General features: G+C 38.4%; 4 protein-coding genes across 12 annotated transcripts; 1 reads left to right on the top strand and 3 right to left on the bottom strand.

The window, feature by feature from the left end:
- Nucleotides 1–9,613: 9,613 nt before the first annotated feature.
- Nucleotides 9,614–34,213, bottom strand: ERLEC1 (endoplasmic reticulum lectin 1). 2 transcript variants are annotated; one of them, XM_005212698.5, is made up of 14 exons: nucleotides 33,896–34,207; nucleotides 27,836–27,940; nucleotides 26,329–26,409; nucleotides 25,768–25,845; nucleotides 25,570–25,633; nucleotides 24,726–24,760; nucleotides 22,458–22,681; nucleotides 22,238–22,367; nucleotides 17,038–17,199; nucleotides 16,352–16,411; nucleotides 13,408–13,532; nucleotides 11,619–11,696; nucleotides 11,249–11,324; nucleotides 9,724–10,309 (listed from the first exon to the last, which is right to left on the bottom strand). In XM_005212698.5, exons 1-14 carry the CDS (start codon nucleotides 34,055–34,057, stop codon nucleotides 10,238–10,240), a joined length of 1,452 nt encoding a protein of 483 aa, XP_005212755.1. In that variant the 5' UTR covers nucleotides 34,058–34,207; the 3' UTR covers nucleotides 9,724–10,237. The 2 variants fall into 2 exon arrangements, with proteins under 2 accessions (NP_001178336.1, XP_005212755.1); NM_001191407.1 differs by lacking the exon at nucleotides 17,038–17,199 and having other exon boundaries at nucleotides 9,614–10,309; nucleotides 33,896–34,213.
- Nucleotides 34,214–34,274: 61 nt separating this feature from the next.
- Nucleotides 34,275–152,636, top strand: ASB3 (ankyrin repeat and SOCS box containing 3). 5 transcript variants are annotated; one of them, XM_059891439.1, is made up of 11 exons: nucleotides 34,287–34,452; nucleotides 62,213–63,753; nucleotides 68,190–68,398; nucleotides 75,649–75,807; nucleotides 109,604–109,716; nucleotides 110,311–110,446; nucleotides 113,014–113,191; nucleotides 115,571–115,768; nucleotides 128,271–128,528; nucleotides 134,996–135,129; nucleotides 150,830–152,636. In XM_059891439.1, the coding sequence occupies exons 3-11, from the start codon at nucleotides 68,203–68,205 to the stop codon at nucleotides 151,033–151,035; spliced, it is 1,578 nt and encodes a 525-aa protein (XP_059747422.1). In that variant the 5' UTR covers nucleotides 34,287–34,452; nucleotides 62,213–63,753; nucleotides 68,190–68,202; the 3' UTR covers nucleotides 151,036–152,636.
- Nucleotides 53,775–63,605, bottom strand: CHAC2 (ChaC glutathione specific gamma-glutamylcyclotransferase 2). Of its 4 annotated transcripts, none has more exons than XM_005212603.5 (3): nucleotides 63,234–63,605; nucleotides 57,449–57,484; nucleotides 53,775–55,324 (listed from the first exon to the last, which is right to left on the bottom strand). In XM_005212603.5, the coding sequence occupies exons 1-3, from the start codon at nucleotides 63,462–63,464 to the stop codon at nucleotides 54,929–54,931; spliced, it is 663 nt and encodes a 220-aa protein (XP_005212660.1). In that variant the 5' UTR covers nucleotides 63,465–63,605; the 3' UTR covers nucleotides 53,775–54,928.
- On the bottom strand, nucleotides 97,271–97,996 carry LOC132346506 (BRCA1-associated RING domain protein 1-like). Its single transcript, XM_059891588.1, has one exon. It carries the CDS (start codon nucleotides 97,994–97,996, stop codon nucleotides 97,337–97,339), a length of 660 nt encoding a protein of 219 aa, XP_059747571.1. The 3' UTR covers nucleotides 97,271–97,336.
- Nucleotides 152,637–244,558: the final 91,922 nt, after the last annotated feature.

The raw sequence follows: 244,558 nt of genomic DNA, 5'->3' as shown, positions 1-244,558 counted from the left end.
CTCAAACAGCTCAGTTGTAGGGGCCTGAAAATGAGCATCTCCTAACTGGTTCCCTTTGTCCTGCTCCAGATACTTGCACCCCAGTTTGAAGATCTCTCCCCTAGGCCACCAAGCACTTCAGGGTGGCAGCAGGTTCAGATTCCCACCAGATTTAACTTTGGACTGTGGCTCATCCTTGAGTAATTCTCCATAACTCAGCCAAGCCAGGTTGTGGAGTCTCCCCTTTCAAGGTCATCTTCTTCATTCTGTTTATTGCCAATAATTCATGGAGACTACAGTGGGACATTTTGATTCTCAGAGGTATGTTTTTTCTCCCGTTTTCACTTAAAGCAGTTGTTGTTTTTCTTCTCCATTAACGAAAGAGGTCTGTGGTCTCATAAGAAAGATTTGTTCTCACTGCCTTCCTACTGGAGTTCAAGAGGAAAGACCAAGAGTCAGTGAAGACTGTTTACAATAGCTAGGACATGGATGCAACCTAGATGTCCACTGGCAGATGAAAAATATATTCAATGGAATATTACTCAGCCATCAAAAGAATGAGTTTGAGTCAGTTCTAGTGAGGTGGATGAATCTACAGCCTATTATACAGAGTGAAGTAAGTCAGAAAGAGAAAAACAAATATCATCTATTAACATGTATATATGGAATCTAGAAAAATGGAATTGATGAACCTATTTGCAGGGAAGGAATGGAGACTCCAATATAGAGAATGGACTTGTGAACACAGTAGGGGAAAGAGAACGAGATGAATGGAGAAAGTAGCACCGACATATATACACTACCATGTATAAAAGAGATAGCTGGTGAGAAGTTGCTATATAACACAGAGAGCCCAGCCTGGCTCTCTGATGACCTAGAGGGGTGGGTTGCGGGGAGGGGAGGGAGGCTCAAGAGGGAGGTGATATGTGTATAATTATGACTTATTTGCATTGTTGTATGGCAGAAACCAACACAACATTGCTAAGCAATTTTCCTCCATTAAAAAAAAAAAATCAGTGAAGACATCAGGTCTGTGGAATGGTGAGAGGAGAGGCAGGCAGGTGGTTAGGTAAAATGCTCACCTCCTCCAGGGATCCAGGCTCTAGAGAGGGCAGGCCTAGACTGAGTTTACAACCATGGGCAAAGCAGCCAAACTCCACCACGGGGAGGACTCCGCCTTGACAGGTGACTGGGGAATGTGCTTCAGTGTGCACGAGTCAGCAGCATTGGCCCAAGGGTCTTATTGAAGTGAGGGCTTGAAGCCAGATGCGGTAATTCTTGAGGGGATGAAGGAAACTAGTTCCTTACTTCCTCACCAATCCCTAAATATGGATTTGTTGATTGAGAAGCAGGTGCTGGCAGTGATTGTGATATTCAGTGCTTCAATACCACTTAAACACTAACAACAATCATTTTATCTCTCTAATCGTAACCTCTCCCTGAGCTCCACGCTGGTCTATCGAGCTGCCTATTCAACAATTCCACTTGGATGTCTAATAGATGCCTCAGATTTTATTTTATTAAATTAGATTATTTTTTTTTTCCTGTGCTGGGTCCTTGTTACAGCGTGGGGGCTCAAGCTGTCATGGTGCATAGGCTTAGTTGCCCCACAGCATGTGGGATCTTAATTCCCCAATCAGGGATCGAATACATGTCCCCTGCATTGGAAGGAAGACTCTTAACCACTGGACCATAAGGGAAATCTCAAATCTCAAATTTTAATGTGTACAAAGCTGAATTCGTGATTAGAACCCACTTCCCACTAAATTTGTGCCTCCTGCTGTTTTATCAGCTCAGTAAACAGCACAGAAATGACCAGTGCATAGCTTTGTCGGAGCCCTTGACTCTTCTTTTTCTTGCGTGCCATGTCGAATTGATAGAGCAATCCTGAATTATTGTGAAAATACACTCTGAATCCAACTATTTCTTAGCTCCTTCCTCCCCATAATGCAGCCACGGCAAGGGCTTCGGGTGATTTACTGGAGCCACACAGGCTTCCTGGCTCTTTCTCACATGCTTCTACTTTGTTTCCATGTCAGGGAATTAATTTGCCCACGAATACTTCAGTCTGGAATGGTTTTCCCCCAGGGCCTTTCCTCGTTTCCACATTCAACATAGCTCACCACCCCAACACTGTATGTCCCTCTGCTATATTTTATTTTCTCCATGATTCTTATTCCCCAACATTATGTTACTGTATTAGTCTGCGCGGACTTCAATAACCAAACGACAGACTAAGTGGCTTAAATAACAGAAATTAATTTTCTCAAAATTCAGGAGGCTAGAATTCCAAAGTCAAGGTGCCATCAGGATTGGTTTCTTGTGACGTCTCTTCCTGGCTTGTGGAAGGCTGTCTTCTCAGCATGTCCTCACATGGCCTGTTCTCTGTGTGTGCATGGAGGGAGAGGTTTAGGGGGTCTCTGGTGTCTCATCCTCTTCTTATAAGGACACTAATCCTATCATATTAGGGCCCCCCTTGTGACCTAATGTAACATTAATTCCGTCCTTAAAGGCCTTATCTCCAGATACAGTCACAATGTGGGTTAAGAGCTTCAAACAAGAATTTGGGGGTGGGGGAGGGCACCCTTCAGTTCATAATAGTTACACTTGATTGTTTACTGTCTCGCCATTAGAAAAAACTCTAATAAGGCAAGTTCAGTTCAGTTCACTCAGTCGTGTCCGACTCTTTGCGACCCCATGAATTGCAGCACGCCAGGCCTCCTTGTCCATCACCAACTCCCAGAGTTCACCCAGACTCACGTCCATTGAGTTAGTGATGCCATCCAGCCATGTCATCCTCTGTTGTCCCCTTCTCCTCTTGCCCCCAATCCCTCCCAACATCAGAGTCTTCTCCAATGAGTCAACTCTTCACATGAGGTGCCCAAAGTACTGGAGTTTCAGCTTTAGCATCAGTCCTTCCAAAGAAATCCCAGGACTGATCTCCTTCAGAATGGACTGGTTGGATCTCCTTGCAGTCCAAGGGACTCTCAAGAGTCTTCTCCAACACCACAGTTCAAAAGCATCAATTCTTCGGTGCTCAGCTTTCTTCACAGTCCAACTCTTTGTCTATTTTGATAAGCACGGTATTCCTAATACCTATTAGTTCTTGGCCCTGGTGGGCTTCCAGTGATGACTGTTGACTAAATGAATCATATAATACATGATTGAGTGGATAAAGCCCGTAAGTGATATCAACCCAGGTTTCTGACTGGCTTACAATTTCCCCATGTTTGTTACTTTTGTATCTCTCTCTGTATTCCCAGGATGATTATCAGCAGGTCACTGATGAAAGGGGATATAGGTCTTGATTTAGAAGGAATACAAGGCACATTGTTTCTCTGTTTACTCAGTTAGGAGACCAGCTCTAAAGGCATCTTGTCTCAAGGGACCACCCTGGCTGCCCTGGAGATGCCAGACAACCTGCATTCATTCTTATTTGAATTTCTTGGCTCATAATGCAGCCTGAGGACTCTGAGGATGAAAGAAAACTTCAGCAACCACAAAGGAGTTAAGGAGAAAAGGAGTAACTGGTTCTTGGAGGGACAAAAGAGAGGATACAAATTACTTTAAAGTAGATGACAGTTTGAATAAAGGTGCAGATTCAGAGAGATTTTACTTTTAATAAGAGATAGTTAACAGGTGATCTATTTAGGTCCAATGCCTTTGAGATTAATTTTACCAAAGTAAAAATATCACTTTATTGTTTATGGAAAAAATAGTGAATTTTCCTTCCTTTACTCCAATAAAGAATTCTGATTAAAAAAAAAATACACTTATCTGGTGCCAAGATAAGTTCAGTTTGTTTCTCTGAGTTCCATTTCTGTGACGGTTTGCCCTTTTGACTCTTTCTAGAACCTTCAGCTGCTTGTAGCATGCTGATGAGTGGGGATCTTTCAAATGGGAACCTTGATTCTCATGCAAAGCCTGATGTTTTGCAAAATGTACCTTGTTCAGATGCCAGAAAGGCCTTAAAAAGTAGAGCATTTCACAAAGAGGGCTTTATGCCTGTCTTCTGGGACCCTGAAACTAGGATAGGTTTTGTAAACTGTATAAATGCTTTGGATTCAATACATTTCATATCTGACATTAACAAGAATTCACAAAAGCTTCTTGCTCATTTGATTGGGTTTAGCAACAGTGTATGTCAAAGAAATGTAAGACCTGATTTTATTAGTATTACTCTGAGGAAAGGTATGACTGGGAATTGTATTCTTCACAGAGAACCATAATGTTAGACATTTTCTTTGAGGAGTTCAAACTACCTCAGAACTAGCATGTTTTTAGTTCATGGGGTGGAGATTGAAAGTTTAATTTTCTTGGGAATTCCCTGGTGGTCCCTTGGTTAGCTTAGGACTTGGCGTTATCACTGCTGGTTCAATCCCTGGTCAGGGAACTAAGATCCCACAAGCTGGGTGGCAAGGCCAAGAGAAGAGAAAAAATAATTTTCTTAACTTTGAGGTCAGGGGCTTTACTCAGTCATTGCCCACAAGTGGGGGAAATGAAACCCCATAAGGAGACACAATGTACTCCTGTTAGGAAGGAGAAGCCTCAAATGGAACCATAGGAAAGCAGTGTAAGGCATCAACAAATTAAATGTGTGAGTGTGGGGGACACTTGAGTGAAAAAGAATACAGGCAGAAAAACTGGATAATTCTACTCCTTTCTTTCTCAACCATTGTAAAATTAAGGAAAATATTCTTTTCCTCCAAGCACCAAGCACTGAAAAATAAGGACTGTTAGGAGAACCATGGGAATTGGAATAGCTGAGTTAGATTTTATAAGGTGGGGTTAAGAGAGAATGAGGGCTTCCCTGGTGGCTCAGATGTAAAGAATTTGCCTGCCAATGCAGGAGGCACGGCACAGGTTCAATCCCTGGGTCGGGAAGATCCCTTGAAGAGGGGAATGGCAACTTACTCCAGTATTCTTGCCTGGAAAATCCCATGAACAGAGGAACCTGGTGAGCTACAGTCCATAAGGTCACAAAGTCGGAACGACTGAGCAACTAACACATGCACACACATATTTAGGTTTACACACTTAAGTAACAGAAAGAGTTGGACACAACTTAATGACTAAAAAACAACAAGGAGGATGAAGTGTCAATCATTTACTCAGCAAATAATTGTAGAGTGTCAGTTTTATGCAAGGTCTGAGAGGAAACAGACATATTCTTTACTCTGATAAATACGAGATAAAGGAATTTTTATCATTTAAATCATAAATACAATCTGGATCTAGAGGATCTAGTTGCACTTGAATTGTTTACTATCACAAGAGGATTATCAAAGAAGGTTGGATTTGATGGCATTTAACCAAGCCATAATTTCCAATTATTCTTGTTGGTGAACTTTCATTCGCCAGATTTGTGGGTTGCATTAGCTTAAGAAAGGTTAGTGGGGCAGGGGGGGTGTGGAGGGGGGGGGGAGGAAAGGGTGTCATATATTACCAGGACAAAATCAGTCATTTCCTGCTTTTTGCAGGACATTTTGCTGAGTCCCTCTCAGGTGGAAGATGATAATCGAGAATGGTTAACTGGCCAGATGGTCTGTGACTAGAAAGCACTGTGGCATATTATGTACAAACATGGACTCTGGAATCTAAACTGATTCAAATGCTGGCTCAGCCAACTGTGGTTTAGTTCAATTCTTGTAGCCTCATTTTCCTTACCTGTGAGTTAAAGATAGTCATCCTGACTCACAGGGTTGAGAACATAGCATATCTATGGGTTTAGCCTAGTGCCTACTATTCAATAAATGTTCAAGAAGTGATAGTTACTTTTATTATTATAAAAGCAGAGTCTGCGTTTCTACCGCAGGGGCATGGGGTCAATCAGTGGGTCAGGGAACTACGACCCGCATGACACAGTGAGGCCAGGGGCGAAAAAAAAAAAAAGCAGAGTCTGGGATACCCTGTTATCTGAAATCCAAATAATGACTCAAGATTGTTCACAGCTGGCTCCTTTGAGGAGTGACACTTTTTTGGAGATGGTTAATGAAAGTTTTTCCAACCAATGATTCATTAAAATGGCTTAAGAACTTTAATAACTGTTAAGTATGAAAAACTAATCCAGGAAAAAAATGTCTTCCAATTTCCTTGACCAATTATTAATATTTTCTAATCTATGGGATAATATTTGGAGCTCTAAAAACTATTCTCTAGTTTTGGCTGTGCTGGGTGGGTCTTTGTTGCTGCACGTACGCTTTCCCCAGTTGTGGCGTGTGGACTTCTTACTGCAGCGGCTTCTCTTGTTGCGGAGCCCGGGCACCCACTAGGTTCAGTGCATGGACTTGGTTGCCCTGCAGCATATGTAATCTTCCTGAACCACGTATTGAACCCAGGTCCCCCACACTGGCAGTCCCTCGACCACTGTACCACAGGGAGGTCCTTGGATAGAATTCTTAAATGAGTAAGTTGGCCTTTATTGAGATTAAAGACCACTGGAGACTAATTTGCAAACTACTATTTTATTGAGGATGGGGAAGCTTTTAGAATCTATCAAAGTTCATTTATTTTTGGCTGTGTTACTCAGTAAATTTAGATAGTAAAACAGATTTGACTCACTGGGTTGTATAATCTAGTTTGCTGGACTTTCAAGGAGTTTAATTTTTAGTATTCTTTCTTTACAAAATGAAAATTATGTTTGTGATTCAGGCAAATATACAAGGAGCTATATTTTGTCTTAAATTTAAGGCAAAGCATAGTCTATTGAAAGGTGCTGGAAAGCAATGTAACATATTTGAAATATATAATGTAGTATATGATTAGACGTGAGAGGTTTATTTCATAGTCTCACAAATGTCTTCCATAGTTGAGATGATTAACATTTCTAGAACTTTCGCTTGATTTACTTGCTTTTGATGAACTTTTTCACATATAAAAAATTCTAAAATTCTTGAAAGTTTACAAATTGGTGTGGATGCAAAACACCACAAGCCCTATATTCCATGTTAGTAATTTTGCCTCTCTCCTTTCCATTTTGTACATCCTTTTTTTTTTTTTTTTTTTTTCCATTTTGTTAAGTTCTGAGATTGTCAGGCCAGCCTTTATTTGCCTTGGGTTAGGGTTGTGTTAGCTATTTGGTGCAACTGGGTTAGTAATTTGGCCTGATTATGTACTACCAAGTTTAAGCTTTGTCAGAAATCATGTCAGGCCTTTTTTGTATATCAGACTAACTGAAAAGGATAGTTCACCAAGAACTATACACAAAGCTTACTATTCAGTTTAGCCAAGATAATTTGTTGCCTTTGTTGCCAATCTTTTTAATCAAGGATGACTGAACTGAACTGAATAGGGGTATGAGTATATAAACAAGGCCCCATCTAGTGGTATTTTGAAGAAAAGCAGGTAAAGCTGAAAAAAGTTGGAAAAAAGTCTGTGTCACAACCTGTCCCTTGGACTGAAAGGAGATCCAACTTGTCAATTCTAAAGGAAATTGGTCCTGAATATTCATTGGAAGGACTGATGCTGAAGCTGAAACTCCAATACTTTGGCCACCTGATGCGAAGAACTGAGTATTGGAAAAGACCCTGATGCTGGGAAAGATTGAAGCTGGGAGAAGGGGACAACAGAGGATGAGGTGGTTGGATGGCATCACCGACTCTATGGACATGAGTTTGAGTAGGTTCCGGGAGTTGGTGATGGACAGGGAAGCCTGGCGTGCTGAAGTCCATGGGGTCGCAGAGTTGGACACAACTGAACTTACTGTTCTTCAACCTTCCTGTAAAGATGAGGTGCTGGTTATTTTCCAGGTACCCTAATCAGGAAGGCTAGGATGTGTGAAATTGTTTTAAGTGCCTAAGTCAGTAATCCTCAAGCAGAGGAGAATTTATTGAAAATAAAGAGAACCACTCAGAAACATTCAAAATGCATATAATTAGGCTCTGGCATAAAGAATCTGATTTAGCACCCACCTTAATAGACTGGGCTTCCCTGTGGCTCACCTGGTAAAGAATCCGCCTGCAATGTGGGAGACCTGGGTTCAACCCGAGTTGGGAAGATCCCCCGAAGGGAACGGCTACCTACTCCAGTGTTCTGGTCTGAAGAATTCCATGGACTGTATATAGTCCATGGGGTCGCAGAGACTCAGACATGACTAAGCAACTTTCACTTCACTTAATAGAGATTCCACTTTGAGGAAGACTTCTCAAAGTCCATTAGGCATATTATAGGTGAGCCCCTTTTCTTTCCTATTAGGTATTCAGCCCACTTACATGGAAGAATGGCTGCACAATTGAGGTAGCAACAAACAATTTGGAAATCAAAAGATTTCACAGACTACTGATAGGGGACCCGAGATTTATAATAGAAGAGTTATGGAGATACCTGGTCTAGTGCACCTCTCAAAGAAGTTTAAGCTGTTACCCAAACAGAAGACTGACAATTTTTATTATGACTTCTATTTTTAAGAATCTTCTGTAGTAAACAATTCCAATACAGTTTTTCAGAATTCCTCCCCCGCCCCGCCGCTCTTACAAAATAGAGTTTGGCTTTGACACTGATGCTGCTGCTGCTGCGAAGTCGCTTCAGTCGTGTCCGACTCTGTGCGACCCCATAGACGGCAGCCCACCAGGCTCCCCCGTCCTTGGGATTCTCCAGGCAAGAACACTGGAGTGGGTTGCCATTTCCTTCTCCAATGCATGAAAGTGAAAAGAGAAAGGGAAGTCACTCAGTCGTGTCCAACTCTTCATGACCCCATGGTCTGCAGCCTACCAGGCTCCTCCATCCATGGGATTTGCCAGGCAAGAGTACTGGAGTGGGGTGCCATTGCCTTTTCTGGCTTTGACACTAACCTTTCACAATTCTAACTCTCTCCTTTTATACCTATAATATAAATGAGAAGGTAAATCTGTTGTCTTGATTGATATAATAAATATAATTTTATAATTTATTAAAGAAATACATTTTAATGGCTTTGGTCTCTGATCTTATTATGTCAGTAGGAGACAAGGGAAGTATTAGGAAGATAAACTAACACTTATTGGGAACCTGGTGTCGAGTACTAGGGCTAGGCTTTTTAAAAATAGAGAAAATTAATACACTGATACAACCACCTTATGAAGTAATAAGCAGTCTCTACAAAAGAGGAAGCGAGGCTGGAAATGGTTAACTGCTCTGTCCAGGATCACATAGTAAGTCAAAGAGAATATGTGGGCCTAAGTGTGGATTCAAAGTACATGCTATTACTGTGTGTGCTGCTTCCTACTATTAAAACGTACAGAAAGCCTTCCAACAGTCAACTGTATTCACCTTATTTCAAACTAAAATATCTTTGACCAGACTGCTGAAAAGGAAGAAAAGTAAAAAATTTTACAGCTGCTTTTCTGTCCTTATTTAGACATGTATGCTCAAAATACGACAGGATGATGTGTGAAACAGAGTAATGGAGAAAATAAAGAAACTGAATAACCTGCCATTGACTACATGACAACACTGCTTGTGGACAGTTTATTCACTTTAAAATAGATACTGTGATATAAAGTTGTCCAGAGCTAAAATCTGTAGTATATAGTAGGCAAGTACAAAGGACAGCCAGCACAGTGTGCTTTGTTAAGATAAATAATTCTGTCAAAAGGTAAGAATGATTTACTGTCTATATCAGGTACATATTTTGGGGGAAAACACACTCATGTCAAGGAGATATGATATAGATAGAAACAGATAAAAGTTCTGAAAGAGAGGCAACCTATTGCAATAATAGTCTCTTGAAGTTAATGGAGGAAAAGAAAATTTCCACATGAGGCTTCACAGTGTGCCCAGTTTCTGGTTTAATACCTGGCAGAGAGCAGTTGCCAAATAAAAATTTGCTGAAAGGATTTCAGGCACTAGGATTTACATATTTAATAGTCTCTCATTTAAACAACCTATCAATTTCTTTCTTCATTATCTACTAGCTATATATAATTTACATAATAAATCTATTATTTAAAAACTTTCAATAGGTACAACAATTATATGACATTTCATTAGGATGAACTCTAAATTGCTTGGACAAGATTTATTTTGGAATCACATTATCCAAGCAAAGAAAGACACACAATCAGTTCCTAAGACACAACAAAAATGAAAAAGGTGAGACAAATGTCTGCCTTAGAAGTTTATCAATAACCTCTTATATACACATATATATTCACAAAGTGGTTGAGAGTCCTTTTATACAATCTTTTATATGAGGTCCATGACTGAGAGCTCTGTAACAGGACAATGGTCAGACAATCATCGTGACTTCCAATGGTTTTTTCCCCCTGAACTTTGTTATCCTTTAGTTGGGGAGAGAAAGAAGTCCATTTTCATCTGCTGTATCTAAGATTTTACAGATCACTGGAGATTCAACCTAAAGAACAACGAAAATAAAACCATTTTAAAGTTGCTAAGCTGAATACTTTATTCAGTATTCTGCTGAATGAATACGTATAAATTTGGTAAATGTATATGAGTCCTTCTTTTGGATAAGTCATCCAATGTTATTTCTACAAAGTGAATTTTTTAGAAAACAATTTTTAGTCATCCATATAAAATGCTAGATAGGTAAGTAGTTATTTTTAAGTAAAAGATGTAAGAAAGAAAAGGAGTAAAGGGCAAGAATAAGAGAGAAATACATTGCTAGGTCTTACATAACAAAATGTAGAAGAATATGGCAAAATAATCAGTTGCACCATTCAAGAAAAGGGTAAAGAAAAATGGCCAAAGATGGGCCAGGTGTTAAAATCATCAGATTTAAGACAATGATAATAAATATAATGGAGGAAATTAGAGGAAATAAGTGGAAAACATAGAAAACATGTGTGAATAAGATGGGGGATTTTAACAGAGAAAATAAAACCATAAAAAAAAAAAACTGAAGAGGAATGTTAGAAATGAAAAATATAGCAGGGATAAATTCATTCAGAGGTGGACAGGACACAGCAGAGGAAAGAGTCAATAAACTTGGAGATAATTCAATAGAAATGATGTGACCCAAACTGACACAAGAAAAAGGTAAGAATAAGATAAAAGAAGATTTGGGGACAACTTGAAATTAGCATATTTTAATCACAGCCCCAGAAATAGATGACGGGCAAAATTTTTCCAAAACTCAGACTCAACACTTAGGAACTTGGCATTTTAAAAAATTTTATAAATTATACCTCAATAAAAAGGATGTCAATTTTTACAGAGGCGATATGAGGGCTATATTAAATTCTGGAGACTACTGAATGTCCTTTCTAGACTTAATGCTAAACATTAAAATGTGGCCCCAAACTGAATTCCTGAATATTAGTTTTCCACTTACCCCAAGGATATACTGACAAGAGTGAGGCTCTAGCATATATACAGTGACAGCATGAGGAGAATCTGATTCTTTACACCTAAAACAGAGAGTACTTTAAGGTATTGCCCAAACCACACAAAAGTATTTTTTTTTCTTTTCAAGGATAAAAATATCTTGTAAGTGGTTCTATACAGTTAATAACTGAAATAGCCTAATTTGACAATAACTATTAAAATAATAATTACAATTATGATTTTACTATCTTATAATAAAACTATTTTCTGAAAAATTCATATTATTAATAAATATAATTATATCTTACATAAATGTTTGCCCATAGGACGCAAATTAAAGAGAAAGGCATAAAGCATGATTTGATGGTCTAACTTACTTTAGTTTTACAGTCACCTGTCTTGGTTTGTCAGTAATATCACAAATATCTCCATTTCCATAAAAATGTGACACCATCCTGAGTCAGAAAAACAAACAAGTTTTATTAAACTATAACTTCACTCATTCAGAGTAACTTTAATGGATAGGGTGAGATGGTTAGAGGGCTCAATTTTGCAACTATATTCCTTAAAAATACATATTTTAAGGTTATGTCACAGAGAAAGTTTTTCAGGTTCTATAGAATATCAAATTGAGATACTTCTTACTGATTTAATTAATAAGAATGATCTTATCAATAACTTGCATATTATTTGCTGCTGCTAAGTAACTTCAGTTGTGTCTGACTCTGTGCGACCCCATAGAAGGCAGCCCATCAGGCTCCCCCGTCCCTGGGATTCTCCAGGCAAGAACACTGGAGTGGGTTGCCATTTCCTGCTCCAATGCATGAAAGTGAAAAGTGAAAGTGAAGTCGCTCAGTCGTCTCCGACTCTTAGCATGGACTGCAGCCTACCAGGCTCCTCCATCCATGGGATTTTCCAGGCAAGAGTAATGGAGTGGGGTGCCATTGCCTTCTCCTGCATATTATTTACTTGTATACAAATAGTTAAGGTTAAACTGCTTTTTAAAAAGTTTTCTTTTAAAGTTAAGCACTTCCCCAGCTCTTCTTTTCCCCTACTCTGAATATTGTTTGCTTTGTCAGTTTTCCCTTCTTCCTACCCTCCATTCAGCTGCACTCCTTAAAATAATGTAATGCAGGAGTAAGAAGGTAAAGCCTATGCTAAGCTATAAATTCCAAAGAGCAGGAACTAAACAAAAGTTTAATTTTGTTAGCCTCATACGTCTGTGCTTCAATATTTGTTGCACATGATACCATGAGCTACTTTCACTTGAAAAATATAAACATTTAAAAAATGTTTGAAAAAAAAAAAAAATGTTTGATCTGTTTAGTATATTAACACTTAGATGAATATCTCTTAACTTTGCTAATTTTGATTTTGATCAGTCCAAGAAGTCAGTACATTCTGAAAACAGATCTCTCAATACCATCTGTGCTAGGAAGGACAAAGTTAACATCTGAGAAGGAAAAAGAACGAATGATTTAAAATTCACTGGGTAATGGACTATAAGCAAAGCTAAAGCTTAGTTATTCTTGGCTAAGAAGAAATGAATTTCCTTCTGCTATAACAAGATATACCTAATGGCCCAAAGAAATGTTCAGGCAGTTTTTCAAAAAAAACATTGTTTAACTACTTTCAATCATTACTGCACAACGGTTAAATAACAAAGGAGAATGCTAGAGTATATTTAAAGAGAATTAAATAACTTAAAGAGGTAAAGATTATACATGAAGGGGTAAAATGCTTTATAACAGGGTTAGACCTAATACCTGGAATTGCAGCAGGGTAACACTAACACCAACATTGTCAAAGGAAGTAGTCAAAGTTCATTGCATGCAATTGCCAGGCACTACACTTTACACCAGTTACCTCATTTAAATGTCATAACAGTTCTCTGAGGCAAATACTACTAGACATGAAAAGTGAGGCTTGCAAAGACTATGTACTTTGCCCAGGGTAGCAGGTGAATCGCCAGTGTTTGAATCCAAGGTATCTGACTTCAGAAACTCCTCTTTAACTATTACGCTGTGTTTCCTCTTAAAAAAAAAACTAACCTAAAAAATGTCCCAGAAAAAAAATAACAAAAAGATTTTACTTTAAATTAACGTTTTCCAATATTCTGAGTTTCAAATATTCTAAGATCCAGAGACAAATAAAGTTAGTATTTACCTGACTGTCTGGGTCCCATCATCTTGAAGGTGATAGGCTCTGGCGGTATTCTTCTTAGCCCATTCAATATGTTCTTCTTGGTTCCATGTCCCCACAACCACAGAGGTTTTCCCATTATCCTTGTCCTAATATATGAAAAAATATTTGTGACAATGAATGTTTGACATCAAGGTGACATTTATGCTGATGGGCTATAAGCTACAGAACTTATCTTCACCTGTACACTGGATATCTATGTTTAGATGTAATAATGTTAGTCAAACTTGATGAGGAGAAATTTGAGCTCATTACTGTTTATTTCTTGTTTCTCTGAATTATGAAACTGGCACTTTCTAGTCAGGTTAAGTCCAGATGTAGTTATTGTGACTCTGTTGCCTTTCACTCTACACTTATCAGTCCTGTCACTTTGCTGGAGATGTTCTTGGCTTCACTCTTCTATTGGTCTATTATTGCCAGCATCTCACCCCTCAACTAAGAGTTTACTCTCTCACACCTAGATACTGTAACTACATACTACTGTGATTCCTACTTCAATCTCTGGCCTCTATCTCTTACTCATTATACAAGTTTCCATATTATTCATTTGATGATGCACCCCATACTGCCCTTTACATGGACTTCTTCCTTCTCTCTCATTTTTCTTTCCTTCCTGTCTTCCTTTTTTCCTTTGTATTTTATGCCAGGGACCATGTTGGGTACTAATATACATCTGATGAGTAGAATTAAAAACCCTTACAGAGGCAAAAAGGCACAGCCACTGTATAGTGGAGCTTACTGCCTAGTGGAAGAGACAGAGCCATTAAACATTCTTTTAGCAACCACACCGTAGATTCCTAGATAGACAGGTATTAGATTGGCATAGTAAACTGTTTAATAAGAGGTTGGATATAGAGATTGTCTGGGTTTGAATTCTGGTTTCACCATTTACTCCCTATGTGATTTTAGGCAAGTTACTAAATCTTTGCTTCAGTTTCCTTATCTTAGAATAACAATACTCATCTCTTATGAGCATTGCATGAGTTAATATGTGTAAAGCACTTAGAATGGTGCCTGGTATACAGTGAATACTATGTTTGTTAGCTACTATTATTTTTCTATACCCCAAAGTTCCTACCAGAGTTCCTCGAAAAGTCCTAGGTTACACTACCTTAGCTAAAGGAAGTTTGATAAAACCTAGTGTTGGCAAGCAGAGAAGGCACTGGCACCCCACTCCAGTACTCCTGCCTGGAAACTCCCATGGACGGAGGAGCCTGCTAGGCTGCAGTTCGTGGGGTCACTAAGAGTTGGACACGACTGAGCGACTTCCCTTTCATTTTCCACTTTCATGCATTGGAGAAGGAAATGGCAACCCACTCCAGTGTTCTTGCCTGGAGAATCCCAGGGACGGGGATTACATGATGGGCTGCCGTCTATGGGGTCGCACAGAGTCGGACACAACTGAAGTGACTTAGCAGCAGCAGTGTTGGCAAGTGTATAGGAAAATAGTCATTAATGAGAATGTAAACGATCCAACCTTTGGAGGCAACTGTTCAGTATGCATCTATTCTGACCCACCAAGTACATTTCTAGATGTGTGTACTATGAGTGTACTTGCAAAAGTTTACAAACGCAACTATTTAAAAATGTTCACTAAGACGCTATCACAGCAGAAACTGGAAACAACTCAAAGATCATCAATAGAGATCTAATTAATACACTGTGTGTATAGGCATAATTCTCTGTACCTGCTGAAATAAATGAAATCAGTTGTTGCTGACATGGAAAGATCTCCAAGATACTAGGTGAAAAGAACAATTGCATTCAGTATATCCCGTCTGTATAAATAAAAAGGTTATATCAAATTTATGTATATGCATTATTTTTTCCCCTTTTGGTTGTTAACTAAGAAAATGTTAACAGCTGTTACTTTTGAAAAATGGGACAATAGTGGAGGAGAATTTTACTTTTCATTCTATTCTATATTGCTGGCATATATTCCTTTAATTAAAAAAAAAAAACAACCAGTGGGTATTATCTGGACTGTACTTAGATGGTACTGTATCTTTTTTGTATTAATAAATATTATTAAAAAATACATCTACAGATGTAAAACATCTACAAAGCAGCAAGAATAAGAGGAAAGCATGATGAAATGGGACAGCACAGGTTTAATGGAAGAAAAAAAAGTCCTAGTTTACAGATGCCACATACATTTTTTTAGAATGATTTAAATGTGGAAAGTGAGTTGATCTTTCCTGATATGATCCATCATGGAATTTAAGATCAGCTCAAAACATCTCAGGAGGGCAAATATGGTATTTTCTAATTACCAGTTGTTATTTATTTTGGGGAATAAAGAGCCTTTTAAAACAACCAAATCAATATTTATTAATGCTTGTCTTCAGGGTCTAGTAGTTTACCTTACTAAATGGTAAGCTTTGATTACTTACTAAATGGTAAGCTTTAAGCAGCTTTGATTCAAGTGTGAGAGAATGCTGATTTATGACACTATAAAAGACTAAAGAGCATTTAATCTTAAAACTTAAACTTGGATCATATGGAACCTTCTTTTAGCTGAGAAACTTGCTGTATCTATCCTATTTTACTGAGACTAGTGACAACATTCTATCTTACCATTCACTTTCTTAAATATGAGTTATAAAATGACTAATTTCTTAGCCAAAGCTGAAGAGTTAGTCACAGTACTGTATTATTCTTCCAGACTGACAGTAATGCAAGAATCTGAGTAGTTAACAAACCAAGTTACTTTAAGATGACTGATGTAGTCTTAACTAACAACAAGCTTTCCATTTCCCAAAATTTAGAGATGTTTTGTTGAATATTTCCATATTAAAATCATCTTATATTTAAAAGTAACACCAATCCCACTCCTCTATTTTTCCACAAAAGATTTTTCAAGCTTTAAACCATTTAGTGATAGAATGATATAAAGACTGTGCCATACCTCATGGTATTGATGTACGTGTTTGCCATAGCAGAATTCATATTTCCACCAACCAACACCCTACAGGAAAGGAAACAGATCAAGTTTCAGTACAGAGAAAGGGGTACTGGGGTTTGTCTCAATATTGCCACGTGATAGTAATGGACATATATGTAATAAAAAAAATTGTACCAGCAATAATATGGTTGAAAATCACAACTAAAAATTACTAATAAACTTAAAAAATGGACATACAGAGAATAACTTTCTTGGTAAAATAAAGTAAAATGAAAACTCTACTTATAAGCATATTTTCCACTGATGCTGAGTCAGAGGCAGAATTCCACCTTTGCAGATATTAGCTCAAGTTTTAAATGAGCTAATGTAGGGTCATAACCAAAATACAGGCTATACAATCATTGGTGCCCATTCTAGCAATTAGCCAGAATCACACATGAATTACTTATTTAAATATATATATATTTTTTTATCAAGTAAAAGTCAAGTTTTAGCCTGTGAGTAAAGAGAAATTATAATGACTATGCCTTATAGTGAGATGTAGAGAAATGTCTGCTGGAAAGCTTCCAGAATCCTGTCATTTCTCTACAGACAAAAAATCTTTTTCAGTGCTGCTAATGTCTCTTGATAAATAACATACAAAGTGAAAGCTGTAAGATAAATACTTAAACTGAAGGTTTATTTCTCACCCCGTGAAAGCAATAGGAACCACTAAGGAACTCTTTTATGAGCTGGTCATCTGTCAATTTGGATATGTGGGTTGTTCCAACAGTGAGCATTGGCTGAGAACCAACAGCAATGGGTTTGTGGATTGCTGGAAATCTCTCTTCCTTAGTTGATTGCAAATCTTCCTAAAATTAAACAAACACATATTTATAGGCTTCAGTATGACTTAAATTAACTTTAGAAAATTTGGAAAATAAAAGTTGTCCACTCATTTTTAATGTGCTTTAAGAAAATGAATTTTGCAACACTTAATAGCATAGAGAAAGCTCTAGTCAAGTGTTAGTTCCATCTACCAGTTAGGGGTATGCTGACCATTCTTAACAATACAGGGATAATTTCTACTTCGTATGTTTTGTCTCATTACTCTTCAGTACTTCACTATCTGTTAGATTTTATATTTTGTTTAAAAAAATGTGGTTACTATCTATAAAGAAAGGATAATAAGCAGTCTAATAAAGGGCTAAGTGGGAACGAATATGAATGTTAGTTGTAATTATTCAAATGCAGCAGGACCTGGGTGCTGCCCTGGAGCAAACTGCGGTGTAATAAGGGAAGGGTACAGGGAATAGCAGATTCAGAGACATGGGTGATTCAAACAGACTGATGAAGAACTGAAACATACAGACTTCACAAAGAGAAAACCCTTGCTTAATTCATGAAACATTAATAATCTGTGACTCATGTGAAGGTCTGTTAGGTGTTGTGTGGATGTGCACATGAACCTGAGAAAGCGGTAAGAGCAAAGATGTGTGGTGGTATGAGAGTTAAAACCAAAGACAGAAGCAGGCACTACACGCTGCAAAACTGTGTGATGCCAAGTCTGAACATCAACTTTTAGGTTTTAGACAAAGATATGGTATGATCAGATTTTTAAGTAATTACTTTTGCAGTCACAGGGAAGAAGGGATAGTAACAAATCTGGAGGTGGAGAGTCAAGTTAGGAGCTCAGAAACCCAGGCCAGAGATGAAGAGACTCAAACGTAAGGGAGTGACAAGCGGGGTGGAGAGAAGAGGACAGTTATGAAAGAAGTCAATGATTTAGAAGCTGGACGTTATCTGGGTGCTGACAGTGAGCAGAAGGGAAATGAATCTAGACCACAACTGAAGGAATGAGTATACCAGTGAACTGAATAAAACAACAATAAAGAAATTAAACAGTAAAATGTATGTAGTTACTGTAGTTGCCATTGGCCAGTTGTAGTTCTTTTCTTGTTTTCATCTTGTATAACAGGAGTCACTGGATGGTTATGTTGGAAACCAATGAGCTTATCCTCTCTCTTCTTCAATGTTAAGAACAAAGACTGCCAAGATGCCTTCTTGTTTTTTTTTAAAAAAACCTTGACTTTTACATGGCTCTTTCTACATTTATAGAATGTAGGCTCCTTCCACATTCAGAGCCTATACTATGCTCCTAGCACTATTTTAAATGCTGAATATTAAAAATGAAGGAGACATAGTTACTACTCATAAGAAGATAAGGTCTAATAGAGTAAAGCAATTACTTAGAATACATGAGACCTATAGTAAGGTCAGTGAAGAAAAGAATACTGCACAGTGAAACCTGTAGCTGAGAAAAGGGGAAGAGGTAAGAAGAAACATGACCATTTATTATTGTTTCTTTAGGACAGAACATCTACTTTCATTTTAAGGAAAATTACCCCAATAAAAGCAAGATGATAGTAGTTTCTGAATCAGGGTTTGGAAATTCAGAAAATAGATTCTTAATAAATCCAGTCATTTCCAAATTAATGTGGTATAATAACATAGGGCTTCCCCTGTGGCTCAGTGGTAACGAATCTGCTTGCCAATGCAGGAGAGGTGGGTTTGATCCCTGGATTGGGAAGATTCTCCAGAGAAGGAAATGGCAACCCACTCCAGCATTCTTGCCTGGGAAATCCCATGGACAGAGGAGCCTCACAGGCTATAGCCCAAGGGGTCACAAAGAATCAGATACAACAATTGGAGAGCCAAATATATATTTTGTTTAAAAAAAATTCTTTATGGTAAAGCTTAGTTCATACTTGAAAGGCAAACCATATGCCAAATATTTTAAAAAAAAGTTATATGTAATAAATTGAATTTCTAAAAAAAATTATTCTGAAATAAAGATGACCAGTTCAAAGTAATTACTCACAGTATTACCTAAGATTTCATAGACAACATGTACTATCAAGATGCTAGGTATTTTGAAAACATTATAGCTATCATCTATAGCTTTAAAAATTGTTTTCTCAACTTGTGGATTTAACTCATAAAAGAAAAATAAACTGGCACTTCTTCCTTGAAGAATAATTAAAGTTGGGTTTGTGAAGAATTTTGATGGGACTGACTTTTTTAAGTACTCGTTAGTACTGAAATCATTATCAAGAAGAAGATGAGAAAATAATTCCATTTCCAATCTTTCAATACAGCACTTCAAATCAAATGTAGATTACGGTTAAGATAATGTTTCCTCCTTATCATAATAGCAGAGTTCACAACATCCACAAAGAGTCTGGCAATATTTTCACAATAAGTATTCAAGAGGAAGGGGCGATAAAGGCCTTGTTGCTGCTGCTGCTGCTAAGTCGCTTCAGTCGTGTCTGACTCTGTGCGACCCCATAGACAGCAGCCCATCAGGCTCCCTCGTCCCTGGGATTCTCCAGGCAAGAACAAAGGCCTTGTAGTTAAATGTTAATTAACCCACTGTTAAATATTAACAGCACACTAGGTGGCAACCCACTCCAGTACTCTTGCCTGGAAAATCCCATGGATGGAGGGGCCTGGTGGGCTGTAGTCCATGGGGTCGCTAGGAGTCGGACATGACTGAGAGACTTCCCTTTCACTTTTCACTTTGATGAATTAGAGAAGGAAATGGCAACCCACTCCAGTGTTCTTGCCTGGAGAATCCCAGGGACGGTGGAGCCTGGTGGGCTGCCATCTATGGGGTCACACAGAGTCGGACATGACTGAAGTGACTTAGCAGCAGCAGGTATCACACAACAAGCTGGAAACTCCAAGTAATGAAAATTTAAAAAATCTTCCCTCCCTTTTAATGAAGAACCATAGGAAAAACAACCTATTTTAACCATGTAAGTGCTATAATGGAGGGCTGAATAAAATACATGCTCACAGAAGAGGAAAGATGGATCTCATATGCAGGTAATCCATTAGAAATCCTGGTTCATTTGCAAACAAAGTGACACTGAAAGCAGATCTTCATGCTTACCCCTGATGAATTTCTATTAGTTCATCAGGTGTAGGGAGGGAGGGGAGAAGACAACAGAAGAAGAGGGAAAACAGTATATCGACAGGCAAGGAGGTTGGAAGGAATGTGGTACTTTTAGGAAATGCTTAAGTTGTTCAAAATAGCTGGTATCAAAGGAATGGAAATGAGAGATGAGGCTGAAGCCAGATCATGAATGGTCCTCTATTCTTCTTTGATAAAATGATTGTATGAACAACAATTTCATCTTGAGATATCAGTTCAGTCGCTCAGTCGTGTCCGACTCTTTGTGACCCCTGAACCGCAGCATGCCAGGCTTCCCTATCCATCACCAACTGCTGGAGTCTACCCAAACCCATGTCCATTGAGTCAGTAATGCCATCCAACCATCTCATCCTCTGTCGTCCCCTTCTCCTCCTGCCCTCAATCTTTCCCAGCATCAGTGTCTTCTCAAATGAGTCACCTCTTCACATTAGGTGGCCTTCAACATCGTTTCACCTTCAATATCAGTCTTTCCAATGAACACCCAGGACTGATCTCCTTTGGGATGGACTTACAGATCACGTTAAATACCAAACGGTTAAATAAATTATCAAATGTTCATTTCAGACAGAACATTTTATCAGCTGTGTGGGAAGGATTAGAAGGAAGATGTGTGAGATTAGTTTTAGGTCTTAAGAAATGATGAAGTTCTGAACTAAAGACAGGTTTGAAAAGCAGTCAGAGGATAACACTGATAGCATTGAGAGATAAGCAGAATGACTTAGGTTTCTGACTTGGACAACTGGGTAGAGCATACAGCTTTAAAAGGAATGGGGAAGACAAGAAAAGTGTCACTGTGAAAGAGGAAAAAAAGGTAAGTCTGAGATAACTGAAAATGTATACATGTCCAATAGGCAGATGGAAAGGGAAGATGGCATATCAAAAGGGAGAAGCAGTAGAGACAAGTGGTTAAGAGGGACAGATTCTAGAATCAGACTGCTTTGATTGTAATCTCTAACCCATCACTTGTCACTTCCCCTCTGAACCTCAGTTCCCTAACCTGTTAAGCTGGGTAATACTATATCTTATATGCTGTTGTAAGGATTAGATAATAGCTGTAAGGACTCAATTGTTGTTTAGTTGCTAAGTCTGACTCTTGCGACTCCATGTACTGTAGCCCGCCAGGCTTGTCTGTCCATGCGATTTTCCAGGCAAGAATACTGGAGTGGGTAGCCACTCCCTTCTTCAGTAAAGATTCAATACATGTTAATAATTGTGATTGTAATTTGTAGATGTATATTTATAATACACAGGCATGGAAATGGAAGTTGAAAGAATAGTCCTGGATGAGCTTACCTAAGGAGACAATGTACAAAAAGGAGACAAAGGACCTGTGAACAGAACCAAGGGAACTGTAACATTTTAAGAAGCAGGAATTAGAGAAAGAGCTAGTACACAGAAGAGAACCAGTGAGATAATGAACTGAAGCAAAGAAAGGAGAAAAAGTTCAAGCTTCAAATGTTCAGCTAAGATCAAGTTATGCACATGTCCAGCAAATTTAGAACCAAAGACAGCTGTTGATCTTAGTAAGAACCATTTAAGGAGAATGACAGAATGATGGTTTGATAAATAGCAATGAGTTGAAGAATAAATAAAGTATTAGGAGATGGGTTGTAGTCTATTTTTTTCAAGACGCTTAGCTGGGAAGTTCGGTTAACTAGCTGAAAAATTTAACTGAAATGAACAGGATGCCAAACTTTAAAATATTATGGAATCATGAGTGTAAGAAAATGCTAAAATAGTCTGGGAAGTACTAGAATAAGGAAAATTAAAATCAAGAGAATTGGAATTGACAATTTTGAGTCAGGAAAATAAATTACTATTACCATACTACAGAAAATCATTAAAATACTGATACATGCTATGATTTTTGGAAATGGAAGCACTGGGAAAATACTGTTCGATAGTTCTCATACCTCTTTGTTTCTCCTAAAAGGCACCCTTAGTATTTCTTCCTGTTGTTCCAACTGTCTCAGGGTGAGGGGTTTAAACGGCGATCCTGGTAGTGACTGGCAAAATATGTCATTCACGGGAGATGCTCTGAATCTGTTCAGTGAAAACAAAGTGTTAAAGCTAAGGATACAACATTTTAAATCGTGTGCATTTCATGTTTAAAATATTAAATCCACATCCTACCTATATTTAGGATGATTGCACAAGAGTGGTGTCAAAATGACAACTTCATATTCACAAGTTGTAACTTCAGCTACTGAAAGAATTTCATGCTTAGATTCAGGATGACATATGTACATCACAGTACTTGATCTGGGCCGGTTCTGTTTCAAACTACAAGGTGTACCATTTCCCATTCCCACTGGATAGTAGGGTGTCATCTGACCTTCGATATTTTTAGTGGGAATCTTAAAAAAAGAGTATAAGACAGACTTTTCATTAGAAATAGAGGTGGGGTGAGGATGGGAGAAGCACTTATTCTGAAAGGAAGAAAACTACATTTTATTTATAAACTAACATTTATTTAATATAATGGTAACACTTCTGTATTTTCTATAAGCTCTCCTAATGTTCTTTTGGTTCATATTCTTACTTAATATATACATATTTTCAGAGCTAATTTAATACAGCATAAAAGGAAATTTTCACTTGGTGCTAAAATTAAGATGTACATTTATATAAAGGATTACAAAGACATAATTAATATGAATTATCTTCAATAGTTACAAAGAAAGAGACCAGGATAAAATGCAGAAACTTCCTATACTGGGCTGGTCAAAGCTTTCTTCACTAAACCCTCAGTGGATGCCTGTGTTAGAATTTAGATTCTAGAAGTCTGAAGTTTGATTTGTCAAAAAGTGGGGCTACACAGTTAATACTATCTTCTAAAACAGATATCTAAGTATTACACTGATTCATCAGTCTGGTTACTTTTCTTTCCTGTTATTAACAGACACACTTCTCAGCATATAAACTCTTAAGTAAATCTATTCAAGGCCAACAAAAGACAAATGAAGACATTTTTACGGAATGGGAGAATAAAGGAGATCATCTCAGAAGACAAGGATTATTAAGGAGTTAGCTCCCACACTTTTATTAACAAACACAAGAAAAATTACATGGACGGGCTTTAAAAAGATGTTGTTAATAGCATCTCCAAGCAAGCTCTTTGGAGGCAGGGAGCTTATCTTGTATCACTTTGGTACCCTGTCAGTGCTATATCCAAAACAGGCAATAAACAAAAGATTCTAGAGAAAAATATTTTGAGGTTTCTTGTATGCTGTTTTCATGCTAATGTCTGGAATTAGAAAATCCTGGGTTCAAATCCCAGCTCTGAATTCACCAGCCTTATGCCTTTGACCCAATTTCAGTTCTTGTCATTTGTAAAACCAGAATAATAATATATACTCAAAGGCTATAGGGAGAATTGAGCATTACTCTTGGTTATATGTCTTGCACAGCATCTGGCTTATAAACCAGGGCTCAAAAATGTGAGTTTTCTTCCCTTACCCTTTTCTTCCTCTTCCTTTATCATTTCACACTTTGAATTTCATCTTGCTATCCTCCAGAGCCAAAATATTTTGAGATAAATATTTTCTCTCAAAGGTAGTCTGTAAAATTAAAACCTTTTAAAATAGCAATGCTATGTGTGTCTATGCACAGCTAATCAGTTCCTCCAAAGCCACCTTTTTAAATTACAGACACCCCTTTTAAGTAATTTCTAAGACTTTTTGCCATTTTACTTTACTTCTAATAAAAGTATCATTATGATATGAAACCATTTGTAGGAATATTTTCCAACAGTAAGTTATTTAACTTTATGGAAATTTTAAGGATTCAGAAATCATTCCTTAAACCACAAGGGCACTTAAAATTGTAATTAGTCACCCTAAGGAATAGTTCTTTTTTAAACAACCCTACTTTTCAGTCATCAATTATGCATTCAGATTCAATAAACATTCATGAAAGGCCTGTATTATATCTAGCATTCTACTTTGCACTGCAGAATAAAGAGATAAAAGACAGTCCCTGCTTTTAAGAGGCTTGCAGTCTGGTCGCTTGTTATTTACACATACAGTTTATCTGTTTTACCCACAAGAGATAGGGTTCAAACAAAAGAAAAAAAATGTAAAAGCTCCTATTATCATTGCTTGCAATGTTAAATAGAGGGGAAGAACCACCGCTAAGCACAGAAGTGATATAATGCTATTACAGAAACTTTCCCAGACACATCTTTGATAAATTCATTTATTTTTGTACGATCTTAAAAGTAAATAAAAGCAATATAGGATAGCTTTTGCAGAAAAACCTAACAGATTGCAAATTTTCTTTTACCAAATCCTTTGAGGTATTTGATAGACAGTTAAAGAACACCTGGCTATATTTTGTCAATTAAGTTACATAAATTTGTGTTTAGCTGTTCAGAGTAAAAAATCACCAATTATCACTTGCCTCTTTCGATTTTTCCTCTTCTTTTGCTTCTTGTTCTGTGGATTAATACAAAAGCAAGTATAAATAATGAGTGATAACTTATATACAAGACATAAAATGACTAAGTCTTCAATTTGTAACCTTAAACTTCTTTCTAAAGAAGACTCAAAGCATACATATAATTTTTATCTTACTACTTTAAGCTAATTTTCTTGAAATGGTTTCTTTTGAAAAGAACAGTCATTTAATCATTTTATCTTTATCTAGGAAATAGTCTATTTGAGGCATAAAAACTGGTCACAAGTTTTCTTCTAAAATGTTTTTATCTCAGTGAAAGGTTTATTCTTAAAAGAGTTGGCCAATGTGAATAACAGAGATTAATAAAAACATTTCATAATTTGAGGGATATATCTACATGTTTATTTCCATATATAAAGACTTTGCTTAAACCAAGCAAATAAATAAACTATATAAATATAACACTGACATGTATATCTCACCAGATTTAAAAATTAACAGGTAGAAAAAAAGCAACAATGTTTGTTAAAGCAAAAAATAATGGAAAGATCTCTTTGAAAAGGTTTTCTAAGGCATTGTTTAGAAATTTATTTAAGTGTTTTACAATTCATAAAGTCTCCAACAAGATCTTTTTTTTTTTTAATCGATTGGCTGCATCATGCGGCATGTGGTAATTCAAGTTTCCTGACCAGGGAGTGAACCTGTGCCCCCTGCACTGTAAGCGTGGCGTCTGTAACCACTAGACCATCAGAGAAGTCCTTCCCACAAGATCTTTTAAATTTCAATTTGAATATATACTTTAAACCAAATACTAACATTATTACTAAATCACTCTGTAGAAACAAACCTTTTTCGGATAGAAGGTTCTTAGCCAACATATTTCCAAGGTAGTACTCGTGAATATTTATTTTCTGTATTAAAAAAAAAATAATGTAGTAAGTATTTTGCAAATACATTTTTAAAGAACACAAATTAAAAAAAAATCTCATTATTACAGTTTTCATTTTATAATGTTCCATATTTTATAGTTTGAAGAAAAAAATACCTGACCACTTTCTTTCTCTTCATGGTACTGCCGAACGTGTTTTCCGTGACATACTTCATAAGTCCAGTAAGACTCAATCTAAGAGGGATGGATGTATACAAAAGCCACATAACTCAACTGAATTACTTTTTGATATTTTAAGCAACTGAGTAGATTTCTCCCAAGATTTAGAATAAACTTTCATTAAATGAAAGTTATTACTATGCCTCAGAAAATATGAAATTTCTGAAGCCTATTCACTGTTTTCACTAATTAGATAAATGTAAAAATTCTGTGAAGCAAATAGTTCTACACCTGGGGTCTGTAATAAACACCCAGCCAAGGGACCATTTTCCACACAGCCTAAAAGATAACAATGAGCACTTTTTATTAAAATTGTATACAAGGAAACTTTCTTTTGATCTGAAAAACATTCAAAGCAGTTTGGTAAGTGACATATTTGATAAGTGATATTACTGGGTGTTTGCCGCATATACAATACTATACAGGAATTTAAACTTTCAAGGGTTTATTGGCTGCTGGAAAATTTATTTTCTAATTAAGTGAACATAAAATACATACTCTGTAGGAGCAACTGCTTTGTTTAAATAGGGGCTCCAACAGCTCTCTTGGATTCGGGCCTTTATAATCCTTTTCTTCTTCCTATGAAAGAATTAAGAGTTTAATATCGTTATTAGGGAGCTTTCTTCAACTCTGCTGTTTAGCTATTAACTCATTGGTCAAGTCACAAATGCTTGGAAATAAAAGGGGAAAAAGTCAAAAGATTTAATAAGATCCTATGGTATGCCATTTCTTTCAAAAGAATTGAAATATATGCAGCAACATGGACGGACCTAGAGACTTCTATATTGAGTGAAGTCACACGGAGAAAGGTAACTATCATATGGTATTGCTTATATGTGGAATCTAAAAAAATGGTACAAATGAACTTATTTACCAAAAAGAGAGTCACACATGTAGAAAACAAACTTATGGCTACCAGGGGGGAAGGGCGGGGGGAGGGAGATAAACTAGGGGATCAAAGTTGACAGAAACAAACTATTATATATAAAATAGATAACTGTTAATAGTAAGAACCTACTGTCTAGCACAGAGAACTCTACTCAATACTCTGTAATGGACTACATGGGAAAACAATCTAAAAAAGAATGTATATATGTAATGTGTAACTGATTCACTTCGCTATATACCTGAAACTAACACAACACTGTAAACCAACTATACTCCAATTGAAAAAAAAAAGAACTGAAGTATAAAACACAGAGCCATAGAAAAATCTTCAATTCTTCCTTTTCTTAGAAAAAGGTTTCTGAGTATCAGTTTCCTGAACAATTCTTATACACCTACTTGAGAATTTCTAGCTATAAAAGCCTTGAATAGTTGCATCTTACATAATACACTGGAAAGTTTTAAGATACTTCTCAGTTTTCCAATTTTACATTTCATACTCGAATGCCATAAATATGTGTATAATTGTGTATGTGTATATTTGTGTCTTAAGGTTTAAAACAAAACGAAATAGATAGCTGTCTTTCACAGATCTTAAATCTGAACAAAACTTCTTAAGAAAGCACTCAATGAGTTTAATACTTCCATTTTAGAGATTATGAAAATATTCTGTAATTAGCTCAAAAAATTGATTGAGTGAAGGAATTGAGTTTCAAATTTGTTCAGGTTCCACAGCTAACTATAGCCTATACCTCAGCCTCCTGGCTCCTAGGCTGGTGTCCTTTCCATTTTACCATGCTGCCTCTGTTTCATCTTGAAAGAAGTCATTGCCTTAAAGGATGGATAAGAGGCAGTTAGCGCATTTTAGGAGGAAGAAACGGGCAAGAGCTAAGGTAATGAGAAAGTACAAGGTACCTACAGATTTATTTACTAGCAGTTCTTTATAAAAAATGCCACACATACATAATCTAAGAATTCAGGAATAATGTGATTACTATTTTTATGGTAAGACAGCATTACTGAGAAACCTGTCGCTCAATTTTATTTTAAAGTATGCAGTTGCAATGTTTCAAATAAATGTTTGGTAACAGGAATTATCAATGTATTTACAAAAACTTACCTCGTCCCCACTTGCCACAAGGGGAAGAATGCATTTATATTTTTCTTTATGTGTAGTTGTCATGATGACATAATTATCTTCTTTATACAAAACTCCAGTTGTAGGCTAGAAATAGAACAAAAAATGTACATTATTTTCTCTGATTAAACTAAACTATAATTTATCATTTCAACAGAGGATTTTCAAACCTATTTACTTCCAAAGGCAGGAAAAAAGTCTACATGTTTTTTAATGATAAAATGAAGACAACAGACTTTTTCTTGGTGTTACAATGTAACAGAAAAAAAAGGAACAAAAATATAGTGTGGAGTATAAAGGAAAAAAGTAGTAATGCAACAAACTGAAGTTATAATATGGATTAAAAAGTATTTAGAGGCAGTGAATGTACATGGATACACCATCACTGAATACTTATTACCACCTATACATGAGAGTCTACAGCAACTTACAAACATACTCCCAATTCTTTTTGATGGGACATCTGAACCTAAGATAGTACAGTAATTTTCATATTTGGGTAACATATGGATAAATTACTATGAATCCTCTGTGCTAATTTAACTTTTTTAGTATGTATAAGGGTCAGCAAATTTTTCCTGTAAAGGGCCAGATAGTAAATATTTTAGGCTTTGTGGGTCATATGATCTCTATTGCAACTACAATGGCACCCCACTCCAGTACTCTTGCCTGGAAAATCCCATGGACGGAGGAGCCTGGTAGGCTGCAGTCCATGGGGTCACTGGAGTCGGACATGACTGAGCGACTTCACTTTCACTTTTCACTTTCCTGCATTGGAGAAGGGAATGGCAACCCACTCCAGTGTTCTTGTCTGGAGAATCCCAGGGACGGGGGAGCCTGGTGGGCTGCCGTCTATGGGGGCACACAGAGTCGGACACGACTGAAGTGACTTAGCAGCAGCAGCAGCATGCCATTGTAGGAAATAAGTACACAGGCATTATTATGTAAATGAATAAGCATGGATGTTCTGAGAAAAAAACAAACAAACCAAAAAACCTTATAGAAATCAAGTTTGGAGTGGGCCAGCCTAAAGGTGTAGTTTTCTGACTCATGGTATATATCAACAAGACTATCGTTAAAGTGTTCTACAGTATAAAACCAAACAAATTCACAAATCAAAAAGAACCAACGCAATTCAAATGAACATTTCAATTACTGTAACTGGTATCATTTTACAAAAAAGAAATCTCTGCTTTGTGACAGAAAATATGTCACTAACTACTAAGGCAGATGGAGAAGGAAATGGCAACCTACTCCAGTATTCTTGCCTGGAGAATTCCATGGACAGAGGAGCCTGGCGGGCTACAGTCCATGGGGTCGCCAGAGTCGGACACAACTTAGTGACTAAACCACCACCACCACCAAGACAGACGTTTTCAAAGTCTATGAGCAGTATTCTGTGGCAGTTCAGTTCTCTCTTTTCTCTTCTGACAGTAGATAAAATCACTAAACTATTTGGCAATCCCTAGTAATGAAAGAATCACTCTTATTACAGACCTCTATTCTTTCTTCAATTTAACAAAACAACTCTTAACTATAATAAAACCAGTAGTACTTGAAACTTTAAGTACTTGAAACCTTAAACACAAATAGAAATCAGGGCCATGTTTTCCCAAGATAATAAAGCAAAACAAAAAACAGCAGTAAATACTGACTGTATGAGCTGTATGATAGTACCATTTGAGCCCTTTACATTATTATCTCATCAATGCTCAAAACAAGCATTGTACCCATTTCACTGAAAAGGAAACTGAAGCCCAGGGCTTAAATAATTTGTCCAAGGTAACATAGTTAGTAAACAGCACAGCCCAGAGAAGAAACCTAGCAGACTGGTTCCATATTCTGTGTGCTCTTAACTGTTTTAACATATTTGAATCAGCTTTGGTTAACATTTTCTTAGATTACTATACAGCGTGTGCTTGCATATTAAGTCGCTTCAGTCATGTCCTGGACTATAACCAAGGATCCTTATTTAAAAGAACATTACAAGTGAAGACAGGAATCAAAGAGATTTGAAAGTGAGAGTTGCAAAGCCAAATTTATGATAAAGGGATCCTTAGAAACATTTATTCAGTTTAGCCAACAAACTGCTGTTAAGACATAACATTTCTATCTTTTGGTATTTTTCAGATATAGTCAGAACATATGATGGTGCGTTGTGCAAAGAATGACTCACATTCATTTAGCTAGCAATAGATGGCTTAAAGTTTTGTCAAATCATTCCTGTACTGCAGTGAAGGTGGACGGTAGCATATGTCTTAAATGCATTCCTCTCTATTTGTGAAGTACCTGCAATCTAGTGTTCAGAACTGGATTAAATAGCAATACTGACTCATTTACTAAAACGTTCAGAACAGTGCTAACAATGGAAAAAGAAACTGCTTGTTTGGAACCACAGCAAAGAAAGACAATTCTTTCTTTGTAATTAAAACTATAATCTTGTGTTTTATGTCTATATGATGAAATTTATTCCTTGTTTTTAAGGTTTAGGTAAAAGGTAACAGAAATAGAAACCATCTCTATTCTTATTTGAAGATTTGTTGTTGCTGCAAAGATTTATTTTTCATTAGTTTAGGAAAGGCTGCTGCTGCTAAGTGGTGTCAGTCGTGTCCGACTCTGTGTGACCCCATAGACGGCAGCCCACCAGGCTCCTCTGTCCCTGGGATTCTCCAGGCAAGAGTACTGGAGTGGGCTGCCATTGCCTTCTCCATAGGAAAGGCTATTTTCCTCTTCAATAGAACAAACCAAATAACATTTCTTCTATCTGAAAACTCTTTGCTGAAATAGTGTATCATTTATTGGGATCACAAAGTAAACATTTTAAACAAATTTTACCCGACTTTTTTTTTTTTTATTTCCTTCACTTCTAATTACAAAGAAGTTTTAATAATGATGTTTTAATAATGGACTTTTTAATAATGGAAATTAGAGGAGAAAAGCTAACTTTTTGACTTTTAACTTAAAAAAATTTCTGATCAACTAAAATGCTTCCTTTTGATTTTGTAAAATAGGTTTTTACTTAAAAAATGAATTCTGAATGCACATAATCACAGACAGTGTTTAAAAAAACTTGTTTTATATAACTTGACACCTTAAAGTATTTCCAGTGTAAGAGGCAATATTAGCGATATGATAAAAATCAGATTTTAATATAATGAGACTAATCAAGGAGGGGTGTAGTCTTCAAGATTAAGGAACTTGAAAAGTATCTTGGCAAGTGTGAAATTTCTAATGCTTGACACAAGTCTGGAGGAATTAAGACAGAGGATGAGAAAGAAAGCTATCCTGGAGAATCTGTAAAATAAACTCAATGGTACAACTTGTTAAGATATAGGACATGATTCAAACCATGGAGACGGTCACCATTTCCCCCAAAGGTAGCATTTGTTTTCAAATGGGAATACATTTCTGTATTAGCAAAAGAAGTTGAAAGAAAATTAGACTTATTTTGCAGTTTTCCTTTGGAGATGTTCATGAATTCTGTGTGAAGTAATGAATAATTGAACGTTTTAAAGACAGAGAGATGATGTTTCAGAAGGAAAATACACACAAAACCAAAACTGACTGCTAAAAACCAGTAAAGAAAGAATATCATAATCATGAATTATTGGAAACATTAAAAAATGTATATATTTTTGGCATTTGATAATTTTTCTAAGTAAATTTGAAAGATGATGTATCATTTTGATATATCTGAATGGCAAGAGAATATAAAGCACAGAAGAGTTTTAAAGATTAAAAAACCTGAGATCTTTTAATCCAATCCCTCTCAATTTCAGGTGGTAGAGAGAGAAAGGATCTTTATCCTAGTTCATTCAGCTGCTCAGTTACACACAAATGTCCATCCAACTGGCCTATAAAACAAAATGACGGTGCCAGGTGTGGAGGGCTGTAGTTTCAATTACACAAAGTAGGGAAGTGAAGCCTTGAGATTAAGAAAATATTAAAAGAAATCAGATCAATGATAATGGTTCTTGAGGCTTATTTTTGCGGGAGGGCCATAGGCCTTTTGCTAAGGCATAGGAAAATGTCTTTAGTTTTTTCCCAAAATAACTCAAACTTAAAAAAAAAAGGAAAAAAATTCTTCCCAAATTTTCAAACAAGCCCATCTTAGATTATGCTTTATTGTCAAATAAAAATAATTAAAAACGAAATTTCAAAATAAAATTGTTAAGATATAGGAAAGGTTGGTCCACCGTACATTTAGATCCTTTTCCATAACCTTTTGCAGCCAGCAAACAACAGTGCCAGAAAGAAAACGCAACGGTTTGGTAATAACTTCTAAAAAGGCTAGTTTTAGTCACCTGCATATAGGTCAGTAACTTTTTAGGGCCATATATTAGCATGCCTTTTTTAATTTAAAAAAAAAAAAAAAAAAAACCACATTGATGTAGAGTAAAAAATTTTAATGACCACATTCTTTAAACATTTGCCGAGTTCATGCCTAGTGTGCTCTTCAGAAATAATCAGAGGTTGGACTAAAATATTCTCATCTCCAAGTTGTAGCTGACTTATAACAAACTTTTATATAAACATTTTAATATATTAGTATTTTCTGAATAAGAAACCTACTGTATAGAACTGGGAACTCTCTTTAATGCTCTGTAATGACCTATAGTGGAACAGAATCTAAAAAAGAGTGGGTATATGTATATAGCGTATATGTGTAACTGATTCAGTTTGTTGTACAGCAGAAACTAACACAACACTGTAAATCAACTATACTTTAATAAAAATTAATTAAAAATATCTTCTGGCATTAATGCAAAGACAAATTGGCTTCCCAGAGAAATATCTACTTAAATTTAAGAATCACTGAACTATCAGAATGGAAGAACTGAAAACAAACCAGGTGTGAAATATTAGCTAAAACCAACACCAGCAAATAGAAATCTGGGTTGTGGAAATGACGACATCCCTTATCCTGGGACATTCTGTGCTGTCATGATAGTATCACATATTCATGTTTTATATATATGTAACAGAACATATACTAACAGAATATATATATATTGATATAGTATATATCAACATATATATAGTATATATCAATATATATATTGATATAGTATATCAATATATATATAGTATATATCAATATATATATTGATATAGTAACAGAACAATATACTAAAATAGTCTTCCAAGTAGAACGACTGCAGATAATTGGAATAAGAATTAAAAAAAAAAAAAACTTTTCAGGGGCAGGTGGGCTGTTACATTTTCCCTGATTTCCATTTTAAATAAATGAATTAATTACCATACGGTAAGTATCACAAGAACCTATTTATTACTGGCCGACAATGGATAGGAAGACTTCTCGGAAGTCCACTTCCCAAAGGAAGGACTGCAAATATTCATTACTTCGAGGTTATAAATACGTTTTTCAATGTAGGAAAACTGACCATAAAATCTCATGTTCTGGAGTCTTAAGTAACAGTTATAATACATCAAAACTGTAAAGGACATTCTGCATAAGTGTCGTTAACATCTCACCGGTCAAACAGCCCTCTCTGAGAGACAACTTTGAAGGGAAAAGAGCTGTGCGGTATATGTATACTATGCATATACGACAGAGAAAAAACGAGTATGAGAAAGGGAACTCATACCCACAGTACAACTGATTGTGTAGGAAGGGTGTGTGTAATACTCCTTGAAGGAGAGAAGGCTGCTGGTGGAGGAAGAGCTGCAGGTGACTTGCCAGAGAGAAAACAGATGCGCCTGACGTGGTTCTAGAAAAGCTGCTTCCACAGGGGGGGAGTGTTGGTAAACTGGAGAGACAGATTTCTTTAAAAGGGAGAACAGGTGACCGCTGGATCCTGAATGTGTAGGCATGGAGGCACATCCACACTACGTGTTTGCTAAGCACTTGCTGTATGAATGAACGAACGCGGGATTACTGAAGCTTTGGACTAGGAATGAAGCATGCGCCTGCAGAGGAGGTTCTAGGGGAAAAAAGCGTAGAATACCGAGAGAAGGGGCCGAACTCTTTTAAGTGCCAGGAAGAAGAGAGATGGCTACCGGGTTCGCAAGGGCACTGACCAGAGAGAACTCGGTGCCGGGCCAGTTGACTCGGAAAGGTATGTCATCGCTGAGCTGGGGTAGCGCTCGGCCGCCTCCGGACGCCTCCAGGAGACCGCAGAGGACCAATAACACCGGCCCGCCTGGGACCAGACTCCGCGCGCCGCCGCCTCCTTCCTCCATCCTCCGCCGCCGAGTTCTCCAGCCGCCGCCACAACCTCCTCGGCCCACAGAGGAGAGGAGGGGGAGGAGGAGGAGGCGGCGGCGGGACTACCAAGCGTCCAGGCAGCCCGGGGCCCAACCGCCGCCACGTCTCCTTCCGGAGAGCCCGGCAACGCCGCCCCCGCCCCCTTGGGCTTCCCACCACCGTTTCCGGGGCAGGTGATGTATCAACATCCGGGGCCGCCGAACCGTCTGCCTACGGAAGCCGGGACGGCGGTAGCGCTTCTCTTGTTGACCACAACCGCAGTCTGGCGGCGGAGAGCGAACGCAGTGACTGCTTGCCAGGAGCGGACGCCCAAAGACTGGGCCTTGGGCCAGCCGTTTCCGCGGCGGCGAAGTAGCAGCACGGAGAGCTGGTGAGTCCGGGAGGCGGGCGGCTCTCAGCACAGAGTGGGCGGCGGCTTGGCCCTCATGGAGCAGCCACCGGCGAGCGGGGCTGGTGCAGGTATTCAGATGAGAAAATTCGAGGTGGCGAAGAGAAGTGAGAAGTGGTGGTGTTTCTGACTACTCTTCCCTCTCGCTGCTCCTGTTTTCCCTTTTCTCCGCACGTAGCGTCTGTTCACTTTTATTTTTCCCGCTGGAAGTTTTTCTCCGCCTTTTACTGTGGGTCGTGGTCACCTGAGTACTTTCTGCTCCTGACTAACAGAGAGTAGATGGCTAAGTTTCTGCAGCTGTGGGTTCGGGGATACTAAGCCGAGAACACCGGTCGTCCTTCCGTATAAGAATTCTACGCTTCTTCGAGGGTGGCCCAGATGCAGACTCTCCTCTTGGGGAGGGCAGCTAGATTTTCCCTGCGTTTTTACCCGACGTGGGGCTCTCCCTTCATCCCAGAGTTGAAGTGCTGTGTCGCTGTTTTATGTAGGAAGCCGATACGTTTCTTTAAAGTTCAAGGCCATGTGACCCTAAGGTTATGAATTCACATAAGATTTAGACACCTCTCACCGTATTCAAAATAACACACAAAGTTTTGCATTCTCCCCGTCATTAAAAGAAATGCCATTGTTTTAATCTCTAATATAATGCGTTTGGGTAAACTCCGGGAGTTGTTGATGGACCGGGAGGCCTGGCGTGCTGCGGTCCATGGGGTCGCAAATAGTCGGACACGATTGAGCGATTGAACTGAACTGATAATGGGTCATACAGCGTCAAATATAGAGCATTTCTCGTTGTCTTTCTGGAGGTGAGAAGAGGTAGACCTTCGTGCTAGATTTGCTAAAGACTGTCGTCCGTCGTGTGTTCTCTCTGCCCCTGCAATTTGCTCCAAGTCAAAAAGCAGGAAGAACATCCTTTTTCTATTTTTTGTTGTGAAAGTTTCCTGTTTCTTTTTTAACATAAGGAATCCACGGCATAAAAGAAAATTAATTTTTTCTAGAATTGAGATGCTGTTCATTGATTTACCTATTGATGTTTAGTGTGTATGTGAACAGTGGGCTTGGTAAATGGCAAATAAATGAATCTCTGTCCTCTGTCTCATGGTATAGCAAGGCAAATTACACAGACAAATAATGGTAGCCTATTATGGTAATGATAAAATAGTTAACACATCACATTCCTTCTGTGCACTCGTTTAAGTACTTTTTTATGCTGCTGCTGCTGCTAAGTCGCTTCAATCCTGTCCGACTCTGTGACTCCATAAACGGCAGCCCACCAGGCTCTTCTGTCCCTGGGATTTTCTAGGCAAGAACACTGGAGTGGGTTGCCATTTCCTTCTCCAATGCATGAAAGTGAAAAGTGAAAATGAAGTCGCTCGGTCGTGTCAGACTCTTAGTGCCCCCATGGACTGCAGCCTACCAGGCTCCTCCATCCATGAGATTTTCCAGGCAAGAGTACTGGAGTGGGTTGCCATTGCCTTCTCTGACTTTATTATGAGCCAGGTACTATAGATTATGGGCTTCCCTGGTGGCTCAGTGGTAAAGAACCCTCCTGCCAATGCAGGAGATGAGGGTTCCACCCCTGGGTGGGGAAGATCCAACGGAGAAGGAGATGGCAATCCACTCTAGTATTCTTGCCTGGGAAATCCCATGGGTGGAGGAGCCTGGTGGCCTACAGTCCATGGGGTCTCAAAGAGTCAGACACGACTGAACGATTAAAACAGCAATAAACTATAGATTATAGAGTAGAGGGATGTTAAATTATATAATAGAGTAGATGTTAGATATAAGGAAGGACAGAAATTGGGTAAGAAAGTCTTGCCAGGAGAAGTGACATTACGATTGGGGTTTTAAGGATTTATAGGAGTTTATCAGGCAGGACCATCCTTCTAGGTGGTCCCTTAGGGCTTTTCAGTGTAGTCAGAGTATAGGGCAGAGTGGAGTCAGAGGAGATTAATGCTGTCTTAGAGCAATGGTGACAGTTCCAATTAATTCAGTTCAAGATTAATTCCAAATGGATTAGATACTTAAATGAATAACAAAAAGAAAACAATAGGTATTAAGATTGTATCATGGGTCTCCTTCCTTAATAAAAATTTAGTCAGTTGTCACACACATAAAAAAAGAAAATAGGAAAAAATTTAGAGGAATAATTTAGTGATCTTGTTACGTTGGTGGTGGTTTAGTCACTGAGTCGTGTCCGACTCTTGCGACCCCATGGATTGTAGCCTGCCAGGCTCCTCTGTCCTCTGTCTTCTGTCCATGGGATTTCCCAGGCAAGAATACTGGAGTGGGTTGCCATTTTCTCCTCCAGGGGATTTTCCTGTCCTAGGGATTGAAGCCAGGTCTTCTGTATTGCAGACAGGTTCTTTACGAACTAAGCCACTAGGGAAGCCTGATCTGTAAGAGAGGAAACCCTGAAATCATGGAGGAAAAAAGATGTATTTGACTAAATAGAAATGAAAAGTATTTGTCTACCCAGATTTAGTCTCTGGGACTGTAGTAATGGAAGCTCCAACAACAGCAAAACACTCAAGATAATTTCTGGTCAAGGTCATTGCTGCTTAGAAACTAGGGTTATGTAAAAGAAAATGACTCTGAAATATGCTACTGAGGTAGATGGTCAGACTTGTGTGAGGAAGTGACAGCTGAATTATGATTTGAAATGAGGAGGAAGCCACACAGTAGTTTCTAGCAGGAAAAGCTTGTGTTGGAGGGATTGAAAGAAGGCTGGTGTTGATGGAGTGTAAGAGGGCACTTTGTAGATGAAGTTTGAGAGGCTGGAAGAGGCCAGCTGGGCACAGATCTGTAAGTAGGAGAGCAATGTGGTCTGATGTACATTCATGAAGATCATTATGGTTGCTGTGTGGAAAATGGACTGTAGGGGATGTTGTTGGCTGAATTGTGTTCCACAAAAGGATATGCTGAAGTCTTAACCCCTGGAACCTGCAAGTGTGAACTTACTTGGAAATCAGATCTTTGCAGATGTAAAGTTAAGGTCATAATGAGTGAAAGTGGGCCCCAATACAATGTCTAATGTCTTTATAAGAAAAAGGAAATTTGGACACAGAGAGGATGGAGGCAGAGATTGGAGTGATGTGTCTACAAACCAACTAGAATTTGCCAGCGACCACCAGTAGTTAGGAGAAGGCAATGGCACCCCATTCCAGTACTCTTGCCTGGAAAATCCCATGGATGGAGGAGCCTGGTAGGCTGCAGTCCATGGGGTCGCTGGGAGTCGGAGACGACTGAGCGACTTCACTTTCACTTTTCACTTTCATACATTGGAGAAGAAAATGGCAACCCACTCCACTGTTCTTGCCTGGAGAATCCCAGGGATGGGGGAGCCTGGTGGGCTGCAGTGTATGGGGTCACACAGAGTCGGACACGACTGAAGCGACTTAGCGGCAGCAGCAGCGACCAGTAGTTAGGAAGAGATAGGGACAAATCCTCTCCTAGAAGTTTCAGGGAGATTTTGGCTCTGCTGACACCTCGATTTCAGACTTCTAACTTCTAGAACTGTGAAGCAGTACCTTTCTGTTGTTTTAAGCTACCAGGTTTGTGGTAGTTTGTATGACAGTGCTAGGAAGCTAATGTAGGGGCTAAGTGTGGCGACAGGGAGACCAGTTAGGAAGCTGTGGAAATGGGGAGCAATAGTCTACTTTGGAATGTATTTTTTGAGTAGAATATCTTGAATTTCCTGGTGGATTAGATGTGGCATGTTCTTACAGAGATGAATTAATGATGCTTTGCTGACAAAGGTCCATATAGTCAAAGCTATAGTTTTTCTAGTAGTCATGTACGGATGTGAGAGTTGGACCATAGAGAAGGCTGAGTGCCGAAGAATTGACGCTTTTGAACTGTGGTGCTGGAGCAGACTCTTGAGGGTCCCTTGGACTGCAAGGAGATCAAACCAGTCAATCCTAAATCAACCCTGAATATTCATTGGAAGGACTGATGCTAAAGCTGAAGTGCCAATACTTTGGCCATCTATTGTGAAGAGCCAACTCATTGGAAAAGACCCTGATGCTGGGAAAGATAGAGGGCAGGAGGAGAAGGAGATGACAGAGGACAAGATGGTTGGATGGCACCACTGACTCAATGGGCAGGAGTTTGAGCAAACTGGGAGATAGTGAAGGACAGGGAAGCCTGGTGTGCTGCAGTCCACGGGGCTGCAAAGGGTCAGATTTGACTGAGCGACTAAACAACTATGTTTTATGAGGAACTGGTGGTGAAGTTTACTGAAACAGGGAAGAAAATAATGTGGGCTGATGGGAATCATGTGTTCTGTTTGTTTTACTTTTTATTTTGAAGTGATTTCAGACTTACATAAAATTTATTTGTAAGAATCAAGCCTAGGGAGGAGGGAGGAGGGTTCAGGATGGGGAACACAGGTATACCTGTGGCGGATTCATTTCGATATTTGGCAAAACTAATACAATATTGTAAAGTTTAAAAATAAAATAAAATTTAAAAAAAAAGAACAAATGAAAGACTGAGCATTCACTGAGGAAGTACCACTACATATGAAATGTCTGTTCCACTTTAACGGATTATAAAACTGTTTTCCCTCAGTGTCTGTTTTCCTTAAGTGTTCAAATTAAACAATGTGTGTTAAGTTTGTGACTTAAGGTGAAAAAATGTAGTGGAAAAATTTTGAGTTGTAATTAAATTATTGTTGTTCTGCAAAAAAAAAAAAAAAAAGAATCAAGCCTAGATTCTCCAGTTATTAACATTTTATATATGTGGTTTGCTTACAATAATAATAATTTTGGAATCAATGGTTCTATTTTGGATATGTCAAGTCTTATTACTTTTTAAAATTAATTTTAATTGGAGTATAATTGATTTACTGGACATGTTAAGTTTTAGATGTCATCAGTTAGACATCCAAGTAGAGCTAACATGTTGATTAAACCTGAGGCACAGGTGGGGAGGTCAGAGCTGGAGTTATAAATTTTGATGTTATTTGCATGTGCCTGTGTGCTAAGTTGCTTCAGTCGTGTCTAACTCTTTGTGACTGTATGGACTGTAGTCCACCAGCCTCCTCTGTCCTTGGAATTTCCCAGGCAAGAATACTGGAGTGGGTTGCCATTCCTTTTTCCTGCCTGACCCAGGGATTGAACATGCATCTCTTTTGTCTCCTGCATTGGCAAGAGGGTTCTTTACCTCTAGCGTCACCTGGGGAGCCCTATATGCACGTAGGTATATTTAAAGCCATAGTGCTGGTTGCAATCCTTGAGGGAAAAAATGAGGATAACAAAAGGAAGAGGAGTCATTGCAACATTAGATACTGAACAGCATTGAAGAATTAACAAAATGGACTGGGGAGGCATGCCCTGTAAAGAAAGAAAGTCAGAAAACTGCGATATCAAAGAAGTCAAGAGAAAGCTGTACCAGTTAAGTAAATGCTTTGAGGAGTTGTAGATGATGAGGAGAAGTAAGTAAGCAGTGTATTTGGCAGCATGGTGGAGGAGTAGAGGGGAAAAAAGGCTTGATTGGACTGAAGTGGAGGGCTTGTTTATCTGTACATTAAGTTAAAAACATTATGCTTTTGCATTTCAGCAGAGTGTATGCCAGTTTCTGAAAGCCTTGGTGCTGTTGACATTTTGGGCCGGGTAACCCTTTGTTGTGCGGGGCTGTCTTGCGTATCCTTTGATGTTTAGTAGTGTCCCTGGCTTCTGTCCACTAGATGGTGGTAGCAGCCTTACTCCCCTCCCCGTTTGCCAGCCAAGTTGTGACAATCAAAAATGTCTGCAGACGTTGCCAGATGTCCCTTGGCAGGCAAGATGGCCCATGGTTGAGAATGTATTTCTGGTTTAGACTTTAAAATGAAAAGCTTGAATATTAATGGTAAGGCTTTAGGCAGTAGCTCACTGAGTGAGAAGATATTTAGTGTCAAGCAGGGGACCTTTCTAGCACTCTAAAAATTTTACAACTGTAGTGAATACCTATTTTGCCTATAAGGCAAGTGTCCTGTTTGCATTATATCTTTGCTGATTCCATAAGACACTTAATCTTACCTTATATTGATGTCATTATTATGCATATCAGTTACCATAGAGGATTTTGAATATAAATATGTAGAAGATTGTCCTGAATCTGTATTAACCCCATCATTGCCTAGAAATTATTCTGAAAAAATAGTCAATATTGCTTCGTTTGATAGTCTTGACTTTTTTCATATAAGTATGGTACACAAAACACAGTCTTAAATTTTGTTTAACTTTCTGCTTCATGGATTCCAGGATAATGCCCCTTAATCCGACAAAGCTACCTTTTTCTGCCTGCAAGGGAATTAGTCTTAATATGGCAATTTTCAGTTAGCCGCAGAATTATAGATCTGGGGAGAGAGCAAGAAAGTTGTGCAGTTATTTATCTAATAAATATGGTTTGGAGGCACTGTCCTCAGTTCGAAGGGTGTTATAAAAACGCTGTTGTTCAGCTGCTAAGTCGTGTCTGACTCTTGTGACCCCGTGGACTGTAGCCCATTAGCCTCCTCCATCTAGGTGCTATAGAGATAAAATATTGCAGACATTCAAAAGAGGGGGTGATTACTTTTAGTGAGAGATGGGGTGAATGAAGTGTGGAAACCAATTAAATAGTCTCTGTTTTAATATGTGACAAGGGGGTCATTTCATGTTTGTGGGAAAAGGATGTTTTAATAGATTCTGCTGGGTGTAATTCACCTATAGGAAAACCAACCAGATCCCCTCATCATAAAATATGTAAAAAGTAAATTGTGGGAATTCCTTGGAAGTGCAATGGGAATTCCTTGGCAGTGTAGCGGTTAGGACTCAGTGTCACTCCCAAAGGCCTGGGTTCCATCCTTGGTTGGGGAATTAAGATCCCACAAGCTGTGCTGCACAGCCTAAAAAGTAAAAAAGTAAATTGTAAACGCGTTAAAGATACATATTCATATGAAGCAATTAGGAGAATGTATAATTGAAGTAGGGATGATGTTTTTTAGTAAGATAGGAAATCTAGGTGCTGTGAAAGGAAAGATAGACCTGCTATAATAAACCTTTTAAAATTAGTAATTTTTAAAATTAAAAATGTGCAAACCTTTTGGCCTAGTGATTTTATTTTTTTGGACTCTCTCATTTAGAAGCAAAAATCCTGACACATAAGGATGTATGTATAAAGGTAATTCATTGTGGCATTAGCTGTAATGACAGAAATTACCTTTGCATATCTAATTTTCTAATAATAAGGCATGGCTGAATAATTATATGCAAACTCTATACAACCGAATTAAGTGAAGTGATTAGGAGCAGGGGCTCAGGAGTTAGGCCAGTGAAATTCTGATCCTACCTACTGCATGTGTGACCGTGGGTACATTACTTAACCTCTTTAGAGTTCAGTTTTCTTACCTTTAAAATGGAGAAAATAAGAAATGTAAGATGTAAGAACTATTAAGAAGATTCATATTTACTATGTATTTTATTAATTTAATAGATGTTGTGCCCAGGCACTATTTTAAGCACTTTATAAATATAAATTTATAATTGACTTATTCCTCATAATAACCCCCAAAGTTAGATTTTATTGTTTTCTCATTTTACTGATGAGGAAACTGAATCACAAGAGAGGTTAGTATGTTCTAATATAATTCACACACAGGTATAAAATTCTTTATCTCTGCCATATTATAAAATATGGCTGAATAAAATTGTAAATTTTTTTTTCAAATTGAAATTTTTATGAGAAAGAAATGAGAACTAACCAGATGGGCTTTGAGTTAAAAGTTATCCCAGATCTCTATATTGTTTCTCATTTAGAAATATAAAGGGAAAAATCGATAAAAATAAAGACATTTGCTCAACTTTAACAGCTGGCATGCAGTCTGAGGTTGTTTATCAGTAATTACTCCAGAGACTGTGAGACAGTGATTGCCCTTTTCTGTTAATTTCCAATACTGATCTTTTTTCCTTCCCAATTTCTCCTTTATATATAATTTACTCTGTGGTAATAAGAAGACTTCAGAGGACTGGGATACACATTTTGGGAAAAATAAATGATGAGAAAAGCTTTGGCCTTTGGACATTTTTGATTAAAATGCAGCATGTATACTGGTGACAGAATGCCAGCAAATATACAGATGGGAATATGAGTATTGGATGCACTCATTTCTTAGGTACAAGGGAAAAAGGGAGATTGGAAATTTGATTTCAAACCAAGCTAGAATGTTTCTGTTTTCAATCCCATGACTTATACTTTTGTTCATGTGTTTTCCTAAGAATTTTCTGTTAGAATGAGTTTTTAAAGCATAGTGTATGCAACACCTGTGTATAAATACCTGTGTAGCATTCTTGCCAAGCCTGGGTATAAGAAACTTATCAAACAAAAAATGTGGCACATTCTACAAGACAACTGGCCTAAACATTGAAAAAAACTCAAGGACTAGGAATATAAAAAGACTTTTCTATAAATATGTATATTATTATCTATTATCTGTATACTAAGATGTATACTGTTATCACATCTTAGAAAAATAACACTGGTTTCAACTTTCACCATTTATTGGCCTTCCCCCCCAAGTAGGATCCAATCAAAGGTTATGCCTTGTATTTAATTGTCTTAAAGTCTGTTTTATTTTTAGAAGTTTTTATTGGAGTATAGTTGATTTACAACTTTGTGTTGCTTTCAGATGTACAACAAAATGAATCTATAATATATATATATATACACACATACACTTTTTTATGATCTTTTCCCATATAGGCTATTACAGAGTATTAGATAGAGTTCCCTGTGCTGTACAGTAAGTTCTTAGTAATTATCTATTTTATATATAGTAGTGTGTATGTCAGACCCAATTTAAAATCTGTTTTAAACTATAACAGTTCCCCTTGGCCACTGCTTTTAGAGCTCTCTCTTAAGTTTTTTGTATTATTAACGAAATAACTGCTGCCAATTAAATTTATGACTTGCCATCTAGTGTAAGACTCATCTTGATTTCAGAAGTCTGAAAGTGAAATAAATATATTAACACAATATGGCAACTTGCCCAAAGTCATAGCACTGGTAAGCAGTGGAACTGGATCTCAAAGCCAAGCAGTCTTGCTCCTGAATCTGTTCTTTTGGCCATTTCTCAGTGCTGCCATTTTGTTTTTAGTGAGTTACTGCATGTAAGGCTATTTTTAGTACAGTGCCATCATTACATATTAAGTATGTAATGTGTGTAGCTTTTAATATAATTTTCAGTACTTCCCAGTTTGCTACTACTATATGTTTATAACATTTGCATTCTGACTTTATTCAGTTTTTCTGTGCTTTGTTTATAGGTTGATTCTCAAACTTCACAATATTGTTTATGCAAGTACCATTCACTATAAAATCCAGAGGTGTAATTTGAACTGCAGAGAAGGAAATGTAATTGTGTCAGTCCTCTACCCTTTAAAATGTCCCCTTAGCTCTCTAAAATTAGTACCATCTTTGCTAAGTGAGTCCATTTTGTTCTTGAAGATATATTTTGAGCTCTGAAACACTTCGTTCCAATTACACTAGTTGCTTTTCAAATCTGATGCGTATTTATCTATTACCTATCTGTATATCTATATTTTTTCCTGTAACTCTCCTGGGTTAAATCTACTGTTTCATGTTATTCCACATCATCCTTATTTCACATTTCTCTCCCACCTTGTTGGGGTATAAATAATTACCAGTAATTTTTTTAAGGAAAAGATATATATATTTTAATTTTCACAGGCCTGGTATATCTGAAAATGCATTCGTCTTTCCTTCTCAGTTAATAGTTTGGGAATAGAATTCATAGTTCAATCATTTTGTTTTGCTTGAAACTTTGAAGACATCATTCCTTTGCAGCTTGCTATCTAATATATCTGATGAGAATCTCAAAGCTAGTCTGATTCTCCTTCTTTGCAACTAATATTCCTTTTCCCCTGGAATATTTTATTGAACTTTTTTTGTCATTGGTTTTATCATGTTTTATATGTGAACCGTGAACTTCCAGATGTTCAAGCTGGTTTTAGAAAAGGCAGAGGAACCAGAGATCAAATTGCCAACATCTGCTGGATCATGGAAAAAGCAAGAGAGTTCCAGAAAAACATCTATTTCTGCTTTATTGACTATGGCAAAGCCTTTGACTGTGTGGATCACAATAAACTGTGGAAAATTCTGAAAGAGATGGGAATACCACAGCACCTGACCTGCCTCTTGAGAAACCTATATGCAGGTCAGGAAGCAACAGTTAGAACTGGACATGGAACAACAGACTGTTTCCAAATAGGAAAAGGAGTACATCAAAGCTGTATATTGTCACTGTGCTTATTTAACTTATATGCAGAGTACATCATGAGAAACGCTGGGCTGGAAGAAGCACAAGCTGGAACCAAGATTGCCGGGAGAAATATCAATAACCTCAGATATGCAGATGACACCACCCTTATGGCAGAAAGTGAAGAGGAACTCAAAAGCCTCTTGATGAAAGTGAAAGAGGAGAGTGAAAAAGTTGGCTTAAAGCTCAACATTCAGAAAACGAAGATCATGGCATCTGGTCCCATCACTTCATGGGAAACAGATGGGGAAACAGTGGAAACAGTGTCAGACTTAATTTTTTGGGGCTCCAAAATCACTGCAGATGGTGACTGCAGCCATGAAATTAAAAGACGCTTACTCCTTAGAAGGAAAGTTATGACCAACCTAGATAGCATGTTAAAAAGCAGAGACATTACTTTGCTAACAAAGGTCTGTCTAGTCAAGGCTATGGTTTTTCCATTGGTCATGTATGGATGTGAGAGTTGGACTGTGAAGAAAGCTGAGCACTGAAGAATTGATGCTTTTGAACTGTGGTGTTGGAGAAGACTCTTGAGAGTCCCTTGGACTGCAAGGAGATCCAACCAATCCATCCCAAAGGAGATCAGTCCTGGGTGTTCATTAGAAGGACTAATGCTAAAGCTGAAACTCCAATACTTCGGCCACCTCATGTGAAGAGTTGACTCATTGGAAAAGACTCTGATGCTGGAAGGGATTGGGGACAGGAGAAGGGGACGACACAGGATGAGATGGCTGGATGGCATCACCAACTCGATGGACATGAGTTTGAGTGAACTCCGGGAGTTGGTGATGGACAGGGAGGCCTGGCATGCTGTGATTCATGGGGTCGCAAAGAGTCGAACATGACTGAGTGAATGAACTGAACTGATGAGAGTATTTCTTTCTAGCTGTGGATCTTTTTTCACTTATCCTTCATTGCACCCCTTGAGTCCTATTTGTTCACTTCTGGGAAATTTTCTAATATTATTTCTTCAATTATGTTTTCCTTGGGCTTCCCTGGTGGCTCAGCAGGTAAAGAATCAGCCTGCAATGCAGAAGACCTGGGCTCGATCCCTGGGTTGGGAAGATCCCCTGGAGAAGGGAAAGGCTAACCACTCCAGTATTCTGGCCTGAGAATCCCATGGATAGAGGAACCTGGCAGGTTCCATGGGGTAGCAAAGAGTGGGACAGGACTGAGTGACTTTCACTTTCACTTTCCATTTTCTCTGTTCTATTCAGAATACCATTTGGATAGATTCTTCCAAGTAGAAAAAAGACAAAGAAAAAAAATTAGGTAATATGGAAGATCAGTTCAAGAGATCAATTTCCTTTGATTATCAGTTCTCTTTTTTGAATATCTTTTGTCAGTGTGGTTTTTTTTTTCCTGTTTCCATAGTTTCTTTCCAATTGCTCATTTTTAATAAATGGAGCATCTTCATGAATTTCTTTGAGGATAGCACTTACAAATGTTAAACATTTATAAGTTTAAAAGCTCTGCTTCCTTAAGGTGAGTTGATTGTTTTATCCTTTTGTGCTTTTGCCATTCCTCAAAAGTAAAAAGAAAAAAAAAAAGGATTTTTGAGCTCTTTGTAAGTGTGCAGAGTGTCAATTGTTGGGCCTCACTTTACTGTGAAATGAGAAAAGAGGGTGAAATGAAGAAAAAGAGCTGTTCTTCCTCCTCCCTGTGCCCAAATGAAGAAGGCTTTATTGAGCATGAAGGTGTTCTGATGCTTTCAGGATAGATGGTTAAATTAAAAAAAAAAAAAAAAAGTTGTGGTTTAAGCCTGACACCAGCTTTGTTGCTGCTGGCTTCTGTGTGTAAAGGAATGAGATAAAGGTTTGGTATGTCCATCTCATATGGATGTTTTACGCATCCTGAGCTTTGTCCTCCGCCCCCTTCTGCTGTCGCTAGGTTTGGTTCTTCTCCAGACTCTGTTGGAGGCAAGGCTTCTGTGCGGCTGCAGCTTGCTCATGTGTGCGCGTGCTCACCTGTGCACCTGCACATTGGTTCTAGACTGCGGTTTTCTCTGTTCTTGCTTCACCCTCAATATAATCCCACCTGCTTTCTGTTTCCAGAATGCTTGCATGCACTTCAGTGGGACTTTGATAAGAAGTGAAAGAAAATGCACACATGCTTAGTTTGTCTTATATAAAGTAGGTAATTGATAGGTATTGTTGAATAAATCAGTCAGTGTTATTGAGAAAAATTGGGCAAAACATACTTCTGTTTAAATTAAAAAAAAGACTTATGACCTTAGAATACAGGTACTTAAAATCCTTTTTTTCAAAAAATGTTTATTTGGCTGTGCCTGGTCTTAGTTTCAGCAAGTAGGATCTTTGATCTTCCTTTTGGCATGTGAGATCTTTTATTGTGATATGCTGACTCTTTTTGCATCATATGGAATCTAGTTCCTTAACCAGGGATTGAACCTGGACCCCGTGCTTGGGAACTTGGAGTCTTAGCCACTAGAACCAGGGAAGCCCCAAATAAATCCTTTTAATTTATCCTGTTTCAGGAAAGAATCTCATTGGGGTTAAAACTTAACAGGGGGTGGGAAAAAAGGAACCTGCCATCTCTCACTGTCCCTCTACCAGAATTAAAGGGCTTAATTCCATTTTGTTCCTTTATAGTGCTCAGCACAGTGCTTAGCATGTTCTAGTAATCAGTGATAGTTAATACTCTTTTTATCTCTCGTTGGGGATTAATATGTGTAAAGTACTTAGAGTAGATTTTCGCATTTGCAGTAAGTGCTCTATACGTGTTAGCTACTATTCTTTGCTACATGAACAGCTGTTTTTTTTTTTTTTTTTTCTGTGAAGCTTTCTCTGATCTTTTTTTTTTTGCTTTCTCTGATCTTGTTAGTTTGAGTTAACAGTTTATCTGTCTCTATTTTGCTTATATTTTATGTCCCAGTCCTTATGGTGAGTAACATTGATTTGCTTGCTTGTGCATCTCTCCAGCAAATGTGCTTCTTGATAGCTGGGAGCTATCTTTTTCTTTTTGTATTAATAATTTACTCTTTATTTTTGGCTGTGCTGGGTCTTTGTTGCTCGGCAAGGGTTTTTTTCTAGTTGAGGCCACCATCTGGGGACTACTGTTTGTTTCAGTGCGAGAACTTCTCGTTGAGGTGGCTTCTCTTATTGTGGAGCACGGACTCTAGGTGCAGAGACTTCAGTAGTTGTGGCTCTCGGGCTCAGTCGTGGCAGCTCGAGGGCTCAATAGTTGTGGCGCACGAGCTGAGTTGCCCATGGCATGTGGGATCTTCCAGGACTAGGGACGTCACCTGTGTCCCCTGAATTGGCAGGGGAATTCTTAACCATGGCACTACCAGGAAAGTCCTGAGCTATATTATTTATCCAGGTAGTGTTGGTGCGTAAGGTATTGTTTGCCAGCTATCATTAGTCCCTCTTTTTTGCTGGGTCTTAATGATTGAGGAGGGTGGTGTGACTGGAGCATGGAGAGTGTGCATTAGTAGGAAGTGAAATGTGACAAGTATGTTGACACTAGATTGTAAGTAGTTGAATACCAGATTAAAGAATTTGAGTTTTATTTCATATGCTCTGGGAGGCATTTTCATTACTGACTAGATTAGTTCCATATTTTAGAAAAATAATTGTGAGTGCAGAGTATAGAATGTGATGGAAAGAAGACATAAGATTAGAGGCAAGAAGATGTAGGAAACTCTTGCTCTTGCTGTATTACAAGGTTCTTATTTTAGTTAAGAAATCTTACAGCTCATGCTTGAACGATAAGTCTTAACCAACACGAAACCTAAGTCACATCACAGATAACTTCAGGGCTTTCTTGCTAACTTTGCTTTGAGTTCTTATTAAGATCCAACCAGTCCATTCTGAAGGAGATCAGCCCTGGGATTTCTTTGGAAGGAATGATGCTAAAGCTGAAACTCCAGTACTTTGGCCACATCATGCGAAGAGTTGACTCATTGGAAAAGACTCTGATGCTGGGAGGGATTGGGGGCAGGAGGAGAAGGGGACGACAGAGGATGAGATGGCTGGACGACAGAGGATTCGATGGACGTGAGTCTCAGTGAACTCCGGGAGTTGGTGAGGAACAGGGAGGCCTGGCGTGCTGCGATTCATGGGGTCACAAAGAGTCGGACACGACTGAGCGACTGATCTGATCTGATCTGATATATAAGTTTTAATAATGTTAACATTTAATAGAAACAAGGCACACAACTACAACAGTGAAAGTGCTGCATGCAACATGCCAACAAATTTGAAAAACTCAGCAGTGGCCACAGGACTGGAAAAGGTCAGTTTTCATTCCAATCCCAAAGAAAGGCAATGCCAAAGAATGTTCAAACTGCTGCCCAATTGCACTCATCTTATGTGCTGGCAGTGTAATGCTCAAAATCCTCCAAGCCAGGCTTCAACAGTAGGTAAACTGTGAACTTCCACATGTTCAAGCTGGATTTAGAAAGAGCAGAGGAACCAGAGATCAAATTGCCATATTCGTTGGATCATCAAAAAAGCAAGAGTTCCAAAAAAACACCTACTTCTGCTTTATTGACTACACCGAAGCCTTTGACTGTGTGGATCACAACAAGCTGTAGAAAATTCTGAAAGAGATGGGAATACCAGGTTACCTTACCTGGCTCCTGAGAGATATGTATGCAGGTCAGGAAGCAACAGTTAGAACTGGACATGAAACAACAAACTGGTTCCAAATTAGGAAAGGAGTACGTCAAGGCTGTATATTGTCACCCTGCTTATTTGACTTATATACCGAGTACATTATGTGAAATGCTGGGCTGGATGAAGGACAAGCTGGAATCAAGATTGTTGGGAGAAATATCAATAACCTCAGATATGCAAATGACACCACCCTTATGGCAGAAAGCTAAGAAGAACTAAAGAGCCCCTTGATGAAAGTGAAAGAGGAGAGTGAAAAAGTTGGCTTAAAACTTAGCATTCAGAAAAATAAGATCATGGCATTCAGTCCCATCACCTCATGGCAAATAGATGGGGAAACAATGGAAACAGTGACAGACTTTATCTTTTTGGGCTCCAAAATCATTGCAGATGGTGACTGTAGCCATGAAATTAAAAGACACTCCTTGGAAGAAAAGCTATGACCAACCTAGACAGCATATTAAAAAGCAGAGACATTACTTTGCCAGCAAAGGTTTGTCCAGTCGAAGCTATGGTTTTTCCAGTAGTCTTGTATGGATGTGAGAGTTGGACCATAAAGAAAGCTGAACACCAAAGAATTGATGCTTTTAAACTGTGGTGTTGGAGAAGACTCTTTCCCTTGGATTGCAAGGAGATCCAACCAGTCAATCCTAAAGGAAATCAATCCTGAATATTCATTGGAAGGATTGATGCTGAAGCTGAAACTCCCAATACTTGGGCACCTGATGTGAAGAACTGACTCATTTGAAAAGACCCTGATGCTGGGAAAGATTGAAGGTGGGAGAAGGGGACCAAAAAGGTTGAAATGGTTGGATGGCATCACCGACTGGATAGACATGAGTTTGACCAAGCTGTGGGAGTTGATGTTGGATAGGGAAGCCTGGTGTGCTGCAGTCCATGGAGTTGCAGAGAGTTGGACACGACTTAGGGACTGAACTGAATTGAACTGAACAAAACTGCATTTTAAAAAAATTGTGAGAATATTCACTTTCTACAAAAGCCAATAATTGGTGATGTTTTAAACTTGTTTGTTGTGTTTTCTATCCATTGTTCAACATTTAATGTGTACTGTGTGCATGGAAGTAATGTGGGACAAAGTTTTTTTGTTTGGGAAAGGAGATGAATTGTTTTTCATACACTAAATTTGAGGTGTTTATATAGCTCAGCTGGAAGTACCTTACATAGACGTATGAGTTGTAAAGAGTTTGAGGAAGTAGACTAGTGATCGAAAGTTTACTAAAGATGGTAATCAAAGCCTAGGACTCTTACTAGTTTGCACATCTGATAAACAGTAGTCAAAGATGTAAATAGAAATGCAGCAGAAGTGTTGAGCTTTTTTGCTTTGCAACACTCTGCCACACTTTCTTGTATCTCTATTTACATCTTTGACTACTGTTTATCAGATACACACACTGATCGAGTGATATCATTAGTGTCTGATGCATCAGAGTTGTAAAGAAAGATGAAGACTCAGATCTTTGGGTGGAATCAGAAAATCATTGGAGACCCGAGACTATACGGAGTGGGTGGAGAACAGCAGAATAAAGTTAAGATTGGAGGGACATTTCCAATAAGGAAATAAAAAAAATCTTGTGCGTAGTGTGATTTTATTTTAAAGCCTTAGAAATTCATAAAAATAGATTGTTAGGGAGTTCCCTGGGGGTCAGTGGCTAAGACTTTGCGCTCCCAATGCAGGAGGGGCTGGTTTTAATCCCTGGTCAGGGACTAGGTCCTACATGCAGTAACTAAAGATCTGCATGCTGCAACTAAGATCCGTTGCAGCCAAATAAACAATAAATATAAAAAAACAGATTGTTAAAAGCTGAAAAAATTCACAGAAAATATAGTTAATTTTTGTTGAAAAAAATAATTGGAATATCCTATTTTGTATGTAAATTTTTATGTGATGAGAAGGAATTTTAAGCACATTTATCATATAACTGACTTTGAAAGAATCAGGGATATAAATTATAGGAGTAAGATGCTTACATTGATATTCACAACTACTCCAGTTACAATTTAAAAAAGATTTGTTTTTATGGAAAAGATAAATTAATATGATAGAATAAAATTTTGACTATTCAGTGTTTTAAAATCAGTCTTGAAGGAATAGATCACGTTTATGCTTTCAAATATTCAGTGTTCACATCACAGCAAACTTTATTTCCCTAAATGATAATAACTTTTTATGTATGGAGATGGTTATCTAGACTGTGCTTACAGTTCTTGGTAGATTGAAGAGTAACTGTTATTTATTTGGGAGTGGGGAAAGGAGATATAGTGGCCTGGAGCAGGAGGAGAAAGATCTACTTTAATCTCCTCTCCATTATACAGATTTTTATTAAAATTTTCTTTTCTCAGTATAAGGTTTATACTCATACTTTTTTGAATTCCTAAAATTTAACACCTAACTAAGATTTGCCTCTTGAGAAATTTGTATGCAGGTCAGGAAGCAACAGTTAGAACTGGACATGGAACAACAGACTGGTTCCAAATAGGAAAAGGAGTACATCAAAGCTGTATATTGTCACTGTGCTTATTTAACTTATATGCAGAGTACATCATGAGAAACGCTGGGCTGGAAGAAGCATACGCTGGAACCAAGATTGCCGGGAGAAATATCAATAACCTCAGATATGCAGATGACACCACCCTTATGGCAGAAAGTGAAGAGGAACTCAAAAGCCTCTTGATGAAAGTGAAAGAGGAGAGTGAAAAAGTTGGCTTAAAGCTCAACATTCAGAAAACGAAGATCATGGCATCTGGTCCCATCACTTCATGGGAAACAGATGGGGAAACAGTGGAACAGTGTCAGACTTTATTTTTTTGGGCTCCAAAATCACTGCAGATGGTGACTGCAGCCATGAAATTAAAAGATGCTTGCTCCTTAGAAGAAAAGTTATGACCAACCTAGATAGCATGTTAAAAAGCAGAGACATTACTTTTCCAACAAAGGTCTGTCTAGTCAAGGCTATGGTTTTTCCAGTGGTCATGTATGGATGTGAGAATTGGACTGTAAAGAAAGCTGAGCGCTGAAGAATTGATGCTTTTGAACTGTGGTGTTGGAGAAGACTCTTGAGAGTCCCTTGGACTGCAAGGAGATCCAACCAATCCATCCTAAAGATCAACCGTGGGATTTCTTTGGAAGGAATGATGCTGAGGCTGAAACTCCAGTACTTTGGCCACCTCATGCGAAGAGTTGACTCATTGGGAAAAACTCTGATGCTGGGAGGGATTGGGGGCAGGAGGAGAAGGGGACGACAGAGGATGAGATGGCTGGATGGCATCACTGACTCGATGGACGTGAGTCTGAGTGAACTCCGGGAGTTGGTGATGGACTGGGAGGCCTGCCGTGCTGCGATTCATGGGGTCGCAAAGAGTTGAACACGACTGAGCGACTGAACTGAACTGAAGATTTGTTCTCTGAGGACTGAGTCTGAGTTATGTGTGATGAGGACAGAATGAGAGAGACTGCTTGGGAAGAGAGGTCCCAGGGCTATAAAGAGACTTGCATTTTTGCTAACAAAAATAAACTTTTGCTCTAGATAGCTTACTACCTTTATGATAGATTCTTAGTCACTTGTGGGCTCCAGACCCTAGCTGCCAATTTAGTATTGTTTATCTTATTCATTTTAGTTATGTTTCTCCCCATCGCAGTGGAAATAAATGTTCCTGTTCCTGGGCTCTTTGGATCATGGTCTCCCTATAAATGTTGATGGTATATCACGTGTGTATTTTCTAGTTAACTTCTATTAATAACTGAAAGTCTAGAAAGATGCAAATGTGGCCCGATCCCAAAGTAATCCCTCTCCCTTGATATGTAACATGTATTAAATGGTAAAAGAATCACTTTGGGAGTCACAGATTTCTTTGGACTTAGGTTTATTTGTAAAATGAAAGGCTGAATCTCTGAATACATCTATGTGATTCTGAGCTATGTATGGCATGTGACTCTTGGACAGGCTAGTATTTGTGGGAATCTGTATACATCTATCAAAATTAATATCTCTATCTAAGAAGCCACATATTATTTCATTACACACCCAAAAAAGATGTAGGTTAGTAAAGATGTGGATTTTTAAATATATTGTAGACTCTTGCGCTTTAACAGAGACACGGACTTCTGCTTCTTACTGGATGTGTACTTATATACAAGTTACTGTGAAAACAAGCTGAGAGGATGCTCCTGTGTGTAAAGTGCCTAGTACATCCTTATGACATATTCATTAATGAATGTTAGTGCTTTTCTTGTTGTATAGGACAAGAGAAATGCCTTCTGGAAAGCTAATACTGAAAATGTTGGAAAATATTTTAAATTTTATATAGCTGACTAAATTACCAAGTAAGGTATTTATAACAAATTAAAAAAAAAAAACATGAAAAGGACAGCTTTATTTTACATGAACAACTTTGGTACTAATTATTAGTTTCACATTAAATCTAATGTGATACTGAAATTCTTTTCATGTTGAAAGATTTTAGAGAGACTGCATGTCCTGTTGAGAAGGAAATAACTTCTAATAAGAACTGATTAGTCTGAATCAAGATTACTTTTGCATGTGTTAATTATACATGGTTCCTAGGTGGGTAGCATCATCACACTATTTAGTGGATACCTTTGTTAAGTGACAAGATGTAAGAAGGAAAAAAAAAACTGTAGCAAATGATCAGGTAACACCACTTCTTACTTTAAAAAATTACAATTCTCAATGCCATTTCAAACAGCAAACTTTCATTATATATGTTTCTGTTAATTTGTAATATCAAAAAGCCTATCTTTTTTTTAAGTTTCAGTATAAGATTAATACAAATTGAATGATAAATTGTTAGACATAATTTGTATAATTTGTGCTTTTCTAGCTGAAAGGGTTTTTACCATGTAGTCAAATACATTTATTCAAAAAAGGAGAGATATAGTACATTATAATTCCAAGGAAATTTTTATATTAGAATGCTAACTTTTTGGCTTAAATTGGAGTTTCATTTAAAATCTAAACAAAGAAGTTCACGATCAAGGCCAAAATCTTGTCTATATTACCATACATATCTAATTATATGTTATTTTAAGCTTATTTATTTTAAACCATGATTACAGAGTAACATATGGGAATATATTAAAGGCATAGTCTTATTATAATTACTGGACTTTTGGTCTAATTCTCCACAACTTTAAAATAGTATTGCAATATGAAACAACAGAATTGTATTTATTTAGATAAAAACAAGATCTGAACTGAGTCCTTCATTGTATTTTTCTAAAGAACTTCTCATGAGCAAGTATCAATATCATATAGCTGGAGAATCATTCATTATATTATTGAAATGAATTTTTTCTTTAACTATATCCCAATATTTTGAGTATGTATGAGTTTCAGGCCAACTGCAATTAAACTATGAATTTAGATATTATCTTGACTACAACATTAAACACAACTAAGATTTTCAGGTAAACACGTTTACAAATCATATTGCCATTGTGTAATGAAGCCATTCTCTGAAGATTAAAAGTTCTGCTTGTTTGGAAAAATCAGTTAGGTCTTTTTATGCAATTGAAGTTCTGCTTTCCTTCTAAACGTTCCTTTACTAATTTTTCTAAAGAGAAAAGATGCTCATCTGCATCTTCTGGCACAAGGCTTCTCATAGAATTTGCAAGTTCAAAAAGATATTCTGTATTTTTTCCACTTGGACCAGCTGCATTAAAAATTTGTTCAGCGATGTCTTCCAGAGGTGCAGGACCAAGATAATTAGGATTATCACGTGTTCCAATATATAGCAACACACTGAATGGTTCTGTTGTGGAATCTTTTGGATAAAAAATGACTGTTGTGGTCCTGTAGCCTCCTTTCTCTCTGAAATCAAGGTATGCTTTTACTTCTTCTTCCTTTCCTACTGGCAGTTTGTAAGCAACACCCCATACAGAACCCTGTTGAAAAATGAAAAGAAAGTTTTATGTAGTATTTACAAGGCTAAAATAGGTGAAGATAGATTATGAGCTAGAAGGTATCTTCTATATTCTTAGAAATCAGTGCAGTTTTGCTTCCCTTAATGTGCAATGAAGAGGTATATACTAAATAATAAAGGAGATAAGCATTTTAAATTCTTCAGTCTGAATAATTAATTTCCTTATATACCAGGATATTTTTCTTTGTTTAAATTTTTAAAATTATGTCTTTTACCTAATGGGACTGAAATGAAAAATATCAGATCTTCATTTAGTCATTAAAAATATAGTTCTAAATCTTTAATCCATAAGCATTTCACTGATAGTATGCTGAAACCCACTGGAGTGGGTTGCCATTTCCTTCTCCAGTGAATCTTCCTGACCCAGGGATCAAACCAACATCTGCATTGATAGGTGGATTCTTTACTGCTGAGCCACTAGGGAAGCCCTTAAAATATATTAGTTGTTCCCTGGTTTGCAAAAAGAGTTCTACATTTTTTGTTATTATTATTTTTTAACACTAAAAGCCATTCACTTTTATTAATAATCATGTATTGATTTCACACATAGTTGAAATAAAACCTTTAACAATCCACGGTATGATCCATGATTAAATACACATCAAAAGTACAGAGATATTCATTTTTTTATATAATGATGTGAGATTTGTGACTTTCACGGCTTACCAAACAAAGCCTAGGAAGCACTTAGCAAGCATGATATACACTAATTCCATGCCTTTTCCAGGAGGGGTTTCTAATATGTTTCTAGGTTGCTGCTAAGTCACTTCAGTCGTGTCTGACTCTGTGCAACCCCATAGATGGCAGCCCACCAGGCTCCCCCCGTCCCTGGGATTCTCCAGGCAAGAACACTGGAGTGGGTTGCCATTTCCTTCTCCGAGTTCTGTATTTTAAAAGCTCTGTAATAAAGTAATCAACTATTAAGGCAGTAGGTTCATTTATTTGTTCATTTCTTCACTGAGTAAACTTTCAAATATCCTTAGTAAATTATTCCATCCAGAATAGTAAATGGCAAACTCTTTGTCTAGGGAGCCTATGAACAGTGTCAGTAAAAGCAATGTACTTTAGCTGCAAAGATTTTTTGCAGTATCAGTAAAATATCTGTGATACAAGCAAGATTTATAGTTTGTAACACATTTTTTAGTGTCTTGACAACTTTTAATTATTAAACTTCAGGTTGCTAAGTATCTTGACTAAATTAACATTCTATAGGAACAAAGTACCTTTTATTACCTCTAATTAGGAGTTTTAGTTACCAGTTTGGAGCCATTTTTTATGGATGTTTTTCCTAATGTAAGTTATGAAAGCATTTCATAATTTCACCATTATTCATCTGCTGTTGCTAGCTGCTTGATTTTTATTATTTTTGCTGCTTTGATTTTTATATATCAAAGTCCTTTCTAAAGTTAAATACTTCACAATGTAAAATTTGGATCTCAATAAAATGATTGAAAATATTTAAGAAACAGAGAACTATCAAATAAGTTTTCTAGTACTCCATACTTTTTAAAAAACCTGTTGTGCTATCGATAAGATTAGGCAGTAAAGAAAGTGATAATTCATGACTGAGATTTTTGCTGAAATATTAGACTCCTAGCAAATGTGAGGAAAGCTTTAAGGCTTTCATTTAATTCTTTGTGTTCATCTGGCTGTCCGTGGGTTGGCTCCATTAATGTCAAAGTGAAGTCGCTCAGTCATGTCTGACTCTTTGCGACCCTGTGGACTGTAACCCAGCAGGCTGCTCAGTCCATGGGATTCTCCAGGCAAGAATACCTGAGTGGGTTGCCATTTCCTTCTCCAATTTATGTCAAAGGAGACCATAAAATTCTCAGTCAACAAACTCATCAAGAAGGGAAAAATGAGACTATGCGCCATTGGCTTTTCGTTGTCTACCCTGAATTCTGCATCCCAACTTTTCCCAGCACATAAGAAGAAATACAACTAATACAGAGACGAATTTCTAGGCTCAGTGTAGTTCAAATTATCTGTGATGACTGCTAATAAGATTTTACTGATTATTAAGACTGTGAAACATGTTAACACTTTATGATTAAAGACTATACAAAAAAGAATCATTATACCATACCGCAGGGTCTTCAACAAGAGTCACAACTCTTCCAGGCTGTTTTAAGAAAAGTAAAAAAAAAAAAATTTTTTTCCTGAATTAAAGTTCATTAACTGAGCATTAGCAACTTACTGTTGACATGGAATATTTTAACTTCATTTGTTTATACTGAGCACTTTTTAAAAAGTACTTATTTTTTATGATAAATTTTAAAGTGAATTAAAAGAATCTATCTTATCCAAACTATCTTGGCCTTTTAAAAAAATTCTCTTAAATTTGTGTATAATAGGTATATTGTATTCACTTAGAATGGATATATTAAAAAACACACCTGTGACTGAAATCAAAAGCAAAAGGAAGAAGCAACTATAATAAATATTCTTATCACTTTTTCCTCTTCAGGGAATAAAGATTGCTGTAGTGTTCCACTGAGGAACAAAACATGAAATTCCAGGGTACTTTCCTATAGAGAAGTGGTTCTCAAGTGTAGATAAAAATTACTTGGAGGTAGTTTCTGATTTTGTAAGTCTGGTACATTCTGAGAATTTGCTTTTTTTTTTTTTAATACAAGTCCTACCTAGTGTCAATGGTTGTGTATTTATTGACATTAGTGAGAAAGTTGTAAGCCACAACTTTACCTACTTGTATGCCTGCTGTGTGACACAGAGTGAACCTACACCATTCAGATATTTGTGCTATCCTCGTTTCTATATCCCTCTAGTCTTTGTCCATTTGTATAGATAATTTGTAATCATGGAACACATGGAATTTTGGATTATGTTTTTTAATTTAATTTTCCTGTTAGTCTTCTGATACTTATTAATAGGTGCATGATACTCTACCATCATCAGTGAGCTATAATTTAAACATCTTTGTACTGTTGGACATTTATATTTAGCTTTTTTTCTATTTAAGATAATGCTACAGTGAGGCTACATATATTGATGGGGGTCATGTAGGAATTGCCGTATTACCTTCGATTTCAAAGTGATTTTGGAACTATTTATTGAATACCTATTCTTTGTTGGAGAGATGATAAAACTGATTCTGGTTTTTAAAAGCTTATATTGAAAGTCTGGAATATGAACTTATTAGCATATGAAATAGGTAGAGAATACTTAAGGGTTGTGATGTATGCTGTTTATTAAGTGAAGTAATAATTATGAGTCTTGGGTGGTCAGAAAGAAAGACACAATTCTGAGTAAGGGTCTAGAAGCAGAATTAAACCAGGCCAAAGTGTCTGACTTTAGCAGAGGCTTCTCCATGAATGGAAGATGATTCAGAAAGATAACTGGAGAAATAGGATAGAGTCAAATTTGAAAGCTGAAGATTGGAGTTGAAATTGGGGGACAATGGAGAAAACAAGCCACTGAAATTTGGGAGAAACAGGAAATGCGCTACTGTAGCACTCAAGTTAGTAGGTGACTGGCATGATAAAAGCAGATGCTTTGGCAAGATCAGTGTGTTAATTTGCTGTTCAGTCGCTCAGCTGTGTCTGACTCTTTGTGACCCCATAGACTGCAGCATGCCAGACTTCCCTGTCCTTCACCATCTCCCGGAGCTTGCTCAAACTCATGTCCACTGAGTCAGTGATGCCATCCAACCATCTCGTCCTCTGTTGTCCCCTTCTTCTTCAGCCTTCAGTTTTTCCCAGCATCAGGGTCCATCAATACAAGGATGTTCGTGGTGGTAAAGTATATAGCATGCACATTTAAGTGGGAAGGAGGTAGACTGTGAGCAAGTAATGTTTGTGGTCTGTGGGACAAGCTCTGCTTTCCACCTTTCCTTGCTTCCCCTTTCACCAGCTTAGTCACTAATTCTTGGTAGCTTTATCTTCCGATTATTTTCTAAATTTGTTTTCTCATCATTCTTTAGTTTCCTCAGGGTTTTCGCTCTCTGTCTCCAGTTTGTTCTACATGGCCCTAGGTTGACTTTTTGTTTGCAAAATTGGGTTTTGAGTTTTCCTGTGCTTTAAATTTTTCAGGGTTATAATATTCTACAGAATAAAAATTCCTTTGCATGAGTTAACTACAAACCTCACTTCTTACCACTTTCCTTCTCAAGCTGTAATGAATTATTTATAATTTTTCAGTTCAGTCGCTCAGTCGTGTCCAACTCTTTGCGACCCATGGACTGCAGCACGCCAAGCCTCCCTGTCCATCACCAACTCTCAGAGCTTGCTTAAACTCATGTCCATCCAGTTGGTGCTGCCATCCAACCATCTCATCCTCTGTTGTCCCCTTCTCCTCCTCCCTTCAATCTTTCCCAGCATCAGGGTCTTTTCACATGAGTCAGTTCTTCTCAGGTGGCCAAAATATTGGAGTTTCAGCTTCAGCATCAGTCCTTCTAATGAATATTCAGGACTGATTTCCTTTAGGATTGACTGGTTGGATCTCCTTGCAGTCCAAGGGACTCTGAAGAGTCTTCTCTAACACCACAGTTCAAAAGCATCAATTCTTGGGCACTCAGCTTTCTTTATAGTCCAACTCTCACATCCATACATGACTATTGGAAAAACCATAGCTTTAACTGGACGGACCTTTGTTGGCAAAATAGTATCTCTGCTTTTTAATGTGCTGTCTAGCTTGGTCATAGCTTTTCTTCCAAGGAGCAAGTGACTTTTAATTTCATGGCTGCAGTCACCATCTGCAGTGATTTTGGAGCCCAAGAAAATAAAGCCTGTCACTGTTTGCATTGTTTTCCCATCTATTTGCCATAAAGTGATGGGACCTTTACAAACATTCATATCTTTGAATATACCAGTGCCCAGAGTGGAATGGTGGCTTCCCTGGTGGCTCAGACGTTAAAGAGTCCGCCTGCAATACGGAGACCTGGGTTTGAGACCTGGGTTCAATCCCTGGGTTGGGAAGATGCCCTGAGGAGGGTGTGGAACCCACTCCAGTATTCTTGTCTGGAGAATCCCCATGGACAGAGGAGCCTGGTGGGCTATAGTCCATGGGGTCGCAGAGTCGGACATGACTGGGCGACTAGGCACAGCACAGCATTGCACAGCAGAGTGGAATGCCCTTCTTTAGAATCCCTTGGATATCCTCCTGCCACTCTTTTTGTAAAGGCTTGGCTGTCTTTTCAGGCAACTTTGCAGCAGCTCCTTCTAAACTCTCATTGTACCTTTTCTCTTACAGCACTTATTAGGTATTGTTGTTTGCATAGGTGTTTCCCATTTATATGTGAGTGCTCAGTAGTAATTGTTGAAAGGGGGAGAGGTAGTAAAGTCCTTGATGTAGGTGATGACAATTGAAACAGAAAACAAAGAGCATATGTAGGGAATCATTAAGGGAAAATAGATGGGTCCCTTTGCTTATGGATGAAATACACATACACTGTTGACACTACTGATATATTTACCCAGAAATATTTTATAAAACTTAAGCTGTTTGTTCCTATTATTATTGGGGTAACAATGTTAATTTGTAAGTGTACTTAAATTTTGGGGGGAGGGCATTGAAACTGAAGAAGGGGTCTTGAAAGGTGAATAGGATTGGAGGATGTGAAATATGAGCCATGTTGGGTCCTTTCATTGGGTAATGATTCATGTTTCTGATCACCATCTAGAAATGTTAGAGATTTATAAATATTCATGATCATCTCTTGTGTTAAAATGTTTTCTCTTTTTGAAATTGAAATATATTCTTTCTGATGTGAACACTTTTTCACATTTAAATAAATCCTTAATTTGATAAGAAATTGCTAGTTTTGTTAGAAATAAATGAGATGCTTAATTAAACTTAGGAAGATATTAGAGTTTAATGAAGCTAAAAAGAAAGCATAATTAGGAAAGGAAGTAGGTTTGGCATTTTTCCTACAAATGTCACATTACAGTATGTGGAAATGAGTCCAACATTTGTTTAGTAACATCACATTTCATATGTACTGATGACTAGCTCACTAGGAGCGTATGTTTCTGTAAAAAACATAGTGCTAAAAAAAACCAAAAAAACAAAAAAAAAACAGTGCTATGTAGAATCTACATTATTCTGCTGATTTGCTAGGTATTTCTGTAGCCTTTTGTATTTCTGTTTGTCATACAGTTAGTATTTATATAAGGCTTGTGCTCTATTATAATAGAAAATGTGAAGTAAAATAATGTTCTTTCTGCTAAAAGCAGAACAGTATACTTAGAAAATGTTTAATGCTTTAGGTTTTCCTTCAATATGCTAGGATGGATTCTTTAAATAAAAATTGGTATCAAACTGTTAGCCATTGCAGCACCCCCGCCCCCAACTTTCCTACCTTATATTTTAGAATATTTAAGTAAAAAGAGATACTGACTTTTATAGCTACCTTTTTTAATATTTTATTAAAGATTCATGAATTGTTGTATTGACTTGGCAATTTCTTATCATCAGTTTGTTTTGACAGTGTACATAACTCAGTGTGCTGTGTAACAAACATTTTGGTTGAGAGTAGAGTACTGAAATATGCTGTTCTAACCATTTAAGTATTTAATACTTGGTTTTTTAAACTGAAGCCTAGTAAGGCATTCCTTTGCAGAATGGCAGTTGTAAACACTCATATCTGACAACTCAAAAGGCATTTTATTTAACTTTAAAGTCTTAAATGTTATTTTACAATATTCTTGGAGATAGTTTGGCCATGAAATCTCTTTTGGCCTGTAAATGTGCATTTGGTGGTAAATCACTACCCTGTTTTCAAGTCATTGTCTACCTTAAAGCCAGATTCTTAATTTACCAACTCTAGTTGAGGTAGAATAGCTTTTTTTTTTTTTTTTTTATGATTTTAATGCTGTGTCTCATTTGTGAGCAGGTGCAAACTACAGCCTTCTTCTCTTCCCTTTTCCATGATGCAAGACAACAGGTATTTCTTTGGAATTAACCTCAATCTCTTTCTACATCTGATTTCTAGCATTTTAGATTTCCTGCTTTTGAGCCAGTAGTAATTTTTTTTAAAGAAAGTGGTAAACTCATATAATTCTTAGTATTTTAGATAACATATAAGCAATTAAACATTTTGTACTCTTTTAAAAGTTAGCTATAATAAGTGTTCAACTTATCCAAATTATTACCCAAAATTTAGTTTTCCTTATGGATTACTTGTCTTGCAGACAAAAACGAGGCTGATTTGCATAAGCAGTGAGCTGTTATTCTCTGTATTTACAATGTATTAAGATAAATGTCCCTGCATAACTGACTGAAGAATGGATCAGAGAACTTAATTTCACATTTACAATTTAGAGGAGAACCATTGAAGAAAAAAACATTAATGTTGGATATAGTATTGGTACTGTGCTACTTAGGTACCAAAGCTGGACTCAACTTCTGAAGTACCTGACAACCAAGGTGATCAACATAAGTTCCTTTATAACCAGAGATAATTTTGGAAACTAGTTTTTCTGTGACCATAGATGTCATAAAACCTTTGGAAAGATAAAAAGAAATCCCAGAAATAACATGCACGTTTAAACTCAGACCAATAAAAATCTGGCAGAATGTAAAAATGCCAACAAACTTAATTGCTAAGAAGCTGAATTTACTAGTTGATTTTAGTATTTCAACTCCGTGGTGACAGGAAGGTTTATCTTCCCACCTTTTTGTGGCGGGGGTGGGGTTGGGGAGGGAGGGTAGCTGCCAAGAAATGGCAGGATCCCCTCTCAGCACGTCAGCCTTGTGGGAGCTTGTGCCCACGTTTCTTGCCTCCTCAAGAAGTAACTGCCACCAGCATCTCCAGCGGCTTCAAAAGGACTGCCCTTGGTTTAGGATCCCAGAGTCGGGGGCAGGTGGCCGAGGAAGGTGCACAGAGGTAGCAGCAGTATCCTTAACCTACTGACCTTTGGTGGTGGGGTGTTGAGTCCTGCAGAGCTGGACAAGGACTTGAGGAACAGTACTCCGGGGACAGTAAGTGTGGGGGACAGGTTGCGCCTCACCTTGCCAGGAACTCCGCGGTGGTCGGTGCTGCCCTGCCAGAAGCGCCTGCTGTAGCCTGAGATATAGCCAACCAGCTTGTCCTGATATGGGAAGTCCACCTTCCAGATGAGAGACCCGTAACCAAAAACCCACATCCTTCCCTTGCTTTTCCTCCGTGGTGGCTGGCGGTGGTGGCGGCGGCGGCAGCGGCCGTCCCCTCTTCGTGGTCTCTGAGCTGCTGTCTTGGAGGTGCTGCCGGCAAGAGTCTACGACTTTCCGGACGCAAGAAACCGGCTGCGTAGGCGCAAAGCCCGCACTCCCTTCTTGGGGGCGCAAAGCACACTGGGACTTGCAGTTCGCGGAACGGTTTCCTACTCTGTCTCAGTCAACGTTGTTGTTTTGTCTGCTTGCTTAGGGTATTTGGAAGCATTGATTTCCTCCCTGGTAAGCAATGGATTTTTCAGCAGCCTCTGTTTATCACCCTACCTTTCCGGAGGTGCGTGTGGTCAGAAGACTACAGTACCCACAATCCTTTTAGTGTGGCTTTAAGGTTGGGTGTATTTACTTTTTTCAAATGGGAGGAGGAGGGAGAGGGTGGGTATCTTGGGTGGCGTGGTCTAGATACACGGAGACGAACTGTATATGGGCACCTTATGTGGCACGTAGAAAGACATTTCTTATGCTTTGAAAACTGGATTTCTGCCCATTTAACAAGAGCTAGGGGAATGCAAGCTCGGATTGTAATCTGTATTTGACTTTATTTACATTAAAAAAATCTTTTTTACCTTTCAAAAACAAAGTTTACTACAGAAGTTTTGTGGCTATGGAAGAGCTATCATTATTTCAGCAAAAACTGCTTATATATTAAAATTTTCTGTGTGAAACGATCTTAGTCATCTTTAGTATACTCAGAAACTCACTCAGAAAAATGTAGATAAATGTTTTTAGCTTGTGCATAGGCTTTGGAAGCCATATGTGGGACCTCCTGGGATCTGTGTACGTTTCTTTGTTGAAGAATTGAACAGATTTCATGAATTTATCCCACAGGTCAAGTATCCTAAAAAACGTTTTGATCTGCAGGTTAGAGCTGCTGCTCGGAAATACTGTTTAGGAAGCTCACTTGGGCCATCAAGGCCATGTTTATGTGAGAACAGAAGCTCAAGAAATGCTTGTTCTTTTTTATGTTTTATAGTCTTCAACTGTGTAAAAGAATACTAGAACATCCAGGTTCAAAGAGTATTATTTATACTCTTAAGAAGTCAGCAGAAAAATGTCACAAAGAAAAACTTAATTTAAGAGTAACCAGGTCTTAACTTTCTTCAAGTTGTGGTTTCACATTGCCTGGAATGGTTAGTTTCCCTCTCCCAATTTTTCTGTTAAATTTCAACATACAGAAAAGTTAGAAATATAGAGTATGGTGACCATTTATGTCCTCCACATGGATCCAATAATTAACATTTTGCCACAGTTGCTTTACCTTTTATTTCTCTTTATATACTTCGAAATGTCTGAAGCTGCTTGTGCTGTGACTTAACTGCTAAATAATTCTAAGAATAAGGACATTCTCTTAATAACCAGAGTGCCAATATTACATCTAAGAATAATTACATCGTCAAATATTTATTCTATGTTCAGATTTCCTTAAGTGCCTCAAAATTTATTTTTATAGCTGATATTTTACCAGTTTAGGTCCAGCTGAGGTATATTTATCATACATATTTGTTAGTACATTATATGTATTTTCTTTGTATTCTCTTTTAGTCTAGAACATAGGTTTTATTAAAAGAGATCTTTATTTATTTGCCTTGCTGGGTCTTGGTTGCACACATGGGCTCTTCAGTTTTGTTGAGACATGCAAAATATTAGTCACAGCATGTAGGATCTAGTTTCCTGAGTAGGGATTGAACTCTGGCACCCTGCATTGGAAACTTGGGATTTTAGCTACTGAACCAGCAAGGAAGTCCCTAAGTAAGATAAACAGTTTATTCATGTTAACTTGTTGTATTAAGGGTTGAAGAGAATGATCCTGCTATTATAGTACATTTCTTTTGGACTCTCTTTCTCTTAAGTACAAAGATATCCAGTTCTGTTAATTTTTTTTCAGATTACTGCATATTAATCTGAATCTATTAACAGTATTTGTAACTGTGAGAAAAGCCAGAAGGGATGCTTACCTGTTTTTACTTGAATGCTGTTTTTAATGTCTTTGGAATAGTATTCTTGTATGTGTGTGTGTGTGTGATTTTCCTATGTAGAAAAAAGTTTTTTTCTCTTAGATGAATATGTTTATAAATTGTCCTAAAGTGTGTGATTTGTTCTTTTTTGTGAAACTTGGATGTAATGGCCCTCGCTACAAGTAGTGTGGTTCAGAAATGTACAGTTTAGCATTCAAGATTCTCCATAATTTGGCTACCTCTGTAATCTCAGTTTTCTACTGTGTACCTAATCCTTCCAAAGTGAATTGATTGCTTCCTTTACTCACTGGACCTTACTCACCCTTGCTTGTTCATTTCCATAAGTTTAGTTATGTTTTTTTCCTTCTGTCTAGAAATGCTCTTTTGCATGTTATCTCAGTGTCACAGCCTCCCTTATCTTTTAGGTACAGCTTGAAGTAGTTTTCCCCTGCTTTGACTACTCATGACTCTCTCTCTATACTTCTCTTATGGCGCTTTCTGTTTTCTATTTTGAATCACATATATTTATTGTTTCTGTGAGATGGTACATAACGAGATAGAATTTATGTCTTTGTGATCTTATATTCTCCTTATTGCTGATCATTTAATTGGTGTTCAGTAAATAATTATTAACTGAATAATTAAATGTTCTGTAGTAAATATCTTCACTTTCTTAGTAATGGACCAGTTGATTCAATCAGATTAAATCATAGCTAACATTAGCTCTCTATAGAATCAGTTCCTGCAGATACAGTTTTAATATTTAAATATGACCATTGTGTGTGTGCGCAGTCGCATCTGACTTTTCGCGACCCCATTGACTGTAGCCTGCCAGGATCCTCTGTCCATGGAATTTTCCAGGCAAAAACACTAGAGTGAGTTGCTGTTACCTGCTTAAAAGGATCTTCCCAACCCAGGGATTGAGCTGAGTCTCCTGCATGTGAATCCTGCATTTGCAGGCGGTTTCTTTACCTCTGTGCCATGCCACCTTGGAAGCCCCAAATATGACCATGCTACTACTGCTAAGTCATGTCAGTCGTGTCTGACTCTGTGCTACCCCATAGATGGCAGCTCACCAGGCTGGATTCTCCAGGCAAGAATATGGAGTGGGTTGCCATTTTCTTCTCCAGTGTATGAAAGTGAAAAGTGAAAGTGAAGTGGCTCAGTCATGTCCAACTCTTCGTGATCCCATGGACTGTAGCCTACCAGGCTCCTCCGTCCATGGGATTTCCCAGGCAAGAGTACTGGAGTGGGTTGCAATTGCCTTCTCCAAAATATGACCATGCTGCTGCTACGTCGCTTCAGTCGTGTCCGACTCTACGCAACCCCAGAGATGGCAGCCCATCAGGCTCCCCCAACTCTGGGATTCTCCAGGCAAGAACACTGGAGTGGGTTGCCATTTCCTTCTCCAATGTATGAAAGTGAAAAATGAAAGTGAAGTCGCTCAGTCGTGTCCGACTCTTAGCAACCCCATGGACTGCAGCCTACCAGGCTCCTCCATCCATGGGATTTTCCAGGCTAGAGTACTGGAGTGGTTGCCATTGCCTTCTCCAAATATGACCATAGATACGTTTAAATTTTTCTAGCAGTACAAGAAATACTGTGTATGTTTACTTTTAACCTCTTTGCTCAAATCCACCTTTCTGATTAAATTATTTAGAATATGGCTCTAGAAACCTTTTTACCCATACTGGACTAGACATGTTGTTAGCATTTCCTGAACTACCTCCTAAGATCTTTAGAAAAACTGAAGGAAGGATGAAACTGAAGTGTTACTGAGAAAGGGCTACCCCTTGGGAGATAACCATTGCCCTGAAATCCTGGGTCTTAGCCTAATCTGCCTCATAGCTTGACTAACAAGAAATCATCTTTGTAAGAGTCACATTCTGAGCTATATAGGACACTGACTCCAGGGGAACTTGAGATGAACTTTGAAGGGAGATTGTGAGAAGAGGGCAGTAATTCTGTGAAAAACTTTCTGGGCTAGTGTAGAAAAGCTGAACCCATCTTTTTATGATGCTCTTTGTTCATTTTAGCATATTCGGTCAGTGGGGCTGTTTGGTCAAGGAAAGAGAACCTGAGAGTTTCGCTCCTTCTGGAAAGGACTTGCAGGTGCAGAAAAACTAGAATTACTGCTTATTTTTGTTCTTTAAAAAAAGTCTTTCACTTCTTTCTGTTTTTTTTTTGTTTTGTGTGTATGTGTTTAGCTTTTTCCTGTAAAGGGCTATGAAATTAATTCTTGAAGCTGAATGTTGCTGGTAGTTAAATGGCCATCCCTACACAGTAGAGTATACATTTGGGGTTAACTGAGGGCCTTATGCTTTCTCATCAGTAGCATTCCAATGATTGTATTTTGTTGGAGTCTGAATGGAAGAAGAAGGCTGCAGGAAGAAGTTGTTCAGACAAGGAGTGATAGAACACTTTAAACTCCCTTGATACCTTTAATATGAGCACTCTAAGGAATCCTACCCCAAACAGAGAGACTTCCTGGTTTAGTCTAGCAGAGGTGATGACATGGCAGGTTGCTATCTCTACTGAGATAGCATAGAAGTTGATAGCATAGAAGATAGCATAGTAGATAGCATAGAAGCTGAGGCTGTTCCTCAGCAATTATGTAATAGATGCCACAGATCAGCTGTGATCTTTTAATAATTAGGAGTACAGTATTTATTAATGATAGTGTTTTCTTTCTACCTTGTTTTGTAGATTGGTCAAAAGAATGGATTTTACAGAGGCATATGCTGATACATGCTCCACGGTTGGACTTGCTGCCAGAGAAGGCAATGTTAAAGTATTAAGAAAACTGCTCAAAAAGGGGCGTAGCATTGATGTTGCTGATAACAGGGGATGGATGCCAATTCACGAAGCATCTTATCACAACTCTGTAGAATGTTTGCGGATGTTAATTCGTGCAGGTAAAGTTAATTCACCATATGAAAGGCTGGACTTACAAGCTGTATTAATAAAAAAAGTGGTAATACGTGACTTACTAACAGTAATATTTGTTTACCTTTCTGTAGTCATACAGTGACTGCCTCTGTGTTATTAAGAATGTTTAGATTGCCCACCTTGAATTATGTAAGTATGGTGTTCCAGCTACACATCTATAAATGTTGTCCTTTATATGTAGGTGCTTCTGCCTGGCTGATTTTTCTTGCTAAGCTAGGTGATATGGCAAAAGTATCTGCTGTTTTAATTTAAGTATTTGGTAGTTACTGGTTATGTTTATTTTTTATTCTTTCTCCAAAGAAAAAGAGCAGTGCTGCTGAAATTGAGGGTGTGAGTATATTAGTCTTTTTTAGAAATACTTTATGGTTTCCTTAATTTTGGGACTCAGCAATTAATTTGCTTTTATATTTAATGAGATACAGAAGAGAGCAGGACGGACAAGATCTCTGCTTTTATGGTGTTTTTAATCCTGTGAGGGTGGGAAGAGACAATAAATACCTAAGCAGTTAATCAAGAGAATTTCAAAAGGCGAAAGTGTTGTGGAAAAATAAAACAAGAGTAATGGGACAGAGAGTAATCATGTACATCTTTTTCCAACTCTGTATTTGATTGACTTCATGCTCATAGGTTGAGGTCAGCTATGTGGAAGTGTTTTTACCCCAGAACTCAGCCAGTGCTACAAACCAATACCATAAACTTTTTTTTCCTTCTCCCTCTGAGCCAGTTACACATTTGCCAGCACACTGCTGAGTGAAGAGCTCAGTAAATGAGACTAAGCAAAGAGTTTGACACTTAGGAAACAGGGCATGGAAAGAGAGCTAATGGTGATTGAGCCCTGCTTTGTGGCAATCATTGTACTAGATGCTTGATTTACATTATTTATCTAATAAATACAAAGCTGCTATTGAGGCATTGTTATACCCATTTTATTGTTGAAAAGATCAAGCAAGGCTTAGAGAAATGGACTTGTCAAAATTTATGTAATGAACTAGGAAATTTGACTTGAATCCTTTTCTCTGACTCATGTTTTCCCACTATAGCATGCTTCCAGTGTTTAATCAAAATGAGCATTTTTAACGTTCAGTTAATTTAAACTGAGATTGAACATAACACTCCATGTTATGACATTTGGTGCACTGTTTACGTTTCATTAATCATGGAAGCTCAGATTTTTCTTTTCTTTATACTTACCATCACCAGGCATGGCTATTCAGAAGGTAGTCTTTTAAGGCCAAAGCTCATCAAAATTACTGATTTCCTCATGGATTAGAAAGAAAATAATCCTTACAGTGTTTTTGGCTTGGCTTTTTTTTTGTTTTGTTTTAAGGGATGAGTGATAGGAAGGCTAAAGTCTCTAAAAATCATGATGCAGGCAGTTTGTCATGGTTTCTTTTTAAATCACATGTTCTAGAGTCTGTTATAGTTGAATGTTTAAAGATACTAAAAAAATAAGATTTATGACTCAAATTTTAAAATGCATTTGTTCAGAATTTGTTTGAAGTTAATTCTATAGCTTGAATTCCCAAACTGTCTCTGGTGACAAAGGCATGGATTTGAATATCTGTTTCTGGTTAAAAAGCTCATTCTAGATACACTGTTCTCTCTTTCTACATCAGTGTTTTCTTTTTTTCTTTTTGGCCACTCAGAATGTGGGATCTTACTTTCCCGATCAGGGATTGAACCCACACCCTCTGCATTGGGAACAAGGAATCTTAACTATTGGAGCACAGGGAAGTACCCCCACATCAGTTTTATAATTTTTTTTTCCTTTTAGCTGCTGAATGAAATTAGGCATGCTTTTGACTTAATATGTTTGAACTGGCTATGTAAATCATTTGTGTTTTCTTTTAGAAATTAAAAATACCATCTTCATTGTTAATGACTGTTTTTTTTTTAGACTTGATGTTTTTAGAGGATAAGATGGCCACCCATAGTTAACATAGTTGATATAAAGGTCAAATAAAAATCTCTTGCTATTTTTATTAGAGTTCACTATTATGAAATAAATTTTGGATAAATCTAATTTACTTGCAATATATACACAAGGATTAGGGTGGACTCATTTGAAAAGACCCAGATGTTGGGAAAGATTGAAGGCAGGAGGAAAAGGGGACGACAGAGGATGAGATGGTTAGATGACATCACTGACTCAATGGGCATGAGTTTGGGTAAACTCTGGGAGTTGGTGATAGACAGGGAGGCCTGGCGTGCTGCGGTTCATGGGGTCGCAAAGAGTCGGACATGACTGAGCAACTGAACTGAACTGATGAAGAATTTCAGTAGTACGTGAACTGTGAACTTCCAGATGTTCAAGCTGGATTTAGAAAAGGTAGAGGAACCAGAGATCAGATTGCCAACATCCGCTGGATCATTGATAGCAAGAGAGTTCCAGAAAAACATCTATTTCTGCTTTATTGACTGTGCCAAAGCCTTTGACTATGTGGACCACAACAAACTGTGGAAAATTCTGAAAGAGATGGGAATACCAGACCACCTGTCCTGCCTCCTGAGAAATCTGTATGCTGGTCAAGAAGCAACAGTTAGAACTTGACATGGAACAATAAACTGGGTCCAGATTGGGAAAGGAGTATGTCAAGGGTGTATATTGTTACCCTGCTTATTTAACTTACATGCAGAGTACATCATGAGAAAAACTGGGCTGGATGAAGCACAAGCTGGAATCAAGATTGCCGGGAGAAATATCAATAACCTCAGATATACAGATGACACCACCCTTATGGCAGAAAGTGAAGAAGAACTAAAGAGCCTCTTGATGAAAGTGAAAGAGGAGAGTGCAAAACTTGGCTTAAAACTCACCATACAGAAATGAAGATCATGGCATCCGGTCCCATCACTTAATGGCAAATATGGGCCAACAGTGAAAACAGTAACAGACTTTATTTTTTTCAGGGGCCAAAATTACTGCAGATGGTGACTGCAGCCATGAAATTAAAAGTCACTGGCTCCTTGGAAGAAAAGTTATGACCAACCTAGACAGCATATTAAAAAGCAGAAATATTACTTTCCCAACAAAGGTCTGTCTAGTCAAACCTATTGTTTTTCCAATAGTCATGTATAGATGTGAGAGCTGAACCATAAAGAAAGCTAAGCACCGAAGAATTGATGCTTTTGAACTGTGGTGTTGGAGAAGACTCTTGAGAGCCCCTTGGACTGCACAGAGATCCAACCAGTCCATCCGAAAGAAAATCAGTCCAGAATATTCATTGCAAGGACTGATGCTGAAGTCCAATATTTTGGCCACCAGGTGCGAAGAGCTGACTCATTTGAAAAGACCCTGATGCTGGGAAAGATTGAAGGTGGGTGGGGAAGGGGACGACAGAGGATGAGATGGTTGGGTGGCATCACTGACTCAATGGACGTGAGTTTAAGTAAACTCTGGGAGTTGATGATGGACAGGGAGGCCTGGTGTGCTGCAGTCCATGGGGTTGCAGAGTTGGATGTAACTGAGTGACTGAACTGACTGACTGACTGATGGAGAGAAGAAACAGGATTTTCAGAGGGTAGGAGCATGTATATGACTTGTTCTAGTAGGTGGTGACATTTTTGGTCTCAGTCTTCTTTGAGTTTGGTTGTTCTGTATGGTTCTGATTCACTAACTAGAAAAATCCAACTAAAATGAAACAAAAGGTCTCTATAACCTATTAGTCACTTTCAGAAATGTTTTCTGAATTCCCCTGCCTCATCCCTTAAAGTTCGTACTTTATTCAGGTCCTCTGCCTTTTAAAGAAAGATTATAATTAGAACTTTCCTGAGTGATTTAAAAAAAAAAAAAAAAGACCAGTGGAGACTGGTCAACGTACAATGTAACTGACTATGTTGTAAAAGTCTAGCTAGCATACAGTTTCATATAAGGAGGTATTTTTAAAGTGATGGTGACCTATGAACATTTCTAGTCTTGAAGGGTGAAGTGAGCTTTCTTTTGCTGCTGACAGTAGCATCTTCATATCTGTACCAGTGAACCTGGTATTGTAGGTTAATCTTAAAAGTTTCCAAAGCAGGTTTGACATTTCTGTCGTTCTTTATACTTTCTATACCCTTGTTTTATATGATTCATAATTCTCTTGATCTTTTGTGGCTCAGCTCTTGCATTATATTGTCTTTTACTATATAATTTCTGCCTTTTTGAACTTCATCTAATATTAGTGAACTGTCAGAGATTCCTAAAGCATTCTATTAGTACACTAAAGTATGAAGGTGCTCAGGCCTAGAAAAAATGATGGAAGAGTCTTAAATGGTGAGAAAGGCTTTGGCTTACCATTATTTTGGATCCAGAATCTAGCCTAGAAATTGGTCATACATGGCCTTCTCATTCAAGTTGGAGAACACTCAAGTGTAGTATGGATTACTTAGAAGTTTAATATGCATATATATGTATGTATTGTATATATATATAAATATATTTCACTATAGCTTTCTGTATAAAGTTTTAGCACAAATCACAAATTTGCTTTTCTTCTTTCTTGTATTGGAAGTTCGGTGTAATTGGTATTGACAGTTAATCATGCCGTTCTATATTAAACTATTTGCTGACTAAAGGTTAATTAAACTTTTGTAATTAATTATAACGTTATGAACAAGTGCGTTTATGTGGCAAATAAATGATCTAACTCATAGTGCTTTATATTAGTTCATATTAAGAAAATACTATGCTGGGTATGATAACAGATATTAGAAATCCTTAGATAAATAAGGCAATTTAGCTTAGTGAATAAGAATGTGTATTCAGGGTTATTGCAATCATTGTCAAGACTATCATGACAGAGGAAGAGAGCTGGCTAAACTTTGAACATAATGATAGTGAGAATTTATAGTCAAGGAACAGAGTGAGGAGATTCATGAATGGAAAACCAGTAAGAGGGGGTATCAGGGTAGGGGGATTCTTGCTAAATTGACTCAGCAGGATTTTTTCTGGAACTGGGCTAGAGAGGCCAAAGATACGACTGGGGAATGTGGGGCCTGGGATGGGGTCTAGGCCTATTCAAGAAGGCTCAGAAGAAACTGGCTAAAGTTTTGTCAAGGAGAGGATCGTCATCACTTCCCAGCCTCCTGACTGGCCTCCCTTCAGGTCCTCCTGCTCTCTGTTCTCCTTTCACATAAGGAGTATTCTTCACTGCCTCCCTTTCCCCAGCACCTGCTCATCACTGAAATGTCAGCTCATGGGTCCCCTGCCCTCAGAAGTCTTCGTTGATCTCACAGACCTCAAGCTGGGTCTTCCTAACTAAAGATCACTGTTAGAGTATCTCCTGCATTAACAGAGATTAGGATGGGAACTCTTTATTACAGTCTCAGCCTGTTGTCACAAAGGCATCACCACCACTGGAGGTTCTGTGAGCAGAGCATGAATACAGATGACTGGGAAACTGCTTGGGTATTTGTTTAAAAGTGTTAAGTTAATGAAAATTGCTTATTGCACTTTTGCAATTTAAAGATAAGAGTGAAAAATTATAAGATTCAAAACCAAGTTAATGTGTTGCTTTGAACTCTTAGTTCTTTATCAAGCTCTACAGCTATGTCAATATCTGCATTAATTTAAAAAGTTCTCGTGGGTGGATTCCCTCATGTTTTGTAGATTGTTTTTGTTAATAACAAGTAATACAGTTAAGTTTAAGGGGCAAAAAAGAGTTGTGTTCAGATGGACCACATTATTCTAGTATTCTAAGTTTAACACATGGTTTAATTTTTAAAGTCTAGGCTCCCCTCAATATTTTCCTTGTTTTATTTTTCTAAATTCTTTGTTATTCTTATCTACTCTTCCCAACCCCTATCAACATCAGTCACTTTACTAGTATAAAACCAGTCAGTCAAGTAACATTCAGTTCTGTTGACATTTTGCTTAGAATTATAATAAATTTATTATTATTTTGGGAAGAATCAGCATCTCTATCATGTTGAAATTTTCTTTTGGGGAGCTATTTATGTATCTGTATCGAACCTATATCTCTGTATAAATGTTCTATAGAAAATTTCAACATATATAGAAATAGATTACATTTTTTTTTTTAATTTGTTTATTTGGCTGTACCAGGTTTTGGTTGTGGCATGCAAATTCTTAGTTAGAGCATGTGGGACGTAGGTCCCTGACTAGGGATTGAAACCAGGCCCCCTGCATTGGGAGTGTGGAATTTAGCTACTGGCTCATCAGGAAGTCCCTTAACGTGATAGTTTTGTGGATAGCTGAATAAATGTCTGTTTCTGACTTACCTGGGGAACACTTTCTTTGTGATAGGAACTTTTAAAATATAACTACTCTATCTTGCCATTTAGTTGTGTATCTTATAAAGTTGGAGGCTGATTTTTTAAATTTGTGTTGTAGCTTAGACCCCCAGTAGTGAGTTATGATTATAAGAATTACTTAGAACCAGTGATTGTTTTAGTCAGGAGCATTAGTTTTAATTCTGATATTTGAAGAAAGATATTACTTAAAATTTGTCTACTTTTTGTTTTTATCAATACTCTCAGAAATGCCTTCTCCAGTCATCTTACAGCCCATCCCTCTATTGTGGGTTTAGAATCTGATTGTTTTGGAAGCCAAGTAAGAAAGTCACTTAATATTACCTTTTGTTGTGGAGTTTCAGAAAATTTAATGTGGACATTATTTCCATAACTTGAATGTTACCAAAACTTAGAAATTTTCTTAACAAACCCCAGAAAACTTAAAAGTCAGTTAATTCATAAGTTCCTTATAAATTGTTGGTTACAATTCAGTTTATTTGGAGTGCATTTTATTATTTAGAAATGCAGTCTTCATTAGTGAGTAGAATGTAGTTTTAGCTTAGAAAACGTGTATTTTAAACTGCCTTCATCTTATTAGTTGAATGCAAAGAAATAATGCTACAAATGAGACCATTTTCTCATGGAAATTCGGAAATTCAAAAAATCAAGTTTGTTAATATTTCAGTAAATCTTTAATCTTGCTCTTATGTTTCCTTTTAATTCCTGCCACTCTCTTTCCCCCAATTACCAAAAAATAGAGGAGAAATGAGTATGTGGGCAGAATCTGTGTTAGGACTACTGGAGAGCTGTTTACACTGTGACCCGTATAGAACTTTTTCTTGGTTTTCTAGAGTTTTAAACTACAAGACCTCCCATTTATACTTATCTTTTAATATTTTATTAAATTCTTCTTAGAATCTTTGCTTTTTAATCCCAAGAAATAGAAGTGATATCTTCTAATTGATAGTTTATTCTTTCATAGATTCATCTGAAAACTACATCAAGACAAAGACATTTGAAGGCTTCTGTGCATTACATCTTGCTGCAAGTCAGGGACATTGGAAGATCATACAGATTCTTTTAGAAGCTGGGGCAGATCCGAATGCAACTACTTTAGAGGAAACCACACCACTGTTTTTAGGTGAAGTATGTTATTTATGGTACAGATAACAATTTTTATTTTTTTAATTGTATGTTTTGCTTAAGAAACTAAGCCAGATTTTCCCTCAAGCTGTTGTATGTATGGCAAATATTATATTGCCATTTCTTTGATTTTGAAACCAGAAAGGTGTTTTTAAAGGTTCTTCTTCATTTTCTACCCTTGAGTGATAGCATCTGGGAATAATATTTTCTGGGGGGAGGATATCTTTAAATGTCTATTTAAAGTTATAAAATCTTTTGTAAATTGTAGTCACCATTATTGTTCTCAGTGTTGCTGTGAAGACCAGGTACAGTTTAAATTGTAGCAGTAGTTACAAGGTTACCTGTGAATGTTTTATGTTTGCTTCTGTGTTTTCTTAGCATTAAAAAATTAAAGTTTTATGGAAGAATTTAACGGGCTAAATCTTTAATGCCAGTTAATTTGTTGCCTATATGGATCACTATTCAGGCTTATTCCTTTATGGTCTATTTTTTAATTCATTAAGAACAGAGGCCAAATTCTAAACGGCATACTTCCAGTACCTGTCTTTTATTCTTCCCTCCTTATCTTTGATCATATTTGTCTTCAAGCACTCTGTGGTCCATAAAGTTTAGTGGAACGTGAGAAAATTAAGAGAATAAATTATTTATGTAGAATCAAAGTATTTGTACTATAGTTTGGTTCTGCCACATGTTATTTGTAAGTTCACTTGTTTACTGTATGATTCAGTTTCCTCACTTACAAAATGAGAGTAATAGTACCCACCTAGTCTTTATTAGGCTGCAAATAAAATGTCTATGAAAATAATTTTTTCCTTGTGAATTTAAAAATACATATTCTTAAAATTTGTGTACAGTAGAATTCATTCTTTTTAGTGAACAGTTGTATGAGTTTTGATGTATGTATAAAAATGTGTAATGACAGTGATAATCAAGACACAGAAGAGTTCATCACCTTCCAGAATTTCATCATGTTTCGTATTTTTATCAGCATTCTCTCCTAACTTTACGCCTACAACCACTGTTTTTTACAAGATCTGTTTTCTGTTTTCATCCCTGTATTTTGCTCTTTTTTTGGCCCTGCCATATAACTTGGGGAAATCTAAGTTCCTTGACCAAGGATTGAACCTAGGCCATGGCAGTGGAAGCCCAGAGTCCTAACCACAAGACTACCAGGGAAGTCCCCTGTAGTTTGCTTTTTAACAAAATGTCATAAATATATGGGCTTCCCTGGTGACTCAGACGGTAAAGAATCTGCCTGCAATGTGGGAGACCTGGGTTCAGTCCCATGGTTGGGAAGATCCCTTGGAGGAGGGCATGGCAACCCACTCTAGTATTCTTGTCTAGAGAATCCTCACGGACAGAGGAGCCTGGTCAACTATAGTCCGTGGGGTCACAAAGAGTGAAACACAACTGAGTGACTAAGCACATAAATATATATGAAATAATACAACATGGGACTTTTGAGACTGACTTCTTTCACTTAGCATACTGCTTTTGAGCAACATACATATTGTTGCATGTATCAATAGTTCTTTCATTATTGCTAAGTAGTATTCCATTGTATGAGTGCACCACAGTGTATCCATTTATCAATTGATGGACATTTGAATTGTGATGTTCAGTGTTCAGTGATTGTGAATAAATTGCTACAAACTTTTGCATGTGAATAAATTGCTACAAACTTTTGCATGTAGGTTTTGTTTTAAATATAAGGTTTCATTTCTCTTAAATTAATATTTAGGATTGTTAGGTCATGTGGTAAGTATATATTTAACTTTGGAAAAGTTTGGAAGTGAAGTGAAGTGAAGTCACTCAGTCGTGTCTGACTCTCTGCGACCCCATGGACTGTAGCCTACCAGGCTCCTCCATCCATGGGATTTTTCAGGCAAGAATACTGGAGTGGACTGCAGTTTCCTTCTCCAGGAGATTTTCCCGACCCAGGGATTGAACCCAGGTCTCCCGCACTGTAGGCAGACGCTTTACTGTCTGAGCCACCAGGGAAGTCCAAGTATATATTTAACTTTGGAAAAGTTTGGAAATTTCTTACAAAGTGACTCTACCATTTTGCATTCTCTCCAGTAATGTTTGAGTTTCAGTTGCCCCACATCCTTACCATGTCATTTGGAACTGACAGCTTTTTCTTTTGCTTTTTTACATTTTAGTCATTTTAATAGGAATTAGTGGTATCTCGTGATTTTAATTTGTATTTTTCGTGATTGCTAATGACATTGAACATCTTTTCTTGTGACTATTTGTCATTTTTCCTTTTTTTTTCTATTCTGTTATTAGACAAAAGTGTTTTGTTTTGAAATAATTTCAGATTTATGGAAATAACATTACAAAGATTCTTATATGCCTTTCACCCAAAGTTTGTTCTTTTGTCTTTGTCCACTGTATCATTTTTTCTCACTGTATACCCATATGTCGTTTATTGGAAGCATTTTTAGATTAAATTATACTCAGAAAGCTTCTTTACCTACTTTTGTGTGAACTTTGTAGAGGCAATGAAATTATTTTATATATCTGCTATAAAGTAATCAAGATTAGGAAGTTAACATTGATGCAGTACTTTATTTAATCTACAGATGGTATGTAATTTGCAGATTTCTCAGTTTTGCCAGTTGTTCCACTACTCTCCTTTTCAGCAAATAAATTTTTTTTTATTGGTTCAGGGTCAGTCCAGGATTATTTTTTATATTTAGATATTATGTCTCTTTAGCCTCCTGTAACAGTTTTTCAGTCCGTCCTTTTATGATTTTAACATTTTTGAAGAGTTCAGGCAATTTGTTTTGTAAAATGTCTTTCAGTTTGGGTTTCTCTCATGTTTTTTCTTGGTAAAGTGCAGGTAATATATTTCTCCAGGAATACAACAGAAATGAAATGATAGTGCATTTTATCAGGAAGAAAATGATCTATTACTGATGATATTAATTTATAAAAGTGTTTTCAATATGTGATATATACTGTTATGAAGATGTTTCATGGAAGCCTTGCTGTAATATGATTTGTATTTCTTGAGGGGGAGATTACTTTTATATGAAGTTTCTTTTTTCCCACATTCACATTTGATCCACCTTGAATATTCTGTACAACTGCATAGAAAGCTTAAGCTTTCACTGAGGCTGTGCTGCGTGCAATCTTTATTCATAGAGACGTGAACAAAATGAATCAAGGCCTGTCAGAGATAAAGGGTTCAGAGTATTAAAAGAGGGAAACAAAAGTCACCCTGGGATGACAGGGGAAGATATCGTGTATAGAGTACTGTATTAATAGTAACAATAATACTTATTTATCAGAAAAGTGTACTAAGCCCTTTGTCAGGTGTTTTAGATGAATTGCCTTTAATTTACACTGCGATTCTATGAAATATGTACTGTTATTATTTCAGCTCTCACAGATGAGGTGATGTAAAAACACTGTATTTTAGAATCAGGAGTGCTGTATATAAGTTTTGATCTTGCTGTTGCTTGTGTATTGGTTAGAATAGCATTTCCCGAATTGATTCAGTGAGCTAATACATGTTCATTGACAGAAGGATTCCAGATCAACATACATTTGAGAAATACTGTGTCTTGTATTCCCCCAATGCAGAAAAACAGAAAACATAGCCATGTAGTTTTATGTGTCTACCTAGTCTGTATCCACTGTGCTCCATGTTATCCTATTTTAGTATCTTCATAGTTCTTATCACTGGCTGCAGTTATTTATTTGCTACTTTGTTTATTGATTCCCCTCATTACAAAGAATGTTCCATGAGAGCAGGGATTATATCTTGTTCACTGTCCTAACTCCCAAACTTAGATCAGGGGCTGGGATACCATAAAGTAAAAGTGAAAGTCTCTCAGTCGTGTCCTACTCTTTGCAACCCCATGAACTATATACAGCCCATGGAATTCTCTAGGCCACAATACTGGAGTGGATAGCCTTTCTTTTCTCCAGGGGATCTTCCCAACCCAGGGATTGAACCAAGGTCTCCTGCATTGTAGACAAGTTCTTTATCATCTGAGCCACCAGGGAAGCTCCTACTAAATATAAATATTTAGTGATTTATATTTCAGGATATAGTTAACTTGCAATTTTTATGTTAATGGAGGAAGAGTGATCAAGATAATTCAAACCAGCGAATAACATTTAATCACTTATTTTCAGTCATTAATTAGGATTTATTTAGCTTAAATAAATCCTATAAATTCTATACTGCTAAATAGGATTTATTTAGTTTCTTTGGCAGCAAATTTTCCACCCTAATTATGTTTTGTATTGGGTAATACAAAAATATTTTGACTTAAGCAGCGATTTTAAACCAAGGAGATGTAGTACATAGAGGACTTCTACATGCTCAAGTACTGCATCAGTTGTTTTAGATTCTTGTTTGGAAGTAGGGAAGTAGAGTATTTTTTAAAAAGGAAGAGAAAAGGAAAAGTACAAGCCTGAGCTTTTGCAAAAAACATAGTGATGTAAATGGATATATGACTCTCCACTTAGGTATTTCTTTTTTTTTTTTAATTTTTTATTGGAGGATAATTGCTTTACAATATTGTACTGGTTTCTGCCGTATATCAACATAAATCAGCCACAGGTATTCATATACCTCCTCCCTCTTGCACCTCCCTCCTATCTCCCACCCCATCCCACCCCTCTAGGTTGTCACAGAGCACTGGGTGTACTCCCTGTGTCACTGAGCAAATCCCTACTATCTGTTTGACATATGGCAATATATATGTTTCAGTGCTAGTCTCTCAAATCATCCTACCCTCTCCTTCTCCCACTGAGTTCAAAAGTCTGTTCTTCATGTCTGTGTCTCCTTTTCTTCCCTGCATGTAGGATCGTCAGTATTGTCTTTCTACATTCCATGTATATGTGTTAATAATTAAGATATTTGTCTCTTTCTGACTTACTTCACTCTGTACAATAGGCTGTAGGTTTATCCACCTCATGAGGACTGACAGGTACCAGACCACCTGACCTGCCTCTTGAGAAATCTGTATGCAGGTCAGGAAGCAACAGTTAGAACTGGACATGGAACAACAGACTGGTTCCAAATAGGAAAAGGAGTACATCAAGGCTGTATGTTGTCACCCTGCTTATTTAACTTATATGCAGAGTACATCATGAGAAATGCTGGACTGGAAGAAGCACAAGCTGGAATCAAGATTGCCGGGAGAAATATCAATAACCTCAGATATGCAGATGACACCACCCTTATGGCAGAAAGTGAAGAGGAACTCAAAAGCCTCTTGATGAAAGTGAAAGTGGAGAGTGAAAAAGTTGGCTTAAAGCTTAACATTCAGAAAACGAAAATCATGGCATCTGGTCCCATCACTTCATGGGAAATGGGGAAACAGTGGAAACTGTCAGACTTTATATTTTTGGGCTCCAAAATCACTGCAGATGGTGACTGCAGCCGTGAAATTAAAAGACGTTTACTCCTTGGAAGGAAAGTTATGACCAACCTAGACAGCATATTGAAAAGCAGAGACATTGCCAACAAAGGTCCGTCTAGTCAAGGCTATGGTTTTTCCAGTGGTCATGTATGGATGTGAGAGTTGGACTGTGAAAAAAGCTGAGCACCAAAGAGTTGATGCTTTTGAACTGTGGTGTTGGAGAAGACTCTTGAGAATCACTTGGACTGCAAGGAGATCCAACCAATCCATCCTAAAGGAGATCAGTCCTGGGTGTTCATTAGAAAGACTAATGCTAAAGCTGAAACTCCAATACTTTGGCCACCTCATGCGAAGAGTTGCCTCATTGGAAAAGACCCTGACGCTTGGAGGGATTGGGGGCAGGAGGAGAAGGGGACGACAGAAGATGAGATGGCTGGATGGCATCACTGACTCGATGGACACGAGTTTGGGTAAACTCTGGGAGTTGGTGATGGACAGGGAGGCCTGGCGTGTTGCGATTCATGGGGTGGCAAAGAGTCAGACACGACTGAGTGACTAAACTGAACTGAATGTGCCATTATATATCCTCCTCATGGATGGTTGGATGGCATCACCAATGAAATGGACTTGGACAAACTCTGGGAGATGATGAGGTAAAGGGAAGCCTGGCATGCCGAAGTCCATGGGGTTGTGAAGAGTTGGACATTACTTAGCAACTGAAGAACAACAATGTTCCATTGTATATATGTACCACAATTTCTGTGTCCATTCATCTATCGACGGACATCTAGGTTGGTTCTATGTCCTAGCTTTTGTAAAAAGTGCTACAAAGAACTTTGGGGTACTTGTGTCTCTTTCAGTTATGGTTTTTTCAGGATGTATGCTCAGGAGTGGGATTGTTGGGTCATATGGTAATTCTGGCTTCTCAGGTGGCACTGGTTGTAAAGAACCTGCTTGCCAGTGCAGGAGACGTAAGAGATGCGGATTTGATCCCTGAATCAGAAAGATCCCCTGGAGGAGGGCATGGCAGCCCACTCCAGTATTCTTCTCTAGAGAATCCCATGAACAGAGGAGCCTGGAGGGCTACAGTCCATATGGTTGCAAAGAGTCAGACGTGATGGAAGCGACTTAGCATGCACACACACATGCATGGTAGTTCTATTCCTAGTTTTTTTTTTTTTAAAGGAATCTCTATACTGTTCTCCATAGTAGTTGTATCAGTTTATGTTCTCACCAACAGTGCAAAAGTGTTTCCTTTTCTCCACATCCTGTCCAGTATTTATCGTTTGTAGATTTTTTAATGATGGCCATTCTGACAGATGTGAGGTGATACCTCATTGTAGTTTTGATTTACATTTCTCCAATAATGAGCAATGTTGAGCATCCTTTAATGTGTTTACTAGCCAGTTGTATGTCTTCTTTGGAGAAATATCTGTTTAGGTCTTCTGTCCATTTTTTGATTGGATTGTTTTTCTGGTATTGAGCTGCATAAACTGCTTCTGTATTTTGGAGATAATCCTTTGTCAGTTGTTTTGTTTGCAATTGTTTTCTCCCATTCTGAGGATTGTCTTTTAATCTTGTTTATTGTTTCCTTTGCTGTGCAAAAGCTTTTAAGTTTAATCAAGTCCCATTTGTTTACTTTTGTTTTTATTTCAGTTACTCTGGGAGGTGGATTAAAGAGGATCTTGCTGTTAGTATGTCAAAGTGTGTACTGCATATATTTTCCCCTAAGTGCTTTATAGTTTTTGGCCTTACATTTAAATCTTTAATCCATTTTGAGTTTATTTTTGTATTTGATGTTAAAAAGTATCCTTGTTTTATTTTTTTTACATGTAGCTGTCCAGTTTTCCCAGCACCATTTATTGAAGACGCTTTTTTCCATTGTATAATCTTGCCTCCTTTGTCAAAAATAAGGTGCCCATAGGTGCATGGGTTTATCTCTGGGGTTTCTGTCTTGTTCCATGGGTTTGTATTTCTGTTTTTGTGCCGGTACCATACTGTCTTAATGACTGTAGCTTTGTAGTAGAGTCTGAAGTCAGGAAGGTTGATTTCTCCAGCTTCATTCTTCTTTCTCAAGATTGCTTTGGCTATTCAGGGTCTTTTGTGTTTCCATACAAATTGTGAAATTTTTTGTTCTATTTCTGTGAAAAATACCATTGGTAGTTTGATAGGAATTTCATTGAATCTGTAGATTACTTTGGGTAGTATAGTCATTTTCACAGTATTGATTCTTCTGATCCAAAAATATGGTATATCTCTCCATCTGTTTGTGTCATCTGAAATTTCTTTCATCAGTGTCTTGTAGTTTCTGCATGCAGGTCTTTTGTCTCCTTAGGTAGATTAATCCCTTGGTATTTTACTCCTTTTGTTGCATTAGGTGTTTCTTAAGTAAGGTGATCTAGGCTCTGGTGTCTGCTCTGCACTGTGAATAATAAGACAAATTTTAGTAATTTGCTTTGCTTGCCTGTATCTTTCTCCCTCTTTTAAATAACTGTAGTGATCTGTGTTTCACTGTATAATGGAAGAGTCTTTTTTGTTTTTTAATTAATAGAAAATCCAGAACACTTCAAGGTTTGAACCAAACTATGGATGATAATTTCTAGATGAGGAAGAGTGGTTGGACCACCTGGACTTAAAGTGAGAAAGAGGAACTGCCCATGTAGTATAGCTTCTTCCCCATCTGTAGAGTTTATCTTCCAAAGTTGTTCATTGCTGAAACTTTGGAGTATGTTGCTTCTTCCCCCAAGGGGAGCTATATTCTTCTTGCATGTCATTGTACCTATCCTGTGGCTCAAAGTGAACTTAAACTGGATGATCAATGGATAGAAATTTAATACAGAATTCTGAAAACTGCAGGTAGCTGGAAAAGTCATCAACATCCATGGTGTGTCACTGTGATTGAACTGAAGGCTGAATGCAGAGACTTAGAAAATTTTTTACTCCACTGTTTGTATGGGAATATCTTCCCTGTACAGAACTCACCTAGATTTTCATAAAATTGAGTTTGGAAGGCAGATTTTCAGTTAGATGGCAGTAAGAATTAAATTGAGAAAACCCCACAAGAAAGGGGAAATGTACCAAACATCTCTGTATCTTCCCACATGAAAATTGTTCTTATAGAACATCATTTGCTACATGCAACTTAAAGTTTATGTTTAACAAGGAGTCTGCCCTTTATTTCTTTTCTTGCCTTCTTTCCCAGCTACTTTACCTTTGCTTCATAAATGCATTCACAGTAAGTATTCTAAACTGCTTTGTAAATAAGAATACCTTTATGTATAAATATAGAAGATTCTAAGTGAAAATATAGCTGATTATGAAGGAAATAGGTTTTCTCTTTATTTTGCTAAATTTAAAACAACACTGATAAATTGGAAGCTAAAAGCCAACCTACTGTGACTTCATAGGACAGTTTTCTGTGATAACTGCACAACATGCTGTTTTGGCTTTTGATGGACCATTTTTCATTTTTTGTTCTTCAGAGTCTGCTTAGTCTGTGTAACCTTAAACGTTAAACATAACCTTCAACATATTTATTAGTAAAGTGTTTTATAAACAATGTTATGTGAGGCTGCCTATTTCAATGTGTATGTTTGCTCAGTCGTGCAGCTGTTACAACTCCATGGACTGTAGCCCGCCAGGCGCCTCTGTCCATGGAATTCCCCAGGAAAGATTACTGGAATGGGTCGCCATTTTCTCCTCCAGAGTTTCTTCTTGATCCAGGGATTGAACCTGCCTCTTCTGTGTCTCTTGCATTGGCAAGAGGATTCTTTATCACTGAGCCTCCTGGGAAGAGGTGCCTATTTCAATATTAAATATATAAAATATGTCATACTTAAGCTCATGTGGCTTATCCTTTGATTCTGTTGGTATATTACAGAGTTGAACAAACCAACGTAGATTTCATTTTTCACTTGTATTTTCATGGATCAGTGATCATTCATAGAGTTATTTTTTGAGGTGCTATGAATTTTGAGGTTTAGCATTCATACATTTAATACTAATTAAACTTAATCTTTGGAGTTATTTTTAGATCTTTAAATAGAATGATTAATCATCTTCTTCAAGGATATAACCTTAGCATTTTTATTTGAGGGCATGTTCTTGAAAAGAGAAGTTTGAGTTTTCTCAGGTTTGAAGTATGGCTGTTCACTAAAAGGTTACATTTTAAAAATGTTAATTTCTTGTTCTGTTTACTTTCTTGATGAAAATATCATACTGTTTTATGTTTTAAGACTATATGTTTTTGTTCCATAAGGTAAGCATGCTGCTGCTAAGTCGCTTCAGTCGTGTCTGACTCTGTGTGATCCCATAGACGGCAGCCCACCAGGCTCCCCCACCCCTGGGATTCTCCAGGCAAGAACACTGGAGTGGGTTGCCATTACTGGCATCTTAATACCTTCATTTTATTTTTTCTTATAGTTCTATGATTAAATAGCTTAGAAGTTTATCAGCAGTTATTTTGCCATGATTTTTCCAGTCTCGCTTGGAAGACTAAATTCTTTTCTTTAAACGAGTCATCTAAAAGGACCCATGAAGATAATGTTCCTCGAATTCTTTCATATTCATAATTGAATAATGATTTTATTTATTTTTAAATTATTTTTGGCTGTGTGGCTCGACTTGTGGGATCTTAGTTCCCCGACCAATGATTGAAATGGGCCCTCAGCAGTGAAGTGCGGAGTCCTAACTGCTCGACCACCAGAGAATTAAATGATTTTATATAGCAGTTTAATTAGGTAAATTTGGGACACATTTTTTTGAGAAACTTTGTAGTGGATATTATGTTCTAGAGTTGAAGTTGGAGGCCTCTGATTTTCTTTTTATAGTGGCAGTATTTTGTTTCTTTCAGAGTTTTCTGAGACATGGAATGCTGTTTCAATATTTAGTAAATCTTTCTGTAATTATATCTTTAAATATTTATTCTGTTATTATGATGGTCTTCTTGGGCTCCAGTTATTAGTTTATTGTTTGTCCTTTTTCATATCTATCATTTACTCTAAACCTGTTGTGTTTGTTTTTACTTTTCCTGCTTTGTTCCTTTTCAGAAATGTCTGTTTTCTTGAGTATTTTTTACAGTTTCAATTGCATTTCTATGATAACTTAATTTTTTCCAGGTCTTTTCTAAACTGTCCAGGTTTATATTACATCAGATATTATCTAGTTATCTTTTACCTGAGCACTTATATCTCAGTTCGGTTCAGTCGCTCAGTCACGTAGGACTCTTTGCGACCCCATGGACTGCAGGACGCCAGGCTTCCCTGTCCATCACCAACTCCCAGAGTTTACTCAAACTCATGTCCTTTGGGTGGGTGATGGCACCAAAATCTCATCTTCTGTAGTCCCTTTCTCCACCCACCTTCAGTATTTCCCATGCATGCTAAGTCACTTCAGTTGTGTCCGACTCTGTATGACCCCATAGACGGAAGCCCACCAGGCTCCCCCGTCCCTGGGATTCTCCAGGCAAGAGCGCTGGAGTGGGTTGCCATTTCCTTCTCCAGTGCATGAAAGTGAAAAGTGAAAGTGAAGTCTCTCAGTCGTGTCCGACCCTCAGCGACCCCATGGACTGCAGCCTTCCAGGCTCCTCTGTCCATGGGATTTTCCAGACAGGAATACTGGAGTGGGGTGCCATTGCCTTCTCTGAATCTTTCCCAGCATCAGGGTTTTTTCAAATTTGTCAGCTCTTGGCATCAGGTGGCCAAAATATTGGAGTTTCAGCTTCAGCATCAGTCCTTGCAATGAATATTCTGGACTGATTTCCTGGTTGGATCTCCGTGCAGTCCAACGGACTCTAAAGAGTCTTCTCCAACACCACAGTTCAAAAGCATCAATTCTTTGGCTCTCAGCTTTCTTTATGGTTCAGCTCTCACATCCATACATGACTGCTGGAAAAACAATAGGTTTGACTAGACGGACCTTGGTTGGGAAAGTAATATTTCTGCTTTTTAAATGTACTGTCTAGGTTGGTCATAACTTTCCTTCCAGGGAGTAAGCGTCTTTTTATTTCATGGCTACAGTCACCATCTGCAGTGATTTTGGAGCCCCAAAAAATAAAGTCAGCCACTGTTTCTATTGTTTCTCCATCTATTTGCCATGAAGTGATGGGACCGGATGCCATGATCTTAGTTTTCTGAATGTTGAGTTTAAAGCCAACTTTTTCACTCTCCTTCACTTTCATCAAGAGGCTCTTTAGTTCTTCTTCACTTTCTGCCATAAGGGTGGTGTCGTCTGCATATCTGAGGTTATTGATATTTCTCCTGGCAGTCTTGATTCCAGCTTGTGCTTCATCTAGCCCAGCATTTCTCATGATGTATTCCACGGTTAAATAAGCAGGGTGACAATATACAGCCTTGACGTACTCCTTTTCCTATTTGGAACCAGTCTGTTGTTCCATGTCCAGTTCTAACTACTGCTTCCTGACCTGCATATTCTCAAGAGGCAGGTCAGGTGGTCTTGTATTCCCATCTCTTTAAGAATTTTCCAGTTTGTTGTGATCCACACAGTCAAAGCCTTTGGCATAGTCATTAAAGCAGAAGTAGATGTTTTACTGGAACTCTCTTGCTTTTTCAATGCTCCATCAGATGTTGGCAATTTGAAATCTGGTTCCTCTGCCTTTTCTAAAACCAGCTTGAACATCTGGAAATTCACAGTTCACGTATTATTGAAGCCTCGCTTGGAGAATTTTGAGCATTACTTTACTAGCGTGTGAGATGAGTGTAATTTTGCAGTAGTTTGAGCATTCTTTGGCATTGCCTTTCTTTGGTATTGGAATGAAAATTAACCTTTTCCAGTCCTGTGGCCACTGCTGAGTTTTCCAGATTTGCTGGCATATTGAGTGCAGCACGTTCACAGCTTCATCTTTTAGGATTTGAAATAGCTCAACCTGAATTCCATCACCTCCACTAGCTTTGTTCGTAGTGATGCTTCCTAAGGCCCACTTGACTTCACATTCCAGGATGTCTGGCTCTAGGTGAGTGATCAAACCATCATGATTATCTGGGTTGTAAAGATCTTTTTTGTGTAGTTTTTCTGTGTATTCTTGTCACTTCTTCTTAATATCTTCTGCTTCTGTTAGGTCCATACCATTTCTATCCTTATTGAGCCCATCTTTGCATGAAATGTCCCCTTGGTATGTCTTATTTTCTTAAAGAGATTTCCAGTCTTTCCCATTCTATTATTTTCCTCTATTTCTTTGCATTGATCACTGAGGAAGGCTTTCTTATCTCTTCTTGCTATTCTTTGGAACTCTGCATTCAAATGGGTATATCTTTCCTTATCTCCTATCTTATCTTTGCTTTTTGCTTCTCTTCTTTTCACAGCTATTTGTAAGGCCTCCTCAGACAGCCATTTTGCTTTTTTTGGATTTCCTTTTCTTGGGATGGTCTTGATCCCTGTCTCCTGTACAATGTCATGAACGTCCGTCCATAGTTCATCAGGCACTCTATCAGATCTAGTCTCTTTAATATATTTCTCACTTCTACTGTATAATTGTAAGGAATTTGATTTGGGTCATACCTGAATGGTCTAGTGGTTTTCCCTGCTTGCTTCAATTTAAGTCTGAATTTGGTAATAAGGAGTTCATGATCTGAGCCATAGTCAGCTTCTGGTCTCATTTTTGCTGCCCGTATAGAGCTTCTCCATCTTTGGCTGCAAAGAATATAAATAGTCTGGTTTTTGTATTGACCTTCTGGTGATGTCCATGTGTAGAGTCTTCTCTTGTGTTGTTGGAAGAGGGTGTTTGCTATGACCAGTGGCACAACTCTATTAGGCTTTTCCCTGCTTCATTCTGTACTCCAAGGCCACATTAGCCTGTTACTCCAGGTGTTTCTTGACTTCCTACTTTTGCATTCCAGTCCCCTATAATGAAAAGGACATCTTTTTGGGGTATTAGTTCTAGAAGGTCTTGTAGGTCTTCATAGAACCATTCAGCTTCAGCTTCTTCAGTGTTACTGGTTGGGGCATAGACTTGGATCACTGTGATATTAAATGGTTTGCCTTGGAAACGAACAGACATCATTCTGTCGTTTTTGAGATTGCATCCAAGTACTGCATTTCAGACTCTTGTTGACTGTGATGGCTACTCCATTTCTTCTAAGGGTCTGTTGCCCACAGTAGTAATGGTCATAATGGTCATCTGAGTTAAATTCACCCATTCCAGTCCAGTTTAGTTTGCTGATTCCTAAAATGTTGACGTTCACTCTTGACATCTCCTGTTTGACTATTTCCAATTTGCCTTGATTCGTGCACCTAACATTCCAGGTTCCTATGCAATATTGCTCTTTACAACATCGGATCCTGCTTCCATCACCAGTCTCATTCACAACTGGGTGTTGTTTTTGCTTTGGCTCCATCTCTTCTTTCTTTCTGGAGTTATTTCTCTACTGATCTCCAATTGTGCCTTTTTACACCAGCTTCATTTTTTTCCTCTTAAAATTTACAGCAAAAGGTTTAGCCACAGTTTTCATTCATTTTCTGGCAGTATTTTTATAATAAGAGTTTTGTGTTTTTGCTGTTTTTTTGGTCTACCAATAGTTTTCCCCATAACTTTCTTCCCCCTTTTTGGTGTCTTTAATAGATGTGTGCTTGTTCCTTTGTGATAACTTATCTGGAAATGTGAGATTTTTGCCTAGGTTTCACCTTTGTTTTAGGAGATTTTCAACAGGACAGAGCTTGAGCCACATTCCACACTGGCTAATTTTCCTTTTGACTCATGGTTTTCAGAGAAGGCGCTGGTGACCCACTCCATTACTCATGCCTGGAAAATCCCATGGATGGAGGAGCCTGTTAGGATGCAGTCCATGGGGTCACTAAAAATCGGACACAACTGAGTGACTTCACTTTCACTTTTCACTTTCATGCATTGGAGAAGGAAATGGCAACCCACTCCAGTGTTCTTGCCTGAAGAATCCCAGGGACGGGGGAGCCTGGTGGGCTGCTGTCTATGGGGTTGCACAGAGTCGGACATGACTGATGTGACTTAGCAGCAACAGCAGCAGCATGGTTTTTGGGTGTGAATTCATTTGTTGTTCAGTTCCTCAGTCATGTTTGACTCTTTGTGATCTCATGGACTGTAGCACACCAGGCTTTCCTGTCCTTCACTATCTCCCAGAGTTCGCTCAGACTCATGTCCATTGAGTCAATAATACCATCCATCCTTCTCATCCTCTTTTGTCCCCTTCTCCTACTGCCCTCAATGCTTTCCCAAAAGCATCATGGTCGTTTTAGAAAAGGCAAAGGAACCAGAGATCATATTGCCAATATCCAGTGGATCATTGAAAAAGCTAGAGAGTTCCAGAAAAACATCTATTTCTGCTTTGTTGACTATGCCAATGCCTTTGACTATGTGGATCACGACGAACTGTGGAAAATTCTTAAAGAGATGGGAATACCAGACCACCTGACCTGCCTCTTGTGAAACCTGTATGCAGGTCAGGAAGCAACAGTTAGAACTGGACATGGAACAACAGATTGGTTCTGAATGTGTCAAGGCTGTATATTGTCACCCTGTTTATTTAACTTATATGCAGAGTACATCATGATAAACGCTGGGCTAGATGAAGCACAAGCTGGAATCAAGAATCCTGGGAGAAATATCAATAACCTCAGATATGCAGATGATACCACTCACAAAGAAGAACTAAAGAGCCTGTTGATGAAAGTGAAGGAAGAGAGTGAAAAGTTGGCTTAAAGCTCAACATTCAGAAAACTAAGATAATGGCATCTGGTCCCATCACTTCATGACAAATAGATGGGGAAACAGTGGAAACAGTGTCAGACTTTATTTTTTTGGACTCCAAAATCACTGCAGATGGTGACTGCAGCCATGAAATTAAAAAATGCTTCCTCCTTGTAAGAAAAGTTATGATCAAACTAGACAGCATATTAGAAAGCAGAGACATTACTTTGTCAACAAAGGTCTGTCTAGTTAAGGCTATGGTTTTTCCAGTAGTCATGTATGGATGTGAGAGTTGGACTATAAAGAAAGCTGAGCACCGAAGAATTGATGCTTTTGAACTGTGGTGTTGGAGAAGACTCTTGAGAGTCCCTTGAACTGCAAGGAGATCCAACCAGTCCATCCTAAAGGAAATTAGTCCTGAATATTCATTGGAAGGACTGATGCTGAAGCTAAAGTTCCAATACTTTGGCCACTTGATGCAAAGAGCTGACTCATTTGAAAGGACCCTGATGCTGGGAAAGATTGAAGGCGGGTGGAGAAGGGGACGACAGAGGATGAGATGGTTAGATGGCATTACCGACTCAATGGACATGATTTTGGGTAAACTCCGGGAGTTGGTGATGGACAGGAAGGCCTGGTGTGCTGAAGTCCATGGGGTCGCAAAGAGTCGGACATGACTGAGTGACTGAAGTGAAGTGAACTGAACTGAACTTTTCCAATGAGTGAATTCATTATCTTTCACTGATTAGTTGAATTAGGCAGCTGTGGGGGTTTTGCAAGGCAGCTTCACTTCGTGCTAGCCCAGACAAACTAGTCCTACAAGTGTAGCATGTTTGTGTTATTCCTTATTTAGACCCAGCTCTTCTGACTTTGAGATTTCAACTCTGTCCATATGTATTCTTTCTTCCAGTTCATGAATCTTATCCCTCTGCTGGACATTTATGTTTTGCCCCTCAGAGGGAGTCTCCATCTCACCTCTGAGAAGTTTACTTTGCTGGCTGCTTGTGAGAGGTGCAGTTGACACTTTCTGCCCTTCGTCCCACAAGGACCCACGATTAACCTCTGTTTTGAAAGCTCCTACCTATTTTTGATCTGAAGTTTTAGTGGGATTTGTAGTTTTGCTAAAAATGCAGAATGTGTTTTTATTTCTTATTTTCTTTGCTGATTTTGGATTAATTGCTCTTTAATGCTTTCTAAGAAGAGTAAGGGGAACTACTTTATCCACAGTATTAAAATTGGAGGCCCATATTTTTAAAGTAAGACAAAAATTCTTGATGTCAGTAGTATGTATAGTTTAATATTCCAGTATATGGTAGAAATAGACTTAAATGAGCCATTCCTCACCCCATCCTGCTCCTACAATGCAATCTCTGTTCTCTTTAGATACCATAGAGCAGTGCTACTCAAAAATGTCAGTCTGTTGATAAGGGGCTTGAGCCATAATGTAAATCAGTGATTTACATTTGTGCAACTTCCTTCATCAAAATAGTTTTCTTTCAAGAAAAATGTCAGCTGAACTAAACAATATGTTTTAAGGACATAATTGATTTATATTCTGGTAAAAATTTCTCATTTTGTTGAGGACTGATAACAGTTGGTAGATCAACAGGCTGTGAACAGTATTGAGTAGCACTGCTGTACAGTATGGATGTGTGGCTGTTAGGTGGAATCATTACATAGTTAATGCAGTTGTTCCTTTATTTATGATTATTATTGCCACTGGCCAATTGTGTAATGAACATCACTGGTTAGAATGGCTGAAATAAAAGTGTTGCTTCTCTATAATTAGGAGTCCTTGGGATGAGGGATGTTTTGCCATATACTTTTTCTTTGCTAGGGACTCCTCAGTGTAGTGATTTATTTCTCTAAGCCATACTGTGGAGAGATATGCAGAGGTGGCTTCTGTAAGGAGGATACTGCTTTATGAGAATTTCAGGAGTGTGAATTGGATAATTATAAAGAGTTGTAGAATTCACTGTTATAATTCTGGATGAATATGTAAATTTAAAGATGTGCTGTCTAAAATGTTTCTCTCAGCTCTGTTGGTGGGGAGGCATGTGGAGAAATAATAAAACAGTAGAATTTTAGTTTTTGTCTCCTAAGACTTCCAAGTGATTGAAAGATGTGCTTTTCTGGATATGGTCTCTGTTGTCTAATTGCCCATTTGACTTCTCTGTATCAGAAATAGAGACATATCATGGAATTAGGTACTTTTCATAAGCTTTGTTATTAATATATTCCTAATATAATAAACTTTGTCCATGAGGTCATGGTTTTTCCCATCAGTATACATTTTTAAGATTGTTAGTTATTGGGAGACACCAGGTCCTTTATAAGAAGTGAACTTTTCATTATAACTTTAGAAAAATATTTTCTAAGCAATAAAATACTACATTTTAGACTAAAGATTGGCTCCTCTTGTGGTTCAGCTGGTAAAGAATCCACCTGCAATGTGGGAGACTTGGGTTTGAACCCTGGGTTAGTTTTGTTTGTTTTTTAATTTTATGTCAATTTAGTAGTTCTCCCTTATCTGTGGAGCATATATTGTTCCAAGATCACCAGTGGATGCTGGAAACCTCAGATTATACACACACAAACCATGTGTGTACTGTTTTTTCCTATAAATGTATACCTATGATAAAGTTTGGAGAAGGCAATGGCACCCCACTCCAGTACTCTTGCCTGGAAAATCCCATGGACAGAGGAGCCTGGTAGGCTGCAGTCCATGGGGTTGCTAAGAGTCGGACACAACTGAGCAACTTCACTTTCACTTCTCACCTTCATGCATTGGAGAAGGAAATGGCAACCCACTCCAGTGTTCTTGCCTGGAGAATCCCAGGGATGAGGGAGCCTGCTGGGCTGCCGTCTATGGGGTCGCACAGAGTCGGACATGACTGAAGCGACTTAGCAGCAGCAGCAGCATGATAAAGTTTAACTTAAATTAGGCCCAGTAAGAGATCAGTGGGCTTCCCTGGTAGCTCAGCTGGTAAAGAATTCACCTGCAATGCAGGAGACCTAGGTTCAATCCCTGGGTTGGGAAGATCCCCTGGAGAAGGGGAACGCTACCCAGTATTCTGGCCTGGAGAATTCCATGGACTATAGTCCATGGGGTTGCAAAGAAGTCAGACACGACTGTGCGACTTTCCTTTTCACTTCTCAGACTAAAGCTTCAGGGCCAAGACACATTATAGAAATATATTTGAATATATAGGAACAGTGCTTGAAACTATGTATATATCTTTAATGGGAAAGACTTACTTTAACTGTTCTGATTATAAAATTTATTTATTTTTTTGCTTCTCCAACTTTATTTTTTATATTTGAATTTAATTCTTTTTTAACACTGCAAATATTTTGTATTGGAGTATAGCCAATTAACAATGTTGTGATAGTTTTGTGAATGGTGAAGGGACTCAGCCATATGAATATATGATTCCATTCTCCCTTAAACCCCCACTCCCATCCAGGCTGGCACATAACATTGAGCAGAGTTCCATGTGCTATACAGTAAGGTTTTGTTGGTGATCCCATTCTGATTATAAAATTTAATTATGAGATAAATACCTGTGGGTAGTCCAGCTTACCCAGTGACATTTTTGAAATAATTTTCCATCTTTGCCACACTTTATTAAAGTGAAAGTTTGAAACTAACATGTGCCATCAGTGAAGTTAGTATAGTACTTTACTGTCCTAGGAATAGGTAATCTTAGAAAAACATAAAATCTGAGGTCATAGAATTCGTAGGATGAATTCACAACAGTGGAAAAAAATTTATTTTTCATTGCTGTCTAGATTCTTTTCTGGTGCCACCAGATGTCAGTGTAATCACAGGACCAGAGAGATACACAGTAGATAAAATTGTTGCAAATATTCTTTTGTGCTTTGTGAAAGAGATAGGGAAAAGGTTTGCACAAATTAGATAAGCAATGAAAAATATTTTATTGTTGAATTGTATAGAAAAATGAAGTGCATAATGGAGAATAGATGCAGAACTTCAGAGTGTAGATGCAGTTAAAAATTCATGTATAAATCAAATGTACTAATACAATATATAGGTAATCTCTGAGACCCCTCAGAAATCACCAACTTCTTGCTATAAGTGGAGGAGATGTCCAGCCTGTGGTTAAACTGTTCTATACATGCTTCAGTTCAGTTCAGTTCAGTCGCTCAGTCGTGTCTGACTCTTTGCGACCCCATGAATCTCAGCACGCCAGGCCTCCCTGTTCATCACCAACTCCCAGAGTTCACTCAGACTCACGTCCATTGAGTCAGTGATACCATCCAGCCATCTCATCCTCTGTCGTCCTCGTCTCCTCCTGCCCCCAATCCCTCCCAGCATCAGAGTCTTTTCCAGTAAGTCAGCTCTTCGCATGAGGTGGCCAAAGTACTGGAGTTTCAGCTTTAGCATCATTCCTTCCAAAGAAATCCCAGGACTGATCTCCTTCAGAATGGACTGGTTGGATCTCCTTGCAGTCCAAGGGACTCTCAAGAGTCTTCTCCAACACCACAGTTCACAAGCATCAATTCTTAGGCGCTCAGCTTTCTTCACAGTCCAACTCTCACATCCATACATGACCACAGGAAAAACCATAGCCTTGACTAGACGGACCTTTGTTGGCAAAGTAGTGTCTCTGCTTTTGAATATGGTATCTAGGTTGGTCATAACTTTTCTTCCAAGGTGTAAGCGTCTTTTAATTTCATGGCTGCAGTCACCATCTGCAGTGATTTTGGAGCCCCCCAAAATAAAGTCTCTGTTTCCACTGTTTCCCCATCTATTTGCCATGAAGTGATGGGACCATTTGCCATGATCTTAGTTTTCTGAATGTTGAGCTTTAAGCCAACTTTTTCATTCTCCTCTTTCACTTTCATCAAGAGGCTTTTTAGTTCCTCTTCACTTTCTGCCATAAGGGTGGTGTCATCTGCATATCTATACAGCCTTACTGATCATGATATTTCTCAGTAGAATTGTGGTCAAAATCTGAGTCTCAAGATGAAAGAGTATATTTCTAGCTTGTAGATGTAAAACTCAGCTCACTACAATTTTTGCGTTTCGACAGAACTTGTCTGCAGGAGTTCCTTAGAACACAGTGTCACTTTAGGCATTTTTCCAAAAGAACATTCAGTAGGATAATCACATTTTTAAAAGTCCTTCCTTTAGAAATTTATTCTTTAATGAATGCTGCATTAAATAATGATCATTGCTTACGATTTTTAGTTTGAGTTTCTTATTCCTAGATTTATTACTTATATTTTGTGTAGCTCTTTATTTCTTACCCTGTTTCTCCCAGATGAGAATCCTGTGTTGAATCCAGGTGTTCATGAAATCTTTGTGTGGGCCTTGTGACTGCACTCAGTGTGCTCCATGCCTCAGCTGAGTTTTGATTTTGGTTAGAAGTTTCATGTGCGGATGCTTCCATTTCCTTGATTTCTTCTTTTCAACAATATTTGATATTCAGGTTATGTTATCCCAGATTACTTCTTTTTCCCCTCTTAAATATAGGAAATGGAAAAATTTGTTTCTTCAACAGTATAAATGTCTCCCTAGAACTTATTGCAGGAAATGATGTTCTCATATCATTTTTGCTTTCTTAGACTTCAGTTTGTATAGTTTCTTCAGCACAGTAGTCTGACCTGTTGTGGGAAGAGCAGTGTCCCTGTCCTCAGAGCTTCTGGTTTTTCTTTTCTGCTGTCTCAGCTAGAGTCTTATAGACAAAATCTGTTTGGATTGAAGAAAGGAAAGCCTTTCTCCCCTCTCTCTGTGTACCCCAGGCACTCTGAGCTCTGTCTTCAAAATGAGATGTTTTATTTCATCTTTATTCTTTATCCTTGAACTTTGGTCCCTGTTGGATGACAGTGTAATATCAGATCCTATGATTCTACTTTCTTTTTCTCTTTGAGAATCCACAGTACTTTTCCAGGTTCCAGAATTACTCATTTCCTTTCTCTCCTGGAACACCTGTCTCAAACCATAGGAACCACAACTAATGGCCTGGCCCCCTGTCCTCATTGCCAGGCATGTATTTTGGAGGTAGATATGCCTAGTATTCTAGGTTAAATTCAGTTCAGTTAAATTCTAAAATGTAGACCAAAGCTGTCCTGTGGAACTTGCCGCTACTGATGCTGCTAAGTCACTTCAGTCATGTCTGACTCTGTGTGACCCCATGAACAGCAGCCCACCAGCCTCTCCCGTCCCTGGGATTCTCCAGGCAAGAACACTGGAGTGGGTTGCCATTTCCTTCTCCAACCCAATGCATGAAAGTGAAAAGTGAAAGTGAAGTCTCTCAGACGTGTCCAACTCTTCGCGACCCCATGGATTGCAGCCCACCAGGCTCCTCCATCCATGGGACTCTCCAGGCAAGAGTACTGGAGTGGGGTGCCATCACCTTCTCCGATGAATGAGTCTACCTATTTGTAAAAATGTGACTGATGAAAACAGTGCAATCACTAGGTTATCACACTGTGTGAGTTCAGTTGTCAAGAGGGAGCAACTCAAAGGACATCACACAATCTATATACCAGCTGGAAGGAGCCATCCAGACTTTGCCGTGCCGAACCCTTTCTGGGCGATGATTAGACAAGTCCTCATAGATGATATACTGTGTGCAGAAGCGCTGATCAGAATCAGGTTTGGCATGGTACGCGACTGTATTGATGGTTTGAGTCATGTCACTGTCTGGCTTGGGCTTTCTAATGAGGATCTGGCCCCCACTGGCTGCGACAAGCTTAAAAAGGTTGTCCTTTGGATAGTGTTTGAAGGTTCCCCCAAAATAGAAGTAACATCCATCAAACAGCTTTGGCAACAGCTGTTCTCTGTTGAACCTGCTTTTCTGTGGTCCTTCAGGAATTTCATACTTTTTTTCCTGTTGACATTCTTTGCTTGGTAGACATGCTTTCACCCATTCAAATTTTAGGATCCAGCATCCACTGAGAATTCTAAGCATACATTTCAGGGTGCTTTGAACTGTATCACCAGGAATAATGATATGAGTTACTGTACTGTCAAACTCAGCACATTTTTTAGCCTTAAGAATCCTTGCAATCTCCAGAAATTGAGAGCAAGAATGAAGTAGTGACTCCTGAAAAGACAGGCTCTGCAAACTATCTTCTGTCCAAGAAATCCTTGCCATTAGGTTGTAATGGGAAGCGTGGGCATCACAACAGAATTTCCAGTCCTGTTTCTAAGAGATGTAGAAGCAGCAGTCAGAGCACTGGTGGAAACTCTGTTAAGCAAACAGTGCTCTCAGAAAACATGCCATTGCCTGGCTGTTCTTCACCACCTTCAAACAAAGTTGGTGACACGTTAAGGAGGAAAAGCCGTACTGTATTGGATGAATCCGTTAGCCTTTCACCAGGTATGCTGCCTTCTACACTGAACAGTCCAAGTTACAGACGAATGATGTGTAGTCCCTTAGCAACAAAGCTGTAGCCCATTAGCCTTACAGCTGTGAAGAGAAATCATTGAGGAGAGACTTTGCTCCATATTGCTTCAATTAAGGGTGACATCCCTTCTGTTGAATACTTCTTACAAAGTGGAAGCGACCCAAATGTTAAAGACCATGCCAGATGGACACCATTGCACAAAGCCTGCAATCATGACCACCTGAAGGTGGTGGAATTGCTGCTCCAGCACAAGGCGTTGGTGAGCACCACTGGGTTTCAGAATGACTCACCTCTTCATGACGCAGTGAAGAAGGGGCATGTGCACATTGTCAAGCTGTTACTTGCCTTGGAGGCTCCAGGGAGGCAGTCAACATATTTGGTCTGCAGCCTGTGGATTATGCAGGCAGTAAAAATATGAAATCGCTGTTGCTGCTACTGGAGAAGAAGGAATCATCATCAACCAGCCATTGCTCAGTAGTAAACACTGGTCAGCATCGGGATGGGCCTCTTGCACTTATAGGCAGTGGACTTTCTTCCGAACAACAGAAAACGCTCAGTGAGCTTGCAACAATTCTTAAGGCTAAAAAATGTGCTGAGTTTGACAGTACAGTAACTCTTGAAAGTGTCCTAAATTTGTACTGTCCAATCACTAGCCTAGTGTGGATCTTGAACAGTTTCCATGAGGCTAGTTTGATTGACGTATTCAAATTTTCATTTTATTTTAATCAGATATAAGTAGCCACATATGGCTGCTGGCTTCTGCATTGGAGAGTGTAGCTCTTTGTACATCCTTAAATGAGCTATAGTCCTCTTCTGTCTTTGGAATGTTGGTCCTTTTTGCCATAGCATGTAGTACTAGGTGGGTCCCATGTAGAGAGGTAAGGGAACAAAGAAAACACCAACTTATCCTGTCAACTTTGCTTATCAGTGGGATGGTAGAAATTGCAACTGAATTTCCCTCATTATTCTCAGTTGATTAGGTGATTATCAGACTTACGCTCCAAACCATCTAAAGAAGTGTCTTTAGGTCTGTGAAAACTTTGACAGGAAGTGGAAGGACAAAAAAAAAGCATAAAGGTTCTGTGTTAATAAACATCTGCCTACCTGTAGACCCAGTTCCGTTTTTTGAAAGAGAGAAAAATCAGGCAAGTGAATGACTGTTCATAGAGGAGGTGACCATGGAAAGAAAGGATTATGGGCTTTGAATTCCTTTTTTGAATGGGAAATAGTGTATATGTTTGTAAGATCAGTTATGGCTGTGGAGGAGGAAAGTTAAACATAAGCATTTATTAAACTAATAAAGCTGATTTGTGGGTGATTATCATGGAGGAAATAATTTGGACAGTAAATTGGGGAAACCTCAGAGTCTGCACTCTCATTTTGAAGGGGACCTGAATATGCGGTTCCTGTAGTGCTGGTGATGTTTGCTGCAGTTAATTGGGTTGTTGGTCAGAAGGACTGATTCTGCAAAGGGGACAGACTGACCTTAGGGTACATGGAGTGTTGGTGACCAGTAAGAGAAGTTTAATCAGAGGTCTGTATAATTGAGGTATAATTATGGCCTAATTCCTCATGATTGAAAAGCTAATAACCTTCTGAGTATCCTATTTGTACAGTGTTAGGAAGAGAAGTTGACCAGTAGTTTATCAGGAAGTGGGTAAGGGGACTGAGGGAGGGAAAGAAGGAACATTTATTGAGCACTTACTATATTTACTTATATTAATTATTTAGTCAAAATAAAAACCCCTAGGTAAGTAGATTAGTCCTATTTTATAAGTGTGAATGAGGAAATAACTTGCTCGTAGCTGGGCAGAGTGCCTGACTACACAGTCTGTGTTCTTTCCATTAGAGTTAGGACACCATTATGATCCTAAATTATAATTCGATATGTTTGAGACATCTGAGCATTTGTGTGAGCATGAACCAGTAGATGGCAAATTTGGGGGTAGAATTAATGGTTTTCAGGTGGGGATTTTTATTTGCGTGACCGGGAGGTAGGGGGGCTTTTGGGAAACATGGGTATTGAAGAACAGCCTGGAATTCATATTTGAGCCCTGTAGTGAAAGGAGCTGAAAGCAGAAGGTGAAGGATATGTTTCTGTGAGCAGCTCTGAGAGGCACAGGGTTATTAGTGGCCCTACACTGTAGGAGGCTTAGGGACAGAACATGTTGAAGGTTAGGGTACAGGGCATCTTTTCCACGGGTGCTCAGGTACATAGCATGTTGCCTATACAGTAGGACTGCAGGGAAACCAGCAGTACTTTGGCATCTTGCATATTCAGAATTGGGAGATAAGCCTATGGCCTGGGTGACATTCTCGTTGGCACTGTGCCAGTTATAAACTTCAAATGGCCTTTACAACTGTGAACCACTAGGAAGGTGTCTCAGAGCAGAAGATGAGAGGTTTAGGAGACTAGAAGTCTTTGTTGGGGTAGAATTTGTTAGGTAATGCAGTTTCCATATAATGCAGGTGGGGCCATGAGCTAGTGAAAAATACTAAAAACTTTTATTGTGAAGCATTTAAAATGTATTTGAAAAGAGAACATAATATAGTGAACTCCTGTGTACTGTCAGCCAGTTATAGCTATTATCAAATTGTTTCTTCTGTAACCCCAATGTCAGGATTTGAAATTTTAGTTTACAGTTAACATGACTTGACTTGTACCCAAGTTAATGAGTCCCAAAGGAACTCAGAACAAAGACAGTGTTATATTTTGTTTATTTATTCATATCTCGACAACTTTCAAAGAGAATTTAAGGTGACTGATGCTTAAGGTAAGAGTAAACATTACACATCTACCAGAATGGCTAAAAAAGAAAAGATTGAAGTGCTTATGAGGATGTGGAGCAACTGGAAGATAGATTGCTGGTGGGAGTGTGAATTTGTTTTAGCCACTTAGAGAAACTGTTTGGAAGAATTTACTAAAGCTAAATATATACATATCTTCTGTCCCAACAATTCCGTCCTTAGGAATATATGCAAAAGTAATGTGTATCAGTGTTCACTAAAAGTGACATGTACTAGAATATTCTTATTGTTGCACACTCTTTAACAGCCCCAGACAGAAAGCTATCCAAATAGCATCTACCAGCAATAGAACAGGTAAATAAATTGTGTTCTGTTTACACAATGAAATGGTATACAGCAACAAAAAGGAGTGATTGGCAACTGGAGGCAATAATACTGACAAATCTTATAAATATAATGTTGAACCAGAGAAGCTAGATGAAATAGAATTCAGATCTTCCTCAACTTAGGAAAGGGTTACATCCCAGTAAACCCACTGTAAGCTTAAAATGTTGTAAGTTAAAAATCCACTTAATACATCTAGCCTACCGGACGTCATCGCCTAGTCTAGCCTACCTTAAATGTGCTCATAACACGTTCATTAGCCTACATTGTGCCTTACATTAGGCACAAACATCTTACACAAAGCTTATGTTATAATAAAGTGTTAAATATCTCATGTAACTTATTGAAACTATACTGAAAGTGAAAAACAGAATGGTTGTGAGTGTGTCATTTGTTTATCCTCATGATTTGGTGGCTGTCTGATGGGGAGCTGCAGCTTGCTGCCACTGTCCAGTGTTGTGAGAGATGGTCATACCACATGTTGCTAGCCCAGGAAAATATCAAAATTCAAAGTGCAGTTTCTTCTGAATGTGTCTCCCTTTTACATCATTGTAAAAGTCAAAAAATCGTTGCTGAACCATCTTAAGTTGAGGACTGTCTATATTTTCTGGCTCTTTACAGAAAGTTTGCTGACTCCTATTCTTTTTAATATTACCGGGACTAGTTGAGGGAGTCCTAACTAATAGCTGGGAAGCTTGGTCTCCAGTCTGATAGACATTAGCTCTGTGACATTGGGCAGATCACTCAACTCCTCAAGATTTATGTTCTGAACAAGCAGGTGATGAGCTGTGCTCCTAGAAGTTTCTACAAATTCATTTTTCCTTAAAAAAAAAAAAAGCAAAAACACCTAACTTTTTTCAGGGCTTACAAAATTTGACTTCTTTGTACCTTTGTTGCTTTATTTCCTCTCCTGACCATCTTATTATTCCTTACGCATACTCAGCTCTTCTATCTCACTGCCTTTATACTTCCTATTTCCTGTTTGGAGTACTCGCCTTCCACTTTTTTGCATGCTTACTGCTTCTTCTCTCATTTCTCTGTTCAGAAGTTTCTGTTTCAAAGAGATGATGTCTGTCCCATTTTCTACCGTGGCATTCTCCCAACCAAGTACTAACCAGATCCGACCCTGCTTAGCTTCCGAGATCAGACCATAGCATTCTTAAACTCAGTTACTGCCTGTTACTTTACCTGGTTAGTTTCACTTTTTTTTCAAAAAATAATTTCACAGTTACTTTTGTCAGAACTTATTTTATCCGTGTGCTTACTTATTATCAGTCCCGCTAGAATAGAAGTTCCATGAAGGCAACTGCTTTGTAGGTTGATTGCTTTCTATGCCTCTTGTGCTTAGTACTGTCTTTGACACGGTTGAACGATTGGATTAATTTGACTATTGCTGAGTCTTAAAGGACGTGGTAAAATGGTCAGTTTTCTTTTGAATGCAAATAAGAGCCCTGGATTGGAAAAGGTCAGTTTTCATTCCAATCCCAAAGAAAGGCAATGCCAAAGAATGCTCAAACTACCGCACAGTTGCACTCATCTCACACACTAGTAAAGTAATCCTCGAAATTCTCCAGGCTTCAGCAATACATGAACCGTGAACTTCCACATGTTCAAGCTGGATTTAGAAAAGGCAGAGGAATGAGAGATCACATTGCCAACATCTGTTGGATTATTGAAAAAACAAGAGAGTTCCAGAAAAACATCTATTTCTGCTTTATTGACTATGCCAAAGCCTTTGACTGTGTGGATCACAATAAATTGTGGAAAATTCTGAAAGAAATGAGAATACCAGACCACCTGACCTGCCTCTTAAGAAACCTGTAGGCAGGTCAGGAAGCAACTGTTAGAACTGGACATGGAACAACAGACTGGTTCCAAATAGGAAAAGGAATACGTCAAGGCTGTATGTTGTCACCCTGCTTATTTAACTTCTATGCAGAGTACATCATGAGAAACGCTGGGCTAGATGAAGCACAAGCTGGAATCAAGATTGCAGGGAGAAATATCAATAACCTCAGATATGCAGATGGCACCACCCTTATGGCAGAAAGTGAAGAAGAACTAAAGAGCCTCTTGATGAACGAGAAAGAGGAGAGTGAAAAAGTTGGCTTTAAACTCAACATTCAGAAAACTAAGATCATGGCATCTGGTCCCATCACTTCATGGGAAATAGATGGAGAAACAGTGGAAACAGTATCAGACTTTATATTTTTGGGCTCCAAAATCACTGCAGATGGTGATTGCAGCCATGAAATAAGACTCCTTGGAAGGAAAGTTATGACCAACCTGCTGCTGCTGCTGCTAAGTTGCTTCAGTAGTGTCTGACTCTGTGTGACCCCATAGACCACAGCCCACCAGGCTCCCCTGTCCCTGAGATTCACCAGGCAAGAACACTGGAGTGGGTTACCATTTCCTTCTCCAGTGGATGAAAGTGAAAAGTGAAAGTGAAGTCACTCAGTTGTGTCCGACTCTTAGCCACGCCATGGACTGCAGCCCACCAGGCTCCTCCGTCCGTGGGATTTTCCAGGCAAGAGTACTGGAGTGGGTTGCCATTGCCTTCTCCCAACCTAGAGAGCATATTAAAAAGCAAAGACTTTTCTCAACAAAGTTCCATCTAGTCAAGGCTATGATTTTTCCAGTAGTCATGTATGTATGTGAGAGTTAGAATATAAAGAAAGCTGAGCCCCGAAGAATTGATGCTTTTGAACTGTGGTGTTGGAGAAGACTCTTGAGAGTCCCTTGGACTGCAAGGAGATCTAACCAGTCCATCCTAAAGGAAATCAGTCCTGAACATTCATTGGAAGGACTGATGCTGAAGCTGAAACTTCAATACTTTGGTTACCAGATGCCAAGAACTGACTCATTTGAAAAGACCCTGATGCTGGACAACAGAGGATGAGATGGTTGCATAATATCACCGACACAACGGACATGATTTTGGGTAAACTCCAGGAGTTGTTGATGGACAGGAAGGTCTGGCGTGCTGCAGTTCATGGGGTTGCAAAGAGTGGGACATGACTGAGTGAATGAACTGAACTGAACTGAAGAGCCCTGGAAAAAAATTAACTATTATTATAGCTAAGTTGATTTCATTGGCTTGTTGTTTGCACCCCCTTTTATAATCATTTAAATTCTTCCACAGAGCTGTCAAGTATGTGTATATAATCATCCTTAACTTACATGTAATGTGAAGTCTTAAGTACAGTGACTACTTCCAAAACACTGGTTTGCTGATTTTCTGGGATCTGTAAGTGAATATGGCTTTTGTTTTTGTTTTTAAAATCAAATTTTGTAAAATTTCAGGCATTATTTCTTCAACTATGTTTTTTTGGTGCCTGATTCTTATTCTTTTCTCCTTTTGGGACTCCAGCTAATGTATGGTGCACTGTTTGATGTTGTGCACAGGGCCCTGATATACGGTTGGTTTTCCTTTAGTGTTTTTTTTTCCTCTCTCATTTCTTTAGATTGGATGATTTATATTAATGTCTTCAAGATCATCAACTCTTCTACTATCTCTGCTCTTTCAAGCACATCTATTTGTTTTTTCAGTTCTAGAATTTCCATTTGGTTCTTTTTTTTTTTTTTTTAAAGTTTTTTCCCTCTGCTCAGATTCTCTCTCTAGGCTCTCTGTATACCATAGATATTAATATATTTTTATAGTAGCTGCTTTAGTTAATCTATTCAATCCAGAATCTGGACCGTCTTGGGGTTAGTTTCTCCTAACTACTTTCTGACTTGTATACTGGACATTGTGGATAGTATTTCATAGAGACTTGAATTTTGTTATCCTCTGAGAAATAATGATTTTTTTCTTTTTTTAAATAATAGATTATTTATTGGCTTATCACCTTAAATATGTTTAGATTTGGTTTTATGCTCTGTTGAGATCATATTTTCCAGGTCTGACCTCCAGGAGGACTCAACTCCCATCCTCTGCCTGCATTCTGATCAGAGCTTATTTTAGGTTTTGTTAGAGAAGATCTGGAAAATCCCATAGATGGAGGAGCCTGGTAGGCTGCAGTCCATGGGGTCGCTAAGAGTCAGACACGACTGAACGACTTCATTTTCACTTTTCACTTTTCACTTTCATGCATGGGAGAAGGAAATGGCAACCTGCTCCAGTGTTCTTGCCTGGAGAATCCCAGGGACGGGGGAGCCTGGTGGGCTGCCGTCTATGGGGTCGCACAGAGTCGGACATGACTGAAGGGACTTAGCAGCAGTAGCAGCCGCAGCAGAGAAGGTCTAGAGTAGTGCTTAGTCTTAGATGTGGTCTTTATTCCGAGGGCTCTGCCTTTTGGATTTCTTAGGTAGATGCCCGGAGTGTTAATGAGGTATTGAAGTAGCAAGCCATGTGGTTTCACCACTCTGAGCGGGCCAGAACTCCTAGAAGTTCCACTGCCCCTCAGCACTGTTTGTCTTCTGGTTGTCTGTTCCACTCTTAACTCTTTAGCAGTTCTCTGGTAAAATTCATCTTCCTTGTACATGTGTAACCCGAACCTCAGGAAGGATTCTTTGCAGACTTCCACAGTGGGACTTCCCCTCTGCACAGTTCTCTTTTCTTTTGGGCTTTGCCCCACCAATTTCAACTGCTTAAACTCTGATCTCTTCCTCAGCTCAGTGGACTGCTGCACTCTTCTGGGCTGTTTCCTGTTCTTGGAGTATTCTTTCTTCAACCTTATTCTTTTTATGCCTGGACTTTAGCTCACTGCCCCATAATCTAGAAATGTCCCCAGGCAGATGGCTGGGGTCATCATGGATCTCACCTCATGTATTTCCTTCCCTTTCTTTAGGAGTCACAGTCTTTTGCCTATGGTTTAATACTAGAAAAAGTTGTTCTCTGTTTTCTACTGTTACAATGGCTCGTTTAGTGCCGTTATATTGTCATATCAAGAAATACAGTTCTGAAACCTGTTCTGTTTGGAGAGGAATGAATTCTTAAAAAGAGAAAATCTCATTTTATTTTAGATATTTATGTTTCATTCACCTAGTCAATGCTTATTTGTTGTTGGTCTTCTGTCTGAGATTGGCCTTGAGCACGTAAGGGGAAGGAGACCCAGTTTCTCTCCTCAAGAAGCATAGTTTCCTTATGATAAGGAGGAACAAATATTAAGTTCAAGTTTGGGTATTTTTTTAACTTAACTTTTACTGAAGCATAATACACTTGGTCATGGAATGGTTCCCACTGCCCCTCCAGTTTGTTAACTTGTTATATAAGAATAAGAAGTTACTCAGTTCTTCCAAAGGAGAGGCTTTGATGGTAGTGTTACCAGCCAGGGTTCTTGGCCTCCTTAACCAATAGAAATTGATCAGAGGCCAGACTAGAAATTCAAGCAAGGCTTTATTGGAGCCCCTGCTATAGCAGTGGGAGTGAGAACAAACAGCAGATTCCCTTGCTCATTTCCTGAGTGGGGGCGAGCTTGTTCCTTATGTGGGATGTGGGTAGGAGAGTGAGGAGAGTTTGGGCCAGAGGAGTGGCTTAGGTAGCTTGCCAGCGTCTTATGTGGTGTTGTGTGCAGGGGGCCTGCACAGTACCCTACTTTTGCCCCCGACCCCCTTTTGCTCTAGGCTCTTCAGAAGTGGCATTTGGGTTTTTTAGTCTCTTTTGTCCAGAATTTGCTCCATCTATGCACGCATACAGTTCTTTTTAGTACCACACAATCTATTGCTATTGTTGCTGGGGGAGATGTTTGTCCAGGTGCAAGCATGATAGCGGGTCTTAGGTCTCAGCCTGTCTCAGTAGGGTGTAAGCTCTAAATACACTTTTCTAAACCACTATTTTTTAATTATTACCTATTAGTTAACCAGTTGCTTTGTTTTGAGATAATTAGCCAAAGGTATAAAAATACTACTTTGCCACTGAGAAATTTTTTCACTAGACATACAGAAATCAGATATCTTAGTGTATTTATGATACTAAAATTTTTCTGTCTGACTTCTGTACTGTATTTAATAAAACAAAATTTTTTTTGACTTTCATTTTTAGAAGGCCAGCCTAATTCATGGAAACAATCTTATTTTCACTCTGTTTCATATATCACCACTGACAACCTGATAATATTCAACTCAGGGTCTTGACTGTAGAGTGATTTTTGCCAGCAGTCACTGATAATGATGTATGAATTGGATATGAAACAAATTTACTTCCTTTCTATCCTGACCTCCACCCCAAAATAGGTTGATTTTAATTGATTATAGAAAAATAACTTAGCTTGAAAAACTGTCATTCTTTGCCTGATAAAATGTCCTTGAATATTCACTTAGAAATAAGAGAAGTTAGGTTAAACTACTTCAGTGATACTATCTCAACCAAGGTGTTTGAATATCTGAAACCTTCCAGTATAAGAGAATTCTTGCTTAAAGAACTTTATCCTCATGAGGGAAATTTAAGGATTTTATCTTCCCATTGTTTCATCTATATTACCATTTTTCAAGTGTGGTCCTTTGCCCGAGTGTCTAGTGCCTTTTTAACTTTTGACTGAGACTTGTTGATTCTAACTTCTTGCCTCCTACAACAGTAGAAGATACAGAATAACTGTATGCTTGAAATGAAATTAAAAATCTTGTTTTTCAAAACACGTTTCCCATCATCAGGCACAGAAATCAGAGCTTCCTTTATACATCTCTGCTATCCTTGTAGGTACTGATATTTCTTCACAGTTACAGTTCTAAAAAGTTAGTGTAATAGCCTGATACCTACAGAATTCACAGTGTACATAATTTGCTAATGGTGTGTGTGTGTACTTATTTTGTTAATGTCCAACTATCTTCTGGCGTTCTATTTTTTCATTAACTCCTCCAGAATTTAACAAAATATTGTGGTGGATAATACTGTTAAAGTTCAGCCCCACTGTTTGTTGTATCAAGTTAATAGCATTATACCTATGTCCATCCTCATTAGGTAGGGTTCAGTTCAGTTCTGTTCAGTTCAGTCGCTCAGTCGTGTCCGACTCTGCAACCCCATGAATTGCAGCACGCCAGGCTTCCCTGTCCATCACCAACTCCTGGAGTTCACTCAGACTCACGTTCATTGAGTCAGTGATGCCATCCAGCCGTCTTGTCCTCTGTCGTCCCCTTCTCCTCCTGCCCCCAATCCCTCCCAGCATCAGAGTCTTTTCCAATGAGTCAGCTCTTTGCATGAGGTGGCCAAAGTACTGGAGTTTCAGTCTTAGCATCATTCCTTCCAAAGAAATCCCAGGGCTGATCTCCTTCAGAATGGACTGGTTGGATCTCCTTGCAGTCCAAGGGACTCTCAAGAGTCTTCTCCAACACCACAGTTCAAAAGCATCAATTTTTTGCCACTCACCTTTCTTCACCGTCCAACTCTCACATCCATACATGCCCACTGGAAAAACCAGAGCCTTGACTAGGCGGATCTTTGTTGGCAAAGTAATGTCTCTGCTTTTCAATGTGCTATCTAGGTTGGTCATAACTTTTCTTCCAAGGAGTAAATGTCTTTTAATTTCATGGCTGCAGTCACCATCTGCAGTGATTTTAGGTCTCTATAGGCATGCAAACTCTTCCTTCAAATAATCTATTGTAGTGGCAACTTGGGAGTTATTCGTTTCATTTACTGTAGTGAAATAATATGCATTTCTTTAACAACACTCCTAAGTTTGTCTGGAGTCCCCTTTTAGTTCAAATAAGCAGAGTTCTACTAAATTTTCATTGGTTAATAAAAGAACATCATTGTAACAAAGATTGTTGTTTATTATGCTAAAAATATCTAAAGTACAGACTTGGAGTATTATGCTTTCAGTTTGCTTGTCAGTTACTCTTGTCATTTGTGATGAAATGGTAATAGTAGCCAAGGTTCCAATTCTTTTGAGACTGTTTCTCCAGACTGATGCTGTTTCTTCTTACCTGTTCATCCCATGCCCCTTCCAGTTACATTTTTAACAAAATAGAAACATATTGTCTCCATTATCAGAGAGAATAAATATTTGCCTCTTGCTTCCATTTCCTCTATATCTTTTAAGATACAATTGACAATAATTTTGTGTGTGTCCCAAAAGAGTATATATATTAATGGATTTGGGTTGAGATAATTGTGATAAATGTTTTATACTTGAACAAGGAGTACACATATGTTTTGATTTGTTGATAGGAATGTTCACAGTATTGTGAGTTCTGGGTGAATAAATGATGGAAACATCACCAAAGTGCCCAGTCGTACAAACGTGCCTTTTTACTGATGATAGTTTTTTTTAACTGCTGTGTTGCAGCTGTTGAAAATGGACAGATAGATGTGTTAAGGCTGCTGCTTCGATATGGAGCAAATGTTAATGGATCCCATTCTATGTGTGGATGGAACGCCTTGCACCAGGCTAGTTTTCAGGTAAACTCTGCATTTATTATTTCATTTCCATGTAAATTGTGTGTTTTACCCTTTTAAAATGACAATTCTATACAGTCTTTGCTTCCTACTTGCCTGTGATTTATGGTGGTTCATGCAGTACAGAAAGGCAGTCTAAATGGTAATGATCATTCTGAATAAGCCTGCTGCTCTAGTAGTTCTAGCAGCTTTGGGCTGCAGGGATTATGTAAGTTTTTCAAATGTTGATAGCATAGTTAAGAGGCCATCAGAATATTTGGGATATATAAATTGATAGTGAGCAATGGCTTATTATATTTATAGCACTTTGTTTAGATAACTGTGATAACACCTTAGTACTTGGGCTTGCAAACTAATTTTGCAGGATTTTATAAGGATTCTAATTCCTAGAGATCGTTGTTTTATCTGTTTATGTTTAATGGGCTAGCTTAAGGTACAGAATAATGATTAACACTTTCTTCCCATTGCCCAAAACACTTTAAAAAAAGAGTTTTCCTTTAGTGAGGATAAAAAGCACATATACACACAATAATAAAAAAAGAGATATCTTCTATTTTTTTTGTTTTGTCTTATTTAAAATATGAATCTGTGCCTTAGGGAAATGCTGAGATCATAAAATTGCTTCTTAAAAAAGGAGCAAACAAGGAATGCCAGGATGACTTTGGAATCACACCTTTATTTGTGGCTGCTCAGTATGGCAAGCTAGAAAGCTTGAGCATACTTATATCATCGGGTAAGACTGATCCTTTGCACTATTACGATCATGAGTTTAATGCTGTTTCTTCCTAGGAAGAGTAATTCTTAACTAAATATAAATCAGGTTCTGAAATTTATTGTTTTATGTTAGTGGTAAATAAGAGTACGTACAAGTTAATTTGTAAGCCTGGTTACTAAGTCTCTATTAACTAACATGATACAATGCGCAACTACTAACTTACCTCAGGAGAACCTCTTAATGATCTATTGCTAAAGCAGGTTTATTGGCAAGTTGAATGATGGGGCTGTCCTTCGTTATAGCTACTTGAACGGTTCCAACTTTCTCGGGTACATGACTAATACAGTCTTAATTAATCTTTTAGATAGCTATTTTGTACATTAACCCTCTGACTTGTGTATTTTGGTTAATTGTGTGATATTTAAGTGGGTTTATTTCAAAGCCTGTTTACACTATTATGTTAATAAATAGCAACATAAACCTGCTTAAAAGTTTTTCAGTGACAACCATTACATATTCAGCACTGTCAGAGAAGATGGTGTTAAGGTGGCATGCTTATTACTCTGTGAAATTTCTGTGACCAGAAACATTTGTTATATAAGGGCTCTTCAGTTCTTCTGACACCATTGCTGTGCGCACAGTGCTAACCTGACAAAACATGGGTAGTCAAGAGCAGATGGGAGAGACACCAGATTTGCCACCACACAATGTTTTTTTAATACCTAGGCTTTTCACATATCTTCTATAATATCTAAACTTTTAATAAATTACCAAAACAAAGTTTATTTAGAGCACATATTTTCTTATTTCTGCTTTCTCCTTATAAACCTTGAAATACTCAAGTTGACATAGTAAGCAAGAGAAACAAGCATTCGTTAAGTGTAAAATTAAGATATGTTACAAATATCAGGTCTGTAAATCTTTGGAGTTGAGATAATCCCTAAAATCATTTATTCAAGCATGTGTTTTGTTGTTGTATTAAGAATCCCAGACTCCGAGCTGTTTAAGTGATGTGCCAAAGATCTACAATAGAAGCTATTCACTGGTGGAATCGGGACTCGGACACAGGACTTTGATTTCTCATCTTCCTTCTTCTGTGCTGTACCTTCCCACAGACCGTCATGATGCATTTTATGACTTCCAGTCCCTAAAATTCCAATTATTAGTGTGTAATACTTAGAATGAAATAGGTTAAATTGCAGGTTAGTTACTCTCTCCTCATGCTAAGCCTGTCTCCTGGAACACTAAGCACCTGTTTTTTTTTTTTTTTTTGTCCTCTCTGAATAGTTATGAACAGCAAGTTGGAAAGGTATATAGGTATGTTTATAATGTAACTATACATGTTTCTAACTCTTTAAAATGACTTTCAGTGAATTCTTCCTCATTATCCAACTTTTTTTATCTGAAATTTTACAAAGACTGGTTCCTTATTCTTATACATTAAAATTGTCAATCAAAACAAAATATTGCTTAAAAACGAAAGTTAAGTAGGTTTCTTTTTTGACTTAATCTTTCCTCAGCTATAGTGTTCATTTCTTTCTAATGATGACAGTAGGTGAGGCATCCACCTTGTACAAGTCAAGAAGATTCAATGTATCTAGACGTGTTGAATACCCAGTTGGAATTTCTGACCCTTCCGTGAATTCTGACTTACCATTTGTATTTTGCATTGTTCTTAACCCATGTCAGGGCTTTGGTTTATTCAAGGTGTATTTATGAAACCTCCTTTTAAATAAAAAATTGTCTTCCCCCTTGAGGATGATGATTTTTCCACTGAGGTGTATTCCAGAAATTTAAACATTTTCATGGTCATGTATTAACACACACATACTTAGCATACTTAGCACATTATTTGTCAATGAGAAAAGTTTGAGGAAGTCTGCTATTTTTGAAACCTTCACAGAAATTGAGGTCACTAAACTTTTTCACATCTTTATACGTTTGCTTCTAAATAATTGATTAGATTTATGCTTAAAAATTCAGCGTAGAAACCCATTTAAATAGAGCCTTTTCCTTTTATTGTGGGCTCTGTTCATCACACACTGGTCATGAAGAAAAGGAATGTAATAGAGAGTATAGTCAACATTAGTTTAAAGTTATAGCCCCTGTGTATATCATTTCTGCTGGGATTTTTTTTTATGACTCAGCCTGAATCAATTAGTGGCATCTATAAAGTCTGATAATTTAGATTTTTTTTCTTATTCTTTCAATAATGATCAGAAATGTTATCCGTATTTGATGATTTGCATTTTTTTTTTAAAATGATTGCTTATTAGACCCTCAGAGTGTTTGTTGGAGGAAGGATTAGAATGAAATGAATCCTTCATAGGGTAAAATTCATATTTTAGCTTAAAAATGAATTCTAAAATATTAATCTTTTTTTTCTTGTTAACATAAAAGCAAAAACAATTTAAATGATTACCAATAAGAAATTGAAAATTAATGTTTCAACAACAGTATCCATTAAGGAGGACAATCTGTTGTACTATGAAAGCCCTTTTAAGGCAGCTGCTTTGAATTGTTGGTTGCTTGTCTTCTTTTATTTTTGCATTAAAGAGGGTTATATGTTAAATGTTTTATTTTAGGTGCAGATGTCAATTGTCAAGCCTTGGACAAAGCTACTCCCTTGTTCATTGCTGCTCAAGAGGGCCACACAGAATGTGTGGAGCTTTTGCTCTCCAGTGGGGCAGATCCTGATCTTTACTGTAATGAGGACAATTGGCAGCTACCTATACATGCAGCTGCACAGATGGGCCATACAAAGTAAGTGCTAAAAATGAAAAGTAAAAATGGTCTCATAATTCAGAGCTAGTAAGAAATTAGATCTTCTGGACCAGACCCTTTACCTCCAGGCATAATCTTTGATATTCCCTTCTCTACTGATTTGCTTAATGGTTAGGTCCACCCCCGCATCTGTCTCCCATGCCATCCCCTGAAGTTCTTAGTCTTGCACTTTCTTAGAGTGAGGCAGAATGGCCCAGGAGACTGTCTCAGGGTGTTAAATCTTCCCTCTGACTTGCTTAAGCTACTCTTCCACTCCTTTCCAGTTTTATCCTAGACATCTTGAGGTACTGATCTGATGACTTTATTCAATGTACTTATATTACCTCCCTGACCCCAGAAAGGTTTTGGATTTGTGATCTCTGTTGGAGTTCTTTTTCGTGGGGTCTAGGCAGTCCACATCTTGAACCCTTTGACTGGACTTCTCTTTGTCTGATTTCAAATTCAACCTGGTTCTTTATTCTGCCCCTGTTATTCTTCTTCCCTAGCCAGAAACTCAAATGAAATTTTTGGGGAGAGAGAGACTTAAAGAAAGTTGAAACTCCCTGAAATTGGGAGTTCTAAGAATCTTAGAAATTATTAAACCTGGTTTTACCTTGAGAATATGGCAGCCTATCTTAACATAGATTGGTACCAAACAGTTTTTAAAAGTATATATTTAAAGTTTTTAGAGTCTTATTACTGCAGTAGTAATTTTTATAGCTATTGTTGTTGCTATTGCTGTTGTTGCTGCGTCGCTTCAGTCGTGTCCGACTCTGTGCGACCCCATGGACTGCAGCCCACCAGGCTTCTCCGTCCATGGGATTCTCCAGGCAAGAACACTGGAGTGAGTTGCCATTTCCTTCTCCAATGCATGAAAGTGGAAAGTGAAAGTGAAGTCGCTCAGTCGTGTCTGACTCTTAGCGACCCCATGGACTGCAGCCTAGCAGGCTCTTCCATCCATGGGATTTTCCAGGCAAGAGTACTGGAATGGGTTGCCATTGCCTTCTCCAAGCTATTGTTAGTATTATTTAATTTAAAAAGTAATAGTGAAATGGTCTTGTCTTTAGTATTTAATATGTTTGTATAGTAGAAAAGCAGATGCTGTAATTAGGTTATTATGCCACTAGGTGTCATGGTATTTTACGGTTTTCTTAAACATATTTGTAATCTTTGTTTGTGCCTTGTTGAAGAGTTTGGTCATGGACAGGAAGGCCTGGCATGCTGCAATCCATGGGGTTGCAAAGAGTCGGACACGACTGAGCTACTGAACTGAACTGAAGAGTATATTTTTTCCAACTCACTTAAACATTTTTAACACATTTTTTACATGTAAGAGACACTCGACAGGTTCTTTATTTTAGCAAAATACTTAGGTTTAAAAATTTGATGTTTTTCTTAACTCTTGGTATTTTATTTAATCATAAATCTACAGTTATACTCTGAGCTTTAAATTGATTTCAGAACCCTCTTGAGAATTTACCCTTATTTGTTCTCAATTTTGAGAATTCTGTTGGTCACTGATGATTTTCTTCATAGTAAATATAGGTTCTCCTTAAATATTGTTATCTTAGTCCTATTTTACCTAAGGAAAAGTGGCAAGGAGAAAGAATGTTATAAATATACTTTGGTGTAGCTCTGCCTTTCTTTTCCCAGAAAGAGGACAATTTCTGGCTTATATTATCCTTATAGTGTAGGCTAGTCCCTTCTCTCCAGCTGAGTGCTGGAGGTAAGTCTACAAATGATCTAAGAACTTTTTAATGATTTTTGTTTAGAACTTTCTCTAGTTAGCAACCAGTCTTTTAAATAAATCTGCCATAACACATAAAAGAACTCATCTTCTTTTCTGAGAATAGAATATTTTAGCAGAAATTCTGATTTCTTCCTGATGTAAATACGGTTCATTTCATGTCTCTTATCATCCTAAAAAATTCTTACTAATTAGAAAAATAAAACTTTGGTTGCTACTTTACAAAGGAAAATAATTTATTGTCTTGATATGTTTGTATTTAGTGTAATGAAGTTTTAAATAATTTATTAGATCCTAAAACATCTCATATAAAATTTGAATTTTGGGGACTTGAGTAGTGGTGGTAATGTAAACAATTAGTAAAAAAATTAAAAAGGACAATATGTTATCTATTTACTTTTATAGGAACATTATTTAGTTCTGTTTCAAATATGTTTAAGGGCCTTCTTATGAAGCAACAGTAATAAGCATTTTGGAGTATGTAGCTTGTAATAATTTATTGTACGTAGAAAGTACACGGAAGACAGACAGACTTCTTAAATTCAATCAATGGGTGACTCAAACTATGTCCTGTAGAAATGTCTGCAATTATGTATATACAGAAACATACTCCTGAATTTGTGTATTGGCAGAATCTTGGACTTGTTAATACCACTCACTAACCGGGTTTGTGACACTGGGCCAAACAAAGTGAGTCCTGTGTACTCAGCAGTGCTTGGAGGGCATGAGGAGTGCCTGGAAATGTTGCTCCAGTCTGGCTACAGCCCAGATGCCCAGATGTGCCTCGTCTTTGGATTCAGTTCTCCCTTGTGTATGGCTTTCCAAAAGGAGTATGTATATCTACTTTACTTTCATTCTTTTTGGCCGTATGGAGATGTGTTTCCAAATGACTTTCTTTTGTGATAAAATAGCATGTCTTAGAGCTAAATTGGGAACTTAAAAACAGAAAAACAGACAAAAACAAAAGCTTCTATGATGTACCTTTGATTATTTCACTAATCAAACTATAACAAAGACAAGGTGATGATGTCAGGTTTTTTTCCTTTTCTCTTTGGAGCTGGATGATATTTTTTGGTGTAGCAGTTTTAGGGGAAATATTTAATATATTAAAGTAAATGCAGGAATTCTCTGATGTCTCAGATCTTCAAAACACTTCAAGAATTAAAACAAACTTTAAGTTATACAGTGACTAAGGCCTGAGGATTTAATGTTTAACATGGTGACTATAACTGACAACATTGAATTATAGAATTGAAATTTGCTGAGAGTAGAACTTAAATGCTGTCAAAAAGATAATTATATGAGGCGGTGAATGTTTCTATGATGTATATGTGTATCAAATCACCACATTTTATACTTTAAATATCTTGCAATCTTATTTGTCAGTTATACCTCAGTAAAACTGAGATAAAAAGATAAAAAAGATTTTAAAATTTGTCAAGTATTGTATTGACTGTTTCAGGTTATTTGTCATTTGAAATTTATAAGACTTGTTAAGAATCTAAAATAAAACTTTATTTTTATAGATATTATAGCACTTTTAATGTATTTGGTATATAGCATTTATTTCTGTAGGTCACACATTTAAAAATTTTAATGTTTCTTTTGCTAATCTACCATGATCCTGCAAGTAGAATAAAGGAAGAATTATTGATAGATTATTGATTAGCTTCTGGCCAAACTAGACAAGATTTGTCTATCTGACTCGTAAGGTTTTAAAATAGAATAAATAAAAAAAGGCTTTATGTAAGAAAAGCCATATTGAGTAAAATCTGTGGTCCAACCAATAGTAAAGTAAGTTGTGCAGCTAGAAGCTGTTATTTTTAATGATGCAAAAGAGGTTTGTGGGCTAATCTCAAATTTCATTGGCTTTCCTAAATTCACCATTATGGATTGCTAGCTATGACTTAAAAATTTATCAAGAACTTATTTGCTAAGCTTTTCTTTCTCTACTGTCTCAACATTTGCTGTTTATAGTAGTTCATTTTTATTTGTTCTGAACTTAAGCTTCTAGGTACACACTGTACTCTGAGTATTGAAGTTTTGGTTAATCTAGTATCTGGGATCCACTCTGTGCATAACTTTCATGATTTCATAGTTCACTGTATAGTTTCTTTGGTTTTATCTTTCTAAACAGGAGGCCTAGTTACTTTAGTTTGCCTCACTAGGGCTGTACTGTTGACTTTAGTTGATTCAATTGTCATTATATATATGTCTCCATTTTTTTTTATTATTAGATTAGAATTGAACATTTTTTTATTTGATAAGAACATAATAGTTTTGTATAGTTGTATGTCTGTGTGTCCAGCAGATCAATAATCTGTTTTAGCCTTCATCTTAGCTTTTGGAGGAATGATATTTTGGTTCTTCTGTCATAGCAGCTTAGCTCATAGCTCATCGTCTTATAAGTGTAGTTTGAATTAAACATGTTAAACCATAGCAGTGCTCCTATTAACACCAAAGTACCTTAAAATGAATGTTTTTCTGGACTGAGGAATTGGGTAGAATAGAACCCTCTGGGACAGGGTATGAGGGAAATTCTGGAGAAAGAGAGCTGGAGAAAAGGTTTTCTTGATTCTGTGTACAAACCTACATCAAGCCCATCCAACCTTTGAATTCACAGGGCAGAAATTATTGACAACAAGATTTGAACTATCACCCAAGTCTCAGGTCCAAGTGGCACATTTCGTGGGGCCAGACTCAAAGCAGCATAGCAAAGGCTTGAGAACTGAATTTGCATTGAAGTAACTGTCTGTAGAGGTGAAAAAGAAATTGTAGTCTAAACCTAACTAGGTTATATACCTGCTAAAACAAACAAACACAATCAGTATTATGGTCAAAGAATTACAGCAGGACCCAGGGCCCAGAGTCTACACACAGCATTACTATTCATAATATCCAGGATACAATCTAAAATTACTTGACAGAACCAGAAAAATATGACTAATTTTAGAGGGAAAAGACAATTAACATGTGTCAACCCTGAGATGATGTAGATGTTGGAAATATCAAATAATTGTAAACAACTGTTGTAATGAGGTAAACACACTTGAAATAAATGGAAGGTAGATATTTTCAGCTTAGAAGCAAAAATTAGAACCAAATGGACTTTTTAATAAAAACTGAAAAGTGTAATATCTGAAATGAAAAGTTAGCTGTATGAGCTTCATAGTGGAATGGAATTGACAGAGGAAAGAGTCAGTTACCTTGCAGATAGACCAATATAAATTATCCAAACAGAAGAACAGAGAAAAAGAAGATTGGGGGGACAGAAAAGAACAGAGCCTCAGGGACCTGAGGGACAATATCGTCAGTGTTGACATTCATGTCATAAGGATCCAGAAGAGAGGAGAAGGAGATTGTGACCAATAATGGACAAACACATCCCAACATTAGATAAGAACACAAGTTTATAAATTTAAGAAGCTAAGTAAACCAAAATATGAGAAGCTCAAAGAAAAGCATGCTTACAAAATAATCAAACTGTTGGAAACTTAAAGAAGTAACATTGTGGTTTATGGTGGTCTTTGGTCACAGACATGAGCTATTAGACTTTGTTTTTTACTATTCTTGGCAATGTTGCTATGTGAAGTGGCCCTATGTATCATAACTGAAATCTTTTTTAGTGACTTTAAAAGGACTTGTCATGTATTTGCTTCCATGTGGGAACTTATAATTGGACCAAATGTATTTTTAATTAGTAAGGTAGGTTTTCAGTAAGAAAACTCGCTGGAAAATGCTATTTGTTAGTCCATAGGGAAAAAAGCCAAAACATCAGAATATCTCTTTGATGAGGGTACATTCTCTCTGTCTTTACAGTTTACTTTTTATTTGTTTGCCAGGGCCATGGTAGTAGACTTAATTTTGAAACATCTTTGCCATTATTTATCTACCCAGTGGGAAATTTAATTGAAAGGGAAACATTTCCCAAGAGACTAAGGTGAAGAGATGGTAGCTTTATTATCACATATGCTCACATTTAATATTTGTATATACATACAGTGCACTGTGCAGTGTCTGGCACATCAGAAAAAAAATATCAAGGTTAATTCTCTTCTTCATTTCTGGAGAAGACATATCTTTTGCCATCCTCTGTTTATCTAAAAATAGCATCAATTAAACTTTTAGTCTTTGTAATACATTTACATAAGCTAATGTCAGATTCTTAGTTTGCATGTAATCGCTGTACATATAATGGGAAAATCATTTGATTATTTTGAAATTCAGTGTAAACCTGATTGAGCAAGGAAACTATCAATTCTCCCAGTAGGTTTTGTTTTAGTATTTCAAGAGGGTAACATAGACAATGCCTGGGGAAAAAAATTGAAAAATTTGTTAATTTTTTTATTTCTTTCAATATGCATCTGAAAATTTGAGTTCTCTAGGTTACATACTTAAAATTATTTAAATTAATTAGAATTACCTTTCTAAAGGACAATTGACTAATTTTGTTTAAAAATAGCTTTTTGTTCTGTTTCTTCTTAAGCCAGTGTATCAATTTCCTGTATTACATTTACCAATTATGAATAAGAATTTGAGTTTTGGTCACAAAAATAATACCAGGGAACTTGGAAGACTATTTTCCAAAATTAATTATTAGATATTTGAACTTTCAGATATTTGGTAATAGATAATAAGTTTAGTGGTATAAGTTTTTTTCTAACATCACAATAGTAAAAAATGTTGATCAGTTTTCACAATCAGTAACCAGACCAAAAAATAAAAAATAATTACAATTGCAAGCCATAATGGAAACATGATTAACCTAATAATATAAAGTAATTACATACAGTTTGGGGAATTAAGTAGAGTGATATGGAAAGTGGAAGTGCATACATGCACATCTTTTCGTGTCTCTCCCCCCACCCTGCCCCAGGCCAGTCTGTGTTTTTGGTGGTGCATTTAATCCATTTACATTTAAAATAATTATCAATACATATGATCCTATTCGGAGAAGGCAATGGCAACCCACTCCAGTACTCTTGCCTGGAAAATCCCATGGACAGAGGAGCCTGGTAGGCTGCAGTCCATGGGTCGCTAAGAGTCGGATATGACTTCACTTTTACTTTTCACTTTCATGCATCGGAGAAGGAAATGGTAACCCACTCCAGTGTTCTTGCCTGGAGAATCCCAGGGACGGGGGAGCCTGGTGGGCTGCCGTCTACGGGGTTGCACAGAGTCGGACACGACTGAAGTGACTTAGCATCAGCAGCAGCATGATCCTATTACGGTTTTCTAATTTGTTTCAAGTTTATTTTGTGTAGATCTTATCCTCCTTTTGTGTTTCCTGCCTAGAGAAGTTCCTTTAGCATTTGTTGTAAAGCTGGTTTGGTGGTACTGAATTCTCTTAACTTTTACTTGTCTGTAAAGCTTTTGATTTCTCCATCAAATCTGAACTAGAGCCTTGCTGGGTAGAATATTCTTGGTTGCAGGTTCTTCCCTCATCACTTTAAAATATATTGTGCCATTCCCTACTGGCTTGTAGAGTTTCTGTTGAGAAATCAGCTGATAACCTATGGGAGTTCCCTTATATGTTATTTGTTGTTTGTTGCTTTAATATTTTTGTCTTTAATTTTCACCAGTTTGATTACTATGTGTCTTGATGTGTTCCTCCTTGGGTTTATTCTGCCTGGGACTCTCTGTGCTTCTTGGACGTGGTTGACTATTTACTTTCCCAAATAAGGCAAGTTTTCAGCTATTATCTCTTCAAATATTTTCTCAGATCCTGTCTCTCTCTTCTGGGATCCTATAATGCAAGTGTCGGTGCATTTAATGTTGTCTTAGAGGTCTTTTAGGTTGTCCTCATATTTTTTTTTTCATCCTTTTTTTAATATTCTGTTTTGTGGCAGTGATTTCCACCATTCTGCCTTCCCAGTCACTTATCTGTCCTTCTGCCTCAGTTATTCTGCTGTTGATTCCTTCCAGTGTATTGTTCATCTCTGTTTGTTCTTTAGTTCTTCTAGGTCTTTGGTAAACATTTCTTGCATCTTCTCCATTCTGTTTCCAAGATCCTGGATCATCTTCACTGTCATTATTCTGAATTCTTTTTCTGGAAGGTTGCTTATCTCTATTTTATTTAGTTGCTTTTCTGAGATTTTTATCTTATCCCTTCATCTGGGACATGATCCTCTGCCTTTTCATTTTGCTTAACTTTCTGTGATATGGTTTTCGTTCTGGCGACTGTGGGATTTTCTTGCTTCTTCTGTCTGCCTTCTGGTGGATGGGGTGTCTTGTCGTGGTTTCTCCTTTGTCTTTGGACATGGGGTATCTTTTTTTGGTGAGTTCCAGTGTCCTGTCAGTAGTTGTTCAACGGCTAGTTGCAGTTTCAGTGCTCTGCTATCTTGATCTCCAGTTTTGTTTAGTTTTATTTTGGCTATGCTGAGTCTTTGTTGCTGAGTGGGGTTTTCTCTAGTTACAGGGAGCGAGGCTACCCTTCTTTGTGGTACGTGGTCTTCTCCTTTTGGTATCTTTTCTTGTTGTGGAGCATGGGCTCTAGGGCACAGGGCTTCAGTAGTTGTGGCATGTGGGTTCAGTAGTTGCAGTTCCTGAACTCTAGAGCTCAATAGTTGTGGTGCATGGGCTAAGTTGCTTCATGGTATGTGAGATCTTCGTGGACCAGGGATTGAACCCACATCTGCATTGGCAGGCAGATTTCTTTACCACTGATCCATCAGGGAAGCCTGTGGTATGAGTTTTGAAATTTTATAGTAACAGTGTGTTATTATAGTAATGTTGGTTTGGTATAAGATCATTGTATAAAAGATTTAATCAACGCTTATCTGACTTTAGTTATTAATGAATCAAAAAGTTTTTTTTTAAGTTAGTTTATTTTAATTGGAGGATAATTACTTTACAATATTGTGGTGGTTTTTGCCATACATCGACATGAATCAACCATGAATGCACATGTATCCCCCCATCCTGAACCTCCCTCCCACCTCCCTCCCCACCCCATCCCTCTGGATCGTCCCAGAGCACCAGTTTGGGGTACCCTGCTTCATGTATTGAACTTGCACTAGTCATCTATTTTATATATGGTAATATACATGTTTCGATGCTATTCTCTCAAATCATCCCACCCTCACTTTCTTCCACACAGTCCAAAAGTTTATTCTTTACATCTCTGTCTCTCTCTTTTGCTGCCTTGCATATAGGATTGTCATTAATGTCTTCCTAAATTCCATATATATGTGTTAATATACTGTATTGGTGTTTCTCTTTCTGATTCATTTCACTCTGTGTAATAGGCTCCAATTTTACCCACTTCATTAGAACTGACTCAAATGTGTTCTTTTTCTTAGCTGAGTAAAACTCCATTGTGTTTATGTACCTTACCTGTTTTTCTGCCGATGGACATCTAGGTTGATTCCATGTCTTAGCTATTGTAAACAGTGCTACAGTGAACATTGGGGTACCTGTCTCTTTCAATTCTGCTTTCCTCAGTGTGTATGTCCAGAAGTGGATTGTTGGGTCATATGGCAGTTGTATTTCCAGTTTTTTAAGGAATCTCCACACTGTTCTCCATAGTGGTTGTATCAGTTTGCATTCCCACCAACAGTGTTTTCTCCACACCCTCTCCAGCATTTATTGTTTGTAAACTTTTTGATGGCAGCCATTCTGACCAGTGTGAGATGGTACCTCATTGTGGTTTTGATTTGCATTTCTCTGATAAATGAGTGATGTTGAGCATCTTTTCATGGTTAATTAGCCACTTGTATGTCTTCTTTGGAGAAATGTTAGTTTAGTTCTTTGGCTCACTTTTTGATTGGTTTGTTCATTTTTCTGGTATTGAGTTGTATGAACTGCGTGCATATTTTGGAGAGTAATTCTTTGTCAGTTGTTTCCTTTGCTATTACTTTCTCCCATTCTGAAGGCTGCCTTTTCACCTTGCTTATAGTTTCCAAAACTTTTGTTTTCTTATTTGTATGTTTTCTGGCATTTCTCCTGAGATCTAGAAATTTAACATTTCTTATACTCTTTGCACTGTTGGCCTCTTACGTTATGGTAAAGTTACCTGCTTTTACAAACAGTATAATTAATATCAAAAAGTGATGAAGATAATAAATAATGGCTCTGGGTTTTGAGTTTTCCTTTCTTTTTTGTTTTATTCAGCCAATTTAACTTTTTAGCTCAGGATTAGCATTCTGAAAGATTTTTACTGAGTATCCCTTGGAGAGAATAGGCTTCTATTTGAAGCAGTGACCTTTAGCTCTTCTCATACTCCAAAGCATGATGGAAAGTTATCTTGTCTCCTCCACTACTGTACAAAAGAATTCTTTGTCCTTTGGGGCTAACAAGTTAACAGCTTCAGTGACATGAAGCCAGTCTTTCAGGGGCATAGCTGAGTAATTCAACTCAAATGAGAAAATATAAGAAAATGACTTCTTTAACTGGAATGGGTGAAAGAGATGGGAAGTTGAGAAATTACGGGAAATTTAAACAAATATTAATGCCTTTTATATGTGGCTGTAGAAAGGGCTCCGGGCTTAACTGACCTGATTACGTCTGTCTTTCTAATCATTACTGATCATGGTTATCCTGCTAATTTTATAAAAATAATTGTGTCCATTCTTATCATTATATCACACATGGATACATCTGACACAACGTAATGTCTTTATTTTCAGCTGATGGTTAAAAGCCATTCAGTAAAACTTACTATATGGCCTTTTAATAATTCAGCTAAAAAGTCGGTTGTAGGTTTTGTTGAGTTATTAAGATATTTGTCCATTTCCATTTGTTTAAAAGAAACCTTATTAACATGTTGAATTTCCTTTTACTGTGCTTCTTTTTTATCTGAGCCTGTTTCTGTGCACAGTTTTGAACTTAAAAGGGCAGTATGATGGAAAATGTACAAGCCTCCAAGTAAGGTTTAGACATTGCTTTTGTGGTTTTTAAACTTCTCTTTCTCTGTGTATTATAGTTTTCACTGTTAAATAATATGAAATCTCTTAATGTGTCATAAGTAGTTCTTGATATTTGTGTTAAATAAGGACTACTCTAGGACTTGAAGAGTTTTTCTTATTCACCATCAGGGCTTGAAAGAGAATTTGTATTAAATGTTAAGAGAAACACATACATATTCCCATGTAATTTATATTTTAACCAAAGTTATATCTAAGCCTTTATCTTGCTAATTGACATGTAATAATCAAGGGCATTGTAGAGCACTGAAGTTACTTGAGTTGCTGGAGCTTGTTATGTATATTTGAGATGTGTAATGTAACAGAAGCTCAGGGCATGCTGAAAAAGTTTTATGATCCTCCAGTTTTATTTTGTGTTTATTATTGACCATGTAAATGGTAGTTCTGTTGAGAAAGGGTTTATAATGTAGCAGTAGGTAGTTTATAAAAGCCTTTTAGGAGTGTGCTCTTACTCCTTCTAATACAAGGCAGTGTGATAACTGGAAGGAGTTAGAACTGTGTTTTGTAGAATACTCTTTCTATACATTGTTAATAGATAATACATAGGATAAAATGGGTTCTTTAGTTAATTAAGTTTGGAAAACACAGGGTTAAGCAGTGGTAATTAGATTTGTTTCCTGAAGGGCTTCTAAGAATTTTTCTTATGGTGGTGTGTTTTATGAATTCCTAAGGAGGGGTGAGTCTACCAAAGTTTGAAAAATTTGGAAACATAGGATGAACTTTACAATAAATATACTATTGTTCCTGTGTTTACAGACTTTTGGGGCATTTTATATCCTCTTTATTATGCTTTTTTCTGATTAATGATTGGATCCATTGCTTTAATTCTAAAGGTACTTCCTCTGAAGTGTATCCAGAGTTTGAAGAAAAATACTTGAGCATATATTTAAAAAATGTAACTAGCATGCTGTTTAAAATTAAATTCATCCCGTATTTCTCTCTTATATGGACTAGTGTATACTATAAAGGGCCTCACAAATATTTTAATTATGGAGGCTTTTTTAATATAGATCATTTTCAGGGACTAGTGTTCCATGGAACATACTTCAGGAAACAGGTCTGGCCTTAAAATAATTCCCAATTTGACTGTTTCCTGAGATGTTTTGTTTTTATAATGTAGGAGAGATATTTGTGATATCATATTCACTGTTGGATTTTGATTTGCTATTATTATCCCAGTTTTACAAATTACTAGTTTTGTGATTAAGCTTCCGTTTTTGCATCTAGAGTGGAGGTGGTAATAAAAGTTACTTTTTAGGGTTATTGTGAATATTAAGGCAAATCTTCCATGTAACACATTTATCGTAGTTGCCTAGTGTAGAACAGATAAAGGTTGTTATTATGGAGAGTTATATGTGCACATGTTCCTCTAACATTTAGAGATGGATGGTTGGTTTATCAATGGCCTTGTCCTTAAATTTTTCTTAGCATGAGTCACATGGCGAGATGCTATATTTGAAACTTGAATGGGAAAGCCTCTTGGTTTTATAGTTTTTTTCCTAAACAAAATAGATTCTCTAGCTATCTGTGGCACTTAGTATAACAGGGTGCATTTAGGGCTCTCATTTACCTTTGTATTTGCAAAAATGCGTCGTCCCCTCTGAGAGGTAAAGCACCTGTAGTTAGGCCATTGATACTTTCACGTTGCTTGAGGGAAGAGTTCAGCTAGTTTCTGAAGTGCACATGTAAACATATATGCCTTGAAAATTAAGTGTTCTTGAGAATTGTGTATCACATTTTAATGAGGCAGTGTCTCGAGCTTTTCCCACTTTGCTGTATGTTTGTTGGAATGTGTCCAACAGTCCATGTCATGTGTTGCTCATCTGTTTTGTAGTGGAATCAGCAAGTAATAACTGCAGGCAGAATAATGAGAGCCTAGTTAAATGAGGTCAGAGTGGTTGAAAGAAATCGCTTATAACTGTTTAAAACCATCAGTCAGACGTATATCCTGTAAGAGTGGATACAGATACATATGTGTGGTTGAGTCCCTACACTGTTACCTGAAACTGTCACAGCATTGTTTGTTAATCGGCTAAACCCCAATACAAAAAAAAAAGTGTATCCTTTAGCATTTCTTGTAGTGCAGGACTGTTGGCAATAAATTCTTTTAGCTTTCCTGTATCTGAAAATAGCCATAAGAAAAAAAGTATATACAGGGCTCTTTTCAAGAACAGTGATAAGTATATATCACTGGAACAAATATCAGTATATACTAGACAGACAACAAAGTTAATTAATTTTTGTAAAGAAAATTTTAGAATTATAGCTTTTTCTTTTCTAATTGTTATGTATATTATTGATAATAAAGAGAATTAGTATTTAATCTTTTAACTGAAGAAAAGAAGCACAAATTGGAGAGCAAATAAAACAGATTTACAAAAATTTACGTAAGTGATATTTATGTATATGATGTTTAACTGCTTTGAAACCTTGGACTCAAGTTCTCAGAAGTAGTTGGTCTCATGTGACAATGGTTTAAATGTTTTATATTTGTTTTTTATATTCTTTTTATGATTCTTAATTATTTAGATTCTTTAATACTATGAATAATGAAGTATTTTTTTTTTATTTCTTGTTATTTAAAATAGCATTAATGCCAATTTCAGAGGGAGACTTATTTTATTCTTGGATATTTTCTTTCACAGTTGTCTGCGTAGTGAATGTATGTGTTTATTGAACTTTGTTAAAGTTATATCATAAACAGTTTTTTAAATGTGATCACATGACCATCATAATTTTGGCTTTTAATGACTATGTCATATTTTGAACATATCTCTTCCTCTGTTAAACAGTTAGTTTATTTAAAAAATCTGTTATAGACAATACTGTGGTTAATATGTATGTGCAAATAACATATAATTTATTTTTGTCTCAGGTAAATTCCCAGGATTTATGTTTATTATATTTAAATTTGTGGTATTTTACTTTGCATATCATTTTGTTTTACAAATACTTATATAATGCTAATTCTGTGTGCCAGGATGGTTAAGTAACTTGCTCAAAGTCACACAGCTAGTAAGTGGCTGAGCAGTCTGCCTCCAGTTTGTGCTCTTTATAACTTTGCTATAATACCTCTTTTGACACCTTTTGCCAATTAGCTCTCTCATAAAAGAGTTAAACTTACTTTTAGTCATTTTAAGCACAACTTAGCTGGATGATAATTTTTAAAACGGGTAACCAATTCAGCAGGTATAAAATAATACACTTTCATTCAGTAAAACACTTGATAAAGATTAATTTTAAAAAATGTTAAGCTTTAAGTTTTTTCTCATAAAAAAGGCTTTCTATTTGATTGCTTTCTACCACTAGAAATTTAAAAGAAAGAGGGAAATTGATCCTGTCTTTTTTGACTGATCATATTGTTTATTAACTTTGTTTAGCAGTATTTTGTAGTATAGATAATTGTGCATAAAAAATCACAATTTGAAAAGAGTTTTACTTGTCAGTGATAATTTTATTTAAGGTAAGTATTTTAAATTCTAAGGGCATGACTTGTTCATAGTTGAAAATTAAAAACCATGCAATGTGGTGTAAATTAAAAGACGCTTACTCCTTGGAAGGAAAGTTATGACCAACCTAGATAGCATATTCAAAAGCAGAGACATTACTTTGCAACAAAGGTCCATCTAGTCAAGGCTATGGTTTTTCCTGTGGTCATGTATGGATGTGAGAGTTGGACTGTGAAGAAGGCCGAGCACCGAAGAATTGATGCTTTTGAACTGTGGTGTTGGAGAAGACTCTTGAGAGTCCCTTGGACTGCAAGGAGATCCAACCAGTCCATTCTGAAGGAGATCAGCCCTGGGATTTCTTTGGAAGGAATGATGCTGAAGCTGAAACTCCAGTACTTTGGCCACCTGATGAGAAGAGTTGATTCATTGGAAAAGACTCTGATGCTGGGAGGGATTGGGGGCAGGAAGAGAAGGGGACGATAGAGGATGAGATGGCTGGATGGTATCACTGACTCAATGGACGTGAGTCTGAGTGAACTCTGGGAGTTGGTGATGGACAGGGAGGCCTGGCGTGCTGCAATTTAGGGGGTCGCAAAGAGTCGGACACGACTGAGCAACTGAACTGAACTGAACTGAGTCTCAATCCACTGGACAGGTAAAACCATCCACTATCACATCGGCCATTCTTTTCTTAAATTATTTTTAATTGAAGGATAATCACAATATTGTGTTGGTTCCTGCTGTACATCTAATTACAATGTTGTGTTGATTTCTGCTATACATCAACATGGATTAGCCATAGGTATACATATGTCCCCTCCCTCTTTAGCATCTGCTATTCTTATTTTCCAGTCATAACTACTATTAACTATTTGTAAGAATTTTTTTTAATGTGAAAATCTTCTCTTCCCTTACCCTTCTCCCCCTTCCCCTACCTTCCTTTCTTTTTACTGATGGAGCTGTGACTTCTTTGGAATTGTAAATATTCTTTTGAAATATGGAGCTCAGCTAAATGAACTTCATTTGGCATACTGCCTGAAGTATGAGAGGTTTTCAGTATTTCGCTACTTTTTGAAGAAATGTTGCCCATCGACACCATGGGACCATATATCTGAATTTATAAACCACGCAATTAAAGCACAGACAAAATATAAAGAATGGTTGCCATCTCTGCTGCTTGCTGGATTTGACCCACTGAATCTACTGTGCAGTTCCTGGTAAGAAATCCTACTACTGTGGACTTTACTCTTTTCATTTCCCCCAATTTCTTGAAATCTCTGTGTTGGGAAGAAGTTGTTACTGTGTGTGTTTTGATTGTGATGGCTGTGTTGGGATGAAAGAATTGGGGACCTGCTAATAGTGAGATTGAATGTAAGGATTGTTGTTTATTGCTAAGTCGTGTCTGACTCTTTTGTGACCCCATGGACTGTAGCCCACCAGGCCCCACTGTTCTTGGGATTTTTCAGGCAAGAATACTGGAATGGGTTGCCATTTCCTTCACCAGGGGATCTTCCCAACTCAGGGATTGAACCTGCATCTCCTGCTTGGCAGGCAAATTCTTTACCACTGAGCCACTGGGAAGCCCTGAATGTAAGGATAGAATCCTAGAAAAAGGTCAGAGGTGGTTAGAAGAGAACAGGAAGGAGTGGGTGCCAGTGAATCCTCTCAAGAGGGCTGTTTCTTCTAATTGGGCCATCCCTCATGCTGCTTTTAAAATGCTGCAACAGAATGGTTGTAGCAGCTTTGGTGATTTCTAGCATCCCTTAGTCAACTAGATTGAACACTCCGTCTTGTCTGTTTGAACTTAGTCTCTCTCAATAAATACTGATTTCTGAAGCAGCTGAGGATACAACTGTTTACCTCAAGTGGTTTCCCAGAAGGGCAGTGCCTATGAGTGATTATATGAAAGTTGAGTCATAATTTTTCTAGGGCAAGAGAATAAAAGCTGTTCTATAAGCCTTTGCAGGAGTTACGTGTCTAGATGAACTGAGAAATTATTGATAATTGTAGCAGTGAGAGAAATCTTTTGGCCTGATAATTTGAGTCAAGTGAGAAAATAGAATAAAAATCTATAGGAATATAGAGAACATGGGGTGTTTTATAAAATTTCAATGAAATATTTGGAAGATTTCATTTTTGTGCTTTAGAATTACCATTTACTAAAATAATGTTTGGGCAAGTACTGAAATTTTGGATTTCAGCAGAAGAGTGCTTTGATATCTTGTTATTTAAATTTTGCTTTTCAAAGAGGTCCTCTCTGGGATTCCTGCAGGCAACACTGGTGCTTCCTACTTGTAAATTTAATTTGCATTTCTGTGACTCCATCTTCTACCTGGTGGCCTCTCCATCTATATTGTAAAGAAAAGATCTTTATTTGGCAGGATCCCAGTATATCACCTTTTTATTATGTCTACCATAATATAGAATTCAACAATTTTCTCTAAGCAGAGATTTAAAATTTTAGGTTTAGGACTGTCATGTCTTTCTGATACTGAATGTTTCAGTTTGGTGGCTTGTGAGGAAAAACTGCTATCTGATAGGTGGTTTGAGGAATATAGAAGTAAAGCAAAATTTAGATACATGTTCTAATCTCCACTTTACTTTTTGTTTATAATTTGCAATGGTTTGAGTCCCTGATTGTATTTACTTCTTTTTCCAGCAGTTGATTGATTAATACATCATTATCTGTCAAGTACTCATTGTTGTAACTCTCTGTATACCATTTCAATAAATTTTCACAAAAATTCATAGTATTTTTTGATACCTGAGATATAAAATTATTGACAATTGAGAAATATAATTTTTAAAAGTTATTTGTATATGTTTACTTGTCCTAACAAACCCCCTTTACATGTGCACATGTGCGTGCACACATCCACTCACTGCTGAGATATGAATACTCACTACTGAATGCTGTATCTAGCTATTAACAGAGCTCTTTAAGTACCTTTAACTTTTTACTTAGTGGATTTTGTTGTTGTGTCTGGGCTTCTGACAACTAGTAGCAGTTGCCCCTCACCATTCCCTCCCCAAAATGCTTCTGTAAATCCAGCTCATAGAGATACCGTGGGCAGTCCTGGCAGGGTGTTCCCTTTCCTCTGTCACTCTATTTTGTTCTTACTCCTGAGGCACCCGCATTTTTCTCAACCCACTCCTTGTGTTTTACTACTGAAGCCACTTACTTGGCTCCATCTTACTTCCTATTACTTTCAGCCTTCATGCTCCATTCTGGTTTTTAGTTTGTTTATTTCTTTAACCAACACTTAAAATATTGCCTGATATACAGTAGCAACTATGATTGATTCTTTACTATTAACTCATTTAATATAAAATATAGTAGACACTATTATCATTAATTTATGGAGAAGGAAATTGAAGCACAGAGTGTTCGACATACTTGCCAAAGTTCACACAGCTATTTAGTGCTAGAGCTTAAGATTTGGACCCAGGCTGTCCAGTAGTATAGCTCAAGTCTGTCTTTGTAGCCCCTATTCTATTCTGCCTTAGTCCTGTGTATCCCCAGGATTGTGGTAGTTTTGTCACTTAATTTCAGGTACCTTGTTAGTTGTGGCTGACTGTTGTGTCTGACTGTTTGCAACCCCAAGGACTGTAGCTCAGCAGGCTCCTGTGTCCATGAAATTCTGCAGGCAAGAATACTGGAGTGGGTATCCATTCCCTTCTCCAGGGGATCTTCCCAACCCAGGGATCGCTCCCGGGTCGCTTGCATTGCAGACAGAGTCTTTACCATCTGAGTGACAAGGGTACTTTAATCTGTTGCCTAAACTGGAGGAGTCTGGGCCAACTTTTCTCTTTCCTATTCCTAAATTAAGAATAACCTATATAAGGAAAAAATTAAATGTATCCTCTTTTCTTTTCCTCCTCGGACAACTACATAGACTGTTGGAAGAAAAGGGAATTATTTAGCTTTATCCTCCTAAAAGGCTCCTAAAATAGTCTTCTATCCCTAGTTCTTCTATGGGGTTCCCTGCCCCTCATGTGAAAACGTGCCTATTTGAGAATTTTTTGTGGTAATAAGCCACTGGATTTGTGCTTTGTTTATTGGATGTGTTTGGATAGAAAAAAGTTAATAAACAGTAAACTACAGATTATTTTTAGTAAATTGTAAAACTTTCAGCTATTTGAATTGAGAACAAAAATTGTGTGTATTTTACTCTGAAGGAATAACTTTAGTTACTTTATTAGAAAAAACACAATAGAAAATTTCACTTTAGCAGTAAAAATGCATAACATGGTTAAATTTTTGTTCGCTTATCTTTTATTGAATGGATAAAGCCAGTGTTTATGCTGAATGTGATGAATGTTTTGCTTTCTTTGATCAGTTTACATTCAAAGAACTGTTTTAAAAAATTATCCCATAAAAATTCCAATATGCTGTTAAAGTGGATTTTGGTTGTATTTTATTTATATCACATGTAAGTCTGTTGCTTAATCTTTGTCATGTCAATTACAAATGTCTTTCCTAGATATTGCTTGTCTTAAATAGTCTTTAAAAATGTATCTGACTAAATAATTGCCTGTCACAATATAAGCTGCAGAGTTGAAATATTTTAATGCAAGACTAGGTTTCCCTCGCACCATCAGTGCAATAGACAAATAATAGAAAGTGAATGTCATCTGTGCATTTAGTTGATTAACTGTCAATCATTTATGATTGTACAACTGCTTTATACAATGTAGTGGTCAATGTAGTACAGTAACAATACATTTTTAGTGGCACTGTCAGCATTGGTAAAATACTCAACATTGTATTAACTAAAGCTGTGTAAACAGATTTATTGTGTGTGTTTTTAGATAACTGCATAAAAATGACTTTGTGTTTGATCACAGTGAGACTTAAACCACATTAAGGTAGAAAAATGAAACCATTAAAAAAGAAATAAGGAACCAGAACTGAGAAACCTTTGGTGTCGGTTCCTAGAAAGTGAAGGAGATTGTTTGCCTTTGAATATATTTTATCATTTCATGTATTCTCAGTATTTTCTGATAAATTGTGACTTCACTGAGAACTTCTTGAGAAGTAAAATGTTTCCCAGAGTGTTTGTGCTGTAGTTTGTTTTTCCTTATATGAGTTCGCTTTTTTTTTTTTTTTGCATTTCTTTTCCATGGGGATGGTCTTGATCCCTGTCTCCTGTGCAGTGTCACGAACCTCATTCCATAGTTCATCAGGCACTCTATCTATCAGATCTAGGCCCTTAAATCTATTTCTCACTTCCACTGTATAATCATAAGGGACTTGATTTAGGTCATACCTGAATGGTCTAGTGGTTTTCCCTACTTTCTTCAATTTAAGTCTGAATTTGGCAATAAGGAGTTCATGATCTGAGCCACAGTCAGCTCCTGGTCTTATTTTTGCTGACTGTATAGAGCTTCTCAAGTTTTGGCTGCAAAGAATATAATCAATCTGATTTCGGTGTTGACCATCTGGTGATGTCTGTGTGTAGAGTCTTCTCTTGTATTGTTGGAAGAGGGTGTTTGCTACTGGGATTTCTTTGGAAGGAATGATGCTAAAGCTAAAACTCCAGTACTTTGGCCACCTCATGGGAAGAGGTGATTCATTGGGAAAGACTCTGATGCTGGGAGGGATTGAGGGCAAGAGGAGAAGGGGACGACAGAGGATGAGATGGCTGGATGGCATCACTGACTCAATGGACGTGAGTCTGAGTGAACTCCGGGAGTTGGTGATGGACAGGGAGGCCTGGCGTGCTGCGATTCATGGGGTTGCAAAGAGTTGGACATGACTGAGCAACTGATCTGATATGATCTGAGTTTGCATGTTAGAGAATTAAAAATTTGAGAAATAATTTTCATACTCTAATCAGTCATTTCAGGGATACTTTGGACCCTGAATTACATAAAGTAAGTTGTCTTTGAGATGACAAGTTTAGAGTATTACTCAGTTGTTTTTTTTTTTTTGCCCTTTCTTTTGTCCTTGCTCAGTAATGTCTCCAAAAAAGTGACCTTGAAAAGAATTTCTGGTTTTGAAGTAGTCACCAGAGACCCTAATGATTTTATTTTTCTTCAAACAGTGTGATGTTAGGGGAGTATCTAATTGAGTACAAGATGAGTAATCTTGTTAGAATTTAAGTTGTCTTTACGCTTTGACTAAATTTCATGTATACAATGTTATAAGGCCCACTGAGAATATAATACTGAAAATTCCAAGCAGGTTCTAGTAATATGAAATATTTATATAGTATTTTATAGTTTTAAAAGTCTGTTCAGCTATTTTTATGAACAGTCTCCTGAAATACACAAGGTAAGTGTTATTCTCATTTTAGAGACCAGTATCTAGGGCTTAAAGAATTTAGGCAACATGTTTGTAAGTAGTAGAAGTGTTGTTAGAAATCAGAACTTTTCTTAGGTCATTTGCCTTTCCATTAGGATTCAAGTACTTACAAAATTTGGGAAGTCTCTTTTGGGTGGATTGGTAGGAAATCTGACATTATTTTGAAAAAAGAGAAGTAGAACTGTTTGTCTTCACTTCTTTCAGTCCTTAAAGACAAAACTTGTTCTGGTAATCCTCTAGAGTCATATCTATAATGGGGAAGGTTCTTGGGAAATAATTTTCATACTCTAATCAGTCATTTCAGGGAACTTTGGACCCTGAATTACATAAAGTAAGTTGTCTTTGAGATGACAAGTTTAGAGTATTACTCAGTTTGTTTCTTTTTATTAGAACCGTTGTAGTAAATCTCTGAGGGTTGGTCAGAAATAGGCTGTCTCTCCCATACACCAGTTTAGGGACAGCTTTGGCTTCCCTAATAGCTCAGTTGGTAAAGAATCTGCCTGCAATGCAGGAGACCCCGGTTTGATTCCTGAGTCAGGAAGATCCACTGGAGAAGGGATAGGTTACCCACTGCCATATTCTTGGGCTTTCCTTGTGACTCAGCTGGTAAAGAATCCGCCTGCAATGCAGAAGACCTGGGTTCAATACCTGGGTTGGAACGATCCCCTGGAGAAGGGAGAGGCTACCCACTCCAGTATTCTGGCCTGGAGAATTCCAAGGACTGTATAGTCCATGGGGTCACAAAGAGTCAGACATGACTGAGTGACTTTCACTTTTGGGTGTTTAGGCTTTATCCTTTCACTGTTAAGTGTCTGTAAGGATGACCAATCTAGATTTCGCAAGATGGTCCACTTGGGAGGAAATAATGGCATATCCACTAATGACAGTGACACTAAATCTGTCTTTTCTCACCACTGCTGCTGGGGAATGGCAAGGCATCCTATCTCTGCTAGAGTGAGCGACTTCACATTCACTTTTCACTTTCATGCATCGGAGAAGGAAATGGCAACCCACTCCAGTGTTCTTGCCTGGAGAATCCCAGGGACGGGGAAGCCTGGTGGGCTGCCGTCTGTGGGGTCGCACAGAGTCAGACACGACTGAAGCGACTTAGCAGCAGCAGCAGCAGAGTAGAAACTCCTTTTGTCATCTTTCAGACAACTACATGCACAGTCACTTGAGTTTCGTGTAGGAACCTGATTTGATGATTTTTCCATATCCACTGAACTTGCCTTTTGTTTCATTAATATTTTCTTTGCTGCGGTTGTCTGTCTGCCTCCACATCAGGATGTTGTAAGAATTGGTATATGGTATTTGTTTTCACAGTGAACCTTTGGTGAATTTTGTATCTAAATGTGTATTAATATCTTGCCAATGTAGGATTGACTCAGTCAGTGATGACATTCTTATCTTCACTTTGGAGTTTACTAATTGGAGGAGACTTCCTCCAGCTGTTGAAAAGATGCTCTCTGCTCGTGCCTCAAACTCCTCTTGGGCTCTACAGCAACATATTGGTAAGAAAGTACAATTTTTAAATATATGTCACTACTTTTTTTTCTCTGTCTTCACTAGCTGTGTTGTAATTTTAAGTGATAAGACCCACTGGAGAACATAATTAAATTGGGCATTATTTGCATTTTCTTTATGTGGGGAGAGGATGATGGGACTGTGAGGGAGATCATAGTAATTTCCTTAAACATAAATCATATCTGATTTTATAAGTTTAGCCTAAGGAGCGTGTAAAGAATAACAGGTATTTAGTGATATTTTAATGATACCCTTTTGTTTTTAGTAGGGTTATGCAAGCAAAAGTGAATCCTAAAAATTTTGTTGGTCAATATTTAGTTTGTGGTCAGAAAAATGCTAAATGTAATTTTCCTCTTTGGAGTGTGTGTTGATGTGTGTGCTCTCTTTAATATTTTATTGTCTCTAAAAGGAAGTATCACCATTGTTTATTGTTAACTTTTCTTACTGAATGTATGCCAGTGTGTTGGTAAGATATAACTATGCAGGTGAGCTGGGTAGAAATTTTGTGAATTGATTGATATTTTAAATGACTATTTTAAAACAAATTATCAACTTACTCTCACTTAAAAAAAAAAAGCTTTTAAGCTAGTTAAAAAAGAAAGAGGACGCAATAGAAGATTATACACAAGGGAACCAAATTAAACTAAATATAACCTAGACAAAGTATTTCTATTTACTTATGTAGATTTATTTTAATCTATTTTGTTCACCAGATTATGTCTTAAGTTAGGAAAATTATTTCTTCATTACTATTTTTGCATGAAATGTCACTCTTCATAAAACATGTTGAATAGGTTTTTAACAAGTGAACTTAGCATATGTAGAAATATCTTCTAATTTCTTGGAAAATTACATTTAAGTAAATTTTCTCAGTCAAAAACAGACATTCAGGAAAATATATTCTTGAACTGAGGTATATTCAAACTCTTAGGTTTATTTTTGCAGAAAAAGTATAATCTCTTTGGAGTCTCTAAACCTTCCAGTATAGAATTTCTTTAATGATAATGTTAGAAAGCTCATGTGCATGAGAGAATTGTATCTGCTCTTGCTAATTATGTATGCAGTGGTAGAGGGCAGATATCTATTTGGGAACAAAAAGGCAAAAAAGAAGGAGCATATGCCAAGTGGGAATGGCACCCCACTCCAGTACTCTTGCCTGGAGAATCCCATGGATGGAGGAGCCTGGTAGGCTGCAGTCTACTTACGGGGTCGCTAAGAGTCGGACATGACTGAGCGACTTTACTTTCACTTTTCACTTTCATGCATTGGAGAAGGAAATGGCAAGCCACTCCAGTGTTCTTGCCTGGAGAATCCCAGGGACGGCGGAGCCTGGTGGGCTGCCGTCTATGGGGTCGCACAGAGTCAGACACGACTGAAGTGACTTGGCAGCACAGCAGTAGCAGCAGCATCAATTAGTAAAGATATATGAGAGTTTACTCTGAAGACTTTAACATATGGCAGGTTTGTCCAGATGGAGGTAAGAATTGTACATGAATGCATTATCCTGTGGTAGACTAAGTCCATCAAGGGCTTCTTGTTTAATTAGGCACTAGGTAGAGCTTGCTAGGGTAATAATCATCATCTCTTAAGAGGATTTTATTTCGGCTGAAGATTTACAAAAGCCTTTCTCAGAGATATTAATGTAGCTAATGCTTGTCTAGTCTGTTTCTCTTGCCGCAACCTCTTTTGGTTCAAGTCCCATATATCCAACTGACTTTTGGACATCTCTACTTGATATCCCACATTTTGACATATTCAGAATTTGAACTTGTCATTTTTCCTACAAATCCTAATGTTCCTTCTGTCTGTTTCCTCATTCAGAAGGTGAAGTGATTTGAGAGTGCTGCTTACCAAGAGAGTGGGTTATTCCTGGCAGCTGTTTGTTATTTGTTTCATCCTTTGCAGAGGTATTCAACAGGAGTGATTTTTGCTCCCCACAAGGGATAGTTTGATTGCCACAATTGGTAGGGGTGCTGTTGCCATCTAGGGGACAGAAACCAGGGAGATGCTGCTAAATACCCTACAGTGCACAGGACAGCCCCCACAACAAAGAATACCTGACCTGAATGTTGCTAGTGACCAGGTTTAGAAACCCTGATCCACCTTGAGTCTCATGTTACCCAGTGTTATAAAGGTCTTTTACTCCTATATCAGGAAGACTTTTAAAACCCTGTTCTTACTGCACACTACTCAAGAAGTGCTTGTGTTCTTGGTTTCCCAAGATATTCTCAGTTATTCCAGATATTCCACTGAGAATATCTTCTGCAGGTAACGGGAGCTGTTATGATGATAGATTTTAAGTAAGCCTGGAAGGAAAAGATATGCCTGTCTACTCACTTGCCTGAGTTTCAAATGGGATTGTGATTCTCTTCCTTTCTGTAGTTCAAGACTGTCTTCATGTACCCAACTCTTTTTTCTTTAGTTTTCAGGACATTCAGTTTCTGTATGTTGGTCATCTGTACTCTTCCCTCCTTTATTTGGATTTTGAGATACAGGATTTCTAAGCAAAAGCATGGCCAGAGTTTTAACACCGAAGGTGGTGAGCTCATAAACACAGTTCTTTGATTACCTTCTAGGTATAGGACAGTCTTGCTTTCACCCCAGTTTCTCCAATAACTTATCATGGTATTGAAGGCTACCTTGTCAAAATATTTCTTTGATTTTTTTTGGAAAGGATGCTTCTTGTGGCTCTGCTACTATTGGTAAGCCCCTAGAATAATCTCAGTTCTCTAGCTCCTTTAGGTATACCAGTATCTTTCCCAAGGGAAAGATTTTCTCTATTCTTTTCCTAAGCTCTTTTCAAGTCTTGGAGATGCCTTATACTTGCTCAAAATTCTCCATTCCTCATCCTTTTCCTCCTTAAAAACATAGCACCTTGCCCTGCTAGTTTAAAAATAAAAGAAACAGTCAGTTCCTTGCTGCTCATCTTTTAATCATTTAGTCAGATTTGTTTTCACATGTTCTTTTGCATTAGAAAGGAAAGTATACTGGGTAAAATTTGCTGACTGGTTGCAGTTTTAATAGCAATTTTTTGATCATGTACCTGTATATATCTCTTAGAAACATCATTTTAAATGTACATAGCAATACACTTCTTAATAAAAAAAATGCAAACCCCTGGCCAGCTGACCAAGATCAAGCCTAGGTGATTATGTGCTTCTGGGAAAAGCACTTGGCTTTAGTTCATCCTGAACCTTTAATGATCAAATATGAACAATTCTATCCAGAGTATTACATGGATCTGGATTCTACAAAGGATCCTGTAAGGGCCCCTTGAAACTCTTGACTTATTTTTCTCAGTGTTCTTCTGTTTTGTTCTCAATAGGATTTAAAACAGTTTATACGTATAGATTATCACACAAAAAACAGTAAAACAAGTTCAAAGTGGAAGCAAAAGAAAAGCCTGGAGTCAGGAAATGTTTATCAGTGTAATCTGAAACTTGTCTGTGGACACACTGTAAATTTGGCTGTGACTGAGCTCTACAGTTCTTGCTCTAGGTTACAGAGTTCATAACATAAAACAAACTCATTGCTCAGAAGTACAGATATTCTTGGATGTTGTGCTAGACAGTTGCCTAGAAAACATCTTGGTAGCCATGGTTTCTTCATGTTACCAGTTTCCATTATGGCCTGTTGCTGTCATACCAAGATATTGAATTACCATGATAATTCAATAAAAGGACTTCTTAAGTGGGCCTTGGTACTCAGGTCTCTGTTGCTCTGACTTGACCAGGGCTAGATTTATACTATCTGGAGGGTACCTGAGTGTACTTTGAGCAGTTGTCTCTAAATACTGTAACGCTACTCTCAGTTTTAAATAAGTTATAGTTAGCAATGCATTCAAAATTAGACTACCTAAGAAGTATTAGAGTGCAGCTGCTTTGTGTTGCAGACTGAGAGCATATTTCTAAGAAATAGTCGATCTTAAAAGTAGAGGTAAAAGAGAAATGAAAAAATAAAGGTTGATAGGCTAAGTATTCTATTGTGAAACCCAGTAAACACATAAGAACTCCTGCCTAAATATGGTAGACTGAGTGAGTATAAACGTTTATTTATTTTTTACTATTTTTTTATAAATTTATTCGTTTTAATTGGAGGCTAATTACTTTACAATATTGTAGTGGTTTTGCCATACATTGACAAATATTCCAAGTTTGAACCAAGTTTCCTATGAAACTTTAAGCAGCACTGCTAGTTTTGAGCAATGCTCCTTGTTCATATACTCTTTAAGAAAAACCATTTGTGGTCAGTACTTCAAGCTAACTATTTGTGGTAACTTATCTTGTGAGATTGTTATATTTACAGTTAAAAACTAGGGAATAACAACCAGAAACAAGATATAGGTTTAGGAATCAGTCAGTCAGTTCCATCCCTCAGTCGTGCCTGACTCTTTGTGACCCCATGGACTGCAGCACACCGGGCCTGCCTGTCCATCACCAACTCCTGGAGCTTGCTCAAACTCGTGTCCATTGAGTTGGTGATGCCATCCAACCGTCTCATCCTCTGTCATCCCCTTCTTCTCCTGTCTTCAGTCTTTCCCAGCATCAGGGTCTTTTCCAGTGAGTCATTTCTTCACATCAGGTGCCCAAAGTATTGGAGTTTCAGCTTCAGCATCAGTCCTTCCAATGAATATTCAAGGCTGATTTCCTTTAGGATTGACTGGTTTGATCTTGCAGTCCAAGGGACTCTCAAGAGTCTTCTCCAACACCACCGTTCAAAAGCATCTGTTCTTTGGCACTCAGCTTTCTTTATGGTCCAACTCTCACATCCATACAGGATTACTGGAAAAACCATAGCTTTGACTAGATGGACCTTTGTTGGCAAAAGTAATGTCTCTGCTTTTTAATATGCTGTCTAGGTTGGTCATAGCTGTTCTTCCAAGGAGCAAGTGTCTTTCAATTTCATGGCTGCAGTCAACATCTGCAGTGATTTTGGAGCCCAAGAAAATAAAGTCTGTCACTGTTTCCATTGTTTCCCATCTATTTGCCATGAAGTGATGGGACCGGATGCCATGATCTTAGTTTTCTGAATATTGAGTTTTAAGCCAACTTTTTCACTGTCTTCTTTCACTTTCATCAAGAGGCTCTTCAGTTCTTATGTGCTTTCTGCCATAGGGCAGTGTTATCTGCATGTCTGAGGTTATTGGTATTTCTCCCAGCAATCTTGATTCCAGCTTGTGCTTCATCCAGCCCGGAATTTCACATGATATACTCTGCATATAAGTTAAATAAGCAGGGTGACAATATACAGCCTTGATGTACTCCTTTCTCAATTCGGAACCAGTCCATTGTGTCCATGTCTGGTTCTAACTGTTGCTTCTTGACCTGCATACAGGATTTCTCAGGAGGCAGGTTAAGGTGGAGAAGGGAATGGCAGACCACTTCAGGATTCTTGCCTTGAGAACCCCATGAACAGTATGAAAAGGTTTGGGAATAGTTGATCCTTTCTGGTAGTAATTTGTTCCCTGCTTTATTGAGATATAATTGACATATAACATAGTATACGTTTAAAGTGTACCTTTTTAGTAATAATTAGCTAGCATTCCAATTGCCTACTCAAGCCATATCTGGTTTAAAGTAATCAGGCATATCAGTTTTCAAAAGAACATTTGATTTTCTGTTCTCTATGAAGAGCATGTTTCTTATTCAAAAGTAGTGCATTAAGTTACTTGTTACAAAGTTGTATGTTCAGGTACAAACTTATTTCAGGCTAATGGAAAATTTTAACTCTTCTGACTGTTTAACTCCATGGTAATGATATGGTGCCAGTCTGCCTGGACATCAGGTAGAGTAAAGTGGTTAAAGATTGGAGCTCTGGAACTATACACTTCTACTACTTTCTAATTGTTCAGTTTAGTTCAGTTGCTCAGTCGTGTCTGACTCTTTGGGACCCCATGAATTGCAGCACGCCAGGCCTCCCTGTCCGTCACCAACTCCCGGAGTTCACCCAAACCCACGTCCATTGAGTCGGTGATGCCATCCAGCCATCTCATCCTCTGTCGTCCCCTTTTCCTCCTGCCCCCAATCCCTCCCAGCATCAGAGTCTTTTCCAATGAGTCATCTCTTCGCATGAGGTGGCCAGAGTACTGGAGTTTCAGCTTTAGCATCATTCCTTCCAAAGAACACCCAGGACTGATCTCCTTTAGAATGGACTGGTTAGATCTCCTTGCAGTCCAAGGGACTCTCAAGAGTCTTCTCCAACACCACAGTTCAAAAGCATCAATTCTTCGGCACTCAGCTTTCTTCACAGTCCAACTCTCACATCCATACATGACTACTGGAAAAACCATAGCCTTGACTAGACGGACCTTTGTTAGCAAAGTAATGTCTCTGCTTTTGAATATGCTAGGTTGGTCATAACTTTCCTTCCAAGTAGAGAGGTTATTTAATATCTCTGAGCCTTGATTTCCTCGGTTATAAGAAGAAGTAATAATAATATCTTCCTTATATCGTTGTCACAATAAATTTTGTCATTATGGCAGAGATGGACTGTATTTATTTTTAATTGGAGGATAATTGCTTTACCATGTTGTGTTGGTTTCTGCTGTACAACAGTGTCGGTTAGCCATAAGTATACATATATTCCCTCGCTCTTGAGCCTCCCTTCTACCCCACTCCCTACTCCTACCTCTCTAGGTGGTCACAGAGCATCAGACTTAGCTCCTTGTGTTATATAGCAACTTCTCAACTACCTGTCTGTTTACACATGTTAATGTATATATTTTGATGCTACAGAGACGGACCTCATATAATTGAGTTTCGTTTCATTTTGCTCTTCCTTAGAACACAGGAAGAATGCATTGTTCTTCTTTTTATGTGATTGGTTTAAGTGGTCAAAGCATACTTTTATGTGATTGGTTTAAGTGGTCAAAGCATAGGTCATACTGGATGGGAATACTCAGTGCTGTCACTTTCCTTTGCTGAGAAAATCTGAAAGCCGTGTTTGAGATGGCGGTGACACAAGATAGAAGTAGCCTGGCACACTGAGTTGTCCTTCAGGACACTTTCCTTGGAGAATCACCTGACCCAAAGAGGATTTGTATGAGCAAGAAATAAACGTTTTTTGTATTCAAAGACACTGGGTTTGAGAGTTTGTGTTATTACAGCATAACACAGCCTGTAACCAAACTAACCTGTAATCAGATCCTGCTCCAGAGTTATTGACCAGGGAAAGACCATTGAAAGCTATGTGTGTGTGCTGTCACTTCAGTCATGTCCAGCTCTTTATGACCATGGACTGTAGCCCACCAGGCTCTCTGTCCATGAGATTTCCCAGGTAAAATACCGGAGTGAGTTGCCATTTCCTTCTCCAGCAGATCTTCCCAACCTAGGGATTGAACCTGCATCTCCTGCTTGGCAGGCAAATTCTTTACCATCTGAGCCATCAGGGAGGCCCAAGTTAAATAAGCACAGTGACAATATACAGCCTTGACATACTCCTTTCTCAAATTTGAACCAGTCCATTGTTCCATGTCCCATTCTAACTGTTGCTTCTTGTCCTGCACACAGGTTTCTCAGGAGTCAGGTATACCTCAATTAAAAATAAAACCCATTAGTAATTGCCTGTCATCTTTAAAAACTGAACATGTGACCTTCTATTTGTAGAGTAGGAAACTTGTGACCTCCCAGACGTGAGCCATGTTATAGGCCTTCACAACTTAAGCAGAATCATGCTTTGCTTAACAGTGTCCTGCACACTGCCCTTATTACTGGATTTAAGAGCCAAGCTTGTGGTTTTTATTTCTTGTTTGTTTGTTTTTTAAGTTAAGTTTATAGTTAAATTTTAACAAGATTCCATATACTCATTTATAATTTCATAATTTTAGCTTTACACAGCCTCTTATAAATCCAAGTGATGGATTTTAGTTTTGTGTGTGTGTGTGTGTGTATGTATGTGGTGGGGAAATCTGACGTAGCAAATCCACATTTGCTGGGACATTTTGCTGTTAAAACTGATTTGATTTTCTCAGCAGTCAATTGGTAAGCTAAGAGGAGAAAATGTTGCCCTAGAACAACTTAATGTTGCTAAGATACTTAATGTCCTAAGTATCACATCAGGTCACCAGTATTATTTAAAGCCCATTTTACTGTTCCCATATACTGCATTGGATATATATGCAGGCAGACCCCTGGGACAGCTATATCCTAGTTAAAAGAAAATTCTTTTTCAGATCCCAAATATTTATTTTATGGTGGGAGGGCAGACAGGACAGAAACTAGTTTTTGATAACTTGTTCATTTGAGAACTTGTAACCACTCAATCTGTAATTTTAGTTAGTTCTAAATGTGGAGCATAAGCAGAAGTCTTTAGTGAAGAGAATCTATCATGTAAATATTTCTGTAGGTGCACATTTACAAATTTAGCTGTTTATATTTATTAATTGCTAGTGAGTGAGTCCTTTAATTATATGTCAACTATGTATCAGATACTGATTTAGAATCTGTGAATGAAAAACACAACTCTTTAGTGGAATGGCTAAAAGGGAATGATGCAGGGTCATGGCAGAATTTTCTTTTTAAGGTGAGAGAGGCTTGAACATATACATTAAGGGATCTCAGTTTGTTTCAGAAAAACATTAAGGATATGGAGATTAAAAACAATAGCTTATATAATAAGATTTCAGATAAGCCAGAAGGAGATGGGTAGACTCAAATAGTCCCCTTCCTTTGAGAAGAAGAGACGAGAGTGAGTAGATATAGATAAGTTTATAGTTTGAGTATTTGAGAAAGAGCGCATAGAAGATTTCCTGTTTTTACTTAGGAGTAGGAGATAAAATCTTGCTGAAAAGGAAATTGAAGTGAGAATTTCGTAGGAGAGCCTTGATTTAGAGTGGTGGTTGTGGGAAACTGGGAACCAGTGTAAGAGATTTGCTGAGCAGCCCTGTGGACCTTGTGGAAGTTGAAAGTGGTATACTTTATATGGTTATTTTTTCCTCAGATTGCTACATTTTCTGTGTATTGGAAAGAAGGAAAATGGTGAGATTGGTCTGGGAATTGTCAGAGCAGGTACAGTGGAGTTGAGGATGATAAAATAGGGTAAGTGATAGGCCTATGGATGCCAAGTAAGGAATCAGAAAGGAAAGGGATCTGGTAAATTTGACAGCAGGAGAAGTTGCGGCCCATGGTCTCAATAATATTAATGACCAGGGGTAGTGACAGTAAGGGAGAGTACACTCTGGAAAGATAGGAAGTGGCGTATGTTGGAATTTAAAGACAGAAAAATGCGAGTCTGAAGATGGTGCAGAAGGACTGAAATTGCCACTGAGACACTATGATAGGTGTGACAAGTTGTGTAAGAATGAGAAAATTATAGCTCAGAAATTGATCAAGGAGGTAAGTTTTGGGGGAGGATCAGGCTTCTGTGAGGACAAGAGGTGAAGAGAGTGTTCTGTACAGGGTTCTAGATGAAGGTGGACTTGTATATGATAAAATTAGGGGTTCCTGATAACTTTATGGAAAGGTTTTGGGGAGAGTTAAAATTTATAATATTGAGCTTAATTAATCTTTTCTCATTGTCTCAGACTGCTGTTTTTATTAATAGTTCCCTAAATAAGTTAGGGGAATGAAGAATGAATTTTTATTTTCTAAAAGAGCTGAGACCATGATTTATTTTTTCACTTGATTACTATAGGAAAATGCTTATGCTGGATGATTTTACTTAATTTTCAAGTGTTCCAGGCTTCAGAGAGAGGCATCTTAAAAATGGGAGAGAGGAAGATAAAATTGCTTATCGGTGATCAAGTTCCTTTTCACGTTCTCTTTTCTGTAATAGTGAGGTTATAGTTGTTAGAATTGAACTTTGATTTTTTTTCCCACTTGGCATATATGGCTGAGTGTCTTGTGCATATGGGTTAGGTTAGTGCTTCCAAAAGTGAATGACCTGGCATCCATATTTGTGATGTACCTTAGTGAATTATAGTTTAGATTTGACTGTTCGGTGGCTCTGTGGTTACATCATCTAGTTTTAACTTAACTACTTCTCAAAAATTGGTTAACTGGCTTAAAAAGATTTCTGTGAAAAAATGTTTTATGTGAATAATGCTAAATAAAGGTATCAGTACAAGTGAACCACCAAGTAATCATAGAACTACCTCCTGTTCTTCCCAGATAGTCATGTCATATGATGAAAATACTGACCACCCAATCTGAGCTGACAGCAAGTTCAAAAGTATCAAGAAAAGTATTTAAAATATAGTTCACCTTAGAAAAATAAATAAAAGATGGTTCACTTTTACTAATGTTAGCAGTGAGCCTTGATGTATGTAATGCACATTGAGATAATAAGGAAATGAAAATATTGTAATCAGCAGGACACTCTTAATGAAAGCATCCAGAACATAAGTTCTGTGATTTTTCATGAATATTTAAGTCATATGATGCTCAGTCCGTTGTTTTTATAAACTGACTAATAGTGAAAAAACAAAAAGTTACATACCATTGGGGAAATGCATGTTCTTACTGACACAGTAAAACACACTGAAATAATATCAGGACAAAGTAAAATGTATTTCTTGTTAGCAAATACTGTTGAAAGGAGTGTAGTAAACATTGCTGAAGAGTTAAAAGAATAAAAATATAATCCTGCAAGTAGGATGTGTGGTACATTAAGGTGGAAGAATATAACTGCCTCAGCTTAGAGTATTTGTTAAGATTCTGCTTCAATTAAAAAAAAAATACAGTTGCTTTTCTGAGAGTCACTAAAGGAAATATATACCAGAAATGATATATTTGCAACAATGATGACTTATTTAATAGAATTTTTGTTGTTGTTGTTTGGAAAGCTGTGTAAGACTGTCTACTGATGGAGTGGCTTACTTTTCAGTAAATGTGAGGAAATGGAGATAACATCACAAATGAAATGAGTTGATTGCATCATTAAGAGTCAGGCTAATACAGGAAAGGAATTGAAACCAGAATTGCTTGAAGTATTAATAATATTGTTGTGAGTAATTTTATAAAAAACACAACCTTTAAAATATATAGAATCTTTGTAGTACTTTATTAAAAAGAGTCCTTCAACTTAATGATAAATTACATACTTTGGGGAAAATACAGCTGTTCGTCTTTAATCTTTTTTTCCTTGATGATAAATAGCTATGAATAGTATAAAACCTAGTACATACATCATGAAATTCTATTGATTTAAGGTAAAAATGATATTGTAACTGAATGAAAAGGCAACTGCTTTTTGAAAGAAATTTTGCTATGAGGAGATGATCTTAAAAACAGATGCTAAGAAATAGTTCTATTATTGCAAGATTTTCTTTTCAAAAACAATGTACATGACCTAAATGTGTATTGACACACTTAAACTACATGGAAATAATTTCCTAAGATTTTGAATACATTTAATAATAATGTGAAAAAATGAAACTTTCTAATTAGCTTGTAAACTGATACCAGGAAAAACAGAAATTTGGCAGATGAATTTTGATAAAAATTTTGCATAATATAGTGACTTGCCATGTTAGATATGGACCTAACAGAAGTAGAAGATACTAAGAAGAGATGGCAAGAATATACAGAAGAACTATACCAAAAAGATCTTCATGACCCAGATAATCATGATGGTGTGATCACTCACCTAGAGCCAGACATCCTGGAATGGGAAATCAAGCGGGCCTTAGGAAGCACCACTAGGAACAAAGCTAGTGGAGGTGATGGAATTCCAGGTGAGCTATTTCAAATCCTAAAAGATGATGCTGTGAAAGTGCTGCACTCAATATGCCAGCAAATCTGGAAAACTCAGCAGTGGCCACAGGACTGGAAAAGGTCAGTTTTCATTCCAATCCCAAAGAAAGGCAATGCCAAAGAATGCTCAACCTATCACACAATTGCACTCATCTCACATGCTAGTAAAGTAATGCTCGAAATTCTCCAAGCCAGGGCTTCAACATTACGTGAACCATGAACTTCCAGATATTCAAGATGGATTTAGAAAAGGCAGAGGAACCAGAGGTCAAATTACCAGCATCTGCTGGATCATCGAAAAAGCAAGAGGGTTCCAGAAAAACGTCTATTTCTGCTTTATTGACTATGCCAAAGCCTTTGACTGTGTGGATTGCAACAAACTGTGGAGAAACAAACTTACAGAGAAGGGAATACCAGACCACCTGACCTGCCTCTTGAGAAATCTGTGTGCAGGTCAGGAAGCAACAGTTAGAACTAGACATGGAACGACAGACTGGTTCCAAATAGGGAAAGGAGTATGTCAAGGCTGAATATTGTCACCCTGCTTATTTAACTTCTGTGCAGAGTACATCATGCAAAATGCTGGGCTGGATGAAGCACAAGCTGGAATCAAGATTGCTGGGAGACATATCAATAACCTCAGATATGCAAATTACACCAGCCTTATGGCAGAAAGTGAAGAACTAAAGAGCCTCTTGATGAAAGTGAACGAGGAGAATGAAAAAGCTGGCTTAAAACTCAACATTCAGAAAACTAAGATCATGGCATCCAGTCCCATCACTATATGACAAATAGATGGGGAAACAGTGACAGACTTTATTTTTTTCAGGGGCAAAAATCACTGCAGATGGTGACTGTAGCCATGAAATAAAAAGACACTTACTCCTTGAAAGAAAAGTTGTGACCAACCTAGACATCATATTAAAAAGCAGAGACATTATTTTGCCAACAAAGGTCCATCTAGTCAAGGCTATGGTTTTTCCAGTAGTCAGTCATGTATGGATGTGAGAGTTGGACTGTGAAGAAAGCCGAGCGCTGAAGAACTGATCCTTTTGAACTGTGGTGTTGGAGAAGACTCTAGAGAATCCCTTGGACTGCAAGGAGATCAACCAGTCCATTCTAAGGGAGATCAGCCCTGGGATTTCTTTGGAAGGAGTGATGCTGAAGCTGAGTTTCAGCCAGTACTTTGGCCACCTCATGCGAAGAGTTGACTCATTGGAAAAGACTCTGATGCTGGGACGGATTGGGGGCAGGAGGAGAAGGGGACAACAGAGGATGAGATGGCTGGATGGCATCACCAGTTCGATGGACATGAGTTTGAGTGAACTTCAGGAGCTGGTGATGGACAGACAGGGAGGCCTGGCGTGCTGTGATTCATAGGGTCGCAAAGAGTCGGACACGATTGAGCAACTGAACTGAACTGAACTGATCACCAGTTTAGAAAACCCTAGACATGGGGTGCAATCATTTGAATCTGGTATCAGCTCTGTTGTTTCTGTACAATGTCAACATGGGCAAGTCATATAAGCTTCCCATAATAAATGTGTAAGTGTGAAAATGTCAGTACTTAGTTGTGTCCAACTCTTTGTGACTCCATGAATTGTAGCCCACCAGGCTCCTGTCCATGGACTTCTCTAGGCAAGAATACTGGAGTGGGTAGCCATTCCCTTCTCCAGGGGATCTTCCCAACCCAGGGATGGAACCCGGATCTCCTGCATTGTAGGCAGATTCTTTACCATCTGAGCCAGCAGGAAAGTCCCTAATAAATGTGTACTGGTCCAGTTTGGCTTGATCACAGATGATTAAGCTTTCTACACACATATCCGCATAAACAGATGAATGGTTTATTTGGTTGTAAAAGATAGAGCAATAGGGCTCCTGTAATGTAGTCAGATGGCTCTCAAAGGCTTGTCTGCACTACAGGAGACTGTGGAACAGCTAGAGGCACACTCCCTGGTCAGACTGAGGAGTTTGTAAGTCAGTGTAGTCTGTCAAATTGATGAAGCTGGAGAAATATTAAGGATTCCTTAGCTCTGAGCCAGCCGCTCTCCTCCAGGTTGCACAGCCATCCTTTATCTTCCTTTTGGATTTTTAATAGCTATCTACATTAACAAGAATGTGCAGAAAGAAAGGTTTCAGTTTAACCAGGTGCATACTAAACTGTAATATAATATGAGTAGAAATTATCTTAAACAGTCTCACTTTAACTCACGTGCTCTGTAGTCTTACCACATTCTCTGTCAGTTCCTTCTGGCTGTGCCCATGGCATAATCAGTGTTTGCCGTGCTTAGGACATTTTGTCTGTACCAGCCGAGCTGTGGGTGCTTACCAAGAATCAGTTGTGCTCATTTCTGAAACTTTTATTACATTTGTGCATATCCAGTGACATTAGGGCCAACTATTGTTCATGATCTCAGAGGAAGAGAGGGCTTCCTTATGTGTAACAGTTGAACATGGACCACCTACTTGTTGAAGTTGAACCCTACTTACTACTCCTTTGGAAAACTGTTGGGGTTTGCAGTTTGAGCTTGGTTTCCATGTGGTTTCCTGCTGATCACTCCAGTGTTCCCCTTATCTATGTTTTCTCATCTTAGAAGTGAGACTGATTCTTCCTTTAAGTTTACAGATAAGCAGAAAATTTTAAAGAGTATTAAATATGGAAACAGTGGAAGTAAATGTTCTCTATATTGTTGCTGTAGTCTTATTTTTATACTGGGGAATCTATGTGACTCATGCTTTAAGGGAATACTCTTCTTAGACTTTGGTCTTATTTACAAAATAAGATAACTCTGTTGCTTTTCTAATTTGGCATTTTGAAACACTATGACTTGAGTTATCCAAATTCTTAATGAACCAAACTTAAACCAGTAAGCTTAAACTAAAATCTAAGATGATGGACTAACTTCAGTGGTTTGGAAGATATTACTGATGGCAGAGAACTAGCATGTCTCAGGCCCTGTGGGCTATTATTAAAGAACCCTAGACTTGAAGTCAGACCAGTAGGTCTGATATCAGTTGGGCTATTGATTGTACTTGTCTTTGCTGCTCTGATCCTGGCCTGGTAATCTTTGGTTCATTTCACAGGGATTTATAAAAGATTTCTTGCACTTACAAAGGCATTAGGTTTAATTCACATAAAACCAGTATCTGTTTTTAGTACGCCTAGTTTTCATGAACATTAACTTCTTTAGTTAACACTTTTCATCTTAGTAAAACCACTGTCATGTGATTCTTAATTAAGCATATGTGGGTTATCCTTTTAATTGGTTATTAGCTTTTAGCAGCAGGGGTTTTAGCATGTATACATATACATGCATGTTTTGGGGTCATATGCACTTGAGTTTGAATCCTGGTCTACCATGTATTAGATGTTTGGCCTTTGAAAAGTTACTTAAATCTCTTGTTCGCTTGTCTCTATGAGAGCATGCGAATATGTACCTCACAGTAAAGGAAGATAAAAATAGAATGTGTACGGGCATATGGCATAGTAGGCTTTCAGTAAAGGTTCCTTTTCTCTATCAATTTTAAAATTTCATTCTATATCATGGATAAAAAGAGCAAAACGAATATAAGCTACATATTTATTCACTTGATGTGGTACGTCTGGAGACCATTTGCAGCGAGAGTGAGTGGGAAGTAACGTTTGCTACTGTGCCCTTCTATCGTTTCTAAAGTTAGATCACCCATTTCTTAAGTCCCAGCTGGTATTGCCAGATACTTAGAATTTGAACATTAATTCTATATGGTGCTGGGTATTGACTTTGGAATGTGTGGCCAGAAATTGGAGGAAGAAGAACCAGGAAAGTTGTAAAATGAATAAATAAATGGAGTTTATTTTGGTCATCTTGGCTCAAGTAATCTTTCAAAAGTAAGTCTAAGTAACATACCACTTGTTTTTACTAACAGAGGTGAGGGGGAAAAAGGGCATTTACCTTAATGGATTGTTATACTTTCTGGTTCAACATTTTTATCTTTCTTTTTATGTTTGTTTCTCCAGCCTCTGTTCCATCCCTGACCCACCTTTGTCGTTTGGAAATTTGGTCCTGTCTAAAACTAGAACACCTACAGTCTGATGGCTTTATCCGTCAATTGCCTCTTCCCAGAAGCCTACATGATTATTTGCTCTATGCAGAGGTTTTGAGGATGAATGAAGTTCCAGAACTGGCAGTTTTTCAAGATGGAGAAATCAGTGAAACCACTTAACACAGTTTTTGTCTTACTCTGAAAACCACCAAGATAAGGAGCCATGGAGTACAAATTCTTCACAATTTTATGGTCACAAAAGATGGTTTTTGTTTGTGTGGTTGGTTAGGCTTTAGAGGGCAGTGGTTTAATGGAAATATTTACAACTAGGCTACCTGGTAAAAAAAAAAGTGTTGTAAACATCATGTAAGTTACTTTATTGCAGTTTTATCATCAGTACTCTTTATGTTGTAATATTCATTTACCTAACCATTTTCTGCTTTATTCTGTTAATGAACTGTGAATGCTGCTTCTAGTGCTAAACATGGCCTATTTCCACCTATGATTCTGTGTTTACCTAGGGCTAGAGCTTAGAAGAAAAGGCATAAGTCTTCACTGGAAGTATACACACAGTGAAGTTGAGTATCTCTTATGTTTATAAAAGAACTGTATTATATTCTGTTCTCATCTCTTAATTTATTTGAAATTCATTGGCTTTTCACAGGTAAACTCAGGGGAGAATTCTCTTTTTAAAGACTATAGAAAATAAATCATTTTGCTGTTTTTTTTTTCCCCCCAGTTCTTTGATACTCTTTTTGGCTAAAAAAAGATTCCTCTTTCTGCAAAGGCAAGAACAGACTTAAATTCAAAGACATGTTGAAAAAAATTAGATCGATATTGAGATAAATGTATATTTTACCACATTTACTTAGTATTAATTAGGAGACTGGGAGAGACATTTCTGTGGTATCTTTTTTAAAGAAAGAAAGGTATGTATTTCTGAGTTGCTCACGATCAGATGAAACATTGCAGGTCCATTCAGTCTCCAGATCAGAGGGCAGCTTTAATCTTATGAAGCAGTGGTTGCTAGTTCTGTTAATGTTATAGTGTGTTTCCTTTTTACTATCTGGGTACGTTATCAAATAGTCCATGAAATTTAAACCTTAGAGACTAGGTTAATGAGATACTACCTCATTGGTTTTACACTTGTTTGCTAGGAATCTAGAGTCAGAGAGGACTGAATATTGTATCAAGTGAGCTATGATAAGAGGCTGTGGGCATTTGTCATGAGAGAAAGGTTAGGAAAGCATACTGTCATGTTAGACAACTAGAGATGGGGTCCAAGGGAAGGCAAGTATTCTATCCTATTTGGATTCTGTGATTTAAGATAGATGGGAGTAGGTCAATCAGATTCATCTCTGATAGACTTTTGCTATTTGATAAAAGCAGTGATGATGGCATACCAAATGATGGAGACATTAATGTCCAAAAGGATAACTAAATTCAGCTTAGATTGGAACTACAGTTGCTGCCTGTGGGGTGGAAATAGAGTTTGAAGTGGGTATACATGCAGAAGTAAGGGTGTATAGGGAAGAAACAGGTGGAAATTCTAATAGTAAATTCTAAAAAAAAAGTGTGTACTATGTAGTATTTTTTAAATGTCTGTATCTTTATTTTTTTTAAACCCTAATAGTCTCTGCTTTTAACATAATCAGTTTTTTGTTAGGGTCCAGTGTACATAGAATGTTTATCTTGAATCTTTTCATGGGTTTTGGGTGAAATCTTTTCATATGTTTTTGTGTATGTTTAAATATGTAATAAATTCAACTGTTCATAACTTATCATTGAGCTCTTATTCTTAAAAACTTAAAAATATTTCAGATACATTAAGACCCTTAGTATTTAAAGTATAAATGATTTTATTTATTGTATACAATATCTTTCTTTTAGGCTGTTTTATAATACATAAATATTATTTTTATGACTAATAGCAAGGACTCAGTAAGAAATCCAATCCAGAAGTATCTAAAAGTAAGTAAATTACACTAACAACTTCTGATCAAAATGATACATCCAGGTAGTGTGAACTTGAAGCTCTGCCCTACATGTACCATGGTGCTTTAGTATTCTTAAAGTCTCAGTGAGCCTGATGAAGAACTCCATACAGTGGTTTTCTAATGGTGGTACATAGTATCAGAGCAGGACACAAATTGGTTTTAATAACAGTTGTCAAGAGTTTATCCTACATTGATTTGATGTTGTCCCTTAAGTGCATTTCCTGCTCAACATTCCTGTCATAGGACATCTTTCTGTGATGATTTCGTATAATAATGGTAATCTGGACATCACATTTTCTTAAGTAAACTTTTTATTGACATTTAACACATATAAGAAAAGTATACATATCATAAGTATACAAACTGACCCTTGAACAACATGGGAGTTAATGGACTCCTACCCTCTACAGAGTTGAAAATCTGCTTATGACTTGCAGTCAGCTGTCTATATCTCTGAATTCAATTATGGATCTAATCAAGTATGGTAGTTTGGATTGCAGATTGTGTAGTATTGTAGTGTCACTGTTGAAAAAAGTCTGTGTATAAGTAAACCTGCACCAGCTCAAACATGTTGAAGGGTCTACTATATTTTTACAAAATGAAAATGTCTGTGTAATCAGTATGCAGTTCAAGAAACAGAACATTATTAGCATGCTAGAAATTCCTTTTGTGGCCCTTTTAGTCTCTGTGTTCTTGCCAGAAAGGTAACCACTCTTCTGGGGTTTAGCACCAACAATCTGTTTTTCCTGGAATCATCCACTATGCCCTCTTCAGTTTCCTCCTACTTTTGTGTGCATTTTCCAATTCATTTATGTTATCTTGTATAATAATAGTCATTGTACATCATTTCTTTGTTTCCCTCTCCCTTTTGCCCATGTAGCAAGTGTCTTGATATGCAGCTTTCTGCATCCCAGATCAGTTACCTACCTCCATGTCCCATGACCACTTGTGACATTGATAATATGTTACATGATCAGTTGATATCTCAAACCTTGGATCTGTTCTCACCTAAGTTTATCTGTAAACCTGTATGAAAATTGTAATACTTCATAGATCTTCAGGTATAGTCTCAGGTACAGTTTCAAGACCTCTGAGTATTTTTGATTGGTTATTCTAAAATTCTACTATAATTGTGTTGGGCCTCAAAAGCTTATAAATAATAACTGTGATAAGAGTGTAAATAACTGTGTCTTCTGAAACAGTGGACTTGGTTCCGTCAGCATGAGGTATAGAAAGAAGTCGAAAAAATCTGTCTAAAAGTTTGTCTTTCATTTTTTATGCTCCTCTTTATTCTTGGAGACCTTCATGGATCACAGCCTTGTCTTGGTGAAGGGGCTTTTGTAACTCAATGAGGCTATGAGCCATGCTATGTAGGACCACCCAAAATAGATGGGTCATAGTGAAGAATTCTGACAAAATGTGATCCGCCGGAGGAGAGAATGGCAATCCACTCCAGTGTTCCTGCCTGGAGAACCTCATGAACAGTATAAAAAGGCAAAAAGATGTGTGATACTGGAAGATAAGGCCCCTCAGGTCAGAACGTGTCTAGTATGCTCTTGGGGGAAGAGTGGAGGGCAATTTCAAATAGCTCCAGAAAGAATGTAGCAACTGGGCCAAAGTGAAAACAACTTTCAATTGTGGATCTGTCTGATGGTGAAAGTAAAGTCCAGTGCTGTAAAGAAGAATATTGCAAAGGAACCTGGAATGAATCAAAGTAAATTAGACATGGTCAAGCAGGAAATGGCAAGATCGAACATCAATATCTTAGGGATCAGTGAACTAAGATGGATGGAAATGGGTGAGTTTAATTTAGACTACTGTGGGTAAGAATCTCTTAGAAGAAATGGAGTAGCCCTCATGGTCAATGGAAGAGCCTGAAATGCAGTACTTGGGTGTAGCCTCAAAAATGACGGAATGATCTCAGTTTGTTTCCAAGGCAAACCATTCAGCATCAAAGTAATCCAAGTCTATGCCCCAACCACTAATGCTGAAGAAGCTGAAGTTGACCAGTTCTGTGAGGACCTACAACACATTCTAGAACTAATACCCAAAAAAGATGCCCTTTTCATCAAAGGGGGTTGGAATGCAAAAGTAGGAAGTCAAGAGATAACTGAATAACAGGCAAGTTTGGCCTTGGAGTACAAAGTGAAGCAGGGCAAAGGCTAACAGTTTTGTCAAGAGAACACATTGGTAATAGCAAACACCCTTTTCCAGAAACCCAAGAGATGACTCTACACATGGACATTTCTAAATGGTCAATAATGAAATTATATTGATTGTGTTCTTTGCAACTGACTCATTTGAAAAGACCCTGATGCTGGGAATGATTGAAGGTGGGAGAAGAAGGGGACGACAGAGGATTAGACAGTTGGATGGCATCATCGACTCAATGGACATGAGTTTAAGTAAACTCTTGGAGTTGGTGATGGACAAGGGAGGCTTGGCATGCTGCAGTCCATGGGGTTGCAAAGAGTTGGACATGACTGAGCAACTGAACTGAACTGATGGGACCAGGTGCCATGATCTTAGTTTTCTGAATGTTGAATTTTTTAAGTTGCCATTATCTTCCTTACTTCCACCATAGTTTGGCCTCAGGTCAAGCAACAGGAACCAGAGATCAAATTGCCAACATCTGTTGGATCATCAAAAAAGCAAGAGAGTTCCAGAAAAACATCTGCTTTGTTGACTATGCCAAAGCCTTTGACTGTGTTGATCACAATAAACTGGAAAATTCTGAAAGAGATGGGAATACCAGACCACCTGACCTGCCTCTTGAGAAATCTATATGCAGGTCAGGAAGCAACAGTTAGAATTGGACATGGAACAACAGCCTGGTTCCAAATAGGAAAAGGAGTACGTGAAGGCTGTATATTGTCACCATGCTTATTTAATTTCTCTGCAGAGTACATTATGAGAAACTCTGGCCTGGATGAAACACAAGCTAGAATTAAGATTGCTGGAGAAATGTTAATAACCTCAGATATGCAGATGACACCAGCCTTATAGCAGAAAGTGAAGAACTAAAGAGCCTATTGATGAAAGTGAAAGAGGAGAGTGAAAAGGTTGGCTTAAAGCTCAACATTCAGAAAACTAAGATCATGGCATCTGGTCCCATCAATTCATGGCAAATAGATACGTAAACAGTGACAGGCTATTTTGGGGGGCTCTGAAATCACTGCACATGGTGACTGCAGCCATGAAATTAAAAGATGCTTACTCCTTGGAAGGAAAGTTATGACCAACGCAGACAGCATATTAAAAAGCATCTAGTCAAGGCTATGGTTTTTCCAGTAGTCATATATGGATGTGAGAGTTGGAGTATAAAGAAAGCTGAGCGCCGAAGAATTGATGCTTTTGAACTGTGGTGTTGAAGAAGACTCTTGAGAGTCCCTTGGACTGCAAGGAGATCTAACCAGTCCATCCTAAAGGAGATCAGTCCTGGGTGTTCATTGGAAGGACTAATGTTGAAGCTGAAACTCCAGTACTTTGGCCACCTGATGCGAAGAGCTGACTCATTTGAAAAGACCCTGATGCTGGGAAAGATTGAGGGCGGGAGGAGAAGGGGATGACAGAAGATGAGATAGTTGGATGGTATCACTGACTCAGTGGACATGAGCTTGAGTAGGCTCCATGAGTTGGTGATGAACAGGGAGGCCTGGCGTGCTGCAGTCCATGGGGTTGCAAAGAGTTGGACACTGAGAAGCAACAGGGAGGGAACACAGCCCTGCCCATCAAAGAAAATTGGATTAAAGATTTACTGAACAGGGCCCTGCCCATTAGAACAAGACCCAGTTTCCTCCCTCAAGACAGTGTGTCCCATCAGGAAGTTTCCATAGCCTCTTATCCTTCTCCATCAGAGGGCGGACAGAATGAAAGCCACAATCACAGAAAACTAACCAAACTGATCACATGGACCACAGCCTTGTCTAGCTCAATGAAACTATGAGCCATGCCGTGTAGGACCACCCAATATGGATGGGTCATGGCGGAGAGTTCTGACAAAACGTGGTCCACCAGAGAAGGGAATGGCAAACCACTTCGGTATTCTTGCTTTGAGAACCCCACGAACAGTATGAAAAGGTAAAAAGGTATGACACTGAAAGATGAACTCCCCAGGTCGGCAGGTGCCCAATATGCTACTGGAGATCAGTGGAGAAATAACTCCAGAAAGAATGAAGAGATGGAGCCAAAGCAAAAACAACACCCATTTGTGGATGTGACAGGTGATGGAAGTAAAGTCTGATGCTATAAAGAGCAATAGTGCATAGGAACTTTGAATGTTAGGTCCATGAATCAAGGCAAATTGCAAGTTGTTAAACAGGAGATGGCAAGAGTGAACATTGATGTTTTAGAAATCAGTGAGCTAAAATGGACTGTAGTGGGTGAATTTAACTCAGATGACCATCATATCTACTTCTGATGGCAAGAATCCCTTAGAAGAAATGGAGTAGCTATCATAGTCAGCTGAGCAGGATAAAAACATTCTTTTTTTAAAAATTCTGTATCATTTGCATTAAATAAGCAACGCAAAGAAATGAAAACTGCTGAATGGGCAAAGACTAGAGCTCTCTTCAAGAAAATTGGAGATACCGGGGAACATTTCATGCGAAGTTGGGTGTGATAAAGGACAGAAATGGTAAGGACCTAACAGAGGCAGAAGAGATTAAGAAAAGGTGGCAATAACAGAAGAACTATATAATAAAGACTCAGATAACCAGATGGTGTGGTCACTTATCTAGAGCCAGACATCCTGAAGTGTGATGTCAAGTGGGCCTTAGGACGCATTACTTCGGACAAAGCTAGTGGAACTGATGGAATTCCTGCTGAACTCTTTCAAATCCTAAAAGATGTTGCTGTTAGAGTGCTGCACTCAATATGCCACCAAATTTGGAAAATTCAGCAGTGGCCACAGGACTGGAAAAGTTGAATTTTCATTCCAGTCCCAAGGAAGGGCAATGCCCCACCAAAGGGCAATGCCAACGAATGTTCAAGTGAAGTGAAAGTTGCTCAGTTGTGTCTGACTCTTGCCACCCCATGGACTATACAGTCCGTGGAATTCTCTAGGCCAGAATACTGAAGTGGGTAGCCTTTCCCTTCTCCAGGGGATCTTCTCAACCCAGGGATTGAACTCAAATCTCCCACATTGCAGGTGGATTCTTTACTAGCTGAGCCACAAGGGAAGCCCAAGTGGATCACAACAAACTGGAAAGTTCTTAAAGAGATGGGAGTACTAGACCACCTAACCTGTCTCCTGAGAAACTTGTATGCAGGTGTAAAAGCACAGTTAGAATTTGACATGGGACAATGGACTGGTTCAAAACTGGGAAAGGACTATGACAAGGCTGTATATTGTCATCCTGCTTATTTAACTCATATGCAGAGTACATCATGTGAAAAGTTGAGTTGGATGCATCCCAAGCTAGAATTAAGATTGCTGTGAAATATCAATAACCTCAGATATGTGGATGGTATCACTCTAATGGTAAAACTAAGGAGGAACTAGGGCTTCTCTCTTGGTTCAGATGGTAAAGAATCCTCCTGCATTGTGGGAGACCTACGTTCGATCCCTGGGTTGGGAAAATCCTTTGGAGGAGGGCATGGCAACCCACTCCAGTATTCTTGCCTGCAGAATCCCCATGGACATTGGAGCATGACGAGCTACAGTCTGTGGGGTTGCAAAGAGTTGGACATGACTGAACGACTAAGCACAGCATAGCAAAGAGGAACTAAAGAGCTTCTTGATGAGGGTGAAAGAGGAGAGTGAAGAAGCTAGCTTGAAACTCAACATTTAAAAAATTAAGATCATGACATCGGGTTCCGTCACTTCATGGAAAATAGAAGGTGAAAAAGTGGGAGCAGGGACATATTTTCTTTCCTTAGGCTTCAAAAATCACTGCAGACAGTGACTACAGCCCCGAAATTAAAAGATCCTTGCTCCTTGGAAGGAAAGCTATGAGAAACCTAGACAGCATATTAAAAAGCAGAGACATCGCTGTGCTGACCGAGATTCACATAGTCAAAGCTGTGGTTTTTCCAGTAGTCATATATGGATGTAAGAGTTGGAGCATCAAGAAGGCTGAGTGCCAAAGAATTGGTGCTTTTGAACTGTGGTGCTGGAGAAAACTCTTGAAGGCTTTGGACAGCAGAGAGATCAAACCAGTCAATTCTAAAGGAAGTCAACCCTGAATATTCATTGGAAGGACTTTAGCTAAGGCTGAAGCTTCAATACTGTGGTCATCTGATGGGATGAGCTGACTCATCGGAAGACCCTGATGCTAGGAAGGATTGTAGGCAGCAGGAGAGGGGAGTCAGCGAGGATGAGATGGTTAGATAGCATCACTGAGTCAATGGATATGAATTTGAGCACGCTCCAGGAGATAATAGTGGAGGACAGAGGAGCCTGGCATGCTGCAGTCCATGCGGTTGCCAAGAGTCAGACACTACTTAGCAACTGAACAGCAACAACTATATTGTTGGAGGTATATTCGCCTAATTATATTTCTTGTTTGGTCATAGAAATATTTGTTTGAAGAAGCACTTTCAGTTTGATTATTATCTTAGTACTAGCAGGTCTATAGTACTGTTGTGGAAAGATTTTAAATGATGTGAATGGTTAGGTAAAAGGCTAGTGTCAAGTTTCTAGCAATATAGCCATTTTCAGTTGTGTGATTGAGTGTTTTAGGTCTAACTCTTAGAATAACCAGTAAAATGTCACACTGGCTTCCATTTTCATTGGTTCATCTTCAATTAAAGTAAATGGAACCTCACCCTGCTCGCTTATCCAAATACTCAATTTAAAAAGGATCTCTAAGCCAAAGGGATCTCTAAAACTTGATCTTTGACCCTTTGGTACTATTAATTCCCCTGAATTTCCTGTGCCAGAGCACTTGCCTCCTCCTTTCGCTCTTACCCCAAGCAGCCACATAACTGAGGTGTCAAGATTATGTGTAAGTGAGAGTCCAAACCAGTAAATTGCAATATCCATTACTCTGTGTGACCTGGATACTTATTTGAAAGATAACCTAGAGTGAGTGTCCCTGCATCAGGAAAGGAGTGCTAAGTACAGTGAACTAGAGCTATATAGAGCTAATACCAGATGTCTGAGTTTACACCTACATATTCTCCCTAGAAAGTGGTGTTTATGACTTCAGGTAAATAGGGCCCATGCTTGAAGGCTTAGAGACTGTCATAATAGTATATGAACATGCTTGGTATTTTTCTCTTTATCCTTTTTCATTTTTTAATAAAACATCTAAGGAAAATTTAATATTCCTGTGTGCAACTTGGGAGTTTTTTTGTTTTGCTTTCTCTTGCATTTAGAGATGGAAGAGGCTCCATTTAGAGACGGAAGAGAAAGCCTCGTTTTTTTTGAGGCTACTGTTCATCTGTATATTATTATTGTTGTTAATTAAATGACAAGTGGTCATTGAATCATAATACCTGGAAATAAGTAAACTTGTTTTCTTTTTTGTTGGAGTTAATAAAAACCTGTGGCTTTCATGAGACAGGGAACTGATTATGCTTAGTATTTTTGTTACATGTTGGTAGGAAAATGTATGGCCTTGTTTGTAACGACATGTCAGTGTTTACACTGAGAGGAGGCCAGTCTGAATTATATTTTTTATAGAAACATACTTCAGGCACAGATTTTAAGTACGTATTTTCTGCAGTTGCTTTAGTGAATAAAACATTTTGAGTAAAGGGTATCTGTTAACCTGTCCCTTTGCTAATGTGTCTTTTAAAATTTCTCAAATAGCCATAAGAATAATAGCATTTTAAGTGTTGCATTTTAAAAGGAAAAAATTATTAAAACTCAGGAAGAAAAGGGAAGAAGGGAGATGGAGCTGTAGTCCTATAATCCAAACTTAGTATTTCTATTGTATGTTGTAATATTTTCTTTCCCTTACATTTATAAAAATCTGTATAAAACTTTGAGGACAGTTTTTGATTTTTCATAGTTAAAATCAGTCTCACCTTTACCATTTTGTACCTTTTTCTATATTGTTACTGATACCTGTAGCCAAGCTCAAGCCATGACTTATTACAAATTCTGAGTTGGTAGGAAAGAAAAATAATGAGGCATTTCTGACTTGATTTCTTTCTTAAGACAGCTGCATAAAGCAAACAACCCTTTCCTCTTTGTGTGAGAAGAAAAAGAATGGAGGTGAGAGCTTTGTGAACTGTGCTAGTCATCTGGTCCAGCCCAGGATAGTTATGTGATTGCATAGCCTTTGCAGTACTCTGTTATAACTATGTACAGTGTGTTTTTAAGGATGGAATTTGAAATACCATTGTTGCAGTAAAAATTAGTGTCTGCATGATTTTTCTGTCTCTTGGCTTCTTTCTTATGCATATCACTAATAGATAAAGCAGAACAGGTGGTAATTGCCATTGGCGCACTGTGACTTGTGAATAGCATCTGTTTATGTCTCTTTTACCATCAAATGGTTAGCATAACCTTCTCTTCACTACTTTTCTATGTGGATGATAAAAGTCTTATCATGAGTCATTATAAGATGCTAATTACCACTCTTTTTCTAATATGATGGAATAGGTGAAGAAGAAAGTCTGTCTGGTCTCTAAATATGACTATGATTTGAATCAAACCATTAAACAGAAGTCTTAATACTTTTGAGGTTATTTTGGAATATTGGATCAAGTAATATGTGCCAAAGATATCAATTGCCTGCCAGAGTAGTTCCATAAATAGATGCATTCGTTAGTAACATGCAATCTAAATTTAGATTTTGACACTTCAAAATTATTTATTGTAGACAATAAAACATTCAAATCCTTATGGTCATCTAGCTTATAATTACTTCATTTTATTCAGCCCACTCTTGAATGTCTTAGTGTCATGTTTGTTTATGTGTGCTGCTGTAAGTGCATACCTTTTTATTTATTATGAAAAGTTCAAAGCATATGAAAAAAATAAGAATTATATAATGAGCTTCCATGTTCCCATCACCCAGCTTTCATAATTATCACCTCATGGCCACTCTTTGCTTTCCCCCACCAGTTCCCTTTCTTCCATATCCATTTTGAAATGAATTGCAGACATAACATTGGTAAATATATTAGTATATATCCTTAGAAGTCAGATTCCCTTCTAAAAAGCATAATGATAATACCATCATTATACCAACTTAAAAATGAATGATTTCTTCATATCAAATATCCAGTTAGTATTTGCATGTTTTTAATTGATTGGTAGCTTTTTAAATGGTTTTCTTAAATCCAGATCCAAAAATATCACTGTGATGTGATTTTTTTCTTTGAAATTTTTTGGTTGAAAATACTAGGTTGTTTTCTTACAGAGTTTCCCATGGTTGACATTTTGCTGATTGCTTACTCATACTGTCATTTAACATATTCTCTGGTTTTTTCTTGTCTTAGTTATATATTCCTGTGTAATAAATTGCCTCAAATTTAGCAGCTAAAATAATAATTAACTTTGTAACTTATTTTATACATAGTAGTTTGTACCTTTTTATCCCCTACCACTATCATGCCCTTCTCCTCTTCCCTCTTCCAACCTGTAACCACTAGTTTGTTCAGTAGTGGTTTATTCACTGTATCTGTACGTCTTTCTGTTACATTCATTCATTTCATTTTTTTAGATTCTGCATATAAGTGATAACATACAGTATTTGACTTCACTAAGCATAATACAGTCCAGGTCCATCTATGTTATTGCAGATGGCAAAACAAAACCTTCTGTGCACCAGGAACCAAGGATCCCGTGAAACTGAGCCAGACCTGTCTTTGAGTGTTTGAGTGTCTCCTGCAGAGGCACGGGTCAGCAGTGGTCTGCCACTGGGATAGGGGCTCTGGGTGCAACAGACCAGAACAGAGGCGTGGCATGTGGCATCAGTCCTCTTGGAGGACGTCACCATTATCTCACCATAGAGCCACTGAGCAGAGTACCCGCAAACTGGAAAACAATTATACCAAAGTTCTCACATTGTTGGGAAAGTTATAGGGCCTGCAACAGGTTTCCAAACCTGGGGATCTGGCAAAGGAACTGAGAACCCCCCCAGGGAATTTGACTTTGAGATCCAGTGGGATATGATTACAGAACTTCCACAGGACTGGGGAAACAGAATGTTGGAGGGCACAAAGAAAATCTTGGGCACATCATGACCCAGGAGAAAGGAGCAGTAACCCCAAAAGAGACTGAGCCAGGCTTGTCTGTTAGTGTTCAGGAGTCTCTGTCCAAAGCATGGTTAGACTGTGGCCTGCTGTAGGGCTGAGGCACTGAATACAACAGTCCTGGAGCCACAGCATGCTGGCATAAGTCCTTTCGAAGGAGGCCGCCAATAGCACCATTACCGCTACCATAGTTTGGCCTGAGGCCAAATGCTGGGAGCAAACACAGCCCCATCCATCAACAGAAAATTGGATTAAAGATTTACTGAGCATCAGATCAGATCAGTCGCTAAGTCATGTCTGACTCTTTGCGACCCCAAGAATTACAGCATGCCAGGCCTCCCTGTCCATCACCAACTCCTGGAGTTCACTCAGACCCACGTCCATCGAGTCAGTGATGCCATCCAGCCATCTCATCCTCTGTTGTCCCCTTCTCCTCCTGCCCCCAGTCCCTCCCAGCATCAGCATCAGAGTCTTTTCCAATGAATCAACTCTTCGCATGAGGTGGCCAAAGTACTGGAGTTTCAGCTTTAGTATCATTCCTTCCAAAGAAATCCCAGGGCTGATCTCCTTCAGAATGGACTGGTTGGATCTCCTTGCAGTCCAAGGGACTCTCAAGAGTCTTCTCCAATACCACAGTTCAAAAGCATCGATTCTTCGGTGCTCAGCCTTCTTCACAGTCCAACTGTCACATCCATACATGACCACAGGAAAAACCATAGCCTTACTAGATGGACCTTTGTTGGCAAAGTAATGTCTGTGCTTTTGAATCTGCTATCTAGGTTGGTCATAACTTTCCTTCCAAGGAGTGTCTTTTAATTTCATGGCTGCAGTCACCATCTGCAGTGATTTTGGAGCCCAGAAGAATGAAGTCTGACACTGTTTCCATTGTTTCCCCATCTATTTCCCATGAAGTCATGGGACCAGATGCCATGATCTTTGTTTTCTGAATGTTGAGCTTTAAGCCAACTTTTTCACTCTCCACTTTCACTTTCATCAAGAGGCTTTTTAGTTCCTCTTCACTTTCTGCTATAAGGGTGGTGTCATATGCATATCTGAGGTTATTGATATTTTTCCTGGCAATCTTGATTCCAGCTTGTGTTTCTCCAGTCCAGCATTTCTCATGATGCTGCATATAAGTTAAATAGACAGGGTGACAATATACAGCCTTGTTGTACTCCTTTTCCTATTTGGAACCAGTCTGTTCCATGTCCAGTTCTAACTGTTGCTTCCTGACCTGCATACAAATTTCACAAGAGGCAGATCAGGTGGTCTGGTATTCCCATCTCTTTCAGAATTTTCCACAGTTTATTGTGATCCACACAGTCAAAGGCTTTGGCATAGTCAATAAAGCAGAAATGGATATTTTTCTGGAACTCTCTTGCTTTTTCCATGATCCAGCGGATGTTGGCAATTTGATCTCTGGTTCCTCTGCCTTTTTGAAAACCAGCTTGAACATCAGGAAGTTCATGGTTCACATATTGCTGAAGCCTAGCTTGGAGAATTTTGAGCATTACTTTACTAGCGTGTGAGATGAGTACAATTGTGTGGTAGTTTGAGCATTCTTTAGCATTGCCTTTCTTTGGGATTGGAATGAAAACCGACCTTTTCCAGTCCTATGGCCAGTGCTGAGTTTTCCCAATTTGCTGGCATATTGAGTGCAGCACTTTTACAGCATCATCTTTCAGGACCTGGAACAGCTCAACTGGAATTCTGTCACCTCCACTAGCTTTGTTCGTAGTGATGCTTTCTAAGGCCCACTTGACTTCACGTTCCAGGATGTCTGGCTCTAGGTCAGTGATCACACCATCGTGATTATCTGGGTCGTGAAGATCTGTTTTGTACAGTTCTTCTGTGTATTCTTGCCATCTCTTCTTAATATCTTCTGCTTCTGTTAGGTCCATACCATTTCTGTCCTTTATCGAGCCCATCTTTGCATGAAATGTTCCTTTGGTGTCTCTGATTTTCTTGAAGAGATCTCTAGTCTTTCCCATTCTGTTGTTTTCCTCTATTTCTTTGCATTGATCACTGAGGAAGGCTTTCTTATCTCCTCTTGCTGTTCTTTGGAACTCTGCATTCAGATGTTTGTATCTTTCCTTTTCTCCTTTGCTTTCCACTTCTCTTCTTTTCACAGCTATTTGTAAGGCCTCCCCAGACAGCCATTTTGCTTTTTTGCATTTCTTTTCCATGGGGATGGTCTTGATCCCTGTCTCCTGTACAATGTCATGAACGTCAGTCCATGGTTCATCAGGCACTCTATCTATCAGATCTAGGCCCTTAAATCTATTTCTCATTTCCACTGTATAATCATAAAGGATTTGATTTAGGTCATACCTGAATGGTCTAGTGGTTTTCCCTACTTTCTTCAATTTCAGTCTGAATTTGGCAATAAGGAGTTCATGGTCTGAGCCACAGTCAGCTCCTGGTCTTGTTTTTGCTGACTGTATAGAGCTTCTCCATCTTTGGCTGCAAAGAATATAATCAATCTGATTTTGGTGTTGACCATCTGGTGATGTCCATGTATAGAGTCTTCTCTTGTGTTGTTGGAAGAGGGTGTTTGTTATGACCAGTGCATTTTCTTGGCAAAACTCTATTAGTTTAGTGAGCATGTCTGCATGCATCAGAGCAAGACCAGATTCCCACACAGCCAGTTCCTCCCATCAGGAAGCTTCCACAAACCTCTTGCACTTATCCATCATTGGGCAGATGAGAATGAAAACCACAATTACAGAAAACTAACCAAACTGATCACATGAATCATAGCCTTGTCTAACTCAATGAAACCATGAGCCTTGCTGTTGTAGGCCCACCCAAGATGGACGGGTCATCATGGAGAGTTCTGATAAAATATGGTCCACTGGAGAAGGAGATGGCAAACCAATTCAGTATTCTTGCCTTGAGAACCCCATGAACAGAATGAAAAGGCAAAAAGATAGGACACTAAAAGATTAACTCCCCAGGTCGTTAAGTTCCCAATATGCTACTGGAGAAGGGTGGAGAAATAGCTCCAGAAAGAATGAAGAGGCTGAGCCAAAGTGAAAACAAAGCCCAGTTGTGGATGTGACTGGCGATGGAAGTAAAGTCCAATGCTGTAAAGAACAATATTGAATAGGAACCTGGAATGTTAGGTCCATGAATCAGGATAAATTGGAAGTGGTCAAACAGGATATGGGAAGAGTGAACATCAACATTTTAGAACCAGTGAACTAAAATGGACCAGAATGAATGAATTTAATTCAGATGACCATTATATCTACTACTGTGGACAAGAATCCCTTAGAAGAAATGGTGTAGCCCTCAAAGTCAACAAAAGAGTCTGAAATGCAGTACTTGGGTGCATCCTCAAAAATGACAGAATGATCTCTTCATTTCCAAGGCAGACCACTCAGTATCACAATAATCTAAGTTTATGCCCCAACCACTAATGCTGAAGAAGGTGAAGTTGAATGGTTCTATGAATACCTACAAGACCTAGAAAGAACTAACACCCAAAAAAGATGTCCTTTTCATCATAGGGGACTGAAATGCAAAAGTAGGAAGTCAAGAGATACCCAGAGTGACAGGCAAATTTGGCCTTGGAGTACACAATGAATGAAGCAGGATAAAGGGTAGCAGAGTTTTGCCAAGAGAACTCACTGGTCATAGCGAACATCCTCTTCCCACCACATAAGCAATGACTCTACACATAGACATCCCCAGAAAGTCAATACCAAAATCAGATTGATTATTTTCTTTGCAGCCAAAGATGGAGAAGCTCTATGCAATCAGCAAAAATGAGACCAGGAGCTGACTGTAGCTCAGATCATGAACTCATTGCCAAATTCAGACTTAAATTGAAGAAAGTAGAGAAAACCCCCTATGTAGAGAAAACCTCATATGTGGAGAGACCATCCACATATGACCTACATCAAATCCCTTATGATTATACAGTGGAAGTGACAAATAGATTCAAGGGATTAGATAGAGTGCCTGAAGAACTGTGGACTGAGGTTTGTAACACTGTACAGGAGATGGTGATCAAAACCATCCCCAAGAAAAAGAAATGCAGAAAGGCAAAATGGTTGTCTGAGGAGGCTTTACGAATAGCTAAGGGAAGAAGAATAGTGAAAGGCAAAGGAGAAAAGGAAAGAGATATCCATCTGAATGCAGAGTTGTAAAGAATAGCAAGGAGAGATAAAGATTTCTCAGTAATCAGTGCAAAGAGATAGAGGAAAACAATAGAATGGGAAAGACTAGAGATGTCTTCAAGAAAATTAGAGATACCAAGGGAACATTTCATGCAAAAATGGGCTCAATAAAGGACAGAAATGGTATGGACCTAACAGAAGCAAAAGATATTAAGAAGAGGTGGCAAGAATACACAGAACTGCACAAAAAAGATTTTAATGAACCAGATAACCACGATGGTATGATCACTCAGCTAGAGCCAGACATCCTGGAATGTGAAATCAAGTGGGCCTTAAGAAACGTTACTATGAACAAAGCTAGTGGATATGATGGAATTCCAGCTGAGGTATTTCAGATCCTAAAAGACAATGTGTTAAAGTGCTGCACTCAATATACCAGCAAATTTAGAAGACTCTGCAGTGGCCACAGACTGGTAAAGGTCAGTTTTCATTCCAATCTCAAAGGCAATGCCAAAGAATGTTCACAGTGCTGCACAGTTGCACTCATCTCACATGGTAGTAAAGTAATGCTCAAAATTCTCCAAACCAGGCTTCAACAATACGTGAACTGTGAGCTTCCAGATATTCAAGCTGGATTTAGAAAAGGCAGAGGAACCAGAGATCAGATTGCCAACATCCATTGGATCATAGAAAAAGCAGAATTCCAGAAAAACATCTGCTTCATTGACTACAGTAAAGCCTTTGTGTGGATCATGATGAACTGGGCAAAATTTTTGGAGATGGGAGTACTAGCCCACCTTACCTGTCTCCTGAGAAATCTGAGGCAACATTTGGAATCAGACATGGAATAACAGACTGTACAAAATTGGGAAAGGAGTATGTCAAGGCAGTATACTGTCACCCAGCTTATTTAATGCCTATGCAGAGTACATCATGCGAAATGCTGGGCTGGATGAAGCACAAGCTGGAATCAAGATTGCCAGGTGAAATATCAATAACCTGAGATATGCAGATAACACCACCCTTATGGCAGAAAGTGAATAGGAACTAAAGAGCCTCTTGAATGAAGGTAAAAGAGGAGAGTGAAAAAGCTGGCTTAAAACTCAGCATTCAGAAAACAAAGATCATGGCATCCAGTCCCATCTCTTCATGGCAAATAGATGGGGAAACAGTGGAAACAATGACATACTTCATTTTCTTGGACTCCAAAATCACTGCAGATGTTGACTGCAGCCATGAAATTAAAAGATGCTTGCTCCTTGGAAGAAAAGCTATGGCAAATCTAGACAGCATATTACAAAGCAGAGACATTACTATGCTGACAAAGGTCCGTTTAGTCAAAGCTGTGGTTTTTCCAGTAGTCATGTATGGATGTGAGAGTTGGACCATAAAGAAAGCTGAGCATGGAAGAATTGATGCTTTTGAACTGCGGTGCTGGAGGAGATTCTTGAGAGTCCCTTGGACTGCAAGGAGATCAAATCAGTCAATCCTAAAGGAAATCAATCCTGAATATTCATGGGAAGGACTGGTGCTGAATTTGAAGCTCCAATACTTGGGCCACCTGATGCAAAGAACTGACTCACTGGAAAAGACCCTGATACTGGGAAAGATTGAAGGCAGGTGAAGAAGGGGACAACAGAGGATGAGATGGTTGGATGGCGGCACTAACTCGATAAACATGAGTTTGAGCAAGCTCTGTGAGTTGGTGATGGACAGGGAGGCCTGGCGTGCTGCAGCCCATTGGGTGGCAAAGAGTCAGACACGACTGAGCAACTGAACTGAAAATGTCTTGTTTTTGGCTGAATAGTATTCATGTGTATGTGTGTGATCTTCTTTATTTATTCACTGTTGATTTTTTTTCTTATCTTGCTTATTGTAAAAAATGCTGAGCAGTACTTTGGGGTACATATATCTTTTTGAAGTAGTGTTTTCATTTTCTTTAGATATATACCCAAGAATAGAGTTGCTTGATCATATAGTAGTTCTGTTTTTAGTTTTTTGAGAGACTTCCATGTTGTTTTCCAACCAGGCTAAACCAATTTGCTTTCCTTCCAACAGTGTATTAGAGGTTTCCTGTTTTCCACATCCTCTCCAACATTTGTTATTTGTGGTATTTTTGTTGATAGCCATTTTGACAAGTGTGAGGTAATAATAGCTTATTATTGTTTTGAGATGCATTTCTCTCATAATTAGTGATGTTAGGTATCTTTTTATATACCTGTTGGCCATTGTTATATCTTCTTCCTAAAAATATGTGTACTGGTCTTCTGCCAATAGCTTAAGTTGTTTGGTTTTTTGATATTGAATTGTAGGAACTGTCTTATATTTTGGATTCCAATCTCTTTTCATTTATATCATTTGCAAATAATTTCTCTCATTTAGTAGGCTGTCTTTTTGTTTTGTCAATGGTTTCCTTTATTTAGGTCCCAATTGTTTATTTTTGCTTTTGTTTCCTTTTCCTTAGCAGACTGGTCCCCCTAAATATTACTACCATGTATTCCAATGAGTGTTCTACCAACTTTTTCTCCTAGGAGTTTCAGTTTTTGGTCTTACATTCCCTGAAACTATCTTTTTAATCCACTATTCTTATTTCTATAGTCAAAGGTTGCATAGTTCGCAGAGCCCAGTGTAAAATGAGAACATGGGGCTCTTTGTTCAAATTTCAGGATGGGAACAACAGACTATTGAGCCCAACATGGAGCCATTCTAGAGCACAGAGACTTGTGTGACGGCACAGATGATAAAATCAACCGTGGATTTAGAGACTTGATTAGATTGACATCTGATTCTTATACACTTTTTTCCCTTACACTACTGCTTCATAGATGAAGAGAACTTTATTTCTGTGATGTTGGCAGCCACTAGTGATTCTTAGTTAGATCTATTAATTAATTATAGATTCATTTTTCTACTGGCTGTAATACTTTTTTTTTTTTTTTATTCTTCCAATTTTATTTTATTTTTAAACTTTACATAATTGTATTAGTTTTGCCAAATATGGTAATACTTTAAAAAAGAGAACTTCCCTTAATTATTTGGTTATCCTGACATCTAATACATATAGAAAAATGGTACAATGCTTGGTTCTTTTGAACAATGAATTGACTGTCTAATTTTTTAAAAAAGATGATCGATAATTTTTTATTATTAACATGAACATGGATTTTTTTAGTATATTGTAATCCATTGTAGTTATTACCCTTATTGATAGTCAGATTGTTCCATTTTAAGCTAATAAGTAGGCTTTGATAGTTTTGTTTTCTGATGATAAGAAATTCTGTTTATTGTGTCTTGTTTCCTTCCTCAGAACTGGAATTAGCTACTTTTCTAAAGACCTTTGTTTACTTTTTTCAGAGATGCTATTTATAGACTATAATACACATAGAGATTAATCTCAGCATTAGGGATGTTCATTTCTTCTAGTTTCATCATTGTTCAGTGAACAGAACTAAGAAATAAGTATATGTTAATTCTGTTCATATTCTGCAAATTGATTCTTCAAATCCAGGAGTACATTTTTAAACTATAACTTCAATGGTCTTACATCTGCACATTTCCTTTGTTTTATGTTGAAAATCCTACTTCTCAGTGATGATAACAATAACCCATTTGTTTTATACAAGATTCACACACAGTAGTCTCAATAACATTTTCTACACTACCATCAATAATATTATAATATTGTTTAAAAATTTCCTCCCTCTCAGGTTCTTTTTGTTATTTAAATATATCTCACTAGGATTATGGGGCTTCCCTAGTGGTTCAGAGGTAAAGAACCCATCTGCAATGCAGAAGCCACAGGAGACATGGGTTCGATCCCTGGGTCAGAAGATCCCCCAGAGAAGGGTATGGCACCCCACTCCAGAATTCCTGCCAGGGGAATCCCGTGGACAGAAGAACTTGGTGGGCTACAGTCCATAGGGTCACAAAGAGTTGGCCACGACCACAGCAACTTAGCATGCATGCACACACTTAGGGTTGTATGGTCAAATTGTTGTTTTAGTCACTTGAATACACAGGATTATATGTTTGATTTTCAATCTTATAAGGATTTTTTAAATTTAATGTTGCTTCATAATTGTAAGAGGTATTTGTATGGTTCAAAGTTAAATGTAAAGACAAAAAGTATATTCAGATAAATCTGGCTTCTGTTTCCTGTGTTCATCCTCTTTTCTGACTCTTTCAAGAGAAGTTTTTTTTTTTCTTTGTATATTTTATAATTTTTTAAAATTTGTTTGAAGCAAAAGCATATGTTTTCAAAGCCCTTCCTTATATAGGGGTAGTATGTACAGTTTTCTCCATCTATTTCATTTAATAATGTATCCTAGAAATAATTCTGTAGTAGTATATAGTCTTGATTTCTCTTTACAGCAGCAGTGCTGATATACCATGATTTATTCAGCATTTCCCCTATTGATGAACATTTGGATTATTTCCAGTCTTTTGCTATTAAAACTTGTGCTACAGTGAATAGTTTTGTGCTGTGTGTGTGTGTGTGTGTGTGTGTGTGTGTGTGTGTTTGGCCAGTTTTGCTTTGGAAGATTCCTAAAATTGGGATTGCTGTGTCAAAAGGTAAAATGCATACATGAATTTGCCGGATACTGCCAAATTCCCCTTCAGAGGCAAATAGTATATACCTGTAATGTAGGAGAGTGTTATTAGAGAAGATTGTAAAACTCTTAGCTATTTGCCAACCTGATAGGTGAAAAATATGTATCAGTATAGTTTCAGTCTGTATTTCTCTAATGGAATATCTTTTCCATGGATGGTAGCAATGGATCCAATATTAATGATTTCTTTAGAATGTATATGGTTATCCTAATAACATTTATTAGAAAATTCATCTTTTCCCCTTTTATTGAGATACTACTACTAATTGACACAATGTATCAGTATACTTTTTGAGCCAAGGCTGGAGGAGCTACCCCATGCCCCCACGCCCGGGGCCAGGGGCTGTGGCCGAGAGGAGCAACCCCACGCCTGAGGCCAGGGGCGGTGGCTGGGAGGACCAACCCCATGCCATGGCTGCGCGGGCACAGGAGGGCCTAGAGGAGCTATCCCACGTTGAAGGTCAGGAAGGGTGGCAGTGAAGAGATACCCCTCATCCAAGGTAAGGAGCATTGGCTGTGCTTTGCTGGAGCAGCCGTGAAGAGATACCCCACGCCCAAGGTAAGAGAAACCCAAGTAAGACGATAGGTGTTGCAAGAGGGCATCAGAGGGCAGACACACTGAAACCATACTCACAGAAAACTAGTCAATCTAATCACACTAGGACCACAGCCTTGTCTAACTCAATGAAACTAAGCCATGCCCAAGGGGCAACCTAAGACGGGCGGGTCATGGTGGAGAGATCTGACAGAATGTGGCCCACTGGAGAAGGGAATGGCAAACCACTTCAGTATTCTTGCCTTGAGAACCCCATGAACAGTATGAAAAGGCAAAATGATAGGATACTGAAAGAGAAACTCCCCAGGTCAGTAGGTGCCCAATATGCTACTGGAGATCAGTGGAGAAATAACTCCAGAAAGAATGAAGGGATGGAGCCAAAGCAAAAACAATACCCAGCTGTGGATGTGACTGGTGATAGAAGCAAGGTCCGATGCTGTAAAGAGCAATATTGCATAGGAACCTGGAATGTCAGGTCCATGAATCAAGGCAAATTGTAAGTGGTCAAAAAGAAATGGCAAGAGTGAATGTCGACATTCTAGGAATCAGCGAACTGAAATGGACTGGAATGGGTGAATTTAACTCAGGTGACCATTATATCTACTACTGTGGGCAGGAATCCCTCAGAAGAAATGGAGTAGCCATCATGGTCAACAAAAGAATCCGAAATGCAGTACTTGGATGCAATCTCAAAAACGACAGAATGATCTCTGTTCGTTTCCAAGGCAAACCATTCAATATCACCGTAATCCAAGTCTATGCCCCAACCAGTAACACTGAAGAAGCTGAAGTTGAATGGTTCTATGAAGACCTACAAGACCTTTTAGGACTAATACCCAGAAAAGATGTCCTTTTCATTATAGGGGACTGGAATGCAAAAGTAGGAAGTCAAGAAACACCTGGAGTAACAGGCAAATTTGGCCTTGGAATATGGAATGAAGCAGGCCAAAGACTAATAGAGTTTTGCCAAGAAAATGCACTGGTCATAATAAACACCCTCTTCCAACAACACAAGAGAAGACTCTATACATGGACATCACCAGATGGTCAACACCAAAATCAGATTGATTATATTCTTTGCAGCCAAAGATGGAGAAGCTCTATACAGACAACAGAAACAAGACCGGGAGCTGACTGTGGCTCAGACCATGAACTCCTTATTGCCAAATTCAGACTGAAATTGAAGAAAGTAGGGAAAACCACTAGACCATTCAGGTATGACCTAAATCAAATCCTTTTTGATTATACATTGGAAGTGAGAAATAGATTTAAGGGCCTGGATCTGATAGATAAGAGTGCCTGATGAGCTATGGAATGAGGTTCGTGACATTGTAGAGGAGACAGGGATCAAGACCATCCCCATGGAAAAGAAATGCAAAAAAGCAAAATGGCTGTCTGGGGAGGCCTTACAAACAGCTGTGAAAAGAAGAGAAGTGGAAAGCAAAGGAGAAAAGGAAAGATATAAACATCTGAATGCAGAGTTCCAAAGAATAGCAAGAATAGATAAGAAAGCCTTCCTCAGTGATCAATGCAAAGAAATAGAGGAAAACAACAGAATGGGAAAGATTAGAGATCTCTTCAAGAAAATCAGAGATACCAAAGGAACATTTCATGCAAAGATGGGCTCGATAAAGGACAGAAATGGTAAGGACCTAACAGAAGCAGAAGATATTAAGAAGAGATGGCAAGAATACACAGAAGAACTGTACAAAAAAGATCTTCACGACCCAGATAATCACGATGGTGTGATCACTGACCTAGAGCCAGACATCCTGGAACGTGAAGTCAAGTGGGCCTTAGAAAGCATCACTAGGAACAAAGCTAGTGGAGGTGATGGAATTCTAGTTGAGCTGTTCCAGGTGGAACAGCTGGAAGATGATCCAGCTGGAAGATGATGCTGTGAAAGTGCTGCACTCAATATGCCAGCAAATTGGGAAAACTCAGCACTGGCCACAGGACTGGAAAAGGTCAGTTTTCATTCCAATCCCAAAGAAAGGCAATGCTAAAGAATGCTCAAACTACCACACAATTACACTCATCTCACACACTAGTAAAGTAATGCTTAAAATTCTCCAAGCCAGGCTTCAGCAATATGTGAACCATGAACTTCTTGATGTTCAAGCTGGTTTTAGAAAAGGCAGAGGAACCAGAGATCAAATTGCCAACATCTGCTGGATCATGGAAAAAGCAAGAGAGTTCCAGAAAAACATCTATTTCTGCTTTATTGACTATGCCAAAGCCTTTTACTGTGTGGATCACAATAAACTGTGGAAAATTCTGAAAGAGATGGGAATACCAGACCACCTGACCTGCCTCTTGAGAAATTTGTATGCAGGTCAGGAAGCAACAGTTAGAACTGGACATGGAACAACAGACTGGTTCCAAATAGGAAAGGGAGTACGTCAAGGTTGTATATTGTCACCCTGTTTATTTAACTTATATGCAGAGTACATCATGAGAAACCCTGAACTGGAAGAAACACAAGCTGGAATCAAGATTGCCGGGAGAAATATCAATAACCTCAGATATGTAGATGACACCACCCTTATGGCAGAAAGTGAAGAGGAACTAAAAAGCCTCTTGATGAAAGTGAAAGTGGAGAGTGAAAAAGTTGGCTTAAAGCTCAACATTCAGAAAACAAAGATCATGGCATCTGGTCCCATCACTTCATGGGAAATAGATGGGGAAACACTGGAAACAGTGTCAGACTTTATTCTTCTGGGCTGCAAAATCACTGCAGATGGTGACTGCAGCCATGAAATTAAAAGATGCTTACTCCTTGGAAGGAAAGTTATGACCATCCTAGATAGCAGATTCAAAAGCAGAGACATTACTTTGCCAATAAAGGTTCGTCTAGTCAAGGCTATGGTTTTTCCTGTGGTCATGTATGGATGTGAGAGTTGGACTGTGAAGAAGGCTGAGCGCCGAAGAATTGATGCTTTTGAACTGTGGTGTTGGAGAAGACTCTTGAGAGTCCCTTGGGCTGCAGGGAGATCCAACCAGTCCGTTCTAAAGGAGATCAGCCCTGGGATTTCTTTGGAAGGAATGATACTAAAGCTGAAACTCCAGTACTTTGGCCACCTCATGCGAAGAGTTGCCTCATTGGAAAAGACTGATGCTGGGAGGGGTCGGGGGCAGGAGGAGAAGGGGACGACAGAGGATGAGGTGGCTGGATGGCATCACTCACTCGATGGACATGAGTCTGAGTGAACTCCGGGAGTTGGTGATGGACAGGGAGGCCTGGTGTGCTGTGATTCATGGGGTCACAAAGAGTCGGACACGACTGAGCTACTGATCTGATCTGATCTGATCAGTATACTTTTTTGTTTTCCACTCTCGTGTCTTCTGATTATGCACCTGTACTGAACTGTTTTAATAATAGAGGACTTGTAGTACATCTTAAAAACCTGACAAAACCAACTCCTCATTGATATTTTCTTTTCTTTGTAACTGTTTTTCCTTTTTGTTCTTTCAGGCTAAAGTTGTTAATTAGTTTAGAGAAAAGTGACTTTTGCATGATCTGTCTTCTGATGATGTGATGTGCAAGAACACAGTTTGTTTTACCTGTTGTTCAAATCTACTTCTATGTCTTTCAGAAGTATTTCATAGTCTTCTTCATTTATGCTTTTTAACTAGGTTTTTGTTTATAAATATGAGAGCTGTTGATTTTGTGTTAATTTTGTCATCTACCACTTTACTAGTGTCCTTTTGTTTTTAGTAAGTTTTCCCGTTGATTTCATTGAACTACTATTGTTGTTTCTACAAATATATCAATATGCCATCTAAACACACAGCTGTTTCCATCTACCTTTCAGTTCTTAAACCTCAAAACTTCCTCTTATCGAATCATACTGATCAGTGCTTCCATCCTTTGGAGTGCTTCTGGATAGGTGAACACCTTGAGGTGCTGGGACAGCGGTGCACCTAGAGGAGGTATGGAAGTTCCTCGCCTCTTGTCACCTTCCTTGCACCGTGCAGATCTTTCATTTGGCCTCTCCTGAGCCATATTCTTTGTAATAAATGAGTAACAGTAAGCAAAATGCTTTCCTGAGTTCTTTGGGCCATCCTAGGAAATTATTGAACCTGGGGAGAGGGTTGTGAGAACCCCCAGTTTATAGCCAGTTGGTTAGAAGTATGACAGGCTTGGACTTGTGACTGGGTCTGAATAGGGATACTGAGCCCATAACTTGTGGGACCTGACACTTGCTCTTGGTAGATAGTTTCAGAATTGAATAAAGTTGTAGGACACCCAACTGGTGCCAGAGAATTAGTCAGTGTAGGGGGAAAAAAACATACATTTGGTGTCAAAAGTGAAATAAATATTAAGAGTAATGAGAAAAATAAGTGTTGTATATAGAGGACTGGAAGGAAATGTTTTTTTCCTCCTCTGTTACTCAGTGTTGGCTGTTCTGGATTCATTTTCCCAGGTGAATGTCATTTCAACATATGGGCAAAAGATTTCTTTTTAATTCTTAAATTTTTAGTCTTTTCTGAATTCCATTTCTTTAGTTCTCTTCTTCAGTGACTCGCTGTTGTATACATTTTGAAATCTACTTTGTCTATCTTCTGAACCCATTGCTTTCCTTCAAATTATTGTTTTTTTCATTTCCTTTTGAATTGAGTTTTTTTTTTTTTTTCCTTTTCATCTTTTATTTCTCTTCCAGCATTACTGATTGTGCATATTTGCTGTGTGTTCCTTCTGGTTTAGTATTTACTTGGGAAATAATTTTTTTTAACTTTAAATTGTTTTTTAAATTTTTTCTTCTCTCTTGTCAAATCTCCAGTCCTCTCATTTGAGTTTTTTCTAATTCTGGTTAAATGTCTGATCATCTTTTCAGTTTCTTCTTTAATTTTCATTTTGAAATACAAGGTTATAGTTCCCATGACATTCCCATGCCATGTCTCTCTGGCATGCTTATATTATCTGTATGGTGCTACTCTTGTCATTCTCTTTTATCTTTATATTTGCTTTTAATGGAATTCTACCCTTTTCCATTGCTTTTTTTGTATTGAATAGATATTTTATAGTGTACAAGTTTAATTCCCTTGTCATTCCTTTTACTATGTATTTTTGAATTATTTTCTTAGTGGTTGCCCTGGGGATTAACATCACAGTCTGTAACAATCTAGCTCAGGTTAATATCAGTTTAAGTTCAATATTCAGAAACTTGGCTTCTATATAGCTCTATTTCCCCTTCCTTTGTGCTGTTATTATCATTCAATTAAATCCTTATGCATTGTGTGTGTCTTTCTAACCATTGCTAGATTTTATGGAGGCCAGATACCTTGTGTCTTTAATTCATAAGACTTTAGACCAAAAACTGAATTTAAAAACTTGAGAAACTAATCTGAGTAAACTCACCTGCAGTTTGGCTTGATGCATACTTGTCCTTAGTCCTGAGCCTATTGTTATGATAAACAAGTCTGGGGGTTGGGCTTTGAGAGAGGATTGAGTATAATTTGCATGTGGGGGGGATGTAAATAATTTTTGGTTTACAGAGTGAACTCTAAATTGATAGGCCTCCCATCAAAACAGTTTTGGATATGAATTGGCTTTAGCTTCAGTGACTTGCTTCTAGCCCATAGAATGTGTTAGAAGTTATAAAAGGCTAGGTCATAAGACACTAGAGGGTTTGTTCTGTGCTCATTTGCATTCTCCCTCTCACCTCACCCTTAAAACTTAGCTGCCTAGGTGTTGTGGCCAACAGCCTCAGCAAAAGTTGCCACCAACAATCAGTATCAACCACCAGACATAAGCTAATAGGTTTTCAGGTGCTCCCACTCAAGCTTTGAGCTTCCCCAATTGTCACTGGGCCTACCCTGCTGGCTCAGTGGGTAAGGAATCTACCTGCAATGCAGGGATACAGGAGATGCAGGTTTGATCCCAGGTGAGGAAGATTCCCCTGCAAGAGGAAAACGGCAACCCACTCCAGTATCTTGCCGGAAAATGCCCACAGACCATGGGGTGGCAAAAAATTGAGCACAGCTAAGCAGCTAAGCATGATCATCAGTAGACACTAAGTGGAAGATCTTTGAGCTGTCCCCACCAATTGCTGCTCCAATTGCGGATTTGTGAGCAAAATAAATGTTTTAATCCACTACTTGAGGTGATTTTTAAAGCATCAGTACTTACCTCCAAGTATGTGTGAAAGTTACTCAGTCATGGCCAACTGTTTGTGACCCCCTGAACTATACAGTCCATGGAATTCTCCAGGCCAGAATACTGGAGTGCGTAGGCACTCCCTTCTCCAGAGGATCTTCCCAACCCAGGGATCGAACCCAGGTCTCCCAAATTGCAGGAGGATTCTTTACCAGCTGAGCCACCAGGGAAGCCCAAGAATACTGGAATGGATAGCCTATCCCTTCTCCAGCAGATCTTCTCATCCCAGGAATCAACCCGGGGTCTCCTGCATTGCAGGCAGATTCTTTACCAGCTGAGCTACCAGGTACCCACCACCCAATTAAAGTCATAGCTAACATTGTTTCATTTATACTCCCACCCATTTTCCCAACTAGTTTGAAGCAGATTCCGAACTTCATATCATTTCTTCCACAGATATATGTATGTATGTATAGGTATATATACACACACAAATACTCTTTTTAAACAACATAAACATAATGTTTTTTTAATCACATCTAACAGTTACTGAATATTGTCAAATAGCCAATGTTTGAGTTTCCCTACTCACAAATTTTTTTAACACATTATTTGTTTGAATCAGGATACAATTAAATCCCACATTCTATAATCAGTTAGTGTGTCTTTTAATCTCTTAAAAGTCTATAGGTTTCCTCAACATTTTAAAGGACCTCCTTTGTACAACGTTTTAGGACGTTTGTACACTAATTTCAGTTCAGTTCAGTTCAGTTGCTCAGTCATGTCCGACTCTTTGTGACCCCGTGAATCGCAGCACGCCAACGCCAAGCCTCCCTGTCCATCACCAACTCCCGGAGTTCACCCAAACTCATGTCCCTCGAGTCAGTGATGCCATCCAGCCATCTCATCCTCTGTCGTCCCCTTCTCCTCCTGCCCCCAATCCCTCCCAGCATCAGCGTCTTTTCCAATGAGTCAACTCTTTGCATGAGGTGGCCAAAGTATTGGAGTTTCAGCTTCAGCATCAGTCCTTCCAATGAACATGCAGGACTGATCTCCTTGCAGTCCAAGGGACTCTCAAGAGTCTTCTCCAACACCATGATTCAAAAGCATCAATTCTTCGGTGCTCAGCTTTCTTCACAGTCCAACTCTCACATCCATACATGACCACTGGAAAAACCATAACCTTGACTAGATAGACCTTTGTTGGCAAAGTAATGTCTCTGCTTTTATAGATAGCCTTAAATTACTTAGTACAAAAGAGATATGCAAAGTCTATGAAACAAAGAATATGATGACAGAAATTGGATGAATATAGTGTTGAAAGATTTGAAAAAAGAAAAAAAAATACTTTTATCATCTTCAGGCTGTAGGGGCTGTAGTATTCGGAGACCTATGCAAGGCAGAAAAAAGACAAAAATAAAGAATGGAAACTTTCACCATGTCCCAAAAGACTTCACAGATGTCAAGTGTAATGAGCCAAAGGAGTAAAATATCTGTTTTTTCATTATTTCCCTTAGAACAACTCCATTTGAGACTATTGATCCTTGCAGCCAGTTTGAGCTTTCATTCTCAAGTTTTTATAGTTCTTCATCTGCCAAAGCTCTAAGATAATTTGAATCACAAACTCACAAAATTACTGAGGAGCCCTTTAAAATTGAGATTTTACTCTGGGGGAAGATAGATGTGAGAGCAGTTTTACTGTAACAAGAGTAACCATAAATATTTCAAGTGTGATTCAGACAGAGAGGGGGACACCTCAGCAGAAGGGATTTTCTTGCTTGCTCAATGTTGGTGGTACAGTTTATTGGGCTGTGCAAGACCAGTTGTTCCTGTTTACAAAAAATGCAGATAATAGTGGTCTTGACAGTGCTTTGACTATCTCTCTCCAGAATATTTCTAAATCTAAATGGGATGCTTTTTAAGTGGTTCAGAGGGCAGTTTATTCATTTTGTCCTTTTTTAATCCCCTAAAGACTCACTGCAAGAAATAGGGGATATTTATGATCTGTGACTAATACCTAGTAATCGTGATGAACAATGACTTTTGTCACTTAAGAGCTACTTGAAGAAGGAGAAAGACCTTCAGTGATCGTCTGCAGGGCATTTTTAAAATTTAATAAACTACTGTTACTGCTTCAGTAATAAAAATGTAATGGTTTGTTAGACATAAAAGTTGCATGAAATTTATTTAAAGACAATTTTGGGGTCAGAATGGGAGAGTTACACATGTAATTATCTTGTTGATCAAGGTGAAAAAGAATAACTTGGTTTTAGTGAAAAACATAAGAGAGCATGCTTATTTTATTTTCTTTATTTATTACGGCCTTGGGAAGATATTAGATATTGGTAGTGGCTGCAGTTTCAGAGCAATAATCCTATGGCAATAAGACTTCATATCATTTAAATAGATTGGGCTTTGGAGGGGAGGAGATGGGTGTAGAATTCTAGAGAGCACTGGCAATCAAATGAACTTTTTGTTGAGCTTAGACAGTAGCATATTCAGGCTCAGGATGATTTGGGTAGTCAGAACTTCTTCCCAGGATCCTTTGAGTCCAAACACGAATAGCTACAGGATTGGGGGCAACCCCCACAGTTAATGGGTGACACCTTAATTTTATCTAGAGATCAGAATTGGAAAGACCCAGTAACTATATCAACCATCCAAAAAAAAAAAAAAACCACAAACCCCTGAGATTGCTTAGCTACCCAAAAGTTGCTATTTTCTTCTTTATTGTCTAATATAAATAGCCATTATATTTGTACTAGCTATATATTGCTACATAACAAATAACCACAAATATAATGCCTTATAACACCATACATTTATTATCTTACAATTTCTGCAGATTAGAAATCTGGACACAGATTAGCTGAGTCTTTTGCTTCAGGGTTTCTCACGATTTTCTTTTTTTCCCCTTTTTAAAATTTATTTATTTATTGGTTGTGTTGCATCCTCACTGCTGTGTGCGAGCTTTCTCTAATTGTGGTGAGCAGGGGCTACTTGCTAGTTGCACTACAAGGGCTTCTCGTTGAGGTGTTTTTTCTTGTTTCACAGCACTGACCTTAAGGCGCATGGGCTTAAGTAGTTGCAGCTTGAGGACTCCAGAGCGCAGGTTCAGTAGTTGTGGCACATGGGCTCAGTTGCCCCGTGGCATGTTGGATCTTTCCAGACCAGGGATGGAACCAGTGTCCCCTGCATTGCAAGGTGGATTCTTGACCATTGGACCACCAGGGAAGTCCTTTCATGATTTTCAATCAAGGTGTCATCTAGGGTTAAAGTCTCATCTAATAGCTTTACTGGAGAAGGCAATGGCACCCCACTCTAGTACTCTTGCCTGGAAAACCCCATGGACGGAGGAGCCTGGTAGGCTGCAGTCCATGGGGTCGCTAAGTCGGACACGACTGAGCAACTTCACTTTCACTTTTCACTTTCATGCATTGGAGAAGGAAGTGGCAACCCACTCCAGTGTTCTTGCCTGGAGAATCCCAGGGACAGAAGAGCCTGGTGGGCTGCAGTCCATGGGGTCGCACAGAGTTGGACACGACTGAAGCGACTTAGCAGCAGCAGCAGCAGCAGTGGCAGCAGCAGCAGCAGAGAAGCATCTGCTTCTAGGTTCATGCAGTTGTTGGGAGGATTTAGATCTTTGCAGCCTGTTGGACTGAAGGCTGCAGTTTCTTGCTGACTATTGAGCAGAGATCAACTTCACTATTAGTTACTTGTTGACCAGAGGCCACACCCAGTTCCTTGCCACATGAATCTCCCTGACATGGATGGTTGCTTCATCAAAGCATGCCAGGCAAAAAGGCAATAAAGAGAGTCTACTGGCAAGGCAAAAGTCACTACTGTGTAACTTAATCATGAGAGTGACGAATCTTTGCCATCTTCTATTTTTAAATGCAAGTCACAGGTCACATCCACACTAAATGGATTACATTAAGTGTGAACAACAGGAGGTATTGACAATTGTGAGCTATTTCAGAGTTGGCCTACCACAAATATTATTTTATTAATATTAAAAGATACGTTCTTTTAGAAAATAAAAGCAGTATGGATAAATTTAAAAAGAATCCTGCAATCCCACTATCCAGAGACAAAACCACTAATATTGGTATATATTCTTCCAGCCTTTTTTCTATTTTGTATGTTATTAAAATGAACAAAAATGTAGTCATAACATGATACACTTTTGGATAATCTATCTCATTTAATTCTTTAAGGATTCTTGCAAGATACTAAATAAACTCTGATACCATTTTAAATGGCAGCATGTAGTTTTGCCATGATTTAAACTTAGTTTACTTAACCAAGGGTTACAAACTTTTTATGTAAAGAGAAAGATAGTAAATATTTTAGGCTTTGGGGGCCATACAGCCTTTGGCAACTACCCAACTCATAATTTCCATATGTTATAAAATATTATCCTTCTTTTGATTTATTTTATCATTAAGATGTCAAAATTATTCTTTGGTCATAGACTGGATGAAAAACTGGTGAGTTGGGATTGGCCTGTGAGTCATAGTTTGGTTTATCCTATTACTTCTAGATAGATATTCTAAGAGTTTTGTATTTTTGGTACTATAATTAGTACTTAGACTAATATCTTGTTAGCTAAATCTATGGGCCTATTTATGATTACTTACTGAGGACAAATTCCACTTCCATTATTTATTTATTTATTATTGAGGTATGCGTGCTTTCTCAGTTGTGTCCAACTCTTTGCAACCCCATGGACTGCAACCTACCAGGCTCCTGTGTCCATGGAATTTTCCAAGCAAGAATACTGGAGTGGGTTGCTATTTCCTATTCCAAGGAATTTTCCCGACCCAGGGATCAAACCCACACCTCGTATAGCTCCTGCATTGGTAGGCAGATTCTTTACCATTGAGCCATCTGAAAAGCATTATTGAGGTATATATACTGCTGCTACTGCTACTGCTACTGCTAAGTCACTTCAGTCATGTCTGACTCTGTGCAACCCCATAGACGGCAGCCCACTAGGCTCCGCTGTCCCTGGGATTCTCCAGGCAAGAACACTGGAGTGGGTTGCCATTTCCTTCTCCAATGCATGAAAGTGAAAAGTGAAAGTGAAGTCGCTCAGTCATGTCTGACTCTTAGCGACCCCATGGACTGCAGCCTACCAGGCTGCTCCATCCATGGATTTCCCAGGCAAGAGTACTGGAGTGGGTTGCCATTGCCTTCTCCAAAATATAACCATGCTGCTGCTATGTTGCTTCAGTCGTGTCCGACTCTACACGACCGCAGAGATGGCAGCCCACCAGGCTCCCCCATCCCTGGGATTCTCCAGGCAAGAACACTGGAGTGGGTTGCCATTTCCTTCTCCAATGCGTGAAAGTGAAAAGTGAAAGTGAAGTCGCTCAGTCGTGTCTGACTCTTAGCGACACCATGGACTGCAGCCTACTAGGCTGCTCCATCCATGGGATTTTCCAGGCAAGAGTACTGGAGTGGGGTGCCATTGAGGTATATATAATTCATTTTAATATAGTAGTTTCTGGTGTACAACATAGTGATTCAAACTTTTATAATTGGATTACACTCCAATAACATGGTTATTATAAAGTGTTAGCTATATTCCCTGTGCTGTACAAAATATCCTTGTATCTTACTATTTTATACATTGTAAATTTGTACCTCTTTATCCTCTAGTCCTATCTTGTCCTTCCTACTAACCACTTCTCTCCTCACTGGTAACCACTAGTTTGTTCTCTATATTTGTGGCTCTGTTTCTTTATTGTTATATTCACCAGTTTGTTTTATTTTTTAGATTGTGAGTGATAATATACAGTATTTGTCTTTCTCTGTCTGACTTATTTCACTAAGCATAGTACCCTCTAAGTCCATCCATGTTGCTGCAAATGGCAAAATTTCATTCTTTTTATGACTTAGTAATTTTTCACTAAGTATATATATGTGTGTGTGTATATATATATACCACGTATTTCACTGTGTATGTATATATATATATATATATACCTCATATGGACTGTTCATGGTCTTATATATGTACATGGACTATATATAGTCCATGGACTGTATGTACATGGACTATATATGGACTGTACATGGGCTTATATAAATAGACTGTACATTGAGTTATACATGGTCTAAACATGGACTTTATAGTCCACAGGGTTGCAAAGAGTTGGACACGACTGAGCAACTTTCACTTTCACTTTCATCTTCTTTATGCATGTATCTGTTGATGTACACTTAGGTTGTTTCCATATCTTGGCTATTGTGAATAATGCTAATCACAACATTGAGGTGGATGCATCTTTTCAAATTAGTGTTTTTATTTTCTTTGGCTGTATACGCAGGAGTGAAATTGCTAGATCATATGTATTTCTGGTTTTAGTTTTTTGAAGGACCTCTATATTATTTTCCATCCTGGTGAAACCAATTTACATTCCCTCCAACAATGTACTAAAGTTCCCTTTCCTCCACACCCTTGCTAGCATTTGTTATTTGTAGTCTTTTTGATGATAACCATTCTGACAGATGTGAGGTAATACCTCATTGTGGTTTTGATTTACATATCTCTGATGATTAATTGAATATCCTTTCATATACCTGTTGGCCATCTGTATGTCATCTTTGGAAAAATGTCTATTCAGTTCTTCTACCCATTTTTTAACTGGGTTGTTTGTTTTATTGATATTTAGTTGTATGAGCTGTTTATATATTTTGAATACTAGCTGCTTATCAGCCATGTCATTTGCAACTATTATCTCCCATTCAGTATGTTGGCTTTCCATTTTATTGATTTCCTTTGCTATGAAAAAGCATTTCAGTTTAGGTCCAATTTGTTTATTTTTACTTTTGTTTCCTTTGTCTTCAGAGACAGATCCAAAAATATATTACTTTGTGTCAAAGAGTATCCTGTGTTTGCTTTCTTCTAGAAGTTTTGTGGTTTCTGGTCTTAAATTTAGGTCTTTAATCATATTTAGTTTATATTTGTATATGGTACAAAAAAAGTTCTAATTTCATTCTTTTACATGTAGCTGTCCAGTTTTCCCAGCAGTTCTTATCAAAGAGACTGTCTTTTCTCCATTGTAGATTCTTGCCTCCTTTGTTGTAGATTGATTAACCATAAGTGTGGGTTTATTTCTGGGCTCTTTTATTCTGTTCCAGTGAGCTATGTAGCTCTTTTGTGTCAGTACCATACTGTTTTGATGACAATGGCTTTGTGATATAGTCTGAAGACAGTGTGATGCCTCCAGCTCTGCTCTTCTTTCTAAAGATTGATGTAGCTATTTGTGGTCTTTTGTACTTCCATACAAAATTTAAAAGTATTTGTTGTGAAACTGTGAAAAATGCCAGCATCTTCATTTTTTGCCTTGTCTGTTCTCTCAGACCCCTTGGGGAAGATGTATCATTTAGGTGCATTCTCTGGGAAGAGTTTAACTGGATCTCTGCGGTCATAGAGCAGGTCTTGTGTTCCCAACAGGGGCGCATAGAGGCCAATGGGCTCACATGTGTTTTTTTTTTTTTAATTAATTAATTTTAATTGTTTTCTAAATTATTTTATTTTATTTTTAAAAATTTATTTATTTTAATTGGAGGCTATTACTTTACAATATTGTAGTGGTTTTTCCATACACCAACATGAATCAGCCATGGGTGTACATGTGTTCCCCATCCTGAACCCCCGTCCCACCTCCCTCCACATACTATCCCTCTGGGTCATCCCAGTGCACCAGTCCTGAGCACCCTGTCTCATGCATCAAACCTGGACTGGCGATCTGTTTCACACATGATAATATACATGTTTCAAAGCTATTGTCTCAAATCATCCCACCCTTGCCTTCTCCCACAGAGTCCAAAAGACTGTTGTATACATCTGTGTCTCTTTTGCTATCTCACATATAGGGTTATTGTTACCATCTTTCTAAATTCCATATATATGTGTTACTATACTGTATTGGTGTTTTTCTTTCTGGCTTACTTCACTCTGTATAATAGGCTCCAGTTTCATCCACCTCATTAGAACTGATTCAAATATATTCTTTCTAATGGCCGAGTAATATTCCATTGTGTATATATACTACAGCTTTCTTATCCAGTTGTCTGCTGATGGACATCTGGGTAGCTTCCATGTCCTGGCTATTACAAACAGTGCTGTGATGAACATTGGGGTACATATATCTCTTTCAATTCTGGATTCCTCAGTGTGTATGCCCAGCAGTGGGATTGCTGGGTCGTATGGCAGTTTCTATTTCCAGTTTTTTAAGGAATCTCCACACTGTTCTCCATAGTGGCTGTACTAGTTTGCATTCCCACCAACAGTGGAAGAGGGTTCCCTTTTCTCCACACCCGCTAGAGCATTTATTATTTGTAGACTTTTGGATAGCAGCCATTCTGACTGGCGTGAAATGGTACCTCATTGTGGTTTTGATTTGCATTTCTCTGATAATGAGTGATGTTGAGCATCTTTTCATGTGTTTGTTAGCTATCTGTATGTCTTCTTTGGAGAAATGTCTGTTTAGTTTTTTGGCCCATTTTTTGATTGGGTCATTTATTTTTCTGGAATTGAGCTGCAGGAGTTGCTTGTATATTTTTGAGATTAATGCTTTGTCAGTTGCTTCATTTGCTGCTATTTTCTCCCATTCTGAAGGCTGTCTTTTCACCTTGCTTACAGTTTCCTTTGTGGTGCAGAAGCTTTTAATTTTAATTAGGTCCCATTTGTTTATTTTTGCTTTTATTTCCATTACTCTGGGAGGTGGGTCATAGAGGATTCTGCTGTGATGTATGTCAGAGAGTTTTTTGCCTATGTTTTCCTCTAAGAGTTTAACAACACTAATCTTCCAGTCCATGAATGCAGTATCTCTTTCCATTTGTTTGTGTAATCTTCAATTTCTTTTTTTAAAAATTGTCTTATAGTTTTCTGAATATAGGTCTTTTATCTCCTTCAGTTCAGTTCAGTCGTTCAGTTGTGTCCGACTCTTTTTGACCCCATGAATCACAGCACGCCAGGCCTCCCTGTCCATCACCAACTCCCGGAGTTCACTCAGACTCATGTCCATTGAGTCAGTGATGCCATCCAGCCATCTCATCCTCTGTCGTCCCCTTCTCCTCCTGCCCCGACCCCTCCCAGCATCAGAGTCTTTTCCAATGAGTCAACTCTTCGCCTGAGGTGGCCAAAGTACTGGAGTTTCAGCTTTAGCATCATTCCTTCCAAAGAAATCCCAGCGCTGATCTCCTTCAGAATGGACTGGTTGGACCTCCTTGCAGTCCAAGGGACTCTCAAGAGTCTTCTTCAACACCACAGTTCAAAAGCATCAATTCTTCGGCGCTCAGCCTTCTTCACAGTCCAACTCTCACATCCATACATGACCACTGGAAAAACCATAGCCTTGACTAGACAGACCTTTGTTAGCAAAGTAGTGTCTCTGCTTTTGAATATGCTATCTAGGTTGGTCTTAACTTTTCTTCCAAGGAGTGTCTTTTAATTTCATGGCTGCAGTCACCATCTGCAGTGATTTTGGAGCCCCAAAAAATAAAGTCTGACACTGTTTCCCCATCTATTTCCCATGAAGTGATGGGACCAGAAGCCATGATCTTCATTTTCTGAATGTTGAGTTTTAAGCCAACTTCTTCACTCTCCTCTTTCACTTTCATCAAGAGGCTTTTTAGTTCCTCTTCACTTTCTGCCATAAGGGTGGTGTTATCTGCATATCTGAGGTTATTGATATTTCTCCCGGCAATCTTAATTCCAGCTTGTGCTTCTTCCAGCCCAGCGTTTCTCATTATGTACTCTGCATAGAAGTTAAATAAGCAGGGTGACAATATACAGCCTTGATGTACTCCTTTTCCTATTTGGAACCAGTCTGTTGTTCCATGTCCAGTTCTAACTGTTGCTTCCTGACCTGCATACAGATTTCTCAAGAGGCAGGTCAGGTGGTCTGGTATTTCCATCTCTTTCATAATTTTCCAGTTTATTGTGATCCACACAGTCAAAGGCTTTGGCATAGTCAATAAAGCAGAAATAGATGTTTTTCTGGAACCCTCTTGCTTTTTTGATGATCCAGCAGATGTTGGCAATTTGATCTCTGGTTCCTCTGCCTTTTCTAAAACCAGCTTCAACAACTGGAAGTTCATGGTTCACATATTGCTGAAGCCTGGCTTGGAGAATTTATCTCTTTAAGTAGGTTTATTGCTTGATATTTTATTCTTCTTAATTCAGTTGCAAATGAGATTATTTCCTTAATTTCTCTTTCTGATATTTTGTTGTTAGTATATAGAAATGCAACAGATTTCTGTTATTAATTTTATATCCTGTAACTTTATCAAGTTAATTGATGAATTCTAATAGCTTTTTTGGTGGCATTTTTAGGATATTCTATGTATAGTATCATATTATCTAGTAACAGTGACAGTTTCACCTCTTCCTTTCCAGCTTGGATTCCTTTATTTCTCTTTTGGTCTAATAGCTGATGCTTGTTGTTGTTATTCAGTCACTGTCTTGTCTGACTCTTTGTGATCCCATGGACTGCAGCACACCAGGCTTCCCTGTCCTTCACTATCTTCCTGAGTGTGTTCAAACTCATGTCCATTGAGTTGGTGATGCCATCCAACCATCTCATCGTCTGTCGCACCCATCTCCTCCTGCCCTCAACCTTTTCCAGCATCAGGGCCTTTTCCAGTGAGTCAGCTCTTTGCATCAGGTGGCCAAAATGCTGGAGCTTCAGCATCAGTCCTTCCAATGAATATTCAGGGTTGATTTCCTTTAGGCTTGACTGGTTTGATCTTGCAGTCCAAGGGACTGTCAGGAGTCTTCTCTTCTCCAACACCACAGTTCAAAAGCATCAGATTTTCAGTCCTCAGCCTTCTTTGTGGTCCAGCTCTCAACATCTATACATGACTATTGGGAAAAATATGATAACTTTGACTAGATGGACCTTCACCAGCAAAGTGATGTCTCTGCTTTTTTAATATGCTTTCTAGGTTTGTCATCTTTTCTTCCAAGGAGCAAGCATCCTTTAATTTCATGGCTGCAGTCACTGTGTACAGTGATTTTGGAGCCCAAGAACAAATAGTCTGTCACTGTTTCCTTTTCTCCCCATCTATTTGCCACAAAGTGATGGGACCAGATGCCACAATCTTAGTTTTTTTAATGTTGAGTTTTAAGCCAGTGCTATGCTGAATAAACGGAGAAGGCAATGGCACCCCACTCAAGTACTCTTGCCTGGAAAATCTCATGGATGGAGGAGCCTGGTAGGCTGCAATCCATGGGGTCGCAAAGAGTCAGACACGACTGAGCGACTTCACTTTCACTTTTCACTTTCATGCATTGGAGCAGGAAATGGCAACCCACTCCAGTGTTCTTGCCTGGAGAATCCCAGGGACGGGGGAGCCTGGTGGGCTGCTGTCTATGGGGTCGCACAGAGTCAGACACGACTGAAGCGACTTAGCAGCAGCAGCAGCATGCTGAATAAAAGTTATGATAATGAGCAGGCCTTCTTGTCTTGTTCCTTATTTTGGAGGAAATGCTTTCAGCTTTTATGTTGTGTGATATAAACTGTGGCTTATTATATATGCCCTTTATTATGTTGAGCTTTGTTCTTTCTAGAACTACTTTCTGGAGAGTTTTTAAAAAAAATTATAAATGGACATCGAATTTTGGCAAAAGCTTTTTCTGCATCTGTTTATATGACCATATTGTTTTTGTTCTTCAGTTTGTTAATTTGGTGTATTGCATTGATTGACTTGTAGATATTGAAATATCTGTGTATCCTATGGATAAATCCTACTTGAACATGGTGCATGATCCTTTAAATGTATTGTTGAATTCAGTTTGCTGATATTTTGTAGAGGATTTTCGTCCCTGTGTTCATCAGGGATATTGGCCTCTAATTTTCTTTTTATGTGGTATCTGTCTGATTTTGATATCAGAGTGATTCTAGGCTCATAGAATGAATTCATGAGCATTCCTTTTTCTGCAGTTTTTTGGAATAGTTCGGCAAGGATAGGCAGTAACTCCTCTCTAAATGTTGGGTAGAATTACCTATGAAACTGTCTGGTCCTGGAGTTTTGTTTTTTGGGAGGTTTTTTCTTATTATTCCTGATTCAATTTCATTATTAATAGTGGTCTGTTAATATTTTCTATTTCTTTCTGGTTCAGTTTTAGGAGATTGTACATTTCTAGTAGTTGATCTGTTTCTTCCAGGTTGTCCGTTTTATTGCCATGTTGTTGTTTGTAGTGGTCTGTTTTTCTTCATATTTTTGTGTTGCCATTTGTAGCTTCTCTTTTTTCATTTCAGATTTGTGTCCATTCTCTTTTTTTTTCCTTGATGAGTCTGGCTGAAGGCTTAATAATTTTGTTTATCTTTTCATATAAATAGAGGTCCCAGAGCTGGTTTTGGACCACTGGTGGGTGTGGCCAATTCCTGACACAGTTGGTTGTCTGGATGGTGATGTTCTAAAGCTTGTGTTGGCCTGCTGGTGGGTGAACTGGGTCCTCCCATGGCAGGCCGTGGGGCTGAGGTTGTCCTAGGGCTTGTGTCCACCCACTTGTGTGTGAAGCTGGTCCTGAGGCTAGAGCAGACTTGATTGAGGGTGGTGCCTGGGCCCAGGGCATTCTGGGGCTTGTGCCTACCCCACTGTTGGGCAGGGCTGGGTCCTGCTGTCTGGTTGCAGGGCTCTCGGGGTTTTGATTTTAGTGCCTACACAGTGGTGTGTGGGTTGTATCCTGAACCGTCTACTGGCTGTAGGTTCAGGGTGTCTTAAGACAGCCTGTCTGCTGGTGGTTGGGGGTGTGTGTACCTGCCCAGTTAATTGCTTGGCATGAGGCATCACAGTACTGGTACCTACAGGCTGGTCGGTGGGGCTGGGTCTGGGTCTCAAGCCTAATAGGCTGGAGGAAGGATTCCAAAATGGGCCATTGCTATCACCAGTGTCCACATGGTAGAATGAGCTCCCCAAAATGGCTGCTGACAGTATCTGCATCCCCATGATGAGCTCCGGTTGCTTCCTACCTCTCCTGGGACTCTCCAAAATTAGCAAGTAGGTCTGACCCAGACTCCTTTTAAATTACTGCTTCCACCCTGAGTCCTAGAGGGCATATGATTTTGATGTGTGCTCTTTAAGGCCGGAGTGTCTATTTTCCATAGTCCTCTGAATATCCTGAAAGTAAACTCCACTAGACTTCAAAACCAAACCTTCTGGGGGCTTGTCTCCCAGTACAGATTCCCTGGCTGGGGAACTTGATGTGGAACTCAGATCCCTTGCTTCTTGGGCCGAAACTCTGCAATGGTAATTATTCTTCCTTTTGTGGGCCGCTCACCTGGGGCTGTGAGTCTTGAGTCTACTGCAGCTACACCCCTCTTACCTGTCTTGTGGTTCCTTCTTCATATCTTCAGTTGTCTTTTCTGGTAGGTTCCAATCTTTGTCATCGATACTTCTGCAACTAGTTGTAATTTTGGTGTGCCTATGAGAGGATATAAGCTTAGGGTCTTTCTACTCTGTCATCTTGAGAACTCCCAGAGGATGCATTTCTGAAAGTGTAATTATTGGGCCAAAAGTTAGGCACATACAACTTTTAAAAATTTTTTATTATTTCTCTCTTTGCTGTGCTGGGTCTTGGCTGCAGCACACAGGATCTTGAATCATTTCTGCAGCACTTGGGATCTTTTAGTTGCAGCATGTGAGATCTAGTTCCCTAAGTGGGGATCGAACCCAGGCCTCCTGTATTAGAAGCGTGAAGTCTCAGCCAGTGGACCACAGGGAAGTTCCTAACTTTGTACATAATTGGTAAGTTACCCTCTACAAAGGTAGTGTAAAGTCCATCCTCCTACCAAAATATGTCTGTCTTCTCTACCACTGGGTATTGTCTTTTTAGGAATCATTGCCAATTCGATAGGTTAAAAAATATCAAAGAATTTCCCTTTTTACAAATAGTTTAGATTATATTTTAAATTAACATTTGAAAATTTTATTTCAGATCTGTGGTTTTTTTTCTTCCTCACTATACATCTGGATGTCCTAAGATAACTTTCTCAGTTGAAATGACATGCAAATGACTGAAAGCCACTTAGCTATTAAGAATCAGTAGTAGTCTGCTTATGCCTGGTATAGGAAATTATTGATTACAACACTGACTGGTAAAATCTCTCCCTGTTTGAGCCATTGACGTTATATCACCAGAGGGAAAATAAATAAGTTGGCAATATAGACATTTTATAGTATTTAAGATAATATGCTAATTATACCAAAGAAGGAAATATGCCAATTGCTTTGGGCCATTTTGGTGAATGAAAAAAATGTAAATTTCAAAAATGTAAATCCATATCTATATTTATATATACTGTATCTTTCACGGCTTGATTCTGTTTTCTTCTTAAAGCTCAGATGTGTTCATGTCACTTCTGTTATTAATTTTTTTTCTGATTCCTTTTTTTGCTATGAAATCTAGACTTTTTAGTATAATATTGAAGATTAAATAAGAACCATTTCAGTCTTTTAAATTTCATATACTGCTGCTTTTCCATAGGAAGTAATACTGAAAATAATATCAAGCAACATTTATGAAGGTTTAAATGATAAACCAGATATTGGGGTAAGTGCTTTGAGATAGATATTATTTTTACTATTTTAAAGATGGGAAAATAGGTTTAGTGACTGTAAGTAGCTTTCCCAAGATCAAATGCTAAGTAGAATTTACTTTTCTCTCGCACCTGGCCTCACTACCCTAAATAGTAAAATATATTTATTCTTTGGTAATGTAAGGTTCTCAGTTGACTGCCCTGTCTAGCAGAGTCCAGCAGGGTCTCAGAGAAAAGATGTTTTCTCCCCTCTGCCTTGGAGGACTTAGAGTTCCATTTGGTTCAGCAAATTATTTCAAATAACAGTGATGGAAATGAACTTTGGAACAATATGCTAATTTCCCTCTTCTGGACACATGGAATATAGCAGAATGCCCAAGATGGGAAACAGAGCACCCATGGAGTATTTCATTGGATAATAAAGTGCTTGAGTGGTTTTTTTTGAATTGATGATCTATGGCAGTTATATATTTTATTTTTATACTCCATGACAAAATGCAGCAATAATAATATAGGGCATGAGGGACAGTAATAGATTGTCAATTATTATTACTTTTAATGAAATGACAGTCTCACTGGAAATGATGGGGGATTAATGATTTAAGCAATAAGCCAAAATCATTCCACCCTGTCCAAAAGAGATTGAAGAAACATCTCCCTTCTCAATAACTTTTCCTCCCTCTGGTTTAGAGGAAATGATTTGAAAGCTGAAGAAATGCCTAAATTTGTTAGGGAGGATAACATGACTATACAAATTGCTGGGGTTTTTCTCTCCCTGCTGTTGTATGTGAAGTAACTATGAGCTCTGTTGAAGATGCCAATACTGCATAGTGTACATTGTTGCCAGTGGCAATGCTTGGCATCTGAAGAGTCATTCTATGCATGTAAACCTGAGGCTTCTTATTAGAAAGCCCTAAGGTAAACAGTCCTAGGGCATTGCTGGTTCCTGACTCCCCTTCCCATCACACAAAGGACATTCCTTTATAAGGAATTGCTGAAGGGACTTTATCCCTTTCAGTCATTTTCTCACATTGGATTCTGCATCAGGAGGCTCACAGAGGAACATTATTTGAAATTTTACTTATCAAGAAAATTTACATACTGGATGCTTGGGGCTGGTGCACTGGGACGACCCAGAGGGATGGTATGGGGAGGGAGGAGGGAGGAGGGTTCAGGATGGGGAACACATGTATACCTGTGGTGGATTCATTTTGATATTTGGCAAAACTAATACAATTATGTAAAGTTTAAAAATAAAATAAAATTAATTAAAAAAATTAAAAAAAAAAAAAGAAAAGAAAATTTACAAAGGAACTATGATAGTGTTTAGTTTTTCACCACCCAAAGTATGCAAAAATGTATGGTTCATTCATTATCCTTTGTCATAAAATATTCTTATTGGTGTTCAGTTGCTCAGTCATTTCCGACAGTTTGCAATCCCATGGACTGCAGCACTCCAGGCCTATAGAAGGAAAAAATGGATCCCAAGTTTTTCCCTGCCTCCTTCTTTTCCTTCCATTTATTGAGAGAAAAGTACCCATGTGAGGTTGGTGACTTTCTTGACTCGCTCTATAGTTAAAGCTACTGGAAAGCTGTATAAAGAAAGGCACAGCAACAGCCTTTTCACAAGCAGAAGATGGTTCCAGATGCATCTCTTCTCACTGGCCTCTTAGGATCTTAGATTTGGTTGGTTCTGTTGGCTTTACTGGATGCTTGGTCTTCACTTCTAGCCTCTTTCAATAGTGATTCAGGTGGATGGTCTGCCTGGGTTTCAGTTTGGCTCTTCTCAAGATGTTGCAGCTCACCTATGGGTAAGTTATAGACCTCTCTGTGTCCAGGCTCTGGGTATCTCCCACCTGGCCCAGACTACAGCCACTGGGCTCCCACTTCTGGAAAGAGGGCACTGAATTCAAGGTGGTGTTGAAGGTACTGAGGGAAGAGGTACTTGAGGGGAATATAAAAAATTAGCAGGTAATGTTTCCTACTCTTTAGAAGTTATAGTCAGGAAGGATAGATGAGTGGCACACTTGAAAGATAATTTATGATTTAAATAATATGATTCGTTCTAATGGGTGGATGAAACTGGAGCCTATTATACAGAGTGAAGTAAGCCAGAAAGAAAGACACCAATACAGTATACTAACGCATATATATGGAATTTAGAAAGATGGTAACGATAACCCTGTATGCGAGACAGCAAAAGAGACACAGATGTATAGAACAGTCTTTTGGTATCTGTGGGAGAGGGTGAGGGTGGGATGATTTGGGAGAATGGCATTTAAACATGTATACTATCATATGTGGAATGGGTCGCCAGTCCAGGTTCAATGCAGGACACAGGATGCTTGGGGCTGGTGCACTGGGATGACCCAGAGGGGTGGTACGGGGAGGGAGGTGGGAGGGGGGTTCAGGATGGGGAACACGTGTACACCCATGGCAGGTTCATGTTGATGTATGGAAAAACCAATACAATATTGTAAAGTAATTAGCCTCCAATTAAAATAAATAAATTTATATTAAAAAATAAATAATATGATTATAGGAAATTATAGGATAGCTATGAAGAGCATTCAGCAAGTATTTACTGTGTATCTAAGCTCACAGTATTTTTTATTTTTTAAGCTGTGTTGTACTGTAATTATTATTGGCTATAGTTGAGAGAGAATATTTCCTGTTAATATTTTGATATTGGCTTAGTATATATTGTATGAGGTATATTTATTTTAATGAAATTGATTAGAATATGCTTAATTAAAAGTCGTACTTACGCAGAGTACATCATGAGAAATGCTGGGCTGGAAGAAGCACAAGCTGGAATCAAGATTGCTGGGAGAAATGTCAATAACCTCAGATATGCAGATGACACCACACTTATGGCAGAAAGTGAAGAGGAACTCAAAAGCCTCTTGATGAAAGTGAAAGAGGAGAGTGAAAAAGTTGGCTTAAAGCTCAACATTCAGAAAACAAAGATGATGGCATCTGATCCCATCATTTCATGGGAAATAGATGGGGAAACAGTGGAAACAGTGTCAGACCTTATTTTTTTGGGCTCCAAATTCACTGCAGATGGTGACTGCAGCCATGAAATTAAAAAATGCTTACTCCTTGGATGGAAAGTTATGACCAACCTAGATAGCATATTGAAAACAAGAGACATTACTTTGCCAACAAAGGTCCGTTTAGTCAAGGCTATGGTTTTTCCAGTGGTCATGTATGGATGTGAGAGTTGGACTGTGAAGAAAACTGAGTGCCGAAGAATTGATGCTTTTGAACTAAGGTGTTAGAGAAGACTCTTGAGAGTCCCTTGGACTGCAAGGAGATCCAACCAGTCCATTCTAAAGGAGATCAGCCCTGGGTATTCTTTGGAAGGAATGATGCTAAAGCTGAAACTCCAGTACTTTGGCCACCTCATGCGAAGAGTTGACTCATTGGAAAAGACTCTGATGCTGGGAGGGATTGGGGGCAGGAGGAGAAGGGGATGACAGAGGATGAGATGGCTGGATGGCATCACTGACTCAATGGACGTGAGTCTGAGTGAACTCCGGAAGTTGGTGATGGACAGGGAGGCCTGGCATGCTGCAGTTTATGGGGTCGCAAAGAGTCGGACACGACTGAGTGACTGAACTGACTGACTGACTAACTGACTTATGTTTTATATTTAGTTTTGAAATTTCATGCTTCAGTATATCTAATGGGAAAAAATTAAGCATTTGTAGGTTTTTTGGTTTGTTTTATTGACAACAAGTTACATAATACTGAATATGCTTTAATTTTGAATTATTCAGAATGCACATTGTGGGCTTAACCTCAGGGGAGATCAGATGAGGCTTGTAGACACATTGGAATATAAATGCATTACCCAGATATAAGTGGATTTATGGTGAATATGGTATTGGATAGTATATTAAATTATAAATGTATATGTATCTTCAAGATATATATAAAGCACCTGGCCCTGCTGCCAAGGTGTACAGTAGCCCCTTCAAATTGCCTGGAGAGTATAACTGTTACTGAGAGTTTTCAGTGTGCCAAAGAAATAAGACAAGGATCCAACTAAGCAGAATGTGAAGAGCTTAAGTGCAAGGGTAGTCGGAGGAAGAACTGTATTGAGAATTGAGTAGCCTAATAAAGAAAAACATTCCAGAAGGAAGGGGAAAATTGCCACTTAATTTCTTGGCGAGGATGTAGGTTTATTTTGATCCTCATGTTGCAAGCATCTTCACTTAGCAGTTTAGATGCGAAGATGGAATTATGTTCAGTGACTAAAGTACTCGTTTCTTAAGTTCACAGCCATCTTGGAAAGTATTATAGTACTTAAAGTGTTCTGGAGCCTTGGTCATTAAATGTTTTGTGTGAAATGTGGCATGTAGAATAGTTTCAGAAATTGAGATATGGAGAGGAAGATCAAACTTCCCATGGGTTGCTCTTTCCTGCCCATACAGAAACGTTTTTCTAATACAACTCTGACCATGTACTAGTGTTTGCTGATTCTGATACATGTATTTTGCTATTTTATACCCTTTTCCTCTCTCAAATTTGGTACTCTAGTATGAAATAAAGTGTATTTTCATAAACAAAGCGATTTTCCCCTTGTAATACTACTTCAGAGTATTTTAAAATATATGTTCCAGTCAGTCCTAAAGGAAATCAATACCTGAATATTCATTAGAAGGACTGATACTGAAGCTGAAGTGCCAGTACTTTGGCTACCTGATGCAGAGAGCTGACTCATTGGAAAAGACCTGGATGCTGGGAAAGATTGAAGGAAAGAGGAGCAAAGGGCAGCAGAGGATGAGATAGCTAGACAGCATCACCAACTCAATGGATATGAATTTGAACAAACTGCAGGAGATAGTGAAGGACAGGGAAGCCTGGTGTGCTGTAGTCCATGGGGTTGCAAAGAGTCAGACATGATTTAGCGACTAAACAACAACAAATGTTGAAAGTACTTGAATGTTTTCCTCAAGGAAATTTCTATGTAAAAGTGTGGTATATATTATACATGTGTACATATGGGCTGGTGAAGATGTGTGTTAGAAAGGGCAGTCTCGTATATGCAGTCTGAATCTTGGGCTTAGAACACTTCCTCACTAAGAGACAAAGCTTCCTCACTAAGCTTGTGCTGGGTTTATCAACTTGTATGGGAACATCTTTCCCTTTTCAGGCTCAATGCATGCTCTTTTGTCTCCTTTAGAAGTATGTTTCATATAGCACTTGTCCTCCAGAAGAGTGAACAGGTTCTTTCTACCGTGGTACCTGAGAGGTGCAACATAGGAAAATTGCCCTGAATATGTTTCTGGTAGAGACCCACAGGCTGTGGGGGGTTGACACCCACTATTGAAGCTAATCTTCCATTGTCTTTTCTCTATGTGTAAAGAATTCTTTCATCCAGGGCTTGACTGCATTGTATTCTTCTTGACTAATCTGACACTAAGATACAATAGGCAGAAGTGTGTAGAGTCCTGCCCTGGAATTTGTAAATGGATTCGAAGTAATCTGCTTGACAGTCTCAAAAGGAGCTAGAAGAGTGCAAGTGATTTTATCTGAGATTGGCTTGCTGATATGGATTGAATATTTATTTGTATCTCCTCTAAAGTCATATGTTGAAGTCTTAATTCCTAATGGAGGTTGGGTCCTTGGGAGATAATTAGGTTTAGATATGTCATGAAATTGGCACTCCTTTGATGGTATTAGTGCCCTTTATAAGAAAAGGGAGATATTAGAAGCCCGTTCTTTCTCTATCATGTGGCTTTACTGAACTAAAAGTTCAGTAAAAGAACTCTTACCAAGAACTGAGTCTGCTGGCATCTTGATTTTGGACTTAGCCTCCAGACTATGAGAAATAAATGTTAAGCCATGGGTAAGTATATTGTCAAAAATAAAATCGTTCTAATGCTGTTTTTTAAAATAATGGAAATATTGGTATACCCTAGACAGCAGAATTGGATGACCCTGAGCTTATCTCCTTTGGTGAAAGTAGAAGTTGCTCAGTCATATCCGACTCTCTGTGACCCCATCAACTGTAGCCTGCCAGGCTCCTCTGTCCATGAAATTCTCCAAGCAAGGATACTGGAGTGGGTAGCCATTCCCTTCTTCAGGGGATCTTCCCAACCCAGGGATTGAATGCAGGTCTCCCCCATTGCAGGTGGATTCTTTACTGTCTAAGCCACCAAGGCAACCCATAGGCACACCAAAATTACAACTATTTGCAGAGCAACTATCTATGAGAACAACCTAAAGACTAGCAGAAAAGATTTTCTACAACTAAAGGTATAAAAAAAGAAACAATACAAGTAGGAGGGGTGGAAATGCAGTATAGTCAAGACCCACACTTGCAAGTGGGTGACCCGTAGGCAGAATAATCACAATTGCAGAGGTTCTCTCCAAGGAGTGAGGCATCTGAGACCCACATCAAGCTCCCCAACCCAGGATTCCTGTACCAGAAAGATAAGCCACCAGAATGTCTGGTTTTGAAAACCAGTATGGGGCTTCTATATAGGAGAGCCAGAAATGTAGGAAATGGAGCCTCTGCACTTCAAAGGTACACACAGTATTCCACATGCTCTGACTTCCAGTGAAGAGGCAGTAATTTGAAAGGAGCCTGGGTCAGACTCAGAGGGCCTTCTGGAGAGGCAGAAAGTGGCTGAGATTTTCCCTGGAAACATATAGACATTGGTGGCAGCCATTTTTGGAGCTTGTTTTGTCATGAAGACACTGGTGCTGGCAAGCACCATTTTAGAGTCCTCCCTCAATTAATGCTAAAGGCTTAATTATCTGCCAGTGAACTGACACCAGCCTTGGGCCCTCTGTGACCTAGAGCTGTTCCTCCTACCTGTAGGCTGGCACCAGCCCCAGACCCTCATAACCCCATACAATCAGCTGCTCCAGGACCTAGCCCCACATAGCAGCTGGTCAGCACCAGCCCCATGACCCCCTGGACCACAGTCAATTGTGCCAGTACAAGGCTCCACCCACCAGTGATCTGGCATAAACTCCCTTGGGACTGGCAACCAGCTGTCCCAGGACCTGCTTAACAGCTACTGTATGAGCCAGGGCCTGGAAGTCAACCAGGCTGCAGTGTGTCCATAGTATTGTCAGCCCTACAACAAAAGAGCCCATGCAGGCCATTTGGGGGCACACCAGAAGGGAGTGTGCATCTGGATCTCACAGGATATCCTATATAAGGCTACTTCTCCAAGATCAGGAAATGTAACTGACCTACCTAATGCATAGAAATAAAACAGAATTAGGCAAAATGAGTACATAAAGGAATATGTTTCAAATGAAGGAACAAAACTAAACCCCAGAAAAAGAACCAAGCAAAGTGGAGATAAAGAATCTACCCAATAAAGATTTCAAGGTAATAATCATAAAGATGCTCAATGAAATTGGGAGAAAAATAATCACAATGAGAAGTTTGGAAAACAGTTGGAAACTGTTGGAAAATATAATGAAGAACCAAACAAAACTATATATATAGTAACAGATAAAACACACTAGAAGGAGTCAACACTAGCTTAGATGATACAAAGCAACAAATTAACAAACTGGAGGACAGAACCAATTAGTAGTGGAAATTACTAATGCTGAATAGAAATAATAAAAAAAAGAATGTAAAAATATGAGGATAGTTTAAGAGACCTCTGGGACAATATTAAATATACTAACATTTGCCTTATAGGAACACAGAAGGAGAAGAGAGTGAAAGGGGCAGGGAACTTATTTGAGGAAATACTAGCCGAAAACTTACTTAACCTGAGAAAGGAAACTGACAGCTAAGTTCAAAAAGCAGAGTGTTCTAAACAGAATCAACCCCAAGAGGACTATACCAAAATGCATTATAATTAAGATGAAAAAAATTAAAGATACAGAGAGAATTATAAGAGCAACAATGGAAAAACAACTAAAATATGTTCAAGGGAACATGCCTAAGACTAGCGGCTGACTTTTCAGAATAAACTTCGCAAGCCAGAAGGGAGTGACTTGATATATTCAAAGTGATGGAAAGAAAAAAGCCCATGACCAAGAATATTGTACCTGGCAAAGCTATTAATCAGATTGAAGGAGATATAAAAGAATTTTACAGATGAACAAAGGCTAAAATATTTCAGCACCATTCTAATTGGAAGATAGAAGACCACAACTAGAAATAGGAAAATTCTGAAAGGAACAATATTGTTAGTAATGGTAAAAGTAAAGGTAGCAAATCAACCACTTATAAAGCTAATAGATTAAAAGACAAAAGTAGTAAAGTCAACTTGGATTGACCCTTAAATAGCATGGGGATTAGGGACACACATGCTTTGAGCAGTTGAAAATACACATGTAACTTATAGTTATCCCTCATATATAAGCTTTCATGTCCACAGTTCCTTCATATTTGAGGTTCCACATCTTTAGATCTAACCAACCACTGACTGTGTAGTATTTACTATTCAAAAAGATCCACATAGAATTGTACCTGTGGAGTTTAAACATGATTTGTTCCAGGGTCAACTCTATATTCATAAAATGTAGTTAAGGGGTACACAAAACAAATGTATAAAATGTTGTCAAAAACACTAAGCATAGTGGGGGAGTAAAAACGCAAGGCTATTAAAATTTGTTCAAACTTATGAGATCATCAACTTGAAAAATGTGTGTGTGTGTATTTGTGTATGTGTATTTTTGTTCAGTTGCCAAGGCATGTCCAACTCTTTGTCCCCCCATGGGCTGTGTGTGTGTGTATACTCATGGTAAAACAATCTCAAAATCTTGTAATAGATAAAATAGACAAAGATAAATGAATCCAAACACAAAAATAAAATAGTCCTAGATGCTCCTATCAAGACAGAGTAGTGGAATTGATTCCAAAACAAGACCCATATGTATGCTGCCTATGTATATATGAAGATACTCACTTCAGATCAAAAGACAGACTGAAAGTGAGGAAATGAAAAAAGATCTTCCATGCAAATGGATATGAAAAGAAACACAGAGTAGCTGTATTTATTTCTGACTAAATAGACATTGAAACAAAGACTATAAGAGGAAAAGGACATTCCAGTTCCAGTTCCAGTTCAGTTGCTCAGTCATGTCTGACTCTTTGCGACCCCATGAACCGCAGCAAGCCAGGCCTCCCTGTCCATCACCAACTCCCAGAGTCTACACAAACCCATGTCCGTTGAGTTGGTGATGCCATCCAACCATCTCATCCTCTGTTGTACTCTTCTCCTTCTGCCCTAAATCTTTCCCGGCATCAGGGTCTTTTCAGAAGAGTCAGTTCTTTGCATCAGGTGGCCAAAGTATTGGAGTTTCAGCTTCAATATCAATCCTTCCAATGAAAACCCAGGACTGATATATCCTTTAGGATGGACTAATTGGATCTCCTTGCAGTCCAAGGGACTCTCAAGAGTCTTCTCCAACACCATAGTTCAAAAGCATCAATTCTTCAGCACTCAGCTTTCTTTATAGTCCAACTCTCACATCCATACATGACCACTGGAAAAACCATAGCCTTGACTAGACGGACCTTTGTTGACAAAGTAATGTCTCTGCTTTTTAATATGCTGTCTAGGTTGGTCATAACTTTCCTTTCAAGGAGTAAGCACCTTTTAATTTCAAGGCTGCAGTCACCATCTGCAGTGATTTTGGAGCCCCCCAAAATAAATCCAGCCACTGTTTCCACTGTTTCCGCATCTATTTGCCATGAAGGGATGGGACCAGATGCCATGATCTTAGTTTTCTGAATGTTGAGCTTTAAGCCAACTTTTTCACTCTCCTCTTCCACTTTCATCAAGAGGCTTTTTAGTTCCTCTTCACTTTCTGCCATAAGGGTGGTGTCATCTGCATATCTGAGGTTATTGATGTTTCTTCTGGCAATCTTGATTCCAGCTTGTGCTTCATCCAGCCCAGCGTTTCTCATGATGTACTCTGCATATAAGTTAAATAAGCAAGGTGGCAATATACAAGCTTGATGTACTCCTTTTCCTATTTGGAACCAGTCTGTTGTTCCATGTCCAGTTCTAACTGTTGCTTCCTGACCTGCATACAGGTTTCTCAAGAGGTAGGTCATGTAGTCTGGTACTCCTATCTCTTTCAGAATTTTCCACAGTTTATTGTGATCCACACAGTCAAAGGCTTTGGCATAGTCAATAAAGCAGAAATAGATGTTTTTCTGGAACTCTCTTGCTTTTTCCATGATCCAGCAGATGTTGGCAATTTGATCTCTGGTTCCTCTGCCTTTTCTAAAACAGCTTAAACATCTGGAAATTCACAGTTCACACATTTCTGAAGCTTGGCTTGGAGAATTTTGAGCATTACTTTACTAGCATGTGATTGTTGAGTGCAATTGTGTGGTAGTTTGAGCATTCTTTGGCATTGCCTTTCTTTGGGATTGGAATTAAAACTGACCTTTTCCAGTCCTGTGGCCACTGCTGAGTTTTCCAAATTTGCTGGCATATTGAGTGCAGCACATTCACAGCATCATCTTTTAGGATTTGAAACAGCTCACCTGGAATCCCATCATCTCCACTAGCTTTGTTCGTAGTGGTGCTTCCTAAGGCCCACTTGATTTCACATTCCAGGATGTCTGGACAAAACATAATGATAAAGAGATTGAATCAATAAGATATAACAATTGTAGATATAAACCCAGCATAGGAGTATCTAAATACATAAAGAAGACATTAACAAACATAAGAGATTGACAGCAACACAATTATAGTAAGGGACTGTATCACCCCACTTACATCAATAGCTTATCCAGACAGAAAATCAGAAAACACTGATCTTAAATGACACATTTTATTTGATGGGCTTAATAGATGTATAGAGGACATTGAATCTAAAAACAATATACATTCTTTTCAAGTGCACAGGGAATGTTCTCCAGGATAGATCATATGCTAGGCCACAAAGGAAGTCTCACTAACTTTAAGAGGGTTGGAATCATATCAAGCACCTTTTTGACCACTGTAATATGAAAAATAACAAAAAAAAAAGGGGGGGGGGAAGGTAAAGGAAACCTGCAAAAAACACAAACATGTGGAGGCTAAACAGTATGCTGTTAAATAACCAATGAATCACTGGAGAAATCAAAGAGGAACTTAATAAAATTCCATGGAGACAAAGAGGAATTTAATAAAATTCCAAAGAGGAATGTAATAAAATGATCCAGAATGTATGTGACAAAGCACATAAAGCACTTCTCTAAAAGAATTTATAGTGATATCAGCATATCTCAAGAAACAAGAAAAATCTCAAACCTTAAACCAAAAGGAACTAGAAAAAGAACAAAGCCAAAATTAGAAGGAAAGAAATGATAAATTCAGAGTTGAAATAGATGAAATGGAGGCTGAAAAGAGAGTAGAAAAGATCTATGAAAGAGCTGACTATTTGAAAAGAAAAACAAAATCAGTGAGCATTTAGCCAGACTCATGAAGAGAGAGCACAAATCAATAAAATCAGAAATTAAAGAGAATTTTCAACAGACACCACAGTAATACTAAGAATAATAAGAGTTTATGATAAACAGTTATATAGCAATAAAATGGACAGCCTAAAAGAAATGGATAAATTCCTATAAATATACAATCTCCATAGACTGAATCAGGTAACAAATTCATTACTTTATATGAATTTGAATCAGTGGTAAAGCAAACAAACTCCCAATAATCAAAAGCCCAGGACCAGATGCCATCACAAGTGAATTCTACCATGCATTTAAAGAAGAGTTTATGCCTATCTTTTCCAAAAAATTGAAAAGTAAGAAGGGCTACTGAGGGACTGCCTTGGTGATCCAGTGGTTAAGAATCACCTGGCAATGCAGGGACATGGGTTTGATCTGTGGTCCAGGAACTAAGATCGCACATGCCATGGGGCTACTAAGCCCATGCCCCACATGGGATCCCTTGCACTCTAGAACCCTGGAGCCAAAACTACTGAAGCCTGCATGCCCTATAGCCCATGCTGCACAAGAGACGCCACCACAATGAGAAGCCCATACACCACAACTAGAGAAACCTGCACAGCAACAAAAAGCTCGTGGGCCACAACAAAGAACCAGCACAGCCAGAAATAAAAAATAAACTGCCCAAGTGTTTAAAAGTAAGTGCTTCTGAGCTAGTGATATGAGATCAGCATCACTGACACCAAAACCAAAGATACCACAAAAAAGAAAAATACAGGCCAATATTGCATATGAACATCAATGCAAAAATTCTCAACAACATATTAGCAAACCGAATTCAACAGTATATTAGAAGGACCATGACTGGGGGCTTCCCAGATGGCTCAGTGGTAAAGAATTCACCTGCCAGTGCAGGAGACACTGGTTTGATCCCTGTGTCAGGAAGATCTCCTAGGAGGAAATGGCAGCCCACTCCAATATTCTTGCCTGGAGGATCCCATGGACAGAAGAGACTGGCAGGCTACAGTCCGTGGGGTTGCAGAGAGTTGGATATGACTCAGTGATTGAATTCACACTCATGCAACCATGGTCACATGGGATTTATCCCATGGATGCAAGAATGGTTTAATATCTGCAAATCAATTTGTGATACTCCATATTAACAAATTAAAGAATAATAATCATATGATCATTATGAAAAAAATTATGCAGAAAAGTACTTTGACAAAATTCAATAATGATTTAGTATAAGAACTTTCAACAAAGTGGTTATAGAAGAAATATACCTCAATACAATAAAGGCCATACAAAGTACAAACCTAAACAAACATCATACTGAACGGTGAAAAACAAAGTATTTCCACTAATACCAGGAACAAGGCAAGAATGCCCACTCTTGCTATTTTTATTCATCATAATATTGGCCTGTAGTCCTAGCTATAGTCATAGCTACAGCAATCAGACAAGAAAAAAGAAATAAAAGGAATCCAAATTGGAAGGAAGTAAAACTATCACTGTTTTGCAGATGTTTGCAGATGTCCTAATACTATATGTATAAAATCCTAAGGACACCAGCAAAAAACTGTTGAAGTAGTAAATGAATTCAATAAATTAGCAGGACATAAAATTAATAAAAATCTGTTGTGTTTCTATACTAACAATAAACTATCAGAGAAATTAAGAGAACAGTCACACTTATAATCACATGAAAAAGAATAAAATATCTGGGAATAAATCAAACAGATATAAAAGACTTGTACTCAGAAAACTATAAGACATTGATGAAAGAAATTGAAGAGAATGCAAATAAATGGAAAGACATTTTGTACTCTTGAATTTCAGGAACTAACATTGTTAAAATGAGCATATTACCCAAGGCAATCTACAGATTCAATGCAATCCCAATCAAAATACCAGCAGACCAAGAGTATATTCTAAGGAGTGTAATTCTAAGAGAATTAAGTCAGAGAAGACAAATACCATGTGATTTCACTTATGTATGGACTAAAAAACAAATGAGGAAACATAATAAAACAGAAACAAACTCACAGAGAACAAACGTGGTTTCCAGAGGGAAGAGAGTGGGGGGATGAGTGAAATAGGCAAGGAAGATTTAGAGGTACAAACTTGCAGTTATTAAATAAATAAATCATGGGGATATACATGTACAGTGTAGGGCACAAAGCCAATATTACAATAACTCTGTATGATAACTATACTTTTCAAGGTTATTTTGTAATGTATGAAAATGTTCATCAGTTTTATACCTAAAAGTAATATAATGTAAGTCTGTTACATTTCAAATAAAAATAGATTAAAAAATAACACATTAGAGCCACTATTTTATTTCATTCAAATCAGGCCTGAAGGAAAATGAGTAAGACATAGAGCCTTGAGGTCTTTCTACTACCCAAGGAATGAAGGAATTTTCTATGGCATTATGGACACCAGGTTGAATAGTTTCCCATGATAACTATATAGTATATTTGAAGTTAATGGCTACATTCCAAAGTAGGTAACATTAGAGTTGGAGCTTCAGCTTCAGCATCAGTCCTTCCAATGAATATTCAGAGTTGATTTCCTTTAGGACTGATTGGTTTGATCTCCTTGCAGTCCAAAGGACTCTCAAGAGTCTTCTCCTACACCACAATTAGAAAGCATCAATTCTTCACACTCAGCCTTCTTTATGATCCAGCTCTCACATCTGTACAAGACTACTGGAAAAACCATAGCTTTGACTATACAGAACTTTGTTGGCAAAGTAATTTCTCTGCTTTTTAATATGCCATCTAGGTTGGTCATAGTTTTTCTTCCAAGGAGCAAGCATCTTTTAATTTCATGGCTGCAGTGTCTATCTGCAGTGATTTTGGAGCCTCCCAAAAAAGTCTGTCACTGTTTCATTGTTTCCCCATCTATTGGCCATAAAGTGATGGGGCCAGCTGCCATGATCTTTGTTTTCTGAATGTTGAGTTTTAAGCCAGCTTTTTCACTCATCTCTTTAACCTTCATCAAGAGGCTCTTTAGTTCCTCTTTGCTTTCTGCCATAAGAGTTTTCTCATCTACATATATGAGATTATTGATATTTCTCCCAGCAATCTCGATTCCAGCTTGTGTTTCATCCAGGTTGGCGTTTTGCATGATGTACTGTGCATATATTAAATAAACAGGCTGATGATATACAGCCTTTGTACCCCTTTCCCAATTTTGAACCAGTCCATTGTTCCATGTCTGGTTCTAACTGTTGCTTCTTGACCTGCAGGCAGGTTTCTCAGGAAGCAGGCAAGGTAATCTGGTATTCCCATCACTTTAAGAATTTTCTACTGTTTGTTGGGATCCACACAGTCTAAGGCTTTAGTGTAGTCAATGAAGCAGAAGCAGATGCTTTTCTGGAATTCCTTTGCTTTTTCTGTGATCCAATGAATGTTGGCAATTTGATCTCTAGTTTCTCTGCATTTTCTAAATCCAGCTTGTACATCTGGAAGTTCTTGGTTCATGTACTATTAAAGCCTAGCTTGGAAGATTTTGAGCATTACCTTGCTAGCATGTGAAATGAGTACAATTTTGTGGTAGTTTGAGCATTCTTTGGCATTGCCCTTCTTTGGGATTGGAATGAAAACTGACCTTTGCAGTACTGTGGCCACTGCTGAATTTTCCAAATCTGCGGGCATACTGAATGCAGCACTTTCACAGCTTTTAGGATTTGAAATAGTTCAGCTGAAATTCCATCACATCCACTAGCCTTGTTTGTAGTAATGCTTCCTAAGGCCCACTTCACTTCATAATCAAGGGTGTCTGGCTCTAGGTGAGTGATCACACTGTCGTGGTTGTTTGGGTCATTAAGATCTTTTGAGTATAATTCTTCCCTGTATTCTTGCCACCTCTTCTTAATATCTTCTGGTTCTGTTAGGTCTATACTGTTTCTGTCCTTTACTGACTCCATCTTTGCATGAAATGTTCCCTTCCATCTCTAATTTTCTTGAAGAAATCTTTAATCTTTCCCATTCTATTGTTTTCCTCTATTTCTTTGCATTGTTTACTTAGGAAGGCGTTCTTACCTCTCCTTGCTATTCTTTAGAATTCTGAATTCAGATGGGTATATCTTCCTTTTCTCCCATGCGTTTCACTTCTCTTCTTCTTTTTTTTTTTTCCTCAGCCATTTGTAAGGCCTCCTCAGACAACCATTTTACCTTTTTGCATTTCTTTTTCTTGTGCATGGTTTAGATGGAAAAAGACCCTGATGCTGGGAAAGACTGAAGGCAGGAGGAGAAGGAGACAATGAAGGATGAGATGGTTGGATGCCATCATGGACTCAATGGACATGAGTTTGAGCAAGCTCCAGAAGATGGTGAAGGACATGGAAGTCTGGTATGCTACAGGCCATGGGGTTGCAAAGAGTTGGACATGACTGAGATACTGAACAACAAAGGTGTGTGCTGTGCTCACTTAATCTTGTCTGTCTCTTTGACCCCATGGACTGTAATCAGACAGGCTCCTCTGTTCATGGAATTTTCCAGGCAAGAATACTGAAGTGGGTTGCCATTTCCTACTCTAGGGGATCTTCCCAACCTATGGCTCACATCCATGTCCTTTGGATCTCCTTTATTGGCAGGTGGATTCTTCATCATTGCACCACCTAATGTGTTACAAATATATTCAAGGGTTGACCCTTGAGCAACATTAGGGTTAAGTCACTGACATTGTGTAGTCAAAAATATGAGCATAACTTTACAGTCAGCACTGTATCCATAGTTCTGTTTCTTTGATTCCACATCTGAGGATTCTACCAACTGAAGGACGTGTTGTCCTATGGTATATATTTATTGAAGAAAATTCATGAATCAGTGACCTATGCAGGTCAAACCCATGTTGTTTAAGGGTCAAATGTAATCTGTGGGTTTTGGCTATAAAATACTAAGTATGATGGTCACAAGACATGGAAAAGATATAAATTTCTCCAAGGGCCAGTTCCCAGCCTTTAAGTTCTTGTTTTCCACCAGGATCTTGTTTTCATAGTATAGCACATATAACACCTACCACTGAGTTTTGCAACTGTTGGTAAAAAGCAAGTTGCAAGAATTCAGAGAGTTCTTTTACTTGATATTTGTTTAAATTGTCTTTGTAACCTTGAACTTATCACCTAATTCTTCATTCTTACTTGAAAAACCAGAAACTATGCTGCACGGGGATTTTTTGAAGACTTGATAATTGTAAATTATCAAAAAAGTGAACTATTAGGTGATGAAGCACACATGTATGTATGTTTATTGTAGAACTTGGTCTTACGTGCTCATTACTTTGCAACATGATTTTACAGTTTTCTCTGGGTTGCTTTTGTCCTTCCTCGGGACAAAGTTATGTGTGGTTTCTGAAATCCTTATTTCCTGTAACTAAAGATTTTGTAAAGAGTGTACACTAGAATACTGTAGTTGCTCTGAAGATTTAAAAAGGTATGTATTTATTCTGAGTATTGATTTAATAAGATATATTTGTTATTAAAAAGATTTATTTATTTATTTTGACTGCACTGGTCTTCGTTGCTGCACACAGGCTTTCTCTTGTTGTGGTGAGCAGGGGGTGGGCTTCTCGGTGTGATGGCTTCTCTTGTTGCGGAGTACGAGCTCTAGGCCACAGGTTTCAGTAGTTGCGGCTCATGGACTCAGTAGTTGTGGCTTGCGGACTTCAGAGTGCTGGCTCAATAGTTATGGCATAAGGTCTTAGTTGACCCACAGCATGTGGGTCAGGATCTTCCCAGATCTGGGAATGAATCCGTGTTCCCTGCATTGGCAGGCAGATTCTTTACCATTGGACCACCGAGGAAGCCCATTTTTACACTACCTGAGTGCAGGTTCTCAAATGCTGAGTTTCTCACAATGGGAGCATTTATCTCCCATTAATTTGTTCTTTTGCTAAAATCTTCCATTACTCTTTAGTATTGTAAGGCCAAAACATGGTAAGCTGCTGCATGATAATCTGAATTTTCAGCCCCAAGTACTCTTAAAGCTTTCATGACTACCTTTTTCTTTCCAGTTTTAACTGCTTCCTCTGCTCACTGCTCTTGACACATGTGGTCATTCTTGCCCCTCCTTGGAATGTTGCCCTGCTCTCCTTTCTTATCTGAGACTTACCCATTTTGCAAAGCACAGCTTATGGCTACCCTGATCTCTTCCCTGTAGGATGTGTTCTCCCTCTTTTGAGTATCTGTCTACTCGTTCCTTCATCCATCTTTCTCCCATCTTTGTTTTGTCTCAAGAATGGATTGGAAGATCCATTATGAATGCAACTCTATTTATACTTCTTTGAATCTCCTTAATTTCTAAGTTTTGCAAACTAAGTATGATTAGTTGATGGGTGTTGTGGATACACTATTTGATTCCACCCACTAGTATTGGGAATAATGTTTAATATTTCCCCAATGAGACTATTTCATATTTTAAAACTTTTTAAGCTTGTTATTTTGTACTGTGGTATGGCAGTTAACAGTGTTATGATAGTTTCAAGTGAAAAGCAAAGGGACTCAGCCATACATATGACATAACATTAAATAGAGTTCCAAGTACTATACATAGTAGGTCTTTGTTGCTTATCCATTTTAAATATTGCAGCATGTACATGTCCATCCCAAATTCCCTATCTTCTCCTCCCAGCAACCATTGTTTATTCTCTAAGCCAATGAGACTATTTCAGATAAGTCATATAAGGTTACCAAAGGAGGAACAAAAGATAAGATAAATATCACTGGTGAAATTAATGTATACATTTAAATTTTGAAATGCTCAATATAAAAGAGGCCACAAAATTGCTTGTGTTTATTAGTAGCATGAATTTCTTTAGTGAAGTCTTTTTTTTCATGTTAATCTCAGACTCCTAATTTATCTCCCCTCAACTTCAGTGAAGTCTTTAATTCCTAGCCGTATGTAATTTTTAGTGCAACTAAAAAGTAGAATTCAACCCTGAAACTGGCTAGTTCTTTTGGCAGACAATTATATGCTTAAACCTGAATTTCCCCTAAGCTATTTGCTTCTTTATTTAAGTATTTCTTCATAACTTTACCATTTCTTAAATATGTTATTTCATTCACTCAATAGTTTTGCATTCACTGAAGGTTAAAACAGGCCACAACAAGTAAACACATTAATAAAGTGATTATTCTACAGGAAATAAGCAGAGGAACTTCGATATCGTGAGTCCAGTGAAGAGCATTCTAGAGGAAAGGAATAGTAAGCATAAACTTCTGGAGGTAGAAGAACTTCAGTAATGGAAAGAAAATCACTGTGACGGTCCACTGTGAGGCAGGGTGAGAATAAGAAGAACCAAAGTTGAGGAAAGAGCCAAAGGCTGGATCAAGCAAGTCCTCAGGGGTCACAAGAGGAGTTTGGGTTTTATTTAAAGGACAATGGGAAGCCTTTGAATGGTCTGAGGCAGAGCAGTGATATGATCTGATTGAATTTTGAAAAGGATCTCTCAGCCTATTATGGGAAGAATGAAATGGAGGGATCATGAGCAGAAGGAAAAAGGCCTGTCAAGAGATTGGTGCCATGGTGGCTTGGGCCAGGGTGTCAGCAGTGGAGATGAAGAGGAGTGTAGAGTTTTGTTTTCTTTTTTTTTTTCTTCTGAGTGTATGGTTTTGAGGTAAATTTGGAGATGGAACCCACAGAAGTTGGTGGTAGATGGGATGTGGCGGGTGAGGTAAGGGATGAATACCATGACTTTTCACCTATATGCATACTTACTCCCCCAGTCATTTTTGCTTTTACTAAATATAAGCCTTTCAGATCTTAAAGAAAGACTAACAAAATGAATAGAGAAACAAATGCATTCATGGCTTTAAAAATACTGTGAAGTACTTGCTTAAAATTCTGAACACTTACTTGGTCTTACAGTGGATTTTGGCCAAAGGCAGTAAAATTATAACATGCACATCGGGTGCATAGCTGGCCAGTTTGTGGGATCATTTTGAAAAGTATAATGAAAAATGTTTCTGTCTCTTGAACCACTTCTGAATGTAATGTAAGTTCTACCAGTCCAACTAATTTTATATGCACAGAAAGTGGTACAACTCCACAGGAAATATAAATTTTTCATTGACTAGCAGCCTGTAACTGCTTTAAGTGTAATTACACATTTTTCATTTAAGATCAATTTCACAGAATCATTTTTATGACCTAAGGCTGCCTTCTTAATAATTGGGTGCAGCTAATTTATTAGGGTTTGCATGTGTTGGTATTGCTGTCATTCTTGCCTGGGTTTAATAGAAACAGGCTCCACATGGATATGGAAAAGACTCTGTGGTTTCGTATTTATTTCCCTTATGCCAATCCAGTGAACCCTGTTTTGTTTCTTGGCATATACAGTTCTGTAGATATAACCTGTTCTTCAAACATCTCAGTAGACAGATGATGATATTTTCCATCCAATACCGAAGATGCCCCCTCAGAACACTAAATATGATCTATCTCAGTTGAAGCAGCATGAATAATTCATGAAGTTTAGGAATAATCAGGTTCTAGGCTTTGGGAAATTTTTAGTTGATGTGAAAAGGTTAACTTTTTTTTTTTTTTTTCATTAAAGGAAAAGATCCTAAGAAGCTGTCTTCTGTGGCAAGATTCAAGTATTGTGGAGATTCCAGTAAAGCAGTACAGGGCTGGGGGTAGGTAGGGAACCATGTCATTTTCTGCAGAGGGATGTGTACTTTTATACACACTTAATTCAATATATTTGTTTCAACCTTCATCTCCTCTCTTATGTAAATAGAGCAAGAGGCCTGACTTCACTGACTGGGAGGAGTCTAGAATTAAGCATTGCATCCCAAAGCTAGAGTTCTTTGTCACATGAACCATTAGGATGAACTTGGCCCTTGGGAATTTGTCTTCTGACTGTGCTCTGAGTCAGGAGTCCTAGAGAAGCAACCAACAGTCTTGCCAAAGGAGGCTCTCTGTGGACTGTGACTCCACTGTCTATTTCTTCTAGTAAGGGCAGCTTGGATTTTTCAGTCTTCCTTCCATGAGAGATATAGATCTTTTCCTTTTTCTCAAGTATGCTAACAGTGGATCAATGTAGATGTTAAGTATGAAAATGATACATTAGTCCTGCATGAGAAGTTGACCAGCAGGACAGTAGTCTGTGAAGTGGCAAAACTGATGCTTCTAGGAAGAGCATTTTATTGGTAGGACTGTGTGGAGGAAAGACGTTTGGCAATGGTACTTTGGGTAGCTTTTGAGTGAATTAGGGAATTTGGATGAACAGTTAGAAAGGAGAGGGCATTTTAAAAGGCTTGTGATGGGAATGGACATGGCTTGTTAGGTAATGGTGGGGATCTCAGTTTGGCATGCACAGGAGGTCTATACCCAGAATATACATTTGGGGCCAGGTTATAGAGCCTTTGAATGCTGGAGTGAGGCATTTGGACTGAAGGCAGCGGTGAACTTTTGAAGTCTTTTGGGTAGGGACAACATAACCAGCTGGTATTTAGGAAACAGGGTTAGTAGCAGGATTTGAAGTTAGTTGGTAAAGAAAGAACTCCAGGTGGGGTTCTAAGATTGTTGGCCAGTGCACTTGACTTTAGGGTTAGTTACATGACCACACATGTAGGGAAATTCAATGGTCTTTTCTCCTTATGAATTCCAGTGATGGGCCCCATTTCCTCAACCTCCAAAATGAAGAGCCACTTAGAGCAGCAGGTGAGGCTCCTTGCAGCATTTCTCCTGAAATATAAATGGCAGGATAGCATTTATGGCAGAAACCTGGACAGTGTTACTTTAGAATTGATCATAATTGCCCTATGACTTTGCACTTGCTCCTGTGGCATGTTGGAACATGGAGTGCATAGTCTTGTGAGCTTTCCTTATCTTTGACCAGACCATGCATCCACAAGATGGCCTGAAATCTCCAGACACTGATATTTGGGGGTTTTGTCCCAAAGCTCCTTGGGATGCTTGTTCCTTGGAAGGAAAGCTATGACAAACCTAGACAGCATATTAAAAAGCAAAGGTATCACTTTGCTGACAAACGTCTGTATAGTCAAAGCTATGGTTTTTCCAGTAGTCATGTACAGATATGAGAACTGGACCATAAAAAAGGCTGAACACTGAAGAATTGATGCTTTCAAATTGTGATGCTGGAGAAGACTCTTGAAGCTCCCTTCGACTGCAAGGAGATCAAACAAGTCAATCCTAAAGGAAATCAACCATAAATATTCATTGGAATGACTGATGCTAAATTTGAATCTCAATATTTTGGCCACGTGATATGAAGAGCCAAATAATTGGAAAAGACCTTGATGTTGGAAAAGATTGAAGGAAAAAGGAGAGGATGGCGACAGAGGATTAGATGATTAGATAGCATCACCGACTCAATGGACATGAACTGGAGCAAGCTCCAGGAGATAGTGGAGGACAGCGGAGCCTGATGTTCTGCAGTCCATGAGATCACAAAGAGTCCATGGTCTCACAAAGAATACAACTTAGCGATTGAATAACAACAACAACCCAAAGCTCCAGGGTACATAGGAAAGCTGGGAAAATAGCATAAATGTTGAAAATTAGGCAAGGACTTCAAGTCAGAGGACTGAGAATTCCTTCAGGGCACAAATCCATTTCACTCTGCTCATCCATAGTATATATACAGTAGTGATGAATACATATCTTGTACACACACTCATTGGTACAGCATCTGGCACACAGCAAGTGCTTTACAACATCTGTTGAATGAATAAGTGAATGTTGTTGAATACTCTGCATGTCCTCTGGACCTCCCGGCTGCCTCACTGGATGAGCTATCTGTGGGTATGTATGTATGTTTGTATCTACTTATCTATCTTTCTAGAGAGAGATTCAGGTAGACTAAGACCAAGATCTTACCAAGATCTTACATCAGGCTATGTCCTCAAGGAAAATCAGTGAGAACTGAATGAATGAGGGAGAGAGAATTGGTCATTTGTAGGACTGTATGATCAGCAGCTTGAGGCCTACATGAGGTTGGTTCTCTGGTCTAGTTCCCTGGGGCTTTTGTAGGACCGACTGAGAGATGAAACCTTATAATGGCTTTAAAACAACCCCTTTACAATGTTAGGCTTCCTTCCACATTTTATGGTTAGAACTATGGCTCTGTGGCTCAGTGACCTGTCCAGAAATGTTGTTTACCATGTTTGTGGACCAAACAAAGAACGGGATGGTGTCATCCTAGGGCCAAGGCCATGCTTGAAATAATAGACATAAAGCTAGTGGGTCAGGTTTGGGTCTTAACCATGAAAAGCTTTATTTACATCGGAGCTTGGACTGTCTCCATTGGAGGGAGCCATTGCAAAATTTTAAAAAAGGTAACGGTAATCCTCTCATGTATATTTTAGAAACATAACATGGTTGAAATGTACAGGGAATTGGAGAAGAAAAAAATGGAAAGCAGAGAAATCAGTAAGAATGCCATTAGCATGCCCAGGAGACCAATGTGGTGAGGTAAAGGTGATTTTTCAGAATTTCTCTATCTGATGTCATGTTGTGGGGATGCAATTTGGTCAATGATGCAGCTAAATCTACAAAATGGCAGAATTCTTCTATATTTCCATTATAGTTTAGTAAGTTAGGGGCTTAGTTATGTCCATCAATAAGTCGACAAATTGTTAGTCTGGGATTTTGCCATCTGGCGGAATTGCATCTCCTTATATTTTATTCTTTGCCAAAAGGCATGTTTTTGGTTATATTGCTTTTATACTTGTAGAAGTTGAGTTGGAATCACATAAAATATAACAGAGCATTATTTACTGAGAAGCACTGAAGAGATGGACCCCTCATACCTCAAAGTAGTTGCCTGATCCATCATAGCATACAAGACGTAGCTAGGGAGGAATTTAGGATTGGGCTCACCTTCACAAAGGGTAATAAACATACAGGTTCCCTGGCTTTGGTCAGATGCACTGTGAGAACTGTTCTTTGCTTAGCCTGTTAAATTTCTTTTTCCTCCATGCACCTACCTGACATAATCACAATTCCTGGGACTGCATGGGTGTGGTCTGAGTTTAGTCAGAGCCAGGTATGTGAAGTAGCTTTTTAAACACAAGTTTGGTGGAAGAATCTGATAATTGTGTTCTTAGCTAAAAGGAAGGGGAAGCCGTCATCATTTGTTTTCACTCCACGAATCCCTGTTTTTTGCTGTCCCAGAGTTACAGCTTCTGGAGTAATCATGCAAGAAAGGGAGAAGATAGCCCAGTTTTGACAAAAGCATGGTGATTAAGAAATAAAAATTTCTTTGGAGAAATGTCTATTTAGTTCTTTGGCGCATTTTTTGATTGGGTCATTTATTTTTCTGGAATTGAGCTGCAGGAGTTGCTTGTATATTTTTGAGATTAGTTGTTTGTCAGTTGCTTCATTTGCTATTATTTTCTCCCATTCTGAAGGCTGTCTTTTCACCTTGCTTATAGTTTCCTTTGTTGTGCAGAAGCTTTTAAGTTTAATTAGGTCCCATTTGTTTATTTTTGCTTTTATTTCCAATATTCTTGGAGGTGGGTCATAGAGGATCCTGCTGTGATGTATGTCAGAGAGTGTTTTGCCTATGTTCTTCTCTAGGAGTTTTATAGTTTCTGGTCTTACGTTTAGATCTTTAATCCATTTTGAGTTTATTTTTGTGTATGGTGTTAGAAAGTGTTCTAGTTTCATTCTTTTACAAGAAGACATACAGATGGCTAACAAACACATGAAAAGATGCTCAACATCACTCATTATCAGAGATGCAAATCAAAACCACTATGAGGTACCATTTCACACCAGTCAGAATGGCTGCGATCCAAAAGTCTACAAGCCATAAATGCTGGAGAGGGTGTGGAGAAAAGGGAACCCTCTTACACTGTTGGTGGGAATGCAAACTAGTACAGCCACTATGGAGAACAGTGTGGAGATTCCTTAAAAAACTGGAAATAGAACTGCCTTATGACCCAGCAATCCCACTGCTGGGCATACAAACTGAGGAATCCAGAATTGAAAGAGACACGTGTACCCCAATGTTCATCGCATCACTGTTTATAATAGCCAGGACATGAAAGCAACCTAGATGTCCATCAGCAGATGAATGGATAAGAAAGCTATAGTACATATACACAATGGAGTATTACTCAGCCATTAAAAAGAATACATTTGAATCAGTTCTAATGAGGTGGATGAAACTGGAGCCTATTATACAGAGTGAAGTAAGCCAGAAAGAAAAACATCAATACAGTATACTAACAAATATATATGAAATTTAGAAAGATGGTAACAATAACCCTGTATACGAGACAGCAAAAGAGACACTGATGTATAGAACAGTCTTTTGGACTCTGTGGGGGAGGGAGAGGGTGGGTTGATTTGGGAGAACGGCATTGAAACGTGCATAATATCATATATGAAACGAGTCGCCAGTCCAGGTTCGATGCACAATACTGGATGCTTGGGGCTGGTGCACTGGGACGACCCAGAGGGATGGTATGGGGAGGGAGGAGGGAGGAGGGTTCAGGATGGGGAACACGTGTATACCTGTGGCAGATTCATGTTGATATATGGCAAAACCAATACAATATTGTAAAGGTAAAAAATTAAATAAAATAAATATTAAAAAAAAAGAAATAAAAATTTTTTCTTCTTGATTGAAGGATCAGCTAACAACCTTGCTTAGTGCTAATTTGGAGGTCCCACCTGTCAGAGAAAGCTCACCTCTAGCATCTTTAGACCAGGGTTTGGCAAACTTGTCCTGTCAAAGGCCAGGTGAGTAAATATTTCAGCCTTTGTAGGCTATACAATTGAGAAGGCAATGGCACCCCACTCCAGTACTCTTGCCTGGAAAATCCCATGGACAGAGGAGCCTGGTAGGCTGCAGACCATGGGGTCGCGAAGAGTCGGACACAACTGAGCGACTTCACTTTCACTTTTCTCTTTCATGCATTGGAGAAGGAAATGGCAACCCACTCCAGTGTTCTTGCCTGGAGAATCCCAGGGACGGGGGAGCCTGGTGGGCTGCCGTCTATGGGGTCGCACAGAGTCGGACACGACTGAAGCAACTTAGCAGCAGCAGCAGCAGGCTATACAAAGGCTTCTGTCAAGATTCTCAACTCTGCCACTGTAGTGAGGACAGTAGCCACAGACTATACCTAACTGAATAAGCATGGCTGTGCTCTAATGACTCTTTATGTATACAATAAGTGGTGGCAAGAACTGTGGTTTGCTGACTGCTAGTCTAGGTGATACCTATATAGTAGAGAAGTGGCTTAAGGTGGATATGACTTCATTATCAGGCTTATACTACATCCCCCACCCACCACCTAGTTTTTCGTGTTTGCCTCTAGGTGCCTTCCTACAAATAAAACAGAAAATTATGGCAGCCTCCAAACTTTGCAGCTTGATTTATTTAAGAACTGCAACCATGTCAAGGTAGATAAAAGAAATGCCAGAAGTCATTATGGGTATGTTGGCAAATATCATATTTGTTGATGGACTGGATAAATGCTAATCATGGGATAGTGGGTGATCATATAAACAGGTAGAAATTTATCTTTTTTATTCTTTTGGTGTACTCAGAAGAGGACTGTTGTTTGTTTGTTTGTTTGCATGGCTGTGAATACTTGGGTTTCTTTGTTCATGTTCCATTGACTTTCCAGCTCTGGTTTTATCATTGCTCCTAGGTTATGATGCTACACAGGGGACCAGTAGGTATTAGGTTGCCTTTCTATTTTTTTTTTTTTTAACAGGTGAGAAAACCCATTGTATTCAACCCCTCTTATGCACTTGTTTGTATAGTCTGTCTTGCCTGTTTCTTGCTCTAGTTCTACAGAGCCCTGAGTGATGTCACCTGGTACAACCTTACAGCATCTTGCTCCCCACTCAGGGTTTTCTAGTTGAACACTGCTGTTCAACCCATGCCCACACCACAATCCATGAATAGTGAACTTTCAACAAATGGGTTTGGGAACCTGCAGATAAATTCTTTACCTTTCTCTCCTATGTGGGATGATCCTGAAATGCTGTTTATACAACTTCTCGAGGATGCAGTTCTACAAATCAAGCAACCAGTCACACTTAGTGGTGTGGCCAGTTCCACGATGCATTAATGTATTGGCTCTTGGTTCTTCTGCACTCTTCTGTCCTTCCCTCCTGTTTTCTGGGACCTTACTTTTTAATTAAATACTAGCTACAAGTCTTCTGGCTCAGGCTCTGCTTTCTGGGGAACCCAGGCAAGGTCTCTGCTCTAGGAATAAAACAGCTTACAAACCTAAGGAATTGCCAGCCCTAAGAGAACACATGCAGGAGAAGATCTTTTTTTTTTAAGAAAAAAGAAAAAACAACAAAAATAAAAAAAAATTTCTTGTGGGGAAGAAATGCAGGTGTGGAATATAAGCCTGGGGGAAGCAGCTCCTCAACTGGATTACTCAGCAGTTTGATGGCACTAACAGTCCCATTTAAAAAATATCTATATATTTTTGGCTGCATTAGGTCTTTGTTGAGGTGTGCGGATCTTTGCTGTGTGACACGGGTTTCTGTCTAGTTGCCATGCATGGACTCTAGTTTGTGTCATGCAGGCTCTCTAGTTGAGGCGCCCAGGCTCAGTAGTTGCGGCATGCAGGACTAATTGCCCCACAACATATGGGATCTTAGTTCCCTGACTAGGGATTGAACCTATGCCTCCTGTGTTGGAAGGTAGATTCTTAATCACTGGGCCACTAAGGAAGTTCCAGGATCCTGTTGTTTGTTGTAAGGGAGGTGGTGATCACCCTGGCACATGGTATTGCAATCATTCACGCTTCTTTCACCCTAGTTCACTGGGATGCTGTGCAGGTGGAAGAAGATGTCCTGGGTAATGTGGTGAGTATACTGGTGGAGCAGTGTGGGGTGTGATGAGGACGATGGAGTGCCATGGCCTCTGTTAACTGCATTACTCTTATTTTATACAAGTCTTTAAAAATTTTCTTTTACTGAGGTATAGTTGATGTACAGTAAGTGACTCAGTTATATATATGTATATGAAATGAAGTGAAGTCCCTCAGTCATGCCCGACTCTTTGCGGCCCCATGGACTACAGCCTACCAGGTTCCTCTGTCCATGGGATTTTCCAGGCAAGAATACTGGAGTGGGGTGCCATTTCCTTCTCCAGGGGTTCTTCCAGACCCAGGGATCGAACCCGGGTCTCCTGCATTGCAGGCAGATGCTTTACCCTCTAAGCCACCAGGGAAGTCCATATATGTATATATGTGTGTGTATATACACACACACACACTTTCTTTTCATATTCTTTTCCATTTTGGTTTATCTCAGGATACTGAATGCAGTACCCTATACTATACAGTGAGACCTTGTTCTTTATCCTTTCTCTATTTATAATACGTTGTGTCTGTTAATCCCAAACTCCCAATCCTTCCCTCCCCTACTCACCTCCCCCTTGGCAACCACAGGTCTGTCCTCTCTGTCTGTGAAGTCTGTTTCTGTTTTGTAGGTAAGGTAGTTTATGTCATATTTTAGATTCCACATATAACTGATACTATGTGGTATTTGTGTCTCTGTTTCTGACTTACTTAGTATGATAATCTTCCTTCCATGTTGCCACAAATGATGTTATTTAATTAGTTTTTCTGGCTGGGTAGTATTCCATTGTATACATGTACCACACCATCTTTATCCATTCCTCTGTCAATAGACATGTAGGTTGCTTCCGTGTCTTGGCTACTGCAAACAGTGCTTCAGTGAACATAGGGGTGCAAGCAGCCTTTTGAATTCTAGTTTTGTCCAGATATTGCTCAGGGGTGGGATTTTAGGGTCACGTGGCAACTCTATTGTTAGTTTTTTGAGGAATCTCCATACTGTTTTCCACAATGGTTGTACCAATTTACATTCCCACCAACAGAGTGGGAATACCCTCCCCAAGCATTTGTAGATTTTTTAAATGAGGGCCATTCTGACTGGTGTGAGGTGGAACCTCACTGTAAGTTTGAGTATGCATTTCTCTAGTAGTTAGCGATATTCAGAATCTTTTTATGTTGAACTGTGTTACTCTTAAAAACAAATAAAAAAGACAGTAGTAGACTATTATAATCAACTTCCAATGCATGACATGCTTTGAAGCCAGAAGGCCTCTGATGACAGCTCTGAAGGAGGCTGTCGCCACTTGCAGATTCAGGAAGGCTGCATGGAATTTTAAGGATCTCGTTAGAAGGGTGGCAGAGCTACAAATGAGGCTGAATGAGTAAGCCCAGCAGGACTTTTTTGTCAGAGTCAAGGCCCTGGTTGGAAACAAGTGGGGCCAAAAGTTTGAGATGGACCCATTTGGTAGATGTGTCTGAGAACAGTACATCCCCAGATTGTCCTGAAGCCCCCAGGATGGCAGAAGTAGCCCCTGTAGTCTGTGAAAATGACCTCACCTGAGGTGGATCCTTGAAAGAAGATGCTCATTCTTCAGATCTGCCCCTCCCACACTTGTAAATCTCCAGCTGATAAAGTAAGGTCTTAGTACAGCCTAAAAAAGGAAGTAGCTTAGATGCCAAAGGTAGTGCAGATCTTGGAGGAACCTGTATAGGAGGGGATCTTGTGGGTGGGTGACTGCAGAGTCTGGATGGAGAGACTTTATTGACACAGGGCACTCACCTGCGCCTCTAGGCTCAATGTTCTGGCAGTAACATCTGGAATCTGCACAGAAAGCCATGGGAACTGTCTCTGCTTCACTTCTCTTAGTACTTCCTCCTCTGATCCTACTGATGATTTCACTTGCACCTGGAGGACCCATTTTGCCTGATGGTCTCATATCTTAAAAATTTGCTCAGAACTCAAAGTAACCGCTGGCTAATATTTGTTCTGGCTTATTTTTGTGAGTCTGCTGGAGGGAAGGATGGTGTACTCTGTTCTGCATTTTCTAACACATCCCCATCTCAACCCTGGCGCATGTGCCTCCCTTCTCTGTGAACAGCCTTGGCCAGCAGCCTCAGGAGGCGTTGAGGATGTAACTCATAGCAAGCAGAATGTGGCACTGTCACGGAGGCTCAGGGTTTCCAGCTGGGTATGTGACATCTCAGAAGGTGGGAAGAATTCTGTTCCAAATCTGATCTCAGGATTGGAACCAAGTTCTAGCAATCCCTTCTCACAGAGACATAGGATGGTGAGAAAAAATAAATGAGGAATATCATGGCAAAGCAGGATGCCCGCTCTTGCTCTGGCCTAGTGCCTTAAAGGCAAGGTATACTGCTCGCAGCTACCCTGTTTCCAGCTAATGTTGGTGTGAATAATTATTACTTTCCCTCCAGTAATGGTCCTTCCAACTCATTTACCCAGCAGTAAAGATTCTGATTCATCATTGTCTCTTTTTTTTAAAACCAGCCTCTAGGATTTTTCTATTACTTTTCTTGATCGTATTAGTTTCATGCTTCAGCTGTTCATGCTTCTATAACTGCATCTGCATTTTTGTCTCCAGTCCCAGGCTGATTTCAAACAATATCATCAGTGTTAGAGCCTTAGAAGGGGAAAAAAAGAAAAGCTTCAAGTAGATTGAGTGGCAAAAAAGAATGAGACAACATCTGGGTCATCAAAAGCCCCTACTGCTCAAACCTCCTGGTTCGCAAATGAATTTATAGTGAGTTTATTCACATATTTTCATTTGAATGTGTCCCCTAACCTCATTCCTAGTTTTGAGGCAATGATAAAATATATTTTTTCCCAGTTTGGTCTTTTCCTTCCTGATGAGCTTCGATTAGAGGCTCTAAATTTCTTAGGGCTTGTTGAAAAGCTATGAACTTTGTTACCTTGAAACCTACTTGATGAAAACAAAAGAAGTTGTGCTTAACCTCTCTTAGCAGCTCATCCGTTGCTTTTATTTAAAGGTTCAGCCCTGAGTTTGGCTCTTGTAGTCAGAGAAATTCACCAGATTGGAAATACATGTTAACCTGCAGTGCCGCAAGTACATTCCAGTCTCAGAACTGTGACCATACCATCGTACCATTATTAGTTGTGTTACGTTAAGTAAGTTATTTCACCTCTCTGAGCTTCCTTCTGTCAGTTGTAAAATCTTACTGAGCTGGTGCAAGGTTAAAGTTTGTTAAGCGACTCACATAGAGCACATAGTAGGTATACAGCATATGATTGTTTATATCAGATAAGAAGGCAAGTTGTGTATATGCTGGTGCTTCTGCATCTAGTGTCTGCTAACTTGCAGCCTAGGATTGGGTTTGCACAGTACATCAAAAAACAGACTTTAAAAGACCAATAAGAATTTCATGGAGAGAAAGAAAAAGCACTGGTATTATTTATTTATTACTATCAAACAAATTTGTTTTTTTTTTATATGCTGAGCAGATCCTCCTCAAGCAAAATTATCAATGAAATAGGCACACCATTAGATTAGGAGATACATCGTCAAGTACAATCAACTTATTTGCCCATCACAGCTAAGTATTACACAACACACAGAAGAATAACAACTAATATTTACGGGTCACTTTGTATATTCCAGGTGCTTGATGATTCATATTTCATCTAATCCTCACAGTTATCCTGGGAAGCAGGCACTGTTACCTCCTGTGTGTTCCCAGGGAGGACCCTGAACCTGAGAGAAGATGGGTAACTGAGTCACCGGGAGCCTCGTGGCCTGTGGTTGAGGAGCAGCTGTACCTCAGCCCAGGTCTCTTTGACTCAAAGTTCTGACCCAGGATGCTCTGCTGCTCCCTTCTCTGGTGCGTTATCATGGTGACCTTTAACACCAGGCGAGCAGCGGTACTGCCTTAGCTGCAGACCTACTGGGGACCCTGCAAGCCATATTGGAGCCTAAGGCACAACACAAATGTGTATCTCTAGATACACCGATCAAAATATCTTCCTTTATTTTGAAACACTCTATTGTCAACTGTCAAAAACATGCAGAGTTGGGGACACAATGGCCCCTCTGCCTGGAAACCTTGGGCTAATTGGAAATTAGTGTTTATGTTGCAAAATAAGAGTCCTAAGCAAACAAACAACAGCAGCCTACTTTATTTAAAATTTTGATACTTTGTTCATCATGGAATTTTTCAGTATTAATTTTGATTTTTAAAAGTACCACATTAAAATATTACATATCTTGATTATAGAGTTTTTTGGTGTCCCTTCAAATTTTTGTGCTTGAGATACAAGCCTCACACACCTCACCTGAATCTTGGCCCTGCTTAGTTGGAATAAAATTTCAAGGAGAGAATTGTCTTTGTTTTTTTTTTTTTTTTAACCTAGCTGAAGGGAAGATGAGGGATGAGACTGCCAAGGGCAGAAGCAACCAACAGTGACCACTAAATTGAGCTACAGGGCCAAGGAGGGGAATTTGATTTTGTTTTCTTTCTCTGAAAGAAAGAGGGAAAGAGAGAAGGAAGGAAGGATGGTGATACAGAGCCAGTGATGTGAAGAGCAGCTGGGCTGGGTGGGGAGCAGGGCCAGGAACACTCCTAGGTCTAAAGTGGCTGCAGACAGTTGTGAATGATGCCACATATGGTTCCATTTGAAAAGGCATGTGTCCTTGTGGTATGAACTGTCTTTGCCTCACTGAAATCTTCACTAAATCAGATTTAACCCATATACATTTCAGGTTGTTCAGATTAAAAAAGGGACTAAGTTCATGCTTCATGAGTGTTGAGGGCCTAGGTGAACCTGATTCCCTGGGAATTTGTACAAATTGTGGGAAAGCCCTGCAGCCTCTCTCTGGTGGAGTTCTGTGGAATAGTGGAAGTGGATGAATCCCTCCTCTTTCTGAAGTCTCCCTGCTGCTCTGCTCTCTGCTCGATAAAACTCACCGGACTATTAGGCAAGTTTATGAAACTTTTATTGAAGGGACAAGGGAGTCTCAGAAGAGTGGTTCTGTGTGAGCCTTATCTTACTCAGAACCACACAAATGGGGAGGCCTTTTCAGGCTTAGAACTTGGCTAGGAGGGCATTTTGTCCTTCCCTGCAATCTCACTCCCGTGGGACACCCCTCTTCAAGGCCCTGAGTCAGGCTTGCTCCCAAGCCACACTCTGTGATGTTCAACAGCAGCTCTGCTGTTGGGGGCTTTCTGCAACTGCAACAGCGACCAATGTCTTAGGCTTTTGCCAAGGGCTGTGGTGAGGTATAGGGTGGCCCCTGGACCTGTACATGGGGGTCAGTGTGGGTGCTCTGAATGAGAATCTGTTTTGCTAGAAAGGCATTTCCATGGCTGATTTTCTTACTCACCTCCTTAAGAAGTAAGCCCCCTCACCAGAGTAAGCATTCATTTTTCTTAGAAACCACACAGTTCAGTCTCATAGGACAAGGAATGTTTTCCCTATCCAGCTTGGCTTTGGCTTTGCAGTTTTCAGAAGAGCAGGTCCTATCATTGCTGGGTTGAGAAAACATTTGGCTCTTTCCTGCCTTACCTGGGCCTGACTTGTTTCAGAGAGAAACCATGTCTGCTGTAAACATTATTCTTATTATCTGATTGGCACCAGTTCCAATCACACTTCATTAATTCCACTCATCCCTTTGCAAGTTAATATTAAAACCACACATGATTTGGGAGTGAATAACCTTTTACACCCGTTACCCAAAGTAAAAGTTCTTATAAGCACAAATATCTGACCAGTCACTGTTTCAGCCATGAAGTAATTCTTGTTCCAAGTCGATCATTTCTTCTTGGAAATAAAATTAAACATGTAATAGAGTAATAGAGTGACCTGTGTTCCCCAGTTGGTCCCTTAACACTCACACTTTTTTTTACCTGCCATACTCCAGTGGGGATATTCTATGCCAGCCAAGCCATTTTCCTTTCTGTTCCCCAATTGTGCTATTTTTATTCCTTTATAGATGAATGTAAACTTCTCTAGCAGCAGACCTACAAGCACAGTTTACTTTACCATTCAAAGTGGATGTACGCTGTCCTCTGAAATTATTGGTTGGGATTATATTGCTTCTCTTGCACTTATTAAACATTTCTAACCAATACCTCAAGACTCTACCCCTTCTTCTGTAAATATTTGACCATTATAGAATTGCAATAGTAACATAAATGGAATGTTTATAATATGCCAGGCACTGAGACCAGACTTTTATGTGTTGAGAGACATCCTGATTGAATACAAATCTCTGGAGTCAGGGAGTCTAAGATTCAAGCTGAGGCCCTGCTGTGTACTTTGATCACCCTGAGAAAATGCTTAAACTCTTTAGTTTATGCATCTGTAAAATGGGGATACTTACAAGTATCTTATGTAGAACACAAGACCTTCAAGATCTGGTCACCACTTCCCCTTCTTAGTCACTCGTCTGCTCAGGAAGCTTCTGTTCCAACCAGTTATGTTCTTGGACACAACAGGTTCTTCCTTTTCTCCATGGCTTTGCAGGTATGGGTACTGTTTGCTCACTGTAGAATGTTCTTCCCTCTGTTCATGGCTGTCATGAATTCTCAAGTCATTAGCCTAAGGAAAGCCTTAGAAAGCCTTCCCCTACCCATTGAGTCCTGTCATCTTTTAACTTACTTTGCAGAGTTACTGATGTTTTTCCTTGTCTGTCTGTCTTTCTAGATAGTAGGATCTCTAATACTGAGCCCTGAGTTCCAGTTTTTTGTCCTCAGGAGGAGTCATGTATTTCTACCTTTTAGGCTCAAATTGATGAACAGACAAATCACAGAAAAGGAAATATGAGTAGTTTAATAAACTTATGAAAAGCAGCTCAGCCTCACTGGTGATAAGTAAAAGTTTAAAATCACAGTTAGATGTCACTCCATACTTTTCAGAGTGACAAAAATTAAAAAGTCTGATAAAACCTTTTTTTATCTGCAAAGATGTGGGCAGCAGATCCTGCCATGCACTGGTGATGGGAGTGGCAACTAGAACAATCACTTTGGAGTAATTCTACAACAGCAAGTAAATATGGAGATGTGAGTGTGTTAAGATCCAACAATTCTAGTCATAAATATTGCACAAGAAGAAAAGTACAAGTGTTTTCATTGTGGCATTATTTGCAATGATGAAAGTCGAAGATGATTTAAATGCTCATCACCAAAAGAACAGATAATATATCATGATGTGTTTATGAAGTGAGATATTATATAACAGAGAATATAAATAAACTAGAGGTAAATTTATCAACATGATAAATTTCACACGCTCACCATGAGTAAAAAATAAATTGTAAAGGATACAGTGTATCATTTACTTAAAGTTTAAATAAGCATGCAAAACAATATCAAATATTATTTAAGTACACCAGCATATGTAGAAAAAAATATAAAGGGATGCTCATGAATGATAAACCAAATTAAAGTTTATGGTCATCTCTGTGAGAGAGGGAGCAAAATGAACATAGGAGCCTAATGTATTTGAAATGTTTTATTCTTAATCTGTGTAGTGGGGACATAGATGTTCACTTTATTGTTCTTAATTACTCTATTATCTCTGGTACTTAATTTTTTTCAAATGAACAAATCTTTCATTATTAAAATAACTTTTAAGGCCCAGGTATTGGACTCGGACTTGAATTAAAATCCTTATTCTTCTCTTCCATATCATGACTTGACTATGTTTTAACAGGATCCATGTTAAATAGACTGAAAAGCATCAAAAGAAAAAGCAGGAAGGCCAGACAGGAAGCTTTTGTGGGAATCAAGGTGAATCTTAATTTCCCCATAAATAAAATGAAGATAGTAAGTCCATATTCCACAGAGTTATGTTAAAGTCAAATGAGATTAACTCAGGTCAGGAAGATAACTCAGCATCTGGCACATATATTGAATATTCAATTAATACTACCTGTGATAAACCTAGAAGACTCTTATAAATTTGTTAAATTTCAAATGAAATAATGTCAGTTGCTATAGGGGGTCAAGGAGAGGGAGGAATGGGTAAAGGTGGTCTAAAGGTACAAACTTCCAGTTATAAGATAAATAAGTTCTGGGGATGTAATATCTACCAGAGTAACTATAGCTGACAATACGGAAATATATATTTGGAAGTTTTAAGAGAATAGATCTTAAAAATTCTCATAATAAGAAAAAAAATTATGTTCGCGTGAGATGATGGATGTTGACTGGAGTTATTGTGGTGATCATTGTGCAATATATGCACGTATCATGTCATTATGTTGTACATCTTAAACTATACAATGTTATGTGTCAGTTATATTTGCAATAAAACTGGAAGAAAAATGATATTAGTTATCAATAACAAATATAACATCAGTTCCCTTTCTGCCCACCAGACTCCTCAAACCCTCAATCCTAAAGGTGAATGTTGCATCCAGGTTTTCAGGTTTAGAGTTTCATTATGTCTTTTCTTTGGGTCATGGCTACACAGGTCAATATTTGTCTTTAAAGTTGAATTAATGTCCCTGATTTCTTGGCTAATTTGAATAATTGAGGTGCTCTGGGCACCTCAAAAAATACATGGTTTGTTCAACTCAGAGGAGAGTACTGACACATTAAGTGTTCTCTCTCTCACCCACATGCACACCCTTTGCAGTTCATCCTGCCCCTTGCATTGCTCTTCTTGTTTAAAGTTTTTATTGGCTTTCAGGTTACTGCAAACTGAATCCCCTTAGCCCACGCCACTCTGTTGCCCATGCTAGCCTTCCTTTCCATCCTTTCTCTGCCCCAGCAAAACTGCTTCCACCACTGCATCAACAATCAGGTGTCAGGACAGCCCTGGAATGTGCAGGCCTGTTGTCAGTCTGACCTCTCATGGAGGGATAGAAAAATCAAGGAACCAAGGACAGATCTCCCATGCCTGCTGCAGAGGAGAAAAATATAAAGAATAGTGCAGTAGTAACCAGGCAGACATCAGAAAGCTGGGTCAGGCAACACACCAAATTTTGTAATAAATTTTGTAATAATTCCCTCCTACTATTTAATTGAATAATAGCTGTAAAATCAGTTATGAACATCATGACTTAATTTTCTAATTAATTGAAACTACATAGAGAATCTAAAAGTCTTAGGAAACAAATCTTTCTGTGCTACAAACCTTGCTCAAATATCCTGGAGCTGAAATTCCAGGATTCAAATCCCAGCTCCGCCTCCACACAGAGAGGTAAGTATTTAACTTATGACCTTTGGTAAATCATTTTATTTCTGTGCCTCTTTAAAATAGGGGGAATACTGTCTATTTCACAGGTTTGTTGTAAAGATTAAGTAATTGATTATGTATAATTTTAAGTGATATGTGTAATCTTAAATGAAGATTATATATAAATCATATAATCCCTAATAATAGAAAGTATGCAATAATTATTAGCTCTTATGCTCTGCCTGCAATGTGGGAGACCCAGGTTCAGTTCCTGGGTTGCGAAGATCCCCTGGAAAAGGGCATGGCTACCCACTCCAGTATTCTTGCCTGGAGAACTCCATGGACAAAGGAGCCTGGTGAGCTACAGTCCATGAAGTCACAAAGAGTTGGACATGACTGAGTGACTAACACTTCTCTTCATTCTCTGCCTAATCTGATTGGACCAGAAAGTCTTTTGTGTCTTCATGTTAGTTGTCCATATTTTATTTTTTTTAATTTAAATTTATTTATTTTAATTGGAGGCTAATTACTTTACAATATTGTATTGGTTTTGCCATACATCAACATGAATCCGCCTCGGGTGCACACGTGCTCCCCATCCTGAACCTCCCTCCCACCTCCCTCCCTGTACCATTCCTTCAGGGTCATCCCAGTGCACCAGCCCCAAGCATCCTGTATCCTGCATCGAACCTGGACTGGTGATTCATTTCTTATATGATATTATACATATTTCAATGGCATTCTCCCAAATCATCCCACCCTCTCCCTCTCTCACAGAGTCCAAAAGACTGTTCTATACATCTATATCTCTTTTGCTGTCTTGCATGCAGGGTTATCGTTACCATCTTTCTGAATTCCATATATATGTGTTAGTATACTGTATTGGTGTTTTTCTTTCTGGCTTACTTCACTCTGTATAATAGGCTCTGGTTTCAACCACCTCATTAGAACTGATTCAAATGTATTCTTTTTAATGGCTGAGTAATACTCCATTGTGTATAGTTGTTCATATTTTTTAAAAACACAAGCATGAACATTTTGCAATATATACGTATATTGAATCAACCCTATACACCTTAAACCTATACAATATTTTATGTCAAATTTTATCCCAGTAAAGCTGGAAAAAAAAGAAAACCACAAGCATGATTTGATTATGTTTTAACAAGATCACTGTTAAATAGACTGAAGAGTATCTAAGGAAAAAGGAAGACCAGAGAGGAGGTTTTTATGGGAATCAAGGTGAAGGATTATGGTGGTTTTGGCAGAGTGGTAACAATTGAGGTGGTTAGAGGTCTATACAACATCTACTAAATCTGTGCTTTGTGGTATCCATCTTTATCACAAATCAAATGTCTCTCTGTGAGTGTGTGTGTGTGTGTGTTATATGTATACATGTGTATGTGTATCTCTGAGCTCTATTCTATTCAGTTTATGTATTTCTTGGTGAGCACCATATTATTTTTAATACTAAGGTTTTGTGATATGTATTAATATCTGGTAGAGTAAGTATTACCTTTTTGCTCTTCTTTTTCAAAGTTAACTTAGCTATCTGTGTTCTTTTATTTTGCTATAAACGTTTGTAATAAATTTATCAAGTTCCTCAAACCAGGTTTTGTTTGGGATTATACTAAGTCTGGAAGTTAATTTGGAGAAAATTGGCATCTTTAGCATGTTGCTATCATATCCATGAACATGGTTGAGCTTCTCAATTTATTTATGTCTTCTAAAAAAAGTTTTTATTGAAGTATAGTTGATTTATAATCTTGTGTTAGTTTTAGGTGTACAGCTAGGTGAATCATTTATACATATATCCCCCCCGCCCCTCTCTCTCTTTTTTTTAACATTCTTTCCCTATCTAGGCCATTGCAAAGTATTGAGTAGAGTTCCCTGTGCTAACAATAGGTCCTTATTAGTTATCTATTTTATGTATCAGTTCAGTTCAGTCACTCAGTCGTGTCTGACTCTTTGCGACCCCATGAATCGCAGCACGCCAGGCCTTCCTGTCCATCACCAACTCACGGAGTTCACTCAGACTCACGTCCATCGAGTCAGTGATGCCATCCAGTCATCTCATCCTTTGTCATCCCCTTCTCCTCCTGCCCCCAATCCCTCCCAGCATCAGAGTCTTTTCCAACGAGTCAACTCTTCGCATGAAATGGCTAAAGTACTGGAGTTTCAGCTTTAGCATCAGTCCTTCCAAAGAAATCCCAGGGCTGATCTCCTTCAGAATGGACTGGTTGGATCTCCTTGCAGTCCAAGGGACTCTCAAGAGTCTTCTTCAACACCACAGTTCAAAAGCATCAATTCTTTGGCACTCAGCTTTTTACACAGTCCAACTCTCACATCCATACATGACCACAGAAAAAACCATAGCCTTCACTAGACGGACCTTTGATGGCAAAGTAATGTCTCTGCTTTTGAATATGCTATCTAGGTTGGACATAACTTTCCTTCCAAGAAGTAAGTGTCTTTTAATTTCATGGCTGCAGTCACCATCTGCAGTGATTTTGGAGCCCAATTTTATGTATAGTAGTGTGTATATGTCAGTCCCAATCTTCCAATTTAACGCTCCCGCCTTATCCCCTGGTAACCGTAAATTTGTTTTCTACGTCTGTGACTCTACTTCTGTTTTATAAAAAAAGTTCATTAGTACCGCCCCCTTTTTTTTTAAAAAGATTCTGCACATAAGTCATATCTTTTATAACCTATAAGTAGAATCTTAAAATATTCTCTTTAAAGGTCTTATATGTTCTTTCTTAAGTTGATGATTCATAAATATATTCTCATAAAGAGTTTTTAGTCAATTGATTTTGTTTCTAGAAACCTTGTCTAGATTTCTTATTGGAGTTCCTAATAGATCTCTTTATATTCTTATGTTTTCATATTTTATGTAATGTATTAGTTTGGAACTGAAGTTCATAGTTCTTGGCCTGAAAATTGAATTTCTAATTTTAATAAGAATAAAAAATTCAAGATTCCTACTTTTCATAAGCATAACCAAGATGTACAATTCTCAGTTCACTTCAGTTCAGTCGCTCAGTCGTGTTCGACTCTTTGCGACCCCATGGACTGCAGCACACCAGGCTTGCCTGTCCATCACTGACTCCCGGAGCTTACTCAAACTCATGTCCATAGAGTTGTTGATGCCATCCAACCATCTCATCCTCTGTTGTCCCCTTCTCCTCCTGCCTTCAATCTTATGTACAATTCTAGGATCTTAGCAAAACAGCAATTAGGAATAAGTATTTATCCCATTATATTCCACCAAACCACATTCCCAAACATAGTCTGCTTCCTACTGTGGTGGTGATAACAGCAATAACGAAACAATTCTAATCTTTAAGCTTATATATATTCTCAACATAGTAATTCAGAAGCAGATATGAATATCTCAATTCCTTATGTGTTTAATTACACAGCAGTTAAATGTCATATTTTTATTTTTATTCATAATACATAATTGTCTTTACTGATAATATGAATACTAATGTTATATTGTTTTCAATTTTGTTCACATATTGCATATATCAATTTGGTGCAAGGCAAGATTTAGAACTATTTATCAACAGTAAAATTCACCACGTTTCTAAATATTTGAACACAAGTCTATAAAAGGAATCTATCTTCCATTTTATTTATTTACATATTCTCTCACATAAAAGCATACAGAAATCCATCAATTTTTAACCAAATCAGAATTACAGTTTTTCAGATTTAAAAGGGTCGTCCATTTGTATAGATTTACAGAGAAGAATAATTGTGAATTTCTGTGAGTTACTCAAATTATGAATTATATGTCATATAACATTTTAGTAAACATAAATATTCAAACTTGGTAGTAATTTAAAAATATTTCAACAGTACTAATTATTTTTCTCCTTAATAAAGCGGCAAGTGATATCATTTCTAATTGGGGATAGTCCAATGAAAACACTAGCATAATACTTTGTTTCTAGGCCATTTATAAGAACACTCACACAGATTCATTCTCTGGGACATGATATTCTTCCATTTAGGTGTTTGAAATGTTCCAAAGGAAAGGAATACATCGTATGCCAAAGATATTTCTTGAAAATTTAGAAGCAGCATAATTAGTCAAAACCAAGGAAACAATTAATTTGTGGCATGTCCACCTCATGAAATTCTGGGCAACCATTGAAATTTGAATGCTGTACAGCTTGTGAAAAAGCATCTGTGTTGCTGCGTAAAGAAGGAAAATCTATCAAAACTAAACAATTACAAGATTTTGACTATATGTCTAAAACAGCAAATTTCTTAATTGTTTCTAGGTGAGGAGATCTTGGGAGACTCCTTCATTCTTCAGATTTTTTGTGGTGATGAAAGTGAAAGTGAAAAAGGGAAGCCCAAGAATACTGGAGTGGGTAGCCTATCCCTTCTCCAGTGGATCTTCCTGACCCAGGAATCGAACCAGGGTCTCTGCATTGCAGGTGGGTTCTTTACCAACTGAGCTATTCAGTTCAGTTCAGTCGCTCAGTTGTGTCCGACTCTTTGCTATCCTGTGAATGGCAGCACGCCAGGCCTCCCTGTCCATCACCAACTCCCGGAGTTCACTCAGACTCACGTCCATCGAGTCAGTGATGTCATCCAGCCATCTTATCCTCAGTCGTCCCCTTCTCCTCCTGCCCCCAATCCCTCCCAGCATCAGAGTCTTTTCCAATGAGTCAACTCTTTGCATGAGGTGGCCAAAGTACTGGAGTTTCAGCTTTAGCATCATTCCTTCCAAAGAACACCTAGGACTGATCTCCTTTAGAATGGACTGGTTGGATCTCCTTGCAGTCCAAGGGACTTTCAAGAGTCTTCTTCAACACCACAGTTCAAAAGCATCAATTCTTTGGTGCTCAGCTTTCTTCACAGTCCAACTCTCACATCCATACATGACCACTGGAAAAACCATAGCCTTGACTAGACGTTGGCAAAGTAATGTCTCTGCTTTTGAATATGCTATCTAGGTTGGTCATAACTTTCCTTCCAAGGGGTAAGCGTCTTTTAATTTCATGGCTGCAGTCACCATCTGCACTGATTTCAGAGCCCCCCAAAATAAAGTCTGACACTGTTTCCACTGTTTCCCATCTATTTCCCATGAAGTGATGGGACCAGATGCCATGATCTTAGTTTTCTGAATGTTGAGCTTTAAGCCAACTTTTTCACTCTCCTCTTTCACTTTCCTCAAGAGGCTCTTTAGTTCTTCTTCACTTCCTGCCGTAAGTGTGGTGTCACCTGCATATCTGAGGTTATTGGTATTTCTCCCAGCAATTTGATTCCAGCTTGTGCTTCTTCCAGCCCAGCATTTCTCATGATGTACTCTGCATAGAAGTTAAATAAGCAGGGTGACAATTTACAGCCTTGACGTACTCCTTTTCCTATTTGGAAAAAGTGTATTGAGTGTCTGCTTTTGTGCTGAGTGCTATACTAGACATGTTGTATACATAATTTATTATTTTCATAACAACCTATCAATATTTCTCAATCTTTAGTGAGGATCAGAATACTCTGGAAGGCATGTTAAAATACAAGTTGCTGGGCTCAATCTTCAGAACTTCCAATTTAGTAGGGTTATTGTATGGTTTAAGAATTTGCATTTATAATAAATTCTTTAAAATGTTGGTGCTGCATGTCCAGTGCTATGTTGTTGTTATTGTTCAGTTACTAAGTCATGTCTGACTGTGACCCCACTCTTTGTGGCGTGCTGCAGCACGCCAGGCTTCCCTTCATTATCTCCTAGAGTTTGCTCAAATTCACGTCCATTGAGTTGGTGATGCCATCCAACCATCTCATCCTCTGTTACCCCTGTCTCCTCCTGCCCTCAATCTTTACCAATGAGTTGTGCTTTGCATCAGATGGCCAAAATATTGAACCTGAAGCTTTAGTCCTTCCAATGAATATTCAGGGTTGATTTCCTTTAGGATTGACTGGTTTGATCTCTTCTCAGTCCAAGGGACGCTCAAGAGCCTTCTCCAACACCATCACAGTTCAAAAGCATCATCAGTTCTTTGGCACTCAGCCTTCTTTATAGTACAACTCTCACATCTCTATATGACTATTGGAAAAACCATAGCTTTGACTATATGGACCTTTGTCAGCAAAGTGATGTCTCTGCTTTTTAATATGCTGTCTAGGTTTGCCATAGCTTTTCTTCCAAGGAGCAAGCATCTTTTAATTTCATGGCTGCACTCACCATCTGCAGTGATTTTTGGAGCCCAGGAAAATAAAATCTGTCACTGTTTCCATTGTTTCTCCATCTATTTGCCATGAAGTGATGGAACTGGATGCCATGATATTAGTTTTTGAATTTTTAATTTTAAGCCAGCTTTTTCACTCTCCTCTTTTACTTTAATCAAGAGGCTCTATAGTTCCTCTTCACTTTCTGCCATTAGGATGGTATCATTTGCATATCTGAGGTTGTTGGTATTTCTCCCAGCAACCTTGATTCCAACTTATGATTCATCCAGCCTGGCACTTTTAATGATGTACTCTGCATATAAGTAAAATAAACAGGGTGACAATATACAGCCTTGTCATACTCCTTCCCAATTTTGAGCCAGTCTGTTGTTCCATGTCTGGTTCTAACTGTTGCTTCTTGACCTGCTTACAGGTTTCTCAGGAGATGTGTAAGGTGTTCTGGTAGTCCCATCTTTTAAGAAGTTGAATGTCCACCTAATATTTGTATGTTAAAATCCTAATCCTAATCCTCAGCATAAAGGAGGGGGGCCTTTGGGAGGTAATTAGGTCATGAGGGCAGTGACCTCATGAGTAGGAATAGCCCTCATAACAGAGGCCTAAGAGAGTTACGTCTGTTGCCTTGTGAAAACACAGTGGAAAGACAGCTGTCTGTGAACTAGGACGCCATATTTACCAGTGCCTTGATCTTGGACTTCCCAGCCTCCAGAACTGTGATAAATAAATTGCTGTTGTTTATAGGACACCCAGTCTATAGTAGTCTTTTATAGCGGCCTGAGCAGACTAAGGCCTCCAGGGTCTATACTTTCAGAACCACTGATTTTTTAATCAAGGCATTTCTTCTGCTTTACAAATGAGAAAATTGACAGTCAGAGGTTTAACAACAAAGCTAGTAAGTTGTAGGGCCGGGATTTAATCCCAAGGTTGTCTAACTTCAAAGTTTGTTCTTTTAGCTCTGTGCTTCGCTTGTTCTTTAAGTGTGATCCTGTTGCTCAGCCATAAAGTCTGTCAGTTATGTCGTCAGGGTCATCCATCCAGGGTGCTGCACAGCTAGATTGTTGGTTACTCAGAGATTGCACAAGGTGGCGTATACTTGGAGGAATCAGAGTCTGGCCCTCCAGGCTCCAAAATTCAGAGATCTTGTTGGTATTCCTGAGTTGATTGGGCTGATGGGAGATTCTTTTCAAGAAAAGTCTCAACAGGCTGGCATACAAAGTCCGGATACCAGCTTAATAATTTACTATGACAAATGCAATTGCCTTGGGACCAGAAATTCCTGGTTGACCTGACAGGTGTGCTCTCCTGGAGACATATTATGTGCATGGGAAACAAAATTATCAAAAGGCCGCTTGTCAACCATGGAAGCAGGACTAGGGCACTTAACATGGCTCCAGTAGTTCACATTGTTATCTCTGTTGGCATGTTCCAGTGCATGTATTTCCAGAAAAGAGATAGCACATCAGGTGGATTAGCATTCACATTAGACTGAGCAAGTGTTTCACTGGTCCCTGGATGCTGCTCAGATGGGGCCACACTATTGGCTGCTGGGAGTCCCCTCTCCCCATGTTTCTAAGACCAGTTTTTCTTCTTTCCTTCATAGCTTGAATGTGATGAAAATCAAGCCTTGTGAATCTGTGACCATTATGAGCTGAATACTTATGCCCTTTCCAAGTTCATATATTGAATCCTAACCACCGAGTTAAGTAGGTGATGATCATGACCAAAGAGGGTTATTGGTCATTCACACTTAGGCAGAGCAGTGTGTGCTTAAGAGCCTAAACAATACGCATTCAAATCAGTTATGAGCTGTGTGACCTTAGGCAAGTTACTTAGTCTCTCTGTGCCCAGTATCCTTATTTACACAATAGGGATAGCGAAAGTATCTAAAAGGACTATAGTATCCTTTAGATACTAAAAGTATCTAAAAGTGTCTATTAAATAAAGTGACTAAATGATTTGAGCTTCCTTTGTGGCTCAGACGGTAAAGTATCTGCCTGCAGTGCAGGAGACCCAGGTTCTATCCCTGGGTCGGGAAGAGCTCCTGAAGCAGGGAATGGCAACCCACGCTAGTTTTCTTACCTGGAGAATTCCATGGACAGAGGAGGCTGGCGGGCTACAGACCATGGGGTTGCAAAGAGTTAGACATGACTGAGTAACTGACACACACAAATGACTTCATTAGTAAAAGGAATAATTTTTTTGAGCAGTTCAGAAAGCAACTGGAAAGGTTTGGGTAGGCTTTGGTGCCTTCTCTTGGAGCTAGTCTCTGAAGGTATTTCCATGCTTTCTATTTTATCACCTCCTAAGGATGACTTGCCAGTGAGCACTTGATAATGTGTTGTTGTTGTTCAGTTGCTAAGTCATGTCCGACTCTTTGCAACCCCATGGACTGCAGCATGCCAGGCTTACCTGTCCTTCACCATCTCCCAGAGCTTGCTCAAACTCATGTCCATTGAGTGGTGATACCATCCAACCATCTCTGTTGTCCAACATCATCTGTTGTCCCTTTCTCCTCCTGCCTTCATTCTTTCCCAGCGTCAGGGTCTAGAAGGCCACTTTCTTAGGTGTTCCCCAGAAGTGCCACTAGAGGTGACAGAACCTCAACATGGTTGGTGTAAAGCAGGAACAGTATGTTTTAAGCAATTGTCTGTGGTCGATGGTGGTTAAGAATTACAGATTTTCCCTCAGAGAAGATACTTTCTTGGTTTGGTATGGATCAATGTAGGCATCTGTATTCTGTCTCCAGAATACTCAAAAATTACCTCTTCCTGAGAAAGGACACAGACTGATATATGTGTGACTGCTTCACTAATGCGCTTACAATATGTGTTTGTTCAGAAAAAGTCTTTGCCTTGTCAGCTCCCATTTAGAGGAACGTTTAGAGTTTGAATTTCAGGACATTCCAGTTTAGAAGTTTCTTTAATTTGTTATGTTTCCCTTTATGCCTAGAACTGCATTTTTTAATATCAAGGCAGATGGTGTGTAAACTCTTAGGAACTTTACACCCACAGTTTGCTTGGTATGCTCGTAAGGCATTTCTTTAGAGTATAAACTTTCTTCATTCTTATTATGACATAGCTGCTAGATTTTCATCAACCAGCTTAGAGGAATTTAGGTGTATCCTACCTGTGTTTGTACCTTAAGCAGTTATTTCCAGCTTTTATTTCTTGTAATTTGATATGTATTTCTTTTTCTCTTTCAAGCAAATCTTGCAATATTTTCTATAGATATTTCATTAAGGAGGGATAGACGTTGAGGTCCCGAGTGTGTGAAAAATGAACTTATGCCAAGTTATGCTCAAAGTCTTTGGATGGTAATATGTTCTGAATAATGAAATAGAGGTTGGTTTGTTTTTTTTCCCCTTTGTTACAATAGAGAAGAAGGCTGCATGATTTTAGGTCAGGTCTTTTGTATATGAAGTTTTAAGGTGGGACAGAGATGCGCACTGGCCAACCTATTGATGAAGCAGATTAGAATTTCAAAGGTTTAGTTGTTTGTTTTTTGTTTTTTTACAAGTGTGAAGTGTTAACTTTCTACAATCCCTGTTCTTACTGTCAGTCTTTTCAAAGACAAATATTTATTAAATACTCATTATTTACCTAGCATTGTATCTACTTTCATGAGGAACTTAAGACTCCTCTGTCCATGGAATACTAGAGGCAAGAATACTGGAGTGGGTAGTCATTCCCGTTTCCGGGGCATCTTCCCAACCCTGGGATTGAACCCAGGCCTCCTGTATTGCAGGCAGATTCTTTACCATCTGAGCCACCAAGGAAACCGTAAAAATATTTATTGTTGTTGTTGTTGTTCAGTTGCTAAGCTGTGCCAACTCTCTGCAACCCTGTGAACGGCAGCATGCCAGGCTTTCCTGTCCTTCACTGTCTTCCTGAGTTAGTGCAAACTCTTGTCTATTGAGTTGGTGATGCCATCCAACAATCTTATCATCTGTTGCCCCTTTCTTATTACCCTCAATCTTTCCTACCTTCAGGATCTTTTCCAGTGAATCAGCTCTTTGCATCAGGTGGCCAAAGTATTGGAGCTTCAGCTTCAGCATCAGTCCTTCCAATGAATATTCGGGTTGATTTCCTTTAGGCTTGACTGGTTTGATCTCTTTGCAGTCCAAGGGACTCTCAAGAGTCTTCTCCAACACCCCAGTTCAAAAGCATCAGTTCTTCAGTGCTCAGCTTTCTTTATGATCCAACTCTCATATCTTTACATGTCTACTGGAAAAACCATAGCTTTGATGATACAACCTTTGTCAGCAAAGTGATGTCTCTGCTTTTTAACACACTGTGTGGGGCAGACACTGAGAATCAGTTGCCAAACACAGCACACCTTCTGAAGACGTGTTTGGAGGAGTCTCCTCTGGCCACTGTGGAATTGTGGGCAAATCGGCTAAGCACTCCTGATCTTACTCCTCTTCAGTCAGACATTGGAGTACAGGTTCCTGAAGACCACTGCCAGCTCCTGGACAGAGCTTTTGTTAGAAAATGTGTGTTCCCAACAAGTTCCTGGAATTCTATAAAATCTCATGGATTTGAATGCAAGAAAAGGGAAAATGTTTATTATCTCTAGATTAACCTTCCTGCTGGGCTTTCAAATGGATCTGAAATATCCATTTACATGCTACAACAGTAAAAAGCTTCTCAAAGGTTATTCGAAATCTGAGCTGATTGCAAAAGGATTGATTACCAGCAAATGTGGCAAAATGACCAAGAGGGATTCAGGACAACGTCTAACACATTGTGATGCTAAATAAAAGGTCATTGACTAGAGATGAGATTAAGAATTTCTTAGCAGATCATGAACATTCATGTGCTTTACTGCTTTCCCGACTTCCTCCGTGCCCCAAATCTTTCCTCATTTCGTGCCCAAACTAGTTACCAAATGTTGGCAGAGGAAGGCTGGAGTCCTGCTGTGTTTATTTTGCTTTTATTTGTTCTGGATTTAGAGTTAAAACCTTCCAGTAGATGAACTGTATCAAGGGCTTTTCATTTCATATTGTGAAGTGTGTTGTTATGCACAGTTCATTCTATTAAAAAACGAAACATGTAGACCTAAATTAAAATGCAGACTGTGGATCCTCAGAGGGGGCTTCTGAAACATCGGGCATGAAATGTTGCATAGATTTCTTGTTAACCAGAAAATGATTTTAGCAAGCAACTCTTCCTGCAGCCTTGGGAAGGAGCTGGGATATTGTGAGCTTCTGAAGCTGCAAGGTGGGTGCTGGATATTACGCACATTTATCTTGGTTGCCAGGAGCTCTACATTGCCATCTGTCTCAAGCCTCACCAGAGCTACCTGTGGTTTAAAGGCTGGAAAAGTCTGGACAACAAGGAGGCTTAGGGAAATAATGTGGCAATAAAATATTTGCAATTTTTTGGTGAACTCTCCTTTTGAAACTGTGTGCGGTGTTCAGCTCTTTCTCAGATTTCATGCTGTGAGGATACCTTCATGATGATTTTTTTTAAAACAGCATCAGCTTCCTATGGTGGACACAGTCATAACTTGGTGTCTAGGAATACAGTTATCAGCCCTTATATTTAAGCTATTTGGTAGTGCTCTCAGTGGAAAGAGGTCTGGGGAAAGAGGTCTCTGTTAGAGGAGCTGAAATTGTTCACTAACATTGGCCTCCTCTATAGCCAAAGGTAATAACAGCACTAAAACCGTCATCAGTAGAGTTCAGAAAAATCCTCCTTCAGGCTACATTTCCTGTAATTGTCTCAATGGAGTGGCGTTAATACTGACACTGCCCCTTCTGTCTTCTGCAACTGCATTCTAAAGTCACAGCTTTGGGAATCAGATTGAAAATTGTGGTTACTCAGTGAACTGTGGGCCACTAAGGCCTTAACTAGGTATGTGAAGGGGAAATGGAAATTGCCCATGTAAATGAAAATGTCACAGTACATATGCTGTGTTTTTATTTCAGCCTTAAAGACCAAAGCTTGAGTCATGCAATATAATCTGAAAAAATGAAGCAAAGACTTGTAATGGTAATTGGCTAACAGCTCTAAAAGATCAAGTATGGGCTAGCTATGTTGTTACTTGCTCTGTGACCTTGGTCAGGGTCCTCTGTGAGCCCTGTTTCCAGATTTCTACAATGAGGAGCAGTGAGGATCCCATGACACACACTCACCAAGCCCAGGGCTTGGCACATTGGGAGGTTCAATATTTCTACATTTTTATTTCCATCTCTTTTCCTTATATTGTTTTCTGTGAGACAAGGTTAAATAATAGAAGTAGCAAGGTGACATCAGAAGTCATGCTTTCATGTGTATTTAAAAACAAAAATCAGTATTGAAGAGATTTTCCTTGATGACACTAAGTAAATAAGCTATCTAATTATGGAAAGTAACCAGAATAAAAATAATTTTACTTTTTGCATGATCACATGATTTCAAAATGTTCTATTCTGACCCTTAGCACCTTGCCTGTCCTTCTGCATTTCCTCCATGACATTCCTGGCATCCTTCACCAATAAATGCTTATTGAACATCCAGTTGATTAGAAGTAGAGGTAACTTTAGGACCTTTGAAAGGCCTCGGCCCTAGGAAATGGGGAAACTAAGTCTTGGGGCTCCCTCTGACTTGTTGTGGTTCCTTGGGCAGCTTCAATGAGATAATTATTAGAAAAGTCAATGTCAAGGTCCTTTCTGCACCCTCTCCTTCTAGATGGAGATGTTGTGAGCCTATGTCCTTAAAGGGCTTCCGGGGTTCAGCTTGGTGATAGAAAGAGAGTAGTACTTCATGAGTTCTTGAAAGGCCGGTGTGTGGGTTAGAGGTCCCAAGCCCGTGTGGTTGGATAGGTAAATGATGGAGGGTAGGTGCCCGAGAAGAGCAGAAATGGTGGAGACTCATGAGTTGGAGGGCAGAGTGCTTGTAACCTTTGCTCTAAATTTTTCTGAACTTGTTTAAATGCTAACCTATAAAAATGGCATCTGTTGCTGGGCTGGCTTCAGGTTGCTGGTTGACAGATTCCAGTAGGAATGGCAGGTTGGAAACTCAGGTGAACCGAGAAAGGTGCTGACCTGCCTCTTCTGGGTATTGTTCTTTTGGGGAGGGATGGGCCCCAGTCTTTGTTGGTTTTTTTTTTTTTTTTTTTCCTGTTTCTAAAGGTTTCAGCCTCGTTAGAGCCTCTTATCCTGGGAAATCAGCAGAATCTTAACTGCTGAAATTTCTCTGAGTCAGCATGAAATGCTGATGAGCTCCCAGTCACACCTTTGGTTTGTTTTGCAATTCAGAATTGGGTTTCCCTGCTGTGGCTGATGCAGTTGGCTTTGGTTATAGTGTAATAAATTCAAATAAACATTTATGAGGGTAAGTAATCATATTTTATGCAAACAAATTATTCTTCCTTAAAAGTCACTTATAAAAAATGCATGTTATTTCTTTTCTCAGTCAGCATATCAAGCTAATAAAAGTTATTGTCTCATCAAAATTCCTTTCACGACTGTTTATTGTCCCATTTATGTTAAATTTAGAAGACTGGTCTCCATTTTGTTTCTCCCCTCCTTGCCTATTGAAATTTTATACTCTCACCACTTGTATAAGAATCATGATTAGTTCATATATCCCATTATTATGGCAAAAAACTAGAGATAGCGCCTTCTGAGAGAGGACAATGTCCATTAAAAGTGTACATAGTTTCCAAATTCAAGGAACATAATTTACTAGCTTATTAAAATTGAAATTCAGTTTGAGCGCCCAAGAATCTAATGCTTTCGAATTGTGGTGAGGGAGAAGACTTGCAAGTCCCTTGGACAGCAAGGAGATCAAACCAGTCAATCTTAAAGGAAATAAACCCTGAATATTTATTGGAAGGATTGATGCTAAAGCTGAAGATTCAATATTTTGGTCACCTAATGCAAACAGCCAACTCATTGGAAAATACCCTGATGATGGTAAAGATTGAGGGCAGGAGGAGAAGGGGGAGATAGAGGTTGAGATGGTTGAAAGTCATCACTGAATCAATGGACATGAGTTTGAGCAAACTCCAGGAGACGGTGAAAGACAGGAAAGCCTGGTGTGCTGCAGTCCACGGGGTCACAAAGAGTTGGGCACAACTTATTGACTGAACAACAAATTAAAGCTAATGGCTTTGTGATGCCAAGGGTCTTCTTGGTCAAATGGTCTAATACTTTCTTGGCTTATTTTAGGTATCCAGTTTGCTTCCCTATGGAGGAATGCCTGGTTGCTGCTGAGGGATGTATGCAGGATGTTGTGGCGAACATTCTTCAGGCCCCTCCTGTGAAGGAAGAGCACAGTAAAGTTCAGGTCTGTCACCTTGATATACTCATTTGAACATGTGCATTTGAATCCTGGAAGGTGCGTCTAGGGAAGACAGTGAGGAGACACGCTTTTGTTTCCAAGGGAATCTGGAAGGGAGGTTAGGAAAATGAAATTATGAAAATGCGGGATTGGGGGGAAATCTTTGTAGGGCGCAACTATTCTGAAGTATTCTGTTGGGAGGGACCTGCAGGGGAACAAAATTTGTCACCCCAAAATGTCTCTTTGGCATGCCAGTTATTCCTAGCTGAAAGCAATCAAGGCTCAGAGACTTGGGAAGAAACTTTGATTTTCCTTCTGGTTGTCTAAAGAATGTAGACAGGAACCTATGAGGAAGGGAGTGATCATTACACCATGAACCAGGTGTGTAGACAAGAAGGAACCCAGCAAAGCCTGTTAGAATTCCTCTCTGTGTCCCAGACACGACTGAGTGATGAGCACACACTGTGTCCCATTGTCTCTGCAGGGCCCAGCAAACACTTATTTAGCAAACACTTGCTTTTTCACATCTATGTCAATTGCCTTCCTTCTCCTCAACTCCCAAACCACTACCCCCAATATCCTCTTTAGTCTTTAGCTGAAGATGGTAGTTAAGGAGAGGTTTTCAGCCATTTTTGTAAATTACTCAGTTTTCCTGTGACTCTCCCATGTATTCAGTTCAGTTCAGTTCAGTCATTCAGTTGTGTCCAACTCTTTGTGACCCCACAGACTGCAGCACTCCAGGCTTCCCTGTCTGTCACCAGCTCGCACAGCTTGCTCAAACTCA

The sequence above is a fragment of the Bos taurus genome, chromosome 11 (genome assembly GCF_002263795.3).
Source record: "Bos taurus isolate L1 Dominette 01449 registration number 42190680 breed Hereford chromosome 11, ARS-UCD2.0, whole genome shotgun sequence".
NCBI lineage: Eukaryota > Metazoa > Chordata > Mammalia > Artiodactyla > Bovidae > Bos > Bos taurus.
The sequence above is the reverse complement of the archived record's forward strand: the minus strand, read 5'-3'. Positions and strand labels throughout refer to the sequence as shown.

Bases quoted from the DNA above. Each gene is read 5' to 3' on its own strand.
- ERLEC1 (XM_005212698.5), bottom strand. From the start codon at position 34,057: ATGGAGGAAGGAGGCGGCGGCGCGCGGAGTCTGGTCCCAGGCGGGCCG. The intron at 26,410-27,835 runs GTAAGTTTTTGT...ATTCTTTCATAG, and splicing joins TTGTGGCAAGTGGGGACGAG to GAAGAAGAAAAGGATTATAA. The intron at 24,761-25,569 runs GTTTGTTTCTAC...ATTAATCCACAG, and splicing joins GAACCTTCTATCCGAAAAAG to AACAAGAAGCAAAAGAAGAG.
- CHAC2 (XM_005212603.5), bottom strand. From the start codon at position 63,464: ATGTGGGTTTTTGGTTACGGGTCTCTCATCTGGAAGGTGGACTTCCCA. The intron at 57,485-63,233 runs GTCAGTAGGTTA...TTCTTAAAACAG, and splicing joins TCAACACCCCACCACCAAAG to CCTGGAAGAGTTGTGACTCT. The intron at 55,325-57,448 runs GTATGGTATAAT...ATTTTTCAACAG, and splicing joins CTCTTGTTGAAGACCCTGCG to GGTTCTGTATGGGGTGTTGC.
- ASB3 (XM_059891439.1), top strand. From the start codon at position 68,203: ATGGATTTTACAGAGGCATATGCTGATACATGCTCCACGGTTGGACTT. The intron at 75,808-109,603 runs GTGAAGTATGTT...GCTGTGTTGCAG, and splicing joins AACCACACCACTGTTTTTAG to CTGTTGAAAATGGACAGATA. The intron at 109,717-110,310 runs GTAAACTCTGCA...TCTGTGCCTTAG, and splicing joins TGCACCAGGCTAGTTTTCAG to GGAAATGCTGAGATCATAAA.
- LOC132346506 (XM_059891588.1), bottom strand. From the start codon at position 97,996: ATGGCAAGGATTTCTTGGACAGAAGATAGTTTGCAGAGCCTGTCTTTT.